Here is a 232,131-nt window from a genome sequence, read left to right as displayed (position 1 = left end):
ACACGATCCAACCTCTGGCATCAGCTCACAAGGCACATCCAGTAAATCCCTGCAGTGCCCTGTGTCAGGCTGGAAAATGGAGACAAGAACACTTCCTCCTATTGTAGGGGCTGGGGAAGCCCTTCTCCTGTTTGTGAGGGATGTGGAGATAAAGCACTACTGAGAGGAAAGAATTAGTAGCTAGCAGCCAGGCTGTTTGGTACACTTGCACCCAGTCCTAAACCAAAACTCTTTGGACATTCAGATTCTACAAACTTTCCACTGCCCAGGCTCAACTGGAAAATTACTTGATAAGAATTCATAGTAATAATAATTAATTAACTATTGTTGTTGCTTCTGCTTCAGGATGAGGGAAAAAAAAACCCAACCAAACAAAACCAACTCCCAGCTTGTGCAAGAAGGGAAACTATGTCCCTGCTCCACTCAGTGCAAGCTGCATGGAGATGTCAGATCAGAGCTGTTGCTCCCAAAATTTGGGGAGCAGCAGGTCCCTGCCAGCCCTCAGTCCCTCCCAGATCCAATCCTCTCTTGCAAACACAATCCCAGCCCCTGCTTCACTGGATTTTAGGGCTGAGTCACACACCACTTGCCACAGCTTACAGCAAGAGTGGATTTTAGGACATTCTCTGCCAAGTATTTCAGAGCCAGGGCAGTTGGATCACTCACTCTGCCTCCAGGTTTTGGGTGTTTCTTGGGATCCTTCCCTGATGGATCAGGCACTGTGAACTCTGTGCTGGCTGGAGGAAGGCTGACTCAGGCTCTTTGTGTCCCTTCTGCTGGTGGTACCTGTTCTCCAGCTACAACAACACCCCATCCTCCTCCTCCTTCCCACAGCCCCCCATGGCCAGCTACCAGCTAAGCTCTGGGTTATCCCAGGAGCACAGCTCTGCTCCAGCCTCTCTGAAGCACATCCAACATCTAACACAGCAAAGGCAAGCTCCTAATTACTGCCAGTTCCTGGCAGAGGAAGCACAAATCCCTCTAGAAGCTGGGATCTCCAGCTCTCCACCAGCCATTCTGGGTCTCATTTCCTGCAGCCCCTGCACACAGCTGGGCTACAGCAACTCCTGCAGAGCCTACAGGCTCCTGAAGATCAGCAGGGAGAGTGCAACTATGCCACAAGCCTTGGAGACACAAGAGCTTGCAGGAATGGTTCTCCTCAATCCTACTTTCAATGCCATCAGCTTGGTTATGGTATCTGAGCATCTTCCACTAGGGCAGCAAATGACAACCCAAACCTCTGGTTTTCAAGCTTGCTGATCTCTCCAAACTCAGCAGAAAAGGACAACATGAGGAGGGAGAGAGGGGGGGTGTACAATCAAGAGACTTTCTAAGAAATATGTGACCACAGCATGCTTTATGTGAGCATTTCTGGGGAGAGGCAGCTCAAGTCCTTCACAGCAAGGTGCTGCACAGCCCTTTAGAGTGAAAATACTCAGAAAAGGAGAGGCAACATAGAACTACTAATGTTAAAATATGCCCTGAAAGTCATAGGCAACAGGGATGTGGAATCACAGAATGGTAAGGTGGGAAGGGACCTCTGGGAGTCATCCAGTCCAACCCTCCTGCTCAAGCAGGGCACCCACAGCAGCTTGCCCAGGAGCACAATGGCCAGGGGGGGTTGGAAGCTCTCCAGAGAAAGAAACTCCACAACCTCTCTGGGCAGCCTGCTCCAGGGCTCCAGCACCCTCACACCAAACAAGTTTCTCCTCCTGTTCAGATGGAACCTCCTGGGTTCCAGTTTGTGTCCCTTGCCCCTTGTCCTGTCGCTGGACACCTCTGACCTCATCCTCTTGCCCCTCACCCTTCATCTCTTGCTGAGCATTGCTCAGCTCCCCTCTGGAGCTGCTCTTCTCCAGGCTTCCAGCCCCAGGGCTCTCAGCCTTTGCTCCTCACAGAGCTGCTCCAGGCCCCTCAGCAGCTTTGTAGCCTCTGTCACACTCCATCCAGCAGTTCCCTGTCTGGGGGAGCCCAGAACTGGGCCAAATACTCCAGATGTGGCCTCACTAGGAGCAGAGTAGAGGAGGAGAAGCTCCTCTGACCTGCTGGTCACACTCTTCCAGAGCTCACCGTTTCCAAAGGACCACAAAACACTCAGCAAGTTTTGCTCCAGACCATCCCACGTGGAGAGGGAGCTGCAGCTGCAGCTCTGGGTCACAGATTTTCCTTCTCCAGGCGCTGCTGGCTGCAGCATTCCCAGGAGTGCAGAGTTCAGCAGGCATTAGGCTGCTGTGGGCTGACAGGCTGCAGACACACCAGAGCTCCTCTGCTAAGGACTATTATTTCTTGAGCTGTTTGTCCTTAAAGGCAGCTTTTATCTCCCTGTCACCTTGCTGCCAGAACCTCTCAGTCAGCTCTTTTACCACACCACCACCTGAGCTGCTTGGAACCAAAAGGGGAAAAAAAAACCAGCAACTACCAAAAAAAAAACCAAAAAACCAAAAACTACCAGGAAAAAAAAAACTTTTTCTATCTTGCTTGGTGCTCAGTGCAGGAGCTTGAGCTTCCAACAAGTCCTCTGCATAACAGCTGGGGAGGCTGAGGGGAGACCTCATTGCTCTCTCCATGAAAGGAGGTTGGAGTCAGGTGGGGGTTGGTCTCTTCTCCCTAGTACCAGGTGCCACATCCTGGCAAGAGGTGAAGCCACAGTGAAGTTCTGCCACACACCTAACATCAACACCACAAATAAACACCCAAGGTCACTTCAAATAAGAAATGCACTTAAACAGGAACCAAGCCCCTTGAGGAGGGATATGGAAGAGGATGTCCCAACAATGGTCCTGTATCTCCTCTGGCTGCAGGAGGAGGCAGGGAAAGAATCCATCAAACCCCGGAAAGCCACTGTGAGAGCCACAGGAAAGCTGACTTGATTGGAAGTGAGGAGTGAAACCTTGGAGCCAAGCTCTGGCACAGCAGAGAGCTGATGTGATTGAAAGTGAGCAGAGGAGAGAGGAGCCAGAGGGCCTGCAGCAGCCGCAGGGATGAGGCAGAGGAGATGCAGGAGGAGTGTGGTGGGAGACATCCAGCAGCAGGACCACAGCAGCCTGTCCAGTGCTTGGTGACACCACACAGCCCCTGCCAAGCCATTTGGGCCAAATTCACCTTGGGCTGGGCTGGGCTGCAGTGAGCAGCCATGAAAATATTCTGCTTTCACTGCCTGAGTCTGCACTGACTGCTGCTGGCCACAGGAGAGCCAGGAAGAGAGGCTGGCAAGAGCAAGTCTCACCAGCCAGCCCTGAGCTGGGTACTGCAGAGATGGAGCAGTCAGTGAGCTGGCTGAAAACTCCATCAGGAATTGGAGGAGTCTCTCAGCATTCCCAGGTATTGTTAGACCCCCAGACAAAGGATGTTTAAAAAAGATAAAGCCCTAAATCATTTTCCCTTTAGCAGTGACCACTTCAAAAGGTTTCCGCTCCGCATTGTTTCAGGGGGGGAAGTTATTCCAGTGCCTCTCTCAAAGGCTCTTTTTGTTGTGGGGTTTTCTGGCATGGAGGAGCAAAGTTCTTCCCAACAATACTGTACAGTGGTGGCCAAGGGCCAGATTTCTCTCTTGGTTACAGTGGCACAAATATCAACAAGCTTGGTGGCAGCCGCTGAGTCACACCATGGTGCTGAGTCCAGCCATGGTGCTGCTGCCCCTCCTGCCTTTCATCCTTCAGGTCCATGACTGATGCTGCTTTTCACAGAATCAAAGAATTGCTTTGGTTAGACAAGATCTTTAAGATCATCCAGTCCAAGCATTCTCTAACTCTGCCAAGGCTGGTGCTAAGCCATGGCCCTCAGCACCAGACCTCTGCAGCTTTTGATCACCTCCAGGGATGGGGATTCAACCAGCTCCCTGGGCAGCCTGCTCCAGTGTTTGAATCAGAATGGGTTGGGTTGGAAGGGACCTTAAAGATCATCCAGCTCCAATCCCCCTGCCATGGGCAGGGACACCTCCCACCAGCCCAGCTTGCTCAAGGCCTCATCCAACCTGACTTTGAACAGCTCCAGGGAGGGGACAGCCACAACCTCCCTGGGCAACCTGTTCCAGTGTCTCCTCACCCCCACTATAAAGAATTTCTTTCTCATCTCCAGTCTAAACCATGTGGAATAAAGCCTAGCAGCACAGAAAACTGGCATCACCCACTCAGGGAAGAATTTTCTTCTAATGCCCAACCTACACCTCCCCTGGTGCCAACTTGAGGCCATTTCCTCTCCTCCTAAGAGTTGTTACTAGGGAGAAGAGACCAACCCCCACTTGGCTCCAACCTCCTTTCAGGCAGCTGTAGAGAGCCAGGTGGTCTCCAAATCTGGGCTCCAGGCATCATGTTGAGTGCTGAAAAATTTCAGTTTCCACCAAAACAAAACAAAGGTCACCCCAGGAGCCCTGAATTTCATGCCATTTCCTCATGGTTTTCTGTCTCAAGCCCATCTCTGGTGCCTAAAAATGTACAAACCGAGACCGAAAATGCTTCTGTGGTTAAAGTGTTTGCACAAAGCGTCTCCCACGTGGATGTCCTGGGGTCTGAGCACACAGGAACTCAGGCTACAGATGTTTTGGGGCATTGACAAGATTCTTTTCCTCCTCTCAGCCATCTCCTCTCCTCCTAATTGCAGAGACTTAATTAGCTGAGAGCTCTCAGCCACATTTCTGTGAAGCAGGGCAGCAGGGCCTGGAGTCATTTAGGGGGAGAGAGGACACAGGCAGACAGACACCATGACAGCATCAGCCTTATTTTGGTAGGAAATTAGATCTGAACCATTTTCTGCAGCCCCCTCCCTTAATTGTAAAGAAACCAGCTAGAAAACATGACCTGAGCCTCCCCAGGAGGGGCAGGGGCCAGATGGGCAGTGATAGGAGCTGCTCGCTGAGGGTCTCATCCAGCTTCCCCCAGACATCCTGCAGCCACGAGGCAGCATCTTAGAGATTCAGAGAATGGTTTGGATTGGAAGGGACCTTAAAGATCATCCAGTTCCAACTCCCCTGCCATGGGCAGGGACACCTCCCACTAGCCCAGGCTGCTCAAGACGCTACCCAACCTTCCTCTGAACACCTCCAGAGAGAGGGCATCCCCTGCTGAGCTTCCCCCATCTTTCACTTTCCAGGACACCAAAAGCACAGGTTGATAAATCCATTCCTGAGCAGGCAGCACCAAGGTGGGCCAGGATTGCTGAATCTCAGCCCTGAACACTTGAGAGGCACTGATGGTTCATCCCTCACTGCTGCTTGCACCCTGCTGACAAGCAGCCCTGTCAGTGTTTCCATGACACATGGGTGTGCAACAGGGCTGCACGCAGGTGCAACGTCACCCTGGGCATGCTCTGAGTCACCTTTCTGCAAAGCCCAACCCTCAAGGAGCTTCCCCTTTCCCCTTCTCAGCTCTGAGCCCCAGCAGAACTTCACCTTTTGCAGAGCTCTCTCTCTATTCCCAGCTTGCTTGCAGCAGGAGGGCTGCAGGGCACTGGTGGGGCTGCACCTCAAACAGTGGGGGCAGTTTTGGGGGCAGTTTTGGGCTCCTTGCTCCAAGAAGGACATGGAGGGGGTGGAGCAGGTCCAGAGAAGGGCAACAAAGCTGGGGAAGAGTCTGGAGAACAGGGCTGAGGAGGAGCAGCTGAGGGAGCTGGGGGTGGTTAGTCTGGAGAAGAGGAGGCTGAGGGGAGACCTCATTGCTCTCCACAGCTCCCTGAGAGGAGGCTGGAGTGAGGCAGGGGTTGGTCTTTCCTCTCGAGTATCAGGTGATAGGAGGAGAGGAAATGGCCTCAAGCTATGCCAGGGGAGGTTTAGGTTGCAGATTAGGAAAAACTTTTTTCCTGCAGGAGTGGTCAGGCACTGGAACAGGCTGCCCAGGGAGGTGGTGGAGTCCTCATCCCTGGAGGTGTTCAGGAATGTGTGGATCTGGCACGCCAGGACATGGTTTAGTGGCCATGGTGGTGCTGGGTTGCTGGTTGGACTCTGATCTCAGAGAGCTTCTTCAACCTTAACAATTCTATGATTTAGCAACCACAGCAGGGGTTTGGGACTAGATGATCTTTAATGTCCCTTCCAACTCAACCCAGTCTCTAATTCTACACTTGGAGACAGGGCCCTGCCTTGTGCTCACCCCAAATTAACTGGGGATGGATGAGCTCCCTCTCCCAGGGACAAGGGCTGTGGGTGCAGCTCATCAAGCCCTCTGCAGTGGGAAAAGGTGGAGCTGCATCCCCACAGCCTCTCCACCTGCTCCCCTGCATTTCCCTCATTCCTCCACCAAACAGAAAGTGAAATCTGGGATTTTCAGCTGCTTTTGATTCCCTCTTATTCTGCACACAGCAGGGTGGGAAGGGATTAGTCTCCATTTCCTGGCTCCAGCCACCTCAAAGGGCTGCCCAGGCAAGAGGGCCCCCCCCCTGATCAGGGGCTCCCTGACCCACAACCACGATGCTGCCAGATCCTTCATTGCTGCAACAGCTGCTTCCAGCCTGCCTCCCCCAGCCTGAGCACACCTCCCCAGAGCCCCCAGACATGCCTCCTCCCAGCTGCTCTGGTCGGTCAGCCCAGGGTCTGGCACCACAAACCACTTTTCCTCTCTTTCCTCACTGGGTTGCAGTTCCTAACTAGCACTTGGTCTCCAGGATGGGAAGCAGAAGTGCTGGGGAGGGAACTGTGATGAAAGAGAAAAAAACCCAGACTCTCAGGGGAGGCTGAAGGGAGAAGAAAAGGATGAGCAGAAAGAGGTTCTTTTAAGATGGGTTTTTTTTGGGTGCTCTTTCCTGGCAAGCAGAAGAGCAAGTCCCCTTGTCTTGGGTCAGCAGATCTGTTTCTGTGTCACCACCAAGATTGTCACCCAGCACATCCCAACCAGCTTCTCAGTGTCTTCTGGAGCTCACAGCAGCACCAAGCCCCAACCCACAAAGGCAGCTGTCAGCAGGACAGGACTGGGGGTTCCCCAGCAAGGACCTCCAGCCACTGAGAGTTGCCACATCCCCAGCACACCCAAGGACAACCCCAAGAGGGGCTCAGAGAAGCCAGAAGAGGAGCAAGGATGCAGCACAGAGTCGAAGCCTGCACATCAGATCACACAAGAGAAGCAACAAAGCAGCCCTGGGGCACAAACAGCCCTTGGGGTTCACCAAGCCAAGACTCCACTTTCAGACAGAGAAGTTTCTTACCACAGAGGCACAGAGGAAGATGAGCACCTGAGATGCTGCTCATGACCAGCATCTGTGTGGAGGTAACACCTGGAAGCTGTGGATGACAACAGCAGGGTGCAGAGTGCTGCTGCCCCAGCAATGTGCTTCCCCTCTCCAGACACCAAGCACATGACTCCAGCAGCCAGGAGTTCAGAACACCAAAGATCACAAGTTCTGCCCAGCCTGAAGGCCCAGCAGCCAGCCTGACTGCTCTGTGCATCACAGCAGCGTGTGATGGAGCAAACGGCTCCAGGAGCAGCCAGGAGGCTCTGCTGAGAGTCATCTCCTCAGGCTGAGATGGAGCCAAGCCTTAGAGAATCACAGAAGTGCCTGGTTGGAAAAGACCTGAAGGTGATCCAGTCCAACCATCAACCCAGCACCACCATGGCCACTAAACTATGCCCCAAAGTGCCATGGCCACACAGTTATTGAACACCTCCAGGGATGGGGGACTCCACCACCTCCCTGGGCAGCCTGTTCCAGTCCCTGACCACTCTTGCAGCAAAGAAATTCTTCCTAATCTCCAACCTCAACCTGCCCTGGTGCAACTTGAGGCTATTTCCTCTCCAGTTACTTGAAAGAAGATTCCAACCCCCACCTCACTCCAACCTCCTTGCAGTCAGTTGTCCATAGCAGTATGAGTCACACACACCATCCAAAAGAAACCCCCAAAACATTAAACAACCCCCCCAAAAGCATTAAATTCGAGTGTCCAACCTAAACCTCTTGGCCCTGGAGCAATTTCAGACCATTTCCTCTCCTTCCATCACCTGACAGTAGGGGCACACTGGGAGATACCCAACACCTGCCAACTCATGCTGAGGCAGGGCAGGAGAGCCAAGGCCAAAGACCCCAGGTAGGTATCACAAGCCACCTCTGAGTGCCTGTCATGTGCCAAACCAGTCAGCAAACTGGACTGGCCTTGTGTGAGCTGTCCTGTGCCAGCTGCTTCTGCAGGCACCGCTCTGAGTCCCCATGCAAAGCGAGAGGTGACAGCAGATGGCACTGACAGGTCCCCACTGAGCCAAACCATCAGGAGGCAGCTGCTCCACTGCCAATCTGCTCTTCATCGAGGTGCCCAGGGTGCAGGGATGGAGCCAAGTACCACCAGCAGCAACTGGGCACCAGGATCTGACCCTGCTGCAGCTGCTGTGGCAGTGCTCAGAGCCGTGGAGCTGGAGGGTCCCCATGGATGGAAGAGGAGAGCAGGGAGTGAGGAAGCTGGAAGCTCAGGGATCCCATTCCACTTGGGAAAGGCAAAGTGCAAGAGGCAGAGCCTGTGCCTGGGACAGAGCTGTCTCCAGAGTGCAAGCTGCAAGAGGAAGTTCTCACCTTGCCCTCAGCTGATGCTAAGCAATGGGAAGGAAGAGCAAAACAACAGAGAAACGCTCTGGGATGTCACCTTGGGCATCAGTTCCTGTCCTTAGCTAGAGACAGGTGGCAATGGCACCAAAAATCACAGAATGCCAGGTTGGAATTCTAGCCCAACCCCTCTGCCAGAGCAGGATCTCCTAGAGCAGGTAGCACAGGATGGTGTCCTGTGGTGGGCTCTGAGTGACTCCAGAGATGGAGACTCCACCACCTCTCCTTAGTACCAGTGAGCCAAACACAGCAGCACCCAGTGACCCTTCCCCCCATCCCTTCAGCCCAATGTGAACACTCAGCTATCACACCAACCATTCCCTCTTTGAAGCCTCACCAAGGGCTGGAAACAGGGACAGATGCCACCCCAAAAGCTCCTGGGACAGCCACTCTCACAAGGACACTGCCTGTGCCATCAGCCAGCCAAAGCTACACCCAAGAGAGCCCAGTGCCTTGCATGTTGACAGCTCCTGGGGGTTAGAAGTGGTTAGATCCCCACCAGGACAAACAAACCCTCTAAAACCAGAGGTAAGGACACAGCAGAGGCCTTGCAGATGCTCCCCCAGGACCCACCAGCACTTCTGAGGGAGCACAGGCAGAGCTTGAAGCTGCCTTATACCTGGGCACAAGGCACTGGGAGGGCTCCTCAGCCTTGCCAGGGCAATTCCCAGAAATCCCAAGCACGCTCCTGAATTTCTGCTCTTATGGATGAGAATTCAACCTGGGAGGCTTCTTTCCCTAGGTTCTAGATTTCCCCAAAGAAACCAAGCAACCATTCACCCAAGGGAAAAAGGAGAGTCTGGCCAGGAGCAGGGACAGAGGGATTTGCTGTTTCTGACTGCAGCTGTGGGCAGGAAACAAGTCCCAGGGCTCATTTTCAGCTCCTCCCTCCTGATAACATCTACCATAGGCAGGCAGAGGAAAAAGAAACAGCCCTGGACAGAAACACAGCAGAGTTTGATTCGTGGTGGGGCTGTTGGCAGCTTCACCCCAACGCTTGGTGCACAGCTTCAGCCTCTGATCCATGCAAGCACCAAGCTCCAGGCTCTTGGAGGAAGCTTTGGCACCCTCCACACAGCCCCCAAGGGATGCTGTAGGATGTGCTGAGTGTCTCAGCCTCTGCAGAGCTCAGCTGCCAGCCAGACAAGAAGGTTTCACACTCTGCCACCCACCCACTCTCCCCCCACCACCCACAGCCACCTGCTGCATCCCTGCCCCATGTGCAGTCCCCGGGAGGGAGCTGACCCTGCATGGGGGAAACTTCTACCCCCTCCTTTTGGGGGTTCAGCCTTGAGTGAGAAGATCCTCAAGTGCCACACTGAATCCCAAAGCCAGCTCTGGTGCCCTCTGATCCCTTCACCCCCTGGTGCATGGGGGTGCAGCACCAACCCGCTTCCAGGGGAATCAATTAGCTGCCAATTTGCACAGCACTCCGAGGTGAGAGTGGTGCTGCAGACAGCGATTAGTAGCTCATTACCGCTGAGCTGAACGTTCTCCTGTGTGCCAGAGGACAACACTGCACGCACCAGACCCCTGCTGCAGACACTCAGACCTCAGCTGAAGCTCAAAGGCAGCAGGGAATAAATCTGTGCCACAGCAAACCTGGGCACTAATCCTTTGTTCCCATCTCCAGCTCCTCTGATCCTGGCTTTAAGGTCAAGCCAAGCTTTTATATTTTCTCCAGTATTCCAGGACACTGGGAGAAAAAAAAAATTACATATATATATATAATTATATTATGGGAATGAATTAGCATGTGAAATGTAATTTAACTAATTAGCCCACTGGAGTGGAAAATATTTGCAAACCACTTTGAAGTCAAACCTCCTGCACTTATTAGGGTGTCACAGAAGAGAAAAGAAGGAGTTGAAGATGGAGAGATGGCCAGGACAGGCTCTGGAGGATGCAAGTGTCTAAGCAGGACACTGAGAATTTCACCAGATCATTTCTCTTCTCACTCCACAGCTGTGCCAAGCATCCAGCTTGGACACCACAGGGCTGGAAGAGCCCAAGGGGTGTGCTGCACTCCCCTCTGACTGGCACTGCAAGAAGGAGACACTTCCCAGTGACTCCAGGTCCACTCAAACCATTCTCTTCTATCACAGAATGCTAGGGGTTGGAAGGGACCTCTGGAGATCACTGAGTCCAACCCCCCTGCCAAAGCAGGGGCACCCAGGGCAGTCACACAGGAACACAGCCAGATGGGGCTTGAAAGTCTTCAGAGAAGGAGACTCCACAACCTCTCTGGGCAGCCTGCTCCAGGGCTCCAGCACCCTCACACCAAAGAAGTTTCTCCTCGTGTTGAGAATGTAGTTTTCACAGGGCTGGGTCAGCTGCCTGGCATTAGCCTGGGATGTCCTGGGATACTCAGCCAGGAGTGGGACAACTCACCCAGTTCAGCAGCACCCACCATAGGACAGCAGCTCCCTGGTCCCTCCCAGCCCTGCAGCTCCCACTCACAGGGAGCAGAGAGAGAATCACAGAGTGGGTTTGGTTGGAAAAGAACCTCAAAGACCATTGAGTCCAACCATCAACCCAACACCACCATGGCCCCAAGTGCCACGGGCACTCCATGGATGGTGACTCCACCACCTCCCTGGGCAGCCTGGGCCAAGTCCTGACAACCCTTTTGGGGAAGAAATTGTTCATGCCCAACCTAACCCTCCCCTGGCACAATTTCAGGCCATTTCCTCTCCTTCTATCACTTGAATCCAGGGAGAAGAGACCAACCCCCACCTCACTTCAACCTCCTTCCAGGGAGTTGTAGAGAGCAAGGAGATCTCCCCCTCAGCCTCCTCTTCTGCAGGCTGAACACCCCCAGCTCCCTCAGCTGCTCCTCCCCAGCCCTGTTCTCCAGACCCTTCCCCAGCTTTGTTGCCCTTCTCTGGGCACCCTCCAGCCCCTCAATGTCCTTCTTGGAGGAGAGTTAATGTGACAAAGCAGCCTGCCACAAAGCTCCACCATCTCCAGGAGCTGCCCCAGGTGCTACAAGCAGCTGTTGTATCACTTGCAACAGCCCCTTGGTGGATTTCCTCATTCCCCAGACACACAAACTGTTGCTCTTTCATTAGCAGAGCTTTGGAAATCTCTACCCAGAGCAGCAATAGAAGCACCCTGGGAAGTTTTGCAACTGCTGTGGGTGAATTATGAAAGGGATTAACAGCTCCATCAGAAAGTGGTGAGGGAGACAGAAATGAGTGTCCTCTGTTCCCCTTCCAGCTGAACACCCACTGAACACCACCTCCAATGGTCTACTGCCTGCTGGTGAAATGCTCTCCAAAGGAGCCCTGCTCCATGCTGGGGCAAAGCAGTTGTCCTCAAAAATAGGAGCATCAGATGTCAGCCCAAGAGAGCTGCTGCGCTGGGAGAACAGCCTTGAGCTCTTAACAGCAGCAGAGCTCCACAGAGGTGATTTCTGCATCATACCTTCTATGCTCAGGCCAGAGAGATGGCAGGATTTGTCCTCTGGGGATGGTACAGAGCTGACAGCAGCCCAGGTCTCAGCAGGAGCACACACAACAACGACCAGATGCTGCTGTGGCCACATCAAAGCATCTGCCAAGAGCAGTCAGGGAGGCAGCAGAGCAGAGCTCTTCCTCCACAGGTTTGAGCTTTGCCTCACCTCTCCTGAAAACACTCCTCTGACTCCCCACCCACCAAACCAAAGGGAGTCCTGAGGAGAGGAAGGTTTCTGAGCAGGGTTTGCCTGCTCATTAGCACCTTCCCTGCATGAATCAATTCCTGGTCCCTCATCCCTCAGCAGAGCTTCCTTTGGGCATGAGGTCCCCACACAACACAGCTCCTAAACTTCTCCCATCCTGCTTGTGCCACCTCCAGAAAGAAAAAGGCAATTCCTGAGCCTGAAGGCCCTGAAACAGAGGGGGAAATGCCAGCCTGGCTGCCTCCACCGTGCCCAGGCAGAGCGGCAGAAGCAATGGTGAGGAGAGGAGCAGGAACCTGCACCCCAGTGGGTGTGAGACACCAACCCCTGCCTGGCTGGGGGGAAGCTGGCAGCTGTGCCAGAGGAATTTCCCCATCACTCCACAGACAGAAATGCTGCTGGGGATTTCCCCACTGGCTGCAGCTTTGCAGCAGAGGGAGGTGCCAGCTTGACAGGGCCAGGGGAGGTGCTACGCCCCCACTTTCCAGGAATGGAAAATCAAGTGGAGATCCTCAACCCTGAAGCAGAAGTGCAGGAGCATGGAGAAGCAGAGCAGCCCCTAGCCCACCTCCTGCTCATGGGTGCTGAGAGCCAATGCCCACCCCGTGGGGGGGGTCCCATCCTGGTCTGCCCAGTGCAGGAGAGGGCAGAGGATGAAAGCACCAAGCAGAGCCCTGAGCTGGGCTGGGTGATCACAGCTGGGAAGCGCACACTGTGCACCTGCAGAGCCTCCCTTTCCGTGGCAGTGAGGATGCTGGAGGCCAGCCTGGCTTCGTGGCAGTTTGAGTTTCCACAGGCAAGGACCAACCCTTTCTGCCCTGCACAATGGAGCTAACGCCCCAGCGCTGACCCCAGGGCTGGGGACGCCCCAGTGAGCCACTTAGTGACCAGTGCCTCGCTGTGACACAGCTCCCAGCACTGGCTGTGACCCAGCAGCTGCCAAAGGGTGAGCAGGAATTGTTGAAAACCCAACCAAGCAAAACCTTCCTCCCCCCTGCCACAAGGCTCAGCCACCTCACAAAGCATTTTGCTCTTCTGCAATAAAACCGGGAAGCAGCTTAGCAAGTGGAGGTCGTTTCCAAGCCATTCAGGCCAGGGCAGCCCTCCAGCCAGGTCTCCAGCCTAGGCTTTCCCCTCTGCAAGGAGGGAAACCTCCACCTGGGTGAGGTAAAGCCTGAGGATCCCCAGGGCTGCAGCATGGGGCTGCAGGGAAGCCCAGCAGCAGGTTGCAGTGCCGAGGACACTGCGTGGGGTGAGCCCTGAGAAAGCTGCCATCAAAAAATGAAGCTCAAGGAGAATAAAGCATCCAGCCACTGGCTCAGCCATTGCAGCCCCTGCTCCAGCCACCTCCCCACGCCTGGCTGCTCTCCCTCCTTCCCACTGGTGCTTTTGAGGTGAATTTCCCACCCCCAGCACAGCCCAGCAGCTCTGCAGTGGCCACAGGTAGCCTCATTAGTGCAGCACCACCACAGATCCTGGCCAAGCCCTGAGGTGCTTCTAAATATAGGAAGCTCCCTGCAAGTCCCCAGTCCCTGCAGAGACACTTGCAGGCTGCTGAGCTGGGGCTTCCCAGCCCTGCTGAGATCCAACACAGCAATCTGCATGAAAAGTCCTCCCTCCTCCCAGGGAGGTGAGGCTGTTTCTGTGCTGTCATTTCACCTCTTTAAACATGCAGGATAATGGAAAGGAGAAGGCAACACTGACTGGGAGACATCAACTGTTTGCCACCCAGAAAACCCAGACTGAAGGCTCCTGCAGTGACACTACCAACCCTGGACATACACAGCAGGGAGATGTGCTTCCCCTGCTCCAAAAAGCAAAGCACCAGCACCTGGATCACACCCAAACCCCTGGCACAGGCAGGACACTGACTGCTCACCACCCAGCACCTCTGGAAGCACTGCCCCTCATTCTGGGTTCTCAAGTATCTCTACCACAGGATATCCTTCCTGCATGGTCAGACTGATGGTGTGTTTCTGCCAGGGGCAGAGTTAAGGTGGCAAGAGGAGCCCTCACCAGGAATCCCCAGCACACCAGGAAACCTCCTCCTCACTGCTGCAACCGATGCTAATTTTTGCATCATGGAGCAAACCCTGCACTGGGTCACAGCTGCAGCACAGCCAGAGGGCAGGATGGATGCCCAGACAGATGGCAAAGACCAGGCAGGGCAACCACCAAGGTGTCCAGAGGCAGAGTCGAGCTCTGCAGCCCATCGTTGCCTTCCAGGTTTTCACACCCAGCAGGCAGCAGAGCCAGGACACGGCCAGCAAACATCCTTCCTGCTCTGAGCCACCACGCCAGCCTTCTCCCGTCTAGGAAGGCTTCCCCTCCCTTCCCAAACTCCTCCTTTCGTTTTGGTGCCCTGGATTTGGCAAGTGCCAGACACGCTCTGCCTCAAAGCACACTGCCTGAAAGAGGAAACAGTCACTTCTGAAGGCGGTGCCAGCTCTCGGCGTCTTTTAACTTCACCAGAAGTTCACCAGCCCCAGAGAGCACCGGGGTGGGGTCCCAGCACCTCTCTGCCCCTCGCACACCCACCCCCAGCCCTGCAGCTGGTGGCTCCCTTGCCTTCTACTCACATCATCATCCTGCACGCTCAGGGGGATATCCAACATGCACATCTGCACCGGCTGCACCAGAGCCTTCTGCACGTTGAACAAAGGTTTTGCCTCCATCTTCCCAGGCATGGAGGGGCTGCTCATTCTTCTTTCTCTCCTCCACCACTCCCTTTTCCAGGAGCAGATCCAGCCCAAGGCAGCAAAACAAACAAAATAAACCAGCTTGGAGATCACTCCTCGCTCAATAAATTTTTTTTTGTTTTAATTTTTTCTTTTTTTTGGGGTCAGCACATCTCCCCAAGTGGTGCTGCTGCTGCTGCTTCTTCTGCTGCTCTCAGAGGTCTTATTTCCTTCCTCGTGAATCAAAGAGCTGGAGGAGCTGCACCGAGAGCTGCCGGGTGTGCGCCTGTGTGAGGCAGTGCGCCTGTGTGCCGAGCCGGCGATGCTCCCAGGGACTCCACAGCCCTCTGCCAGCCTTGCCACAGCCTCTCCTTTCCTTCCCGGGTAACCTCAGAGCTAGGTTCCCGCTGCTCTTTTCTGTTGGTTTGGTTTTTTTTTTTTTTTTCGCACTGGCAGGAGGGGGTTGGTTGTTGGTTGGTTTTTGTGTTGTTTTTTTTTTTTTTTTCAGCCTCATCTACATGCGCGGCACTCGCAAAAGCTTCGCATTGTCTCTGCCGGACACAACAGGTCCTGCCTGCTGCTGTGGGCTGCTGATTAGGATCAAACCGCAGCTACAGCGGTTCCCTCCGGCTCTTGTGCAGGCAAACAGGCAGAGCTGGAAGGATGAGAGGGGTGTGAGGCAGAGAGCTTGAGTGATCTGGGCTGGAGCCTCCCCTTTTCTTTCCTGCTCTTCTTCCATCCCTTGCTTTCCATTGTCAGGCAGCAGTGCTCTGTGGACTCGGTGATCCTGAGGGTCTTGTCCCACCTGAGTGTTGATTCTGTGATTCTGCCCTCCTCTACTCCCAAGGTGAGGCATAGATAATTCACACCCCGTGAGCACCTGGGAAGCTTGTGGCACTGAAAATGCAGCCTGGCACTGAAGGCAGTGAATGTTGGTCACCACAGCTAGTCACTAGGAGGGTGGTGAGCCAAATGGCACAGGTGGGATATCTGGAGAAGGCTCTGGGGAGACCTTAGAGCAGCCTCCCTGTACCTCAAGCTGCAGAAGGACTTTTTATAACAGCTTGTAGTGATAGGACAGGTGGGGAATGTGTTGAAACTGGAGCAGAGGAAATTTAGGTTGGACATTAGGGAAAAATTGTTTACTGTGAGGGTGGTGAGACAGTGGAACAGGCTGTCCAGACAAGTTGTGGACACCTCATCCCTGGAAGTGTTGAGGACCTGGCTGGAGCAGGCTTTGAGCAACCTGCTCTAGTGGGAGGTGTCCCTGCCCCGGCAGGGGGTTGGAACTGGCTGATCTTCAAGTTCAAGCCATTCTCTGATTGTTTGCAGGTCAATTCTGCATGGGAAGCTTTGCCAGGGGAGCCTGGCACCAGCCACCTTCTCCCTGGGAATGACACAAATGGGGCAAGCAGACCCTGCTCCAGGCAGGCTTTTTGGGGTGGCTTCCCAGCACCCCAGGCACCAGCAGGTCCTATCTTCAGGCTGCCCCTTACCAATGCAGGGCAAAAGTCTGGGATGGTTCAGCCCTGTCCCAGTTTTCCCAACACCAGGCACTGCCTGAGGCCACAAGCCTGGCTCTCAGCGTGCCTGGGACTGGGAGCAGAGCCGAGGAGCCCTGCTGTGCAGGGCTGAGCCGGGCATTCCTGAGGTGTTAGGTAAGCTGGGCTTGGCCAGCCCTGCACAGCACCCAGCCAGCACCAGCCCCGCTCCATCCTGGCCTCCCTGCTGGGCTGAGGCATTCCCACAGGAGCCAGAGAGGGCTGAGGTGCTGGGGTTAGATGGATCTCACACACACGTGGATCTTTTGTGCCACTTCCCAACGCACTGGGACCACAGCAGGGTCCAGCCCTTCATTCCCAGGGGAAACACAAGGCTGAGAAAACCAGTGCTGACATGCTGTGGGAATGGGAGCTAATGGGCAAGCCTGGAACAAGCCCAGAGAAGGATAAGCCCTCCATTAAAAAAAAAAAACAAAACAAAAAAACCACAAACTTTTCATTAGAAATTAGCTTTTTCCAACTAGTGTCTGGCTGAGACAAGCATCAGCACAGGATGCAGAGGGCAAAACTGCAGCAGCCCCAGGAATGGCTTCAGGAGGGAGAAGAGAAGGGAGATGACAGCTACAGCACATGGACAAAGTAATATTGAATCACAGAATTGTTTTAGTTGGAAGAGACCTCCAAGATCCAGTCCAGCCATCAACCAACACCACTGTGACCATTAAACCGCATCCCATAGTGCCATGGCCACACATTTCCTGAACACCTCCAGGGATGGGGACTCCACCACCTCTCTGGGCAACCTGTTCCAGTCTCTGACTACTCTTGAAGTGAAGAAATTGTTCCTACTCTCCAGGGACATCTCCCTGGCAGAGCATTTGGGCACCTGTCTGGTCACTGGTGTCCTGGTGACTCAACCCAAGGCGTGCTCCCATGGAGGACAGTCCCAACTTTCACACTGCTGCAACCACATCAAAATCTGCCCCCAGCACAGGCAGTACTCACAGCTCTGGCTCCAGGAAAGGTGACTCAAAGCCATGCTCCAGCCCCAGCTCAGGCTGCTCACCTCCCTGCAGCAACAGGCTGGCAGAGCACAGCTTTCCAATAACCACCTTCAGCCACCAGCTGGGGCTTGGCCAGCTGGGATTGCACCTTCCACCCCAGCCTGAAGTGACTGCACCAGCAGCCTGAGAAGGACACAGATTTAATACTCAAGTGCCAGAGTTTCCATGGAAAACATCCCCAGGAAGACACTTAACACCTTGTTCAGTAGCTGATCTTTCTCATGGGAACATGAGGCTCTGCAAAGGTGGTGTGGGAGTCCCATCACCTGCTGGTGCCTGGGTCTGCTCCCCTGGACCTCAGGGCAACAGCAAGGGACAGGTGGCAGAGGTTGCTGCCACAGAGCACACACTTCTGGCAGGGGCTCAGCTTGTTCTGCTGGTCCCCAGAGCCCCCAGCTTCCCACCAGGCAGTGTGAAGGTGCCAAACAGATAATCCTCTGGAAGAGTCCAAACCACTCCAGCAGACTGGGATGGAGAGCAAAACTACAAGTACAGAGTTCCAGGAGAGATGCCAGGCAGAGCAGCAGAGGAGGAGAAGATGAAGAGCTGCTCCCACCTCAAACCAGCAGCAGTGGGACACAGCAGATGGGGGCTGATGGGACATGAGAGCTGCTGTGCAGGGAGGACTTTGGCCAGAGGTAACCAGCCAGATGCTGTCACCATTCAAAGAGCCCCAGAACCAGTGTGGAACATTCCCCTCCTCAGCAGGGCCAGCTCCTGCATGTCCACCCTCCAGAGTCCCCAGACACCTGCCCCAGGGCACTGGGGACCGTAAGGGTCCTTCAGCAGAAACTTGGTGAAGTGGTTTTGAGCCACCAGGAGGTTGTTTTGTCAGCAAAGGTGCAAGGCAAAGACACCCCCAGCATCCAGCCAGCCCAGACAGGATGATCCCACGCAGATCTCTGAGTGACAGCCTCATCCTACTCCTCCTGCAGGCTGGCTGCCACGAGTGGAATCCCTGCTACCATCCCAGATCCTCCAGCAACAGCAGCCTTAACCCCAGCACTGCATGGCTAACAGAAGGTCCATCCCCACCAGCACAGGACTGACTCACTGCTGGAGCCCACCAGAAGCCTGTGCCAGCCCAAGGAGTGGGGGAAGCCCTGCAAGGGGTGGAGGAGGAGAAATCTCCCCCTGGTATCACCTTGCCCCACTTCTGGCAGCGAGGGAAGCCCCAGCACAGCCACTGATTCTTCTTCATTCCATTTTGCACTGGAGCTTTATTGTTTCCTACAGATCCAGCTGAGCAGATAAAGGCCATCATGGGACCTCACTGCTTGGCAACCAATACTGGGAAAACTCTGTTTTCCAGTAAGAGCCTTGGCAGGAGCAGAGCAACTGCAGGACAAATAAATTTGTGATCCCTCTGCTGGATGCAGCCTGCTCCCAAGTGCTCTGCTGCTGCCCCAGGCTGACTCCTGCCCTGGGGAGTGCATCCAGTCCTTCATGGAGGAGGTCTGAGCAGCCTCAGCTACCCTGCAAGCTCCTTGCTTTGGGCATGTGATGGATCAAGCCTGGATCTCTCCACAGGTGGGTGCAGGTTTCAGTGACAAACTCACAGAACCATAGAATGGTGAAAGGTGGAAGGAGCCTCTGGAGATCATCCACAGTCCAACCCCCCTGCCAGAGCAGGATCACCCAGGGCAGGGCACACAGGAACACATCCAGATGGGGCTTGAAAGTCTCCAGAGAAAGAGACTCCACAACCTCTGGGCAGCCTGCTCCAGGGCTCCAGCACTCTCACCCCAAAGAAGTTTCTCCTCGTGTTGAGATGGAATCTCCTGGGTTCCAGTTTGCATCCATTGCCCCTTGTCCTGTGACAGGACACCACTGAAAGGAGCCTGGCCCCTTCTTGACAGCCACCCCTCAGATATTTATAAACATTCATAAAGTCTCCTCTCAGTCTTCCCTTCTCCAGGCTAAACAGCCCCAGGTCTCTCAGCCTTTCCTCACAGGAGAGATGTTCCAGTCCCTCCAGCATCCTCACAGCCTCCACTGGACTCTCTCCAGTCCCTCTTGAGTTGGAGAGCCCCAAACTGGACACAACACTCCAGATGTGGTCTCAGCAGGGCAGAGTGGAGGTGGAGGAGAACCTCCCTTGACCTGCTGGCCACACTCTTCTCCATGCACTCATGCCCAGGAGGATCTTAACACATGGCATAACCATTCAGAATGCTCCGAGAGCCAGTGACCAACCTCTCCCACCATGTTGGTCAGTTCCATACACCAAGTGACTCAGGAGGACAAAGGCCACCTAAGGAAGGCTGACTCCAAGACTTGATGCAGTCCAGCATCAAAGACTTCCACACAACTAAAGCAAAGTCCCCATCAGGAACAATAGGAAGTTTGTTTGTCAAAGGAAACTGCAGCTCCAAAGCCCACAGCATCCTGCTCATGCCTGGGAATGCTGCTCTCCAAGAGGAAGGACACAGAACTCACTGCTTTATTTTCACTGTGCCAGGCTGACAGAAAAGCAAAGAGGAAACAAAGCTGCATGAGGAGTGAAAGGCAAATGGAAAAATCCCAGCAGCTCTTCCCCTTTGATGCTTGTCAGTAATAGAAAGAGGAAATCTGCTTCTGAAAGCACAGAAATCCCAACCTGCCAGCAGCCCTCTGAAGAAAGCTGGCATTTGGAGAAGCCTATGGGAAGATGTAGAGAGGCAGGGCTAGGGCACAGATGTGGAGATGGATGCCCCATGGGACTTCCAGGAGACCAGGAGCAGGTAGAACATTGAATTTTCCATGCTTAAGGTTGGACTCAGTGAGTCATAGAATGGTTTGGGTTAGAAGGGACCTCAAAGCTCATCCAGTTCCATCCCCTGCCATGGGCAGGGACACCTCCCACCAGCCCAGGTTGCTCAAAGGCTCCTCCAGCCTGGCTCTGAACACCTCCAGGGAGAGAGCATCCACAGCCTCTTCCAGTGTGAAGTGTAAATCCCTCACTGTAAAGAATTCCTCCCTAACCTCCAGTCTAAGTCTGCCCTCCTCAAACTTCAATCCTTTCCCTCTCACCCTGTCCCAAGAAGCTCTTCTAAGGACTCCCTTAAAGGTCTTTTCCAACCAAGCTGATTCCATGATTCTCAGTGAAAATTAAAGGTACCCTGGCACCTTCTTCCATACATCCCACTTGAAATCCACCTCTCTTGTCCCAGATCCCACTGGCTGCACCTGCACCCTTGTTTTTAGGGTTCTATTTGAAGCAGCCTCCCTTGGCTCCCTCAGAGCTGCTCTTGGTAAGGACACAACCCATGCTGCATCTCACACCCGTGGAAAGCCCATCTGGCACCCAGCACCCTGAGCTGAATCAACTCCCCTGCTCCCCAGAATAGATACATATGCAAAATTAATTTGCAATCAAGCCCCTGCGAAGCCTGAGATGCCTTTTAATAGGTGCAGAGCAGCAATTACCAACACAGAGTGAAAGCCGACAAGCATTCAAGGCGGGGGGGGGGGGGTGAGGGGAAGCCAATTAGTGTTCTTGGGATTCCTCCACACATTCACCACTTGAGGGGTTTTCAGATTTCACACTCCCCTGGGAGCTGAGAGAGCACCCTGGGAGCCAGCATGGCCCAGTGGGGAGGGGATGAGGATGCTTCACAGAATCACTATGGTTGGGAAAGATCAAGATCCCCACTCCCAACCATTACCTGACTCTACCAGGGCCACTACACCACCAGGCCCTTCAGCACCACATCTGGATGGCTTCTAAATACCTCCAGGGATGAGGGTATTCAATCACTTCCCTGGGCAGCCTGCTCCAGTCTGTGAGAACCCTTTGAGGAGCTTCCCTATGGTATCTAACTCTACCAGGACCATTCCTACCCCATACCTTGAGCACCACATCTGGATGGCTTCTAAATACCTCCAGGGATGAGGATATTCCACCACTTCCCTGGGCAGCCTGCTCCAGTCTGTGAGAACCCTTTTGGCAGAGAAGCTTCCCTGTGGCCTCCCCCTCTGTGGTCCCCACGGTGTGGCTGTGCTGGAGCAGTCTCCATGGAGACAGTCACTGCAGCAACAGGGGCCAGAGGTGCAGCTCATGGGGATGCAAATGAGACTGAGGACCTCCTCTCCCCTGCAGGGCAGGGATCATCAGGTAGCCACACTCCTCCTTTCTGCTTCCAAGACCACCTCCCTGCATCAGCAGGATAAAAGAGCTCTGCTGCCTGTGATCCAGCTGCCTCATCCTGCTCTGGCAGTGCTTTATCCTGGTGACATCAGTCCCATGGGAGCTGGAGACATGGAGCTGTCACGGCAGGCACAGTGCTGGGAGCCAGCCCAGCCCCAGGCTGTCATGGCAACAGTTGATTGAGTTTCCACAACCACCTTCCCCCTGCAGACAGGGACAGGCTGGGGGCACCAGCACAGCAGCCCCCAGGTGCCCATGGCTGGGGAGCCCAGGGTGGGCAGGGCACCCACTGCTCTGATCACCATGCCACCAGCCACTGCACCAGCTGCTTCTCCAGGGACACCCCCCCAAGACAGACCTCATGGAGCAGCTTCCCAATTCCCTCCTGCCCCAAGAATCACCACACTGCTGGAGGGCAAGGAGGGCAGACCCCTGCAGTCCACAGCTGCCCCCAGCATCCCTTCCTAGTTCAGCCCAACACTCATCTCAGTTTCCCACCAGACTGAGCCCATGGACACAGTCCAGAGAGCTGAGAGCTCCCTCCCTGACCTCCCCCAAGGGCTGTGCCCAGACCTCAGCTCTCCCAGGCCTGGCCCCTGCACAGCATAGACGTGCAGCCCATCATGGAGGGGGCTGCAGCCCCCAAACTCTAGCCCCTGCCAGTTCTGCAGCCCCTCAGGGGCTGGGAGCCTGCTGGATTTTGGGGATGGTGAGTTGTGAGCTCCCTCTGCGTTGCACAGATGAAGGAGCCATCCTCCCAACCCTCTGCAGAGGCCTTCTCACAGCAGAGAGGAGGGGGAAGCCCTCTCAGGCACTTGCAGAGCAATTCCTGCTCTCATCTTTTTGGCCAAGCCACCATTGCTGGGTGGAGAAAGGGAAAATGCTTGGCCAAACAGCAGAGCTGGGAGCTGGGCAACATCATCCAGCACTTTGGGACACACCAGCACCCTGCCTGCCCATGTGGTGCCAGGCACTGCACCCACCTGCACCTTTGCAGCTGGAGGAACAAACACCAGCTGGCACTGGGGGACCAAGAGCATCCTCTGCCTTTGCAGGAGGTCACACAGCACAGGGGGTGGACCAAGAGCATCCTCTGCCTTTGCAGGAGGTCACACAGCACAGGGGGTGGACCAAGAGCATCCTCTGCCTTTGCAGGAGGCCACAGCAGCAGGGGAGGTGGCACAGCACTGTCCCAGTGTCTGGCCACACAGCCAGATGGATGCCAATGGGAGGAAGCTGAGCCCTGGGGGCCACCATTGATTTCTGTTGCCTGATGAGAGGAGAGCTTCATAATCCTATTAACTGAACACCCTCACAGGCAGCACTGGGAGCACTGCAAAGGGGACTTGTACAAGCAGCCAGAGCCACCCAGTGCAGTGCCCAGCTCCAAGAGGTGCTGGGTGACTTCACAGGATGGAAGGCACTGGAAGAGACCTCTGGAGATCAAGTCCAACCACCCAGCTAAAGCAGGGCCACCCTCAGCAGGCTGCACAGGACAGCACCCAGGTAGGTTCTGAATGACTCCAGAGATGGAGACTCCATCACCTCTCTGGGCAGCCTGTTCCAGTGTTCCACCACCCTCAGAGTAAAGAAGATTCTCCCCATGAGCTTCTCCCATTCAAGCCTGTGCCTGTTGTCTCTTGTCCTGTCACTTGGCACCAAAAAGACTTCCAGCACCTGAAGGGGGCTACAGGAAAGCTGGGGAGGGACTTTTGTCTAAGGGTGTGTGGTGACAGGATGAGGGGCAAGGGTTTGAAAGTGAAGAAGGGCAGATTTAGATTGGACATTAGGGAGAAGTTCTTTACTATGACAATGGTGGAACACTAGAACAGGTTGTCCAGAGAGGTTGTGGATGCCTCATCCCTGGAGGTGTTGAAGACCAGGCTGGATGAGGCTTTGAGCAGCCTGGTCTGCTGAGAGGGGGATTGCAACTGGATGATCTTGAAGGTCCCTTCCAACCCAACCCATTCCATGATTCTGTTATCTGCTTAACCTGAGGAGGAGGAGGGTCTGCAGCAGTGGGGAGATGAGCGTCTTGCCACCAGCAGAAATGCCTTCCCCAGCCTGTGGAAGCATTTATCAGTCATCTCCCCTTCCCTTTCCTTTAATTAGCTCTTCACACAGCATTGCAAATTGCCAGCCCTACTATTTTCCAGGGGGGGTTATGAATGCAGAGGCACAGGATGGGCTCTTTGTCAGGGGACACTGCAGGTTTCCCCCATCCACTGCCATGCAGGAGGCTGAACACAGCTCCCCAAACCCAAACCCTTCCTCCTTTTACTGCTCACCTCACAGAGGGGAAATTAAGCTGCCCACCATGAGCACTGGGGAAGGAAGGTACTGGGGGATTCCCTTGTACTGGGCTAAGGCTGTGGGGCCAAAAGGTCTGACTTGCAAACCCCCACTTGCCCCAGCCTTGTTATTCTGGTGCCACTGAGGACAGCAGGGCCACCAGAAGTGCCTGCCTGTCACCATGGAGATGCTGAACAGCAGGGTTTGAAGCCTGCTGAGACTTTCAACCTCTGCCAAGCAAAGCAGGGCCCTCAAACAGCCAGGAACGAGTGTTTGCATGAGGAGAGGAGAATTGTGCTCCTTAGGCACGAGGCAGCCCATGTGGGACTCCTCCCAGGGAAAAAACCAGGCACCCAGAGAAAGGACATCCCCCTGCTCCCCCAGCCTCCTGGTGTGCAACCCCCAGACCTGCCCCACAGGCACCCCACAGCTCAGGCTGCAGTGGTTTCCTGGGGGTGCACAGCCAAAGCTCCTGCACCCCTCCACCACCACTGCCATGGGAAGTCTTCTCCATCTCCTCCCACCAAGCAGGACCAGCTCTGGGGCTGCCCCTTGGAGAGAGGCTAGAAAGCAGCCCAGGGCTGGCTGTGTTCCGGTGCCATGAAACCCAGAGGAGATCACACAGCAGGACAGACATCCTGACCAGGCTGTTTCCTCCTGCCCTGGACCTTGCTGTGCCACCTTGGCCACTCCTGGCTGTTTCTCACACCGCTGCCACCTCCTCCCCAGGGAAGTGCAGAGCCAGGACTGCAGGGGACAGGGCAGGGAGCAGCACGGGCAGGAAATCCACTGTGAGGTGGAGCCAAGGAGAGCAGGGCAGGGTGGGTGGCAGCCAAGGGTTTCAAAGGGGCCTGCAGCTGCCCTGTGAGGTGACCCTGACCCCTACCCCATGTCACTGCCAGCACGGAGCCAGGAGAGTTCCTTCGGTGCTGGATGTGGCCTCTGCAGGGTTTGCTTCCTGCCTCTGGGTCAGGCAGGGTGCTCAGAGCAGGGCAGTGGGAAACAGAGTGGGAAGTGTATGGAGGAGGGAAGATAAAGAGGAGCAGCGGATGTCCTGAGGGTGCAAGCCAAGACACAGCCCCCAGGGCCATCTCAGCCAGCACAGGCCCCTGGGAGAGGCTGCAGGACAGCTCAGGTAGCCACACCATGAGCTCTGGGCAGAGCATCGCTCCTAGGCTGTGCTGCCAACCTGCACATCTCTGGCAGCACCAGGAGGGACCCCTCCTACCAGCACTGGGCAGCCCACACCACACCTCACTCATCACTCCCTGCTCCTCTCATTCTTTTCAAAACCCTACAGGAAGGTGTGGAGCCTTATCTGGGATCTCTTGACATCCCAGAGCTCTGACACCACATCTAAAGCCTCTCTGATTTTTTCCAGACCCTTCACAGAAGCAGAACAGACCAAGGGAAGGTTTCTCCACCTTCTGAGCTGCAGCAGGCAAGAGACCCAGCTGGGCATCACTGCAGCCCTTCATCCCCACCCAAACCCCTTGATTTGCCTCTTGCCTTCCTTCTCCCCATCTTTGAAATGTGTCCAGGCAGGGTGGTGAAGGACATTAGAGCAGCTCTGCAGTATCTGAAGAGGACTACAAGAGAGCTGGGGAGGGACTTCTGACAAGGGCTGGGAGTGATAGGGTGAGAGGGAATGGCTCTGGGAAGAGGGGAGATCGAGACTGGAGATTAGGAAGAAATTCTTTGCAGTGAGGAGGGGCAGATACTGGAACAGGTTGCCCAGAGACGCTGTGGATGTCCCCTCCCTGGAGGTGTTCAAGGCCAGGATGGACCAAAGCCTTGAGCAACCTGGGCTGGTGGGAGGTGTCCCTGCCCAAGGCAGGGGGCTGGAGCTAGGTGCTCTTTAAGGTCCCTTCCAACCCAAACCATTCTGTGATTGTGTTGCTGCTCCAGGGAGCATTCCACACGCACCAGCCCCAAGCCGGGCAAGGCAGGAGCCCAGGGGTCAGGCTGGAGCACAGCTCAGCAGCCCCAGCAGCGCCAGGGGGCTGTGAATCTTGGCAGGGGATGAATTCCCACTGCACTCCCAGGCCCTCAAGGGAGCAGGAACTCTGGCCTGGAAGCCTGACACCCCCAGCACACCACCACCAAGCTGCCTTTGACGTCAGCTCATGTCTACAGAAGTTGTCTTTGACCCAAGGCCAAAACTTACAATGGAAAGGGGAATAAAAAAACCAAAACAACAATGTAGAAAACAAACATTCACAGGGACACCCTGCAGGGAGCCTGCTCCAAGGAACCCTGGGCTGGCTTGGGAGCCAAAAGGTCCCCAAGAAATCAAGTGGCTCAGAATGCAAATCCCCAAGGAACACAGATGGGTGAGCCCTCACCATGGGTCATGCAGGCTGGACTTGGGCAATCCCAGCAGGGAAACCTCCTCACATCTGCAGGCTCCATGCTGCCAGAGGATCCTGCAGTGACTGAGGGCTGACTCCAGGCAGAGCAAACTGGGATCTTGGGGGGCAAACTGGGCTATTTATTTGGGAGCCAGCTCAGCACCCAAACAGCTGCCTGCCAGCAGCTGCCACAGCCACTCCTGGCTGCCCAGCACTGCTCCAGCCGCTGGAGAAGCAGCTGAGCACATCCAGCTGGGGATGCATTTAAACATCACTACACCAACACTAGCAGCATGGATGTGGCAGCCTGGAAGCAGCAACCTCTCCAGCCACCACTGATGGCAAGGTCACAGCTTTGCCTGTTGTTTACAGGGTGCTAGGGAAAGCTGGGGGATGGGTCGACTGGTGCCAGTGGGAACAAGCACAAAAGGGAGCTGTGGATCAGGGCTTTCATTTCACAGGAGGGATGCAGTGATTGACCTGGCTCTTGCTGAAGGGTCTCACAGCAGGCCCACAGTGGCTTTGGGATTGCACCTCAGGTCTCCAGGGTTGGAGTTGGCTCTCACTACTCATCACCAAGCAGCCAAACAGCTCCTCCTTGGTGAGCAGGATGCAAGCACCAAGCTCTGCTGAGCAGCTCTGCCACCCGCAGCAGAGCCCAGCTTGGCTTGTGCCAATGATCTTGGAGGGCTCTTCCAATCTGGTTGATTCTGTGATGCCTGCCGTGCCTCACCACTGACCCTGCTCAGCTCTGATGAAAGCAGACACCAGCAGCTCATAGGGAAAACAACAGTGCCATCTGCTGCACAGCCCCACTTGGCCCCGAGTGGCTGGACAGCCCCTGGCCTGCCCACAGCTCACACTGGTCACAGCAGCATGTGAAATGCATCCCCAGCCAGCACCAAGCCAGGCACGGAGGCAGCAGCAGCATCTCTGCAGAGGAAAGGCAGCCCTACAGTGGTCCTGGTGGCCACCTGCAGCTGAGTGACTGGGGACAGGCTCTGGTTTGTACAGACAAGCAAAGAACAGCAAGATGGGGAGGTGGAGCAGGACAAGAGAGTGTCCCAGAGCCATTTAGTGACCAGAGTGTGTGAAGGAGATGGAGGAAGACACCAAAAAAGGAAAATCAGGTAGCAACCCCCCTCCTCCATCAGCACCCTGCAGGTGAAGAACATCTACAGGCAAGGGGAGGGGGCAAAGAAAAATAGCCCCCAACACTCCCAGACTTTGGCATCACAGAATCACAGGGTTGGAAGGGACCCTCAAAGGTCATCTTGTCCAAGCATCTCGAGTGTCTCCTCTGCAGAGAAATCCCAGAGCCTGGCACTAGAGACCATGCCTGTCCTTTCTCACCACCCTATTACTCCAGATAGTGGGAACACCTGGGAGCCCAGGGTCAGCCCCAGAAAGCTCAGAGCAGTTTCTCTGCCCCTCCCCAGCCCAGCAGCTGTGGGCAGTTGCCAGTTAAGCCACCCCTACTCCCCAGGTGACTGTGGTTTGGTGGCAGGTGAAGCAGTTTCTCTGTAAGCACTGGTTGGGGAGTGTGCTGGCATCCTCCCTGAGCCATGTGTTGCTATAGCAATGGGAAAGGTATCAGAAGCACAGCCAGCATTGATTGATGGATAGCACAGACTGCTTGAAAGATCATCACACAAAATGAGGAGGACCCCTGCTCCTCAAGTGCCAGCAGCTGGGCACCACGTAAGGAATGGCACAGCCAAAACACTGTAAGGAACTGAAAAGCACAACCCCAAAGACGTCCTGAAAAACCTCTCCTCTCTTCACATACACACAAAAAAGTCCTCTCCAAGCAAACTGACCCCACAGATGAACTGCACTGAGCTACAGGATGTCAAATCAATCATTACAGCATCCCAGAGATTTATTCTGGAGCCTGCAGCAGTCGCTGCATCCTCTGCTCACGTCTCACCAGCCCTGTCTGCAGCACTCACAGGCAGGAGTGGGAGCTCCAGATGGAGCAGCTGAACCACACTGAGGAGGGACTCTGCATCTCTCCACCTCCTTCCTCCTCGGCCCTGCTGCCAGCTGGGCTCTCACTTGCTGTCACTTGTTGCCAGCTCGCCCTCCTACCTACATCACCACCCACCAGGAGTTAACTCCTGGCCTCTGGAGTCACTTCAGACACAGCTCTCCCTTCTCTGCCTCTCGGCAGATGACACAGAACCAACCCTGCTCCAGCCTGCGCTCAGGCACTCTGCCTGCTGCCCTCAGCCAGCCCCAAGACTGCTTGTCCATCTGCTCCTTTCCTCAGCCCAAACGGCCAGCAAGGGAGAGAAGGGATGAGTCTGCAGCGCTGGGAGCTTGGGTCCAGGATGGAAGCCACCTGCTGCCCCCGGCTCACCTGCAGGTGTCAGTTTTAAGGGCTGGAATCCAGCCTTGCAGGTGAACCTTTGCTTTCACATGTCAGGACGCCCTGCATGACACACCTGCAACCCGGTCAGAGATGAAAAAGGAGGAGAAGAGATCTCCCCATGTTTGCTCAGCATATTTACTTTGCAGCACTCTTGTTTTCCCAGTTGTTTGTGTGGGTCTTTCCCTTAGCAACCAAGGAGAGAAACATTTATGAGGCATGAAAAATGTTGCTGTACAGCCCTAAGAGCTGGCAGGGTGCGGCCGCAGCTGGAAATTCCTCTGAACCAGGAGCCACAAGGGACAGGATTGGGATGAACTGCACCCCTTAAACACAGCAGAGTCCTCTTCAGGCAGGACACACAGGAGGAATGGAGGCTTCTAAACTGTGCTCTCCACCACAGCATCCACCACGCAGGCCCCTATGCTTGGAGCAAAACCCTTCACGTGCCTCAGCTTCCCCAAGTATACAGTGGAGGGAAGGGTAACAAGTGATGGGAAGGTTAAAGCCAGGACCTTAATGCAAAGCTCTCCACAGGAATGCAACATGCATGCCCCAGCATCGGAGGCTCAGCTCTAGACATCATTTCTAGACAGTTCTGCACCTATCTGGGTCTCCCAGCAACATTATTCTCTCCAGTCCACCACCAGTTAACTCCAGTCCACCATCACAGTGACAGTATTCTGGTTCTTGACCCCTTGCCAGGGTCAGGATCCAGTATTTCAGTTGCCAATTCCCTTTTCCCAAAGGATGTGCCACAACCCAGCACTGAGGCATGCTGGCACTAGCTGCTGCCTCACACACTTACCCCCAACAAAGCTAATTTAGTTTTTTGTTTACAGGGCTGGAACAAAGCAAAGGAGGCCCAGACCAAAAGGACCCACGGGGTGCAGGGGGTGGCTCTGGTATGCACATTTTCCAGTCCAAAAATGGATCTCAGCTCACTTTTCCATCACAGCATCAGCCCTTCCTTTGATTTGTTCTGGGGCTCCCAGGAGCCATCACTGCCCACTTACCTTCCTACCACCCCCACAAGGGCAGCAGCACAGATCCCCTCCTCTTCCATTCCCTTCTCTTTCCTTCCCAGGGTTGGGATCAGGAGGAGAACACAAGAAGGGAAATAGAAAGGACAAAGTCCGAGGAGAATCAGGACCAAAAAGAGCCACTTCCTCATGAGACATCATCCCCCTCCCCCAAAAAAATTCCAAGCCTTTGCTTCATTCTCCCTTGCCCCCAAAACACCAGTGGGTTTGTGAACGTGGAGGCTTCGCCCACCTGTCTTCAGTTGAGCTTCATTTCGACTCATTAACACCCCAAGCAGAGATAAGGAACCTCCAGGTGCCACTTGGCCTGAGCACTGCAGCCCTGGCTGGCACCACACGCAGCAGCTCACAGCCTGCCAGCAGCTCAGGAACGGCTGCAGCATCGCACCAGCAGCCAGACCCCATCCCAAACTGTCCTGTTTTCCTTCCCAGCCCTTCATCCCCACTTCTACTGGTCGCACTTATCCATAACACGGCCAGAAAACGATACAAACCGACCCCAACCGCGGTAAAAGCTGCCGGTTCTGCTCTGCCCAAGCTCCCGCAGCAGCGCAGGGTCAGGGTCGCTGACACCCACGGTGCCCTCCGCCACTCGCAGGCAACAAGCGACAGACACCTGCAGCCATAGACCCCCGGGACACCCCCGGCTGAGAACCCCCTCTCCCTGGCACCGCACACGCATTAGTCACCCGTGGCGGACACACGCGTGGGCCACCCTGAGCCCGTCCCGGTCCCCCCACCCCGCCGCGGGTTGCTGGAGGGGACCGAGGGGCAGCTGCGCACCGGAGCCGGGGGAGCTTTGGAGAGCTCCAGGAAAGTGCCAGGGGCGACCCAGAGCCGACCGGGGGAACCGCGGAACTCACCTGAGTGTCGATCATCATCGTGCCCCGCTCATAGCCGCCGCCGGCCGCGCACGGAGAGCCGCTGGCCCCCAGCTGCGGGGTCCGCGGAGGCCGCGCTCAACACCGCTCCGCGCTGCCCGGCGGCCGGGGCCGCACCGCGCCGGCCATCGGGCCCCGGGGAGCCGCCAGCGCCGAGCGCGGCCGGGAGAGCCGAGCGCGGGGCGGCACCGTGCGGGGCGGGGGCAGCGAACGACGCTACCGGGAGGGCGGGGGCTCGGCTCGGCTCCGCCCGGCCTGGCCGCCCCCCAGTCCCGGGACGGCGCCAGCAGGTGTGGGCGCGGGTGCGGGACTGAGGGGACCCACACAGGGACCCGCACCCTGGGCGCGCAGACGGGCGCCTCTGGGTTTGCAGACCAGTACCCACACGCAGACACGGGCAGCTGCACCCCTGGGGGCACACACGGGCACCCGCATCCCGGGGTACACAGAGGAGCACCTCTGGGTGCACACATGGGCACCCCCGGGTGCACAGACAGCTATCCGAAGCCCTGGGTGCACAAACGGGCACCCCTGGGTGCACACACGGGTACCCGAAGCCCTGGGTGCACACAGGGGCACCCCTGGGTGCACAGACAAACACCTCCTTGTGCACACAAGGGCACCTGAGCCCTTAGGTTCATAGATGAGCACCCACACCCACGAGTACACGTGAGTCCCCACACCTCTGGGTGCCCCCCAGGCGCCTCTCCAGGTGCAGCTGGAGCCTTGGATACCCCTAGGTCTGTTTGGGTGAGAGGACTTGGGTGCTGCAGGTGCCCCATGGGGAAGGCAGGAGCCACGGCAAAGCAGCTCGGAGGCCTGGGCAGGGACCATGTGGAGCTTTGGAGGGGTTTGGCTCAGTGCTGCTGCACAAGCTATAAATAGGAGCAGAGCTTCAGGGCAGAGCCACGGGTCAGTTGCTGGGTGAGATCTCCCTGCCTGTGCTGCTGCCAGGCTCTCCCCAGACAGACACCTCAAATGAGGCGAGCCTGGCACCCTGCAGCCAGCCCACAGCCATCCACCCCTCCACTGGCTGCCTCATCACAGCTCAGCCCAACACTCAAAACAGGGCCACAGAGGGACCCCAGGGAAAAGCTGCTGGAGGTGTGGGTGCCGTTGGTGTGCTGGAGCATGGAGCTGCTGAGCCAGCGGCGCTGAGCCAGCAGGGTTGCCCTGGAAACAGAGAGGCTCCAGTACCCACAGTTTGTATTTATGAGGCTGATGACATCTGCCATTGCAGAGTGATGTCAGGAGAGGCAGGAGCTGAGAGGAGGCTCCATGGCTGAGTGCACCTGGCTGGTGTGATGCTCCCACATCAGGGCTGCAGAGCCAGCCACTGTCCCCCTGGGGACCTCAAGGGACACCCATGTCAAGCACTAGAGTTGCTATTTTCTCACTTGAATTCCCCCCTACTCTGCTTCCCCTTCCCCCTTCCCTCCCTGCCCAGCAAGTCCCCATGGGATCCCCAAGGATGAAACATGCCGAGAGCAGCAGCTGCTCTCCAGGTGAGTGACAGTGACACACAACCAAACAATTTAGGAAACAAAACCCATGGAAGAAGTGAATTTAGGAAACAGGACAGGGAAAGGGAAAATCAACCAAACAAACTTTGGCAGGGTCACAGTGGGAATTGGTGACCAGGATCAGCTCATCACATCCAACCACCCTGCTCCTTGGTGGCCCCAGGCCAGCAGAACCAACAGCTCTGGATGGGGAGAGCAGCCAGGAAAGGAAAAGGTGCTGCCAGGCATCTGGCTCTGGCACTAGATGCTGCTACAGAGCAACATCCCTCTAATTATAGTAACAGTGTCAGTGCTGAACAGAGGGAAAAATACAGACTTCAAAGGTCTAGAACTGTGTAATCTGCTGCTGGCAAAACTCACTAAAAAAAAAAAAAAGAAAGAAAGAAAGAAAAGAAAAACAACCCACACACCCAGAATGAAGCACTTAAAAAAAAGTAATTTGTACTCATCTGGTGATTTAAATCAGCTGATTTAAAGGTTCAGCAGAAGGGCAGGGAGGGTAAGGTGGCATAGGAGCAGCAGAGCTCCTGGTTCAAGCTGCCTTTCTCCTCACAGGGCTTCAACTCTACACAAAGCAGTGACATTTGGTGGATCTGTGTTGGATCTAAATATAGCCCACGGAGAGCCAAGTCAGTGCAGCATCACTCAGCTCCAGGAGGGAGCCGGGTGGGTAGGCAGACATTTAAAAGCCACTTCTTCCATGGGTTTTGTTCTCTAAATTGTTTGGTTGTGTGTATCAGAATTGCAGGGTTAGGGATTTAACATGAGTAAATCACAACACACTGCTGTAAATCCGTTTTCCTCTTGTCCCTGTCACTGTCACTCACCTGGAGAGCAGCTGCTGCTCTCTGTGTGTTTCATCCCTGGGAATCCCACAGGGACTTGCTGGGGCAGGGAGGTGAAGGAAGGTGAAGGTGAAGGAAGGTGAGGATGGAGCAGAGCAGGGGGAGTTCGAGTGAGAAAACAGCAACTCTGGTGCTCAGAACTGCCCTTTGAGCGCAGAGCAAATCCCCACGGAGAAAGGAGCTCACTCATGAGTGACCAAGCCTGTCCCTGTGAGGACACAGAACAAGAGGCAGTCCCTTGCTAGAAAAGCCACAGGCTGAGGTGAGATGATCTGGTAGCTCTTTTCCGACCTTAATGATTCCATGACAAAGGGTAGCGAACTAAACTCAGCCGTTCTGGCAGTGAGCTCGCAGCCCTCCAGCTCCGTTCCTCTGTCCTGCTGCATTGAAGCAGCCAGACGCACAGGGCTGGCTGTTCCCCGGGCTGGTTTTGTGCGGGGGATGTGTAACTGCGGTTCTTATCCCCGGTCTGCTCAAAGCCCATCTCCTTTCCATGCCCCCCAGGCACAGCTCTCACGCAGAGAAGGTTTGACTAGGACAGTCCTTGCCGAGCTCTCGTCGCGGATCAAAGTGTCTCAAAGTGACATTTCTGGGCAGCAATGGCAGGAACACGACCTGTGGGAGGGTTAAGGGAAATCCAAATAGGAGTGGAAAACGGGATTAGTGGAAATGATTCGTGTCCTGTCCGTGGGGAGAATGAGAGGATCATTGCCTGGCCCCACCCAGGATCGTGTTCAGTGCTGCAAGTTGATGTTTCTTGCCCCCTGGAGGAGTTTTCCCTTGCACCATGCGAGGCACCAGCTGGGACCAGGAAAGAAAAAGCCTGATGGGTACTTAAATGAGATGGACAATGAATTACGAGTCTGTTCCAGCTGAGCAGAAAGGGATGGATGGAGCTTGGGGCCCTTGGGAAGGCAACAAGCTACTGAGCTTGGGGCAGGAATACCTTGAAAGGTCCTCAGGCAGTGTGAAGCAGCTGATGATTTATTTACATCTGGTGATTCACTTCTCATGCTCTGCTGTGTGTGTGTGTTTCCAAGTCCATTTTCCCTGTGCACAAGGAGATGGAAGACAGGTTGTCCCCTGTGGTGAGCAGAGGAAGATCTCCCATGGAAAAGCACCAGGCTGCTGCCTCACTGCCACGTGTCTCAGTTTCCCCATGGCACAATGGGAGTTGGTGGGGAATTCAGATGGGGAAGTAGGTCCTTGGGAAGCTGCCACACAAGCCTGAGGATGCACAGTCCAAATGAGAGCAGGAGAGCTTGCTGCTGGGGATTAATCATCAGGAGATGACAACAGAAGTCCAACCTTTCATTAATTAGAGGAGGGCAGGAGCTGATTCAGGGAGCATCTCCCACACTGCTCCAGGGAGTGTGTTTCTGCAGTCCCATCCTTCTGCTCCCTGCAGGCACAGGGAGCCTGGAAGTGCTGCTTCAAAGCAGAGCCCTGTGGAGCAGAACTGTGTCACATAACATGTGACATGAGACCTTCCCCTGGAGAGAAGCCACAGCACTGCCAGCAAGATAAACACATTTGGCACTGCACCAATCGGGCTGTCAGTCACAGCAGCCAGGATTTGACCCAAAGGTGGCTTAGAAAGGAGAGCTGGAGACCAAACCTTCCAGAACAGGTACCCCAGAAACAAAGACCACCCTCTGTCATGCACCATTTGTGCTGGAGAAGCTCCTCCATGGTGGATTTAGTGCAGGCTATGAATATCTGGCCAGGAATTCGAGTCATTTAGTATGGCAGAGTGAAGCCCAATGACTGCAGATCCAGGCTGCAACCACAGACCAATTTAGAGCATAATTAAGGCATAAGGGCAATTAGCCACTGGCACAGCTGATTTATGGAGCTGTGGCTGCTACATCACTTGATGTTTTTATTGGGTCTGAATGCTTCTCTAAGAGATCTACAGAGCCCAGGCTGGTACTGACATCAGGAGAGAAAATTCTCTGTGCAGATCAAACCAGACAGTTCCTTCTGGCTTGTGGAAGAATCCATACACACAGATACAGCAACTGGCAGAATGAGGCCCCAATTTCACTCCTGGCATGCAGACTGTTTACAAATAAATGCACAACCCCCCTGGGCAGCCTGTTCCAGAGTCTCACCACCCTGGTACTGAAGAACTTCCTCAGCTCCAGTCTAACCCTGCTCTGCCTCAGCTTCAAACCTTGGCCTACCTGCAGACACCCTCAAGCCAAGTCCCTCTGCAGCCTTCCTGCAGGATCCCTTCAGCTATTGGCAGGCAGCTGTAAGGTGCCCCTGGAGTCTTGTCCTCTCCAGGCTGCACACCCCCAGCTCCCTCAGCCTGTCCTCACAGCAGAGCTGCTCTAAGCCTTGAATCATCTTTGTGGCCTCCTCTGCCCTCACTCCAACACCTCTGTGTCCTTCTTCTCCTGGGGACACCAGAACTGGAGGCAATATTGAAGGTGGGGTCTCAGCAAAGCAGAATCAAGGGGCAGAACCATAGAATCGTAATTCTGGTTGGAAAAGGCCTTTAAGGTCATCAAGTCCAACCCCCACCTAACTAGAAGGATGTCTTCCTCCAGCACCACAGCAGTGAGGACAGGCTGGAGAAGATATATCCAGCTCCTTTGCTGGATAAAGCACAAATCAACAGTCCCAGCTGCCAGGAGGGGGTTTGGGCTTGGAGGTTTTGTGCCTGCTCTGTGCTGTGGGTACTGTGAAGGCTGGCAGATGAAGTGCCTGCAGTGACACCAGCGAGTGCCATTTCCAGCCTGCTCCCACAGCACACAAACAGCTCCTTAAATCATCTGCAATCAGTGGTGGGGCCCTAAAGCTTTGCATACTTGATGCACTGCCATGCTGCAATTTTCTCATCTGAAGAGAAGCAAGAACAGTCAGCCACCTCTTCCCCCTTTTCTCTCTCTCTGCCAAATGAGCCTTGTTTCTTTCTTTCCTTTCCCCTTTTTTTTTTTTTTTCCCAGCTGTTCCCTTAGAAACAGTCAGCTTAGCCCTTTCACCCCTGCTCCAGCACTGCCATTCCCTGCTGCTCCCTCCGGTCTCCCTCCCTGCTGGCGTTAAACGAGCATGACACAGGCTCGCACAGCCCTTTGCTGGCTGGCTCGGGAGGTGACTGAGGAGATGTTGACGGCAGACGTGCCGTGGCGAGGGATGTGGCACCTGAACCTCCGTGCTGTGACCTCAGATGACAATTATGGAGCTGTCAGGAGCAAGCTGTGGCTGTTCCCCAGGGTTTGGACATCCATCCTCCCCTCGCCCCTCCTGAGTAAGCCGTCAAGCTATAAAGGCTGCAAACCGCCTGGTTCGAGCCCAGAGAAATGCTAAGCCCAGCCTAGGCTGAGCTCAGGGCTTCACTCCAGCATTTCGTGGTGAGATGAAGTCACCCTGGTTGCTGGCAAGGCATCAGCTCTGTCAGTTCCAGCAGCTTCCAGCCAATTTATTTCAGAGAGCTTAGAAAAGCTGGAAAGGATGGAAGTGAAGGATGGGAACAAGAACGTCTCAGCAGCAGATTTTCTGTGCTGGAAAAGACAACACGACCCAGAGGGATGTGTGAACCAGGGGAAAGGTTCAGAGCACAGCTGTGACTGCAACAAACCCAGAGAGGTTCAGGCTGGGTCTGAGCTGTGCCAGTTCTGCCTCAGCTCAGGTCTGCAAACCACAGGTTAGAATGTGGAAGGTAACTGCTGGATGAATTCACACTCTTTGTCCTGTCAGAGCAGAGCCCTTGCTGGCAATGGCTGGCACCAGCCCTCTGCTGAGAAGGTCCAGGAACTCCTGCTGCACACTTATCAGGAGTAACTCCCTCCAAGTGCAAGTTTCCTCCTGATCCTGACAAAGGATGTGAGTTTAAATCAGGATGCACGAAAATCTAATGTCCTGCAAAGTTGGGTTTTAAGTGAAGCTTCACTAAAGCTCTTGGTCTCCTCCCTCTCCACAGGTGTGTCAGACACCATTCTGATCTCTCTGAGTTTCTGTACACTCAGGCAAAGGCATCTGCAGCCTTGCTGTAAGGACAGCCTTGACTTTGTAAGTGGCCCTTTGGATGCCTCTCTGTGTGCTCCAGCCTCAAGTGGGATGTTTGTGTTTACAAATCAGGAACCTAGAAACCTTTTCATGCTCACCTCTGGCTTTGGCTGCTGCTTGTGAAGTGCATGGAGGCTCCTCCAGAAAAGCTGTCCAAGTTCCTTTCTCAATGTTCATACTGGGAACAAAAAAATCCTGGTGGGGCATGTTCTGTGGGGGTTTGGTTGTGCTCATCCCTGCAGGGAGCAGATGGTCAACCTCAAATCTCTTTGTAGTTCTTCTCTAGTGTGGAAAAACGTATGAGGTGAATTTCAGGGGGCTTTGGCTTCCTGTCATCCCATAAATACTCTGGAGAAAGCACCTTGGAGGGTTTGTGGGAGAAGAAGTGCCTGTTGAGGTGACTTTCTTCCTGCCAGGCTGCCATGATCCCATTGGCTTTGTCTGCCAGGATGGTCATGTGGCAAGCCTTAGTGAGCTCACAGACTTTCTTGACCAGCCCTCCAAACACAGCTCCTCTGTAGCAGAAGTCTCCTTCTCCCTCAGGGATGTAGGCTGCTGAGGAGCTCCTTCTCTCATAAAGGAACTGGCTTTGAGGGACACTGAAGTAGCCAGGGTGCATGGCTGCTACTGCAAACCCCAGGGTCTCAGGCCCCCAGGCACTGTAGAGCACCATGTCAATGCCCAGGCAGAAGAGGTAATCCACCTCCTGATGGCTCACCTCTGCTCTGTGCTTGGCCTCCATCCTGTGCATGGAGATCTCCTGTCAGCTGCATTGTTTCTTGATGGGGATGACAACAAACCTCCATCCAGGCTGCAGCTGGACACTGGGAGTTGTCTCTGGGTTGTCAGTGAAGATGTAATAGTTCACCTGAGAGCCTTCATGAAGTGCTCCTCTGCTGACCCCAAGAAGCGTGGCACAAAGCTCCTGTACCTGTGGACACAAGAGGTGAGTGGCACAGCAGAGAGCAGGGCATCTTGCAAGGGCTTGGGGTGAGAGGCTGAGGGGGGATGGCTTTGAGCTGGAAGAGGGCAGATTTAGACTGCAAGTCAGGAAGAAATTCTTTCCAGTGAGGGTGAGGAGACACTGGAACAGATTGCCCAAGGAGGTTGTGGATGCTTCCTCCCTGCAGGTGTTCAGGGCCAGGTTGGATGAGGCCTTGAGCAACCTGGGCTGGTGGGAGGTGTCCCTGCCCATGGCTGAGGAGCTGGAACTAGATGATCTTTAAGGTGCCTTCCCATGAAACCACTCCAGGGTTCTGTGTGCAGGGGGTTATGGAGGGGACTTCAGTGAAGGGAAGAAGACAAGGGATGAAGAGCATTGATTAGCCATTGCTGCAAGGATCCACACATGTGGAAAACAGGGAACAAGTGGATTAGCCTTGCTTGGACTCACCAACCACCCGTCCAGAGCTCAGACTCCCAAGGCACTTGAGAAGTACTAACCATGCTTCAGGTGCCTTAGGTGCTGAGCCTGTTACAGGTGATGGACACACTACAAGGGCATAAAAGTCTGCTGCAGACTGGGAATGGGACAAGAACAGCCAACATGGTCTGTCCACAGAAGTACCTCAACACTGTGCCCACGGAGAGCCTCACTTACTTCCCACTGGCAAAGGCTGTCACCCCTATGGTGAGCTTCAGTGGCCTGAGGCACTGTCCAAGATCTCAGGGTGGAAGGTTCCTTCCCAGACGATGGGGGCCAGCCATGGTGTGACTGTCAGCACGTCCTGGCGCCTGAAGGGAGGGAAAGGGAATGCTAATGAGCTGTTCCTTTTGGTTTCAAGGCCAGCACATGAGAAAGAAACACTTAAAAGGCAGCCAGAAGAGTGTGTGCAGCAGCATTAACTCATTATGGATGATATCATCTTCAGATCTTTCTTTTTTTTCCCCTCTACCCTCTTATTTGAGGTTACTCAGCACAGACATTCCAGTTCCTGGGATGAAATCAAGCCCTGTTGAACAAATTGCCCCAAAATTGAGGACCTGTTCAAATCTCATTTAAGCTCTGAGGAGAGTTTAATAACCACTGAACTCCCAGAAAGAGCAGCTATGCATCTTAGCTATCAGTGTGATGGAGATTGCTACACACAGACTTGCTAAAACACAAGTCACAGTATGAAAATTACTATTCCAACATCCCCCCATGGCTGTGTTATTAAAACACAGCTTGCAGCATGACACTTCATTCCCCCTCTCCTTCCCCCCAGTATTTATGTAGAGCTCTTAACACATTCAGATGTGATTTCCAATGCTGTATGTGAGCCAGCACTCAAGTGTGTGACCAAGCTACAGAAAATCCTTCATCTGCTGTGTGGGCAGTGGAAATGTTGAAGATACCTGCAGCAGGGTCTGGTTATGCCCTGTTATAGAATTATAGAATTGTCAGGGCTGGAAGGGAGCTCAGGGATCAGCCAGTTCCAACCTCCCTGCCATGGGCAGGGACACCTCACACCAGAGCAGGTTGCTCACAGCCACATCCAGCCTGGCTGCAAAAACCTCCAGGGATGAGGCTTCCACCACCTCTCCCTGGGCAACCTGTGCCAGTGTCTCACCACCCTTGTGGGGAAGAATTGCTTCCTTACATCCAATCTGAATCTACCATTTCTAGTTTTTTGCTCCTTTCCTCCCAGTGCTATCACTTCCTGACAAAAAGTCCCTCCCCAGCTTTCTTGTAGCCCCCTTCAGATACTGGAAGGCCACAAGAAGGTCTCCCTTGGAGCCTTCTCTTCTCCAGACTGACCAACCCCAACTCTCTCAGTCTGTCTCCACAGCAGAGCAGCTCCAGCCCTCTGCTCATCCTCATGGCCCTTCTCTGGACACCTTCCAGCACCTCCAATATCCTTCCTGTAACAGGGACTGCAGAACTGGATGCAGGGCTCCAGGTTAACAGCCAGGCAATGCTGTTTCAGCTTCCTTCTTGCTTTCCAGGCTTGCTTCCCTTTTTATTTTAAACCCAGCTGTCAGCTGTGATGTGTAGTTTACCCTGGCCCCCTCACATTCACCCCAGACCATGATCTGCTGAGTTCTGCTGATGAAATTTGTCACACACAACACAGGGTCACACTCAGGGGCCTGAAGCCATCTGACACGTTCCCAAGGCACTAACAACACAAAAAAACCCCAAACCCAGGGACCTGTGGGGAACAGTTTGATGGCTGAGGCAGTGACACATTTTCAACCCAGGTCTAATACTTGCAGTCTGAGCGGCTATTAGCATAACAATTTCGCTGCCGCCCCTCGTAAAGCACAGCAGTGAAGAGTGAATCACACAGGAGCGGTGGGGGTGGGAAGGGAACTGAAAATCATCGAGTCCAACCCCCCTGCCAAGGCAGGGTCACCTCGATAAGGTCACACAGGAGCACATCCAGGTGGCTTTGGAACGTCTCCTGAGATGGGGACTCCACCAGCTCTCCAGGCAGCACCTCCTCATGTTGAGATGCAACTTCCTAAGTTCAAGTTCGTGCCTGTTCCCCCTTGTCCTGTCCCTGGGCACCACTGAACAAAGCCTGGCCCCATCCTCCTGCCACCCACCCCTGAAGTATTGATCAGCATCGATCAGATCCCCCCTCAGGCTGCTCTTTTCCAGACTAAAAAGCCCAAAGGCTCTCAGCCTTTCCTCTTCAGAGGTCTTCCAGTCCTCTCTGTTAAAAATGCACTGAGCTGTTCTCTTTCTGGGTGAATTATCCATTTTTTTTTTCCCCTTGGAGGAAGAGAGGGAGAGAGAGAGAATTCAGTCTGGTTCTGTGTTTCTAAGCAGGGCTTTTTTTCTTCATTTCATTTCATTTCCAAGGGCTGCTCTGGGTTTCCCAATGACTCATTTCCGTGGTATGCATCCTCTCAAGAGCCTGCTTGTGAGCTCCCTTCAGAAGGCACTAAAAGCTCCAAGGCTCTCTCCTCGTTTAGTCCAGTGAGCACTGGATGATTTCACAGAATGATTGATCCCAGTACAGGAGAGAGAGAAATACTCAGGCCCAGCAGGTCCTGCTGAAATAGGAGATGGGGGGGAAAAACAAAAGCTGTGTACTGAGAGGGTGTGTTTAGTAACAGGGAAAAGAATGGTGGCTGGTGAAGGTGAACTGCTAGAGATAAGAGTCAAGTCGCTGGAGCTGGACCAAAGCAGACTGATAACAAACAGGAGCTGACAAGGAGCATTTGCCTAAGTCACTTCTTAGCTGCTGCCTGAAACCTTCCACGCCTGTTTGAACTCCCTGGTTTGATTGCTCTCCTAGAGGTTGGGCCATGTGAGTGCTGCAATTTGTTCCACTGCAAGATCCAGCAGGTTGGCTGAAAAATCATTGCTGAAGGTCATGGCAAGGCACCTGAAATGGAGTCAAAGCTTTCCCACAGCTCCACACAGTTGCCACACAGTCCAGCAGGTCTGGGCAGGTTCTCCTCCACCTCTGCCCTGCTGAGAATACTCAGCTGGAATACTGTGTTCAGTTTTGGGCTCCCCAATTCCAGAGGGACAGGGACCTGCTGGAGAGAGTCCAACAGAGAGCTATGAGGATCATGAAAGGACTTGAACATCTCTGCTGTGAGGAAAGGCTGAGACTCCTGGGGCTGTTTAGCCTAGAGAAGAGAAGGCTGAGAGGAGATTGTATCAATGCCTATAAATATCTGAGGGGTGGGTGCCAAGATGAAGGGGCCAGGGTCTTTCCATGGTGCCCACTGATAGGACAAGGAACACTGGGTACAAGCTGGAACCCAGGAGATTCCACCTCAATATAAGGAGAAACTTCACTGTGAGGGTGCTGAAGCCCTGGAGCAGGCTGCCCAGAGAGGTTGTGGAGTCTCCTTCTCTGGAGACTTTCAAAACCCACCTGGATGTCTTCCTGTGTGACCTGCTCTGGCAGGAGGCTTGGACTGGGTGGTCTCCAGAGATCCCTTCCAACTCTCTACCATTCTGTGATTCTATGACAATTCCAGAAGGTATTTCTCACCATCTTCCAGCTATTCTCTCTCTCCCATCCCAAAGAGCTCCTGGCAGCAGGCTGTGTGTGCACTGATGTGTTAATCAGGAATTTAAACTGGTGTGGTAAGGAGTATAGAGTGATCCAACTCAATCTCACAGCAGCACAGCCAGCTGCAGACATACCCATATGGTTACTCTCTTGGCACTGCCCAGTCTGTACCAGGAAACCCAGTGCCACAGAGCACTCAAACCAAAGTCAGCAGGAACAAATGACAAAGTCCAAACAAAGGAACTTACTTTGGAGCCAGCACTCTTGGCTGCTGATAGAATAGTCTGAAAAAAAAAAACAGAAAAAAAAAAGGAGAAGAAATGTCCACTGAATAATACATGAATATGCCTGGAAGAGAGGAACAGCAGTTTAAAAAGGTCAGGAAATAAAACCCCAGTACTTACTGGGGGAAAAGCTGGATCAGCTTCTCCTCTGTGCATTGGAGCTTCATGGAGCTGCATGGTAGGGTGGGAAAAGAAAGGGATTGCCAGGATTTTCCCCCAAATAAAACCACATTCAGCTTCAGGACCTGCTGGTGCACTGACAGCTGTCCAAGGGTTCACTCCAGGTGCTGTGCTCCCTGCTCTGCCTGCTCCAGAGTTAGACTGGATCAGCTTCTCCTCTGTGCATTGGAGCTTCATGGAGCTGCATGGCAGGGTGGGAAAAGAAAAGGATTGTCAGGATTTTCACCCAAATAAAACCACATTCAGCTTCAGGACCTTCTGGTGCACTCACAGCTGTCCCAGAGCTCAGTCCAGGTGCTGTGCTCCCTGCTCTGCCTGCTCCAGAGTTGGACACTGCCTGTACCCACAGCATGCACACAGGCTCAGAAGGCAGTGCCCAGGTTGGATAAATATGCAAAACACAGAGATGTGACATAATGACACTTCCTGGAACTTGAAATGCTCTCTGTGTGTCTGTGCACAGGGTTTTGATCACAATCGGTAGAGATCATTGTATCCAATAACTTCACCACTGGTGAAATGCAGCTACCCAATCTGTGGACTACAGCAAACTGCAACATCAGACATACAGGATAATTAATAATAATTGATGATTTCATAGAATGCTTTGGGTGGAAGGGACCTTAAAGACCATCCAGTTCCAATTTCCCTGCCATGGGGGCACCTCCTACTAGCCCAGGTCACCCAAGGCTCCATCCAGCCTGGCTTTGAACGCTTCCAGGCTTGGAGCATTCTCTGTTCCAGCCCCTCACCATCCCCACTGAACAGCTAGCAGATATGCCTGATCTCAGATTCCTTCCAAACAGTGTTGAGTTTGCTCAGGAGACTCCCTAGGCACACTCAGTAAGGACATTCAAGGCTGCAAAGATTCTCAGTGTTTGAAAGCAACAACCTTTGACAGCTCCAGAGCCATCCCCAGTCACGTTGGAGGGAGTCTGGAGTGTTTGAGGAGACAGATAATCATCTCTTTTAAGGCCTGAACTGAAATGGAGCTGGAAAATTCTGTACTGGAAGGTTTGTTTGTGAGCCAGATACGGTGTTAGCAGCCTAATTTAGACACAATTGCTCTTTTTCTCCCCCCTCCCTCCCCTTCAGAGCCTTCTCCCTCTGCCAGCGTTATCTATTAGACAAATTACTGCTCCTTCTTACAGCCCTAACAGGGACTCGCCACAAAATGCATTGCCTCTGTTTTGCTGCTGCTATGCTTTTTACCCCAGACAGGTTGTTTTGAACACCACCAAGCTTGCCAGCAGATTGCTGACCAGATAGATGCAGCAACAACAAACAGGCAGATGAGAGATCCCAATACTTGCCTGCAAACCATGTCTTCTAGAGTAGGAGAAGGAAGGGCAGCTTCTTATTCCAGCAGCTTGCAATCTGAAACAAACAAACAAAAAAAAAAAAAAAAAGCAAGGGAAAGCTGCTATAAATATCTCACCATGAGAGAAATGTGGTAGTTCATCACAGGAACATGAGGCTTGGCAAGCAGCTGCATTTTGGTTCAGTCTTTCTGAATACAGAGAGATGGAAGGAAGGACCTAGGCTGTAAGGACATGTAGTCACTGAGGCAGTGCCTGTAAGCCATCTGAAAGAGTCTCAGTTGCAGCAAGATCTAAGCACAGCTCTAAGTGCCTGGGGAGTCTTTCTGATTTGATTCTGATTTGAATCTGGGCAGATTCCAGGTGCTCCATCTCAAGCACACACCCTTTACAGCTGAGTGAACTCACCCAAACCAATCCCAACAGGAGGTGTGCAGAGCTAAGGCAGTTATCACTTCAGGTGATAAACTCCATCCCTCACAGAAAGGAACTGCCAGGGACAGCTCTCTCCAAAGGTGCACAGAATCAGGGAATGTTAGGGGTTGGAAGGGACCTCTAGAGATCAAGTCCAACCCCCTCTGCCAGAGTAGGATCACCCAGGGCAGGTCACACAGGAACACATCCAGGTGAGTTTTGAAGCTCTCCAGAGAAGGAGACTCCACAACTTCTCTGGGCAGCCTGCTCCAGGGCTCCAGCACCCTCACAGCAGAGATGCTCAAGTCTCTTCTTCACCCTTCCAGCCTCTGTTGGACTCTCTCCAGTAGATCCCTGTCTCTCTTGAGACATGTAGGAGAAAGGTAAACTGAAGTCTGGTAGAGAAATATTAGATGACAATAATAACGCATATTAATGATAATTTCTCTGTACTTCAGAGAAATTACTCTCTTTTCAACAGCCAGAAAAATCAACTTCCCCTTGCTGAGCTGTCCCACCTTCAAAGCTCAAATTAATCCCTTGTCTATCCACAGGGAAAGAAAAATTTCCATGTGAACCATGGGACCTGTGCCAAACACACAAAGCCTTTGCATGCAGCCTCCAAAGGAGCTTGTTAAGAAGCACATTAATTGTTACAGGCTATGTTGCTAATTACCTTCAGTGAGCACAGAATTAGGATGCTGCAGCTAAATCTGGTATCTGGACACTCAGTTCTGCCTCCACCACATCCTCTGCATCCACATAAAGTGCTCCCTGGCACAATAACCTTTCCAGGCACAGCTTCTAGCCTGGAGTCAGGGGAAAGCACTTTGCAGCAGATGATTGGAGCCTGAGGGAAGAGGGAAAAAAAATAACTAGAAGGGTTGTTTGTCAAACCTCTATTTATAGAGCCACTAGCCCTGATGGGAGGAACCTGGACAGGGTGCCTCTTTCAGCCAATACAGAGATCTTTTCTGTCCCAGCCCTTGGCAAGGCATCCAACAGATGGATCCAATGGATCTAAAGAAGTCAGTGGGCATATTAAATTGTTTGGTTATAAAAAGACAGGAGGCGAAAAAGTTCTTTAATAGGCTTTGTTATGCCCTCCAGAAATTCTCTCCAGTGCTTCTTCCTCACTCTCTGGTCAGAGGAAGTTCCATCTGAACAGCAGAAACTTCTTTGGTGTGAGGCTGCTGGAGCCCTGGAGCAGGCTGCCCAGAGAGGTTGTGGAGTCTCCTTCTCTGGAGACATTCAAAACCCCCCTGGCCTTTGTGACCCTGGGCAAGCTGCTGTGGGTGCCCTCCTTTAGCAGTGGGGTTGGACTGGATGCTCTCCAGAGGGTCCCTTCTCCAAGAGTAGTTGAGAGGTTGGAGTAGATGATCACTGAGGTCCCTTCCAGTCTAAGCCATTCTATGATTCCAACCCTCACCATGCTGGAATTCTGTAAATATCCTCTCACAATGTTCCTCTCAAGCATGAATGACAACAGAAGTCAGGACCACTTGGCAGATCATCTCATTTCCTGCACCTGACCATCCTCAGACACTTATCTCCATGGCACACAGACTGATAGCACAGAGCTTTGGAGATGGGGCTGGACAGAGGATGATGACTAGGTTGAAGAAAGGAGAATAAAAAGTTACTACATCAAACTGAGCAGTAAAATGACCACAGAAGCAAATCAGATGTGGGCTTCCTGGTTACTGCAGTGCAGCTGCAGCTGTTCTAACACCTAATCCCTCAGGAAAAGTAATCCACATGTTTTGAAATATTGCATCATTAGGAAGCTGAAGCTTCCCTCTCTGCTTCATTTTTTCATCTCCAAGAACACTGGGGCCAGATGAGTTTAGTTCCTTGCATCTAAAACCCTCTCTTTGACATTTGCCACATCTGAACTCAAAGGTGTCACAGCTCCCAAAGAATGCAAACCAAAAAATGTGTAGATGTGCTTGCAGTTAGTGCCAGGATGACCTCAGAAGCACAAAGAGCAGCTAAAGCATTTTTAACAGTTACTCAAGATCCTCAGATTTGTCCAGAGAGTTGTTTCAAAGCCATATGGTTGGAAGCAGCAAGATTGCTCCTGAATGGACTTGCTTGACCCCCCAGAACAAAGCAGGACTTGATCTTCAAGCCCTGCCTTGGAAAGCATTCCAAAAGGCAGATAAAAACCTCACTTGCAGAGCCTTCTGTGGGAAATACTCTTTGCAGATCAACTGTTTCTGATTTCTAAACTTGTCTTTCAGATTCCTAAACCTGAAGTAAAGAGCTGTGAGTACAGAGTCATCCAGATGGTGAAGGAAGAGAGGATGTCCATGGGAAGAGCTTCATCTGTGCTGAAGAAAAAGTTCCCTTGCTGGACTCCATGATGAACCAGGCTGCCTCTGACTGCTACAGCCTCAGACTGCTCTGTGACACAGACTTGCTTCAGTCTTGCCTGAGGCTTGGACATGAACTTCAGCACAAATGCACTGCTTGGCCTTTTGGCTTTCCAGATTCTCAGCTTGCAGCTGGCACCACCATGAGTTAACTGCACTCTGGCCAAGATCCAACTAGGAAGCACTGCACAGTCTCCATTTCATTCACTCCACACTAGTCAGATTTTCTTTTTTTTTTTTTTTTAATTTCAAGAGGCAGAACAGAGTTCCCTTCCCCATTCCATTTGTTCAGTGCAACAGGAATGAAAAACAGAAGGGGAAATTCTGTTGGGCTGAGTGGGGAACATCACTAACACAGGTTCAAATTCATCAGTTTACACCAGCTAGGAGCTGAAGGACATCAGCAGGATTTGACTGGTCTCATGTATAGAGCTGCTTGATCTTCTGGATGGATCTTTCCCACCAGTCTTCCCAACACTGAGCCATCAGCAGCTGAGCTCTGCTTTCCTCCTTCATCTGGGCAAGTTGCTGCTCCAGTTCTCCTTTGTATTTCTGTATAAGCAACAAGAAGAACAAAGGACAAGCCTGTAGTGAGAAAATGTCATCTTACTTGGCCTAAACCCAGCTTCTGATCCACTTTGGCAGAAGATTGCACACAGGCCCCGCTTATTTTCTGCCTTTGACAAGAGAATTGTAGAATGGGTTGGGTTGGAAGGGGCCTTAAAGCTCAGCCAGTTCCAACCCCCTGCCATGGGCAGGGACACCTCCCACCAGCCCAGGTTGCTCAAGGTCTCATCCAGCCTGGCCTTGAACACCTCCAGGGAGGAGACATCCACAACCTCCCTGGGCAACCTGTTCCAGTGTCTCCCCAGCCTCCCCTTAAAGAATTTCTTCCTAATCTGCAGTCTCAACCTCTCCTCTCTTAACACCGTTCCCCTGTGTGAACAATGAATCATTCACTGCCCTCCTCCTGTGTTCCTTTTGAAGCTTCTGAAGCTAAATTCTCAGCAACAGTTAAGTTTTGCTAACACCACAACCTCTTCATCTGACTTCCTTTAGTTTCTAAGACTCAAGAGCTGTCTTGCTGTAGAGCAGAGGGAGGAAAGCTCACATCTCAACCACAAAATGGACTCTTGCTGGAGCTCCCTGAGTCATGAGTCTGAACTGAAGTCTGCTGCAAAGCTGCTTCACCCAAACTGAAATTTGCAGACATTGTTGACAGTGTATTTTACATTTCCCTATCAATAAAACATATGTTTTATAATTAATTCAGCTCACTAGGAGTACAATTGCTTCCAGGACAGGTGCTTAAACACTGACCTTTTATTTCCAGATGACTGAACATAAGAATATTCTCCTAACAGCTCAACACTGCTCTTGAGTGCAACTCAAGAGTCTCAGAGTTGTCTGGAATGTGTTCATTCTTCTAGGAGGAAGGAAGGGAACAAGGGGTGATCCCTTTTATGGTGGAAAAAATGATCTGTGATGGTTCAGGATTCAAGATAGGATCTAAGTGTCCCACAGCCCTTCACTTATGGAAAAATCAGCCTTTGTGGTCTAAGGTTGGAGCTGGAGGCTTTAGAAAGGTAAGCAAAAGCAAGCTGTACTGCAATGCCTTGCAGCAGCAATGAGTTTTGCTTTGTGATGTTCCTGAACTGCCTGAAGTGTCCTGTTTCTGACACCATCTCTGCTTCTCTCCTGAAACAATTCCCTGGTGTGATGCAGCTGAATGAGAGGACCCCCTGAGAAACCTCCTCTGGCTGCTTTTGACACCACCACCAAGGAACAGACAGGAGGGAGGATTTCTACACTCTGTGTATTAGAAACTCACACATAGCTGGCATTTTCCTCCTTAAAAAAACCCCAAACCCACAAGAGCAGCAGCCCCACTCACAGTCCTTGCCCACACACCCACCTCATAGGCAGCATCTCTTGCTTCTACTGCTGCTGCATGGCCCAGTGTAGTCTTAGCTGTGGTAACTGCTGGAGTTTCTCTGCAGAGAACTTGGTCTGAATGGTCTGTAAGAGTAGTCATGGGGATTCCTGGCCAAGTCCTTTAAAAAAACCAAACCAAACAAGCCACATGAGAGAGAAAAGAGCAGATGATACTAATTCATGTTGCTTGTACTTAAAATGCAAAAGATTAAATAGATTTTTCTTCTTGATCTCCTCAAAACTGACCTTGTTTAGCACTGCCACCTTTCCTTTTCAAAGTTCAGACCCTTGCATGGTAAGTAGAAATCACAGACTGCACAGAACTCACTGGGTTGGAAGGGACCTCTCACAGAATGGCTTGGGTTGGAAGGGACCTTAAAGATCATCTACTTCCAACCCCCCTGCCCTGGGCAGGTAGCTCAATTCCCATCTTCTGAGTGAAAATACAGAGTGCATTCCTAGATCTGAAAGTGCTGAGTTGATAACTGGTGGCTGGCAAAGTGGCATAGCAAGAATATTGACATTGGATGGCTTTACAATGCAATATTTAATTCACTTTTATTTATTTGGATACATTTGGGTTCCATACTGGAACAGGCTGCCCTGTTGTGGATGGAGGAGGTTGTGAGGAGGTAGTGGATGAAGTTGTGAGGAGGTTGTGGATGCTCCCTCCCTGGAGGTGTTCAAGGCCAGGCTGGATGAGGCTTTGAGCAACCTGGGCTAGTGGAAGGTGTGCCTGCCCATGGCAGAGGTTGGAACTGGATGAGCTTCAGGTCCCTTCCAACCCACCCCACTCCATGATTCCATGGTTGCTGTTCTCTCTTCAAGACCAGGACCCACACAAACTTCCCCATAGCTCAATATCATCACCAAATGAAGAGCAGAGCACTCAGCACTTTGCAGGAGGCAGAAATAATCTGAGGACAGAGCCTGCTGGCAGTTTAGAGAAGGGAAGTGACACAGGGCAGGGTTCAGTGTCTCCAAAGCTTACCTGCTCCCACGTTCAGTGAACTGTTTCACTTCAGAGAGCTCCAGAGGCAGCCCAGCCAGCTGGCGGCGGAGCAGAGTGGATGTCTTCTCTCTTGGCACTTCACCTTCTGGGAGGTAACACAGGACAGAGTCAGCAGCCCCAAAACAACAGCAGCAATATTTTGAAGTAACTACATGCAGCTAAATGCTCTTCACTTCCAGCTACCAGCTTTGCAGCCTCCATCATGCAGAACTTTCCAAGTACTGCAGCACACAAACAACTCCTCCTGCTAGGGGGAGCCTGCTGCAGGCTCTGAGGAGGAAGCAGAAGCCTGAACAAGGAATCATTTCTTTACTTACTTGCTGCTTGCACATCATCAATAGTGACAGTTTCATCTAATTCCAGAAGCAGCTTTTCAGTGAAGGCAGCCAGTGAAGAAAAAAACTCCTGTGCACACTCAGCAGCAGAGTCCTGTTGGGATATTGGAGACAAGTGAGAGGAATTTCTGTGATCATTTGATCTCCTCTCCTTCAGGATCCAACTCTGACATTTTGCCACAGCTGCAAACAACAGGCACAAGGCTCTAAGTTGCCCAGAAAGGGTTTTAAAGTGCCTCTCTGCAGCACTCTCAACACCACCTGATTGCCTGCACCACAACAACAGAACTCTGCACCACAGAGTTCTGAGCAGAGTTGCCCAGCAGTTTTTTGCTTTAAGCATCTAATCCTGATAAAAGCCTGAAATGCATCCTCCTGCCCAAAGAAGGGGCCTCAAGTTGCTTCAGGGAAGCTTTAGGTTGGACATTAGAAAAAAAAAATACAACCCAAACCCACAACATTCTTTCTCCAAAGGGTTGTCAAGCCCTGGATTAGGCTGCTCAGGGCAGTGGTGGAGTCTCCATCCCTGGAGGAGTTTCAAAGCCATTTAGATGTGGTGCTGAGGGATGTGTTTAAGTGGTGACCTGGCAGTGCTGAGTTAATGGTGGAAACTGATGAGCTTAGAGGTGCTTTCCAGTCCAAATGATTCTGTGAATGTAAAGACAAAGCCATTTTGGAAGACAGGTAAATATTTTACTGCCCCAGGCTGTGTTTCTGTCTGTGTGTGCAGAGCTGAGAGGAAGAGATAGCACTTCAGAATCAAAACCCAGAGTGTTGAGTAAGTGGTCTGAGAGCAGTAACCACAGAGCTTTAATGCTGGGGAACTGAACCTTGGAAACCATAGAGGATGAAGCAGGAAAAGCATTTTGATTCCTGAATCTCTCCCATCAAATTCTGCTAGTTCCAGTTCTTAACCTTACATAGAACTGTATCAGATATTGGCACTGATGAGAGGCACACAGAATAAACCTTTCCAGGCTATCTGCAAGTTAAACAACTAACCAGAGGATGTCACTATTCCTCCAAATGTAGAGTTACACCCACCGATTCTGTCACCTGCATCCTCTCTGTGTTCTGTGAATGACACAGATACATCCAGCAGAGAAGTGAGCCAGTGCCAATGGCATGAGGTTCAACAAGTCACAGAGCAAGGTCCTGCATCTGGTTTGGGCCAATCCCGGGCAAAAAAACAGGCTGGGTGCAGAGTGGGCTGAGTGAAGCTCTGAAAAAAGAGACTTGGGGGTGTTGGTTGCTGAGAAGCTCCCCAGGAGCCAGCAGGCAACTGTGTGCTGGGCTGCAGCCAGAGGAGCGTGGGCAGCAGGGCAAGAGAGGGGATTCTGCTCCTTGACTCTGCTCTGCTGAGACCACACCTCCAATCCTGCCTCCAGTCCTGGTGTCCCCAGCAGAAGGAGGACACAGAGCTGCTGAAATGAGGCCAGAGGAGGCCACAAAGATGATCCAAGGGTTGGAGCAGCTCTGCTGTGAGCACAGGCTGAGGGAGCCTGGAGAGGAGAAGGCTCCAGGGGGACCTCAGAGCTGCCTTCAAGTACCTGAAGGGATCCTGCAGGAAGGTTGCAGAGGAACTTTTCCTGAGGGTGTCTAGAGACAGGACAAGGGGGGATGGTTTGAAGCTGAGGCAGAGCAGGGTTAGACTGGAGCTGAGGAAGAAGCTCTTCAGTATGAGGGTGACTGTGGAACAGGCTGTCCAGGGAGGTCATGGATACCTCCTCCCTGGAGATGTTCAAGGCCAGGTTGGAGGAGGCCTTGAGCTGCTGAGTCTGGTTGAGAAGTGTCCCTTCCCATGGGAGCAAGGAGATTGGAGATGATGATCTCTGAGGTCCCTTCCAGCCTCAGCCAGTCAAGGATTCTGTGACTATCACTTGGTGCCATGACCAAGCTCTGCAGGGGCAGATAAGCATGTGTTGATATATTGATCCAATGCTGATGACAATTAGCTTCAAAGTTAAAAGCTACCTGAACAGGAAACCAAAACTATTTCCCAGTTGACTTTTAATGGGGAAGAAAAATGTATCCAGCATGCACTGTCCTTTGCAAAGGCAACATCACACCAAGCAATGGCTTCACCATCACCTGCAGCTTCTGTGTGTGGAGACAAATCCCATCAGCCTGGTCCCTCTGCCTTCTCATTTCCTCTTGGCACAAAGCATCCAGCTGAGGTAAGTTGTCTGGGTGTCCCAGGGAGGGATGCAACTGATTCTTGTGCACAGCCTTTAAGGAAATACATAAGAAATGCCTTCAGTGATGAATGTGCAACTGAGACACAGGAAGAGAAACCTCCACACATTTTGTATTAAAGAAAGACAAAGACAATTCAGAGTATTCCTTGGCTGCCTAGGGATTCATAGATTCATAGAATGGTTTGGGGTGGAAGAGACCTTCAAGATCATCCAGTTCCAACTCCCTGCCAAGGGCAGGGACACCTCCCACTGGAACAGGTTGCTCAAAGCCTCATTCAGCCTGGCCTTGAACACCTCCAGGGAGGGAGCATCCACAACCTCCCCACAGAAACCTGTTCCAGTGTCTCCCCACCCTCACTGTCAAGAATTTCCTCCTCATCTCCAGTCTAAATCTCCCCCCCCCAAGCTTCAGTCCATTGTCCCTCATCCTATCACTACAATCCCTTGTAAAAAGTCCCTTCCCAGCTTTCTTGTAGGCCCCCTTCAGATACTGGAAGGTCTCTCCAGAGATCTTAGAGGTTTTTTTTTTTCCAGCCTAAAATCCAGAAACTAAATTGTGGCTGGCTCAGTAGTGAGTAATTAAGCCAACAGTGAGATCAATAAAACTCTGCAATTCTGATGCTTTCAGCACTGCTCCCACTGGAAGGATCCCAGTATGTCCATGACCATACCTTTGCCTTCTCCCACTCTTCCAGCTGTTTGTTGAAAAGCTGCTGGACCTGAGCAGTGGAACAGCTGAGCTTCTGCTGATGCTCTTTGAAAAGACTCTCAACTGCCAGCCTGGAGACATGAGAGAGCTCCTGCTCAAACAGCTTCAACTGATCCTGGAATTCTTATTGGAACAGACACAGGGTGGTTATGTGACACAAATGCTCATTGCAAGGGAAAAATCCACTCAGATGGCTGTGCACTGCAAGGGTCAAACAACCTGAAGTTTTCTTTTACAGGGGCTCTGTCCCTGCCATTCTTTTTGTTAGGTCCAGTGCTAAAGGATGTGACCTTGTAGAGGACTTTCAACTCACTTAAGTGCCCTTCTTCCATGTTTTTTGTAGCTCATAATATATATATATTTAAAAAAAGAGAATATTTGCCCTATTTCCAGTAAACCCAACCTAAACTCCAACCAGTGAGGTTTTTACACTGCTTGGGAAGGATTCAGATGGCCACAGAATTCTTGGTCACTGCAGTCACCAGTTTCCATCACTGGAAAATGACATCCACAAGAAATCAAAAGCCTTCAATGAGTGAATTCACCTCTCAGGCAGGACCTGTGGTACTCCTCTGTTTGATTTTGGTACGACAGCAGATTCTGTTCAAACACTTCTGCACAGTCTTCAAACGTCTCTGGCAGATCTTCAAGCATTGAGATTTGAGGCTTCTGCTCTTGGTAGAACTCCTTCAGGAGGTCAAAACAAAACAAAATAAAACAAACCCCCCACAATCAAACAGGAAAGTTGTGGATAACACATTCAGACAAGTCCCACCTGGGTGCATAACAGCAGCAGGGATACATAAAGGTTATCAACCACCCTCTTCTTTGAGATCAGTTTTCTTCCCCTGAAGTTGATATTTGTAAAGAACCCTGTTGTTAAAATGCAGTGTCCAGTGCTAGTTACAAACCAGATGCACTGCTGAGGAAAGGAAACATATTGGATGCCCAGCCAAAGATTTATCTGTCTGACAGGAGCAGACCTGTGAAAAGAAAAAGGACTGAAGAATGCTGAGGTTGTTTAGCCTGGAGAAAAGAAAGCTCTGGAGAGACCTTAGAACAGCCTTCCAGTACCTGAAGAGGTCTGAAGTACCTGGAGAAAGCTGGGAAGGGATTTTTCACAAGGACATGTAGTGATAAGATGAGAGTGGCTGGATTGAAGCTTAAGGAGGGGAGATTCAGGCTGGAGAGTAAGAAGAAATTCTTTCCAGTGAGGGTAGGGGGAGACACTGGAACAGGTTGCCCAGGGAGGTTGTGGATGATTCCTCTCTGGAGGTGTTCAAGGCCAGGTTGGATGAGATCTTGAGCAACCTGGGCTGGTGGTTGTGTCCCTGCCCATGGCAGAGGGGTTGGAACTGGCTGAGCTTTAAGGTCCTTTCCAACCCAACCCATTCCATGAATTTAGGAACCTTTGACTGCTGTGTTTTCTTACCTCAGCCAGGCAGAACAGGCTCTTATTACCCTTCCAGAGGATGTTCTTAATAATCCCCTTGAAAGTACTGAAAACAAATAAAACACACACACAATAAAAAAAACAATCAGAAGCAGCACAGCCTTGAAGCTGTTGCAAATTCTGACTTGAGAGCACCTTCACATCACCCCAATTACTTCTGCACAGGTAGACAACTTACTCAGATTCTGGAGGCTTCTCTCCAAACAGCTGGAATCTGGTGTCACTGGGAAGTGGTTTGGAGTCTTTCTGTTTCCTAGAGAGGCAAAATGTGGCTTTGAAACTATCCACCAGGATTTTCCTTCTCTGGCTGACTGAGCTGAAACTAAATGGTATATCACATTCTAAACTCTCTTCTGTTATGACTCTAGAATTAGCATTCTATGAAATTCTCTGGATTGTCTCCTCAATGGCTCTTCAAAACCTTTCTGTAGTTTCCACTATTTCAGTGACTCCTTTCATCTATGGACCAAGCTGAAGACAGGCTAGATACACCCCAGACCTGAAAACTAAGTCATCACAGAATTACAGAATCCTAGAATGGCTCAGGTTGAAAGGGACCTCAGAGATCATCTACTGCAACCTCCCCACCATGGGCAGGGACACTTCTCAGCTAGGCTCAGCTGCTCAAGGCCTCATCCAGCCTGGCCTTGAACACCCCCAGGCAGGAGGCAGCCACAAGTTCCCTGGGCAGCCTGTGCCAGACTCTCACCACCCTCACACTGAAGAAGTTCTTCCTCAGCTCCAGTCTAATCCTGCTCTGCCTCAGCTTCAAACCATTCCCCCTTGGCCTGTCTCAGACATCCTCAGAAAAGTTCCTCTGCAGCCTTCCCGGAGGATCCCTTCAGCTATTGTCCCTTCAGCCACAGTGATTTAAGGTTATTTAAATGTTTCTCCACCCCTGGAGGTGTTTCAATGAGGCAGAGCTGTGGTGCTGAGGGCCGTGGTTTAGCATCAGCCTTGGGAGAGTTAGAGAATGGTTGAACTTCATGACCTTAAAGGTCTTTTCCAACTGAAATGATTCTATGATTCTAAGAGTGGGGTTAATCTATAGTTACACAAAACAATAGGAGATGAAGGATGCAAAGAATGTTTTCCCAGCCCAAATCTGCAAAGATAAAACACAGAGCTGATCATGAGGACAGAAACAGGGAAAGGATCCCAAAGGATCAGCAGAGCTGGGAAGAAGGCTCATATAAATAGCAGGAAGAATTTGTCAGAGGACAGGCAGTGGCCAAAGTTTAGGTAAATTCCTGCAGAGGAATATTTTAAGTGGAATTCTTCCATCCAGGGGGGTCTTACCTTCCTTTGGACATCTTAGATGACTTCCTGCTGCTTGGAACTGCACAATCAGAAGTAGCAGAGCTCTGAGGATCTTCATGCACATGTGAGTGAAAAAGCTTCCTTGAGGAGAGAGCTGCTTCATGTGTAGAGGAAGGAGAGATGAAGAACATTGGATAAATGCCACCTGAAGTCTTTTTTGTTATGTGCTTAGATAGTTTGTGTTCTCATTTCCATGCTGGTGCCTTCCAGCACTGAGGGGACAACTGCAGGAACAATCCCTTCTGGCAGAGAAAAGTAACCCAGCAGTGGCTACAGCAATAAAGGTTGTGCCTGGGAATGTCATAGGAGACATGTGGGAGATGGGAGGAGATGAAGGCAGGGAATAAGAATGGGCCACAGTCATTGTCCTGGCTGTGATGAGCACTTAGGAACGTGGAAGAGAGAGAGGATTGCTTTGGAAGTGGGTGGAGGAGGCAGGCTCTGGAGCAGAGAGATGAGGAAAAGGGAGCAGTAGGTTTGGAGCAGCTGGGGTTACTTCTTTGAGTGAATGGCAACACACTGAGAAGGATTTCTGATCCCCTGCATATTTTCCTGGCTTCTAATTCTTCTCTTTACCCCTTTTCCCCTTTCCCATCACAGATACAGATACTTCTTACAGAATGATCATCTCATTCTGCAGCTTTCAGTGACTGAGCCAAAAGGCTTCTTACTATTGCAAAGTCAAGATATCCAGGAAAAAATAAACTTGGAAGTACAACTCAGAGCAAAAAAACCTGGGCTGGAGCATGCTAGAGCTCCTCAGGGGTGTGCTTGGAACCACAGGTTAAAGTGATGTAGAACACTGAATAGCTTAGGTTGGAAGGGACCTCAGAGCTCATCTGCTCCAACCTCCCCACCATGGGCAGGGACACCTCTCAGCCAGACTCAGCTGCTCCAGGGCTCATCCAGCCTGGCACTGAACACCCCCAAGGAGGAGGCAGCCACAGCCTCCCTGGGCAGCCTGTTCCAGAGGCTCACCACTCTCATACTGAAGAACTTCCTCAGCTCCAGTCTAACCCTGCTCTGTTTCAAACCATTCCCCCTTGTCCTGCCTCCAGACACCCTCAGGAGAAGTCCCTCTGCAGCCTTCCTGCAGGGTCCCTTCAGCACACACCTGAACGTGAACGAAGACTTCTCCTCTGACTCAGGCCTGAATGCTTTTTGGAGAGCTGAATTCTGAAACAAACCAAGACAAGACAGAGCTAAGAAGCTATTGAATACCTTTCCCCTTGGCATTATTTACCTGGAGAATGATCTAAGTCCTCTACCCCTACCAGGTGCTAAGTGCAGTTAAACTTCTGAGGCAATATTTAAGAGCCAGGATGACTTTTACAGCTGGCAGTGTAAATATAAAGGATTTGCATGGAAGTGCATGATTGTTTAACTGGAATTTCAGGATTTCTGCCATCAAAACTGTGCATTAGAATATATTTTTTTTTTTGGGGGGGGAGGGGGGAATCAGACACTTCAGACTTTGGGTGTTGATTTGAATACATAGCATGAAATCACCTTTTAACTAAAAGAATACTGCAGAAGATAAAAAATTAATATCTGGAATTTATCCTAATGCTAATAATTAGATGTTATATGCATAGAATGGGTTGGGTTGGAAGGGACCTTCAAAATCATCCAGTTCCAACCCCCTGCCATGGGCAAGGACACCTCCCCCCAGCCCAGGTTGCTCAAGGTCTCATCCAGCCTGGCCTTGAACAGCTCCAGGGAGGGGACATCCACAGCCTCCCTGGGCAACCTGTTCCAGTGTCTCCCCACCCTCACTGGAAAGAATTTCTTCCTAATATTACTCCCAGTGTGGTATTTTTTTGGCCAGAAGTTGTGTTTTTAAAAAGAAAGTCTCAATAAGAGTGATTTTTAAACCCAGGCTGACTTTTAAACCCAGGCTGACTTTTTAAACTCAGGATGCTTCTTAAACCCAGGATGATTTTTAAATGCAGGCTGATTTTTTTAAACCCAGTCTGCTTTTTAAAACCCAGGCTGCTTCTTAAACTCACACTGCTTTTTAAAACCAGGCTGCTTTTTAAACCCAGCCTGACTTTTTAAACCCAGGCTGCTTCTTAAACCCAGGCTGCTTCTTAAATCCAGCTTACTTTTAAACCCAGGCTGCTTGATAGCAGCATTACCTCTGAACAATGCATGCAATTGTTGTCTATATGCAAAGCTAAGCTACCAAGTATGACTTCAGGACCATCCTGATCAGCTTCTGGAATACAAAAAGCAACAACTAGTGCAGTGAAGCCCCCTGCTGTGTTCTCAAGAGCCTCATGAAGAGTTCTGTGTAGCAAAGGGAAAAAAAGAAAACAACAGGAAAATGCCTCCAGGCAAACCAATACTTACTCCAGTAAATTCTGGATAACACCTATGGCTAAATCGTCAAGGGCAGACTTGCCCCTCCTGCTCGGAATTAACAAAGGATATTTGTCAGGATCCAGCCCCATCAGCATCGTTTTGTTCTCATCCCTCAGGTGCTCTGCTGGAGCAATTGAACCTTTTCTAGCCTCTGTTGCAGGAAGGGCAAAGTCTTCCTGAAATAGGAAGGGAAAGGAAACCCTGTTGGCTGTAGCAGGCAGTTAGTGATAGCACTGAATGGAGCTACTGATCGCTGGAACACATCCTCCAAACTCTCTCTCGTGCTTCACAGGCTGAAAGGAAGTTGTTTGTAATCCTAATAGCAATGTTGCTACAGCTGCTCAGCTCTGAGACACCTAGGAGCAGAGTCTCAGCGTTATTATGAGCAGGATGTAAGCGTTAAGCCTTCAACCAATGACCCACTGGAGATTATAAAATAAATAAATAAGTAAAAGTAATCGATTTTAATAAATAAATAAATAAACAAATAGATAAATAAATAAATAAACCAACCAACCAACCAACCCCAGACTTTTCAGACAAGGAAAGAGAAAAAAACTAAACTACTTGATAAAAGAACTCTCTTCAGAACATATTTGATTTGTGTGTGTATATATATATATATATATAAAATATTCAAAGAGACTCATGAAATATCACAAAGTCACAGGCTGGTAGGCATTGGAAGGGACCCCTGGGCATCACCCAGTCCAAAGCAGGGGCATTCACAGCAGCTTGGGTTTGGGATCTCTCCAGACAAGGAGACTCCACAACTTCTCTGGGCAGCCTGCTCCAGGCCTCCAGCACCCTCACACCAAAGCAGTTTCGAATGGAGGCTCCTGGGTTCCAGTTTGTGCCCACTGCCCCTTGTCCTGTCCCTGGGCACCACTGAGCAGAGTCTGGCCCCAGCCTCTTGCTCCTCACCCTTTAGCTCTCGTTGGGGATTGAGCAGATCCCCTCTCAGCCTTCTCCAGGCTAACAGACAGCTCTGAATAGTTTTACACCTTGAAAACAAAACTCTTGCAAAGAGCTGAGCAACTCATTGTGGTGCTCAACATGCACTCAGCTCAGTGGTGATTCACTCAGCCTCCTAACTGAGCTGTTAAAAGGTCTTGGGCAGTTTGGCACACTGCAGCATCTGCCTGCATTTGAAACTTGATAGCAGAGGTAATGGAAAAAACTTTAAAACATACAGACATCAAAATTCACTCAATATTAGATGGAATCAGAGAGCTTTGATGCTTTCTTACACTAATATGCAGGGTGGTTGTTTTTCCTAGCAAGCAGTCAAGGTACTGGCTCCTCTTTTGCAGTTCTTTCAAGACTTCTTTGATAAATTCATACAATTCTTCAGAGGTCAAAGCCTGGAAGATAAAGCAGTTGGGGTTCCCTTTATTTGCTTCACAGAATGGGAGGGGTTGGAAGGGACCTCTGGAGATCCAGTCCAAACCCCCTGCCAGAGCAGGGCACACAGGAACACATCCAGGAGGGTTTTGAATGTCTCCAGAGGAGACTCCACAACCTCTCTGGGCAGCCTGCTCCAGGGCTGTCACCCTCACAGGGAAAAGTTTTCCCTCCTGTTCCTGTGGCACCTCCTCTGCTCCAGCTTGCCCCCAGTGCCCCTTGGCCTGTCCTGGGACATCCCTGAGCAGGGCCTGGCTCTGTCCTTCCCACATTGCCCTGCACATCTTTATCAAGAGCAATGAGGGCAGCCCTCAGGCTCCTCTGCTCCAAGCTCCCTCAGGCTGTCCTCACAGGGAGATGTTCCACTGCCTGCAGCAGCTTTGTGGCTCTCTGCTGGACTCCCCCAAGCAGTCCCCTGAGGATCTTCTTGAACTGAGAGGCCCAGAGCTGGACACAATATTCCACATGTGGTCTCATCAGGGCAGAAAGAAGGAGCAGAAGAACCTCTCTGGACCTCTGCTCTGGTGAGACCCCACGTGGAGTGCTGCATCCAATTCTGGAGCCTCTATTACAAGAACTGGACACAACATTCCAGATGCAGCCTCATCAGGGCAGAGAGAAGGAGCAGAAAAGCCTCTCTGGACCTACTCACTACACCTCTTCTAATCTACCCCAGGATGTCCTTGAGCCCCCTTGGCCACAAGGGCACATTGCTGGCTTGTTTCACACCTTTCAAGCACTCTACAGCATCATTTGACTCTGTTCTATCACCATTTTATTTACACATCCATGGAACCAATGAGATTGTAGAGAGGCTGAGGGCTCTGTCTGGCAAACAGGAGAACAGCAAAAAGTTCTGTGATAAAATCCTCTTTCCTTCCAGCCCCTGAGGTCTACAAATAGGAGTCTGCCTCAAAGTGATTCCTTTACCCCTTACACAAAGGTGCACAGCAAGTCAAATGGATGCCAAGTCAAATGAAAGAGTGCTTTGTGCTGATTAGAACTCACTTCTTGACCTGCAGCAGGATGAGCACAAGCATCTATCTTCTGGTGGAGCTTCTCCAGGTAAGAATTCAATGTCAGTGCCTGCAGATTGGAATTTGCCACCTGAAGAAGCAGACACTGAAGTGAGTCAAGTGAACCAACTGATGTTGAGAGGATCTACTCTGAAACCACTAAACTCACTGGTGAAAAAATAAAACAAACAATACTCAGTGGCTGCTTCTCAGAGAAGAAGCTGAGAATAATTCAGAATAATTCACAAAAGCAACCCTTTGTGTCCTTCACTGCACCACACAACCACACTGGTTGGTCTCTTCAGCTGCACATACTCAGCATGCTGCAAGGCCATGGGGATCCAGCACAGCTGCAGCAGTGCTTAAAACATAGATTTAGGTTGATGATAGAACCACAGAACTGTTGAGGTTGGAAGAGAGCTTTGAGATCATCAAATCCAACCCAGAGCTCACAATCCCTCCACTGCTGCTAAGCCACTAAACCACATCCCTCAGCACCACTTCCATCCCTCTTTAAAACACCTCCAGGTCTGGTGACTCCAGCACCTCCCTGGGCATCCTGTTCCAGTGCCTGAGAATGACAAAAAAAAAAAAAAAAAGAGGTTTTGAATTAATAGAATAAGTCACTTAATGTTTGTCCACTCTGAAGTCAGCCAAAATCCCTTCAAATAATAAAGAATAAGGAATAAAAGAGAACTGTCCAAGTATTAAAGAATAAGGGATAAAAGAGAACTGTCCAAGTATTAAAGAATAAGGGATAAAAGAGAACTATTCAAATATTGAAGAATAAGGAATAAAAAAGAAGTATCCAAGTATTAAAGAATAAGGAATAGAAGAGAACTCTTCAAATATTGAAGAATAAGGAATAAAAGAGAACTATTCAAGTATTAAAGAATAAGGAATAAAAGAGAACTACTCAAATATTAAAGAATAAGGAATAAAAAAACTATTTAAGTAACAAAGAAATAAAAAGAGAACTATTTAAATAATAAAGAACAAGGAATAAAAGGGAAATGTTTAAATAATAAAGAATAAAAGGAGAAATATCTAAATAATAAAGAATAAGGAATAAAAGAAATATTTAAATAATAAAGAAGAAGGAGTAAAAGAGAAAATGAGACTCTGGAACAGGTTGCTAAGGGAGGTTGTGGATGCTCCCTCCTTGGGGGTGCTCAGGGCCAGGCTGGATGAGGCCTTGAGCAGCTGAGTCTAGTTGAGAGGTGTCCCTGCCCATGGCAGGAAGGTTGGAGCAGATGAGCTCTGAGGTCCCTTCCAACCCAAACCACTCTATGATTCGGTCTGAATTCATTTAAACCAAGTTCTGGTGCCTCTCTTTGTACCTCTGACTTGATTTGCACTCGCAGATTCCTCAGGTACCTTTGGATCTTCTCCATAAATTCTCGGTGCATGAAGATGTAATGAAACTTTCTGGCAGACTGGTTGATGATTTCAGTAGCCTGCAAGAGTGCCAGAAACATGAGATAGAAGCAACTGCTTTTCACTTGTTAGAAAACTTAAATAACAGAACTCCCCTTTTCTGTTGATTTTTTTTCCTCCACCATGTCACACAGAGCAGTCCCAGGCTGGGAGCAGCTTCATAAATCACATCAAATGTCAGCCTCAACGAGGCTCTGAGCAACCTGATCTAGTGAAGGATGTCTCTGCTCACTGCAGGGGGGTTGGACTAGATGACCTTTGGAGGTCCCTTCTGGACTAGATGACCTTTGGAGGTCCCTTCTGGACTAGATGACCTTTGGAGGTCCCTTCTGGACTAGATGACCTTTGGAAGTCCCTTCTGGACTAGATGACCTTTGGAGGTCCCTTCCAACCCAACCCATTCCATGAGTCTATAAACATGACAGCTGAAGGAATGAAACTCTGCACACCTCCTCCAAGCATCTCGATTCCATTTGCTCCATTTCTGCCTTGATTAAGCTTTCAAAAGTGTCAATGTGCTTACTTTGCTCATGGAGACACTTGCTGAAATCCTTTACCTCCTCAGGAGAAAAGGTACCTCCCTCTGAAAATAACCTGCAAGCAACCAGCAAGGGAAAAGCAATTGGCTGGGAGTCTTCTTCTCAAAGAGTGTTTTAGCTAAGCAGCACTGAATTTCCCACACTGAAACAGAAGCTGTGGAGGCTCCAAGCCTGGAAGTGTGCAAAGCCAGGGCAGATTTAGACTGGAGATTAGGAAAAACTTCTTTAGAGTGAGGATGGGGAGACACTAGAAGAAGCTGTGGCTGTCCCCTCCTTGGAGGTGTTCAGGGCTAGGTTGGATGAGGCCTTGAGCAACCTTGGCTAGCTGGAGGTGCCCCTGCCCATGGTAGGGGCTTGAAACTAGGTGACCTTTAGGGCCTCTTCCAACCCAAAGCATTTTTATTGTATGGTAAACCACAGACATCAACACAAATGGGATGAAAACACTGCAGCAGCTGTGGCTTAACAAAAGAAATTTGTTTGTTTTTTCACATAGCAAACCTGAGGAACACCAAAACAAACTTCAGTGTTACTCTGCTGCCTGTGCAACAAATGCTGATGGTCCAGGAAGAGGTAAGGTAAGGAGAACAATCCAGGGACACCTCCTGACCTGCAAGCTCTGAGAAATTCCACATTTGAATCCCTTATGTTTCCTAAAGCTTCCTCCAGATAGCTCCGGTAGCTCCTGATGGATACATGGATGACTTTCAGGTGGATCTGCAGCTCCGAGTGCACGCTGGCTTTGAAGGAAACCAACCTAAAGGCAAATGATAAAACACAGGGGAAACAGATGAAGGTGAGCACAGAGCCAGAGCCTGCTGGCTGTAAACACCTGAATGAAATCCGAGAACTCCTGAGTGGTTTGGTATGCTAAAAGCATCCTGAAAGCAACTCACTGAGCTGTGATTGTTCTGTTGGTCCCTGGGAAGGTATCTGTCAGGCATTTATAGAATGGTTTGGATTGGAAGGGACCTTAAAGATCATCCAGTTCCAAGCCCCCTGCCATGGGCAGGGACACCTCCCACTAGAGCAGGTTGTTGTAGGATGTGGTTGAAGCCCTGTCCCTGGAGACATTCAAGGTCAGACTTGATGTGCCCCTGGGTAGTCTGATCTAGGTGGAGGTGTCCTTGCTGACTGAAGGGGTTTGGACAAGATGACCTTTGAGGTTCCCTTCCAGCCCAATGCAACCTGTGAGTCTGTGAAATTCACAGGCAGCAACACTTCTGGCTCACTTAGAATCAGAGAATTGTCAGGGTTGGAAGGGACCTCAAGGCTCAGCCAGTCCCAACCCCCCTGCCATGGGCAGGGACACCTCACACCACAGCAGGTTGCTCACAGCCACCTCCAGCCTGGCTGCAAAAAACCTCCAGGGATGAGGCTTCCACCACCTCCCTGGGCAACCTGTGCCAGTGTCTCACCACCCTCATGGGGAAGAATTTCTTCCTAACATCCAATCTGAATCTACCTATTTCTAGCTTTGCTCCATTCCCCCCAGTCCTAAAAAGTCCCTCCCCAGCTCTCTTGTACTTACTTCTCATTCATGGGAGCACTGCGGAACACAGACTCTATGTCCTGCATCCGTGCCTCCAAGAGTTTGCTGAAGTTCTTCTGCTGCTCACAGAACAGGAGAAACTCTTCTGTCTCCTTTTTGAGAGCTTCCAGCACCTTTGCACAGTGGCCCTCCAGATGCTCCTTGTGAAGCAACAGCTCATCTGGGTAAGAGAAGAAATTGTGCACTGTGGTGCTCATGGCACACCATGGATCCCTCTTTAACTGGGGGCTGGCACAGCCACCAGGCCACCCAGTGTCAGAGCAGGGGGCAAATGGAGCCAGCCACACCTCAGAGTGCACAAAACAGCCAAACAAAATGCATCCCGTTCTGTTTCCTTGACTTCTCTCCAGTGTTTGACTTTTATTCCCTGGCAGCTCCCAATCCGTTCAAATCACAAAGATCTTTTCTCTGCTCCAAGTCAGCAGAGAATCACAGAATGGTTTGGGCTGGAAGGGAACTTAAGGATCATGGAGGCCAGCCATGATCTAATTCTACCAAGCCTCTTGCTAAACCATGTCCCACAGCACCACGTCTCTGCAGCTTTTAAACACCTCCAGGGATGGGGATTCAATCACCTCCCTGGGCAGCCTGCTCCAGTGTTTGAATTGTAGAATGGTTTGGGTTGGAAGGGACCTTAAAGATCATTCAGCTCCAAGCCCCCTGCCACAGGCAGGGACACCTTCCACTAGTCCTTTGGGTGAAGAATTTTCTTCTAATATTCAACCTAAAAACCTCTCCTGGTGTGACCTGAGGCCATTTCCTCTCACCCTGTTGCTTGTTCCCTGGGAAAAGAGACCAACCCCAACCTCCTTTCAGAGCCAGAAGCTCTGCCCTCAGGCTCCTCTTCTCCAGACTAAACAACCTCACTTCGCTCAGCTGCTCCTCCCCAGCCCTGTTCTCCAGACCCTTCCCCAGCTTCATTGCCCTCCTCTGGATCTGCTCCAGCCCCTCAGAATCACAGCATCACACCTCTGCTGCTGAGCTGTTGGACACCGAGGCAGTTTTCGGTCTGCTCATGGTTGTCTGTAGCTCAGAGTAAAGAGCAAGGCAGTACCAGTTCTGAAACTGTAGACCTCTGTCTCTATCTTCTCCTTCATCTCCTGATGTGCACGAAGACGTGGCTGGAGGTCTGAATTCACCTCCTCTTTCTTGGCAGCTACAAAGACCTGGCAGTTGGACAGGGACTCTGCAAACCATCGCTCCAAGTGTTCAAAACAGGAGAGGCGAATCCTGGGAGTGACAAAGAAGGAACAGGCAGAGGAATAAATAAGAATTGATTGCATTTATTCCTTCTAAGGATTTAACTGCAAGCTCAGATGGTTTCATTGCCATTTGCACAATCCTGGTAAGAGGTTTTGAGCTGGTTGCATGCTGCAAGCATTTCACTCCCATGGCAAATCACTTGGGTTTTGGTTGGGGCAAATTACTTGGGTTTTTGTGATGTTTTCACAGTAAATGTTCTGTAAGAGGTAAATGCTTGCATGGTGCTTTGAGAACCAGGGATGAAAAGCAATTTATTCACAGATTCAGGTTGGAAGGGACCCTCAAAAGCCACAGAAGCACAGAATGGTTTGGGCTGGAAGGGAGCTCCAAAGGTCATCCAGTCCAACCTCTCTGCAATCAGCAGGGACATCCTCCACTAGAGCCTACAGCCTTGTCAAACCTCACCTTGAATGTCTCCAGGGGTAAGGGTCTCAACTACTTCCCTGGCCAACCTGTTCCAGTGTTCCACTACCCTTGGCCAACTCCCCTGCAGTCAGCAGGGAGACCTCCAATTAGATCAGGCTGCCCAGGGCCACATCAAGTCTGATCTTGAATTTTTCCAGGGCCACATCAAGTCTGTTCTCAAACTTCTCCAGAGAGAGAGCCTCAACCACATCCCTGGGCAACAATAATTTCCATTGTTACTCCTTATTTTTATCATTTTAAACCAGGAATAATACCCAAATAATGTCATAATTTTGGCATCTTCAGTCTAATCTCTCTTCCAGGCAGCTGAAATTTCTCTGTTGCCTAAAGGCAACGAAAGAAAGAACCACCCAAAATGTTTTCTGCTAACCTTTTCTTCAGCTCTGCAAACACAGCTTCTTTGATCAGGACATGTTTCAGGTGCTCAGGAAGTGATTCTTCCCCATATGTGGTAAAATAAGTCTCTGGGGTGTCAGTCTTTCCTGCCTCTTCAGCTCGAAGAACTGTGTAAGAGTTGCCACTGGAAGTGGCAAAGGTCTCAATTTCAGAGCTTTCTGCCTTGCTGCTGCTGACCACAGCCTAGGAATCAATTGAAGATCATCACCTTTAAAGGTACAAGCACAGAATCAGCAGCACACAAAACAAGGGAAGAATCCTAAGGAGATGAAGAATAAAGCTCTCAGTCTGGACAACATTCACACACACAACATCCTTGCAAGTCTCAATAAGTAGTTATTAAGGTTTTAAAAGGCTGCTGTCATGGTAATAAATTCATTTTGCTAACATTCAGCTACAAATATAGCTCAAAACCTCTAGCAGAGGGTAAGAATGTGGTGGTGAAAGATAGAGAGATGTTAAACAAGAAATTCCATGCAAAAGGTTTTTACAAGGGCTGAAGAAGTGCAAAAGGAGTGGTTGGGAACTGTTGTTAGACACTCAGTTTGTCCAGAAAAAGCTCTGAGAGTCCAGAAAGAACAGAAAATGATCAAGCCAGTGTGTGTACAAACTGAATCTGATCTCCTCCAAGGGATTCAGACTTAACAAAAAGAAGACTTCTAACTGTGCAAGGCTTCTTCCACCTTCCAATCCACTCTTTGCTCACTTCCCCGTGCAATGCTTACCCCCTGTCCTGCAGGCTCAGTTGCTTCACTCTCCCCAGCTTCATTCTGTGTTCCTTCAGTTTTCTGTGTAAAGGTCTCCTCATTCCCAGCTGTGTTTGTCTCTTCATTTTCTCCTTGCCAACCATCCATCTTTTCCTCTCCACCTTCTTGTGTGATGCTCTCAGCTTGCTGCTCCTCCAGATGTTCAGCTTCTGAAGCCTTAAGTAGTTCTTGCCAGTTAAAGCAGAGTTTTACTGGTCAGAATCCAAAGAAATCCAGATGGAGAAACCAGCAAACAAGGTTTGTGCCATGGAGGTATTACCTGGAAACGTGGAGCCTGTCTCTCCTTGCAAGTCCTAAAGCAAAACCAACAACAAAATCCAAACAATTTAGAAAAAAAATATGAAGAAATGAGAAATCAAATAAAATCCAAACAATTTAGAAAAAAAAACAAAGAAATGAGAAATCAAATCCATCTTCTTTCTGCAAATGTGAGCATTTCCTTGAGATGTGACAGTCTTGAGTGGATCATTTATTTTCTAAAGGAGCTATAGCACTCAAATTGATTAATGTCACAGAATGGTAGGGGTTGGAAGGGACCTCTGGAGATCCAGTCCAACCCCCCTGCCAGAGCAGGATCACCCAGGGCAGGGCACACAGGAACACACCCAGGTGGGTTTTGAATGTTTCCAGAGGAGACTCCACAACCTCTCTGGGCAGCCTGCTTCAGGGCTCTGCCACCCTCACAGGGAAAAAGTTTTTCCTTCTGTTCCTGTGGCACCTCCTCTGCTCCAGCTTGCCCCCAGTGCCCCTTGTCCTGTCCTTGGACATCCCTGAACAGAGCCTGGCTCTGTCCTTCCCACATTGCCCTGCACATCTTTATCACCAGCCAATGAGGGCAGCCCTCAGGCTCCTCTGCTCCAAGCTCCCTCAGCTGTCCTCACAGGGAGATGTTCCACTGCCTGCAGCAGCTTTGTGGCTCTCTGCTGGACTCTCTCAAGCAGTTCCCTGAAGTCCTTCTTGAACTGAGGGGCCCAGAACTGGACACAATATTCCACATGTGGCTTCACTAGGGCAGAGTAGAGGAAGAGAACCTCTCTGGACCTACTCACCACATCTTCTAATGCACCCCAGGATGCCCTTCTTAGCCACAAGGGCACATTGCTGGGTCATGGGCATCCTGTTATCCACCAGGATTCCCAAGGCCTTTTCCCTAGGTGATTAAATTTGCTGAATTTCAGTTTGTACCAAATACAGAGCTGAAGGAGTGGGACAGAGAAAGGTTTTGTGCTTCCCCTTCTGTTTCTACCAAGAGCACTTCAGTCCTATGGCCAAAACAATGCTTTGGTTTACACAACTAACTCCAACTATCACCTAGAAAGCTTGGACCAGATGGGGTCCCTCCCAGCCTGGCATTCTGTGATTCTAGGATAATCTAAGTGCCAGTCAGATTCTAAAGCAGAGAAGTTGGTGTTCTTCCATACCTGTTTGAAGATTTCCTTGACATGAAAATATTGGCTGAGGGATGTGCTGTAAGAAACCAGTTCCTGCAAAACAGCTTCTGGGTAAGTCATGAATTCATCCATGAGAATTTGCTTGAATGTCTCATACCTGCAAAAACCAAGGTTAGGAGGCTCAGGTATGTACAGAAATGAAGTGAAGTGATGAAAGGAGAAAGGAGAAAGGAGAAAGGAGAAAGGAAAAAGGAAAAAGGAGAAAGGAAAAAGGAGGAAAAAGGAAAAAGGAAAAAGGAAAAAGGAAAAAAAAGGAAAAAGGAAAAAGGAAAAAGGAAGAAGGAAAAAGGAAAAAGGAAAAAGGAAAAAGGAAAAAGGAAAAAAGGAAAAAGGAAAAAGGAAAAAGGAAAAAAGGAAAAAGAAAAGGAAAAAGGAAAAAGGAAAAAGGAAAAAGGAAAAAGGAAAAAAGGAAAAAGGAAAAAGGAAAAAGGAAAAAGCAGAGTCCAAAGTCTTGAAATCCAAACCTAACTTCTTGAGCAGTGCTTTAGGCTAAACATTGTGCTGGTTTTGGTTAGTCTGAGCACAAAGAAGCTCCTCCTGGCTTGCTTAGGTGACACCATGGCCTCATTAAATGCCCCAAAGTGAATAAATAGTCACAATAAAGGATTTCAGCTCTTTCATTTGGGATTGGACACATTCAGGACCTGTGTTTGCATAAGGAATATTTACAGTGAGAGGCCAAACAACTTCCTCCCACATTATTTGTTTACCACACTCAGCTGCAGTTGAAGATTTCTGGACCATTTCCATTTTCCAAAGGCCTGCAGCCATTCTCCAACGAGGTAGCAAGCAGGGGGGCTGCCACCCCTCCAAACCACAGCATGGACAAGACCTGAGCAGTACAACCAACACCCAAACCCTGCTCTCCTCCTTTGGTTTGCACTCCAGAGCTCATACCTAGCTCGAAGGTCATCTAGAGAGGAAAGGGCCTGCTCCAGATATTGATTCAGCTTCTCTTCAGAGCTTGCTGTCCTCATCTGATCCACAATGACATCCAGATTGATTTCCTTCATCTAAGGCCACAGAACAAAGAAGCCAGGAGTAATGAGGTGGTGCTTACTAGAATGCTCTCTGCATGAAGCAATCCTTTCTCTACAGCCTCATTTTCATGCCTCTACCTGTAGCAACCTATCCTGTCTCAACCTGCATGCTCCCAATTTCTTCTGAAGTTCGTTTTCCTGCTGGCACAGGTGGAGCTGATGGACATGCCAGAGATCCTGGACCTCTTCAGAGCAGTTGTACAACTCTTTGCAATTCTGCTTGTTCTCTTCAGCCAGCTCCTGGAAGTCTCTCTAGAAGAAATACGTTGAAAGGAAATTGTTATCACAGTCTCACAGTGTATCAGAGGCTGGAAAGGACCTCCAGAGATCATCAGGTCCAACCCCCCTGCCAGAGCAGCATCACTGAGGGCAGTCTGCACAGGAATGCATCCAGGTGGGGGTTGAAAGTCTCCAGAGAAGGAGACTCCACATCCCCCTGGGCAGCCCTGTTCTAGAGCTCTGTCACCCTCACTGGAAAGAAGTTTCTCCTCATGTTGAGCTGAAACCTTCTCTGTTGAAGTTTGAACTCATTGTTCCTTGTCTGATCACTGTGAGGGTGGTGAGACTCTGGAACAGGCTGCCCAGGGAGGCTGTGGCTGCCTTCTCCCTGGGGGTGTTCAAGGACAGGTTGGATGAGTCCTTGAGCAGCTGATTCTAGCTGAGAGGTGTCCCTGCCCATGGCAGGGAGCTTGGAGAACATGAGCTCTGAGGTCCCTTCCAACCCAAGCCATTCTATGATGATTCCATGATAAAAACCAGGACTGAAAGAAATTTGGGAGATGATTCACACCTATTTCTCTGCCTCCAGGCAGGCTGAGCTATACCTAATTAACCCCTGGTCATCTATTATAAATATAAACTGAGGAACTCTTCTGGAATCACACCCACCTTGATTTTTGGGGCAGGTGTCACACTATGGACCTTTCTCTAATGTGCCATCAAGAGCCTAGGTGGCACATGGCCTTTCAGGCAGCAGCAGAGGAAGGACAGCCAGCTCCCAGGGAGTGATACAAATAAATGTAAGCAACCTACATCCAGACGCTGCAGTTCCTCTCCAAACTGCCTCTGCAGTTTCTCAGTCAGCTGAAGTAACTCAGAATTCACAAATTCTTCAGCCTCTTGGCTTGTGCAAACGTTCTCCTTCAGCAGGTTGTCCTGAATGAAAGGAAACTGAGTTACTGACATGCAGCTGAGGGAACAAAGAGAGTGTGGGGGTTAGAGCCTGGCAGCATTTAGTGCTGCTTCTTTTCCTGTGGATGGATGAAGAGTGAACCTCTCAGACCTCACAGACTGTTGGCAAACAGGAAAATTCTGTTGGGACACAAAGGGAGAGGCTGAGGCAGAAAGGAGGAGATTCAGCACAAAGGCTGAGGGTTCAGACCCTGAGCCCCCTGCCTAAATGTGGGGCTGTCCTCCTTCCATCACTGCCATTTGTTGCTGCTTTTGCACATCTCAAACACAAATACCACAGGCTGCTGTGGCAGAAAGCAGAAAGCAAATCTGCTAGCAGAAGGAGACAGGTGAAGAAGTAATCTCTCTTGTCTCAGTGCTTGGTGGCTCCTCAAACCCTCACAGCTTTACCACCACATTGTGTGCACTGCCAACAGCCCCTCCAGCCCTCAAAGCTCTGACACTGACCTTGCACAGCTCCACTTCTGCCAGGCACTTCTGCTGGACCATCTGATAGTGGATGTGTATTTTCTTCAGACACTGCATGTTGTGGGCATCTGAAGGACAGGGAAGTGCAGCTCATTGGGGAGGTTTCTGTATTTCCCTCCAAGGGTCCTATAAGGAAGCTGGGGAGGGGCTTCTGACAAGGGCTTGTTCTGATAGCATGAGGGGGAATGGATTGAAGCTGGAAGAGGGGAGGTTTAGACTGGAGATTAGGAGGAAGAAGGAAAAAAGAAAAAAGAGGGAAAAAAAGGAAAAAATAAAAAAGAAGAAAGAAGAAAGAAAGAAGAAGAAAGAAAGAAGAAGAAAGAAAGAAGAAGAAAGAAAGAAGAAGAAAGAAAGAAGAAGAAAGAAAGAAGAAGAAAGAAAGAAGAAGAAAGAAAGAAGAAGAAAGAAAGAAGAAGAAAGAAAGAAGAAGAAAGAAGAAGAAAGAAAGAAGAAGAAAGAAGAAGAAAGAAAGAAGAAAGAAAGAAGAAGAAAGAAAGAAGAAAGAAAGAAGAAGAAAGAAAAAGAAAGAAAAAGAAAGAAAAAGAAAGAAAAGAAAGAAGAAAGAAAGAAAAAGAAAGAAAAAGAAAGAAAAAGAAAGAAAAGAAAGAAAAGAAAGAAAAAGAAAGAAAAAGAAAGAAAAAGAAAGAAAAAGAAAGAAAAAGAAAGAAAAAGAAAGAAAAAGAAAGAAAAAGAAAGAAAAAGAAAGAAAAAGAAAGAAAGAAGAAGAAAGAAAAAGAAGAAGAAGAAAGAAGAAGAAAGAAAAAGAAAGAAAGAAAAAGAAAGAAAGAAAAAGAAAGAAAAAGAAAGAAAGAAAAAGAAAGAAAGAAAAAGAAAGAAAGAAAAAGAAAGAAAGAAGAAGAAACAAAAAGAAAGAAAGAAGAAGAAAGAAAAAGAAAGAAAGAAGAAGAAAGAAAAAGAAAGAAAGAATAAGAAAGAAAAAGAAAGAAAGAAGAAGAAAGAAAAAGAAATAAGAATAAAGAAAAAGAAAGAAGAAAAGAAAGAAAAAGAAAGAAAGAAGAAAGAAAAAGAAAGAAAGAAGAAGAAAAGAAAAAGAAAGAAGAAGAAAGAAAAAGAAAGAAGAAAGAAAGAAGAAGAAAGAAGAAGAAAGAAGAAGAAAGAAAAGAAAGAAGAAGAAAAAGAAGAAAGAAGAAGAAAGAAGAAGAAAGAAGAAAGAAAGAAGAAGAAAGAAGAAGAAAGAAGAAGAAAGAAGAAGAAAGAAGAAGAAAGAAGAAGAAAGAAGAAGAAAGAAGAAGAAGAAGAAAGAAGAAGAAGAAGAAAGAAGAAGAAGAAGAAAGAAGAAAAGAAGAAAGAAGAAAGAAGAAAGAAGAAAGAAGAAGAAAGAAAGAAGAAAGAAAGAAGAAGAAAGAAAGAAGAAGAAGAATAAAGAAGAAGAAGAAGAAAGAAGAAAGAAGAAAGAAGAAAGAAAGAAGAAGAAAGAAAGAAGAAAGAAGAAGAAAGAAAAAGAAAGAAAGAAGAAGAAAGAAAAAGAAAGAAAGAAGAAGAAAGAGGAAAAAGAAAGAAAGAAGAAGAAAGAGAAAGAAGAAGAAAGAAAAAGAAAGAAAGAAGAAGAAAGAAAAAGAAAGAAGAAGAAAGAAAAAGAAAGAAAGAAGAAGAAAGAAGAAGAAAGAAAAAGAAAGAAAGAAGAAGAAAGAGAAAGAAAGAAGAAGAAAGAAAAAGAAAGAAAGAAGAAGAAAGAAAAAGAAAGAAAGAAGAAGAAAGAAAAAGAAAGAAGAAAAAAAGAATTGCTTCAATCCTGCTTTTATGACCTCCCAACTCACCAATTCTTTCATTTAAATTCACCAGAGATCTGTACCACTCATCTAACTCAGCTTTGGTGTGTGTTGGAGGCAACAAATCGCTGCTGAAACAGAAACCAAGAGTCAACAGACCATTAGCTATGATCAAGGATCAAAGGGTGAATCACAGCAACCCACAACTCTCCTTCTGTTTCATTCACAGCCCTTTCAGCAAGGAAAACAAACCACAGGGGCTGGGTTTACCCCAGGCCACTGTTTACCAACAAGGAGCCGAGTGTAATTCTCTTGTTGCTACACACTCTGTAAATACTGCAATGCACTGCACCCAAATCCTCTTGAGGCACAGCTGTGCTGGATTTCTATCAAGGCTTCTTTCTTAATTTGTTACGCAAATTAAACTTCTCCTCCAACCTCCCCTCCCCCCCAAAATAACACCTGGACAAGATCACCTCCCCAGCCCTCTCAGCCTCTTTCACTCTGTTTCAAGTGGTAGGAAGATTTACTTTTGTGTTCCTGCATTTCTGGCTCCTGATATCTCCTCCCTGTTTAGTTTCACTGCTGCAGAGGAACCCAAGAACACTTTTTTTACATTAAAAATAGCTTTACAAAAGAAGTTTAGACTCTGTCTTGCTGCTGCAGTGTACAAGCACATATCAAAAGCAAGTAAGCAAAGGGCATTTGGTAGTCAAGTCCCAGAATCACAGAATCCCAGCATGCTGGGGGTTGGAAAGGACCTCTGGGGGTCACCCAGTCCAACCCCCTGCTCAAGCAGGACACCCACAGCAACTTGCCCAGGAGCACAATGCCCAGGGGGGTTGGAAGCTCTCCACACAAGGAGACTCCACAACCTCTCTGGGCAGCCTGCTCCAGGGCTCCATCACCCTCACACCAAAGAATTTTCTCCTCCTGTTCAGGTGGAACCTCCTGGGTTTCAGTTTGTGCCCCTTGTCCTGTCACTGGGTACCACACAGAAGAGCCTGGCCCCAGCCTCTTGCCCCCCAGCCTTTATCTCTTGCTGAGCATTGCTCAGCTCCCCTCTGGGGCTGCTCTTCTGCAGGCTCTCAGCCCCAGGCCTCTCAGCCTTTGCTCCTCACAGAGATGCTCCAGGCCCCTCAGCAGCTTTGTAGCCTCCTCTGGACTCTCTCCAACAGTCTGTCTGAACTGGAGAGTCCAGAATTGGATCCTGATTAACTCCAGAAATAAATCTATTTTGCTTTGTTCCTGTTCTCTCTTTTGCCATACCAAAGGCTTTGCAGAAGTTCCAGTCTCCTTTCATGAAGTAAAATCTGATCCATTAGCATATTTTCAATTTCTCTTTTCACACTTGGGGGATTCTGAATGTCTTCATTTGCCATAAATTTTCTGTGGGATGGAAGAACATGTGGATGCAAATATCTAGTTGGGAAAATGCCATGTTTGAAATACAAAGGGAATCTTAGAAATCACAGAATGGCTTAGGCTGGAAGGGACCTCAGAGATCATCATCTCCAACAGGGCAGGGACACCTCTCAACCAGACTCAGCTGCTCAAGGACTCATCCAACCTGGCCTTGAACACCCCCAGGGAGGAGGCAGCCACAGCCTCCCTGGGCAGCCTGTGCCAGACTCTCACCGCCCTCATCCTGAAGAACTTCTTCCTCAGCTCCACTCTAACCCTGCTCTGCCTCAGCTTCAAACCATTCCCCCTTGGTCTGTCTCTAGACACCCTCAGGAAAAGTTCCTCTGCAGCCTTCCTGTAGGATCCCTTCAGGTCCTGGCAGGCAGCTCTGAGGTCCCCCTGGAGCCTCCTCCTCTCCAGGCTGAACACCCCCAGCTCCCTCAGCCTGTGCTCACAGCAGAGCTGCTCCAACCCTTGGGTCATCTTTGTGCCCTCCTCTGGCCTCACTCCACAGCTCTGTGTCCTTCTTCTGCTGGGGACACCAAAGCTGGAGGCAGGATTGGAGGTGAGGTCTCAGCAGAGCAGAGTCAAGGGGCAGAATCCCCTCTCTTGCCCTGCTGCCCACACCCCCATGGATACAAAATGGTTAATGCGTACCACGTAAAAGAATTCTGCTAAATGCTTTTAGTTTTTTAGCTTCATAATGGAAAAATGCTAGAAGGTTGCTGTTCACAGAAAGCAGAACTGGACAGCTGTCACTCTGTGTTATTCACCCTCCAAACCAGAACTGTGCCACTTCTCACCTGAAACTGTGAGCTATGGAGTTCTTTTGGATCAGCTTCCAGGCCTTGACTCTATCCTGCCACTTCAGCTGATGGGATAATTTCCACTTCAGCTCTGATTTCAGTAGGGTAAAGACCAGCTGAGCAATTGCCCTCTGGTTAGCCAGCAGTGCTCTGTTAATCAACTGCATATTAAAAAGTAATAGAATCATGAGGAAAAAACAGCATAGGACAGACAGACAGACACACGAATAGTTTGTTCTATTTAAAACAAGGGGGAAATAATACAAAAATTAAAAGAATAGGTTGAAAAATAGGAAAATTTCCTGCATTGCAGTGAGTGATGGGCAGCAAGGATCACAGAATCCCAGAATGGTTTGGGTTAGAAGGGACCTTAGGGATCATCTACTCCAACCCCCCTGCCATGGGCAGGGACACCTCCCACCAGCCCAGGTTGCTCAAGGTCTCATCCAACCTGGCCTTGAACACCTCCAGGGAGGGGACAGCCACAACCTCCCTGGGCAACCTGTTCCAGTGAATGGATTTCAGTTGGGAAAAAAGGAGATTTGGGAATGTTCAGATTGCAATCTTCTCACAGGAAAAGGAATCCAAGCCTCACCATGGCCTCCTGATTGATCAACCTGTGAACATCAGCTGACAAGAAGTAGGAAATCTCCTCCAGTTTCACAGTGTAGCTCCTCAGCACCTCAGTGATCTGTGCAAGGAAAGAATAAAGAGCACTAAAGAAATGAACCTCTCATAACTCTGTCCTGCTTTGAGCTAGAGCAGAAGGAATTCTGTCAGAGATTTGACTTCTCAGCTCAGTCTCTGCTCAGGGAGGTCCCTTTCTGAAGTGCAGGGCAGGTTTGCACAGCCAGTGGTTGCTCCAAAAGTGATGACTCTGATGGAGAGACTTCCTGCCAAAGGCTGGGCTGCAGAAAGTTCTGGTTTAGGACTTGCTCCTGGGGAGATCAAGGTCACTGCTACATCTTGTGCCCCACATTGGGGTGCAGTAAGCCAGAGGTGGCACCTGCAGGGAGGAGCAGACAAGAGAGGTGACCCTAAACTGAGCAGCAAGGGATTCCATCCTGTGGATGGCATATTCAGTATAAAGCTGAGGGGTCAGCAGGGTCAGGCCTCTTCTTAATGACCAGTGTCCAAGAAGGACTTTGTCCATTCTGCCTTTGATCACAATTTGTGTGTTCCTGAGTCCAGTTCCTAAACCCAGCTCCTGTCTGCACTTGAATCCAGTCTGGGACTTCTGCCACAGCATCAGTGGTGATAGTGACCAAGTGTTTGGCTCCCTATTGGCTTTGAATCTGTTTGTATCCATTTCATTTTGTTGTTCTTATTTTCGTTCCAGCTGGGTTAGTTTCTTTCCCAACCCACCAATCTCTCTCCCCTTTGGAGAGGGATTCACAGAGAGCCTCTGGTACTTTGGAAAGGGAGAGGGATTCAAAGAGAGCCTCTGGCACTCATCTAGTTGTTGGCCCAACCCTGACCCTTCCCAACTCCAATGTCAGTTTTCCAAGTCAAGCAATGATATGAACAAGATAATTTTTCTCCATTGAAATAAATTCAGTTGGCTGCTCAAGAACTGAACCTTCAAATACTCACCTGAAGTATCTTATAATACTGATTTTAGGTTTTTTAAACTATTGATAAAAAAGTTACTTAAACCACTCCATTTTGTTACTCCTCAGCTGCTTCTCTTTAATATCTGTGATCACTGAGTGGCTGTTCTCAGCTGCAGTATGTCCCAACAAAATCAAATCAGATCTGATGACCTAAACAATCCTGCAGAAAGCTAAAAGCAGCTCGTTGAGTCCTTGCATCTTTGGTACAGCTAATTGTGGAAGGAAATAAAAAGACAACTTGGAATTGGAAAAGGAGGATCCTCGCCTGATTGTGTGGCTGTAAAAGGAGAGAAGGAGCTGCTGGTGAGCAGGCAGCGATCACCTCCACAACAGAAGCCCCAGCAGACCTCTCTGCCTCCTGTGGAGACAAACCATTCTCTGCCCTGCAGCCAGCATTCCAAGCAAATCACGATCTCATGCTTAATTAACACCTCATCAGGTGACAACTCACTTTATCAGCTCGACTCCATTCAACCTTTTTGAGGGACTCATCCATTTCCCTAATCCACTTCTTTCTGCTCAGGGATTCCTGATGGATGCTATTCCATAGCTCTTCCAGCTCCTGCAAGAAGGGTTTGCTTTAAATCTTGATGAAAAGTCAACGTCAAAACAAAACAAAAAAAGAGCTGAAAAAGGAAGGAAAAAGCAGCACATTTTAATGTTAAAACTACAACAAGGCACAAGAAGCTACGTGAGGCAGACAAGGTACAAGGGTCTGAAGATGAGGCAATACCATGAGCTGCCTTACTTTAAAGGAGAAGCTTCCCAGAGCAGTGTCAGCCTCAATCCTTCGGAGCAGAAGTTCCACTTTCCTATCAGATTCCATCAGCTTGGCCAGGAGGGATTTCTGCTGCTCCAAAACACAGGCTTCCATCTCCTGGAAAGGTAAGGAGGTCGGCCTGAGCTTTCAAACACCAGGTTCTGACTTCAGTCTCATTCTGTAAACCATCTGGAAGGCAACCCCCAGCCCTACCCTGGCAATGCAGCCAAGCTCTTGGTACATCGAGGCCAGGGCATGGTCGTGGCGGTGCCGACGGTGCTCTGCCAGGGCTCCCAGGACACCACTCCTTGGCTCCTCAGGAACTGCCAAAGAAAGGAGGAGGATGGAGCTTGGAGCTCTTGCTGCACAATACATCAGGCACACAAGAATCCTTAACACTGGGACAGCCAAGTGTCCCTGGGGCCAAGAGGGCACATGGCATCCTGGGGTGCATCATGAAGAGTGTGGCCAGCAGGGCTGCAGAGGTTCTTCTCCCACTCTGCTCTGCACTGGTGAGGCCACAGCTGGAATACTGCATCCAGTTTTGGGCTCCCCAGTTCAAGAGAGACAGAGACCTGTTGGAGAGAGTCCAGCAGAGAGCTATGAGCATGACTGGGGGACTTGAACATCTCTCCTGTGAAGAAAGACTGGGAGAGACCTGGGGCTGCTTAGTCTGGAGAAGAGAAGGCTGAGAGGGGATCTGATCCATGTCTGTTAATATCTGAGGGCTGGGTGTCAGGATGAAGGTGCCAGGCTCTGTTTGGTGGTGCCCAGTGATAAGACAAGGGACAACAGCTAGAAGCTGGAACCCAAGAGGTTCCACCTCAACATGAGGAGAAACTTCTTCACTGTGAGGGTGCTGGAGCCCTGGAGCAGGCTTCCCAGAGAGGTTGTGGAGTCTCCTTCTCTGGAGACTTCCAAAACCCACCTGGATGCATTCCTGTGTGACCTGCCCTGGGTGATCCTGCTCTGGCAGAGGAGTTGGTCCCTTCCAAACTCTACCATCCTGTGAAATCCACACTCTGACCTCTGTAGCCTGACTCTTCCAGTACACAAAGGCTTCCCATGGGAAGGGAAAGCTGTGCATGGGTAGGGTAATGAGTAAAAGCATATTGTCCATTTTCCTGTGATTTTATTAATTAGTGGTTTTCAGAAGGATAAAGTCACAGAAGCTGTGAACTAAGTTCAGGAATGAGGGAAAAAAATTGCAGCTTCTAAGAATAAGATCTGATGATATCACAGCTGGAGCTGACCATCTAAACACAAACACTGAGGGACAATTTTAGAACCAATTTATTTCTTCACCTTCCAAGTTACCTGCAAATCATCAGAAATGCATCAGGTCATTCCTGAGCTTCATTTTCTACCTTGCTCAGCTAAAACCATTATCTGTATGGTGATTCCAAGTTATGAAAATCAAAATATCTGACATTAAGGGACCCAAATTTTACCAACAACATCAGGCAGGCCTCTGACTTCCTCAGCTGCAGTTACATCTGGACTTCCCCAAACCTTCTGAACTGCTGTGACTTCTCTGAAACAGAAAGAGAATAAATCTCTGATTTGTGCTGAGTACAGAAGAGGAGAGACTTGCAAGGGGTAGAAGATTCAATTTAATAGGCAAAATAAAACATTGAAGTGAGCAGAAGCATGACTGTGACATCAAAGAATATGATTCAAAGAACCAACATTGCTTCTTCTGAGCTGACCTGAGTAATGATCTGCCCTGGAGTGGTCACAGCCTCAAGTCTTTTATGCTGCCATGAAAGCAATAGGTCATAGGGTGGCTCAGGTTGGAAGGGACCTCAGAGGTCCAACTCCAACCTCCCCATCAAGGGCAGGGACACCTCTCAATCAGATTCAGCTGCTCAAGGCTTTATCCAACCTGCCTTGAAGACCCCCAGAAAGGAAGCAGCTACAACCTCCCTGGGCAGCCTGTTCCAGAGTCTCACCACCCTCCTACTGAAGAACTTCTCCCTCAGCTCCAGTCTAACCCTGCTCTCCTTCAGCTTCAAACCATTCCCCCTTGGCCTGTCTCTAGACACCCTCAGGAAAAGTTCCTCTGCAGCCTTCCTGCAGGATCCTTTCTGCTATTAGCAGGCAGCTCTAGGGTCTCCCTGGAATCTTCTCTTCTCCAGGCTGAACACCCCCAGCTCCCTTAGGCTGTCCTCACAGCAGAGCTGCTCCAGCCCTTGGATTATCCTTGTGGCTCTCCTCTGTCCTCACTCCAGCAGCTCTGTGTCCTTCTGCTGCTAGCATTCAGGAGTGTCTTGCCCCTAGTGCAAATCTTACATCTTCATACCTCCAGCCATGAACATCTCATGGGGGTTTATACTTCTGTTCTCTACCTGCACAACAGTGACTTTTCTGTGGGCTTGTAGCAGGGTGTCCCATCATGACAATTCTGCTGGTAACCTGGTAGTAGCCTGGCAGCAGTGGAAGTTGCTGAATTTTTATCCAAAGTGAGTTTTTCGTTCCTTATGGAATACTTAGCTTTGTTCCTTACTTCCTCCAAAGAGTTTGCCAACTGAGCCTGCAAAGAATCATGGTCACAGTGGTTACAATTCCTCCCAAAATCCTTGATACAACCAGTGGGGGGGAAAAGGGCAGAAGAGAAAAGCAAACTAATGAACACTGCTTGGCACATGCACAATCCTTGCCATCCAAGGCTGATTTCAAAAGGACTCAAAACCAACTACCCCTTACCTCAGAGAGGAGAACTGAAGCACAGAGTGCCTTGTTTATGGTTAGGGAATCATAGGATGGGTTGGGTTGGAAGGGACCTTAAAGATCATCCAGTTCCAACCCCCTGCCATGGGGGGAATCTACGAACACGAATATTTTCTACTAAAGCACACGATACCAGAGAGCTTGAAACTGACCTCTGCTTTGAAGCCAGCACTTCAGCAACTGAGCAACACATTTGGCTCTTACCCTGTCTTTGGTGGTGTTTTCATTACCTCAGCCTCGAAGATCTGTTTGTAAACTTGCCCAACAGGAACAACACGCACAGCTCCCACCGGCTTCATCCTGCCCAGCACAGCCAATTTCCAGGTCTGATTCCAGGAGAATTGTGATTTAAAAGCTACAGGCTGAGGGGAGATAAAACATTAGAGTTTAAGAAGGTCTTTCTGAAGGAGAAGGCTTCAGAACCTAGGCAGGTTGGAGAAATAGGATGTGAAGAATCTCTTGATCCAAATCCTACACAAGGGGAGGAGTGAAAAATGTAACAGTACAGGCTGAGTCCTAGCCATCTGGAAAGAACTTTGCCCTCAAGTACTTGGGTGGGCAGCAAGCTGAGCTTGAGCCCACGGGGTGTCCTTGAGGCAAGGTAGTCAATAGCTGAGCTGCCTGCTCCGGTGAAACACTTCATAGATTGCATCAGGTTGGAAGTGACCCTCGAAGGTCATCTTGTCCAACCCTCCTGCTGTCAGCAGGGACACCTCCAGGCTGCTCATGGCCACACCGAGTCTGATTTTTGAATATCACCAGGGATGGGTCCTTGGTGACATCCCTGGGCAACGTGTTCCACTCTCTTTGCAGCGTCAGGTCCAGTTCTGGGCTCCCCGATGCAAGAAAGACACAGACACGCTCGAGTGAGTTACTGAGTGCAGCCAACAGCCACCAAGACAACGACGGGACCGGGGCATCTGTGCAGCCTGGAGCGGAGGGGGTTCAGAGGGGGGAGTGGTGTCTCAGCGGTGCGTATAAATACCTGATCCCCTGCAGGCCGAGCATTGCGAGGGCTGAAACCGCTCTCTGTGACGATTTAAGCCGTCCCCCGTGGTGATCCAGCAGCACCAGCGGGCGCTGGCCGAACCCTTTCTCCCCTCAGGGCCGGCGCTGCCCGCAGGCTGCTGCTGGCCTCTGCCGCGTCCCACGTCGCCATAGCAACGAAAAAAGGGGCGGGACACCGGGGGGGTGCCGTTACCCTGGAGGAGACGTGGCCACACCAAGCCCCGCCCATCGAGCAATGACCACGCCCACACCCGTGAGGACCGCGCTGAGGGCTTTGGGACACAGGCGGCGTTTAAGCGCTGGCAGCTACCGGGATGGCTGCACCGCGTGGCCAGCAGGGCAAGGGAGGGTCTCCTACCCCTCGCCTCTGCACTACTGCAGCCGCAGATGCAGTGCTTGGTCTGGTTCTGGGCTCTCCAGTTCAAGAGAGACAGGGCAGTGCTGGAGAGCCCAGGGGAGGCTGCAAAGATGCTGAGGGGCTTAGAGCATCCCTGGGAGGAGCAAAGGCTGAAAGCCCTGGGGCTGTTGAACCTGGAGAAGAGCAGTCCCAGGGGGGATCTGATCAATGCTCAGCAAGAGCTAAAGGGTAGGGGGCAAGAGAATGGGGCCATATTTTCTTCACTGGTGTCCAGTGACAGGCCAAGGGGCAATGGGCACACACTGGAACCCAGGAGATTCCATCCGAACATGAGGAGAAACTTCGGTGTGAGGGTGCCAGACCCTTGGAGTCTCCTTCTCTGCAGAGATCCCAAACCCCCCTGGCCATTGTGATCCTGGGCAAGCCACTGTGGGTGCCCTGCTTTAGCAGGGGGGTTGGACTAGATGATATCCACAGGTCCCTTCCAACCGCCACCATGCTGGGATTCTGCAACACACACCCTTCAGGAAAAGAATAATCATTATTAGTAGAACCAATTAATCAGAAGGTATTTCTCTGGGATAGGAAATTTAATTAACAAACATACAAAAAGCTTTTTTTCATCATTAAGTTGGAATCCACAGCACTGGCTGCCCTACAGGCTGGTGCCTCTGGGCACAACCACTCTGTCCCAGTCCAGCACTGACTCCCCTACGCAGAGCTCCCAGACCCGGGCTCAGGACCGCTGTCCCCCAGGCACTCAGTTCAAACCAGCTTTTTTCAAGTCCTCTGGCAGAATCCTGCCCTTCTTCCGGGCCCTGGCTTTCTTCTTCTCAATCCGATCCTTCTTCTTCTTCTGGATGTTCTTGCGCCGCTTCTCCTGCCGCTGCTGCATCTTTTCCACCACTCTCTCTGTCCTCTTCTCCCACTGCCGCTGGCGCTGCGCCTTCCGCTTCTCCTTGCGCTTCAGGGCTTCCTTCAGACGCTCCTCGTTGTCACGGATCTTCACACCTTCTGCCTTGTAGAGGACATTTGTCCATTTCAGCTTCTTCTCCAGCTCCTCAGCTTTCTTCTGGTCCTTATCCTTGAGCTCATCCAGTTTATTTTTCCTAGTCTCCAGCCTGCTCAGCAGCTGCTTGTAGTTTTTGCCAGTCAGAGGAGTGATGTTGCCTTTCACTGCTTTCCTCTTCTCCTTCTTCTTCTGCACCTTGTTCAACTCATTCTCTGCATGGACTTCAACCTTGTTGAAGACAACCTCAGCTGTGCTCTCCTCCTTTTTGACTTCTGGCTCTGCTGGTACCTCCTCAGATTCTTTCTTCTCTGCTTTTGCCTTCATCTTCAACTCCTTCCTTCGGCGCTTCTTCCTCTCCCTCTCGTATTTCCTTCGCTTCCTCTTCTCCAGGATTGCAGGAGGTAGCTCTTTGGCATCATCCTAAAAAGGAGGGACACAAATTAGGAACCTTAAAGGGTTAATTCTTAGGAGGTCTTAGAGCACAAGTTCTATGAGGAGCAGCTGAGGGAACTGGGACTGTTTAGCCTGGAGAAAAGGAGGCTGAGGGGAGACCTTCTGGCTATCTACAATTGCCTGGAAGGAGGCTGGAGCCAGGTGGGGGTTGGTTTCTTTTCCCAAGGAACAAGTGATAGAACAAGAGGAAATGGCCTCCAAGTAGTGCCACAGGAGGTTTAGGTTGGGCATTAAGAAAAATTTCCTCCCAAAAGGGCTGTCAAGCCCTAGAACGAGCTGCCCAAGACAGTCCCCATCCCTAGAGGGGTTTCCAAAGCCATGGGGATGATGTGCTAAGGGACATGGTTTAGTGGTGACATAGCAGTGCTTGGTTAACAGTCGGACTTGATGATCTTCAAGGTCTTTTCCAGCCTAAACAATACTGTGATAAAGCAGAATTAAAAGTGGGATGTTCCCACATCCCTGGGTGGCTGGAGAGAGTTTATAGCGACAACCACACAGATGGACACACATTAAGGGTTTTCATACCTGTCCAGAAGCCTTTTTAATCTTCTCATGTAGCCTCTGACGCAGGAGATTCATTGCAGAAAAAGAGGTGGAGCCCAGTTGGCTTTTGCTCCCTGCAAGTGAGAGGGAGAAAATAGAGTCACAAGACAGCATTAGACAAAGAGAAGAACTTTCCATAGGCACAGGAAAAGTTCCAAGAATAGAATGGAAACATCTAAAAACCCCCCAGAGTCTCCATTTCATTGATTTCCTTAGAACTGCCTATTTTCTCTTTGTGTTATTGTTCAACATCACCATCCAGACTGGCCTGGCATGCCCTGGGGGTGCCCAACAAGCCATAAGCATAGAGCTGGTAGAAAAAAAGGGACACCAGGGACATCTCTTATTTGTGATCAGGCTTTTCAGATTGGGAAGCTGGACATGCACCTTGCATGGTAATTCCCAGAAGCAAGTCAACACACGTTAGAAGTCTGCAACCCAGTGGAATTGCTATTTCCAGAGCCACCCAGTGGTGATGTCACAAATGCATCTACACATCCAAAAGCTTTCAGGGCACATGGATCGAGCAAAGGTGTTTTCAATTGACTGAGCTCTTTCCAAACTTAAACACCTGTGAAGCAACTGAAAGCAGCCAGCTCAGTTCAGGTGACTGTAAGCAGACTATGGGACTCTCACCTATCTCCAAACTCTCATCTCTGCTCTGTTTAGCATTCTGTTTAGGAGATGATTTGCTGGCTTGAGGAGCTGTTTTCTGTTCTGGAGTAGGTTTACTGGTGTTGGAGACCACCTGTTTGACTGAAGATGCATTTGCCTTCTCAGGTTGCTTCCGGGATTTCTTTCTCTTCTTTTTTTGGGGCTGGCCACCAGCATCCTTGGGCTGGCCTGGTTTAGACACTAGAAAACAGTAAGAAAAATTGCACAAAATGGGACAACACCACAATCCTATTTCATAACATTCCCACCACCACAATCCCTCTTCATAACATTCAGTTATCATTGAGGACGAAACTCTCAGCATTATAACGGCACATCTCAATCTTCAAATCTTCTATAGCTTATTAAACAGACAAAACATGCCCGCACTGTGCTCCCCCATCCATTCACCAGAGGTACAAAGGGAATGAAGGCCACTGCCTCCCCGGGTACCAGCACAACGTGCAGACTGCGCTCAGGAATCCTAAATTTCAGCTGAGGCTTTTTCCTTATAACCAGCACCACGTAACTGCCCCGAGCCACGCACTACTGAGGCCAAGCCTGCCACAAAGCCCACACTCCCACAGACCGGCCAGGAGGGGACCAGCCGCCCTATTACCGAATTTCCTCTTCCGCGACTCCGGGGGCTGCTGCGTGCAGACCTTCCTCGCCAAGCCCTGCAGGTAGGAGTCCTGCGCGGCCAGGCTGGCCATCTCCGCCCCGAGCCGGCTCCCTCAGGGCGGACAAGCCGCAACGCCCCCGCCAGGTCCTAAGCGCTTCGTACGCTACTCGGGGCGCCAGGAGCGCTGCCTGCTCCCCGTGCGGCACTCCGGAAGTGACGATAAGCGGCGAGCAGGAAGTGACGTCAGCAGGCCGGGCAGAGAGTGGCACAGTGCGGCGAGCAGGAGCTAGCTGCAATGGAAGCCTGAGTGCTGCGACTACAGCTGAGCCACCTCAGCAGAGTGCCAGAGGTATAGCCACGGGCTCGACGCCGGAGCCCCCGCAAGCCTCGGGATGCTCCGAGCCTTCTCCGGAGCGAGCCGCCACCGCTGCCCCCCGGAAACACCCACGAATAGTACTCTGGTTCGCTGCTGCTGGGTTCGGCTCCTGTCTAGAAGTACCAAGCCGTTTTTAGGGAGGAGGAAACAGCTCTGTGGCTGTTCCCCGAGCAGTGCAGGAGGCTCTGGCGGGTATGATGATACTGATGGGTTCTGGGGCACAGGCAGGACCACGGGCCGGACCACGGGCCCTGCACAGCCATGGCTGCAAGGAGCAGGGTTGTCCCCAAACCGCTGTCCTAGTGCATTCTCATGCTCAATGTTGCTGTATTTTCACAGAGCTAGGGCTGAAAACACACACTTGAAAAATTATACAAAAGGGTTAGTTTTATTAAACCACCTAATTACAAAAAAAAAAAAAAAGTCAATGGAATGGAAGAAGAACTAAACCAAAACAGAGCAAAATTCACATCATAAGAGATGAAAAGTTACAGCAGAGCACTGGGGAAGATTAGTTCAGCTGCTGGGCAGCAGCCATGGCTCTGTGGTGTCAACACTGAGATGTTCTGACCATGCTCCAGTCCAACTCCAGCCCCAGCTTGGCTGGAGACATGGCAGAAGCACCACACAGGGAAAAAGCAGAAATTGCACCAAACTACTGAGCAGCCACCAAGCACCCAACATGCTGCTTCAGAAGGGGCTCTCAAAAGGAGCTGAGTATCACTCTCTGCTCCATACAGCCCAGTCAGCTCCAGCTTGACCAAACAACCAGCCAAAGTCAACACTGTGGTGGTGGTAGCTCAGGTGTGTTAATGGTTGGTGTGTGAACATTGGAGAAACAATCAGCTAAAAGCATCTTCCTGCTTCCATCTACAGCCTCAGCAAGTGGCACTGTCAATACCCTACTCTGACTCCTCAGCTGGCCCTTTCCTTTTCTCAAGGGGTAACAGCTCTTAGGGAAGGGTCTACCATCCTGCAACAAGTTCCAAGTTTGTAGAGCACTCTGACAGTACTCTGTACAAAAATACCACAAGGTTCTCACTTTAAAGCAGAACGGAGGTTGTCAGATGCCACCCTGAGAGAGCTTTAAAGCAGCCAGAATGCCAGTGAGTGTGGGAAGTGGGGAAAACACCCCCAAAAGCCTCACTATCCCCAAGATTTGGCTCAGGTTTATCCCAAACAAATTCAACACCGAACATTCCTGCATGGACTTGCAGAAATTCACATGGAAACAGAGTGGATTTCTACTGAACTCTACACATAACCATCAGGTTAAAGCAAACCTAACTCTACTTTGTTAGAACAATCAGCTTGCTATTTATACTTATCACTATCTCTTGAGGGAGAGGATTGCTTCTGGCAGTGTCCCAGGGGTGGAGGAAGCCCTGTGGCCATCCCGTGAGCAGAACCCTGCCAGCACAGCTCCAGTGCCTTCTCCCGACAGCAGGACACGCTCGCTCCTCATACAGCAGGTGGAAGACTTCCAGCAGGGCCAGGAGGAAGGCGCTGGGCAGGAGAGGATCCTCTTCAGGGGTGCTCTGGGGCGCCTGCCCCGTGCCCGTTGACGTGGGGGTGCGATGGGGTCGAGCTCTGGGAGGGAGCAATGCTGGGCTCTGCTGTGGCAGCTGCTAGAGGCATGGAGAGGCTCTCGGGGGACAGCGTGGCAAAGTCTTGTCTCCAGTAGGCTTCACACAGTGGAAGATCATTGCTGTCACACAGACTGTAGCTTTCCAGAACAAACAACCCCAGTAAGGAGAGACAGCAGGTGCCACAGGAAGAGGAGAGGGAAGGAAAGGGGTTGGGGGGGTGGGAAGCAAGACAGAAGCAAAGCATTAAGAAAATGGCAAAAAAACATTCATGGATGTAAGGTCTGAGATGACAAATTCCCCACAAGTCCTGTGACCTCTACAAGGGTTTGAACCCCATGGACCTGGTGAGGACACCAGGGGAGTTTCAGAGACAGAACTGTTGCTACAACTGAGGCTCAACTCTAACCCAGATGCTTTAGGTCCCTGGAAAGATCTGGGATAGTGCTGGCACCCCAAAGACAGGAGTTCTGCTCCTGATCAGAGTGAGCCAAGGACCTCAGCCAGAATTACTTAGATCACAACCTACATAAGGGAAAAAACCCCAGAAGTTCTACTCTAGATTTTGAAGCTAGCACAATGGTTTTAGGGCCTGCCCCTGCTGTGATAAAGAACAAACCCATCTGCACCCTTGCCCTTTCCATAAAGTGCTCCACAGAAAGTCTGGATCTTCTCCTGAAGCTTCCCAGCCTGATGATAAAGGTACTGATGGCTCCCACCACTGTCAGCAGAACCTGACCTAGCAATTCTCAAAGCAGCTTGGTAGATTTGACTGCTGTAGAGATGGATGAACCATCAGTGTGGGAAAGGGATGTTCCTAAACTGGCTCATCCTTGCCTGTGCTCTGGGGAAAACACCATAGGGAAGGACCAAAACTAAACAGGAAAAAAAAAAAAGATGGAAGAAACTGGAACAAAACCAAAACAAATTCCAAAGAGAGGAAGGAGCTGCACACACAAGAGACACCCAAGACAAAGTGAGTGCTATAGCAGAAAGCAGCTTGTGTTCAGAGTAAAACAAACCCAGTGGGTCCAGTGGTTTTGTTGTTGCAGCTTTATTTACATTTTTAGGGTAAGGACTTGAATAGATGCTCAGGGAAATATTTCAGAGTGTAGAAATACGAGACACTTCAAATTACACAAACATGGAACACGTTGAGATCTAACCCCACACTCAAGACAGCTCCTGTGATCTCACAGGAGGGAGCAAAGGAACACAAATGCCAGTTGGGGGTTTAGGATGAGAGAAGGCAAGCTGGGCTAAGGGTTACTGCCATGGGGAGCAAGCACACAAAGCACCAGTTGCAAGGAATTGCTTCTGAGCTCTTCTCTGGCAGCTGGTTTTGCAGGGGCATTGAGAAGACAACAGATACAGGAGTTATTTCTGAGGCTGGGAAGATCATCCCTTCCCTACAGTCCTCAACACAGTGGAGCTGAGTTCCATTAGCAAAGACCCTCAGGACACAACCTGAACTACAACTCCTTTTCTGGCAGTTTTAGCGTCAGGCCATGGGCTCCAAAGAAAACCTGGCCACAGTACCCACATCTTTGCAGGGGAGTTATTTCCCTGTGTCAGAAGCATAACCACTTCTGCTGCTGCCCCAGTTAGAACAGTTCCAGAAGTTTAAACTTTGCTACTCAGGTAACACTGCTCACATTCAGCATGAACAACTGCCCAGCTCACACCACCACTGCCCACCCTGCTGCTCCATCCTTTGAGAGTTTCTCAGTGTGAGGAAGAGGCTTCACTACTCCCTCTCAGGGCACACAGGTAGGTCTGCACACAAAGGAGCAGCGCTAGAAAACTCCCTGAGCACAGAGACCAAAAGCAAAGACTCCTTCAGAACAATCTCCTCAGCTTTGGTTTCAAGAACCTGATTTCAGGTCTCACCAAACTCCCAGGTACACACAAGAAGCCTCCCAATGAAGCCTTGACCCTACAAGTGAGGGATATCCCATCAGCTACTCAGGGCATGTGTGACAGTGACACAGGGACAAATCCTGGGCAGGAGACTCTCCCCTCCACAGGCTTTTCCAGCCCTTGGGAGCAATGCAGAGGGACCAGCCAGGCTCTGCAGCACCTGGAGCTGTGCTGCTGCAGGGAGCTCAGTTTTCACAGCCTTTTCTGGAGGGACAACCTAAAATAAACCAAGCAGGGACCTTCAGGGAAACTGGAGTGTGGGAGAGCAGTGTGGCATGGTGTGGAACCCACGTCCTAGCCTCAGAGGGCTGCACACCTCTTTTTATTTATATAGATTTATTTAATAATCTCATGGGATCAAGCCCCAGTTGGTGCAGAGAGGCAGCCCCACTTGGGCTCCCAGGACTGCCCAGAATTATTATTATTTTTTTAAACCAGCTACTGCATTTAGAGCCACTTAAACACAATTAGCACTCTGTGACATAACAAATTCTTTTTTTTTTTCCCCACAACCAAACTTCATTAAAAAATACCTCAGTACTCTGAATTATAAAAGAGCTATGAATAAATCACTGCTTCTGTATTTACACAAACACAATTTTCTTTGGTGCAGAAAAAGAGGAAAGAGCACAGGGAGGGAGCAAAAGTGCTAAAGGCAAAGGACCCAGTGCTACATGGTAACAGGTTTCAGTGGAGGGATCAGAGCTCTGTAGAGCTGTGAAGTGTCCTCACCTTGTGACCACCCTCAGAAGAAAGAACACCAAAGCAAATCCATTTGGTACATGGCAACATTTGTGCTTATGTGTTCTTAGATGGCAGTCCTGTGACAAAGCTGCTTTAGAATTGTTTAGGTTGGAAAAGATCTTTCAGATCAAGTCCAACCATCAACACAGCACTGCTAGGTCTCCACTAAACCATGTCTCTCAGCATCACATCTACCACGGCTTTTCAATCCCTCTAGCACTGGGGACTCCACCACTGCCCTGGGCAGCCTGTTCCAGGGCTTCGTAACTTTTTCAGGGAAGAAATTTTTCCTATGTCCAAACTAAACCTCCTCTGGTGCAACTTGAGGCAGTTTCCTCTTGTCCTATGACTTGTTCCTCGGGAGAAGAGCCTGACCCCCACCTGGCTGCAACCTTCTTTCAGGAGGCATCCCACCCAACCTACTCGACATGGCATCTGGTGCCAGGCAGGTGAACAGACCACACCAGCATGGTCAGAACACCCCCCCAGTCCAGAAGTTAAAGCTACTGCCACCACTGTGTGTCAATCTGGTGACAGCATGAGAAGCACACCTGGCACATATGAGGCACTACCATCCCACGCAGCATCACTCTGCATCTGCTCACTGCTCTGCTATGTGCAGTCTGTGGAGCCATCACAGCCCTGACCTGCCAGGGCCTGGAATGGTGCTGGGCTTTGTGATTGTCACTCTTCATTTCTAAGCTGTTTCTAGGATCCCTTCCCACCCTCCAAAAACTAAGTAAAGTCTGAAAAACATCTCCAAACTTCTACCTCTAATGTTCTAACGTTATAGCAGTTCCTCAACTAAGTTATATCAATATCTTTTTACTCTTAAAATACAGATTATTACTCATACACGATGGCCTGACTTCCAAAGATCCTGAGCAATCAGGGGTTTAGCTGACAGCCAGGATCAGAGGGAGGCAGCATTTTTAGAAGAGAAAGGCAAAAGTAGAAACCCTGGTCATTAAAACTTTAAGATTTTGAAAAGTTAAGAAAGGTTTTGGTTAGAAGTCACAGCGTTATGGCACTGACTTCATTTAGCTTGGGCAATGCAGCCAAAATCATCAGGTTCTCTTCTGTTTTCTCCTGCTTTCATTGTCTGCATCATCAAGAAGTGCAGGAGTGCAGAGCAGGAAATAAAAAAAAAAAAGTGTCTGAATTCTCTACAGCCTCTTTCCTTAGTGTCTTTTTAAAAGATTAAAAACCCCACAAACAGGTCTGTATGAAGTAATTAGTCCATAGAAAATCCTATCACAATAAACCTGAGCAAGGCTTTTCTGCTTATTTCAAAATTGACCCCAGGCACAGAACTCCTGGCAGCTGAGGGCAGGGGGTGACAAGGGAAAAGGCACAACTGTGGAACCAGGTCACTTGTGAAAGAACTCACCATGAAGACACGGTGATCTCAGCTAACAGGAGGATCCAGCCAAGCTCAATCTCTCCAGGGAGAGAAAGAGAGAGGCTCCTCCAGAGGGATACTCAGCCTGAAGCTTACACCCTAAGAAAATTCATCTCTTTTTTACAATGAAGCCAAAACAAATTATCTGTCAAATCCAGCAAAAGCAGGAACCTAGAACTGGATGCTATGAACACCTCCTTCACCATGACCATGACATTTATACCCTGTAGTGTATCTACAAGAGAAAAAAAAAAAAGGCAGTTGCTTTAGCTGCAGAAAAAGAGTTTGACCTAATTAAAAACAGGAATGAAACTTTGTTTGAAGCATTCTCAGGACCTCTATTCTAAAGACTACTTTTTTGTCTGGACTAACTACCCCAAAAGGGCTGGAGTCCTAAGGCAGAAGTCCACTGCCCTATTTGTACCTGGAAGAGTAATATTCTTCTTCTAGCTCGTAGAGGTCAATGGAGATCTCATCCCGCAGGGCAATCAACTTCTTGTCACATTCCTCCTGCAAGCTTCTCAGCTGCTGGTTGCGTTGGTTGATAGCTTCATTCACAGAGGGGAAATCATTCAGGATCAAGAACTGCTTCAGGTCAGACACAAGTTTCATCAGGGACTCACCAGCTCGAACCTTGTAACAGGGAGGAAAAAAAATCCCAAAGCATGTGGTACATGAGAACAATGCTTGCTCCAGTTCCAAACCAACATCTCCCAAAGCTGCTCTTTCAGTCCAAGCTTTGAATGAAGTAAAATCTCCCCCATTAGATGAGGATTCTGACAAAGCCTGCTGCTGACAAGCCAGTTTACCCATGCTTTCCCAGCCACCCCAAAAATCAGCATCGGTCCTTGTGAGGATTATAAAGGCTGCCCTAGGTGCAATAATGAACCCAACAGCTCCTGAAGGATGTGCTGCCCACTGATCTGAACAGCAAAGTGCTACTCACGATGTTTGCAGCTCTGACATGCATCTCATAGTTATCTTGTTCACCCTGGGTTGCTCGAGAGACTTGAGTTTCATCCTCAATCTAAAGAGGAAAAGTAAAAAAATCCACCTTTACATACTAGAATCCTGACATATGATTACTACATCGCATTTCAGTTCATTCCACACGTGGCATCACTGAGTGGTCTCTGAACTCTATGGCACCTGAATATCATCCTTGCTCCCCTCCTGTCTTGCTTCTGGGGTTCCCTCCCATTCGGCAACATGGCTCGGGGCGGAGGCAGGGAGGCCTGCAGCAGCCGGAGAGACCTAACTGCAGCCCATCCTGGGGAAGGACCCCTCTTCTGTCAGGGCTGCTCTCGGGGGAACCAGGAGAAGGGTTCCCACGCTGTACCCCTTAGGGCCTCGCCGTCCCCTCAGGGGTCCTGCCCTCTTCTCAGCACCCATAATCTCTTCTCAGGCCTCCCAGTCTCTCCGCAAAGTTACTCCCCGGGGAAAGCTCTATCCCCTCCCCTCACGGTCTCTGCTCTCCCCCAGGACCCTGCCCTCTTCTCAAGGACCCCCGGAGTAAAGCCGTTCCTCTCCCCTCAGGAGCCCAGACGCTCCCAAGGATACAGCCCGCTCCCCTCAGAGCTCAGCCATGATCCAGCCCCACCTTGGCTGTTTTAATGATCTCGGTGAAGTTGTCCATGATGGACTTGACGTCATCCTTAAGGCGCTTGTTGTAGGACTGCAGCAAGGTCTCTTTGCTCTGCGGCAGAACCCTCTGCTGCGCCATGGCGACCACCGCCTTCCCGCCTCTGCCGCTCCTCACCTCGGCCCCGCCCCCGTCCCGCCCCGCCCCGCCCCGCCCCGCCCCGCCGCTATCTTCTCGCGAGAGGTAGTGTCCCGTAGATATTTCCCAGCATGCAGCGCTCCGCCTTTCTCTTCCTGAATCCAAGATGGTGAGTAACGCCGGCGGCGGAGGGAACGGGGGTTATGCTCATCCATCGCCATCCGCCCTCATCGCTGGGCCGCGGTTGTGCCGGTCGGGCCCCGCGGGTGCTCAGTAGTTTGGGGACGTGGCGGGGCTGTGTTTCGTGCCCGCTTCGCGGTGATCGCCGAAGGGAGGCTGGGGCTGGGCCTGGGCCTGCCCACCCGCAGCAAGGCGGCCACGCAGTGCGGCGCTGTCCGGCGTGGGGTGCTGGGAGCGGGGCAGCCCGGCCGCGCCGCAGCGTGGTTCCCGGTGTAGGGCTGTGCCCAGGCCGGGCTCGGTGGCCGGTAACCTGCGGTGGGGGTGGCTCGGTGCTGGAGAACGCGGGGACGGAGAGTCCCAGTCGCTCCTTGGGTAGTTGCCGCCTGGCGGGGGAGAGCAGCACGCTGTTTTAGCCGGTGTCCCGCTCGGGAAGGTTCATAAACACTTAGAGGATTTTGTCATCACTACAAGAGCAGAGCCGGGCTGGAGAAATGTTTCCCAGACGCACTTGAAAATGCTTTTAAGTACACAGGTATTTGAAGCAGAAGATTAAGTGTCTGCTTGTCTTTCTTACAGCCGAAAGGCAAGAAGGCAAAGGGCAAGAAGGTGGCACCGGCCCCTGCTGTAGTCAAGAAGCAGGAGGCCAAGAAGGTTGTCAATCCGCTCTTCGAGAAGAGGCCCAAGAACTTTGGCATCGGTGAGTAAGAGGATATTTGGGCTACTGGCTTCAGGGGTTTTGTTTTCAGGACAGACATTTAATCTTAACCAGAAACAATTAAGATGGAGAGAGCAATGAAGGCATTTGCCTTGTTGCCTGCATTTGTGAGCTGCCCTTCACTAAGTGTCTGAAGGTGGCTGTGGACAATGGGTTGAATTTTTCCACCTGAGAAAGATTCCTTCTGTGATTCTGTTGGGATGAATCTTCCCTTTCTGACCGTGGTTGGGATACAGATCCATCCCCTTCTGTGGCTCCCTTTTCCATGTGATGTGCAGATGATGTGAAAGAATATTTGCTATCTGAGCAGTGATGCTGACACATCACCACCAAGATCGCTGATGCACCTCCATGCCTCTTTCCCAAAGCTGTTTTCTCTGGGGGTTTGGGAGAGTTTTGGGTTAACAGGCCGTGTTTTTAGGACAGGATATCCAGCCCAAGCGAGACCTCACCCGCTTTGTGAAATGGCCTCGCTACATCAGGCTGCAGCGCCAGAGGTCCATTCTCTACAAACGCCTCAAGGTTCCTCCTGCCATTAACCAGTTCACTCAAGCTTTGGATCGCCAGACAGGTAAGGATGAGCCCACAAAGCTCCCCTGGGATGCATGTTCCATGGGATACTCCTCAGAGAAGAGGGAAGTAACCAAAACAAGACTCATGAAGGCAAGCTTCTTTGGAAGTAACTGGGGTGATGGCAGCAGCAAGCTGCTGGCTGAATTTGGTGGCTTAAGTCTTGATAGCTGCCGTGTATCCTGAAAAGGGAATAGAATATGCCAGAGCTCCCACTTAACTACCCAAACCCAGGGTTTTCTTAGCTGTGTGCATCCCTCAGAGTCCATTTCTCAGCTTGGTGGAGAACCACACAGGGTTCTTCTAACTGTGTAAACTGTGAGGGTGCTGGAGGCTTGGAGCAAGCTGCTTAGAGAGGTTGTAAAGCCGCCTTCTCTGAAGAGATTCCAAACCCACTTGGGCACTGTGATCCTGGGCAGGTGACTGTGGGTGGCCCTGCTTTAGCAGAGAGGTTAGACAGGATCATCTCCAGAGGTCCCTTCCAACCCCCCACCACGTTGGGATTCTGGGAGTGTGTGGCTTTTAGGGGGAGAGCAGCATCCTACAGGCTGACATCAAAACAGGGTAAGAAGGGATTTCAGGTCAGGGTCTCCTGTGAAGGAGCAAATAGCCTTTTCCAGGTGTATACAAGAGACTTCCCACCTGTGTAGAGCCACTCCCTTGGAAGATGTTGCCAAACCTGTTGCTTGCTTTAGAGGAGAAAGCACAGCACCTTTAACTGTAATGGCTGAGGGGGTCCCTGGGCATGTTCTCACCCAGTAAAGGAGCTCTCTCTGTCCATGGAGGTCCTTGCACAAGTAAATGAGGGCTCCAGAGGCCTCTGCTCTTGCATTGTGCAGATGATGTTGACTTTTTGCTGTCTGAATACACTTGATGACAACAACCACCAAGATCGCTGATGCACTGCAGGCTCAAAGCAATGCCTAGGCTTTTTTCAGGTCATGCAGGTAACTAATGAGCAGATGTTCTTTTGCAGCTACACAGCTTCTGAAGCTGGCACACAAATACAGGCCAGAAAATAAACAAGAGAAGAAGCAGAGGCTGCTGGCTCGTGCTGAACAGAAAGCTGCAGGGAAGGGAGATGCTCCGACCAAGCGTCCACCAGTGCTCCGAGCAGGTAACTGTGTCCATGGCCTTTGGCTGCTGGTGTGCATGGGAGAAAGAGAACTGATGGAGTGGACAAGCTATTGCAATGATGTATGAATTTCTTCACCTGAGCTCAAAGTGAAGAGCAAAACAGACGAGCTTTTTAACCCTGAGCTTTAGCAGATTGTCCATAGAGGATTTTTTCTTCCTGCTGAGTGGATGTGAAAGGTTTTCACAGCTTTCATAACAGGTCTGTGGCTGTGGAGTCTGAGCTGGTTGTGTGAGCTCTGCAAATGGACTGAGTGGAATCAGAGCTTACCTACACTTTGTTTTCCAGGTATTAACAGTGTCACAACTCTGGTAGAGAACAAGAAAGCTCAGCTTGTGGTTATTGCCCATGATGTGGACCCCATTGAGGTAAGAATGCTAAGTGGTGTCCGTTACGGGCTGCCTGGGTAACTTCAGCTGAGGTCAGAACTGGTTTTGGGCTGAAAATGCATTGTAGGACAAAGTGATTGCATGAAAAGAGAGTGCTTGAGAGGCACTGACCAGAACTGGAACACTTCTGCATGTTCACAGTTGCCCTGGCATTACACTGAGGCTTGGCCCTTGCAATGATGGATGAATTTCTTCACCTGACTCAACAGTGAAGAGCAAAACGAGCTTTTTAACACTGAGCAATTGCCACAGCCCAGGCTGAGTTGAGCAAAATTTTTCCCCTCAGTTACTCAGCATGAAGAACACAACACTGTTCTTACCCAGCACACTGCCTCTCTTTCCAGCTGGTGGTGTTTCTGCCTGCTCTGTGCCGCAAGATGGGGGTGCCCTACTGCATCATCAAGGGCAAAGCCAGGCTGGGCCGACTGGTCCACAGGAAGACCTGCACCTCTGTGGCCTTCACTCAGGTTAACCCGTAAGTACTTGGGGTGGGGGAGGAGAAAGCAAACTGCTCATAAGCACAGAAGGGGGTGCCAAGAAGAAGGCTCTTTACAGTGGTGTCCTGTGATAGCACAAGGAGCAATGGATACAAACTAGAACCCAGGAGGTTTCATGTGAACAGGAGGAGAAACTTCTTTGGAGCCCTGGGGCAGGCTGCTGAGAGAGGTTGTGGAGTCTCCTTCTCTGGAATCTTCCAAGCCCCATCTGCATGTGTTTGTGTAACCTGCCCTAGGTGATCCTGCTTTGGCAAGGGGGTGTTGGACTCCAGCGGTCCCTTCCAACACCTACCATTTCATGATGGTTAGGCTTAACCTTGAAAATCTCATTGCCACTGTGACCTCTCAGATCCTGAGGCCAAAAAGATTTATGGACAAAGTTAAATTAAGGGTCTGAAGGAAATAAATCTATCCCCAACAGGGAGGATAAGGGAGCCCTTGCAAAGCTGGTGGAGGCTGTGAAGACCAACTACAATGACAGATACGATGAGGTAAGATTCTCTGCCTCTGACCTTGTCTTCCAGAGCTTCTTGGTGAGATGTGAATTATCTCAGACAGAGTGGCAGCAGCTTCAAGCCTGCTGGGGCTGCTGTATCTTGATTTGCTTACAAAGTATGCAGAGTGTTAACCTGAGGTTGGGTCAAATGTGGACTCTCTCATTGAGTTACAAGTAAATGGCACTACCACAGGAGTAGGATTGTAGAGGGCAACAGCTTCTGCTAGGCTCAACTCCATCTCTCACAACCAGAAGTTATGGGATGGCTGAATCCAGCACCATGTGAAGATTTTAAACTTCTCTGTGCTGTCCTGAAACGCAGCTCACTGCTTGACATGTGGGAGACTTCTAGCTGAGGGAGCTCTTCCCCTTGTCCAGAAAGGAGCAAGTTGCCTAAGTGCCATGGTCAGGGGCTGGCTGAAGGCCCTCACAGCTGTCCTTGCTTCTTTGCAGATCCGTCGTCACTGGGGCGGGAACGTTCTGGGGCCCAAATCCGTGGCTCGCATTGCCAAGCTGGAGAAAGCCAAGGCTAAAGAACTGGCTACTAAGTTGGGCTGAAGATGTGTACTGGAGTGCCACCATCTTTCTGTACATAAAGAGAATTAACCCCCCAGAGTGTTTGTTTCAGTGGTCTGTTCATGGGAGTGCTCCATACTAGCGTTGCTGCTTTACCTGGAAACCCTGCCCTTAACTGCTGGTTGGTCCTACCTGGTGATTCCTTTCTGAACAGCCAGCCCATCCACTGCTGTTGCGTGATCACAGAGCTGCCTGGCCAAGGCTAAGCCTGGCTTTTGGCCTAGCTTGGCTATGCAAATCTCTCTCAGTTGGGAGTGGCTCTAGATCATTTCCACTAGTGGTCAGAGGTGGTTAGTGTGGGTTTTCCAGGGAGTTTCTACCCTTCACCAGCTTAACAAGGCAGGGTCTTGCTATGAGGAAGTCTGTAATGCCTCTTCTAGGGCAAGACTGGTCAGAGAAGGCAAGGCTGAAGTTGTAGGGGAAGAACCTAGACCTTTCCTCTTCCTTGCGACTGTCCTCAGGCATTGTAGGAGGCTTCCAAGCTGGACAATAGCTACTTGGCTCTGCCAGCCCCCACTGAGCAGTTGCACAGCCCTAGGCTCCCCTCCTCAGCTAGACCTGAGTCCCCACAGGCTTCCTGAATTTGGATCTGTTCTTGAAGATACAAGATGCACAATGCAAGTCACAAGGCAGCACCTCTACACGCTCTTTATTCTGCTGCAATTGCTGGGAAACGTTCCTGACTTCAGGAATGACTGCTTGGTGCAGAGAAACTTTGCTTCACAAAATCCCTGCCTCTCTTCAGCAAAATAGAGCAGTGAAGAAGTAAAAACCACCATAAAAAAATGCATCCTTGAGCTTTCCAGTGCAGCTGCCTCATGCTGTAGTCTCTCAGCAGCCACTCAGTTCTGAACTTCAGCACTTCAAGGCTGCAGCCAGAACCTCATTGGAAGGAGCTGAGCCTGCACCAATGTGAAGTCTCTTTGCACCTTGATGGCTGCACATCTTGCCCCAAAACTGGGTGCTTCAGCTGCTCAGGGTTGGTCAGGCTGCTGTCTTCTACAAAGCCTGCAAGATGTCTGCAGTGCAGAAGTGCTCAGCCCTTCCCTCACCGAGGGATCTTCTGTATAAATTTTCTGTACCACAAGAATGAAGTTGCAGCACATAAACCATACCTATGAAAGAGAAAGAGGCCACACATGACACCACTTGGGACAGACTGGGCTTCCCCACCTCAGCTGGGGTGCAACAAACCACAGTTCTTAAACCATTCTGCACATGTTAGAGTGGAACAAGGCTTTTGTAGTGTAAGAGCTCAGCCAGTCACAAGGACACCAGGCAAAGCTTTACACTCAAACATGGAGGAACCCTATCCAGCACTGGCTGGGCACTTACCAGGTGATGATGTACTGCATGTGCTCATTCCTCAGGCTCACTCTTGTCTGGCCCCCAATAGGCCCCCCTGGGACTGTGCTTCCTACAACACAGAATTAAATGGAGTCTGTACAGTGCAGAAGCTGCCCTGGGAGTGAGAGGTGGGCACCAGTGTGGGTATCCTGCTCCTCCTCAGGCAGTGGTGTGCCCAAGTTGCCAGAGCTGGGGAGCTGGTGGCCCTACAGCAAGGGGCTGGTTGTGCTCAAGGCATCCAACACCACCTGCACCTCCAGTGCTCCCAGTGCTGGCTGCCCATCACCTTCACACAGCAGACCTAGCAGAGTACTCAAAAGAAAGATGAGATTCCTTGTTGGACTTGACCTTAAAGGCCTTTTCCAACTTAAATGATTCTAGGACTCTACTGTTCCAAGTGCCCAGGGGAAGTAAATAACTGAAGGGAAAGAAGGGGGAGACCAGTGTGAAGAGGACATGGGGCTGGGCTGCTCTGTGACTTACTGAAATCTGCATCAATGAAGATAGGCTCAGCTCCTGTCACCTTGGCCATGGCCTCCAGGTCACGGTAGTGCCAGCGGTTCCTCTCCAGGTTATTTTCAGGCACAAAAGGTTTCCTTTTCTCTGATAACCTCACCACCCCAGTGAGCTCAATTTCATCTTCAATCTGAAGAGAAGGGCAGAGGAGTTAAAAAGGATTCAAGGTTTGTAAAATTTTCCTGAAAGTGGTCAGGGATTAGAACAGGCTGCCCAGGGAGGTGATGGAGTCCCCATCCCTGGAGGTGTTCAAGAAATCTGTGGCCATGGTGGTGTTGGGTTGATGGTTGGACTCAATCATCTTAGAGGGCTTTTCCTAACACAAAACGATTCTATCATTCCTGCATCCCAACAGAACAACTTGTAAAGTAACTGCAGATAACTGAGTTGGCACTTTGGGACATAGTTTAATGGCCATGGTGGTCTTAGGTCTAGTTGGACTCAAGGATCTCAGAGGGCTTTTCCAACCTGAACAATTCTATGATTCTGGTCCTGGTAGAAGAATAGGGAATTTGTGGGGTCTGGTTATACATCAAGTGGTCATGCCCTGCTGTGGGCAGTGCTGTTACACAGCAGGGGAAGCAGGAGATCAAGAGCAGCTCCTCGTTTGTGCAAAACATTATTTACTTAACAAAACACAAAGAAAATGTTTGCAAACACCTTGAAGTGACCTCTGCCTTTTGGGTTTGACATGGTGCCTCTGGGCAATGCCAGGGCAGAAAGTGATGCACAGCATTCCCTGTACCCCACTCCTCACCTGTCCCTTCAGCCTGGTCTCTGGCTTCAGTTTCTTTTTGGGCACAAACCCTCGGTTGACTAAAATGGTGACCCTAGAGTTAGAGAGAGAAGTGTGGCTCATGAGTGGAAGGAAATGCCAATGAAAGAAACAACCTCTGTCTGGTGCTGCTTTTCTATCTGAGGGTACCTTACAGTAGAATTTAAATGCAACTTCAAATCAACCCTTAGTGACCTAACAGACTGAAAGGTACCTGAGAGGGAGCAATGGTCAGAGGGCTGCAGCACCTCTCCTACAAAGACAGGCTGAAAGAGTTGGGATTATTCAGCCTAGAGAAGAGAAGGCTCCAGGGAGACCTTAGAGCTGCATTTCAGTATCTGAAAGGGACCTACAGGAAGGCTGGGGAGAGGCTGTATAGAAGTGCTTGTAGCTGTAGGGTGAGGGGAAATGGTTTGAAACTAGTGCAAGGTGGATTTAGACAGGACTTTAGGAGAAGCTCTTCACAATGAGGATGGTGAAATACTGGAACAAGTTGCCCAAAGATGAGGTTGAGGCCCCATCCCTGGAGACATTCAAGGTCAAACTTGATGGGGCTTTGAGCAACCTGATCTAGCAGGAGAAACCCCTGCAGCTTTGACCCTTCCAGGGTCCCTTCCAACCCAATGCTTTCTGTGATTCTGTGACTTCTCCAAACCCAACCACCACTGCTCAGCTGAACACCAGGAGAGAGTTCCTCACACAACCCCCAGCCCTGAGTGACTGACCCCAGCTCTGTGCAGTAGAAGGGAGTGATGACATTGGCTCCATTCTCTGGGTGGGACATGAGCCTCCCTGCTTCTCTGGCCTCTTGCTCGGGCTCCACGAGTGACCGTGGCAAGATGTAGAGCTCCTTGGAGTGGTCAAAGTGCCCTCGGACCTTCACAGGCCTGTACTCCAGCTCCTTCAGCTCCATGGGGCTGTGTGGGACAAGATGAAAGCAAAATCAGGGCTGCAATAGGCAGATCCAATGAAGGATTTTATCGTGGGATTCTCCTGTTCCCCAGTGGCTCACTCCAGGGCCAGCTGGCAAACAGAAGACAAACAAACTTCTCATGGCATAAGCAGCTAGATTACTATGTTGTTACTTGTCACAGTCAATTTGGATGATCAGGAGTATCCAGAGTTCTTTTCCCTGGTACCTGTGACCCACTTCAGTGCAGGTGATCTGAAGGATACTCTGCAGGTGCCTCCAGCCAACAGGAAGCGTTTCCTTCCCATCCCAGACCTTGAAATCAAACAACTGAACCATTCTGACAGTTGTGCCATGTGGCCAAGGGACCTTAAAAATCCAACTTGGGACAGGGCCTGCTATTGATGCCGGAATAATTCCTCTAGGACATCACAGACACCAACCACCAAGTCCTCCTTCTTCAGGAGGATTACATATGAACTACAGACTGACCAGAGTCAGCCTTTCTACATGCATTTAGAATATCCCACAAGGGAATGTTCATTCATTCCTTCACTGCAAATAAGAAATTTAACAGAATTTACCCAATTTGCCTGCACATCCCAATTCCTATCACATTCCTTCGTTTTCATCCAGTTTCATTTAGCAAAAGCTCATCAGTGCAGGGATCAGATATCTGTACCTCCCCAGCATGCTGCCAGTGCTCTGTAGACAATAAACTCTCTCATTGTCCTTACTCTAATGTCAGAGGGATGGGCTCTGATGAAATTCTTGATGTCAGTTGTGCAATCAAATCTAATTTCCACTTCCGTCGCTGAACCTGAAAGGACACAAACACAAAAGTGATTCTTTGTGGTAGAACAAAGCAACAGCATAACCCCAGCAAGGCTTAAAATCTTTGTCCTAAGCCCATCCTCAGACCTGGCCTAAAACAGGGTAATGATTTGGCATCTGGAAGTGAAGGCTACTGACTTTGAGGCAATATTGATACTGAAATAAAAAGGTAAGAAATCAGAATCCTTTAAAGACTTACAAATGGACACTTGGCATACAGAAGCATAAAGTAACAGCAGAACTTTACCTCAAGTGTGATTTGAACTCAAACAGTCAGAGATGGGAAAGCCTGACAGCCCTCTTGAAAACATGAGATATTGGTACCTGCCATGTGCCCAGGCAGAATGCAGTCAGAGGGACCAGGAAAAGGCCCCATTTCAGCAAGGTGTCCTCTCCAGATGCATCAGCAGCTGTTGTAGAACTTCTTGGTCTGCAGAACCTCAAACAAACATCTAGAGAAACACAGAGTACAGAATAAGATTTCTACAGGAGAGGAGAAGCCAAATTCCTACAGGAAATGGCACCTCTTGGGATAAGGTTGAAAGAGGGCAGAAACCCAAGCAAATCTTTCCTTACCTTTAGCCTGCTGGACCAGACCAGAACTTCCTTTATTTAGGGGATATCCAAAAAATGTTCTTCTGATCAAGCACTGTGATACCTACATGAAACAACAAAGAACCTTTATAGTGTCTCTGCTTTGCAAAGTTTAAAGATGGCAGCAGTTGCCTCGATGGTTGCATGAAATTTTGTTTCCCCATTGATTTAAGTCTCACCTGAGCAACTGCCTGTGAAACACAATGGGTTAGGTTATGAATTAAAAAAAAACAAACAACAAAACAACTCAGATCAAATTCCAGTTGCTGACTACAGCACAACAAATGATCTTTCCCATCCACACACCATCTTAATTTCTTCTTGAAGTAAAATGCCAGCCCAGCACCTGCCCTTCCTGCTCCCTCCCCTTCAGCCACACCGGAGCAGCCCAAGCACAGACTTATGGCCTCTTTGCCACCGATTTCTTTCACATTTTGCATCGCTTTGCCCCGTGCAGTGAAACCGGTCCCTACGCTGCGACGCGGGGGTGTCACCGACACACCGCAGCCAAAACCCGGGGCACGGTTACGGAAGGGCGGCGGATGGGAAAACCTGGCCGGGCACAGCCGAGCACCGAGGTGAACGGGCCTCGGAGAGCAGCGGGGCCTTACACCCTCAGCGCGGGGCTGGACACTCTCCCGCTTCCCTCAGACCTCACCCGGCCCTTCTTCCCCTTCCCTCCGCCCGGGCCTGGCCCAGCTCCGCTCCCTTTAGCCCAGCTCCGCTCCCTTTAGCCCAGCTCCGACCTCTCTTCTGCTCCCCTCAGCCCGGGCCTGGCCCAGCTCCGCTCCCTTTAGCCCAGCTCCAACCTCTCTTCTGCTCCCCTCAGCCTGGGCCTGGCCCGACCCCGCTTGCCTCAGCTTGGGTCCGACCACTCTCCGCTTCCCTCTGCCTTTTCCCGCTCCCCTCAGCCCTGTCCCGGTCCAGCCCCACTCCCCTCAGCCCTCACCCGGCCTCGCCGCTCCTGCAACAGCCTCGACCCCGCTCGCAGCAACAGCCTCCCCACCGCCATAGCAACGCCGCCACCTTTCCCGGCTCCGCCAGGCCGCCTCCGGCCCAGGCAGCACCGGCGCGGTGGGGCCCCGCTCTATCCCATCCTCTCTATGGTACCGGCGGCTTCCCGGCGTGGCCGGCACCGGAAGTGGCGGTAGCTCCTCTCTGAACTGTGCGTCTCTATGGCGGGGCTGGGGCCTGCTGGCGGCGTGGCCATGGCAGAGGTACCCGAGGAGGAGCGGCGGTTCCTGCGGCAGCACCCGCTCCTCAGCATCGTGGAGCCGGGCAAGGTGGGGTCAGGGCCGGGCCGTGAGGGGGCGAAGGGGCCTGTAGGCGGGGACCATGAGGGGAACTGGGGTCACCTCCCTGAATGGTTCGTGAGGGGATGCAGAGGCCGCCTCCCCTCAGGGGGAACGAAGCCGGTTTGTAGCAGGCTGGGGAAAGCACCCCGGCAGACGGGCTCTGGCCGGAGGTTTTTCTCCCGCTGTAGAGGCCGGAGGATGTTGGTGGGAGATTGAAACCTCTCCTGCCCTCCCCAGCCCTGGGCTAATCCCCTGAGTTGCCGTTGTTTTTCTTCAGGTGAGATGCAGGCTGACAGGCCACGAGATGCCATGTCGGCTGTCGGAGCTGCAGGCTTACACCAATGGCAAGAAGTATCAGCGGCTGATAAAGACAGCCAGAGAGTTTGACTATGGCAAGTTTGAGCCCCATATAGTGCCCAGCACAAAGAATCTGTACGTATTTTTCTTCCCGTGTGCTGCACTGCACCTTTTGTTTGCTCTCAGACACCAAGTGGTTGAGCTTTACTAAGCTGCTGAGTCTTTGTGGGTTTTGGGAGACTGGGAAAGTCTTTTACAAAGTGTCAGCTTTGAGCAGAGTGCTTGTTAAGTGTGAGGTTATTAAGTAGTAGCAGACTTAGGCTGTGTTGTTTGCTCTTTCCTTCTGTGTCTGTCAGACACCAGCTGTTCTGCAAGCTCACTCTCAGGCACATCAACAAGTTCCCAGAGCATGTACTGCGCCATGTCCAAGGGAAGCGCTACCAGAAGGCCCTAAAAGCATGTGAGTAGCTTTCCTGAAGGTAGAACTTGATCATCTTCTGCCCTCAGCTGCTGAGGGTCCAGTAGCTCCCTGTGAAGGGAGAGGGTCAGTTACCTGTAGACTGACAGTAGTGTGCTGCTCTTGCTATGTGCGTTCCTCAGCTGGGAAAGAAGATCCCAGAGCCTAGGGATATAGAGTCACAGAATGGTAGGGGTTGGAAGGGACCTCTGAGGATCATTGAGTCCAACCCACTGCTAAAGCAAGGTCACCTAGAGCAGATCACCCAGGAACACATCCACATGGGGCTTGAAAGTCTTCAGAGGAGACTCCACAGCCTCTCTGGGTAGCCTGCTCCAGGGCTCCAGCACCCTCACAGTAAAGAAGTTTCTCTTCATGTTCAGGTGGAACCTCCTGGGTTCCACTTTGTGTCCATTGCCCCTTGTCCTATCACAGGACACCACTGAAAAGAGCCTGGCCCCTTTTTCTTGACATCCACCCCTCAGATATTTATAAACATTAATAAGATCTCCTCTCAGCCTTCTCTTCTGCAGGCTGAACAGCTTCAGGTCTCTCAGCCTTTCCTCATCACACAGATGTTCCAGTCCCTTCATCATCCTCATAGCCTCCATTGGACACTCTCCAGTATATCTCTGTCCCTCTTGAACTGAGGAGCCCAGAACTGGACACAGTACTCCAGATGTGGTCTCAGCAGGGGAGAGTAGAAGGGAAGGAGAACCTCCCTTGACCTGCTGGCCACACTCTTCCTCATGCACCCCTCTAGTAATACCTTGGAGCATTCTCACTTGAGACGAGGTTCTCAGACTTCTCCACTGTGGGTGGTTCACACATCCAGCAGTCACCAACATCTTTCTCATCCTTCCTGGTCCATAGCAGGGCTGTAGGTTACATCAATGTTTCTTAGAGTTGGAGCTTGACATATTTGGCAGTTGTGTTTGACATAAGCTTGAGGTGGAAGTGAAAAGGACTCAGGGCACAGAGTGGCCTTGCTAAGAGCTGCCTGACCCCTCGCTGTTAGATGAGCAGTGCCAGAAGGATGGGCTGGAGTTTGTCCCTGCCTGCTTGCGACAGAAGAAGCAGCGGAGGCAGCACCCCGAGGAGCAGATGAATGGAAGCAGGGAGCCTTCTGGAAAACAGGAATTCTGGGAGCCAAAGTCCAGTGATGAGGATGGAGAGGAGACAGATGACAGCATGAGTGACCTGTACCCACGTGAGTAAGGACAGTGGTGCCACCTGTGTCCTGGAGGGAGTTTGTTGGCCGATTTTGTCCTGGCTTCTTTATGATCCCAGCTGTGGCAGCTGAATTCATCCAGCTGGGGGTTCTTGGGTTGCAGGAAAGCTTACAGCACCATTAAACAGCAGAGTTGGACCTTGTAAGGTATGAGGGGAGTGAGACAAGATCCACTGGGATTTGTTGCTTTAGGTATCTCTACTTTGGTTGTTTCTCAGCAAGTCCCTGAGTTAGACAGAAGCTGGTCAGGCTGTTGTGGAGGTGCTGCCTTGTTGTAGGAGGTCAGAGTGGCACAGGATCATACAATGGGTTGGAAGGGACCTTTAAAGCTCATCTAGTCCAACTCTCTGCAGCCAGCAGAGACATCTGCAACTAAAGCAGGTTGCTCAGAGCCCCAAACAACCTGACCTGGAATGCTTCCAGGGAGGGGACATCTCCCTGCTCTCTGGCCAAGCTGGGCCAGGGTCTCAGCAGAGGTATGACACCACAGAACAGTTTGTGCTGAGCAGAGACCGGGGCAGGGCTAGAGACAGCACAAGCACCCTGAAGATTATTTCACAGGTATTTCAGCAGTGACACTTTTTATGACCAGGGACTAGAACCTTAAGACACCCTCACAGTAAAATTGGGGGCAGGCAGAGCCTGTGCACACAGGGAGCTGAATCTGAGCTAAATCTTTCTATTGTAGCTGCACTTTTCCCAGAAAAAAGCCCAGCAGCTCCAGAGGCCACAAAGAGCAGTGATGACTTCCCAATGGACAGTGAGGATGATGGAGCTGAGCAGAATGGTGACATGAATGGAGGGGACAGCAGAAGGACAGCTGCCAGCAGAGCAGTTGGCAGCAAAAGGGGAAAGGTGGGAGTCATGCTGCCACGTGCAGTGTGGAACTGGGATCTCATCCTGGAGGTGTTTGAGCTATTCCTGTCTGGGAAGCAGCAGAAGGTGCAAAGCTGTTCAAACAGACTTTCCCTGTGTGCCAGTCATTTGCATCCTGGGGTGTGAATTCCTAGCAGGAAATGTTTATCCTGCCCGTGGGAACTGGGGATGTTCCTGCCTCTACAGATCCCATCTCTGGTGGGATCCTGCTGCACACTGTCTTCACAGGCAGATTGAAGTGTGTGCTAGGGGTTCACAGAATCACAGAATCATTTTACTTTGGAAAGACCTTTAAGATCATTGAATCCAACCATGAAGAGGTTGGAAGTTTCAATAACCTTCCTCCCCAGACACCTTTTGAAGCCATAGGGTCCTTCTAGACGCCTTTCCTGCCTCCTTTGAGAAGGTGGTCAGGCCCTGCTGTACAGGACAAACCCTATTCCTGTTTGGGAAGCTTGCAGATGGCACATAGGTAACAATGGCTAAGCCTTCAAGTCCCTGCTGGATCCTTTAAAACCACACCAAATTGGAAAGGGAAGTTGTTAACTTCCACAGGGAGACCATCACTGTTTGTATCTAATGAAACCATCTGTCTGTCAGGACAACCAGGGCTGGCTCTGCCACCAGGGCTTTGGCTGGATTTGGGGTTTGGAAATAAGCCAATTTTCTTTCTCTACAGAAGCAGTCAGGCCCTTTAAAGAAGAAATTCAAGAGCCACCATCAAAAACCCAAGAACTTCAAGAAAACAATCAATGGCAAATAAACTTTATGAGAAATGAGTGGCTTGAAGGCTGTTGTGTAACAATTTCAGAGGGCTGCCTGAGGTGTTTGCCCCATTCCACCTGGGAAAATAAACAGCAGGGTGAAATAATCATAGAATTGTTTTGGTTGGAAAAGGTTTCTAGGATCATTTGGTTCAGACATTGACCCAACAGCATCATGGCCACTAAACCATGTCTCAAAGTGCCATGGCCACAGGTTTCTTGATCACCTGCAGGGATGGGGACTCCACCACCTCCCTGGGCAGGCTGTTCCAATCCCTGAACACTCCTGCAGCAAGGAATTTTTTCCTCAACAGCCTCAAGCCACCCCTCACCTCCAAGGGACCACCCTCTGCACAGAAAGGTGGTCTTCAGGAGATGGCAAAGCAAGCAGAAGGCCACTGGAGTGTCACCAGCCACACATGCCAGGTGGATACAAAGATGCCATTGTTTTATTTTGATTGTTTCCGAAAATCAAAACATTTTCAAACACAACTAAGGTACAAAATACAGCATAAAATGAGAATTTATACTTTTTTTTTTCCTTCTTTTTTTTTTTTTCCTTTTCCGTTTTTTTTTTTTTCTTCCACATAGAAAGCAAAAAAATATATTTAGAATGAATTCCAGAACACTTTTCAGAGCCAATTGATAGCTGACATCCTGGCTTGGGGGAGCTTTCTCAACCACAAGGGAAGAGGTCACTCTGTGGTGGGGAGATGCACAAATACAGCAGTGTACGTAGGAAACCAGAATCTTCCACCTCAGGACTCACAGGAGTAAGTCTGCCTGTTGTGCTGCCTAGAATATGTAATGCCCTCCACCTAACTGTGCCCCCCTCAGCACCCAAATATTGCTGATGCAAGGGACAGGATCAGTTCCTTTTCTGAGCTCTTTTGTTGGAAAGGAGACTTGATTTTCACAGAGGAAACTGAAAAACTTTCAGGCTAGTCCAGCATCCAGCTCCTTAGGACACAAAGAAGTCAAAGGAAAAAAAAAATCAACTTAAGGGCTTGTTTCCATCATTCCATTTATAAATAATGAACACCACCAGCAGCTGGGATCTGAGAATGGCTTTGCCTTGGTGTAGCCTGGAAGCTGCAGTGAAACTGAGCAGAAGCACCTTGTGCTGCATATCCCTTACTGAAGGGATCAGTTTTGCTACAGAAACAGGCAGAGTGAACACCAGGTGAAACTTTCTCCTTCAAAGCCCACTTAACCCAAAACTTTCTATGTGACCTGACCTGCAATGCTGGCTTCCACCTACCCCCAACACACCAAGTGGTTTCCTTCAGCAGCAGCACACCTTGCTACAACATAGGCCATCTGCCCCTTCCCAGCATGCAATCACTGGTTTAACTGGTTTCATGGTCAAGAGTGCTCTTCTATTTCTCAGCAGCTCTTGCAGCATGTTTTCTCTCCTAAAAATCAACCATGTCAGCTGAACTGGCCAGACTGGTGTCCAGGAAACCCTGGTCAGCAGCTCCTGCTGTTCAGCTGAGTTACTCCCTGGACAAAGAGTTGAGCAGCTTTCTCAAGGGAGAAGACAACAGTGCAAGGAATCAAGGGAACATTAGCAGGTTGGCAGGGCTTATGCTTTCTAGAGTTCTTTCATTACCTAGTGGAAGAGGCTTCACCTGGGTGACTAGCAGAGGACAAAATGCCTCCTCTGAGCAGCACTAAGCATGGTCATGGCACAGAGGTCATGGCACTGAGAGATGAAAAAGGAGCCTTCAGCTCTCCTCACCACTCTGCTGAGGAAGGAGCTCCTTAGAATAGGCAAGTTGCATCCCTGGCTGCTCACTCACTGCACAGGCTTTGCTCTTCATTCCTCAGCCACCATCATTTGCTTGCAGAGATGAGAAGGGGCAGCACAGGGCTGACCTCCACCTTTCCTCCCTGCACACCTCCAGCTGGTCTGAGAAGGCAGAGGGAAGGGGCTGTGCTCAGGAGCTCAGCACCCAGTTCTCCCACTGGTCAGCCAGCTGAGAGGCTGACAGAAGTGAATCTAAGAAGCAAAGACTACAGATTAGAAGACTGACTAGCATGGACTGAGTTGGGGGGAGAAAAAGTGGGAGTTTCTGTAATTCTGAAGACACTTTTACCAATAACCTGCATTTCAGACAGGAATTGGGGGGACAGAGCTGGTTAACAACAGAAAGGAGCTTTTATTATGGAACCTGCAGCACAACTTGGCTCCCCTCTTGGGAATTCAGGAGGGGCTACATTGGGGAAAGAATGCTGAATAAAGAGTTCTTTTGGCACAGAATTCTGACAGAACTGAACATTCTGTCTCCTTAGGACTATCTCCTCTCATTTGTTTCTTGAAACATCATTAGCCATACAGGATTCCTGATTAGAAATCCCAAACTCTCCTTTGTTCCCCTCTTCAAGAGCAGAACTGGGACATGCCAAAAACCCTCTCTCCCTTTTCTTACCTAGAGGGAAGTACAACTACTGTCAGGGTTTTCTTTTTGCCTTCTACTGGGGGCAGGAAAGGCATCCCCTTCTTAAAGAAAATAGAATTACAGGTCTCTGAGCAGCAAAATAAGTGATTAATTTTTTGTGATGCTGCTTTCCACCTGGCTAAGTAATGCTGTAACCAGCCATGGAGCTCCTTATGCAGTTTGGATGAGGGTGACAAAAGGGGTTGTATTTTTTTTTTAAGTTATATCTAGAACCCAACAGCACACTGAATGATGCAGCTGTATCTGCTCACAGTATTTCCAATTTAAAACACTGCTGACCTTAAAAGACAGCAACTGTTCTACTGCAGCTCACTGAGGCAATCAGCAAAATGCAGGTTCCTTGGGTTAGTTCCAAAATCTAGGAAGTTAGAATAAGCCTAGGCAACGTTCCTTGAAGAAAGAGGATTTTTAACTATCATGTTACTGGTGCCACTGGAAATCAAATTCAAAACATCTGTGCCTTTGATAGGAAGGGGACATGTACGTGTAAAATGCTGGCAGTTTTTGTTGAATCCATAGAGAATCAGTTCTGGACTTAATAGGTTATGTCCCAAGAAGTGTTGCTATTCCTGTTACCACTCTTTTTTCTTCTCATCCATGGAGACTCCACCAGGACCCAGTGCAACCACAAGGAGAAGCCCTCCAATGACAGACATGGTCTGGAAGAAATCGTATCTGAGGAAGTCGTGCATGGGCTTGTAGGCTGGGACGGTCCAGAAAGCATTGAAGTAGATGTTGATGCCAAAGAGCCAGATGACAAGAGTCAAGGCAGCCAGCTTAGTCTTGAAACCAATTGCCACCAAGATAATCAGGGCTGTGCCCACAATGTTCTGCAGAATCTGCAAGAGAAAAAAAAACAGTAACCCACAAGCTTACCTCTGCTGCTTAAATAGGTAGAGAAAGAGGACAGAGTGTGGGGCACTTCAGCAAGCAGGTTATCATGGCATAGATGATCCACGAATCACAGAATGCCAGCTTGGAAGGGACCCCAAGGATCATCTGCTCCAACCTTTCTAGGGGACAGCAGAGTTGAAATAAGCTGGCCCAGCACCCTGGCAAGCTGAGTCTTAAAACTCCCATGTAGGACACTCCACTGTTTCCCCTGGGAGATGATTCCAATGCCCAACTGTTCTCATGGGGAACAATTTCCCTGTGGAGTCCAATGGGAATCTCCCCAGCAGTAACTTGTCCCCTTCACCCCTTGTCTGCTCCATGTGACTCCTTGCAAAAAGGGAGTCTCCATCCTCTTGGTAGCCACCCTTTACATGCTGGGACATGGAACTTTATCTCAATATTAATTCTACTAAAAACAAACAAAAAAAAAAAGATTTAAACAAGCACTGAGCAGGTCCTGCAGGTGGTCTGGGAGTCAGTTCAATATCCTAGCTCCTTAACTCATCCTTCCATTCACAGATACTTACAGAAAAGAAGTTCATATCAAAATGGAGTAGTGTCATGAACATGAGGACCAGCAGGACACGGCCCCCCAGCTGCATGTACTGCTTTGGAGAGCTTTCCCTCATGGTGGGGACACCAGCAAACATGCTCTTCCCCTCTGAGCGTGACTCAGCCAGAAGCAGCAGCAAGCCTCCCCCTAGGGCAAGGTTCCTACAGAAAGAAAGAAATGAGGGGAAAAAAAAAAAGGCAGTTTACTACAGTTTGCACTGATCTAGAAAGTCTTCTCTGACAATTTCAACTCAAGGAGAACTGCAGAATGAGTTGGAAGGGACTTTAAAGATCATCCAGTCCCAACCCCACTTGCATGGGTAGGGACACCTCCCACTAGCCCAGGTTGCTCAAGGCCTCACCCAACCTGGCTATGAACAGGCTTGGAGGCTCCACAACCTCTCTGGGCAACCTGTTGCAGTGCCTCAACATCCTCATGGGGAAGAATTTCTTCCTAATGTCACATCCAAATCCAGCTTCTTCCAGTTTGAAGCCATTGCCCCTTGCCCTGTAACTCCATGCCTTACTGCACAGTCCCTCTCCAGCTCTCCTGTAGCCCCTTTCCAACACTGGACACCAGTGAGGAGTGCCCTGCTTTGCCCCTTGTGATTTGTGTCTGCATCAAAGTTCCCAACTGAAACAGCAGCACTGTCCAACAGTTCTGCACAACAGGCCTGTGCAGACACCTAGAGCCTGCCAGGGAAATCCAGCACCCAGAGCTCAGCCAGAGGTGCTCAGCATCTGTTACAGCTCAGATTTGGTCCTGCTGAAGTTATTCTGTACCTCAGGTTTTGCCACATATGCCAAAAGTAGTTCAGAGGTTGCACTGGGAAAACAGAACAGCAATGCTGCTGCAAAAAGTTACACATTTACAGGCTTGTAGTAAGCCCAGAGCTCCTGTGCTGCCCCCCTGCCCTCCTCTCAGAGCTAGCAGCCAGCCATCACTCAGGAGGTGACAAGAAAGCTCATGTTTAAGGGCCCTGTCTTCTACTTAGAGAAGGGGTTTAAGAGATTTAAAAGCCCAGAAGCCCCTCCACTATCCACATGCTGTAGTTTCCTTGGAAAATGGCTTCAGCCATGCATGAGCACAGCTGCTGCTTTGGCCATTTCAGCAGTAACAGCACCTCACTGATTCAGTCTGGACAGTTTGTGAGCTCTCAGCGAGCAAGCAAAGCACTTAGATCCCAGTGGGTGAGGATTAGCCTTTCCCTTCTCCACTCCTGAGCCTGCTGCCTGTCCTTTGACACAGACTCTGCTGGTTTTAAGGGCTGTAATTTCTTGGGTTTAGCGTGAATGCATCACTTGTAAAATCTTTCTAGGTGCAAAGATGATTTCCTCTGTCAGCAAGCAGCAGTGCCAAGCTTTCACTCCATTTTGCTAATGACATACCTCATCAGGAACTTCAGGTCCCATAGAATGCTGTATGCAATAGTCTAGGGAAAGAAAAAAACAGGTTAAAACACCACAGACAGGACACCAGAGTTCTGAATTTATGCTACACTCTCACTGAGCTTCTCCTATGGATAGCACAGGCCTGGCAGTGTGTTACACTGAAGGGTACAAGGTAGCTTACATCAGTGTGGCCCAGGCAGTCAGTGTAAAACAGGGAACAGGAGCCAGGATTTGATTTGTGATTCAGCCACCACAAAACTTCACTGGTTTGGAACAGGAAGGATGCCACTAGCTTGGATCCTTTACAAAAGTGTGAGCTGAAGGCCAAAAAATCATTGAATCTTGCAATGGTTTGGGTGGGAAGGAACCTTTAAAGGTCATGTAGTCTAACCCCACTGCAGTCAGCAGGTTACTCAGAGCCCCAGACAATGTGACATGGAATGATTCCAGGGATGGGATATCTCCCACCTCTCTGGGTAACCTGGGCCTGGCTCTCACCACCCTCAGAGTAAAAAAAATCTCCTCCTTATCTCTAATCTCCCCTCTTCCAGCTTCAAACCATCACTCCCTGCCCTATCAGCTTGCAACTACAAGTTCCCTGTTTGGCACATTACTGACATCCAGGTAAATTTGAGTTACTTCTGCTAAACTGGTCAAGGTCAAGTCTTGAATCAAGGTCTCCAGCTGACTAATTGCAATTACAGCCAAGGATCCGTTGGGCACATCAGAACAGAAGCAGCAAAATAGTTCAGTGCCATCAAGGACTGGCACTAGGCCAGGGTGGAAGAAAAACTGCAGGGCTGTGAGTTTGTGTTTCAATGTTGGTAGTGCTGGGGCTAAGAGTGGAGATTTGCAAGGCATGGCTTAGAAGGGCTGAAGATTTAAGCCTCCTACCTGTAATGCTATAATTCCAAACAGTCCAAAGCAGGCATATTGCACAAAGTTCCTACTCAGCACCAGGATACAGCCACCTGAGTTGGGGAAATTGAACATGGTTACACTCGGGCTTGCACAGGAAAAGATGCTGCAGGAATGCAGACTCTGAACTGAGCAGACTCCCACTTCTCCCAGCTGTGCCACAGAGAACATCCGGCAGGACATTTTAATGGCACATTGGCACAGTCCACTTGGAGAACCAAGAAGCTTTAGTGTATTTTAAGGTCTTTTATCATTCCAGAACCATCATTTCACAAATGGGAAGCACATGCTGAATGCAGTCCAGAACACATAGCACTGGGCAGCAGCTGTGTGAAAACATTAAAAGAAGTTAAAAAGAAACTCAACTTATTATGGATTTGCCTTTTTTGTTTTTCGTTTTTATTTTTTTAAGTGAAATAGCTGTTAGGGCAAACAGACTGCACTCCTTTTCCTTGAAAGCCTTTGTTTCAAGGCTTCTGTCACAAAACACTGACAGCCTTTGACATGAGGAGTGGTAACTACACTAAGTTGACTCTACACAAAAATAGGGGAGTAAAAACACCCAGGCACAAGACAAGAAATTGGCAGAGCAACCAAGAGCAGATCGCTGATGTAATGCAAACAGAAAATAATTTTACTGCTCTCCATTTCCAATATCCTGAGTCCACCTAATACACCTACAAATCTCTGCTTAGAGCCATAGAGTGGCTTGGGTTGGAAGGGAGCTCCAAAGGTCATCCAGTCCAACTCCTCTGCAGTCAGCAGGGACATTCTCCACTAGATCAGGTTGCTCAGAGCATTGTTGAGCCTGACCTTGAGTATCTCCAGGGATGAGGCCTCAACTACCTCCCTGGGCAAACCTGCAGCAGTGTCTCACCACCCTCCTTGGAAAGAATTTATTCCTAATCTCCACTCTCCCAGCTCAAAGCCACTGCCCCTCATGCCATCACCACAAGCCCTTGTCAAAAGTCCCTCCCAGCTTTCCTGTAGCCTCTTCTCAGTGCTGAGAAGTGTAAGTGGCTATGAAGCAATCAGCGAGGAGTCCGTGCTCACACCAGCCAGGGTGGCAGATACACTGCAGCACTCCAATGGCCACCTTACCAGCCTTAGAGCCACTTACTGAGCTGTCCAAAGAGGTTGATGAAGACAAAGATGGAGGCCAGGAAGTAGCCACAATTCCAGGTGCCATCGATGTAGTCCCGCTGCTCGCTCCACTGGAACCACATGCGGATGCCATCCTCCAGGAAGGTGCTGATCAGGCACAGCCGAGCCACGTGGGGCAGGTACTGCTTGGTCACCCGCAGGAACTGCAGGGAAGGGAGGCAAGGTGACACCCAGTGCAGAACAGCTCCAGGCACTCCAGGCCCTGAGGCCAGCAGTCCTCATGCACACAGCATCGTCACTGCCCAGAAACACAGATTTGGCACTTGGATTTAAGGCAGTTTGTGGAATCACAGAGATGTTTGGGTGGGAAAAGCCCTGTCAGATCATCCAGTCCAAGTATTCTCTAACTCTACCAAGGCTGCTGCTAAACCATGTCTCTCAGCACCACATCTCTGCCTCTTTTAAAACACCACTATGGATGGAGAGTCAGCCACCTCCCTGGGAGCCTGTTCCTGTGTTTGAGAAGCCTTTCTTAGAACCACAGAACTGCTGAGTTTGGAAGAAACCTTTGAGATCATTAAGTCCAAGCAATGTTCTCCACTCCTTTGAGAACACTTTGGAGTAATGGAGGAAACCTGCTGTCACACTTCACCCAAAGAACATTTTGGACAAGGACTTGTTAAAAAGCAGGATCCTTTTCTTTGCCCCTTTCTATGTCACAAGAGCTGTGTTTTGATGGAGCTCTTACTAGTGAAGGCTGACCTTGGGTTCAGTTTGTCTATCTCAGGGTTTCATGTTACAGCTCAGCTATCAGATAGCCAGGAGCTGAAAGGGCAAACCTACTCCCACCCACAGGCCCAGGCACTCACTAACAAAACCGGAGTAAGGCTGACAGGAGAGCGATTCTGGACAAATTAAAGAGCTTTCTGCCCAGCTAGGTCCCACTACCAATCTGAAAAGCAGCAGTACAAAGCCTGTGCACTTGTTGAATCAGTGCAGTTAATGTCCTGTATTTGGTTCCACAGACCCCCTCATCCTCAAGCTCACTGCTTGCTTTGCTCTGCAATTACCCTAATTCTGAAGGAATAAAATCAGAACTTCCAAGGACTGAGAGATGGTGCCCAGGAAAAACTTACTGAGCTTTACTGTGGGGAAGGTTATTACTTCATGGAGCCTTCCATCAGGATTTGCAGTCACTCAGAAAGCCAGGACCCATTTCATGCCTGGGTTCAGCTCAGCCAGATCACTACAAGGTCATGTTTGGGGTCAGGGTATGTTGCTGCTTGAGTGAGTGCAATCTAGTAAGAAATAAATGCAAACTTAATCCAAAAGAGACTAGAGTATTATCCAGGGTTTTCTGGTGGCAGGAGCTGTTTGGGCAGGCTGACACTTGTCCATGTTACAGGCCTAGAAGAGAGCTGGAGAGGGATTTTGTTACAAAGGCAGGTAGTGATAGGATGAGGGGTAATGGCTTCAGGCTGCAAAAAGATGGATTTAGGTAAGACATTACGAAGCAATTCTTCCCCACAAGGGTGGTGAGGCACTGGAAGTTCTGCAAGTGTTGAAACTTCCAGAGAAGTTCTGCAAGTGTTGAGAGCCAGGCTTAACAGGGCCTTGAGCAACCTGATGTAACAGGACATGTCCCTGCCCATGACAGGGTGTCAGAAGCAAATGATCTTTAAGTCCCTTCCAACCCAAGCCAGTCTCGGATTCATGTGGAACTGCCTTACTCCAGTGATCCCTGCAGCAGGACTTAAGAGGAGGAGCCATTTATCAGGCCCCATCATCCCACACAAAGTTCAGTGTGATGCAAGGAGCTGGGGTTGTTCAGCCTGCAGAAGAGAAGACTCTGGGGAGACCTTAGAGCACCTTTCCAGTATCTGAAGGGGACCTACAAGAAGGCTGCAGAAGGACTGTTTCCAAAGGCCTGCAGTGATAGGATGAGAGGTGACGGTTTGAAATTTGAGGAGAAGCAGACTGGGTCTTAGGAACAAGTTCTGCTCCATGATAGTGGTGGAACACTGCAACAGGTTTGCCCAGGGAGGTAGTTGAGGCCCCACTCCTGGGGATATTCAAGGTCAGGCTCAACAAGGCTCTGAGCAACCTTATGTAGTGGAGGATGGCCCTGCTGAGTGCAGAGGGGTTGGACTGGATGACCTTTGGAGGTCCCTTCCAACCCAGACCATTCTATGATTTTATGGACTGTGTCATAAAAAATAGGCAGAAGAGGCACACAGACCTTCACCATTTAGATTGACTTCAGGTTAAACAACATAGCTTATTTGCTTCTCTCTGGGCAGAATCCTGTTCTGGCAGCAGTGTATGATTTCAGTGCATATAGGAGCAGAGAGAAAAGAGACTACAGCCAGCTCTGAAAATTTATTATCACAGAATCATAGAATTGTGCTGGTTGGAGAAGACATCTAAGATCATTGAGTCCAACCACCAACCTAAGACCACCATGCCCTGAAGTGCCACATCCACAAATCCTTGCCCCAGTAATTAACAAATACTAATGGCTGTTCCAAACCCTATGCAAATGCAAAGCCTTCCTGACTGTGTAACTGAAGATTAGCACAGGCAAAGGAAATCCAACAAGCCTGCTCAATAGTTAATTAACAGTTAATATGGGAACAAACTCCCCAAGCTGTACTCTGTGCATCCAGAGTCTAAGGGTCAGGACTCCAGGTAATCGAGTCAGTTTGAATGGCAGCTGTACTCTGACTCAGGGCTGCACTTCAGGCTGTTTTACACCGTGTCAACAGTTGGATGAATGAGTCAGAAGACAATTGGTGATCTTTGTCACTCAATGAGACACATCGTGCTTTACAGCTTTCTTCCCTCCTGGATTTCACCCTCTGTCTAGCTAACCCACTGAGGATTGCCAAGGATAAAGGTGTTGTGGAAACAGGACAAAAGCTGAAGTGGTTTATAAAGTGCCTTGAGACACACAGCAGACAGGGCTTGGGTTGGAAGAAAGGGAAAGAGGACATCTGTAGAAATAAGAAAACAAAAACACTGCTGTGGAAAGGCTGGAAAAAAGCCACAAATGTTAGAGAGGGAATCATCTGCCTCTTGGCCTCACCTCTGCTGCTTCTGATGTGGGTCACACGAGATGATCTCTACCCTGCACCAGCAAACAACCCAGGTGAAAGAGCCAGGAAGGCACTGAACATTTACCTGCTTCTGTGGCACAGAGGGAACTGAACACTACCCATTAACCATGGGTGTGCACATCCAATCAGCTTGAGACAAGTCAGAGGGACTGGAGCCTGAGGCAGTGGCAGTGCTAAGCAACCTTCTGAGACACATCATCTCTGGTCACCCAGAACTCCTGTGGCTACATTTGCTGAGCTACACACAAGCTCACACACATCCTTGTTCACAGCAAGGATGAAGTAAATAAGCTTCAGAAATAGATTATATGAGCCAAAAGCAAACTAGCCATGGGGATCCAGTGAAAAAGGACAAGAACTGAAGCTTGAGGAGGGAAGATGGAGACTGGATATTAGGAAGAAATTCTTTTCAGTGAAGATGGGGAGACACTAGAATAGGTTGCCCAGGGAAGTTGTGGCTGCCCTTTCCCTGGAGGTGTTCAAGGCCAGGTTGGATGAGGCCTTGAGCAACCTGGGCTGGTAGGAGGTGTCCCTGCCCATGGCAGGGGGGTTGGAACTGGATGATCTTTAGGGTCCCTCCCTACTCAAACCATTCTATGAATAATGCACGGGAAGTACAAGAGCAGCATAACACGTATCAGGTGATTTGACAATTAGAGGATTCAGGTATAAATCACAAGGAAATGAACTAAGGACAGAGTAACTTGTAAGAAAGAGGAGACACCTAAAGTGGGACTGAATTACTAGCACCACACATCCTGGTTTTGTCCCTACACATCACTAAGAACATGTGGTTCAAATGCTGCACCCTGAGACCACTTCCTACTTCCTTTGATTCACACAGATAAAAGCAGCAGTAGCTGCAGTTAATAAACCCAACATGGGACTTGAAAGAGGCACTCAACTAAGTACAATTTCTGTCGAGATGGAGGGGGCAGTGTTAAACTCATGGCATCAAGGAACTGGATGACTTATTCTTCTATGGGCTTTGCATCAATTCTTCTCAGCACATCCTGCTTCCTTGCAAGAGGCAAAACATCTTGAGATGAGACAACAAATCACTCAAGTAAAACTATTTTAAAGAACAGCTGGTTCTGTATTGGCAGCCAAGCCCTTAATAGGCAGCAGAAAGGCTTCGTATTGCCACTTCCCCCTCTAACAGGATTAGAAAAGCAAAGATAGATTTAAATGCTCCTCTTAGTTTAACAAGCATCTTGCACAAGAGGATCCAGGGATCCCAAAAAAAAAAAAAAAAAAACCAAATGTCTGCTCAAGCCTCAGTTTTGAAAAGGAGGATTGAAATATTCAAGCCCATAAAGAGGTCTGTCCAAGGAGAGGTAATAAAGCGATTCTGATTTGGCCCTTACCGTGCTTCCTAAACTATACTCCCCCTTCCAACAGCCTCAAATCTGTTACAGATCCCATCCATTCTGTTAAGTGTCCACAGCATGGCATATTTACAGGGCTTTTAAGACCCGTACACAGCCAGGAGTTGGCAATTTTAGCTGTCTCCTAGGTGTACTCTACCCAAACAAACAGAGAAGCCTCTCCTGTGCTTGCCCATGTGTGAGTTCTTGGATCAGGGAAGCTGTGATCACAGAGATCTGCTAATCCATGCAGAAGGCCCTCTCGTGGGCTGCATAGTGTCATCAACCTGGAGTTTCTGGTAAAGGTGTATCCCAAATATCCAGGGGATTGCTTTGTTCTGGGAGGGCAGAGACCTCCAGCAGCCCAGGACAACAGTGATCTCTCTTGGAACAGGATGCTCAATCATCTGCCAGATGGAAAAATCCTTCTTCCTTTCACCACCTGTATATATCCACTTAAGGAGATCCCACTTAATAATCACAGGGACAATAACATCCATTTGTGTTAATCAATGTCTACAAGTTATTTGTGAAAATTAGAAACAGGGTCTTTCCCACCTCCTTCTAAGGCAGGAAGAGATCTCTGACCCACTAGAACGTTTCCAGTGATCTTAATCGGGTTATTAATTGCAGGACAACTTTGTGGGAAAATGCTTCCCCCCAGGTGTGCTTTTTATACTAGTTTCCTCTTCCAAATATCTGTTTGTTAATCAAACCTCTAAAATGTGATTTATTAATTGTGTACTGCATTTTATTAGCTCTCCTCATGAAACAATTCTCTCTCAGCCTAACTAGAACAGGTAAATTTGTCAGTGCACTGATCCTTTCTTGGTTTCATGTCATGAGTACATCACCAAGAGTTTCCAAATTAAGTTTTTAATCTAAACCACAGAAAAGGAGTTCAGATTAACAACTGGATGCTTTCTTCTCCCTCCTGTTTGCTGCAAAATAGGATACAGATATGTTAGAGTTAGATGAACAATGTGCATCAGCATTTATGTTGGAAAATTAAATAAAACCCCCAGGCTCTGGTTCTCCCTTAAAGTCCTTTCTCTGAAGCACTGTGACTCAAGAATTTCTTGTCATACTTGTCCATAGTTTTGTTTCAGAATGACAGGGACACCAGGCACCCATGTTCTTAGAGATACCCTAGAAAAGTTGCTTGACATCTGCTCCCTCTTCTGTGGGTTAGGGAGGAGAAACAATGAGTTCTCTAACACCAAACAATCAGCACAGGCCCCAGATACAGCTATCTTCAGTGCAAGTATGTGGTGACTGCAGGAAAGCTCTTAGCACCTAATAAATTTACCAAAAATCACTTTAAAAGAGATTACCTTATGAGTAAGTCAATTAATTAACAACATTAGGCTGGTGTTATGAGGCTTAAAACCAACCCAACATGTAAAGCTTGTAGCTGGGCATCACTCTGAACCAAGACCCCTGCTCACTCTGAACCCAGATCCCAATTTCTTGCACTGCTCACCACCCAGATTTTAAGAACTCGCAACAGCTTTTCCCACCCTCTCCAATAGCTACCAAGTCACCTTCTCCCCAGCCCTCCCTCCACCCAAAAAAAAAAAAAAAAAAAAAAAAATCAACAGGACCATCCCCAACACCCACCGAGGAGCTGTCTCCTCTGATGCAGTTCTTGCAAACTGCCAACAGCACAGAGCAGAACCACTCACCAGCCATGCTCTGCAGGCTGCAAACCTAAGCTACAGCCAAACTAAATGAACAGCTTCTTCCCATCACAAGTGACCCCACCACCAGCACTGGTGCTCACTTGACCCAAACAATGAGATAACTGCAGCCAACAGAAAAACCAACTCACTTTTTTCCACCCTGACTGTTCAGCTCTGTGACAAGAGTGCCGGTAAGAGAGAGAAGTGGAACATCACCTTGGAAGAAGTAGGCCAACCTCTTTCAGTGGCAGCCAGCTGTCAGGCAAGCTCAGCTGCCCTGTGAGATCATGCAGCAGTTCACCTCTGGATCAAGAGCCACTTGTTATTGCTTCAGGGGAGAGACTTCTGAAGAGCAGCTTGGCCATCCAAGGCATAATTTGCCATTTCAAATGGAAATGGTAGTATTTGAGAACCATTAAGCTTTAATGTTTGAATTTAAGGAACAGAAGATTCTTGCTTTTGTAAGAGACATTCTGTACTGACTGATCAGCCATGGAATTTTGCTGTAACATTCTCCTCACAAGATTTTTACCTCTTTAGGTCTTGGGCACTAATACAGGATGTGGAGAAAGTTGTCACTGAGACATGCACACACCTCCAGAACAACCACTGTCCAGCTCCATCACCCCTGCCTCCATCAAGGGCAGTTTCAACATCATTCCAAACGTTCCAAGTGTTGTTGGTTGTTTGGTTTTTTTCTAACCCACGATGAACTAACAGTTTCTGTAATGCCAAGTGTTAACTTCGCAATATATACCAAAGGTTATTGTTCAGCAAATCTCTTCACTCCTACACTGCTGACTGTTTTAGCTGCACACACAGTACTGAAAGTAACCAGTGGGGCTAGGAGGCAGCTTCTTGGAGACAGAGCTATCAAAGGAATTAGTTACTTGGAAAGCCGTAAAAATAGTTTTGTAATCTGATGGGCAAGTGCACACAAAGACCCCAAATTCTGTGGCTAAAGAGAAGACTCATCTTTAAACAGAACGTGGCCAAGCCTAAATAAAGTTGTGCCATTTAAAGCTCACTTAGGGGGGAAGCAAAAGTGCATTTCAGCTGGACAAGAGAGCTTTCAGTAGTATGAAAAAAAGGGATCTTCAAAACATCTAGAAATAGTCACACAGGAACAAATAGAAAGGTGTTATAAAAAGGTCAGGAGAAGTGTTGTAAATTTCAGCAAGTCATTTGAACACTACAGTGAGCTGACTTTCTCCTCTAAAAGGAGTAAGAGGACAAAGTGAAGAAAGGATGATAAAGATGATCCAGACACTCCATAAATTGAATATTCCACACACCGTAAGAAGCTCTGTCTCCCAGGAGCCCTCCATCTGGGGGTGGGGAAAAAGTGCAAAACAGGTTTTCCCAGTGAAACTCAGTTCCTCTGCTTTTACATAGAGGCAGCACAGCCCCCTCAGAGCTGTGACATCATGCAACACACAACTCCATACTCAGAGTTGTAGAATGAGGCTGAATCAGGTTTTCCAGAAAGCTTGCTAAATATGATTAGACTCTACCTCTTATTATCAATTAGATGAATCACCATGACAGTGAAGAGCTTTCCAACACCATCACCAGCTGATCAACTTACTTTCCAAAAAACCTCTCCCCCCGTATTAATAAGAGACCACAAACTTCGTTTTTTAACAGTGAAATCTGTAAGGGCCTCCACTGAAATAAAAGCAAAAAGGGTTACCAAACAATATCAGTTTGGTTGCTTTCATTTTGCCCCAGTTCTAAGGCACAGCACTATGCTGCTGGCAAACGTCTTCCAATCTGGGTTTTCAGATAGCAATCAAGACGTTGATTTCTGCTTTCCTGTCACCATCACTTACCCTGATTTCCCACGCCCCTTTATACCTTGTTTGCCACCTTATATTGCTTACAAAGAGGCCAGGGATTCTCAACCTCCTGCTCTTACTGATTCCTCGGGAGAAGCCCAGCTCCCAAAGAGAGCGCTGCTTCGTCCTAGGGGCAGCCACAGAGATCTCATAATAGCAGGGGGCTACCACTCCCGTGGGGCCCCGGCCACTGGGCCTGCACCGGCGGGAAACCAGACCCCAGCCTCGCACCGCAAAAGCCCAGCGCCTCACCAGAGGGACAGACAGGCGGACCCTACACCGTACCGCCGCCATCCCGGCCTACCTCAGCACAGCCCCCAGGGCGGCGGCGGCCTGCACCCCCCACCCCCCCTCAGCGGAGCGAGCCGCCCCTCAGAGCCGGCCCCATTGCCCGAGGGAGCGGCCCAGCACACAAAGGCCGACTGGAGAAAACAAGTAGGCACCCACCTGGTCCGCGAAGTCCTCAGCGGTGCCCATGATGTCGTTCTGACCCATGGCGGCTGAAGAACGGAGAAGGAAAAAGGGAGGGGAAAGGAAAGGACGCTGCCGGCTGCTAAGCGCCTGTGGCCCAGCCTCACTCTGAGGGACGGCGGCGGGAAGGGCGGGCACGAGAGCAAACTGAGAGAGCGCCGGGCCGGGCCGCGCCGCCGCTGGGCTCTGCTGCCACGTAGGCCAGGCCTTAAAGGCGCCGCGCGGGCGGCAGCGCCGGCGCACACGGGGCGGGGCCGCCCCGCCCAACGGCGGCCATCGCCCCGCCCACACACGGACAAACCCCGCCCACATGACGCGCAGTCCCGCCCGCTGCGCTCACGGCCACGCCCATCAGCCGCCACCTCCCCGCCCTCCTATAGGGGCCGCTCCCGCCTGCTCGCCTGCCTGAAGGAAAGGGTGTTGGGGGGCTGTGTGCGGCACTTCTTCCCTCCGCTTCTCCTGTCCAGCGAGTGTTACAAGGGTGGCTTTCGAGCTGAAAGCGTAGCCTGAGGGAAAGGGAAGCTTTCTCAGTTCTGTGGATGTTGGGCAGCACCTGAAGGGTGGCTCTGGGCCTAAGGGTCCTTTTGCACCTGCTCCTTTGCCTGCCTCACCAAGCTCTGTCCCGCCATGGAGAAATATGAGGTGCTGCCTGAGGGGTTAGGCCTTACCTGGTGGGGAGGGGATGGCTGTAGTCTTGTGGGAGGTCCAAGGCAATAGGGAGGTAGTGGAGGTGGCCTATGGTAGAGGTAGATGGAGGGAAGAGATGTAGGTACTATGGGGTGGGAGTGCAAATGGCTCTGGAGGGGAATACGTGGTCCTAGGCAGGGGTTTGTGGTCTGGCAAGAGAGTGGAGGTACCTTCTGATAGTGGAGGGAGAGTGTAAGAGGCCCTTGGAGGGTGTATGGCCCTGGAAGGGATGCAGGTGGTCCTAGGGAGGGTGTGTGTGGCCTTGAGAAGGGTGTAAGTAACCCTGAGGAAGTGGCTTGTGTGGTCACAGGGTGGAAAGCATTGTGGTGTGTGGATGGCTCTATGGATACAGGGATGTTCTGTTCAGCAGGAAGGAGTGGGAGGGAATATCCTGGAGAAGACCGCCTGTGTTCCTCTCAGGAGTTGGGGTGCCTTTGGCCCTGCCATGGGGAACTGGAGGGGTGTGCTGTGTGGAGGCTGGCTGTGGGAAAGTGTGTTGAAGAAACTTTCTGACTTGGTGGTCCTACCACTTGGAGCTAAGCTAAGTGTGTTACCCTCTCTCCTCTGCCCCACAGGTGCTGGAGCAGCTTCAGCCTGGGGCACTGGGCACTATGCTGGTAGCTGCATTGAAAACAGAAGAGGATGTGGAGAAGAAATATGTAATAAAGCAGGTGAGGAGGTGGTTGCTAGGAAAACAGCAGCCCATTGGTGTGTTTGTCATCTCCATGGACCCTTCTGAGAGTAGCAAACGTTGTAGGCAGCTTAGCCACAGGGTAAGAGGAGGTTTTCACCTTACTGTGCTGCTGGCTTGGGAATTGGAAAATCGAGATCAATTTACTGGAATATTGAGGTTAAAAACGTGGAAAGGGGAGCAGCCTATTTAGGACTACCCAGTGTGTTTTCACCTTAGCTTTCTGCTGCTTTGATGGTGCAGGGGAAGGACTGGCTGGCTGTTGCAGGCTCATTTAGTGCTCTGTTTCTGGCCCTCTCCCCACAAGATGACTCCTCCAAACATCAGAGATGGAACTATCATTGAAAATTTATGCCAATTCATCCACAAATTTGCAGTTCAAATCAGCTTGGCAAGATTGCTCTGGCTTAAAGTTTTCTTGTCTCTATATTGCAACCTCATCCTTGTCTTTTGTTTGGTGCAGGTTGAATGCATTGAAGAAAAGCAAGCAAATGAGGCCTTGAAGGAGGTATGAGTGCAGCTGTTCTTTCCTGCTTCACTTACAAAGACCAAAGTCTTCAAAGCCTTTTATCTACAAGGATTAATTAAGTAAATAGTCCAGGCCTAAATTAGGTAGGGCCTAATTAGGGGTGTTCTCCTTGCCCTCTGAGCTCAGGTCAGCATTTTGTATTAATTGTTTGGGGTTTTTATATTTGAATATGTAAATTCAAATGAGTTGCTGGTTGTCAGGGGGGAGTCCTTCTTTTGAGCTGAAGACACAGAGCAGAGCTCATCTTTTTGGCCTTTCAGCTAAAGGAGCAGCTGTTTATAGTTTATTATTAACTCCATTTCTAGTTAGCACTTCATTATGTATTTATTTCTCAGACCTTTTTGGATGGGAGTGATTTGCCTGGCTTTCTGTATTTGGGGGCAAGCTTGTAGTGCCTCAAGGGAGAAGCAACATCAAAAATACAGTTAAAATGCAAACATTTCTTTCAACAAAATATGTGGGGCAGCACGAAAGGGGTTAGGCTCACAGCATCTTGCCATCTGCAGCTGAGGGAGGATACATCTCTGCACAGAGGCTTCATCCTGCTCAGGAGAGGTGACCTCTTTATGCACTGAGTCTGGCTTTACTACTAAAATGTGATCCAATTTTGCTGCTGATGGCTATCTCTAGTGAAATAAATGTAGTTGTACTAGCTGGGAGTGTGGCTCTTCTTAGTTCTTCCATTCTGCCTGCACAGTTAGAAGCACAACTGCAGGAGAATAAGCTGAATTTTGAATTCTTTTTTTCACCTTTCACATCAGCAGCAGATTTGCTGAAGTACTGGAGGGCCCTACATGGAAACCAGCTTCAGGGAGATAAGCATCTCACTGGCAGATAAGCATCTCCTGGGCTTCTCTGAGGTTCAAACTGGCATAAGGGTTACTGGAAATCATGGCCATGCTAGATAAATCATCTCGACTTTGATGTTCTAAAGTGTGGTTACAGGTTGGGATCTTAGGAACTGAAGAAGGTGTGGGGGGGTTGTTTCCATATCACCTTCCTAAAGATCAGTTTATATCCATGAATCTCACAAAGCTGCTGTGAGTAAGGTCCTGAGGAGTAGGATCTTGGTGAAATACATCCCTTAATCTGACATTTGTGCATGCAAATGAACAACAGAGCTTGCACAGGGAAGGGGTTTGGTCAGATACGTGACATGAACAAGTCAGGAGCTGGCTTAGGACGTTGTTCAAGGCACTGTTAATTCATAGATTCATAGAATGGATTGGGTTGGAAGGGACCTTAAAGATCATCCAGTTCCAATCCCCCTGACATGAACAGGGACACCTCCCACCACCTCAGGCTGCTCAAGGCCTCATCCAGCCTGGCCTTGAACACCTCCATGGAGGGGACATCCACAACCTCCCTGGGCAACCTGTTCCACTGTCTCGCCATCCTCACTGTCAAGAAGTTCTTTCTAATCTCCAGTCTAAATCTGTTCTCCTCAAGCTTCAATCCATTCCCTCTTGTCCCATCACAACATGACTTTCTAGCCATAGAAATCTCTCTCTGCTTTTTGTTCTATGCAGGCAATAGATCTGCTACAACTTCAGCATTCAAACATCTGTGCTTACAAGGAATTGTTTGTGACCTGGGATAATGAGGTGAGAATGAAACAGGATTGGTTAAACTGGGACACATGGTGGATGTTGGTCTGTCAGCCTTTTTTCAGGTTTAAATTTGGGTTCATTGCTGAGATGCTAAAAGGAAAAAAAAAAAAAAGAAAGGCTATTTGAGTGGAAACAAACCTGCTTTTGAACTCCTGAATAAGACATGCTGAAAAGCTGTGAGGATATGTGGATTGAAGTCCATTTCAGTGGTGTCCAGTGACAGCACAAGGGAAAATGGGCACCATCTGGAACCTAGGAGGTTCCATCTGAACAGGAGGAGAAACTTCTTTGCTGTGAGGGTGCTGGAGGCCTGGAGCAGGCTGCCCAAAGAGGTTGTGGAGTCTCCTTCCCTGGAAAGCTTCCTGCCCCACCTGGCCATTGTGATCCCGGGCAAGCTGCTGTGGGTGCCCTGCTTTAGCAGGGGGGTTGGACTGGATGATCTCTAGAGGTCCCTTCCAGCCCCCACTATGCTGGGATTCTGGGATTTACCTGCAGATCTTACTCAGTGCTCTGGCAAAGTTTGTGTTGATTTATGGATGTGCATTTGACTTATCTGAAGCCATGTGGGACAAGTTAGCATGCTTGATAATTGTATTTTTTAAAAGTACAACAGACATGCTCTAGACTCAATAAAAGCCACTAAATATTGTCATCTCTGGGAGAGCTTAATCAGCTGAGAACACCTTGTTTTATTCCAGATATCATCTGTCTTCCTTTGTCTGGTAATGCAGCACTCAGGCCAAGGAGATCTTTCAGCTGTAATCAAGGAAAAAAGGCAGAAGTCAGAAAAAATAACAGACATGGTAAAAAGGAGAGAAGAGGCACCTGGCAGAAGTGGCAGAGTCTCTCTGCTTCTATCTTCTTTCCTCTGTATTCTTTTTTTCCCTCCAAGACTTCCCCAAAGTCTGCTCAGTTTTTTGCTAAAGGGTGGGTTTGGAAGCTTTATTCCAAAAGATATTTGGAAGGGATTCTATTTATGTCACCCTTTCCTGTGTGTTCCCCTCAACAGGTGGTTCTGAAGTTCCTGGGACAGATGGTGGATGCTCTGTTTTATATACACAAACAGAATATTTTCCACAGGTGAGCAGAAACCTTCCTCTCTGGCTGGTGGCACTTTGCTTGTGACAGTTGGTTCTGCACAGCTGTTCAGAGGCAGTGAATTTTACTGTTCCAAAAGGGAGAACTGGAGGTAGAAGTTCTGGACTGCATTTATAGATTAGTTTTCTGTGATTTCAGAAGTCATCAAATTCTTGAGTTTGGCCTAGAATTATCCATTTCAAGGAGATCTTCTCTCTGGTTCTTTGAATATGCTGAAATATTGATGTCCAGGTTGCCCAGGGAGGCTGTGGCTGCCCCCTCCCTGGAGGTGTTCAAGGCCAGGCTGGATGAGACCTTGAGCAGCCTGGGCTGGTGGGAGGTGTCCCTGCCCGTGGCACAAGGGTTGGAACTGGATGAGCTTTAAGGTGCCTTCCAACCCAAACCATTCTATGATTCTCTAACCCCCCCAAACCTTCTGATGTGTAAAGATGCTGGAACCTGTGGGTTTCTGATCTCCCAGGCTGACAGAGAATATTTGTGTTGCAGAAATCTCAAGCCATCAAACATCCTTGTGACTGGTGAAGCATCCTTCATGCTTAGTGACTTCAGTACAGAAACACTTATGAGAGATGAGATGAAATGGAAGAGAAGAGTGGAAGAAAGTAGATATTTGGGTTATTTAAAAAAAAAACAAACAACTCTATTTGTGAAAGATTCAGTTATGGTGGATATTGGTTCCTGGGGGGCATGCCCTAGGTGATCTTGTCTTGGTAGGGGGGTTGGACTTGATGATCTTCAGAGGTCCCTTCCAAGCCCTCACATTCTATGATTCTGTGATATTTAGAAATATCAAAGAGGAAAAAATTATCTTCCCTCTCCTTCTCTATGTTATGCTATTTGCCTTCTGAGGTGTGAATGGGATGTTCATGGGCAGTTGCCTGCAGCTTTAATTGGGTTCACAACTGGAAGCTATAAATATCTTGAGAGTCTGGGAACTCTGACACAGACACAGTTGGAGCCCTTTTCAGCCTGAGGCATGTGCAGTAACATCTCAGGGAACTGTTCATTAGTCAAAGTGTGTTTCTTAGTCTTCTGTGGCCTATCACCAGTGAAAAGCAACTAATCTCTGCAGAGTATCTCCACGTTATTTGTAGATGTGAACCAATTCCCTGCAGTTTGTGCACGTGCAAGGGAAAACTCTGTCCAGCACAGTGTCAGCCACGTCACTCTCTGATTCTTCAACAGATAAAAAGGCCTGGATGGCACCAGAAACATTTGTGTTTTCTTTTACTGAGAAGTCTGACATCTGGTCCCTGGGTTGTGTTCTGCTTGACATGATGACCTGCTTTCTTCTGAATGTATGTAATAATGTTGCATTATAGGATGAAAATGCCATCCTTAGGTGGATTAGAAGGGGTATGGTGAGTTTAGTCCAGAGAGGTTCTCCTGCCCCTCCATTCTGCCCTGGTAAGGCCACATCTGGAATGTTTTGTCCAGTTCAGGGCCCCTCAGGTCAAGAAGGACTTCAGGGAACTGCTTGAGAGAGTCCAGCAGAGAGCCACAAAGCTGCTGCAGGCAGTGGAACATCTCCCTGTGAGGCCAGGCTGAGGGAGCTTGGAGCAGAGGAGCCTGAGGGCTGCCCTCATTGGCTGGTGATAAAGATGTGCAGGGATGGAGCCAGGCTCTGTTCAGGGATGTCCAAGGACAGGACAAGGGGCACTGGGGCAAGCTGGAGGACAGGAGGTGCCACAGGAACAGAAGGGAAAACCTTGTCAATGTGAGGGTGCTGGAGCCCTGGAGCAGGCTGCCCAGAGAGATTGTGGAGTCTCCTTCTCTGGAGACTTTCTAAACCTGCCTGGATGTGTTCCTGTGTGCCCTGCTCTGGCAGGGGAGTTGGACTCAATCTTTTGAGGTCCTTTCCAACCCCTAACATTCTGTAATTGTGAAAATATCTCATCCCCCCCAGGCTCTCTGTGTGTGAGAACTTCTCTGATCCTGCACTCTTTACAGGCAGAAGAGATAACCTCCCTGCTGCAGGATATCAGAGAGGATCCTGGCCACCTTGAGGGAGTTCTGACACTGCTGCAGGATGGAGACAGCAGCTCTTTGCCTTTACTGCCAGTTTTATGCACGATGCTGCAGGTTGAGCCCAGCATGAGACCCACAGCAGAGTGAGTTCTGGATGCTTTCTCTTTGTTTCTTGCCCTACACCCACAAAAATGGGAATGTTAGCTGCTGTTTGAAAGAGTTTTGGGACTAGATGATCTTTAAGGTCCCTTCCAACTCCAGCCATTCTGGGGGGGAGTGTGTGAGTGATCTTACTGCTCACAAAGCCTCACAAACTGCTTTATTGAAGGCAGATAATGCTGCTCATTCAGCAGTGGGCTCTCAGATGTGGAGGTGCTCTTTTTGGCATCATTCCATTCCAAAATGCCACCCCACACCATTTCACAACTTGAAGCCTCAGCATGGCTTGCTCAGTGTAAGCTCTTTCCTTAGTCATTTTGAAGTAAATTGTTCCAAGTTCTGTCAAAAATAATCCAGTCCTCAAAGAAATATCATTAGCTTTTGACATCAAAATGGAAAAAAAAAAGAGCTTGAAGAATCATTTGGCTTTGTAATTTACCAGCTCTAACTTGCTGCTGCTTTTGTCTTCTTGTTTTAGGGAGCTGACTGATGCCCCATTTATTAGGAAATGTTTGGCTGTTGCTGAGGCCTCTGCAGTAAAACTGAAAAAGACTTTGCCTCCCACAATAATAGATGTGCTCCTTGAGGGAGGAATTGGAAGTGTTGTAGGTAATGAGGAAAATAAACTTTGTGGTGATTTTCCTAGGAAATAAATCCCTGGTACAAGCTAGAGCACAGGGGGTTCCCACTCAATATGAGGAGAAACTGTGAGGGTGCTGGAGCTCTGGAGCAGGCTGTCCAGAGAGATTGTAGAGTCTCCTTGTCTGGAGACTCACAACCTGCCTTGAATGTGTTCCTGTGTGCCCTGCCCTGGGTGATCCTGCTCTAGCAGGGGGTTTGGACTGGATGATCTCTGGAGGTCCCTTCTAATTCCTACCATTCTGTGATGCCACCAAAGGATCTGCTCCATTATTTTCTTTCTAAGGTATTACCTTAATCTGAAAAGGCTCTTGGAATATTGCATTTAAAGCTCCTAACCCTGCTCTGATTTAATATTCCAATAGGACCCCAAATTACATCATGCCCAAGGCACAGATTGTGGAGGTGAACCACAACACTTCTTCATATCTAAATGGTTGCTATTAAGGGCTTAAACCTGATTTAACTAACTCCTTTTCTTGAATTATCCCTTCAACAACCACAAATGACACTAGGTACATTTAGATAAATTCCCATCTTGCCCATCTTGAAGTGCTTGAAAAGTTTGTAGCCAATGGTTAGAAGAATTTTCTTGCTTTCTGCAGAATTCATGCAGACTTTCCAGGATGTAGAAGCAGCACAGGCTAAAGCCATCCAGCACCTTGCCAGCCTTGTGAGAGATGAAAGTGGTAAGGCAGTGGTTTATTCATTTATTTATTCTGCTCTTTCCTTGCTTTTTTTTTTTTTTTTTTTTGAGGTAATGGGAAGAGGAAACAATTTCTCATGGCAATAAATGAGAAGAAATTGCTCTCTTCCTAGTTCTACTTTCTGGAATGTACTGGACTAGGTCACTTGTGACTCTCCTGTGCTTGTTGTGTGAATACTTTTGAACAGCAGAGGTGAGGAAAAAGGGCTCTGGAGGAAACCCCCCCCAGTTTAGTAGTATTTTAATTGACAGTTAAGATGAATCAGCAAACTGAGCTCTGAGGCAAGTACCTCAAGGCAGCTTGGGGGTGATTCTTAGGAGTGCAAGAATGGGAGCAGAAGGAAACTCTGTGTCTAATAAAGCTGTGTGTGAAGACTTCGTTTTCTCCCAGCAGCTGAACATTTTTCACTGGTGATTCTGATCAAAGACCATTTTAGCTGCCACTTCTTTATGATGTTAAACCACAGAGGTGTTCATACCTGTAATCAATAAGGGGAAAATGGTTTGCTGCTTTCATCTGAGTTCACCTCTGTCTTCAGCTCTGCTCCTGAAGCAATCTTGACTCAGTAACACAGCAGGCTTGGGTTATAAATAACAAACTGAAAGGACCTGTGTGATCCTCAGTCAAGCCTATTGACAGCAGCACAAGGCCTTGCACACTTCTGACTGATTGTTTGGCATCTCTGCACCACAGCTTACCATGACTGATGCTCACATCTCTGAAGATGCTCAGAATGGATCCCTAAAACCCATCCTGTTTTCCCTGACAGTTGTGGATTCACTCAGTAGCTATCTGAGCTATCCCAAAAGCTCAAAGTCTTCCTAAATCTAGGAGACCTGGTGAAATACTCTCTTCCAGAGGTCCTGAAAAGCATGGCTTTGGGCTCATGCACAATGTTCTGCCCCACAACTTGCTGTAGGACCAGTGAACAATGCAGTGTGGCTTCAGGAGGACCATGCTGGCTACTCTTAGCTTGCACAGCCTTGCAGCTGGCTTTAGTGAGAGATTTCCCACAGAGACTACAAAATCCTCTCTGCATTGTTCCATCTCTACTTGCACTTTGTTCTCTCTGTTCTCCAAGAATATTGTTCTGCCCTATCACATCATCCACAGGGACTCAGCTGAAACTGCAACACTTGGAGCAGGGATCCCCACTGACCATCTCAAATGATTTCTTTTCCCTGCAGCCTTGTCCTATCTGCTGACACTGACAGAACTGATCACTTGTGCTATGAGGACTCATCTAGATTCTCTGCAGTTACAAGTAGATGGCTGCAGTTTGCTGCTTGAAATTCTTAGTCAAGGTACAGTTCTGGGCCTTCCAACTTCTGCTGGGGTAAGGCAGCAGGAATTCTGTGAAGTCAGATGTGGCAGCTAAGGTTTGAAATGGCTTCAGGAATGATTGCAGGGGATTGAAGTATTAGAGGAGGAATGTAAGCAGCTTTAATGAGTCTGGATTTCTCATGGACTTTCCTCAGGGCTAGCAGATATGACACCTGATAATGCTGCAAGCTTGGAAATGGGAGGAATTATTTTTCAGAAAAAGAAAACTTAAGCTTTTCTCTGTTATCTGAAGAAATGACCCTAATGAATGTCAGCGGGAGGTTCAGACTTCATTCAAAGCCACTGAATCTTTTTTTTTTTTTTTGGTCTTTCTCTTTTCTGTTGAAATGTCTACTTCTGACAGCTCTGGAGCAGGATGTGGTGGTACCCCTGGATGAGAATGTGATCAGCTCTCTGGTAGAGACAATGAGAAAACACTCTGAAAATGAAGAGTTAATTTCATTGGCCTGCAGGTTGCTGATGATGATTGCAACCAGTGGTGAGTTACCTTCTTCATTTTGGTGGGGGGGGGGAATGTTCTTATGTTTCTACTTCTATAATCTACTACTCGAGGTCAGGCTTGACAAGGCTCTGAGCAACTCGATCTAGTGGAGGATGTCCCTGCTCAATGGAGGGGGCTTGGAATAGATGACTTATGGAGGTCCCTTCCAACCCAAACCATTCTGTGATTCCATACAATACAAAACTTGTGACTTCACTGAGAAATGTGGATGTTTGTAGGGCTTAGTTTAATAGTGGCAATATAGGTAACATGTTGGGAAGATACTGAATGTTGGTAAGATAATGCTCCTGAAAGCAGAATCACAGAATGGCTTAAGTTGGAAGGAACTTCAGAGATCATCTACTCCAACCCACCTGCTGTGGGCAGGGACACCTCTCAACTAAACTCAGCTGCTCAACCTGGCCTTCAACACCCCCAGGGAGGAGGCAGCCACAACCTCCCTGGGCAGCCTATTCCAGAGTCTCACCACCCTGGTACTGAAGAACTTCTTCCTCAGCTCCAGTCTAACCCTGCTCTGCTTCAGCTTCAAACCATTCCCCCTTGTCCTGTCTCTAGACACCCTCAGGAAAAGTTCCTCTTCAGCCTTTCCTGAAGGACCCCTTCAGCTATTGGAAGGAAGCTGTGAGGTCCCCCTGGAGCCTTCTCTCCAGGCTGAACACCCCCAGCTCCCTCAGGCTGCCCTCACAGCAGAGCTGCTCCAACCCTTGGATCATCTTTGTGGTCTCCTCTGGACTCACTCCAGCAGCTCTGTGTCCTCCTTCTGCTGGGAACACCAGAACTGGAGGCAGTACTGGAGGTGAGGTCTGAGCAGAGCAGAGTCCAGGAGCAGAATCCCCTCTCCTGCCCTGCTGCCCACGCTCCTCTGGCTGCAGCCCAGCCTGCAGCTGCCTGCTGGGCTGCATGAGGGCACTGCTGGCTCCTGGGGAGCTTCTCAGCAACCAACACCCCCAAGTCTCTTTCTTCAGAGCTACTCTCAACCGTTTTACCCAATTTCTCTACTTTATTTTTCCTCCTGAGATTGGAATTGCTGACTATTGAGGGTGTTTTAAAAACCCAGCCTTTGAAACCAGGTTGAAAAGGGTTCCAGGTAGATGAGGAGCAAGGGACTAAAAGTATAAAGCATCATGTAGAAAGAAATTTGCCTTCTGAGCCCAAACTTTTACAGGGTTTCCTAACTCTGCAGCTGAATTGCTTGAACTGCTAACTTGCAAGCATTTGAAAAATTGACATTTCTACCCTCTCAGTTCCTTTTCTGCCCTATAAATTTCAGGGCTGTAGGGAAAAAGGATGGGCCAGCATCCCTCTGAAAGGGTTACAAGTGCTGAACGCTGTGCTTGCTGAATCTTAGGAAAAAATTGGGTCTGATTTACTCTCTTTTGTCCAGCTGATGGTGTTCTGTTACTGCTTTATCACCACTTCAATGGTTACTGCTGCTGTCTGTTGTGAGGACAGTGAGTGGGACCAAAAGAGCAGATTCTATAGTTTTTTTTTGTTTTTTTTTTTTTTTTTTTTTTTTTGTTCTTTATTTTTCAGATATTGCTGCGGAGAATCTCTGGAAAGTTGGAGTCGTTCCAGACCTTCTGTCAACTGTAAGGAAATTTCTTCCCAACCAAAAGATTTGCCTCTCTTGCTGTGGAGTTCTCTGGAGCCTGGCTGTGAGTGGTGAGCAGAACACAGCAAGTATTGTGCCTAGGCTCATGTGACTGGGTGGCAGCAGGTATTGTGCCTAATTGAGTTCAAACATTCCTGTTGCTGAGGCTGGATTGTTTCTCTTTCTCCCATTGTGGAGAGATCTCTCCACAGCACCACCAGAATAACTTGAAGTCATCCAGATTTAAACCAGAGGAAATGAGAAATCAGTGCAGGCTTTTTAGCAACCTTTTTCACTTTGGCACTTGATCACAAAACTGTGACTGTCTAGGCCAAGATCTGGTCTAGGAAGAGTGTCAGAATGCAAAGGGTGCTGCCTGGGTTGGCAGCCATGTGCCTTTGCTCTGCCCTTAGCAGAGGCAGTGCAGTGCTAACAGCCTGTTAGGTATCAGAATAGCATTTGGGATTAACAGCAGCTTACTGCTTTGTGTCTCACTTCTCTTGGCAGAGCTGGGCTAAATCTTGAGTTGAACACCTCCTAGAGACTTCCATTTCAAAAGGAATGTGATTGCCAAGGTAGTGAGTGTGCTTCTGCCATTGCCTTGGGAACAAACCAGCAGCACCCCACAGTGCTGGAGAGCAGAGCCAGGGGTGATTGCTTGAGCTGACCCCTTCTGATGAGACCATGTTGGGAGTTTTTTAGGGGATTTGTTTCTGTGGCATGTTCAGTGGGTTGAGAGTAGCTCTGAAGAAAGAGACTTGGGGGTGTTGGTTGCTGAGAAGCTCCCCAGGAGCCAGCAGTGCCCTCATGTAGCCCAGCAGGCAGCTGTGGGTTGGGCTGCAGCCAGAGGAGTGTGGGCAGCAGGGCAGGAGAGGGGATTCTGCTCCTTGACTCTGCTGAGACCTCACCTTCAATATTTCCTCCAGTGCTGGTGTCCCCAGCAGGAGGAGGACACAGAGCTGTTGGAGGGAGTCCAGAGGAGGCCACAAAGATGATCCAAGGGCTGGAGCAGCTCTGCTGTGAAGATAGGCTGAGGGAGCTGGGGGTGTTCAGCCTCGAGAGAACACTCTGGGGGGAACCTCACAGCTTCCTTCCAATAGCTGAAGGGGTCCTGCAGGAAGGCTGCAGAGGGACTTTTCCTGAAGGTGTCTAGAGACAGGACAAGGGGGAACAGTTTGAAGCTGAGGGAGAGCAGGGGGAAGTTCTTTAGTACAAGGGTGGTGACTCTGGAACAGGCTGCCCAGGGAGTGTTGAAGGCCAGGTTGGATGAAGCCTTGAGCAGCTGAGTCTGGTTGAGAGGTGCCCATGCCCATGGCAGGGAGGTTGCAGTAGGTGATCTCTTGAGATCCCTTCCAACCTGAGCCATTCTGTGATGATTCCTGTACCATTGTGGGTAGTTGGAGTCAACAAGAAAGCACAGGAGGTGCCCAGTTGAACTTGGTGGGTTTTATTCCCTCTGGACAACAAACTACCAGTTTGATTTCTGTGACCAGCTAAATATCCATCCTCAGACCTAAATCTATCAAAAAGAGGTTATTTTGGGAGGCTTCTTGCTGTGATCCCTTTGTGTAATTGAAGTGGCAAAGAAAATCAACTCCTGGAGTAATTCAGCTCTCCGTAATGAATTTCACTATTAGGCCTGTAAGGTTTGATTTGGTTTTGTATGTTTTACATTCTTTCCCTCTGCTGTTGTTCCTATTAATGCACCAACTGCACTGCTCCAATGCTATCACCCAGATGAGGTGTCACTGATACAATTTGACATTCAGTGTGCTTAGGATATTATTGTTTGATTAAATAACTCCTTCCTCTTTGTTGTGCTCAGAGAATACAGACCAAAGACTACTGAAGAGAGCTGTCCCTGTGACCTCTGCAGTCCTGCAGGAGCACCTCCAGAGTGGGACAGTTGCTGAGTCTGCTTGCTCTGCCCTGTGGGCATTGTCACTCCAAGGTGTGTTTTGCCAGTCCTCTCCTCCTTTGTCTGCCAGACATGTCTGGCTGGCTGTCAGTGGTGATCTTCCACATGCAGGCTGCTTGGCCTTAGCAGGCTCTGCAGATGGCAGCAGAGTTAGGAACTTGCATCCTCTCTTGCCAGTGTTCCTGCACTTGCTCCTCAACTCCCTGATGAAGCTATTTTTGAAGAGCTCTAGCAATTAGCTAACCAGACACTGCAGATGTAGCTGCTCATCATTACAGAACCCAAGAACCCTGTGCAGAGTTGGGACTTGATCTTTGGCTGATCTAAGAATCTCATTTGTGTTACTCCTTTGAGCACAGCACGCACTGGGAGGTTTGGTTTTATGCCATTTGCTTTGGAAACTGGGCACAATATTCCAGAATAAAAAGCTAAAATGCAAAGCTGTTTGACTTTCATGAATTCAAACTCATCCTTGCAGTACTGCTTTGTGTCTTTACTTCTTCCTCCTGTGAGGATATTGCCTTGTGTTCACCTACTGCCCTATGCTTTTGCCATCCTTCCATTAGCAAGAGCTGAGTAAACCACCCTGAGCAATCTCATTTTTAGCCTCCACCAGCAGAATACTTCAGTATTCAGGACTCTCCATTCCTTTTGGCTTGGAGAATGAAAGGGAATCTTGGCATAGAAGATCTGTCAGTAATGTAGAGCCCTGGATCAGCTCATAAGACCTCACTGGGTCCTTTTTTTACTGTAACAGGATTTCCCCTGTTTCTTTTGTTCACTTTCATGGCATAGTTAAGGTGATTTGAGAAACAGGAAGCTGGTTGAATGTTTTAAAGGCTCTGAAGTTATGGGGCTTTGTTTTTTTCCAGGTTGCTTAAGTGAAGATGAGTTTGAGCCCATGACTGTGCTTCTGCTGGATGCACTCAGGGAGCACCCAGGAAGAGCAGTGCTGGTGAAGAATGTCTGCCTGGCCTTAGCAAGCCTTCTAAGGCTGTCTGGTACCATTCAGCAGTTCTTAATTGCAAAGCAGCTCAGAAGTGGGGGGATTCTGGATGGTTCAGAAGTTCACAGTGAGACTGGATTGACATCTCCTCTCCTGAGTTAAATCTTCTCTTGTAGGACTGGAAGAGGAAATAGTGACGCTGGAGGTGTGAATTTTGGTTTTCCTTCCTATGGCACCAGTGTGTCTGAGAAGCACCAGATCAGTACAGTCTGATCTATGAGTAACTCCAGTGGCTGCTGGTTTTGTGATGTTTATAAACTGTGCAAAAAGGTAGAGCTCAAAGTGAAAACAACAGACATTTCAGTGTCACTCTGGCTCTGCATGGCAGTGTCAGCTGTGTTATGAATGTCTACTTGTCCAAATAAGATTCAGGAGGTCAAGAGAGGGGATTCTGCCCCTTGCATCTGCTCTGCTGAGACCCCACCTCCAATACTGTGGCCAGGTCTGGTGTCCCCAGCAGAAGGAGGACACAGAGCTGTTGGAGTGAAGCTAGGAGGAGGCCACAAAGATGATCCAAGGGCTGGAGCAGCTCTGCTATGAGGACAGGATGAAGGAGCTGGGGGTGTTCAGCCTGGAGAAGCAGAAGACTCCAGGGGGACCTCTTCCTGAGGGTGTCTAGAGACAGGCCAAGGGGGAATGGTTTGAAGCTGAGGCAGAGCAGGGTTAGACTGGAGCTGAGGAAGAAGTTCTTCAGTACAAGGGTGGTGAGAGTCTGCAATAGGCTGCCCAGGGAGGTTGTGGAAGCTTCCTCCCTGGGAGTGTTGAAAGCCAGGTTGGATGAGGCCTTGAGCAGCTGAGTCTAGTTGAGAGGTGTCCCTGCCCATGGTAGGGAGGTTGGAGATTATGATCTCTGAGTTCCCTTCCAACCTGAGCCATTCTAGGGATTCAGAACAGCTTTTAGAAACATTGCAAATAATGGGACTGACTTCCTGGAAGAATATCAGACACATGCTATGTGGAGCAGGGCATTGGGAAGGAGCTGATGCAATCTGCAGCTGCCCAGCAGTGTTTGTCTCCCTTTCAGAGACACCAGCTTGGAGACTGATAACTGATTCAGAAGGCAGTGGAATAAACCTCCTTAAAGACACCTACCACCTTCACTTCCATCATCCACAAGTGGTGGAAAGTATCTGCCTGCTGATGAATGAGATGGTTCAGTATGGTGAGATGGTTATTTGCTGAATCTCTTCTCCTCTCACCCCCAAAAGATAGTGAAGAAACACCCCCTGCCCCCCCAAAGAATCAAAACCTAAATGCAGATGCTGCAGAGACATGAAAGGATTCCCAAACACTGGAACAGGCTGCCCAGGGAGATGGTTCAATCCCTATCCCTGGAGGTGTTAAAAAGAGGCAGAGATGTGTTTCTGAGGGCCATGGTTTGGCACCAGACTTGGTAGTTAGAGAATGGTTGGACTCCATGATCTTCAAAGTTGTATTTTTTTTTCCAACCAAAACAATTCTGTGTCTCTGTGTTAGTAGCTCTCAGAAAAGACTGTACCTGAGAAAGGAGAATGTGAGATGAAAGCAGTGTGACCAGCAGGACCAGAGAGGTGATCCTGCCCCTCTCTAGGTTGCTCATATGAGACCCCACCTGGAGCATTGCATTTGGTTCCTGTGTCCCCAGTGTAAGAGCTGCTGGAGCAGGTCCAGAAGAGGCCACAAAGATGATCCCAGGGATGGAGAACCTCCCCTATGGGGACAGGCTGAGAGAGTTTGGGTTGTTCAGCCTGGAGAACAGAAGGCTCCAGGGAGACCTTAGAGTAGTCTTCCAGTATCTGAAGGGGCTACAGGAGAGCTGGGCAGGGACTTTTGACAAGGTCTGGGAGTGACAGGATGAGGGCCAATGGCTTTGAGCTGGAAGAGGGGAGATAGAGACTGGAGATGAGAAAGAAATTCATTCCAGTGAGGTTGGTGAGACACTGGAACAGATTGCCCTGGGAGGTTGTGGATGGCCCTTTCCTGGAGGTGTTTGAGGCCAGGTTGGATGAGGCCTTGACCAACCTGGGCTAGTGGGAGATTTGAACTGGATGATCTTCAAGGCCCTTTCCAACCCAAACCATTCTGTGAATCTATGAACTGGAACTGAGAGCTTATCCCACTCATTCTTGGATAATTATAAATTGCACTGATGTCAACATTCTAATTCACCTTCTCTTGCCTTCTCTGTGTGTAAATCTCTTCTCTTTCTGTGCTCCTTGAGCTCATGCTGAAGCTGTTGGCTACTGTAACCATAAACGCCCCTGGTTGTTTACACCACAGATGATGTTCTGCTGGAGATGCTATCCCTGAACATGGAGGAACTGCTGTCTGACATACAAAGCCACTTTGCTTCCAGCAGGGTATGTAGAAGTCACTGTGGGAAGAGGCTAAATGCTTAATATATTTCTGGTGATGGATTTTATCACCCCCTCACTGCATAGGGGTTGGGATACAGAAGCTTTAAAGGTCACTTCCAACCCAAACCATTGTGATTAAGAGTTGCTTTGGATTTCACAGAACCAGCCCTCACCTGTGTTGACAAGGCTCATTTTAAAGGCTGAGGGAGCTGGGGTTGTTCAGCCTAGGGAAGAGAAGGCTCCAGAGGACCTTAGAGCTGCCTTGCAATAGCTGAAGGAATCTTCCAAGAAGGCTGCAGAGGGACTTTTCATAAGGGTGTCTAGAGACAGGCCAAGGGAGAATGGTTTGAAGTTGAGGGACAGCAGGGTTAGACTGGAGCTTAGGAAGAAGTTCTTCAGTATGAAGGTGGTGAGATTCTGGTATAGGCTGCCCAGGGAGGCTGTGGATGCCTCCTCCCTTGAGGTGTTGAAGACCAGGTTGGATGAGGCCCTAAGCCTAGCTGAGAGGTTGGAGTAGATGATCTCTGAAGTCCCTTCCAGCCTGAGCCATTCTATGATGATGATTACCAGGAAAGGCTTTTTCTTTGACACCATTTTTATTAATAAAGGGATATAAAAATAAGTGGAGCAAACAAAGTAATGTTGGGTTGGACAACTCTCATGTTTCTCTCCAGGAGATAAGGACCCTTGTGGATGCAACGCTTCTGAAACTGCAGAAGTAAAGTGGAAACCTTTTAATACAAGCACAAGACTTGTCTACTTCTGGTTCAGACAGAGAAGTTTAGAACTTCCAGAAATGCTGTCAGAAGATTTTTCTCATCAGATTAACAGTAGGCCATTAGTAATGGATAAACTGTTCTAGATTGTGTTGATTTGGGTACCACAACAGAGGCTAACAGCAATAATGAAGAATTTGCCTTACTTTGAGACTTTAAAGATTTGAGTCTGGGCAGTTTTCCTCCTTCATCTACTGTACTTTAACAACCCTTTTTCAGTCTATTTCCTTTGTAGAAACTCAACTCAAGCACTTACAAGTGTTGTTTAAACACAGTAACAGGCATTAGGTTGTAGGTACCATCCAGAGAGGGGACACTGGCAGCCTTCTCCTCTGGCACCATTCACCTAGCAGGTTAGAAGCATTATCTTGTGACTGATTTCATCAAGCAGCTGCTGTCAGTTCTGAGTTGTCTCTAAATGTGCCTTAGGATGTGACAGGAAACCAGCAAATGCTGCAGATGAAAAGCATTCAGGTTTTAGGTTTTTTGTTCTTAGGTTTGTTCTTGAGAGCAGCTTCCCATTTCTTTTTCTCTAAGGTGTAGAGTCTCATAGCTGCTTGTGCATCCTGAACCTAAGAGAGAACAAAACAGGAGGCTTAATGAAATGTAGCTGTGATATGCTTTAAGAACCATTAGTGTCAATAAACATCACAATCTTCCATCCTTTCAAGTAATGTTGCCTAATTTCTTTCTAGACTTAGGCTCTATGACTAGTGGAAAGGGATTCATCTGGGTTCAGAACACACAGCCCACCACCAGGCTATGCACTTCTCTTTCTCATTGTGACTTGAGAAACAAGAAGGAAAAAAAACACTTTGGATTGATTCAACATCTTGGAAGCTACCCTTAGAATTTGCCTTGTTCAGTTCATTCCTCTGTTAAATCCTTCGCTCCGCTGAAAGGAAGGAACTCAAATATTTTATACAAGGCTGCAGAATGCTGCTTTTAAGGTGAGTCAATATTTGAGAATTACTTTTTCTTTTTCCCATGAGGATCTCAAAATAACAAGAATTAGTATTTAAACAGAAGACAGCTGACTTAGTGGCTATAAGAAAATAATTCAAGTGCTAGGAGACCTGTAACAGTAAGAAAATTAAATGGCAATCCTGCTGTGTGCTGGTGTCCGAGCAGAGCTTGCTGACATGGGCTAATCCCAGGCACAAAGTCAGGCTGGGTGCAGAGTGGGTTGAGAGCAGCTCTGACGAAAGTCTTGGGGATGCTGCTGCTCCCCAGGAGCCAGCAGTGCCCTCATACAACCCAGAAGGCAGCTGTGTGCTAGAGAAGTGTGGGCAGCAGGGCAAGAGAGGGGATTCTGCCCCTTGACTCTGCTCTGCTGAGACCTCACCTCCAATATTTCCTCCAGTTCTGGTGTCCCCAGCAGAAGGAGGACACAGAGCTGCTGGAGTGAGGCCAGAGGAGGCCAAAAAGATGATCCAAGGGCTGGAGCAGCTCTGCTGTGAGGACAGGCTGAGGGAGCTGGGGGTGTGCAGCCTGGAGGAGTGAAGATTCTGGGGGAGACCTTAGAGCTTCCTTCCAATAGCTGAAGGGGTCCTACAGGAAGGTTGTGGAGGGACTTTTCCTGAGGGTGTCTAGAGACAGGACAAGGGGCAATGGTTAGAAACTGAGGGAAAGCAGGGAGAAGCCCTTCAGTACAAGCGTGGTGAGACTCTGGAACAGGCTGTCTGGGGAGGCTGTGGCTGCCTCTTCCCTGTGTGTTCAAGGCCAGGCTGGATGAGGCCTTGAGCAGCTGAGTCTAGTTGAGAGGTGTCCCTGCCCATGACAAAGAGGTTAGAGTAGATGATCTGAGGTCCCTTCCAGCCTAAGCCATTCTGTGACTTGGAGAGGCTAGAATGAAGCCACAGCATTCTGGATTGAAGCCAGATCCCAGAGGTGCCATGCAGTAGCCTGGTACCAACCCCCCAGGGTGTGCTGTGATGAGCTACTCACCGAGCAGTGCTCCGATGTCTGCACTCGAACGTTCAGCAGCTTCTCACAGAGCAGTTTCAGTGATGGCCTGGAGCTCTACAAACAGAACAGACAGAATCATGCTGTGCCCACTGCTGGAGGGACTCTAGAAGGATGTGGAGTGATAGGACAGGGGGCAATGGTATGAAAGTGCAACAGAGGAAATGTGGGTTGGACAGCAGGAGGAAGTTCTGCACAAGGAGGGTGGTGAAATCCTGGAACAGGCTGCCCAGGGATGTAGTTGAAGCTCTCTTCCTGGAGACATTCAAGGCCAGATTTGATGTGGCCCTGGGCAGCCTGATCTAGTTGGAGGTGTCCCTGCTGACTGCATGGGCGTTGGGCAAGATGACCTTTGAGGATCTTTTCCAACCCAATGCAGGGATCCCTGTTCCAGGTGGGAAAGAAGGAAAAGGGTCAGGCAGAGGCCAGTGCAGGAGGTGCTAGCAGCTGGGAGTCAGTTCACAGAGGGACACTTTCCCCTCAGTTTCTTACCTTGACTCTTTGTTTGAAAGGTTTGTATCTCTGTGTGTCACGTATCATCTTCTGGGGGTGATCAAGAAACAGCACCTAGAAGAAATGACACTTCCAGTCCAAATCATGATGCTGCTTGCAAATGTATACAGCTAAATGCAGAGCTCTTGCTGTGTACTTCCACCCACCATAAAATACAGATCAAACCCACAAACAGACAAGACCAAGATCATCCAGACACCAGCTGGAATCAAGAACCACAGTACTCCTTAGCAGGAGAAACAGAACTGAAGCTGGAAGCAGTGGTGGCACAGCCTGTCTCTGGTGTAAGGAAGCCCAGGCTGCTGAGCTCTGGGGGCTGAGCAAAGCACGCAAACAGTTCCCTTCCTGGGTCTTCAAGTGAGCAGATCAATGCTATGAGCAAGAGTTTGGAAGGTGAAGAACTTCAGCTGGCAAGTAACTGGGGCTGTCCTTGGTGCAGCAGGACAGGACAAGACACTGAGAGGTAGCAGTGAGAAATTTTCTAGTTTAGGTTGGTTCAGCTGACCCAGGAAGTTGTATCAGCAATTCAATCAACCTTAAAGTTTTGGAGCTTTGTCTTCAAAAGAAGAAATCTGCAGCCAAGTACCTTTAGGTCATTGCGTAAGGCATGTCCAACTAAAATCCTTCCATCCAAGAGGTTGGCAACCTCCTTCTGAACCATTTTAAAGTCTTCACCTAAAAAGACCACAGAAGGAAAACACTTTCCATTAGAAGCACAAAATAACTCAGTACCCTGCAGTTAAAGGGACACCTCTCAATTAGACTCAGCTGCTCAAGGCCTCATTCAACCTAGCCATGAATACCTCCAGAGAAGAAGCATCCACAAGCTGCCTGGGCAGCTTATTCCAGAGTCTCACCACCCTCAGACTGAAGAACTTCTTCCTCAGCTCCAGTCTAACCCTGCTCTCCCTCAGCTTCAAACCATTCCCCCTTGTCCTGTCTCCAGACACCTTCAGGAAAAGTCCCTCTGCAGCCTTCCTGCAGGGATCCCTTCAGCTATTGGAAGGCAGCTCTAAGGTCCCCCCAGAGTGTTCTCTTCTCCAGTCTGAACACCCCCAGCTCCCTCAGCCTGTCCTCATAACAGAGCTGCTCCAGCCCTTGGATCACATTTGTCGCTTCCTCTGGCCTCACTCCAACAGCTCTGTGTCCTTCTTATGCTGGGGACACCAGACCTGGACACAGTATTGGAGGTGGGGTCTCAGCAGAGCAGAGGGGCAGAATTCATGAGTTAATATCTTCTCGTGCATCAGGGACCCCTCTGCAAAAGGTTTTTCTTCCCACCATTTTCCTTAGCCTCCAGGCTAGATTTTCTTTTCCCTTTCTCAAAACAGGTCTAAAATTTCTCTGAGCTCAGTCAAGGAGGTTTCTGTTGCAGCCTGTTAAGGAGGGGGAAAAAAGTCTTAAAGAACACTTTTGGGGGACTGGGAGGGAACCTTCCTACCTGATTTTATGTTCTGAGGGCGTATGCCACTGACAGCTGTTCTGTAATCAGTCACCTCCTCTGTGGGCTTCACATACTTGTCATAAATGCACTTCCCAAACTGGTTGACGATGGACACACGAGCCACGATGCTGTCCTCACCCTTGGGGCCCACTCCCACCATCTCACAGTCCATGGCTACAGCTCGTGTCAGCCTACAAGACAAAGGACACCTCTGTTACAGGGGCTGCAGAGTGGACTGCACAAAGCTCACATGGACCTGAATAGATAGAAACTGCAGTGTGCCTGCCAGCAGGCTCAGGGAGATGCCAGCTTGTGCTGTGCACCTGCAAATGACAGCTCTTAGAAGATAACCTCAGTGGCCTTGCTGCCATCCTTCCTGCTGGAATGCCACTCACCCTTCAAAAGCATTTTCTTTAACCAGCACTTGTTCCACAGACTGTTTGGTTTGGCCTGTTTCAAGTCCCAGGTTTCTTCTAGCAATTTTTGCTGCTTCAGGTCCTATTGCTGCTTCAATATCTTTTGGATCAACGTCATCAAACCAGATTTCAGCCCTGTTAAAGCAGAGATTTAGTTACACTGAAGAATCTTCAAACAGTCTTGGACCTTTACAGGGTAAGAGAAGCACATTCAGTATTTAAAGCAAGAGATCAGCTCTGTGAACATCAGTGCAGTGCTGTCACCTATGCAGGTTTGTTGTTTGTGAGGAGCAGGGTCAGCAAGACTCTTATTTCTCCTCAGATTTAGTCTGGGGGAGTGCAGCTGAATGCATTGCACACCTCCCAGAAAAAAGGTTCACATACATGGCTGATGCCTGAAGTACTCACTCTTTGGGTGGCTGCTCCCCAGGTTCTTCAGCTTTCCTCCTCTTATGTTTTATATCCTCTTTCTCCTTTACAGTGTTGTCATTTTGCCTTTTTTCTTTCTCTTTTGCAGTGTTGCCATTTTGCTTTTTCCCCTTCTCCTTCACAATATGGCCATTTTTATTTTTCTCTTTGCAGCTTTTTCCCTCACTCTTGGTACCATTTAAATTCTTCTCCACTGCAACCTTCTTGGATTCTGGTTTAGCCAAAGGAGGGTTTTCCTTAGCAGAAGCACTGTCCATTTTATGTGAGGATTTGGCCTTCATGTTCCCATTGATAGCTGGGACTTCTTGGCTATTTCCTGCTTTGAGTGGATGCTTCTTTTTGGTGTGTGTTTGACAGGTAGAGAGAGACTCGTTGGAGCTATTTGTCTTTTGTTTCAGTAGCTAAAATCACGGGGAAAAGGATTATTTTGGTGTGTTTCAACTCTGCCACCTCGCAGGGTCTGTCAGTGCTCAGGGACCCTGCACTCTCTAGCTATCTCTATGGGAATTAGCTGCAACGAGTCATCCCCGATCCCCCACTTCATTTATTGGTACAAATATGATGATTCTTTCTTTTTCAATTACCAGTCCAACGTGGGGTCGCAGTCGGAGAACCACAGCATGACCCCCCCACCTCCAGGCGCGCTTCCCCATCCCAGCCCCCAGGGGCTGCCTTCATCTCGCCACAGCCGACCCTCCCCCGGTTCCCCTCACCTCCTGCAGCGCCTTCCAGTTGGAGGAGAACTCCCCGGGGCTGCGGGGGGGAGCTGCCGCCATGCTGGGGCCCTTCTGCGCCGCCTCCCCGCCGCCATGCCCGGCCTTCCCCTTCTTCCTCTTCCTCCTCTTGCCCTTCTTGCGGGCCTGGGACTCCCCGGGGCTCTGCTTTGCCATGCGGGGCTTGCGCGGGCAGCCAGTCCGAGCAGGGCCGGGGCTGGGCTGGCCGGGCTGGCCACGCCGGCCACGCCGGGAGGGGGCCGAGCAGCAGCGCACCGGTCCGGCGGGAAACAGGGCCCCGCGCTGCGGTTCCGGCTGCCGGCCCTGCCCCCTGCAGGCCAGGCGGGCAGGGAGGCTTGGCCCGGCTGCTGCCGTGGGGTCACCGCGCTGCCATGGCGGAGGCGTGAGGCTTAGCAGGGCTCCGGTTTGGCAGCACAGAGCCCCTTTTCTGCCCACAGATCACCTCCTGCCCGTGGGGCTGCCCGCGCTGGCTCCAAGCTGGCTCTCGCCGCGCTCTGTTGGCTTGCAGTAAAGTCACAAACATTGCGCAAAGCCTCCCTGCCTGCAGCTGTTCCCCCCGGCCGCCCCTCGCAGCCGAGGCTCAGCTCCCCTGTTTGTTTAAGCCCTGCGCTCTTCCCTTCCGCTCCACGTGATGCTTCGGGCCAAACATCTCCTGAAATCATTAAATCACCCCCGGGCCGGCGCTGAGGCGGCAGAGTCGGCTGCAACCCCTCCAGCATGATCGTCAGCTTGACGGTCCGGCTGTTCGTGATGCTCCCCTTGGGCTTCGGTTGGCCGTCGGCTTTCCAAGAGGTGAGTTTGACCTCCAGAAAACGGCAAGTTTTCCAGGAAGACTTTAAAAATTATTTCTAGGAAAACAAAACTAAACCAAACCAAAAACCATCAACAACTAGAGACAACACAACGTGTCCTAAGCCAGAACTCATCCAACCTCACTAATCAAGCAGATAAAGCTGTTTCCTCCGGGTGGCTGTTGCTGCAGCCCCTGCTTTGTGCACCATAAAGCCAGCAGAACTTGGCAGTGGTACTTGGGGAGTTGCTGGTTGGCCTTCCTTCCAGGTCAGGTTAAGTGATGGGTCTTGTATCCAGTTGTCCTTCTTACAAAAATGCAAAGCTCTTCCTCTTCTTCCTCTTGCAGAGATTTCTGGGAGCTTTGGATGCAGAAGATGTTTTCTCTTACTTTGGAACCAACTCGGTGTCTGATGGTATGCAGGGCTCCTTCCTCCTTGGGTTTAGGATGTGCCTGTCAGTTTGTTTCTAATCCTGGATGTTTGATAACTCTAAGAATGCTGATTAATGAACTCTGCCCTGATGGATATTTAGCATTTCTGAGTCACAGTGCTCACAACTGGGGCTGGTTAGTCTTGAGAAGGCTCAGGGGGACCTTATTAAGTTAAATAAATATCTGAGGGGTTGGTGTCAAGAAGGGACCAGGCTCTTTTTGGTGATGCCCAGGGGCAGGACAAGGAACAGGGGGTACAAGCTAGAATCCAGGAGGTTCCACCTCAACATGAGGAGAAACTTCTTTGGTGTGAGGGTGGTGGAGCCCTGGAGCAGGCTGCCCACAGAGGTTGCGGAGTCTCCTTCTCTGGAGACTTTCAAGCCCCATCTGGATGTGTTCCTGTGTGGGCTGCCGTGGGTGATCCTGCTCTGGCAGGAGGGTTGGACTCCATCTCTAGACGTCCCTTCCAACCCCTACCATTCTATGATCCACATTTCAGTGTGAAAGCAGTGCAAGATTTGGGTCAGTATTTGAAAGCTGCTGAAAGAGAGATGATAAATCTTTGTGCATATTTCTCCCATGGTCCTCATTCCCTGTAGTGATATTTTCCTATGAGATTAACAGGTCCAGCTCTTCTGAGTATGAAGCTTTAGACTAAGAAGTGATTTAAATGCACCTGATAATTTTTTTTTTAAAGTCAACACGTGGAGAGACTTCTGTTCTGGGTCTGGGTTGATGGTAGCCCAGAATCAAGACATGTATTGAGTTCTCAAATCCTTAAAGCAAGGATGTTGTCTACTTGTGAGTTCACCTCATGCTCATCCCAGCATCTCTGTCTAGATTATGATAATTCTCACTTGGTAAGACTTAACATCTAAGGGAGTAAAACTGTCTCAGCCTTTGTTAAATGAAATTCTATCCTTATTCAGAGAGCAGAAATGCTCTGAAATCAGGAGGCAGTTTCAGAGCTGTTGTCTGTTCTCAACCAGATTATCCTCACTTTGGAATACATAAAAGCACAGAAGTTCTTTGGCTGTTGACACAACGACCCCAGAAGGCCACAGCTGTCATTTGAAGGAGCAATTTTCCCTGGGAAGATAGATCATTGCATTTATTGTGTGTGCCATCATTTCTCATAACTCTTCTCCTAGTTCTGGTCTTGTTTCCTTTCTTTCAGTACCTGAGTTTGCTGTTGCTGAGCCAACTTGCCCTTGCACAGAAGAACAGGTTGAGCTGGCATCCTGTCGTGTTCAGCACTGCTCCATTGAGGCCTGGGGAGTGCTCTATGCCTTTGAATTTCTCGAGGACCATGCCCTCCTTTCCTCTTCCTTTGTGAGCCACCAAGTGGTGAACTCTTCCTTTGACTTGCTGAAGCGATTCTCAGGCAACTGCTTTGCAGGTGGCAATCCCCTGCAGCCTCCTGGGGCTACATCTAGAGTCACTTACTGTGAAGGGCAGCTGGTAAGTGTGCCCTCAACCTCTTCTTACAAGTGGCTGCAGTCTTTGTAGGCTTGCAGCTCAGTTCCCCAAGCACATGTGAACCATCTATGGGATTGTCAGCAGCATGCCCTATTAGGGGTGTCACTGCCCATGGCAGGGCGGCTTGGAGCTGGATGATCTTTAAGATCCCTTCCAATCCAAACCAGTCTGTGGTTCTATGATTGATGTGGAGCTTCCTGACTCCAGTGATCCCTGCACTAGGGCTCAAGAGGACCTCCAAGGTCAAAATGTCCACATGGGCTGGGGAAGAGCAGCTGTCCCTGGACAGAGAATCTATGATTTAATCAATCTGAGCGTTACAAAGAAGGAACAGGAAGGCTGTGGCCCATCTTTCTTGTGGCACATGGCTCTCCATTGATAGCAAAGCATTGAGAATAACCCAGAGATGGAATTTCATCTCCTATAGCAAGGAGTCATCGTTGCAGATGAGGAAAAGATTCATATCAGGCCTGTCAGAAGCAAAGATGTGGCCCTGCTGAAGGATCTTGGCTTCTCCAGACCCCACATTCTCTTCAGAAGTGCCACAAGAGGGGATAATGGAGGAAGAGGTAAAGTACTGGAGGGGCTTGTTCTGCTTGGAAGAGCTGTCAGCTGGTGGTGGGATTGCTTGGATGAGCTCAGAGGAAACCCCTGTTTCTACTTGGTAGACACTGCTCACCTCACTGAGGTGTAGCCTCCTGTTTTCTCGTGAGTATTTGTGATTGCCACAGCACAGAGGTGTCCTTAAGGATACTGGCAGGTGAAAGAAACAAAGAGAAGTGAGAAACCTGAGCAAGCAGCTGGAGGAGTGCTCTTGCAGCTGGATTTATCTACTCTTTCAGGAAAAGGGAGTGGATCTGTAGGACCTTTTCTGTTGTCCTGGGTTTTAAAGTACCTGTGTCCCTTTGTGCTGTCCAGCAGGGCGGTGTCCTCGCCTGCAGAAGAGGGCTGAGGGAGCTGTCAAACATCTGGAGCTGATGGTTGTAGCAGGTCCAGATGTTTACTTGTACCACAGAGAGGACACTGAAAGATACATCCTCACCAACCTGAACATTGTGAGTAGCTTTCTGTGTGGATTGCTGCCCCAAGGGTGAGAGCTCACAGTGCCACAGGGAGGTGGGCCTCTTGTCAGTGCACTTTCAGAGGTGGTTGTGGTACAGAGCACTGCAGGGTCTTCCTCTCTGCTTCCCTTGGCACTGCATGGCAAGCTGTCCCTGGGACAAGGAGCTGCAGGAGGAAAAAGGGATGGTGGAAGCTCTGGGGTTGTAGCCTATGTGGAAAATGCAGCTCTTCCTTTCATTACTAATATTGCTGCATCTCAAACCCAGCAGCCAGAGCTTTATCACCAGAGCCCTGATGCCTTCAGTGAGGTGGAACAAGATCCACTGAATTAATCTTACATTTTCCATTTCACGTTTCATTTCTGTTACAGAATTTCTCTAAACACCTCCTTTTGCTTTTCTTAATCTTATCTCTTTTGGGCATTTTCTGTGTATGCATACTGCAGAAAAGTCTTTAACATTCACTCTCCTACGCCATGAAACTGTTTTCCATGCAGATTCTTCTCTCTGCTTCAGAGTACCTGACAAATCTGGCAACAGTTCTCATCTGCTGGCTGCTGTACATTTGTAATGCTCACTTTAATGTATTGCCCAGGGATTTTATTCTTGCTTTTATATTATGATGTTGTATTATTCTGCTGCACTAACAATGCTAACTTTATGGTCACCAGTCTGTTACCTTTGTAGTGAATGCAGCCCTCTTATTTGGGACCCATAATGGGAGTCAGCAAGGTGTCTTCTTTATCTTCTTCTCTTACCAGGGGGCAGAGCTGCTGAGAGATGCCTCCTTGGGTGCCCATTTCAGGGTTCATCTTATGCAGATGCTGATTTTGAGAGAACCAGAGGTAAGCAGGGAGGGCTGCGTTCCAGTGGTGGCCAAGGGGTTGCTGAAAGCTGTGTGAAACATCCAAACTTGTGCCTTCACTCCAGGCAGAGCTAAACATCACAACAAACATCACCTCCTCACTGATCAGTGTTTGTGAGTGGAGCAAGAAGGTCAACCCCCAGAATGACTCTGACCCTCAGCATGCTGACATTGTCCTCTACATCACCAGGTACTGCAGCTGCCCTGCCCTGGGAGAGGACTGGAATCAGGGCTCTTAGCACAGTGCACAGTGGCAGTGGTTTGCACTGGGTCTTCCCTGGGCATCACAGAGATGGGTTTGGGCTTGATTTTCCTTCCCTTAGTGTAACAGTGAGTCAGAGATGCTCTTTCTTCAGCTTCTGAAGGAGCTGGGATATTCTGTTTAGGAAGAAATTCTTTACAGTGAGGGTGGGGAGACATTGGAACAAGGTTGCCCAGGGAGGTTGTGGATGTCTCCTCCCTGGAGGTGTTGAAGGCCAGGTTTTGAGCAACCTGGGCTAGTGGGAGGTGTCCCTGCCCATGGCAGGGGGCTGGGAATTAGCTGATCTTTAAGGTCTCTTCCAACCCAAAGCATTCTATGATTCCCTGAGCACTGCCCAGCCAGGCTTGAGCAGCACAGCCAAACCCACTGCAGCTTTTTGTGGGCATTGAAGTTGAACAGTAACTGGAAGTGAAACCTCACTGCTGTTTCCTATGGAAGATTTCTAGGGCTCCTCTGACTCAGACATTTTGTTTGACTTTCAGGCTCCTTACTCCAAATTGCCTTGGCTGAATTTGTCAAAGGCAAACTTGTGGAGTTTTGGTGCTCTTCTAAAAGGTGATGCTACTGCTCTGGCTTCTGCAAACAGAATTGGTTCATTTTCTTCTTTTCTGCTTGTCTGGAGGTCATGAGGATTTTTTTTTTTTTTTCTGTAGAATCACCACTGATTTTGAACAGTGGACACTCATGGGACCCTACTGCTACAATCTTGCCCCAGGAAGCTCCATGTATCAGAAGAAATGTTAGGTAGCTGGCAAAGTTAGATCAGGAAGGTGCAGATAAATTCAGTTGAATGTCTGGGCCTGACTCTACAGCTGCAGTGGTTCTCTGCTCTTTCCTCTGTCTCCCTGACTTCAGGTTTGACTTGGAGTTACCTGATGGGAACAAGGAGCTACGTGGAGTGACTCAGTTAGGTGGAGTCTGCTCCTCCTTCTGGAGCTGTGTTATTACCCAGGACACTGGCTTTGACCTTGGAGTCACCATAGCCCATGAGATTGGGCACAGGTCAGTAGCAAAGCCCCAGGACAGCCCAGTCTGTTGTATTCAGGTAAAAACACTCCCCAGTTTCAGGGATTCTGAAGGAGAAAAAGGATCTTTTAGCATAACAAAGAGTCTCCCACAGATCACTCAAATCTTTGGCATTTCTTGCCTTCCTGCCTGCTCTGTGACAGTTAGAAGCTGCAAAGAGGAGAGGAAACCTTTGTGACAGCAGCCAGAAGAAAGGCTGCAGAGGGAGCTCAGTCCTCGCTTAGAGGAGAGAGGCTCAGAGGGAACCCAGCCTCTGGGTTTCTTCTCCTCAGGGCAATGTGCTTCTTGTGTTACAGTCTTGGAATCCCCCACGATGGTGAGGGGAATGTGTGCAGCAGCAGTGGATACATCATGGGTTCAGCAGGGAACCACAACAGCATCGACCTCACCTGGTCGCAGTGCAGCCGGGAAGAGTTCCTGGCCTTTGTCAGGTAAGGGAATGGTGGAGTTCTGTGTGCTCCTGTGGGAGCAGTTCCCTGTGTTTGGGGCCTAAGAGAGAGCAGGGGAAGAGAAGGATTAAAATAAAGTCAAATTAATGGGAAATGAGGAACTGTGACAGCTTGAGGTTTGTTTCTTTCTTAGCACTTGTGTCTGTTAGTGAGGTTCAAGGAGCTGGAAATGACTTTGGTTAGTGGCTAAGATGCCTGGGCTGCGGTGGACTTCTCAGACACTAGCTCAGCCTGGAAATTTTATTTCAAATGTCAGAGCATCTAGACTGCAATTGGCACTGTGGCTGTGAGCTGGCTGGGTGAGGAACAGGAACAGCTTTCTGTTACAACCTCAGCAGCAAGCAACTGCGAGCACCTCCAGGCAGCTGCTGCAGCTAAATCCATCCCAGCCCACAGCAAGCATGTGTTGTCTGGGGAAAACAACAGCCAACTCCCAGAATGAAACTCAGCAGAAGTTTGCAAACATGTCATTGTCCTTACAGCTGGGAAAGTGATGTTCCTTCTGTTTCTATCAGCACAGGCCAAACAGACTGCTTGAATGACCTACCGGACACAGAGGGCAGCATCCCCGGGTGGAAGCCTGGCTTGTACTATGGAGCAGATGAGCAATGTAAAATAGCCTTTGGGAGCCTTGCCACAGCATGCACCTTTGCTGACAGCAATGTTGTAGGTAGAAAGTTTGTCTGTCTTGCTACAGGGGCAGCAGAGAAATGTTCTGGAGCCAAGGTTCAGGGAAAGGCAGCTGAGGACATTTCTCGTAAAGGGATGTTGAGTGCTTTCCTGCCACAGATTTCTTGGCAAAGGACAAACATTCAGAGGGGGTTTTAAATGCTTCCATTGTCTCCATCAGCTCCTCTGGCCACAGAAGTTTCCTTTAAGGTTTGCACAGTACCCAGAGCCCTCTGTGGTTCTGTTTATCTCCCAGGCTATCACTGGCTCTGTTACCTTGCTCTGTGTCTCTCGAGCCCTTTTTACAAGGGCTTCTTGTGACAGGCTGAGGGGCAGTGGCTTGAAGCAGGAGGAAGGGAGATTTAGATGAGTGAGGGTGGGAAGACACTGGAACAGGCTGCCCAGGGAGGTTGTGGCTGTCCCCCCCCTGGAGGTGTTCAAGGCCAGGCTGGATGAGGCCTTGAGCAACCTGGGCTGGTGGGAGGAGTCCCTGCCCATGGCAGGAGAGTTGGAACTGGATGAACTTTAAGGTCCCTTCCAACCCAACCCATTCTATGAATCTATGATTGTGTGTCCAAACAGGGGTCTGTCATGGGTACAGCTTCTCAGGGTCCTGTTTTAGGGAGCTCTTGTTCATTGGATTCCTTCAGCTTCCTCACTCTTGCTCAAGTAGCTATGTGTGAGAAGTGCAGCATGGCTAATAGCTGCTATCTGGACATGTTTTGTTACTGAGGAAGCACTAAGGTGGGGAAAACTTTAATTGCTTCAGCTTCTAGCATGGCAGCAGTGGTCTTTGGACATGGCCACAGCTTTTGCCTGGTAGCAGAAGAAATGAAGGGGCTTGATTGCATTGTGGGGTGGCTGTGGGGAAACTAAACATCAGGGGCATGCACCGTTTAAACAGAGCAGCTTTTGGGACTGCTGTGCTGCTGAGCCTCAGGGACTCCCTGATTTTCTTGTCACACCAGGACACCTGCAGAGTGCTCTCATGCCATGTGCAGCCAGGAGACAAATCCAGCTGTACTAGGCTCCTTGTTCCCCTCCTGGATGGGACTGAGTGTGGAGTCAACAAGGTAAGGGAGCTGCTGGTCTGGTAATCAGAAGTGGGTTTGGGTGCTGTGGGGTTCATTACACAGCAAGACATTACCAGTGCCTGGAAGGTCCATGGCACTCACTGCTTCTTGGCCAAGAAGCTAAGGCCAGACACTCCAGTCACAAGCTGGGACCAGCTGATCTTGCTCTTTCCACCTTGTCTGTACCTCTGGAGTTGCTTTGCAGTAGTGTAGCTTGATCTGGAGGTGTTCAAGAAATGTGTGGCCATGGCTCTTTGGGACATGGTTTAGTGGCTGTGGTCGATGGTTGGACTTGAGGATCCTAAAGGTCTCTTCCAACCAAAAGAATTCTATGATTCTATGATATCTGAGCTCTCCTCAGGCTTTGCTTTCCACTTGCAATGACCTCTCATCTCTGTTTTAACCTCAACCTCACATTAGACCATAATGAGGAATGAGACTCTTCCAGAATGAGGCAGAAGCTGCCTCATTCCTCTTGGGATTCTCAGCAGAAAGATGCTGGGGACTTGTGGCACCTTACATCCCAGCCCTGCTGGATTCACTGTGGTGCTGCTGCCCATTTGGTGTCTTCTTGATCTTAGTGGTGCTCCAAGGGACAGTGCAGCTCTCTGGAAGAACTGAACCCCATGGCTGTTGTCCATGGGCAGTGGTCTGCCTGGAGCCCCTTCTCCTCCTGCTCCCGCAGCTGTGGAGGTGGAGTTGTCACCAGGCAGCGGTTCTGTAACAACCCCAGGTAGGAGGTGGAGGGTTGGGCAGATTGCAGTGGCCCTTTGCTGCTTCAGGGCCACAGGGGATCAGTTTGGGGACTCTTGGCTTGGGACAAACCTGCCTCTGAAGAGTTCTGTCATTTCCAGGCCTGCTTTTGGGGGGCAGGAATGCCGTGGTGCCAGCATCCAGGCAGAGATGTGCAACCCTCAGGTAATGGAGCTCCTCCCAGCTGAGATGTTTCTTGATGCTCTTTAACCCGTTGGGAGCTGTATGGTTTGGGACTGTTCTTTTCACAGCTGGCTGCTCAGGGGAGGAGATCTAGAGATGTGGCATGCAGCTTCCATCTGTCTGACAGCAGGAGAGGTGTTTGCTCCCCTGTGGCTGGAGACAGCAGTGTTGTTCAGTAGCATTGTTCCTGTCTAATGAAGCATTTTCTCTGTGCCTTCATAGCAGGGCAGATGCTGAGAAAACAGTGACTCACTTAATGATAGCTTCCTTCAGAGGGACATTCTGAAACTGGTCATGTTTTCCTTATCCATTTTAATAACAAAGATAGCAGCTTCCAAACACAATCCTCTGCATGTCCCACAGCCTCCTTTTCAAGTGGTTTGTCTGATTTGTGGTTGGGCTTTGGTGTTTTGTTTACCAGCCACTGCTTTTGGCTGGTGAGTAAAATGCTGCTTGAGGTTCTGTGCTCAGTAACCTCCTTTCATGACCCCTACAATTCTCTCTGGGATGTTGTAGGCCTGTTCAAGGAGCCAGCAGGACTTTATGGCTGAACAGTGTGCAGCAACAAACTTCAAGCCACTGTATGTCTCTGGAGAAGCACCAGCCTTTTACACTTGGACCTCTGCTGTTGGCTTTGCCAAAGGTAAGGAGAGGCTGAGGAAGTGTGGGGTTGGACAAGGTGACCTTTGAAGATGTCTCCCAGCCCAATGCAATCTGTGAAGAGATAGGAGCCCTGGATCCTTTGTGAAGGGAGTGCTCATGGAGCTGTATTTTGAAGTCAAAAGGCTGTTTCACTGATTTAGTTTTCTTGCCAAACCTGGGTACTCTGTCAGATCCTTTTGACTTCTTCTCATTACTTAATTCATAGATTCATAGAGTGGTTTGGGTTGGAAGGGAGCTGCAAGATCATCCAGTTCCAACCCCACTGCCATGGGCAGAGGACCAGGTTGCTCAAGGCCTCATCCAGCCTGGCCTTGAACACCTCCAGGGAGGGGACATCCACAGCCTCCCTGGGCAACCTGTTCCAGTGTCTCCCCACCCCCCCTGTCTCACCACTCCTCTCTCCTCCTGTCTGCCTCTTCCAGGGGACATGCAGTGCAAGCACATGTGCAGGGCCCTTGGAAAGGAGTTCATGGTAAGCCGTGGAGCCAGTTTCATAGATGGAACCAGATGTGAGCAGGATGAAGCTGAGCACCATGAGCCTTTCCATCTGTGTGTAATGGGAAGCTGCAGAGTAAGTAACTGAAGAATGCAGGTGAGCCTCTGACTTGTTTGCAAAGGCCTGCAGAGACAGGATGAGGGGCAATGGTTTGAAATTAGAGAAGAGCAGATTCAAATTGGATGTTAGGAACCATGAAGGTGGTGGAACACTGCAACAGGTTGCCCAGGGAGGTAGTTGAGGCCCCATCCCTGGAGATATTGAAGGTCAAGGCTCTGAGCAACCTGATCTGGTGGAGGATGTCCCTGCTGACTGCAGGGGGGTTGGACTGGATGACCTTTGAAGGTCCCTTCCAATCCAAACCATTCTATGATTCTATGTCATCTCCACCAAAGGAAGCAGGGGCAAAAAACATTGTCCCAGGACAAAAAACAGAGTGAGCTCTGCTCAAAAGAAGAGAGTTTTGTTCCTAGCCTATTGGATGGAGTCCAACAAATCTGCTCTTCTCTCTGAGCATGCTGTGCCCTCCTGATAAGACATTCTGATCATGCAGGAAGCAAGGCTGCTACAGCTGCCTGAAAGGAGGTTGGAGCCAGGGTGGGGTTGGTCTCTTCTCCCAAGTAGCAAGTGACAGGACAAGAGGAAACAGCCTCAGGTTGCACCAGGGGAGATTTAGGCTGGACATGAGGAACAATTTCTTCCCCAAAAGGGCTGTGAAACCCCAGACCAGGCTGTCCAGGGCAGTGGTGGAGTCCCCATCCCTGGAGGGGTTTCAGAGCTGTGTAGATCTGGTGCTGAGGGCCATGGCTTAGCAGCAGACTTGGTAGTGTTGGGTTAGTGATTGGACTTAATCTTAAAGGTCTTTTCCAGCCTAAACAATTCAATTATCCTGTAACTCTCTGATGCTCTGGAAGGCAGCTCCCTGTGCTCTCCATCTGAGTGCTGCTCACTGCATGTTTTCTGTTGTCTCTTAACATTCCCAGAGCACACTTCCAGCCTGGGATGTTTTCCTCATTATCCCCCTGTTCCCGATGGTTTTAAGGCATTTCCAGCTAACAGACAGCAGAGGGGGTGGGCAGGATCTCCTCTGCTGCTCTTCTGTTGGCAGCAGTGCTAACTGTCTGTGTTAGGGCAGCAGCCAAAGCCTGGGCCCAGTGCCTCCAGCAGCAGTCCAGCACCTGCACGTGTTCTGCTGCTAAGCCTGCTGAGATCCTCCTGCAGCTCTCTGGAAGTCTTGTTCATGGGAAAGAGGACTGAAGCCCTGTTCTGAGCTCTGTGGGATTGAAGGATGTGAGATAGGCTTGGATTTGGGGTTTGGGGAGCTAAGGATTCCTTTAGAACCTGCCATCCATATTTACTGTTCTCCTGGGACTTCTTTCCTTTGCTCCCTCTCCTTGCTTTGCTCCCTCTCCTTGCTTTGCTCCCTCTCCTTGCTTTGCTCCCTCTCCTTGCTTTGCTCCCCTTCCCAGAGCAGCCAGGCCATGACAGTGTCTCCCCTTTGCTCAGGCATTTGGATGTGATGGTCAGATGGACTCCAAGAAGAGACTGGACTCTTGCCAGGTCTGTGGGGGTGATAACAGCACCTGCACCAAAGTGAGTGGATCTTACACAGAAGGAAAAGCTAAAGGTGTGTAGCCCTCCCCATCAGAGCACTGTTTGTGTGCTGCATATTCAGTGTCCATCATCATCTTGTTTCAGCTCCTGCTTGATTTCTTTCCTCTGCTGGAGGATTTGCTGATGGAGCTTGGGTAGACAGCAGAGAAGGCAGCTGAGATCTGGGGCAGGGTGGAAGCTGCAGTGTGGGCAGAGTGACTCTTCTCTGGACAGGGCCCAGAAGTGTAGCAAATGACTGAGAACTGGGGGCTGTGTCAGATGCTTCCAGAGGTGTTCAGCATCCACCTGGGGACCAATCTGGTTCTTGCAATATCACATTTAGGTATTAGCAGAGAACAGAAAGAAGAACAGAAGAAAGAGGAGAACAGGACACAGAGTTCAGCTGAGTTTTGTGTGCTGTGTTCAGCTGGATCATCAAAATGATTTCTGGGATCATGAAGACTTTTGAATGGGTTTTACCCAAACTTTTGATTTTAAGACTTAAGTTTTCTTCTGCCTTTCCATCCTTCCAGAGTATGTTACATTTCTGTCCCTGCCTTATAACACCACCTTGGTCCATGTTACCAATTGGAGACCTCTCTTCACACATCTGGGTGAGTTGAATGGAAATGAGAGAAAGGCTAAAAGAAGCTTGGAAAAAAAAAAAAAAAACAAACAACAAACCCACAAGAAAATGGAATTTGGGAGGAAAGGTTTTGATGATGGAGTTTGTTTGTGGGATGCTGTCCAGGAGGAAAGGTCTTGATGATGGAGTGAGTTTGTGGGATACTCTCCAGGAAGAAAGGTCTTGATGGGAGTTGTTCATGGGATGCTGTCCAGGAGGAAAGGTCTTGATGATGGAGTTTGTTCGTGGGATGCTGTCCAGCCATGTTCCTTGGGATGTCTCTGACTTACATCAAACTGATCTCTGTCAAATGGACAGTCTGTAGCTGCCAGCACCAGGGGATCCATCATAGCTCTTAACCTCACTTCTACTTTTGCTCCTCTAGCTGTGAAGGTTAAGGGAGAGTACATAGTTGCTGGAAAAGGAAAAACCTCCCTGAATGTCACCTATCCATCAGTTCTGGAGGACAGCCAGATCAAATACAGAGTGTTTCTCACCAAGGACAACCTGCCAAGCCTGGAGGAAGTCCATGTAGATGGGCCAACACGAGAAGAAATTGAAATACAGGTAAATGAAAATAGCAGAGTTGGAAAGGGGCCACTCAGAACTGGCCAGGCTCAGTTTGTGAAGCTCTGCAGCAGTGCAGGGTCATAGAATCACAGAATAATTTGGGTTGGAAGGGATCTGAAAGATCAGCCAGTTGTAGCCCCCTGCCATGGGCAGGGACACCTCCCACCAGCCCAGGCTGCTCAAGGCCTCATCCAACCTGGCCTTGAACACCTCCAGGGAGGCCTTGTGTCTGAGGCCAGTGGAGATGGTGTTCACTAAGAGTGATGGTGGTGAGGGAAAGGTTGAAGGCTGGCAGCCTACAGGCTTTCTGCAGCTCTGGGGGATGGTTGTGTGGAGAGGAGCACACAGGGTTAAGCCTTTTGCTTGGCTTTGTGCTGTGTCAGAACTTCCAGGGTGAGCACTCTGTGTACTCACAGACTGCATCTGGCAAGAACTAAGAGCCATAGCAGTGAGGCTCAAGGCTGGATCCAAACTGGGACTATCTGCTCTTATCTCTGTCTGAAGAGCTGAGTCTGAGCTGATTTGGGCACTGACCACAACTTTTTCCCTCACCAGGTCTATCGAAGGTATGCAAAAGAATTTGGCAATGCCACCAACCCAGAGATCACCTTCAGCTATTTCATCCCCAAGGAGAATCTGACATATTCATGGATTCCTCAGCTGGGACCATGCTCAGTGACCTGTGGGGAAGGTGAGGCAGCAGGGCTCATCTTTACTTTTTCTGGAGGTCTGGGCCTGGCTGGTAGTCATAGAATGGTTTGGGTTGGAAGGGACCTTAAAGCTCATCCAGTTCCAACCTCCTGCCATGGGCAGAGACACCTCCCACCAGCCCAGACTGCTCAAAGCCTCATCCAACCTGGCCTTGAACACCTCCAGGGAGGGGACATCCACAACCTCCCTGGGCAACCTGTGCCAGTGTCTCCCCACCCTCACTCTCAAGAATTTCTTCTTAATCTCCAGCCTCAATCTCCCCTCTTCCAGCTTCAATCCATTCTCTCTCACCCAGATCTTTACTCCTTGGGCTCTCTTGGGCTGACTGAAAGAAATGTGACAGCAGCAACAGCTGCTTGGTTTAGAGCTTAATAAAGAACTGAGCTGAGCTTTTAAAAGCAGATTGTTGAAAGTGAGCTGCAGCCACCACTGTCAAGCTGAAGCAAAGCAAAGAGTGGTGAAGCTTTGAAATTCAATCAGCAAATCAGCAGATGAGGCTGAGTCATCCAAATGATAGTTTGATCATGAAGAGGATTTTTTTAAATGGGTTTTCCCAAAGTTATTGAAGACTTTTGATTTAGAGTTGGCTAAACATCAAAAGTCTGAGACCAAAGTGCTATCCAGTGTCTAACTAAAGCCTCAGGGCTAATTATGAAGCTTCCTTCTTAGAATTCTATTCCTGTGCCATGGTTAATCCTTTCTGTCTCCCTGGAGAAATCAGAGTGCAGGTTGGAACAGATCACTCTGGAGCATGGTCTGACATCTTGTTTAGCAGATACTGCAGGTGACACTGGCAGGCCTCTCCAAGCTTTTATGCCAAGGATTGAGCAATGAATACTTACTGAAGGCAATCTATAGGACTAGTTATGTCTGGAGAGCTTTTTCTCCTGCAGGTAAACTGATTGAAACCTCAAAGTAAAGAACTCAAACTGCTCCAGGGCCTCCTAGTTAATGAAGTCAACCAAAAATAAAAATGAAATCTGGGACTTAAAATGACAGAAAGTTGAGAGCCTGAGCTGAAATTGCATCCTGAGAGCTGCAAGTGACTGTCAGGCCTCCTTCCCAACAGACATCATTTGAAAAGAGGGAGGGCAGTGAAAATATAACATTGCTGATAGATTCTTTTTGCTTCTCAGGGTTATTCTCTGAGACTGAGGAGTTTCTGTCTTTCCTGGTAGCTCATTAGTTGCACAAGAGGCTCCTTCCAGCTGTTTGTAGCTTTGAGTTTGGGTTTCCACCTGCTTAGGCTCAGTGTTGTTAAGAATCTTTAGAGCTGTAGTTCAGGAATATTTCCTTACTTGCATGCCACAGGCACTGCAGAGCTGCAGTTTCTCTCCCAGTAGCCCTTAGTCTGGTTTGGGATGTTGATGGTGGCTTTGAGGGCATTGGCATGGTGCTGCCTGGGAACAAAGGTGCCTGGTGCTATGATAGGAGCTCTTCAGAGTGTCATTGGGAAGTGGCTGAGTTCTTTTCAGCAGCCTGTCCCCCATTAGTCAGACTCAAGATCATTAGAAGTGTGTTGGACTCAATTGTGATTGACATCCCTGTTCCTGCAGAGGGCCAGCTGGGAGCAGTCTGTCCACCTCAGCTGTGCATGGTCCATCAGGTGGCTCATCCTGGGATGTTCATCTTGGAAAGTCACTTTAAAACACTTCAGGAAAAGTTATAACAGAAGGATGGGGGTTGTGTGTTTATAGGAAGTCTGCATTCCCACGTGCTCCATTTTCCTGCACAGATCATGGAACCACAGAATTGGTTTGCTTGGAAGGGACCTTTCAGATCACTGAGTCCAACCATTAACCCAGCACTGCCAGCTCACCACTGGACCATGGCCCTCAGCACCACAGCTACACAGCTTTGAAACCCCTCCAGGGATGGGGACTCCACCACTGCCCTGGGCAGCCTGAGCCAGGGCTTCATAACCCTTTTGGGGAATAAATTGTTCCTCATGTCCAACCTAAACCTCCCCTGGTGCAACTGGAGGCCATTTCCTCTCAGCCTATCACTTGTTCCTTGAGAGAAAAGACCAACCCCCATTGCCTTCAACCTCCTTTCAGGGAGTTGTAGAGACCCAGAAGGTCTCCCCTCAGCCTTCTCCTCTCCAGGCTAAAGAAAATGACTTTGAGTAAAGTGAAATGACTGCAGCTTGGTGGCATAACAGAGCTGAACTGCTCACTTTGTAACCTCCTCTCCTTTGCCTGTTGTATCCCAGGGACACGAGCAGTGCATCACGTCTGCTTTGACCAGACAAAGAATGAAACAGCAGAGGACCAGTGGTGTCTGGAGCTCCCCCAGCCCCTTGCAGAGCACAAGCCCTGTGCCATGGAGCCATGCCTGTACAGGTTGGTGTTCCTGGAAGCCCAGCTTGGCTTTTCTCTGCCAGCTAATCCAGTCTCTGCAGTCTCTGCAAGGTGATTAAAAACAACAAAAAGCAGGGGAGGTGTGAAGGAGCTTCTTCCTGATTCTAATGGTGCAGCAGATGCCAAGCCAGATGTTCCTGGTCCTGTGAGGTGATTGAGATGTCAGCTGAATGAACAGCTGCTGGTCTTTCCAGTGGTTTACAGCAGTAATTTGAGGGCTTGGCCAGAAGATGTCTACTCACATCCTTTGCAGGGTTGTGCCAGCAAAGATTTGATCTCACTCTGGAGGAAGCCCTGTGTTAATTAGACTGGAAAGAGGACTGAGAGCCAAGCCTGCCCAGACATTGATCTCACAGGCACCTCAGTGCTTAATGAAAAGTGATTACACTAGGAACTAGAGCTCTTTAGCTTGGGTGCTGTTAGTCTTCCAGAGCTGTCAGTGCAAAGACTTAAACTTCCAGCAGCTGTCCTCTCAGTCACACCCAGGCTGAGCTCTTGAGATGGAGAAGCTGACTGCTCTCTCTGACTCATTTCTGTCATCAGTGCTGTGAGTAATAAACCTTCATGATCCAGGCAAGAAGCTGTGATCCAATTGCTTCCCCTTTAGGTGGAAGATATCTCAGGTAGCTGAATGCTCTGCCCTCTGTGGAACTGGAGTTGCCCAGCAGAACCTGACCTGCATTCAGTTCTTTGATGGACTGGAGACTGTTGTGGATGACAGCTTGTGTCCAGCAGAGGAAAAACCTCTCTCCACTGTGCCCTGTGTGGTCAATGTCTGCCCTTTAGGCTGGGACAAAGTGAGTTTATGCCTTGCCTTCTTATTTCAGGAGTCTCACTGGGAACTTTGCACTGGTGAGCCACAGGAGGTTACCAGTTAGGAACCACCATCACCACCTTGCCACTGGAGCCTGGGAGGGTGCTTTACACCAAGGGTGTCTGCCCAGTTAAAAGCTTCATCCTGTCCCTTTAGACAGCTCTGTCCCTCCTAATTTATGCTGCTGGATTCATCAGTTCACAGTGGTGGTTTGTTTAGGGTAGCTGCTGCAGCTGTTCCTTCTTCATTTCTCCCTGCAGAGCCCAACAAAACCAGAGCCAGAAATCAACCCCTGGTCCTTAGGAGATACCTCACTGGCAAATAGTGGTTCTGGCACGGTGGGGAGGATTGCTAGCAGGGGAGGGGGCTTCTCAGCACAGGGTCACTGGGCCAAATCCATCCTGGGGAGCCACATTTACAGGTGGGGAATGCTTTAGGCATTTCCAGTCCCAGGTACCTCTGCAAAAAGTGCTTAACTGGGCCTCTTTCTTCAGTGACCTGCAAACATCTTGTAGGCTGGAGGTGTCCCCCAGCTGCATTAGACCAGAACCAGTGTGGAAAGCAGGTGTCAGTGTCAGCCTGGGTCTTTCTGCTCTGTTCTGAGGAGGAAGATGGACACTTGCTTCAGCCTTCTGAGTCACCTGGGCATGTCCAGCTGGAAAATCAGACCCTCTTTGTCTGGAGCCCTCTGGCTGGAGAATGTTCTGTGTCCTGTGGGAGAGGTGAGATCCTGCACTCCCTGCTGCAGGGAGATGTGTCTTGGCTGGCAGGCATGAGTTCAGTGCCCAGGAACCTCAGGGACATGATTTGCTCTCCTCTACTGCTCCGAGTGCCTGTGTACCTTTGGTCACACATGGGCTTGAGTCTGGAAGAGGCAAGGAGACCTGGTTCAGACTGGGAATAGTTCAGAGGGCTGAGACCTGGTTCAGACTGGGAATAGCTTGGAAGGCTGAGACCTGGTTCAGACTGGGAATAGCTTGGAAGGCTGAGACCTGGTTCAGACAGGGAATAGTTTAGATGGCTGAGACCTGGTTCAGACTGGGAATAGTTTAGATGGCTGAGACCTGGTTCAGACTGGGAATAGCTTGGGGGGCTGTCTGGGTGCTGCTTCAGAGTTGGGGAGGGATGAATGCAATAAATGTGCCTGGGGCTGGCTTGTTTAGTACACACAGATGCAACTGACACTGCTTGGCTTGTTTTCAGCCCTTCCAAGCATGCCATGCAGTAAGATCATTTCCCTTTCTAGGTCAAACTCAGCTCCAGTATGTGTGTGTGGCTTTTGACACCAAAGAAGAAACCCAAGAAGAAAACTGTCACCCAGTGCCAAAGCCAGAGGGCAGGGTAGAAGTCTGTGATCTCAGTCCCTGCCCACCAAGGTAAAGCAGTGACCAGGAGAAAACCACCAGTGAGAGCTCCTTCCTTTCCCTCTGTCTCCAGGGATATGGTAAAGCTACTCTGAGCAGTGTTTTGAGTCTGTGGGCTTCTTGCCAAGTGAGAATGCCCTCTGTGGGGTCCAGCTCCAGCCCTGCTCCAGACTTCATAGAATCACAGAATGGTCTGGGTTGGAAGGAACCTCCAAAGTTCATCCAGTCCAGCCCCTTTGCAGTCATCAGGGACATCCTCTGCTAGATCAGATTGCCCAGAGCCCTGTCAAGCCTGACCTTGAATATATCTCCAGGGATGGAGCCTCAACCACACCCCTGTGCAACCTGTTGCAGTGTTCCACCACCCTCATGGTAAAGCCTTGTTTCAAAGGCTGCCTTCTGAGTACCATAGGCAACAAAGTGTGAGGCAGAAGGGTGAAGAAAGCTGCTGAGCAGCAGAAGGGGGAAGGAGAGAGGGACCTGCAGTCTGTTTTCTACAGTGAGAGACTGCAGAGAGTGAGGATTCATCACTGACTGAATTCTTCTTCTCCATGTCCTCTGTCAGGTGGAAGGTGACCCCGGCTGGCCCCTGTTCCTCCAGCTGTGGGCTTGGCTTGGCTGTCCAGCTGGTCACCTGTGTGCAGACCCTCCAAGGCAAGGAGGTTCTGCTGGAGGAACATTTGTGTCCTGTGGCAGAGAAGCCTCTTAGCAGTGTCCCCTGTGTCATCCGCACGTGCTCCTACGAGTGGAGCTTCAGTGAGTGGACAGAGGTACTTGCTCCTGCCCAGATGCAGCACTTGGTGGTCTGTGGGATGGTTTTGTAGACATCTACTGCCCTGGAGCACCTCTGCCTTGGGGGTTGGCTTCCCACACTGTTCCTGGGGAAGTTTTTCCGTCCTCTCCACTGCCCTGTGTCTCGGAGCTGGAGATCTGCTTCCCACCTTCTTCAGCTAAGGTTTTGGCTGGGCTTACAAAAGATCTTGGAATGCAGAGCTGTTGGGATTTTTGAGGGAGGGGCTCTGCAATTCCAAGAGATAGCTTGGAAGATCCCCTGGGAGGTGTGGGCCATCGTACAGCTGATGAATGTAGAGCACTGCGAGGGCAAGTGGCAGAGCAGCAGCAGCAGCCCTCCAGGTGATGCCTGTGCCAATAGATGTGTTTCTTCCTCAGTACCCATCTATTGACACAGGCATAGGTGGAACACTTTGATAAAGGCCTGTGGGTTTCTTCCTCTGCAGTGTTCAACCTCCTGTGGGAATGGCATTCAAACCCGGCAGGACTTCTGCCTCAACCCTCTGACCCGCAAGCAGGTGAACCCCACCTTCTGCAGGCACTTCCCCAAGCCCATCGTGCTCCGTGGCTGCTCTGCAGGGCCCTGTCCTGAGCAGCTGCTGGGGCCCAGGTCCCGTGGAGCAGGCCTGCAGAGTGTGACACCATCTGTGACAACCTCAGCTGTGACTGCCCCAGAGGCGAGAGACAGGGACCAGGAGCTTCCTCCCTCAGCTGTGCCTCAGGAGCAGACGAAGCCCAGTGCAGGTGAGGAGGACACTACCCCAAGGTGCAGCTGGGTTGTGATGGTCCTACTGCCATACAAGGGACAAGGAGCATGGGAAGGGAGTGCTGCTTGTTGGGAGGGTCAGTGTGCTGTTCCTTCCAGCATGCCAGGATCCAGGAGCAGTGATTTTCCCCTCCCAAGGCTTCCCAAAGCTCTCCTGACTTGGGACTCCTTGGGGCAGCTGCTGACTCTTCCTGTGCTCTACCCAGCTGGCACTTGTCCCTTGTGCCACCAAGGCAATGGGAGCTGTTTTGCAGCAGCTGTAGCTCCTTCTGGATGTGTTTCTCACCTGTCTCTGCTCTGCAGGTGTCTGTGGAAAGCTCTTCCTTAATGCCACTGGGGTCATCAACATGACAGGCGTGGGGAGCAGCGACTGCACCGTGGCCATCGGCCGTCCCCTTGGGGAGGAGATCACTGTCAGTGTCCTGGAGAGTTCCCTCAACTGCAGTGCAGGTACTGCCCAGGGGGAGCTGGGGACCACAGCCTGCCCCTTGGGGAAATCTGCACCTCATTTGCCCACCTGCTTTTGGTGGTGCCCTGAATGGTTCTGGCTGCCTTGGAGTTTGTGTCATCTCTGAAACCACGTTCTGTCCCTCCTGGCTGTCCCCAGAGGGGTCTGAATGAAGATGTGAGGCCTTTGCTCTCCCTACAGAATGGTTTCTTACCTGTTCTGTTGATAGACAGGAGATGAAAAGAGATGATGGGGTTAGAGAAGCTGCTTGCTCTGGCCTGTTGTGAACTCGCTGTAATGCATCCTCTTGCTGGATCAAAGAGAAGGGCAACCAAGCTGGGGAAGGGTCTAGAGAATAGAGCTGGGGAGGAGCAGCTGAGGGAACTGAGGTTGTTTAACCTGGAGAAGAGGAGGCTGAAGGGAGACCTCACTGCTCTCTACAGCTCCCTGAAAGGAGGTCGCAGTGAAGTGGGGTTGGTCTCTTCTCCCTGTCAGGTGATAGGACAAGAGGAAATGGCCTGAAATTGTGGCAGGGGAGGGCTAGGTTGGAGATGAGGAAAATTCCTTTCCTGCAAGAGTGGTCACGGATTGGAACAGGCTGCCCAGGGAGGTGGTGGAGTCCCCACCATGGAAGTGCTCCAGAAAGGTGTGGCCATGGCACTTGGGGCCATGGTTTAGTGGCCATGGAGGGGTTGGTTGCTGGTTGGATTTGATTATTAGAGATTTCTTCCAACCAAAACAATTCTGTGATGATACTAAAATGCAAGAATTCCTTGATTCCAGACCCCTGGAAGATATGTTGTAGCCTTTTACTCACAGTAAACCCACTCCTGATCCCTGTGCTCATCCTTTCCAGGCGAGGTGGTGCTGTTTTCTGGACGGATGATGTGGAGGACAGGCTGCAGGAAGCTGCCTCTGTCCCTGATAAACTCCAGGACAAACACCCTGGTGGTGAAGCAGCGAGTTCTGCTGCCAGGCCATGGGGTTGTTCTTCAGTACAACAGCAGAACTGCAACCAAAAAATATCACCAAGGTAACCTCACTGCAAGCTTTGCTCTCCATTTAGGTGAAGCCCTTCCTCCCCCCAGCCCCCACTCGGCCTGCAGAGTGCCACAGGTCACAGATCCTTATGGAAATCTGGGGAAACCTTGCTTCATTTTTAGCACCTGATGAGCCTTTTCTTGAGGATTGTTGGAATTAATGAGTGGAGAAGAGAAAGATCCAGGGAGACCTTCCTGAGGCCTTTCAGTGCTTAAAGGGGTAGATCAGAAAGCTGGGGACGGACTTTTCAGCAGGATCTGTTGGGATAGGACAAGACACTAAAAGAGGGAGATTCAGACTGGAGAGAAGGAAGAAATGGTGATGAAACCCTGACCCATGTTGCCCAGATTGATGGTACATTCCCTATCCCTGGAACCCTTCCTGGTCAGGTTGTTTGGAGCTCTGAGCTCCAGTTTCAGATAGCTGACTGCAGGGGGGAGTGGGGCTGGACTAGATGTGCTTTAAAGATCTCATCCAACCTGAAGCATTTGATCATTCTCTGACTTGTGCACTACCCCTCTGTTCTCAAGGCCTCTGCAGGTGTTTTGCTGATGCTTGGAGATTCCCAGATGAAAATCCTTAGAGAAACTTCTCTGCCTGTGTTTAATTTAATTTTTTTTTTTTTCTTAGAGATGCTGGACACCTCTCTAAATCATTTTCTTTTCTGTTCCCTTTTCTCCCCCCTCTCAGACTGTGACAAGCAGCTGTTTGGTCCCCAAGGTGAAATAGTGAACCCTGTGCAGTTGCCTGATCAAAGGCAAGGAGGAGTCTGCAGGACCTTCATCAATGTGGCTCCTCAGCATCGCATTGCTCTCCGTGCCCTCTACACTGACCTGGGCAATGAGAGCAACCAGACCCATTTTAATTACATCCTGGTGAGTCAGACACCTCAGGGGGGTGATTTGGATGAGAATGGACTCATCTCCTCATCAGGGGTTTCCATCCAGATGCAAAGTTCAATCTCAGATCCTAGAGGGTTGGACTCTGTTCTGTGACTCATAGAATGGTAGGGGTGGGGAGGGACCTCCAGAGATCATCCAGTCCAACCCCCCTGCCAGAGCAGGGTCACCCAGGGCAGGGCACACAGGAACCACATCCAAATGGGGCTTGAAAGCCTTCAGACGAGGAGACTCCACAACCTCTCTGGGCAGCCTGCTCCAGGGCTCCAGCACCCTGACAGTAAAGAAGTTTCTCCTTGTGTTGAGGTGGAACCTCCTGGGTTCCACTTTGTGTCCATTGCCCCTTGTCCTATCACAGGACACCACTGAAAAGAGCCTGGCCCCTTCTTGACACCCACCCTTCAGATGTTTATGAACATCAACAAGAACTCCTCTCAACCTTCCCTTCTGCAGGCTGAACAGCCCAAGGTCTCTCAGCCTTAATGTAGATGTGGTTGAGCACTCCTGATGTCTCCCAACACTTGTGCAGGGCACCTTCTCCCCCTGAGTGGCCAATCTGCCACTCCCCAGTATCTTGTGGGTTCTTCCCTTGCAGGCTGCTGTGCTAGAGTGGTTTGGTCTTGCTTGCTGCAGGTCCGTGACGTCAGCACCATGAGGACCGTGGTGTTCCGTGGCAGACAGCAGTTCCTCTGGCAGTCAACAGGAAGCCAGGCTGAGATTGAATTCCATGACAATGTGAAGGATCACCAGAGCAGTTTCTGGGCTGAATATCAGGCTGTTGAGCCCAAGTGAAAGGTGACCAGGGTCAGTGCACTGAGAGAGAGGCCATGGCTCAGTTACTCACTGCTGTGTCTTCACTGCTCGAGCTCACATGAGTCAGTCCATCTCTTGCAGCCCTCACAGAGTCACAGAACTGTTTCATCTGAGCTCATCCAGTCCAACCACTGACCCAACACCACTCTGGCCACTAAACCCTGTCCCCAAGTGCCATGGCCACAGGTTTCTTGAACACCTTCAGGGATGGGGACTCCACCACCTTCCTGGACAGCCTATTCCAATCCCTGACCACTCTTGCAGCAAAGAACTTTTTCCTAACTTCCAACCTAACCTTCCCCTGGCACAATTTGAGGCTATTTCCTCTCCTTCTATCACCTGATACTAGGGAGAAGAGACCAACCCCCATTTATTATAGACTGGTTTGGGCTGAAGGGACCTTTCAAAGTCATCTGGTCCAACCCCCCTGCAGTCAGCAGGGACATCTGCAACTCATCCACTGAGCAGGACCAATAATGTCTGCTGACTCCTCTGGGATCTCACTTCATATTTATGAAGGTTGTGCAAAAGACATCTAAGTCCCAAATATTTAGCAAGCAGTCCTCCTATGGATTCTCTGTCTGTGCTGCTGGCTGTGAGTGCAGTTTGTGTGTCTGCAGTTAGTCACTTGAACACTGAGGTCTCAGTGCCCTGCTCCTGTAACAGACTCTCACCTTTTGGCATTGTCATTTAATTTCTCAGTGGCTCAGTGTCCCATTTCAGCCCCCTCCATACCACAACTTTATGGTTTAACCCTTAAGTTCATTCTCTTGCAGTGTCAATGCTCCTTAAAACAGAGGCCCCCTGAAATTCTGGGTTGGTAGAAAGAAGGCAAAGCTTTGTCTGAGGATGAACTGCTAGCCGAAGATGACCTGAGAGATGGGACAGCAGCACAGGTTCTTTGCCCAAGGAGGGTGGTGCAACACTAGGAGAGGTCCACCCAGAAAGCTGATGGAATCACCAGCCTTGGATGTTCTCAGATCTGGGCAAGCCCTGGTGGCAGTTGGCTTTGTGTGGGAGGACTAAATGACACTCAGGGGTCCCTCCCTAGCCACTCCTGGGGTTTTGTGTGTCTGACAGTGGTACCAGTGCTGCTTTCTATGGACAAATAAAACTATTCTCTTAATGATGGGCTTGGTGCCAAGATGTATTTGCTGATAAGAACCTGATAAGAGCAGTAGCTGTGGTGTCAATCTGCTCCTGTCTTCAGCTCACAGGAACTGTGCAGTGATGAGAGATTGTTGAGACTGCATGATCCAAGCTGTGGCAGGAAGAGGTTTTCAGAGCAGTGACAAATACTCATTTGGCTTGGAAGGGACCTTAAAGATCATCCACTTCCAACCCCCTGCCATGGGCAGGAACACCTCCTGCTAGATCAGGTCCCTCAAGGCTTCATCCAGCCTGGTCTTGGACACCCCTAGGGAGGAGGCGAACACCCCTAGGGAGGAGACCCTTGCTCTTCACTCTGGATGCAATCAGTGGTCCTGCCTGGGCAGTTTTCTTCCTGTTTCTGTTTTCTTTCAGCTGAATTCTCTGACACCTTTCAACACCCACAACCCCTTCTGTTCTTCTGTCTCCTTAAGAGTTGTTTTTGTTGCTTGGTTCAGCCTAGAGTGATGTTTTGGTTTTGGTTGTTTTGTTTTTGGGTTTTTTTTTTTTTTTTTTGGTTTTGTTTTTTGCTTGCCAGCCTCCAGATTTACATTCTGTTCCTGGAAGAGCAAGGAAGTAGCCTCTTGAAGCAAGACCCTCGAGGAGCTGCTGGATGTCTCAGCTGTCCCTCTGCAGTGCGTGGGTGATGCAGACACTTGGCCTTCATTTCCTGCCTGACTGACAGGAGAGGTTCATGCAAAGCCATCCTTGTTCCTAAGCCTTTCTAGCAGATGGGATCTGTCTTTCTGCTCTGCTCTGGATCCCAAGCCTCACTGTTATTTATTGTTCCAGATCAACCAGTCTGCAGAGCTAGGCTCTGCTCACTGACTGCTCCATCTCTAAGGTGGGGAAAAAAAAAATGCAGCTGTTTTCTTCAGAATTGCAGGGAATTAAGGTTTTGATTTGCCCCCCCACCCCCTGGACTTTTTGTCTGCATTCCAACACTTTGCCAATGGGACTTGCAGAGTCCCACTTCTACTCTCATTTTTTTTTTTAAGGGAGAAAACCTGGTTCCCTTCAGCTATTTCCACTTTTTAGGGAGAAAAACCTGATTCCCATTCAGCTACTCCCATTTATTAGGGAGATAAACCTGATTCCCATTCAGCTACTCCCATTTGTTAGGGAGATAAACCTGATTCACATTCAGCTATTTCCAATTTTAAGAGTTGAAAACATTATTCAGCTACTTCCAATTATTAGGGAGAAAATTTAGGGAGAAAACCTGATTCCCATTCAAGTACTCCCATTTTTTAGGGAGAAAAACCTGATTCCCATTCAAGTACTCCCATTTTTTAGGGAGAAAAACCTGATTCCCATTCAAGTACTCCCATTTTTTAGGGAGAAAACCTGATTCCATTCAGCCACTCCCATTTTTTTTAGGGAGAAAACTCTGATTCCATTCAGCCACTCCCATTTTTTTTTAGGGAGAAAACCCTGATTCCATTCAGCCACTCCCATTTTTTTTTTAGGGAGAAAACCCTGATTCCATTCAGCCACTCCCATTTTTTTTAGGGAGAAAACCCTGATTCCATTCAGCCACTCCCATTTTTTTTTTAGGGAGAAAACCCTGATTCCATTCAGCCACTCCCATTTTTTTTAGGGAGAAAACCCTGATTCCATTCAGCCACTCCCATTTTTTTTTTAGGGAGAAAACCTGATTCCACTCCTTTGGAGGGGAGTGTGTCCCTCTGCTTTGAAGGGCAGCATTCTGCACTGCTGTTCAATTCACATGAATCCCCAAACTCAGGTCTGCCTTTCTGCTCAGCACGCTCTGCCAGCCTGGATAACAACCGGGGGAAGTGGGACTGGAGCTCGGGTGTGTGTCCCCACTCCCACCCTAACCCAGACCCCTTGGCATGGGGTCCATGCCTGTGTGGCTGCTTATGAATATGTACAGGATGGACTCTGCCCACCAGGCTTTTAATGAGAGTGACATCAAAGCCCTGCCTGCTGGAGGAGGGGACCCACAATGCAATACGCAGGCAGGCTTGGAGCTCCCCAGCCGCTGGCATCGCTGCTGCGGGCACAAACCTTCCATTGTCAGCCCTGGAGGGGTTGCTGGGGGGCCCAGGCCTTCTATGGGGGTGCAGGGGGAGACTCATCAGCCACCAGGCTGGGTTTAGGGAGAGTCTGCAGGGCTGGCTGCACGGAGAGCGTGACCTGGAGGTGGTGTGGGGGGGACACATTCTGCGCTGCTGGGGCTCGGGAGGGGAGCGTGGTGCTGGCCTCCTGACCCCTCCCTGGGAGCTGGGCTGCCATGAGCTCGCAGGATGAGCAGTTGCCAGCAGCAGCCCCTGAGCCAGCAGCTTTCTCCAGTGATGATGGCATGACCTGGTGGTACAGGTGCCTCTGCAGGATTGCCGGGGTCACCGGGGGCCTCTGTAAGTATCACCCTCCCTGCCAGCCCAGCCTGCTCCCCGGGCTCACTCCTGCATGCCAGAGCACGGCCAGGACCTGCTCTTGGGGGTGTAGGGGTGGGGGATGGCCATGGAAATCATGTGGGGTTATGGGGCTGTGTCTGCTCTAGACATTGGGTCTGGGTGGAAGGAAGAGTCCTGGGCATGCCCAAAGACGGCTGGTGGTAGCTGGCAGCCCCTGGGTGTGCTTTGGGCGCTGCTCAGCTTTGGCAGCTGGGAGAAGGGACAGCGTGTGGGGGGCGGACCTGCAGGTCCTTGAGTTTCTTCTTGGCTCCTGGAAGGGGTGGGAGCAGCAGCTGGGCCCCTGCTCCTTCCAGGAGGGGTGTGTGCAGGTCAGCCTGAGAATGATTTAACACAGGGCGCTCAGCAGGGTCAGGCTCAGGGCTTGAAGAGGAGCCGTGGGGGTTTGGTTCATCCTGTTTGGCTCTCAGGTGTTTGTGTGCTCCTGCAACTTGTGCTCTTTCCCCACCCTGAATGCTGGAGGATGTTTCCTGTTACTCCTGTGGATTGCAAAGAGCCTGCCTGTGATTTTGGGGAGCTTTGTGGGGTTTTTTTTGAAGGACTAATGGACTTGGTTTGTGTTGTGTGTTTTGAAGAGGTTTAGTCTTGCAGACAGAGCAGAAGAAGCCAACGTGCAGCAAAGTGAGCTGGCTGAGCTCTCCCTTACCTGCTGCTGAAGGAACAAAAAAACTTTTCCCAGGGAAAAAAAAAAAAAAAAGTCTTTGCAACTTTGCCAGAGATCAGCCTGTCCTGTAGTGCTGTTTTGCTACATTCTGTGGAGAGATTAATAGCTCTTAAAAGCAGGAGGGACTGTTACGACTGCTTAGGCTGAACTCCTACAGAGCACAGAATGGAGAATTTCTTCAGCTTCAGGTCCACGACTTCTAGTAAAACCAGAGTGTTTCTCAGCCAGTGCAGTCAGCCCTGATTTATTCCTTTGGCTGCAGCATTTCAGCTGATCCCCCTCTGTCCCTGCCCCCTTCCCATGTCTCCTTCTTGCCTCCAAACTTGACTGCAGAAGCCCATGGAGTTTCCAGAGCCAGCCTTGGAGACCGTGGTGTGGTCAGGCAGACTCCTTGCAGCCCTGTGTTTGGCTGGGCTGGTGACACATGTGCTGCTCTCACTCTGTTATGGCTTAGGTGCTGAAAATCCGGAGGTGTGAAAAGCCTGGGCAGGACTTGCTCTGCTGGGGCAAAACGTCCTGGCCTCACCATGCTCTGCCTGGGGCCTCTGTGCTTCTGGTCCCGGCAGGCGGCCAGGAGACCAGCTGGGACCTGTCTCCAGTGCAGGTCCCAGCTCAGGCTTTAGTGCAGCAGCATCTTTCCCACGGGCTGGGGCTGCAGTTGAAGCCTCCACACTTCTTCTGTGCCTTTGGTCCATGCAGAGCTGAGGGGAGACAGGGATGGAGGGTGAAGAGCTGGGGAGGGTTGGGTCACACTGGTGGCATCGCTCACCCCGTGCCAGGGCAGCTCCTGAGTGGCTTACAAGGGCAAGTCCTGAAGATGTATTTTTTGCTCTGTCTTCCTGTTTCAAAGCAGATGAATTATGCTTGGATTATTTCCCCAATCTTTTGTTCACAGCTCTGATTGCTCAGGACTTGTTTTTAAAGCACAGCTGAGAGTTTTATGTCTTTGGGTGAGTCTGGGAGAAGAAGCTGCTGGAGGAGCCAGGACCTCAACAGGATTTGAGGATTCCTGTTTCCAAGGGTGTGGAACAATAGGCCAAAGGGGCAATGGTTTAAAGCTGGAGCAGGGCAGATTTAGGTTGGACAGTAGGAGGAGGCTCTTTGCTATGAGGGGAGTGAAATACTGGAACAGGTGGCCCAGAGAAGTGGTGGAGGCCCCATCCCTGGAGATATTCAAGGTGAAACTTGATGTGGCCCCTGAGCAGAGCAACCTGCTGAGGTTGGAGGTGTCCCTGCTGACTGCAGGGAGATTGGACAAGATGAGCTTGGAGGGTCCCTTTCAACCCAATGCATTCTGTGATTCCATGAGTCCACTTCCTCTGTAGCCCTGGCAGTCCCCTTCAGGAGGTTCTTCAGGCAGCATGGGACACAGACTCCTCTTAGGAGCAGGGAGATGGGGGGCTGTGGAAAGAGCCAACCCTCCAGTGGCCCTCTTCAGAATGCTCCTTGCTCAGCACCCCCTTGTTGAACAGCTTGGAAAAGGGGTGGCTGGTAACAGGGCAAGGCTGGAGGCTGCTGCTGCCTTCAGAGCTTGCTCTGAAAGAGCAGAAATCATTTATAAGGGTTTGGAGCAGCTGGATTGGGGTCCTGCTACAGGGCTGAATTATTTCCTACAGAGGGTAAAAAATTCCCAGGCAGAAAGAATGAGAAACTTTTTTAGAGGAGGTGAGGCTGACAGACAGCATCTACCTCATGCAGGCACCTGCAGCTCACAGCATGCTGAAGCCAGAAAGGTCCAGGGGTGGGAGCAGAAACAAGACAACATTCAGGATCTGTTTCTGGCTTGGTGACCTTGGCCAAGTCCCTTCTCTCCCTCCCATTCCTGTTTGTAAGAGGACAAGGAGAGTCTGTGGCTTTTGTAAAATGCTCCAGGAGCAAAAATAGGTTTGTGTGGAGGACACTGACCAGCTGCTTGAAATGAATAGAGCCTTTGTAGGGTGTAGTGTTCTCCCCCCTCCACTGTTTGAGCTCCCAGTTATTTGTGCTTTCCTCAGGGATTCAGGATGGAACAGCAGGGAAACAAATGGCAGAGCTGATGTCTGCCATGGATGCGTGCCACTGAGCATTGTCATGGAGTCACAGAATGGTTTGGGCTGGAAGGGACCTTCAAGATCATCCAGTTCCAGCCCCCTGCCATGGACAGGGACATCTCCCACCAGCCCAGGTTGCTCAAGGTCTCATCCTGCCTAGCCTTGAACACCTCCAGGGAGGGGGCATCCACAACCTTCCCTGCGCAACCTCTTCCACTGTTTCCCCACCCTCACTGTCAAGAATTCTTTCCCAATCTCCAGTCCCTCCTCCAGCTTAAAGCCATTATCTGCATTTTAAACCAGGCCTCTGGCTTGCCAGAAGGAAGTCCCTGGGCTGGCAGCTCCATCCCTTGTTGGCTGCTGAGGCAGGAGCTGATCCCATCCCAGTGGGAGAAGGATGAAGCTGGCTGCTGGGGGATGTGCTGCTCTGCAGGGGAGACTGAAGGTCACCCAATCGTTATCTCTGTGGCTGCTGGCAGCCACCACTGAGCTCAGTGTCCCTGCCAGCAGCAACCTTTGAGCCCTGCCCTGCTTGGTTGCTGCTCCTGCTGACTGGGGGACTTGCTCAGCTCAAGCTTGCTGGGTCATTTGTCCACTGGCAGCTGGGGTGGGTGCTTGGCTGAGCTTCCTACAGGAGACTGCAGGGTTGGTTTTGGGGTGTTTGAGGAGAAAACCAAAGCAGAGCCTTGACAAAACAACCTCTCTTTGGCTAGATTAAAAAAAAAAAGGAGGAGGCAAAAAACCTGCTGAGAGAGTAACACCTGGCCTCCATCCAGAGCTCTCTGGTGGAGACCAACTTAGGAGCTGTGGATGGACCTCTTGCTGTGCTGTGCAGCAAGGCAGGGCCCTGCCCCAGCCCTGGCCACCCTCTGAGGATAGTTTTGGGGATGCTGTTCTAATGATAAAGTGCCAGAAATGTCCTTTGCTGAGGGAAAGCATCACAAGCCTTTGGTGCTTCCCTTCAGCTCCTCTGCCATCAGCACCCAAGACTCTGTTGGTCACAGAGGAGAATCAGAACCTGCTGTGCTGTGTCCTGCTCTCCCTGCTGCCCACTGCTCCCAGCAATCCTGCTGACTGCTGCTTTTCCAGCTCATCCCCCCTTAGAAGCTCCATGTCCCCTGCAGTGTGGGGACACTGACACTGGTCCCTGTGCAATGGAAGGATGAGAATTGTGCCCTAGGAGCCACATGTCCTCTGGCATTTCTCCTCTGTTGGCTGACCTTGTTCTTGCAGGCTTCTCCAAAAGGTGTTGGGTGCTGTGGAGTAGTCCTAGAAAGCCTTTAAAAACAACCTTGATTAGATGTTTCCTGAGAGCCAGGAGGCCTCTTGCTTGGGGGATGACCTTAGATGGGTCCTGCTGTAGGCTTGCAGCTCTGCTTTCCAGCCCAATAAACAAGGACAGCTGTTTTTTAAGGGCACTTGGAGGATTCAGCAGTGACTGCTGAAAAGAAACCTTGCAAACATGTGCCAGGTCTGAAGGTCAGGACTAGGAGACCTTCTTCTCACTCTCTGGGACACCTTCTCACTCTCTAAAGCTGCCTGAAAGGAGGTTGGAATGAGGTGGATGCTGTTCTCTACTCCCAAATGACAGGAATTGGCCTCCAGTTCCCCAGGGGAGATTTAGGTTGGACATGAGGAACAATTTCCTTCCCCAAAGTGTTGTCAAGCCCTGGCCCAGGCTGCCCAGGGCAGTGGTGGGGTCCCCATCCCTGGAGCTGTGTAGCTGTGGTGCTGAGCTGGCAGTGCTGGGCAGGACTTGATGATCTGAAAGCTCTTTTCCAACCAAAATGAACCTCTGATTCTGTGACTGCTCACAGCAGCTCTGCTCGGAGATCCCTTTAGCAAAACACCAGCAGGCACCTGGAACACCCAGCCCCAGCTGCTCCCATTCTCAGGGGTGGGCTCTGCTGCTCCTCCTTGTGCTGCTGATCACCCCCAGAGAGCTGTGAAGGGCTGAGCAGTTTCAGCTGGGGTTTTGCAGGCGGCTGTTTACCATGGGCTCAGGTTCCAGGTGAGCAGCAGCAGCCCTTTGGTGTGGGTGGCTTGGGGCCGTATCAAGTGCCAGCAGCTCTCTGCAAGTTTAATGAGGCAGAGGGGAGGGCCAGAAGACCTCTCCAGAGCCATCAAACCTTCCCACCCACCCTCCTGTGCTTCTGCAGTGCCTAGAGGTGTTGGCCAAGGCAAGGGCTCCTCTGGGCAACCCCTGCTCTACAAACAGCCCAAAGGAGAGGAGAGAGCAGAAGGATGCTGGTGGCTGCAAGGTGCTGGTGCAGGGCAGAGCTGGGAGGGGAAGCCCTGGGCTGCTCTGCATGGTCACTGAAAGCCTCTTTGCTTTCTAGCCTGTGCCTGTGCTGGCCTCTGGAACTGTGTCACCATCAACCCCCTGAACATCGCAGCTGGCGTCTGGATGATGTGAGCAGAGTCTCTGTTCTCTTCCCTGCTGGGAGGGTGCAGCTGGCAAATGTCACCAGGCAAGGGGCACAGCTGCCCTGCCTGGGCAGTGGGTGAGAGGGAAATGTCCATCAGGGTCTGTGAGTTGCCAGATCTTGTGCCATCAGGTGGGTTGAGGTGCTGGGTTCGTTCTGTTCCTGTTCTTCTCTTGCACATCTTTAGGTAAAGCCTGGGATGCCCTCACCCAAACTGAGTCTGGGGGACCAGAGTTGGGGACACTGGAATGGGTTGCCCAGATGCCCCCTCCCTGGAGGTGTTGAAGGCCAGGCTGGATGAGGCCTTGAGCAACCTGGGCTGGTGGGAGGTGTCCCTGCCCATGGCTGGAGGCTGGAACTGGATGATCTCGAAGGTCCCTTCCAACCCAACCCATTCCATGAATCCATGAATTGCCCAGCAGTGGGGAGGGAGTGCAGGTCTCCAGGGGTTGGTGGGGACATGGCTGACCCTCTCTGTGGGCCATGTGGGACTGACTCTGCTTTGCTGTCTCTCTCTGGAGGCTCAATGCCTTTGTGCTGTTCCTGTGTGAGGCTCCTTTCTGCTGCCAGTTCATCGAGTTCGCCAACGCCGTCGCGGCCAGGGCGGACAGGATGCGGCCCTGGCACAAAGCTGCTTTCTACTGCGGGTGAGGAACCTCCTGCTGGGCTGTGCTGCTGAGGCTGGGACTGAGGCAGTGATGTCTGCTGACAGCCCTGAGCCAGCCTTGTCCTGGGCTGCATCAAGAGAAGTGTAGCCAGCAGCTCGAGGGAGGGGATTCTGCCCCTCTGCTCTGCTCTGCTCTGCTGAGACCCCACCTGGAGCACTGTATCCAGTTCTACGGCCATGGAACTGCTGGAGAGGGTCCAGAGGAGGCCACAAAGATGATCAGAGGGCTGGAGAACCTCCCCTATAAGGACAGGTTGAGAGAGTTGGGGCTGTTCAGCCTGGAGAAGAGAAGGCTCTGGGGAGACCTTAGAGCAGCCTTCAGGATTTGAAGTGGGCTGCAGGAGAGCTGGGGAGGGACTTTCTGTAAGGGTCTGTGGTGATAGGACAAGGGACAATGGACTGGAACTAGAGCAGGGGAGACTGAGACTGGAGGTGAGGAAGAAATTCTTTCCAGTGAGGGTGGGGAGACACTGGAACAGGTTGCCTAGGGAGGCTGTGGATGTCCCCTCCCTGGAGGTGCTCTAGCCCAGGCAGGATGAGACCTTGAGCAACCTGGGCTGGTGGGAGGTGTCCCTGCCCATGGCAGGAGGTTGGCACTGGCTGAGCTTTAAGGTCCCTTCCAAGCCAACCCCTTCAGTGATGCTGTGAAGCTCTCCTGGGGGGCACGCTGGGATGCATGTGGGCACCCTGTGGCAGATCCCTGCATCCATGGGGAGCAGAGCCTGGCTCTGAGGGCTGCCTCTCTCTTGCAGGATGGCTGTGGTGCCAGTCATGCTCAGCCTGACGCTGACCACGCTCTTTGGGAACGCCATTGCCTTCGGCACCGGAGTGCTCTACGGCCTCTCCGCGCTCGGCAAGAAGTGAGAGAGCTCTGCTGCTGGGGGAGGGGAGGGCAGGGGAGGGGAGGGCAAGGTGGACCTCCAGCCTCACCTCCATCTGCCTCCCTGAGGCTGTGCTCTTGCACTGACCACGCTTCCAGGTGTAAATGCTGCTGCAGCACATCTCCCTGCCGTCATCAGTCAGGGAGGTGAGACACTGGCACAGGCTGCCCAGGGAGGCTGTGGCTGCCCCCTCCCTGGAGGTGTTGAAGGCCAGGCTGGATGAGACCTTGAGCAACCTGGGCTGGTGGGAGGTGTCCCTGCCCATGGCAGGGGGTTGGAACTGGGTGATCTTCAAGGTGATCTTCCAACCCAACCCATTCTGTAGATTTCATTCTATGAATCACAAATCCCCCTGGGGTTTGCTGAAGCTCAGAGCTGTTCCTTGGGAGCTCAGCCTAGGTTGCCCTGTGGGTCCCAGCTCTCTTTCTGCAGCTGCTGGACTTATGGACCCAGCTCTGGGCACAGGGAGCAGCTTGGGTGGGGTTGGAGACATTCAGCAAGTCTCATACCTCTCCTGGCATGCCTCAGTGTGAGAGACACCCACACTCCAGCTTGGGAGACCTCTGTGCAAGGTGCAGCAGGCACCATGGTGGGCACCAGGAGCTGGCATGCCCACACTGTCCTTTCTCTCCACAGGGGAGATGCCATTACCTATGCCCGGATCCAGCAGCAGCAGAAGCAGCTGGATGAAGAGAAGCTGACAGGGACCCTGGAGGGGCAGGCTCTGTGAAGCACCTGAGCTGGACACTGAGATGGTGAAGATGTGGAGACCCTCTCTGCCCTCCCCTCTTCCCACTCCCCTCTCTGCTACCCCATGATTTCCCTGGTGCAGCAACTGGAAACCTCAGGGGCTGGGGCAGGCTCTGCCCTCTTCTCACACCAGCAGCCAGACCTCAGTGTTGGTCTCTCTCCTCCTCAACCCTCACCCAGATATCTCACAGTCCTCCTAGCTTTTAATTTATTGAGGGGTTTTTCATGTAGTTTGGGTGGTTTTTTTTCTGTAGTGGTGCTGGCTCTCTGCTGGCTGCTTTCCAAGCCTGATCAGGTAACCTTTCCTTGGACAAGGCAGCCAAGGGAGCTGCTCCTGGGTGGGTTGAGCATGGGCAGAGCTGAGGTTCCAGCTCCTTGTCTCTGTGCTGGTCTCATGGGGCTCAGGGAGCTGCTGGCTTCACACCCTGGGGGTCACCTGCCACATTTCTTGTGTGGCCCTTCCCAGGGCTGATGACCAATGCAGGATCTAGCAGCAGATGGTGATGCTTAAGCCTGGCTTTGTTCCACTGAGAATGTTCCAATGTGGGTCCAGTTAGGCCAGGCACTGCTGCATGAGAAAGGGCCTCAGCAAAACCCCCAGGTAGAGACAAGCACCATCTGCAGAGGAGCTGCCAGAGGTGCTGGGGCACATCCTGGAACCCACAGAGCACAGTGCCCTCCTCCTCTGGATGCAGCCTCAGGCAGCTCCTGCAATCTACTTGAATTACAGTTAATGACTTTGTCTTACCAAGGGGAATTTGCTTCTGCTTCCCTCTTTTACTGGGGCAGGAGGGAAGTAAGATTTGCTGTAGCTCAGCTGCAGGAGGCTGCTGCTGCTGGAGCCAAGGGAGATGTTTTGCTGCTGTGCAAGAACATCCTCCTCTTGTGAGCTTGGGACTCTGTTCTCTTACCTCTCACTCCCTGCATCTGCTCCTGCTTCCACCACCCCTCCCTCCACACCAGGAGCCTGCTCCTTGCTTCTGTCTGGTCCATTATTTGGGCTTGTGTTGTTGTGGACCAGTTTTGGACTGGTTTTGTGTGGGGAGGTGAAATATCCTTCCACTGCAAACCCAGAGGGGGCTGGACCATTGCTGTGTGGGCAGCTGGGATGTATTTGCATCCTTATTCCAGGCTCCATCAGTGGCTTTTGCATCCTATTTTCTGTTTTCTTTGTATCAAGGACAAAGAAAGGACAAAGAGGACAAAAGTTACTGATTCCAGATCTCCCTCTTCTCATTGTGACTCCTTCTGGGGGGGTGGTGGGGGTTAATTTATTGGGTTTTTCTATAACAGCTTTCAATTTTGCTTGGGAAAGAGGGCAATAATTTATTTCTAGTTGTTTAAGTCTTTGGATGGGACTCATTTTCTCTGCATGTAGGAGAAAGGAGTTCTCTGAATCCTGTCCTTCAAAGGGCTGCTTCATTTTACTGAGGGGGGAAGGTCTCTACACCCAGGGTCAGCCCTGGCTGCTGTACCTGGGATACTGTAAAATCCTTTTTCAGCCTTCAGAGTGTTTCTCATGCTTTTGAAAAGTGTGGTGTCCTTTGACCCTTTTGTCTTCTTCTGGGTCACTGGCTTGACAAAGTTTGGTTTCCTCCCCTCTTCTGGGAAGGAAACTGGGCTGTGACTGGGGCTCTGTGCTCAGCAGCCAAGGCAGGCAGCAGCTGTGGGGAGCAGTGGCACTGAGGACTGCAGCCTGTCCCTACCCTCCTGCCCTGGGAGCTGAGCTCCTGCTGCCACCAACACTTTGTGGTCCCATCTGAGTCCCTGGGGCACCAGAGGGGTCATGCTGTGGGCTGGGAAACGCTGCTGGAGGCTGGGTGCTGTGTGGCCACCAACTGCTCTGTGGCTGCTGAGCAGAGGTGGGTTGGAGACCATCTATAGAAGATGCTCTCCCTGCTGCTGAGGTGTCAGCTGAGTGCCACCAGCACGTTCCTGGCAGAGCCTGGGATGGAGCTGGGGCTGGAAGGGGGTGGCTGGGCACAGATGCAGCATGTCCCTGGAGCTCAGGGAGCTAAGCTGCCAGCTAACATTGGCTGCTGCTTGCTCCTTGGAGTTTAGGGAGGTGTGAGGATTTACACCAGTCAGGAAGGTGGCTGGGGTTCAGTTACACACAGCTGGATGCTGGCCAGCCACTCTGTGCTAAGCCCTCTTCCCCCAGGACTCTGACACCAGCTTGTCTGGGACACAGAGCAGCACCAGCAGCCCAGATGCAGCTTGTTTCAATCAAGGTCTTGCAGAGCCTCCAGCTCTGGGCTGCTCCCTCTTGCTGCAGACAGTCCATGGGGCACTGACCTTCCTTGTGTGTGTGTGCAGGGACCACAAGCTCCTGGCTGGGGGTTGGGAGGCTGCAGGAGGAGCAGGCTGCAGCTCACAGGATGCTGCAGATGGCCTTGGTTGGAGCTGGTGGTGGCCCTGTGCAGTACCTTTTGTTTGCTGGGTGGTTCAAGAGCAGAGTCCAGGACATCTGCTTTGACGTCAGGGGGGTTGGGGTTAGGTAGTGGTTAGTAGAGGAATGTTGCAGACTGATGCATGTCTTTGGTAGTGACTGCTTTGCTCTGGGAGTAGCTCCATAGTAGTTTTAGTAGCAGGAGGCAAAAGGCAAAGCAGAGGTGAGAGAGTAACTCCTGTGGCTGCTCTGTGCCCACACTGATCAATCACAGAGCTGGTGAGAGCCTTGCTGGCTGCATCTGCTTGTCCCAGTCATAGGATGCTTTAGGTTGGAAGGGACCTTTAGAGGTCACCTAGCCCACCCCCCCTAATGCCACAGACCAGCAGCAGTCCCTGGGGCAGGTAACTGCTCCAGGTCACCTGAAGGGCTTTTTGGCATGGACAGCTTCACTCTGCTCCCTTGGCAGCAAGGGCAGAACTCCCTTGGGCACCAGCAGTTCTGTTTCACTGTGTTCTGTGACAGTTGGGTCTGACCCCATGGCCAAAGCAAGCAAACAACCTGCAGCAGCTCTGCCAGGCAGCAGAGAGCCTGCAGCAGCTCTGCCAGGCAGCAGAGAGCCTGCAGCAGCTCTGCCAGGCAGCAGCCAACCTACAGCAGCTCTGCCAGGCAGCAGAGAGCCTGCAGCAGCTCTGCCAGGCAGCAGCCAACCTGCAGCAGCTCTGCCAGGCAGCAGCCAACCTGCAGCAGCTCTGCCAGGCAGCAGAGAGCCTGCAGCAGCTCTGCCAGGCAGCAGCCAACCTGCAGCAGCTCTGCCAGGCAGCAGCCAGCCTGCAGCAGCTCTGCCAGGCAGCAGCCAGCCTGCAGCAGCTCTGCCAGGCTGCAGCCAACCTGCAGCAGCTCTGCCAGGCAGCAGAGAGCCTGCAGCAGCTCTGCCAGGCAGCAGCCAGCCTGCAGCAGCTCTGCCAGGCAGCAGCCAGCCTGCAGCAGCTCTGCCAGGCAGCAGAGAGCCTGCAGCAGCTCTGCCAGGCAGCAGCCAACCTGCAGCAGCTCTGCCAGGCAGCAGAGAGCCTGCAGCAGCTCTGCCAGGCATCAGCCAGCCTGCAGCAGCTCTGCCAGGCATCAGCCAGCCTGCAGCAGCTCTGCCAGGCATCAGCCAGCCTGCAGCAGCTCTGCCAGGCATCAGCCAGCCTGCAGCAGCCCTGCCAGGCATCAGCCAGCCTGCAGCAGCTCTGCCAGGCAGCAGCCAACCTGCAGCAGCTCTGCCAGGCAGCAGCCAACCTGCAGCAGCCCTGCCAGGCAGCAGCCAACCTGCAGCAGCTCTGCCAGGCAGCAGCCAACCTGCAGCAGCTCTGCCAGGCAGCAGCCAGCCTGCAGCAGCTCTGCCAGGCTGCAGCCAACCTGCAGCAGCTCTGCCAGGCTGCAGCCAACCTGCAGCAGCTCTGCCAGGCAGCAGCCAACCTGCAGCAGCTCTGCCAGGCATCAGCCAGCCTGCAGCAGCCCTGCCAGGCATCAGCCAGCCTGCAGCAGCTCTGCCAGGCTGCAAAGCTCAGCTCTGAGCCCAACACTTGTGTTGGAAATGGGCCTCAGGGACTCTTCTGTAAGAGCTGAGCTGGAGCCTTTGGCCATGATCATAGAACTGCTGAGTCTGCAAGAGACCTCTGAGACCATCAAGTCCAGCTGCTCACCTTGGGCTTGCAGTCCCCACCTCCCCAGGTCTGTTCAATGTCTCTGTGCCTTCTGCAACAGGAGGTGTCTCAGATCCATGCTCCAGGTCCATGCTCAGACCTGTGCTCCTGCAGATGGATGTCTGGAGTGTCCCAAGTGTCTCTTGGGAATTTGTGATGCAGCTGAAACCAAGCCAGATGCTGTCATCCTTGCAGGTGTGGCTTGGTGCCAGCACCCATGGCTTCTGGGAGATGTTGTGACACTTAGGGATGGCCTCCCCTCTCTGGGGGCCAGAGACTGTTGGGATTTTTCTTTGTGGAGATAGAATGGACCTCTAAGGTAGTAGCATCACAGTAGTTCATGTGCCCACTCACACTGCATGATGGTTGTTAGTTGTGTTTAGAGGCACCACCAGGGTGCCTGGAGCTGTGTGAGGACAGATGAAGTTCAAAGCCTTGCTCTGGAGGTTTTATTAGGCTCAACCCAAGCCCTGCTGATGGCACCCAAGCTGGATGGCTAAGCCACAGGGCCTCTGTGGAAGAGCTTCTGCTTGCCAGGTCTTGAAGAAGCCTCCTGGGAGGTGATGGGACAGAAGTTTTGTCACTCAGGGGAGGGTGAGGCATCGAGTGCAGGGGGTAGGTGCTGGCAGCACATGCACTTAGTGGATGGTTCCACCACTCCCTGCCTGGGCTCTGCCCTTCTTCCCCACATGCAGCTGCACTGTGGGCAGCTCTTGCATCTCCCATTCAACCATGAAGCTGGCAGCACTTGTGCACATCAGCTCTGCTGTGCCCTGGGGCTGCCCAATGGCTGTGAAGAGCAGAGCAGAAGTTTCCCTTGCTGCTGCATGCCCAGAACTCCTTGCCCTGGGCTGGAGCTGATTTTGTACCCCCAATGGATCCTCTGTGTGTGTGTGCAGTGAATAAAAAGCCCATGCTACCTCTGGAAAGAGCCACTGTCATCTCTCAGGGCAGGAGCAAAACCCTTCAGCCTTCCTCTGCTGGAGGATGGAGATCACTCAGGAAATGCTCCTCCAAGGAGCTCCTTGCAGGACCTGAGGAGCCCAACCTCATCTCATTTTGGGCTATTTCCTCCTTAGGCTGAGCCCTGGGAAGCTCAATTCATCTTTGTCATTTTTTTTCCCCCCTCAGGAAAAAACATTTCCCTGTCTTCGGGGAAGGCTTTCAGTGAACTGAGGAAATCAAGACCTGGTCCCTAGCCATGTGAGAAAGAGAATGCTCTAGCACAGGGCTGCCAGAGATCCTGATCTTCAGAAGGTCAGTGGAAAACAGAGGCTCTTGAGACCTCTCATAATCAGGCCATGCTTAGAAGCAGCCTGGTTCCAGCCAGGGGCTGAACAGCTTCCTGGCAATGGCTCTCAGCTGCAAAGATCAAGTCTGATGGGGATTTTTCTCTGTGGTTTTGGCCCATGTCTCTTCCTCTGTCCCAGGCTGCTTTCAATGGAGCCTCTGAGTGAAGCTCATCTTCTCTTAGGTGACTTCTCTCATCTGCTGCTGCAGGGGATCTGAAGAGTAGCATCTGGGGCAGCTATGCCATGCTACAGCCCAGGACACAAACATCTCCACCAGCCCTTGGAGTGCCAACTGCATCTCAAGGGGCTGGGCAAATGCTTGGGGAAATCATCTCCCAGCTCAGCCTTTGTTCTTCTGCCCTTTTGGGGAGGAGTCAGGTTGGATGTGATGCTGTGCAAGGCCTTTGGTTCCACCTCCTGCAGCTGTGTTTTACCTTGGGATAGGCTCTAAAAAAATGTGAGGGGTCCTTAATCACAGAATCAATAAGGTTGGAAAAGACCTCAAGGATCATCAAAGTCCAACCTGTCACCCAAGACCTCTTGCAGGGCAATCAGAAAAGGAGGGAAGAGCAATTTGCCATAGAATGCTGTGGGGTGGAAGGGACCTTGGAGATCATCTAGTTCCAACAGGGACACCTCCCTCTAGACCAGGTTGCTCAAGGCCTCATCCAGCTTGGCCTTTGACCACTTCCAGGGAGGGGCTTGGCTGCTAACTATGCACTTGAAACCTCACAGGGATGGAGCTGGGAGGCTCCACACACACCAGTGATGGAGATGCTGCCACCTTCCCCTTTGGGGATGAGTGAAACCCTGTGGTGGGAAGGACCCCCCTGAGTAGAAGGTGCTGTGAGTACCCCCCCATGCCCCTCCTGCAGGGGATCACTTGCACTGCAGCTGAATGTTCCTCTTGGTTGTCTTCTCCTGGAGTTTCTCTGTCAGCTGCATTTGGTCTTGTTCCTTAGGCTGCTTGTGTAATGTGTGGGTGGAGAGCAATAAAACCTGGCAGTTTTTTATACCCTCTATCTGGCTCTGCCTCTTTCACAGTCCTTAAGTACATCAGAGCCATCTGGGAAGCTTCAGGCTGTTGTGGTCCTCTTGTCACAGTCCTGCTCTGCTTCTCACATCCCCCCCTTCACTGCAAATCAAGACAACAGCTTGAGCCTGCAGGCACAACTGCTTTATTCTTGCAGCTAGGTGATGGCCTTTGGCCAACAAGCCCTCAGCCTCTTGGGCTGCTTGGGTAGCTGCTGAGCAAAGGATGCTCCTGGTCTGTCTCTGGTCTGCAGCCACACTTTTTCATTTTCCAGGACATCTTTATCTCCAGCCTGGCACTGGCTGCCTGCTCCCATAGCTCATGTGGACACATTCCCCAGAGGTAGTGTTGAGTGAGGGGAGGAGAAGGTAAAGCTCCAGATGGCAACATCCAAAGTGAGAAGATCGTTGCCACCTCTCCCCCTGCCTTTGTAGAGAGCTCCAGTGCCCACCTCCAGCTGCAGAGCTCTTCCCTTTGTTGCCTTGGAGCCTGTGGACTGCTCAGAGGGAGGCTTTCTACCTCATGAACGACCTCCGGCCGGTCCTGAAGAAGGACTCAATCTGTTCCAGGGACCTGCCTTTGGTTTCGGGGACACAGCAGCCTGTGAAGAAGATGTTCCCAGCACAGATGACAGCAAAGAAGAGGAAGGGCACTTCCAGGCCAAAGTTGTCCTGCAGAGTGGGACAGAAAGCAGCCATGAGCTGGGGCAGAGGAGGGGTAAGGAGCAGCTGCTGGACGCTCTGCTGGGGCAGTACCCACCACGACTCGGAGGAAGAACTGGGTCAGGGTGAAGGCTGTCAGCCAGCTCACCACCACACAGAGGCCTGAGGCCACCCCACGAGCTTTCAGAGGGAGGATCTCAGACATTAGCAGCCAGGTGATGGGGCCCCAGCCCATGGCATAACCTGCAAGAGAAGGAAGGCTATGGTGAGGCTTTGGAGCCCCTGTGCAGACCTGTCCTGCTCCCCCCTCGGTCATTATTCCTCCCCTGTTCATGCTCTCAGTCTTCAGAGTGCCAAGTCCTCAGCCAGTCCTCAAAGTCACTTCAGGTGCCACCTTTCTTGCTCTTCCAGGGACATCTGCCTGCCCTCCACCTCCAAGCCCAAATTCCTTGCTCCATACCACCCTCCTTCAAATGAGAAACGTCCCCCCCAGCCCTGTGCTGTGGGTCCTGAGCTCCCTCTCTGCACCTACCCATTATGAAGAACATGGTGGCCAGGAGGGGGATGAGGGTGATGTAGTTTGTTGGCTCAGCAGGAAGGCTGGCAGAGCTCCCCTGGGTCTGGTTGGCCACGGTGCCATTCTGGGCAGCTGGCACAAAGTGGACATACAGCCCCATGGTCAGGTTGGAGACCAGCATGACAGCAGCTGTGGAGAGATGCAGCATCACAGAGGGGCTGGGGGGTGACCCCGGGGCAGGGACTGAGCTCCCAGAACATCTCTGCTCAGGAGCTGAGCCACCACCAAAGGAGAGAGCCCTCCCCTCCTCCCTGCCTGTCTGGCTGAACTCTCCACTCCTGCATGTTTGCAGGAAACCCTCAGGCAAGATCTTCCCTCCCAGGGCAGTGTGGAGGGCCAGACCTGACACAAAGAGGAGGATTTTCCTCCCAGCTTTGTCCATCGAGGCAGCAGCGATGGCCACCGAGAAGAGCCTCACCAAGCCAACCAGGGCTGCATCATACTCTGGTTTCTGCAGGGACAAAAGCAGTGGAGAAGCTGAGATGGGAGAGCCAGGGAAAGGGCAGGTTCCTGCATGAGTTGCTTTGATGCTGGCTGCTGCCTTTGCCAAGTTACCCTCCTACAGGCAGAGACCAGAGGAGGGCAGGGAGACAGTGGGGCCAGTCCTGCTCCCCATCCTCACTCAGCCTTTTGCTGCCAAGTGCTTTAAAGGAGACTTCTGAAGCTGGGGTCTTGGAGCTGCAGAGGGCTTGAAGCCTTGAGCAGCCATCATGAAGACAGAACAGCCCAAGCAGAGCCCAGACCCCAGGGCTCACCAGGATGACAGAGGTCTTCTTGAATATTGGCTGCAGGTACATCAGGATGCAGGTGACACCTGAGAGCTGCTGCAGGAACCTCATCCCCACTGCTATCAGGATGGGCTTGTAGGTGAAGGGGTCCTTGATCTCAGCACAGGTAACCCTCTGGCTCTAGAAGGACAAAGCCAGACAGGCAAGGTTGTTACCACCTCGGGGTGGGGACACACACACACAGAATCATGGAATTGCTCTGCTTGGAAGAGACCTTTAAGATCATTGAGTCAAACCTTCAACCTGGGCATGAAACCATGTCCCCAAGTGCCATGGTCCACAGCACCCAGAAGGTGGCTCAGGGGCTGCCTGCTGGAGGCTGGGCTGTGCAGGCTCCCCATGCTGGAGCTGAGCCTCCTCACCTGCTTCCTCACACTGTCCTTGATCTGCTCATACTCCCGGGCATAGTCTGTGTCCTTGCCCCTCAGCCAGCTCAGTGACCTCAGGGCCTCATCCTCCTTGCCCTGGGAGAGCAGGAACCGAGGTGAGTTGGGCATGAAGCAGAGCAGGATGATCATGATGAGCACAGGCACCTCCCCTGCCACCGCCAGCCAGCGCCAGTCCAGCACCAGTCCTGCAGAGCAGCACAGTCAGGAAAAGAAAGCACTCAGGGAAGGGAGTCCTGGCCTTGTCTTCACCTGGGCCCCCTAAAAATTTAGTTGAATAAATAGAATGGGGGGAAAAGATAAAACTAAAGAGACTTTGCATGTTTTTCTCTCAGCAGAGAAGCATTTTCAGCTGAAGAGTTTGGGGAGATTTCAGCCTGCTGAGGCCACAGTAAGGGCCCAGTCCTGGGGTCCCCAGCTCAGGAGAGACAGGGAGAGAGTCCAGAGGAGGCTACAAAGATGCTGAGGGGGCCTGGAGCATCTCTGGGGAGGAAAGGCTGAGATGAAACCTCAGCAGGACCCAGGTCTGCAGGCATGCTGATGGCCATGGGTCCAGGGGCGTTATGGATTCATCCCTCTGGGCACACACATACAGGGGTGGGTTATGCATGAGGGAGCCTCCTCAGCCCCCCTGTGCCCACCCATGGTGGTGGTGAGCTGGCTGCAAGGGGCAGGGATCCATCAGCTTGGTGAGGAAGGGGAAAGGTCTCAGTGAGCTACTTGCCCAGAGCATACAGGATGAGGGAACCCAGCACTGCCATGAGCTGGGGACAAGCACCCAGCATGCCTCTGACCCCAGGGTGGGAGATCTCCGAGATGTAGACCTGGAGCAGGACAACACACACTGAGCAGAGCTGCAGCCCACAGCCATCCCCACCAGAACCTGGCCTCTGTCACCTTGCAGTGCGGCCAGGGGAAACCCAAACTGCCTTTTGTGGTGGCAACCTGGCTGGTCCTGGCAGGGGGGAGAGGACAGCCCTGCAGGCACCACTGCTTCTCTGCCTCACCCTGGTGTAGGAGAAGCTCTCCAGCAGCACCAAGGCTCCCATCACTGTGAAACCATGCCCCAGGGTTACTCAATTCTTGCCTTCCCCTCTGCATGCAACATGAGGTTGGCGTTTGGTAAACACAGGAGGAAATAGCAGCTGGTGGGAACAGGGCAGGCAGGGAGGAGCTGCCTTCCCTTTTCTTCACACCTCCCTTCTCCAGCCACCCAGCTGCAGCCCTGGAGCTCTGCCTGATGCCTCCAAAAAGCAAGGAGATCATAGAATGCATTGGGTTGGAAGGGACCCTTCAAAGGTCGGCTTAGAATCCTGGAATGGGTTGGATTGGAAGAAACCTTCAAGATCACCCAGTGCCAACCCTCTGCCATGGGCAGGGACACCTCCCACCAGCCCAGGTTGCTCAAGGTCTCATCCTGCCTGGCCTTGAGCACCTCCAGGGAGGGGTCATCCACATCCTCCCTGGGCAACCTGTTCCAGTGTCTCCCCACCCTCACTGGAAAGGATTTCTTCCTAGTGTTCGTTTTCAGTCCCCCCCTGCTCTGCTTTCAGTCCACTCCCCGTTGTCCTGTCACCGCAGGACCTTACAAACATCCCTCCCCAGCTCTCTAAAGGCACTGAAAGGCTGCTCTAAGCTTTCCCTGGAGCCTTCTTTTCCCCAGCCTGCCCTGCAGCCCTGCCCCACCTTGCAAACCCCCAGCAGGCTCCCCCCCTGCGCCCATTACCGGGATGGAGGCGGAGGTGACGCCGCCGGCGTAGCCGGTCAGGATGCGGCCCAGCAGCAGCATGGTGAAGCCCTGGGCACCAGCCAGCAGTGCCAGCCCCAGGGCTGAGGGCACAGCTGAGAACATGATGCTCAGCTTGCGACCCAGGAGGTCGTTGAGCAGCATGGTGCTGAGCCCCCCTGCTGCCGCTCCCAGCGTGAACACCGACTGTGGGGACACAAGCAGAGGGCTCTTGGTGGGGCCAGGCTCCCCCTGCACACCCCCCAGCTCCCTGCCCCCTTCCTGGCAGGGACAACCTCAGCTCCTTACCCCGAACCAGGATGCTGTGTGCTGGTCCAGCCTCAGGGCAGGGTCGGGGTGAGCCTCCAGGGCAGGGATGACAGGAGAGGGATAAACCAGGGCGAAGCCAAAGCTGAAGTTCCCCAGGACAGCAGCGAAGACAGCCAGGTAGAGTCGCTTGTTGTGGAGGCTCCTGAGGGAGGGGTGGAGAAAGAAGGACGTCCTGGGTTCACTTATCACATCCAGCAGAAGCTTTAATTCTGCCTTGTGGCTTCCTTCAGCCTTTGCCGAGGTTCTCAGGACACCCTCGGGGGGACTTGCCCAGGGAAGTGCCCTGCACAGCCCCGTGCTGGGGAGGCTTTTCCCAGTGGAGCAGCAGCTGCTCCTCGGTGTGGTGTTGGGGGGTAAAAGACCTCCCCCTTGGGCACCACCAAGGTTTTCCTCCCTGCTGGGTGGTTTTCAGTGGGTCCAGCTGAGAAAAGCAGAAGCTGCAGCTGGGTGGCACCATGGACCCAGCCAGCAGCCACTTGCCCTGGTGGAGCAGGGAGTGGGTTCCTCTCATGCAGTCAGAGAATTGGGTTGGTTGGAAAACGCCTTTCAGACCACCCAGCCTGACCCTTAACCCAGCACTGCCAGGTCACCACTAAACCATGGCCCTCAGCACCACAGCTACAGAGCTTTGAAGCCCCTTCAGGGATTTGGACTCCACCATTGCCCTGGGCAGCCTGGGCCAGGCCTTGAAACCCTTTTAGGCAACAATTTTTTTCCTAACATCCAACCTAAAGCCCTCTTGATGCAACTTGAGACCATTTCCTTTTGTCCTACCACTGGGACCAGCCCCCCCCTCACTCCATCCTGCCTTCAGGGAGTCATAGAGAGCAAGGAGGTCATGCCCACCAGCAGGACCTCATGCCCCATGTGAGAGCTGAATGCCCCAAAGCAGTCCCACCTGCAGCTCTCCCAGGTGGTCTCACCCACCCTGGGCAGGATGAAAACCCATCTGAGGGCAGCTCAGCAATGACAGCAGCATGAAGAACTCTTCATAGCACTGGGGGCCATGGTTTGATGGCCATGGTGGTGGTGCCTTGATGATCTTAGAGGCCTTTTCCAACCAAAACAGCTCCATGATTCCACCAACACCTCCCAGCCCAGTGCTCTCCCAGTGCTCTCGGGGCAGGCAGAGCCAACCCCACAGCCCCAGCCCTCACCTCAGGTACTCCTTGTCGAGCCTTTTGCTGGTGCTGCTTGGGAAGGTCTGGTAGGAGGAGCTGCCCGTCCTGACCAGGGGCTCCCTGGCGCTGGGCTCCATGGCGGTGCCAGGGCTGCTGCCCCTCACGCTCTGGGTGCTGCTGCCAGCTGCTCAGGGCTGCTCTGGGGCCAGGGAGGAAGAGGCAGCAGAAAGTGAAAGGGGAGAGGCTGCTGGCGTTGCCTAATCACAGAAATCTGTGTCTCATGGGCTCGCACCCAGCCAGCCTCCGGGCAGGAAGCTGGGAGGGGGCAGAGAACCAGCAGGCAAAGAGTCCCTGGGGAATGATGGTGCCCTGCACCTCCACCCAGCCCTGTCCCACACCCCCCAGTCACACCAGTCTCAGGGTGCCAGCTTGGAAGGGACCCCAAGGGTCATCTGCTCCAAGCTTTCTAAGTGATGGTGGAGTTGAGCTGAGCTGGCCCGGCACCCTGCAAGCTGAGCCTTCAAGCTGTCCAGTGTAGGGCACTCCACTACTTCCCTTGGGAGATGATTCCAGTGTCCAACTCTTCTCATGGGGAACAATTTTCCCCTGGAGTCCAATGGGAATCTCCCCAGCTGTAACTTGTCCCCATCACCTCTTGCCTTCTGCATGGGACTCCTGGTAAAAAAGGAGTCTCCAACCTCCTGGTGGCCACCCTTTATGTGCTACCAAAACCATCCCTGCAGTGGCACTTCCAGGGAAAAGCCTTGCAGAACCCTTCCCACCAGCAGGAATGTCCTTTTGCTAAGGCTCCATCTCTCCTGGTGAGCAACTCCAAGGCTGCTGCTTCTCACGAGGGTGAATTACATCCACGAGACAGCCTCCACAGCCACCCTGGGGAAAGGCTTTCAACACAGACCAGAGCTGAAGAGGAGGATTAAGAAGAGGTAGATGAACATGGAGGGGGCACAGGGAGCAGCTGAGGGGGATGAAGAGCACTGATGAGGAAGGCAAAGGGGAGGGCAGGTTCTCTGCCCCATTGGCTGCAGCTGCCTGTGGTGCCTTTGCCTCCTCAGCCTGATGCCCCCAGCCCTGCAGAGCTCAGCAGCCTTGTGCTGGGGCATCTGCAGGACTTGGGGGGCTGCAAGGTTGAAGGGCAAGTGGGGGGCCACATCTACTGCCTTGGAGCTTGGGTTTGATCAGCAAAAGCTGATTTTCCCTGCAGTGCTCCTCCTCTTGTTTCCATCACTCATCGTGGTCCCTGGTGCTCTGGGGACCACCAGGGTGGTTTCTGCACCCCCAAGCCTGCGTGGGAGCTTTGGTGACACACTGGTGGCAGCCAGGACTTGCCACACTCTTTGTTCTGTGCACTCTGCTTCCTCTTCCACATTTAGCATCTGATGGGTGCTGGGGATTCACAGCTGACTCAGGGCTGTGATGCCCCAAAGTCATGGAGCAAGGTGGCAGGACAGCTCATCCAGCAGCTCCTCATTGCCATGGTGGCCCGAGCAGGGATGTCACAACACCCTCCAGCCAACCTGGAGTTGGTTCCTGCATCCTGGATACTTCCTCCATCAGCAGGCACCACTGGTGCCCTCCCTCCCATGCACTGGCAGCTGTGCCAGCAGTGCCTCTTTGGTGCCCTGGTGGCCATGCTCTGGGCTCTGGACATGGTTTAGTGGTGACCTAGCAGCTGGGGTTAGGGGTTGGACTTGATGGTCTGAAAGGTCTCTTCCAGCCAACCCAATTCTCTGATTCCTGTCCCATTCCACTACTCTGTGGGCAGTATTAGGGCTCTGGAGCCTTGAGGGTGAAGCAGGGAGGAGCAAACACCCATTTTAATTAGGCAGCAAACCAACCCCAGGCCAATTAAAGGGCAATCTGCCTTTGCTGAGAGCTGTTGGCTGCCTTGGCTGGGGGGATGCATTGCTCAGGCTCACCAGGACCTTCCTCTCACCTCCAACAGCTGTGCAATAGATCATGAGCATGGGCAAAACCCCATAAGTGAGCAGCATCAAAGCCACTTGGAAAGCCAAGGACCCTGCTTCATAAATTACCTTCTGCTCCTCTTGGAAGGGAGAAATCAGTCCCTCCTCAGGGCCATCCATCTCCATCACTCAGCTGGCCACATCCTTTCATAAATCTTCCTCTAACTGGGGAGTGCTGGGGCAGGCTGCAGCCACACTGGGCTCAGGGACAGCCCTGGGGCTGCTTCACCCTGGGCTGGGGCAGAGTTACTGACCACAACTCCTGGGGCTGGGGCAGAGCTGCTGCATTGCAGGATGGGGCTGCAGCAGAGCTGCTGCATTGCAGGATGGGGCTGCAGCAGAGCTGCTGCATTGCAGGATGGGGCTGGGGCAGAGCTGCTGCATTGCAGGATGGGGCTGCAGCAGAGCTGCTGCATTGCAGGATGGGGCTGGGGCAGAGCTGCTGCATTGCAGGATGGGGCTGCAGCAGAGCTGCTGCATTGCAGGATGGGGCTGCAGCAGAGGTGCTGCATTGCAGGATGGGGCTGCAGCAGAGGTGCTGCATTGCAGGATGGAGCTGCAGCAGAGGTGCTGCATTGCAGGATGGGGCTGCAGCAGAGCTGCTGCTTTGCAGGATGGGGCTGGGGCAGAGCTGCTGCATTGCAGGATGGAGCTGCAGCAGAGGTGCTGCATTGCAGGATGGGGCTGCAGCAGGGCTGCTGCATTGCAGGATCAGGCTGCAGCAGAGGTGCTGCATTGCAGGATGGGGCTGCAGCAGAGCTGCTGCTTTGCAGCATAGTGCTGCTCTGGGGGGGATTTGGGGGAGTGTGTGGTGTGTGGTCCCCATTGGGGTGGTACAGAGGTGTGATGGTCACCCATGGTAGGTGATCCAAGTTCCTGAGGAGATTCCCATTGGACTCCAGAGGAAATTTGTTCCTCTTGAGAACAGTTGGGCATTGGAATCATCTCCCAGGGGAAAGAGTGGAGTGCCCTACATGGGGGAGTTTTAAGACTCAGCTTGCCAGGGTGCTGGGCCAGCTCCTTTCCACTCTGCTATCCCCTAGAGAGGTTGGAGCAGGTGATCCTTTGGGTCCCTTCCAAGCTGGCATTCTGTGATTCCATGAACCATCTCCTTGCAGAACGTGGAGGAAAGGCACATGGCACATTTCCAGGGCCAGGCAGGAGGAGGTTGGTGACTGCAGGGTGCTGGGGGCATTGTGAGTGAAGGTGGGGGCTGGCACCAGGCTGGATGCACCTCTCTGACATGGCACTTGGGGACACTTAAGCTGAGGAGGCAGCTCCAGCTGCTCCCCCTGCAGCTTTCCAAGACCTCAGAGCTTTGTAAAACGATGCCTTGCACCCCCAGCTCTGCAGGGACATCTGTGCCTGGAGCCCAGGTTGGCATTTCCAACCAGGCAGACAGAAATCAGCTCTTCTCTGCTGCATCCTTCACCCCACTCCCCCTTGATAGTAAAAAAATCACCACCTCTTCAGGCTGCCATCTGCTGATTGGGTTGGACTCAGGACTTGCTGAAATGTCTCTCGATGGATGGAGGAGAGCTGAGTAGAAGAACAGAGCCTGGCAGGCTGCATGAAGATGGAAAAGAGATTTTTTTTTTTTTTTCTGGGGGGGGAGAAGGGGGCTGCCTTCTGGGGTTTTGAAGGCCTGATGATGGATGTGCCTGTGAGGGATGGTAATGGCTTTGGAAGTATCAAAACACAGAGTGAAAGAATAACTCTGCCTAATAGACTGAGAAATGGATGTGGAGCAGGGTCTGAGGTGGTGGTGCTGAGTGATGGAGAGCTGCTGGGCTGGGGACCAGAGGCTTCTGCTGCTGTAATGCTCTGGGAGGGAAAAAAAACACAATAGTGGTGTGGGTGGTTGTGCAAACCTCACTCTCAGTGTGTTGGGAAAGGCTGTTTGGTGCCTCCAAGGGAGGCTAGAGGTCAGCCCTTGTGTTTGCAGTCACCTGCTGGAGGCACCTGAGGGGCCAGCAGGTCAGGGGAGCTGATTCTGCCTCTCTGTGAGACATCACTGCAGTGCTGTGTCCAGCTCTGGAGCCCCCAACACGAGAAGGAGCTGTGGGAGAGGGGCCAGAGGAGGCCACAAAGGTGATCAGAGGGCTGGGGAACCTCCCCTGTGGGGACAGGCTGGGCTGGGGAAGAGAAAGCTGCAGGGTGCTGAGCTGGGGAGGGGCTCAGGCAGCTGCTGGGGATGGGTGAGAGCTTGGTGAGCACAGGGCTGCAGTGCAGTGCTGCAGGGTGCTGAGCTGGGGAGAGGCTCAGGCAGCTGCTGGGGATGGGTGAGAGCTTGGTGAGCACAGGGCTGCAGTGCAGTGCTGCAGGGTGCTGAGCTGGGGAGAGGCTCAGGCAGCTGCTGGGGATGGGTGAGAGCTTGGTGAGCACAGGGCTGCAGTGCAGTGCTGCAGGGTGCTGAGCTGGGGAGGGGCTCAGGCAGCTGCTGGGGATGGGTGAGAGCTTGGTGAGCACAGGGCTGCAGTGCAGTGCTGCAGGGTGCTGAGCTGGGGAGGGGCTCAGGCAGCTGCTGGGGATGGGTGAGAGCTTGGTGAGCACAGGGCTGCAGTGCAGTGCTGCAGGGTGCTGAGCTGGGGAGGGGCTCAGGCAGCTGCTGGGGATGGGTGAGAGCTTGGTGAGCACAGGGCTGCAGTGCAGTGCTGCAGGGTGCTGAGCTGGGGAGAGGCTCAGGCAGCTGCTGGAGGTGGGTGAGGGCTTGGTGAGCACAGGACTGCAGTGCAGTGGCTGCAGTGCAGTGGCTGCAGTGCAGTGCTGCAGCAGCTGCAGGAGCTGAGCCCTGCCAGGCTACAGGGCAGGATTTAGGGGCTGGAGGTTATCCCTCCTGAGATCTGATGACCTGCAGCCTAGGGAGGATGGTTCTGCCACCCCCCAACTCAATTCCCATCCAGGGCCTACAAATGGAATTTAAAGAGCAGTGGGATCCATGGAAGTGGGATCCAAGGAGTTTCCTTCCTTGTGTCCTATCTTTCCAGAGCCATGCTAAGGCTCCCAGGAGGTTTTTGACACCCTGTGGGGGTTGAGAGGTGGAGAGATCATTACTAAGATTATCCTTGAGAGCTGTTTGGATTAACCTGAGCTTTTTTGGGGGTGTCCAGAGCAACCTGATGAACTCCTGAGGTGGGCTCTGAAGTGGTGCCTGCTGCTGTGCCACCACTTGGGGTTTTTTGGATGCCCCATCCCTGGCCCAAGCTTGGGGAGCTTGCAGGGAAGCTGCTTTCCCTTTGATGGCCAGGAGTGGATTTCTTTATCCTCAGGGAGGGGACACACAAATCTCCCCCTGAATTCCTGAGAGCTGCTGCCTGCTCCTGCCTTGGCTCTCTGTGCTTTGCTCCTGGTTAATATGATATTAGGATTTATTTTTCTTTCTTTCTCTCTTGAAAAGGGCAAACCAAAGCAGATCATTTCCTTGATTTAATGTGAGCCAGTGGTGGCTCACAGGCTGGTAACTTCATCACCCACTTCTTCCAGGAAAGACCTTGCTAAAAGAAACCCCAAACCAGTGGAGCAGAGCTGGAACGGTGCTGCTGCTCCAGGACCTGCAACCAGCAAACCCTCAGCTCCAGCCCTGGTGTTTTATCCTCCTTTTCCAGCTGGAAAACAAAGCAAAACAGAAAAATGGGAATGGCTCTGTCATGCACATGCCCCCCTGAAATATCCAGCCACTTGTTGTGCATCTGCTGATGGATACCAACTGGAAAGGAGATCAGGGCTCTGACTCCCACACTGGGCTGTCTGCCCCTCTAATGAGGAGCAGATGGGAGAGCTTGAGTGCAGCACTCTGCCTCCAGCACCCCCAAAATGGCCAAATCAGGAGGGCTGGGGTGGCTGGTGGGGACTGGGGTGGGGGGCAGGGGGGTTAAACTGCACCAGTAGCCAGGCATGGCCATGGGCAGGGCTTGGGTGGGTGCTCTGTGGGGTCCACAGTGGGATACTGGTACCCTCAGGGAGATACTGGGGGTCTGCAGTGGGGTGTTGAGGGGTCCACAAAGGGATACTGACATCTCCAATGAGATATTGGGGGTCTGCAGTGGGATGCTGGGGTCTGCAGTGGGGTGTTGAGAGGTCCACAAGGGGATACTGACATCTCCAGTGAGATACTGGGGGTCTGGAGTGGGGTGTTGAGGGGTCCACAATGGGATACTGGCATCTCCAGTGGGGTACTGGGAAGCCTAAAATGGGCTGCTGGGGTCTGCAGTGAGATGTTGGGGTCTAAAATAGGATGCTGAGGTCTGCAGTGATGTGCTGGGGGGGTCTAAAGTGGGGTGCTGGGGTTTGCAGTGGGGTGCTGGGGGGTCTGACGTGGGGTGCTGGGGTCTCAAATGGGAGAGTGGGGACTAAAGATTCTGGGGATTCTGCAGTGGGGTGCTGGGGCCTGCAGTGGGGTGCTGGGGCCTGCAGTGGGGTGCTGGGGTCTGCAGTGAGCTGCCGTTCCCTTGGTTTAACCTCTGAGTGGTTCTTGCAGCCTTGGGCATGGCTTGGCTCCGGGACACATCCCCATGGGTTGTCCCTGCTGACTGCAGAGGGCTTGGACTAGATGAGCTTTAAAGGTTCCTTCCAACCATGCCATAGTGCTGTGACCCCAATCCTGGAGCTAGGAGCAAAGGGAGAGGGGAAAACAGCTTCTTCCCTTTGGCAAAGTGTTTGCTGCTGGTGGGGGGGTGGGGAGAGGTAGTGATAGGAGTGGGGGGGAGGGAGCAAAACTAGAAATGGGGAGATTGAGATTGGATGGTAGGAAGAAATTCTTCCCCATGAGGGTGGTGAGACACTGGCAGAGGTTGCCCAGGGAGGTGGTGGAAGCCTCATCCCTGGAGGTTTTTTAAGGCCAGGCTGGATGTGGCTGTGAGCAACCTGCTGTGGTGTGAGGTGTCCCTGCCCATGGCAGGGGGGTTGGAACTGGCTGAGCCTTGAGGTCCCTTCCAACCCTGACAGTTCTCTGATTGTGTGACTGCTCATAAATGCTTTGCCTCACTGGGGGTTTGGGAATGCCCTCACTGAGGAGGATGAGGCTCTCCTAGATCCTATGGGACTTCAGTGCTGTGTAGCATCTGCTGGGAACCTGCCATTGCCTGCACCCTGGGGGACAGCAGATGGGGACAAGGCTGTGCCCTGGGCTGGGGCTGTGACACCAAGGTGGGCAGGTTGGTACCCAGCAGTCTCCTCTTGAGCAGGGGAAGAGCAGGACTGCTGTGGTGGCCTGAAAAAAGGCAAAGCTGAGCTGGAATTCCCATACAGGGGGAACAGGAGGCAGCTGCATGCTGGAGGCAGGAGAAGGAGGAGATTTTTGTAAGCCCATGATGGTTTTTTTTTTTTTTTGCAGGCACCTTTTAACACCTTCAGCCTGCTGACAGCAAATCTCATGGATGAAATCTGGAGTGAAAGCAGAGACCTGAACAAGCACATTTCTGCTCCACTGGTGATCTGTTAAAGGGATAATCTGGTTCCAGCCACCTGTTAGTCCTGGAGTGAACCTCAAGTATTCCTGGGCAGGCATTAATGGCTTTTATTGGCCTAGCAGGACTCTGCTCTGTGATCCTGGGGTGTCCCCCAAGGCTTCCCCACTCAAGGGCATTGAAAACAGCTCTAAATGTTTTAGATTGTTCTTAAGCAAAAGGAGCTTTGAGGGGTTTGAAGGTCAAGGTGGATCTGATGGACCAGGGTTTTATTCAGGAGTCTTTGAACCAAGCTTCATGTGCATGAAAAAAAAAAATAATCCTTACTCATCTTCATGGCCTTGAGCTTCAGAAATTCATAGAAGAGGTTGGGTTGGAAGAGATCTTAAAGCTCATCCAGTTCCAACCCCCCTGCCGTGGGCAGGGACACCTCCCACCAGCCCAGGCTGCTCAAGGCCTCATCCAGCCTGGTCCTGAACACCTCAGGGATGTAGCATCCACAGCCTCCCTGGGCAACCTGTTCCAGTGTCTTCCCACCCTCACTGTGGAGAATTTCCTCCTCATCTCCACTCTGAATCTGCTCTCCTCAAGCTTCAATCCCTTCCCTCTCGTCCTCTCATCTGAGTTTCTGTGAGTTCTGTGAAAATCTGTAGTTGGGTAGAGAAGAAGCAACCTGAGTTGTGTCCCTGCCAAGGAGGGAGACTTAAAGCCCATGCTGAGAACCATCCTGCCCCTGCCTTGCCTCCTTTCCTTTCCCATCAGCTTTACTGCAGCTTCTCTGGGATCCTCTCATTGCCCTTCAGGCTGTGTCCTCCCCCCACCAGCCCCTGAACTCTCCCTCACCTGCTGCAGCAGGGAGGGATGGCTCTGAGCCCTCACTCCCAGAATTAATTTCCCCTGGGAAAGCCTCCTAAGCTGGTCTACATCCCACTGCCCCCAGGTACCCACGTGGGGATCCAGCCCTTGTGGGAGCATTCACAGAGTCACAAATGGCATTGGGTTGGAAGGGACCCTCAAAGGTCATCTTGTCCAACCCCCCTGCAGGCAGCAGGGACTGGATCAGGCTGCCCAGGGCCACCCCAAGTCTGACCTTGGATGTCTCCAGGGATGGAGCCTCAAGCACATCCCTGTGCAGCCTGTTCCAGTATTTCACCACCCTCACTGTGCAGAGCTTCCTCCTGATGTCCAACCTAACCCTGCCCTGCTCCAGTGTCAAACCCTTGCCCCTTGTCCTATCCCCACAGCCCCTTCTGAACAGTCCCTCCCCACCCTTCCTGTAGGTCCCCTTCAGATATTGAAATGCAGCTCTAAGCTCTCCCTGGAGTCTTCTCCAGCCTGAAGAGCCCCAGCCCTCCCAGCCTGTCCCCAGAGCAGAGGTGCTGCATCCCTCTGATCATCTTTGTGGCTTCCCCTGGTTCCACAGCTCTCTTGTCTTGAGGGTCCCACAGCTGGACACAGCACTCCAAGCAAGGTCTCACCAGAGGTTTAGATGGGAGAGCAATGGGAAATGTCATCCCTGCCGGGTCCTTGATCCCTCCAGGAGGCTCCTTGCCTCTTGAGGGGTGTCCTGCAGCCCTGGGGCCGTGGCTGGCTCTGGAGGAGGTGCTGTGAGAGCCCTCAGAAGGGAGCACGCCAGGCAGGAAGGGGTTTGTTGGGCAAACACCCTGTGGTTTCTCTGACAAATTTGAAGCAGGGCTGCTCAATTCACTCCAGCTCTGCTACTGTGGAGCTAGCAGACTGTAAAGCATTTATTGGAGTTGCTTGAGGCAAACTTAAGCATCTGTGGAATAACAAGTCCAGGAAGTAATTGCATCCACAAGGAAAATATTTTTATGTTTAATTCAGTGACCCATTTTATAAACATTGTGGTTCCACCTTGGACTTTTTTTTTTTTTTAATTGTTGTTGGTTTGGTTTTTTCTTCCTCCTGATCCTTCCCTATCCAAGTGTCTGAGGTTTATGAAATGTGGGGAGTTGTGTTTGGTGGCTCCATGTCTGGTAAGGACAGGAGGGGGAGAGGAAAGCCCCAAGCGCTGCAGTGGGCTCCGGAGCTGGAGGTGGCACCACGCTGGGGGGAGTGCAGGCATGGGGAGCTCTGCAGAAGCAGGGCAAGAGCTCTGGAGAAAGAGGGGGAACAGCTCTGGAGAAGCAGGGAAGCAGCATGGATTGCTCCTGCCGAGCTTGGCAAGCACCAAGGAATTGTTTTGGGGCAAGGACTTTGCTGTCTTCAGCTTTGCAAGAAGATGAGTCACAGCCACAGCCTGGGTGGCACTGTGCTGGGCACAGGCTTGTGGAGCCCCCCAGGGCTCTTGGTCCACTTTGGGGCATAGTTTTTGCTTCACTTCAAGGCAGTATAAATGCACCCCCACAGCTCACCTCTCTCACCTCATGAGCTCTGCTCTCCTGGCACAGTGTGGGGCAGAGCTGGAAGAAGTCTCTGTGCTCTCCAAATGACCTTGTGGAGAAGGCTGGTCAAGGCTGAGTGTGGCAGCCTGAGCATGGCTGGCTGGGGGCTGGCATCAGACATGGCTGTTGGAATGGGAGGAGACTTGGAACCCATAGATATGTTCTAACAGGCTGGAGCATCTCTGAGGAGGAAAGGCTGAGAGCCCTGGGGCTGCTGAGCCTGCAGAGGAGTGCTCAGTGCTCAGCAAGAGCTAACAGGTGAGGGGCAAGAGGCTGGGGACAGACTCCTCTCAGTGGTGCCCAAGGGGCAATGGGCACAAACTGGAAGCCAGAAGGTTCCATCTGAAGAGGAGGAGAAACTTGTTTGGTATGAGGGTGCTGGAGGCCTGGAGCAGGCTGCCCAGAGAGGTTGTGGAGTCTCCTTCTCTGCAGAGCTTCTAAATCTACCTGGGCAGTGTGGGCAAGCTGCTGTGGGTGCCCTGCTGTGGCAGGGGGGTTGGGCTGGGTGATCTCTGGAGGTCCCTTCCCACCCCCACCATGCTGGGATCCTGAGAGAGCTAAAGCTGTAAACCACTCTTACAACTGCACTTAATTTGGGGGAGGGTTAAGGTTGTGGGCATGCTGGCAGCTTAGCTGTGGTGGAGCTGCCCCTCCTGGGGCACTGGTGGCACAGCAGCTCCCTGCTGCTTCTTTTCCTGCCACAGGTTTGTTGACATCTTTATCCTGCTGGGCAGGACAGAAACCTGAGCCAGTCTGAGTGGTGGGAGGTGTGTGGGTGCTGTGCCATGGGACTGGTGGGCATCATAGAACCAGAGATGGCATCAGGGGGGAAGGGACCCTCAGAGGGCATCCTAGAACCAGAGATGGCATCAGGGGGGAAGGGACCCTCAGAGGGCATCATAGAACCAGAGATTGCATCAGGTGGGAAGGGACCCTCAGAGGGCCCTAGAACCAGAGATGGCATCAGGTGGGAAGGGACCCTCAGAGGGCATCCTAGAACCAGAGATGGCATCAGGTGGGAAGGGACCCTCAGAGGGCATCCTAGAACCAGAGATGGCATCAGGTGGGAAGGGACCCTCAGAGGGCATCATAGAACCAGAGATTGCATCAGGTGGGAAGGGACCCTCAGAGGGCATCCTAGAACCAGAGATGGCATCAGGGGGGAAGGGACCCTCAGAGGGCACCTTGTCCAAGCCCCCAGCAGGGCCAGCTGGGCACCCTGATGTAGTTGAGAGTGCTCCTGCTTCCTGCTCACTGCAGAGGGGGTTGGACTGGATGACCTTCAGAGGTCCCTTCCAACCCAGACCATTCTCTGCTTCTCTAATGCTCCCCAGCTCGATCAGCCTGCCTGGGGCCACACCAAGTCTGATCTTGAATGTCTCCAGGGCCTGGGCCTCCATCACCTCTCTGATCTCATCTCCAGCTCCCTAGGGAAGCACCCAACCTCTCCCAGTGCCTGTGCACCACCTCCCCCACCAGCCAGCCTCCCCCAGCTCCCACCCTGCTCCCTCACACACAAGGCATGGCTCCAAGCCAGGCAGAGCTGAAAACCAGAGAGCCAACCTCAAGCTGGAGGTGCCAGGCAGAGCTTTTCCTGTTGATTCTATCCCCCCCTCCCCTTTAAACCTCCCCTACCCACAGAGCAGCCATGCCAGGGGCAGCCAAAGCCCTGGGGTCAGTTCCCACTCCAGGAGGGATGGAGAAGGGAAAAAAAAAAAAACCAAAAGCAAACACAACAAAAGCAGGGCCTGGGGAGTAAATGCTCTCTGGATGAAAAGGAACACCATGTCTCCTCCTCTGGGGTTAGGATTTCTGCCTTTTCACAGCTAACCTTGACTCAGCCAATATCCACAACATGCAGCCCTGGCCAAAACATGCTGGGCCTTCAAGTACCACACCAGCTGCTTTTCTTGCTAAAATATGACATGAAATTACTATTTTTTTGTTGTTGGTGGTGGTGTGTTGGATGGCTGGATGCTTCCTTCATGGAAGTGCAATCAGGAGCTCCTTTTCCTTTCTTTCCACCCCCTTCTTCCCATCTTTCCTCCTTTTCTTCTGCAAGGAGAGAAAGATAAACCCCCAAACCTTTGCAGACCTCCAGTGTGTGGGCAACCAGCTGCAACCTGAGAGGTGGTGGAGGTGGTGGGGGGGATGTTGTTTGTTGAAATCCCTCCCTTGTTGGTGCTGGATCCATCTCCCATCCCAGGGGAATGGCTGCCAGCAGCAGCTAGAGCCCTGACTTGGTTTGCTGATGGTTTGTGGGATGTCAGAAATGTTCTGCCCTTAAAATGAGGGCACCAAAAAGGAGGGCTGGGGGTTGTCCTGCTGGGTTTTGTGCTTCAGAGCTCCTCATCCGTGTGAGAAAGAAAAAAAAAAAAAAAAGGCAGATTAGGGCTTTTCCAGAGCTTCACCTGCATGCTGGTGGTAAGGGGAAGGAGCTTGGTGCTGACATCTGAGCTGGTGCTGATCCCTGTCCCCCAAACCAATCTGTATGTGGAGCACTGCGGGTGTTTAGTCTGGAGAAGAGGAGGCTGAGGGGAGACCTCCTTGGTCTCTCCAGGAGAGGAGGATGGGGTGAGGTGGGGGTTGAGCTCTTTTCCCTAGCATCAGGTGATAGAAGGAGAGGCAATGGCCTCAAGTTGCACCAGGGGAGGGTTAGGTTGGACATGAGGAACAATTTCTTAGTGGAAAGAGTGGTCAGGGATTGGCACAGGCTGCCCAGGGAGGTGGTGGAGTCCCCAGCCCTGGAGGTGTTCAGGAAACCTGTGGCCATGGCACTTGGGGACAGGGTTTGGTGGCCATGGTGGGGTTGGGTAGATGTTTGGACTGGGTGATCTCAGAGAGCTTTTCCAACAGAAACAATCCTAAGTCCCTGCTCTCCATACCTCATCCTCTCCTTTGCCCACCTTGAGTTTTACTGAGAGGCAGAAGGATTTGTAGAAGAGGAGAAGGGAACCAAACCAGGAGGAGGGTTTCATTGCTCAGAGCCTTCAGGCTGGTTGGTTTTGGCAGGGGCCTGGCATCCTGCTGGTGCTGTGAGGCAGCAGCACTGTGAGATGCTGTCTGGGTGGTGGTGGCACCACAGCCATGCAGCCCTGGCTCCAGGTTACTCTTTGCTCAGCTCCTTCATTGTCAGTTCTGCTGCAGCACCTTGTCCATACCCAGCACCATGCCCACCAAGCCCCCTGCTCTTGGTGTGGGTCTGTATTCATGGAGAGCCAGGAGTCCCTCTGGTGATGGAGATGCTGCTGGGGGGGTGTGGGGAGCAGGGCTGAGCCCCCAGTGATGATACTCACAGAATAGCTTGGGTTGGAAGGGACCTTAAAGACCATTTAGTTCTAATCCCCCTGCCATGGGCAGGGACACTTCCCACCAGCCCAAGTGGCTCAAGGCTTCATCCAGCCTGGCCTTAAACCCTTCCAGGGATGAGGTGGACACAGCTTCTCTGAGCAGCCTGTTCCAGTCTCTCACCACCCTCACAGTAAAGAACTTCTTCCTAAAGTCCAGTTTAAATCTCTTCTGCTCCAGTTTCAAACCATTGCCCCTTGGCCTCTCACTACAAGCCCTTTTCAAAAGTCCCTCCCCAGCTCTCCTGTAGCCTACTCCAAATCCTGGAAGGCTGCTCTAAGGTCTCCCCAGAGCCTTCTCTTCCTTCTCCAGGCTGAGCAGCCCCAACTCTCTCAGGCTGTCCTTGTAGGAGAGGTTCTCCAGCCCTCTGATCATCTTTGTGGACTTCTTTGGACCCTCTCCAACAGCTCCATGTGTGGTGGGCACCAGAACTGGATGCAGTAACCCAGGTGGGGTCTCACAAGAGGAGAGCAAAAGAGCAGAACCACCTCCCTTAACCTGCTGGTCAGGCTTCTCTTGATGCAGCCCAGGCCAGGGTTGGCTTCTTGGGCACATTGCTGCCTCATGTCAAGCACCAGCACCCCCAGGTCCTCCTCTGCAGGGCTGTTCTCCATCACAATTCCAGTTGGGAAAGCCCTCTCAGATCCAGCCCAACCAGCAACCCAGCAACCACCACGGCCACGGAACCCTGTCCCAGGGTGCCATATCCACAGGTTTCCTGAACACCTGCAGGGATGGGGCCTGCCCCAGCTCCCTGGGCAGCCTGTTCCACGTGGGGCTGTGTGTGCCTAAGGTTTGTGTTCCCCTCCCCTGAGCATGTGGTTGGAATTAGTGGCTGCAGGGGGAGCGGGCAGCTGGGTTTCTCCCGAGCCTTTCAGTGCTTAATCTCTGAAGAATGCAGAATGTCTGTCTGGACACCCCAGCCAAGATCAACTCCACAGCACAGGGAGGCCAATATAAACGTTCATGTTTTGTGTCACCAAGATTTCATTAGATGTTTTTTATGTAATTGCATAAGGGCCAACTACCGTGAGGGAAATGCCCCGGCGGGCAGAGCCCCAGCCCTCCTCAGGCTTCTCCTTCCAGGGCAGCTTGGCCTCCTCTTGGTCTCCTCCAGGATGTGGGGATCCAGCTTCAGACTGTGGGGATCCAGCTCCAGACTGTGGGGATCCAGCTTCAGACTGCAGGATCCAATTCCAGTCTGTGGGGATGCAGCTCCAGACTGTGGGCATCCAGCTTCAGAGTTCAGGATCCAGTTCCAGTCCATGGGGATGCAGCTTCAGACTGTGGGGATCCAGCTCCACACTGGGGATGCAGCACCAGTCCATGGGGATCCAGTTTCAGACATGGGGATCCAGCTTCAGACTGCAGGATCCAGTTCTAGTCTGTGGGGATGCAGCACCAGTCCATGGGGATCCAGCTCCAGACTGTGGGGATCCAGCTCCATACTATGGGGATGCAGTTCCAGTCCATGGGGATCCAGCTTCAGAGTGGGATCCAGCTCCATACTGTGGGGATGCAGTTCCAGTCCATGGGAATCCAGCTTCAGACTGCAGGACCCAGCTCCAGACCATGGGGACCCAGCTCCAGTCTGTGGGGATCCAGCTTCATACCTTGGGGCTCCAGCTCCAGCCCTCTTCCCAGGCAGTTGTGACCTTCTGGGAGAAATCAAAGGCTGTTTGCCTATCTTCTCCCCACCACCCATCCCTCACCCTGATGCTGGGGTGAGCTCAGGTCTCAGCCAAACAGCAGGTTGCCCTGCGCCCTGGGGTGTAGAGGGGCTGGCTGGCTCCATGCTCTGGTGGGTTCCAATCCCTCCTCAAAACCCTGGGGGAGATGGTGGGGTTGAGAGAGAAGAAGAATAATTCCTTCTTGTTGCTCAGCTGCCTCATGTCCAAGTGCTCTGCATTGGCACAGGCTGCCCAGGGAGGTGGTGGAGTCTCCACCCCTGGAGGTGTTCAAGGAATGTGTGGCCAGGGCACCTGGGGACAGGGTTGAGTGGCCATGCTGGTGTTGGGTTGCTGGTTGGACTGGATGACCTTGGAGGCCTTTTCCAACAGAAACAATTCCATGATTCTATGCTTTTTATCTCAATGTTATCACCACCTTCCTGGTGCCTCACTTCATACCCTGGCAGAGGTGGGGAGGGTGAGCTGCAGGGCTCAGCTGGCACCTGCAGGGCTCCCCATGCCCATGCTCTGACCTGCTCACTCTTGGTGTAGCCCTTAAAGGCCTGGCATCTTTCCCTGGTGATACAGATTAATGCCAATTTAATTAGGCCTTAATTAGTGTCTGCTTGGTTGAAACCCTGACACACTTCCCAATGCCAGGCAGCTCCATGGGCTGCTGAGCACCAGGAGAGGTTGGTGCTGCTCCTCCCCAGGATGCCAGGGCTTGATGGGGCAGCAGCCCAGCACCATCCTGGTTCTCAGTGGTGGCTCAGCAGCATGAATGTCTGCTTGGGACAAGAGATGGGATGGCAGCCAGGCACAAAGGCCCTGGGCTTTGCTCCCAAGAGGGGTTCCCCATGGATGCACAGCAGGGATGGGGAATAGAATCACAGAATGGTTTCAGCTGGGAAATTCCTCCAAGATCATCCAGTCCAACCAGCAACCCAACCCCACCATGGCCATTAAACCATGCCCCACAGTGCCATGGCCACAGGTTTCTTGACCACCTCCAGGGATGAGGACTCCACCACCCCCCTAGGCAGCCTGTTCCAATCCCTGACCACTCCTGCAGCAAAGAAATTTTTCCCAATCTCCAACCTGACCCTCCCCTGCCACGATTTCAGGCCATTTCCTCTTGTTCTATCACCTGATCCTAGGGAGAAGAGACCAGCCCCCACCTGGCTCCAACCTTCTTTCAGGGAGGGAGCAATGAGCTCTCCCCTCAGCCTCCTCCTCTCCAGACTAACCACCCCCAGCTCCCTCAGCTGCTCCTCCCCAGCCCTGTTCTCCAGACCCTTCCCCAGCTTGGTTGCCCTTCTCTGGACCTGCTCCAGCCCCTCAGTGCCCTTCTTGGAACCCAAAACCTGAACCTAGGATTGGTGGTGTGGCCTCCCCAGTGCCCAGTACGGAGGTGCAATCGCTGCCCTGTCCCTGCTGGCCGCACCGCCGCCGGAGGCAGCTCGGGAGGCTGCGGCTGCTGCATCCCTGCGGCAGCTTCTGCGAGACAGCCTGGAACGGTCGCCCTCGCCGCAGACACATCTGCTGGGAGGGAGGGCCTGGAATTTGGGATATTGTTTTTCTGGCGGGGAGCGGTGGGTGCCAAAAGCCTGATAAATTAATCACCTCTGACATGGGTCAGTCCAGCTTCTGGCGTGCACAGCCTGGGCCCCCCCCGAGCCGGCGAGCGGAGACGCTGCCGCTGCTGCTGCTGCTGCTGCTGCTGTTCCTGCTGCTGTTCCTGCTGCTGCTCCTGCTGCTGCTCCTGCTGCTGCAACGGGAACGTTCCAAACACAGCCAGCCTGCCCGAGGGGAGGGGGATGGGATGGGATGGGAAGGGGCAGCCACTGCTCGTGAGGGGTTTGACCACTGTGCTCCCCTGGGATGGCTGCCTGCGGGAGAAGTGATGGCAAAACTGGCTGCAGGATCTTCTCCCCCTCTGCTGGGCTCTAGTGGGGCCACGGATGCGGTGCTGGGCCCAGGTTTGGGCTGCCTGGGTCAAGGGAACTGCTGGACAGAGTCCCCTCCGGTCAAAGCCCTGGGGCTGAGAGCCTGCAGAAGAGCAGCCCCAGAAGGGATCTGAGCAATGCTCAGCAAGAGCTAAAGGGTGAGGGGCTAGAGGCTGGGGGCAGACTCTTCTCAGTGGTGCCCAGGGACAGGACAAGGGGCAAGGGGCACAAACTGGAACCCAGGAGGTTGTATTTGAATAGGACAAGAAAGTTGTTTGGTGTGAGGTTGCTGGAGGCCTGGAGCAGGCTGCCCAGAGAGGTTGTGGAGTCTCCTTCTGTGGAGAGCTTCCAAACCCCCCTGGCCATTGTGCTCCTGGGCAAGCTGCTGTGGGTGCCCTGCTTGAGCAGGGGGTTGGACTGGGTGACCCCCAGAGGTCCCTTCCAACCCCCAGCATGCTGGGAGTCTGTGACTCTTGGCAACTACCTGTGCCTGGTGATGCCACAACTCAGCTGTGCTCATTGCCTGTTCTGGAGCAGGTCCTGGCTGCTTCATGCTGTGGCCCTGGGGAGCTCAGGAGGTGTTTAGGATTTGTGCAGTTCCTGTCACAGCAAGCACTGGCATAAGGGTGCCCATCCCTGGGGAGTGATGATCCCTGACCCTGGAGGACTCTGCTCTGCTGATGGCAGCCTCCAGACAGGAGACAGTGAAGGGCTTTGCAAACCTGATCCTGGGAGCTCTGCACTGCTGAGAAACCAAGGGGGAGGCTCCTGGTCTGAGTGACTCCATTTACCATCTGCCTCCTCCCCATTTCATTTACTTCTCTCTCTTGTTTGCTGCTTCCTTTCCCAGCAACCACCAGCATCTCTGCCCCTGCCAGCAGCAGCATTTGCTTTGCCTTCTCCAGTCTTTCTTGGGACCATTTCACAGAATCACACAGGATCAACCAGGTTGGAAGAGACCTCCAAGATCATCAAGGAAAAGAGAAAGAGGGAAGTGGAGTGGGGAGAAAAACTTGGAGGAAAGGATCCCAGTGGGGTCTTTGGGAGGGGTTCAGGGTGCTTGCCCTTCTCATTCACCAAGACCTCTACGGGCAGGAGCATGATGCTCTGGGTGGCATAAGCTGCTCAGGGCAGGATGTGTTGAGGGTGCTGCAGTTGGCATTTGGGGTCAGAGCAGACCTCATCAGGACGAGCAGACTACATCAGGATGATGCAGCAGCTTCCTTCCATCCCTCCTGGCTTCTCAATTCTCCTTTTCTCTCCCCTCACAGCTTCTCTCTCTCTCTCTCTCCTTTTTTTTTTTTCCCTGTTTTTTTTTTTTTTCTTTCCCCTTTGTGTCCAGACATAATTAATGTAAACCAAATGCTTTGTGCACAGCTGCTGGCATCCTGACACCGTTTTGTGTGTGGTCTTTTCCTTTAGCCTGGACAGAGGAGGGAGCAAAACTCTTGAGCACTATCCCAGACCTGCTTGGGTAGAGAGCAGCATCTATTGCACAAGAGGCACCTTGAGGTTCTGCACTCCCCTCGTGGGATGAGGTTATACAATGGCTGCTTGAAACAAAACCACACAGCTGCCCCCAGAAAAAAAAAAAAACCAAACACCACCAACAACCAACCAACAACAACTTCAGCTCCCAACTCCAGCCAAAATGTTCTTGCTGCTTGGAGGAGGCTTGCTTAACTGAAACCCCAAATGTCTGTCTCATTTTCACGGCTGCCTCTGCCTGTCTTGCTCCTCCTGGGGCTGGATGTTAATGTAGCAAAGCTGCTGTGGGTAGGATGTCCTCCTGCTGTGTCTGGCACCTTTGGAGCTGGGAAGCAGCAAGATCTTGTGATTTAATTTTTGTTTCCCAGCCAAAATGGCAATTTTGGATGGCTGCTATCGCTCCACATTGCCACGGGGGCAGGAGGTGTGAGGGAAAGAAGGTGTCTGGCCCTATCTGCTGCACAACCAAAAGCCCAAACAGGTTTTGAGGAAGCAAAAAAGGAGAAGCTTTTGCATGGGAGCAAGGAGCCTCTTGCATCCTGAGCAGCTCCTGATCACCCACAACCGTTGGACCTCCCATGGTACCAGTGCCAGGGCTGAGAGGCACCTCAGAATCAGAGAATTGTTTGGGTTGGAAGAGACCTCTGGGATCATCCAGTCCAACCATCAACCCAACCCCACCGTGGGCATCAAACCCTGGCCCCAAGTGCCATGGCCACAGGTTTCTTGAACAGCTCCAGGGATGGAGACTCCACCACCTCCCTGGGCAGCCTGTTCCAGTCCCTGACCACTCTTGCAGTAAAGATTTTTTCCCTAATCTCCATCCTGAACCTCCCCTGGCACAATTTCAGGCCATTTCCTCTCCTTCTATAGCCTTCTGCAGCCCCACTTTGGCCACCCCTTCCCAGTCCCTCTCAGATGCTGTCTCCTCCACTGCTCCAATCACTACTCCCTTAGCCCTCCAGGGTGGCATCTGGGATCATCAGCAATTCCCAGCAACTTCCATGCCCCACATCCTGCTTTGCTCACTCTGTGCAAGGGAGAGGTGCATGGTTCCAAGGGATGCAATGAGGGCAGCTGAGCACCACCAGCTCATTCCACTGGGGCAGCAGCCATGATCCTGCTGTGGTGCAATGAGGGCAGCTGAGCACCACCAGCTCAGCCCCAGCCCCATGTCTGAGCATTCTCCACCAGAGGAAGCTAAATGGGAAGCAGCTGATGGCCCTGCCATGGGCAGGCTTTGGATTCCAGGATGATTAGGATGCTGCAGATGCCTGGCTGAGAAGCAGGGCTGGGTGCTGTCCCTGGGAGCCACCCCTCTCACGTTTTTGCTCAGAAATCTTCATGGCTGGGAGCTGGGGGTGATACCTCTTGGGTGCAACCTCCCCATGGGAGGGTGAAGCTTGAGGAGGACAGCTTGAGACTGGAGATGAGGAAGAAATTCTTGACAATGAAGGTGAGGAGACACTGGAACAGGTTGCTCTGGGAGGTCTTGGATGGCCTCTCCATGGAGGTGTTCAAGGCCAGGCTGGATGAGTCCTCGGTCTAGTGGAAGGTGTCCCTGCCCATGGCAGTGGGGGGGCTGGAACTGGGCACTCTTTAAGGTCCCCTCCAACCCAAACCCTTCTATGGAGACAGAGCAAGTGGGGCACAGCTTCAGCTGGCTCCTTCTGGGGCAGCTTTGAGCCCAGAACTGAGCAGAAACCCTTCCTGCAGTGGAGCAGCCACAGCTTGGGGGCAACATTCCCACAATTCACTGAATATTTCACTGGGGCAATGTTTACAAAACCTTTGCCCAACCTTTTTTTGGTTTAAAAAAAAAAAAAATAAGGAAAGCAACCTTTCAGGGCAATATTTACAGTTTGCTGCTGGAGTAATTGACCAAAGAAATATTTGCAGTTTACTGAGGACAATATTTACAAAGTATTTACACAGTGTTTGGGTTAAAAAAAAAAAACAACATCAAAACAACAACAAATAAGTCTGATTTTCACTGGAAAACTTCCAACCAGCCCAGGGTGGGGTGGTTGGAGAGGCTCAGGTCTCCTCCAGGGAAGATGATTTCTGCTCTCAGTGATGCACCGAGGAAAGGGGAAGGGTCCTGACTTGCTCCCTCCTGCCCCTCCATCCTCCCACCCAGCCCCACTTTGGGATGCTGCAGGCCTGTGGGGCTGGGGAGCAGCAGCAGCAGCAGCAGCAAATGAATTGTCTGCAGCCAGTGCCCCACAGCTCCTGGGTGCTGACAACTGCAAACGAGCGAGAGGCTGAAAAATAGTGAGTGAGATTTTTTTAGCAGCTCACCTTGGCCAAGGAGGAGAAAATTCTTCCCTGCACGAGTGAGATGCTTGAGGAACTGCCTCAACATTAATCCAAAACATGAGCCCAGCTCCAAATGAGTGGGACTTGGCAAGACAGCTGGACACATTATCTTGAAATACAGGCAGGCATCCCGGAGGGGTTCTGGTGGTTTTCCTGGTCACTTCTCATTCCTCCATCTCCCCCTCTGCTCCCCCTGCTTCCTTGCATAATTCTCTCTATTCTCTCTATTTTAAATGCCTCTTTCCACATCTTGGGCTGCTGTTTGTTTGCTGCTATGAAGTCCCCCCTTCTCCCCCCCAAAAAAAAAACCCAGGCAAGGGTTGCAACACTGCAAGAGCTTTCGTGTCAGGATGCTTAGCTGGCAGCAGGAGGAGGTTGCCTGTGTGCCTGGTGGCCTCTGCCCCGAGGAGATTGTGGCTCTCAAAGGGTTTTCAAAGGTGCTTTTGGGTTGGGGCTCTGATGGACCCCAGTCTGTGCAAAACTGAGGTGAGACCTTGTGTGCTTCTGAATCGTCTGAGTGGGTCCTCGCCAGCCTGGGCTGCCTCCAAACTCCTGTGCCAGGAGACATGGTGCCCAACATGCCAGCAGGCCTGTGGGGAGGGCTCTGTGGTCTTTTCCTGAGCTATTCAGCTCCTCTTATCCTCTTCCCACCTTAAACATTAGGCAGGAGACGTTCAGAAAACAAAGGGGACTCAGTTTAGGCTGGGGAGGAGGAGGAAGCCCCTTGCCACCGAAGCAGGGAGGCACAGGACCTTTGAAGCAGGCTGTTGGACATGTCTGGGCATACAAAGACACATCTGTCTTTAATCCTTGCCTCTGTAACTGAGACCAGGAGCAGGCAGAGCCACAGCAAAGCCTCCTTGCATGCAGCAGGTACGTGTGTGTGTGCCTTTGGAGGGCCTTGGCAGTGCGGCCCTGCTAGACCGGTTAGAGCCACATGTTCCTCTGAATGCAGCTTCCTATTGACTTGTTAAACATTTGCTATTTATCAGATTTTGCTTTTAAACTGTCTGTAACAGTCTGGGAGAACTTGTGTCAAAATCCCTTCCAGATGTGAAGGTGCTACCTGATACTCTGCTTATAACCTGGACCCTCGCTCCTGCTCCATTCAGATCAGCTCCACTACTGGGAAAGCAAAAATGCAAAGAAAGCCCTCAAAAAGAGAGGAGAGGAGAGTCTCAAAGTGCCCCAGACCTTCCCTTTTACAGGCAAAACTGCTCCTGCCTTTATAAGGAGATCTTGAGGTCTATCCATCCAAAGGGTGGAGGTCAAGGAGCCTGGGGAAGAGCAGCCCCAGAGGGGATCTGCTCAGTGCTGATTCCTAAAGGGGCAAGGGGCTGGGGCTGGGCACTTCTCAGTGCTGCCCAGGGACAGACAAGGGGCAGTGGACACAATCTGGAACCCAGGAGGTTCCATCTGAACAGGAGGAGAAAAGTTCTTTGGTTTGAGGGTGCTGGAGCCCTGGAGCAGGCTGCCCAGAGAGTCTCCTTGTGCAGAGAGCTTCCAACCCCCCCTGGGCATTGTGTTCCTGGGCAAGCTTCTGTGAGTGAACCTTCTCTGGCAGGGGGGTTGGCCTGGATGATCTCCAGAGGTCCCTTCCAGCCCCCACCAGGCTGGGATTCTGTGAGCAGTGAACCTTTGCTTTGCTGGATGACCACAAGTTAGCAGTGGAGAGCAGCCTCCATCCCTCCCTGGCCAGGTGGGTGTTTTTAAAAACATTATTGACTTCTTTTTTTTTTTCCCCCCATTGATATTTCTCTGGGTCTAGGGCTTCTCAGACACATCAGCTCATTTTATGAGCATCAGCTGAAGTTTACAGTTGGAAACCTGAGCTCTTCCCCTGCATGGGGAGCACCTGCATTGGGTAATGATGGTTCCTCAGGTGCTCTGCCACAGAATCACAGAACTGTTCTGGTTGGAGAAGCCCTCTAAGATCATTGGGTCCAACTGTTGACCTAGCAGCACCATGGCCACTAACCCATGTCCCCAAGTGCCATGGCCATGCATTTCTTGACCACCTGCAGGGATGGGGACTCCACCAGCTCCCTGGGCAGCCTGTTCCAATCCCAATTCTTGCAGTGAAGACATTTTTCCTGATCTCCAACCTAACCCTCCCCCTGGCACAACTTGAGGCCATTTCCTCTTGTCCTATCACCTGGTAGTAGGGAGAAGAGGTACTAGGAGCAAGGATGCACAGCAGGATGTGCCCTGGCTGGTGCTGAGTAGGATGACTCTGGCTGTCAGTTCTGTGACCACCCATGACAACATCACCAGTGGCACCTGGGTGCAGATCCAGGGCAGCTTTTGGGGCACACTGATGCTGAAATACCTGAAACTCACCTGTTGGTGATGTGGCCAGCAGCAGGCTGAGGCATCCACTCCCTTGCCCCCAGCCCTCTTTCTGGAAGCACTGTGGTTCCTTGCCCAGCTCCCCATGCACTGCTGAGAGCAAAGTCACTCTGGGACAGGGTTTAATGGCTCTGGTGGTGTTGGGTGGATGGCTGGAGTGGACTGGCCTGGATGAGCTTAGAGCTGTTATCCAACTGCAACTATTCCATGGTTCTAAGTCCCTGCTCTGCCCACCTCATCCTCTCCCTTTTCATCTTTTTAAGAGGAGGAGGGAGACGGGAGCCCCAACCTCCCCTGGTGCAATTTCAAGCCATGTCCTCTCCTTCTATCACCTGACACTAGGGAGAGGAGACCAACCCCCACCTGTCCCCAGCCTCCTTCCAGGGAGAGCAATGAGGCTGTCGCGAGGTTGGGATCTACCAAGGACCAACTCCACAGACACTGTCCTGAGAAGCTTGGGGGCCACCAGCTCTTCCCAGCTCCAAACGACTCCAGTGGTATCTGTCAGATCCTGCAGGGCCTGAGCCAGCTCCTGGCGTAGCAGGGGGAGGTTTTTCCACTGCCTTGAAGAGGCTCTGGCCCGGGGCCATGCTCTGTGTAATGCGGCTCCGGCAGCGTGCGTGATGCACTGCATGATGACAGAATTTCTGGGAGATTGGCCTAAACCAAAATCCTTGGCCTGCTGCTCCCTGGGACTGCTCCACTGGAGGAGCAGAGAGGCTGGAGACACCAAACCTGGAGCTGGAGCAGGCTTTTTGGTTTTGTTTTTTTTTTTTTTTTTTGCAGCTGGGAAACAGCCCTGAGTGAGCCTTGGCTGTGTTGCGTCTGCCCTTTCCCCGTGGCCGGGGCTTGGGGCTTGGGTTGAGGCCACCAGCCCTGTCCATCTCAGGTGCTGCTGTGGGGAGAGGACACCTGGGAGTGTGCCTGACCCCCTCAGAGCTGAGCCAAGCAGCTCAGCCTGTCTGCAGAGCCACAGCCAAGCTTCTGCATGCCCCCAAAACCACCCAGGTCCTGCTGAGTGGCACAGGGGTTGGGGCTGTCCCGTCCGTGCCAGCTGTCTGGTTGGAAATCTTGGAAGAAACTTCTTGACTGAGAAGGTTCTCAAAGCCTGGGACAGGCTGCCCAGGGAGGTGGTGGCATCCCCATGTTTAAAAGCTGCAGAGATGTGGTGCTGAGGGCCATGGTTTAGCAGGAGACTTGGTGGAGTCAGAGAATGGTTGGACTTGGATGACCTTGAAGGTCTTTTCCAACCTCAATGAAAGAGGAGGGGAAGAGAAACCTGCAGGCCCATTGCATGGTGAGCCCTGAGGCACCAATGGTTTCGTTTTGTCTCTTCTGGGTCCTGGGCTGGGTTGCTTTGCACCCACACAGCAGGTACCACCTCACTCACCATGGTTGCATCAGTTTTAGCCCCATGCTGCTGGTGCAGCTGGTGCAGAGCAGCAACCAGCCATGGCAGAGCTCACCCTGCCCTTTCTGGCTGCCCCCTGACCCCTCTGGGGGTGTGCACCAGCAACAGTTGTGCATTGGGGCTGGGATAGCTGGAGTGAACCTGGCAGACACCAGGTGGTCTCAGCTAGGTGCTTCACTTGCTCCATCTCCTCTTTTTTTCCCCCCAGGCTGATGGTTGGGAATGGTTTCTCATGGTACCTTGCTGCAGAGCTCTGGAGCTCTGGGTCTGTGTGGGACATTGGTGGTGACCTCTCCTTTGCCCCTGCAGGCCTGGTTTAGCCCTATCACAGGGCACAGACACCTCCAGCACAGCAGAGCTGGAGGACACCAGGGCCAAACCTCTCCCTGTGCCAGAAATCACCACTCTTGAATTTGCACAGAAATGAGGTTTCTTCGGTCCTTCCAAGGACTTCTCCAATAGCCCTGGTGGAGACATTTCCTTGGGTTGTCCATCACTGCCCCCAGCAAGCTGCAAGTGAAGCAGGGCAGCATTGCTGTGGTCCAAAGGACATAGAGAGGATTAGAAGGAAAGCTTTGGCCTGGCTGCAGCAGCCTGGCAGGGCTGGTTCACAACAGGAACGTGCATGGAGGAAGGGTGGGGAGAAGGTGAGGGGGGAAGAGCAGTGTCTGGAAAAAAAAAACCCTGAAGCAGTCTGTCAGAATCCCATGGTGATAAGACCCTTTCTGGAGTGCCCCATTCAGCTGGCAGCAGAAACCAGGCTTTTATGTTTGGGTCTGGCTAGTTTTTTGCTTTCTGCAGCCAGAGGGATCTGGATAAAGTTTGCCTGGAAGATTAGCTGGCACTGAGCCCGACTAGACATCTCTGGAAGCTTCCCCTTGAACAGGAGTGGGTCCTAACTCCCCTCTCATCCTGGCCCTGCTGTAGGTGAGCATGGAGGAATGTGTGTCTCCTGGAAGGGGTGGTTCAACCCTCCCACCCCAAAGCTCCACTGCTGCCTGCATCCCCAGGCTGCAGCCTGGGACCAACCTTCTTCCCTCAAGCACCCCAGGTCCTGGTTTCTCCCTTAGTGGGGAGTGTGCAGAGGTGAGCAGGGTCCTGGGGGTTCCCTGCCACCACAGTCTCTGAAGGTGCTGCCCCACCAGCCCCAAGGGTGGGATGAGAACAAGAAGTCTCAGCACCAACACTCAGCTGTTGTGCCTCTGCATCAACCCTCACCTGGGCACACAGCCCCTTCCTGAGCTCTGTCCCAACACTGAGCAGGGAAATGGGGTGTGTGGGAGCCCCCCAAGCAGGGGTGAGCTTCCCCAGTGTGCAGATGTGCCCCAGCTGCCACACAGAGGATTCCACACTGGCCAGGCAGACCAGCCACATCTGAGCCACTGGCTCCAGGGCAGAGCTGGGAGAGGATGGAAGAAAAGCCAACATGATGCCATCCCCATGGGGCCAGTGGGCACCTCCTACTGGTCCAGTCACAAAGCCAGTGGGGTTATCAGAGAGTCAAAGAAGTGGTTTGGTTGGAAAAGACTTCTAAGATCATTGAGTCCAGCCCTCAACCATGGGTACTCAACCCTGTCCCCAGGTGCCATGGCCACAGGTTTCTTGAACACCTCCAGGGCTGGGGACTCCACCACCTCCCTGGGCAGCCTGTTCCAATGCCTGGCAAATCTGTGCCTGGAGAAGCCCCGAAGGAGCAGGAGGGAGGCTGTAGGCTCCAGCTCACCCTTGCTGCTGAGATGCTGATGCCTCCAGAGCGGAGAGCCCAATCCCTCCTCTCTCTCATTGCCTTTTTTTTCTTTTCCTTCTTTTTTTTTTTTTTTTTCCCTTCTTTCCCCTCCTCCCTTACTGATCTTAAAAAAAAAAAAAAAAAAAAAGCTCAGTTTGGGCTTCAGGCAACCCCAAATGCCTTTTGCAGCATCAAGCCTGGATGCCATAAGTACTATCCCAGGGCTGCAGAATAAGACAGAATATGGAGTAGACGGGGAGCTATAAAGACGCTTTAAAAGGGGCAATAAAAGTTTTGGGTTTCATCTCATCTTACCCAAGAAGAGAATAACAGAGAGGCAGGAAATTTCAGTAGCAGACATGACAAAGGTCACAGCACTCAGACTGCACCTTAGACAAAAACACCTCCTCTTATGAAAACAGCAAGAATTTTTGGCAGGGGCTCAAGAGCTCTTACAGGCAAAGCTCTCGGCAGCACTGAAAGGTTACAAGAGACTGTTTTGTCTACCCTGCTGTAAATGTTTAGAATATTCCCCTCCATTTCTATCACAGGGGATATCCTGCCCTAGGCAGAACGAATTTGGCCATGCACCTCACTCCCTCCCTGGGTTTTTTTTGGGGTGCCTGATTCCCCAAGTGATCACAGAAAGGTGCCGGGTTGGGAGGGACCCCGAAGGGATCATCGACCTCTAAATCCTCTGTTCCAGCCCTTAGTGATGCCACAATGGGGAACCCCAACTGTGTTTGACCCCCCCCCCCAGATGGGTGCTGCTTCTGCAGGAGGGTGCAGAAGCATGGATGCATGTGTTTTGACCCCCCCCCAGATGAGTGCTGCTTCTGCAGGAGGGTGCAAAGGGATGGATGTTGGCACAGTGGGAGTAAAATCCTGGGGGCATCAGTAGGGGTGAGGGAAAAGGAAACTTCTCCTGGGGGTTTGTTGTGTGCAATGGAATTGGGGGTGGGGGGAGGATTTCTTTGGTGTGACACCTGGATCCATGGCAGGTGGGAGCAGGAGCTTTCATTTGCTCAGCTGGACCCTGGCTAAGGTGCTTTCTGTGTCTGATGGAGTTTGTCAGCCGCCTTCCTCTCCTGCTCAGCTAAGGTGTTCCAGTTACCCAGTGCCTTACCCACACAAGGCTCTCCTCAAGCCCATGCTGCCTGGGGACCACCAGTGCTTGCTGCAGGGTGAGACAAGTCCCTGCAACCCAGGAGAGACTCAACAGACCCCAAAATTGAGCTGGGAGGGGTGGTCAGGATGCCTCTGAGCAGCAACAAAGGGTGTGCAGAGGGATGGAGGTTGCTGGTCAGGCTGCTGGGGAGGGTCAGCCTTGGGTATTTGCCTGTGGGGGCCCTGCACACCCAGAGATGTGCTTGGGGGGGGCTCAGCATGGCCCTGGCCACGGGACACCCGTGTGGGTGATCCCTGGGGAAGTGGCTGCACTTCCCTCAGAGCCAGCTCTTGCACACAGTGACAGTCATAGAATGGTAGGGGTTGGAAGGGACCTCTGGAGATCATCCAGCCCAACAACCCTGCCAAGGCAGGGACACCTAAAGAAGGTGCTTCTTGCACCCAGCTCTGACTGAGGAGCACTTGGGAGTGTTTCTGGGGGGATGCCCTGAGCAGTCCTCCTGTGGCAAAGTTCTCCAGCTGCATGCAAACAACGGATCAAGGGCTGCACACAAACCCCTCAGAGCATCTTGCAGAACACCCTGGGGGCTGGATGCTGAAGAGGACCCTGACGTGCTGTGTTGGTTTAGGTGCTGGTGAAACCTTGGAGAGGTCCTTGCCAGCAGTGGCTGCTGTGTGCAGCTGCTTGGGCCGTGCCACCACTCACCAGTGCCTCTTGGGTGCTCAGGGCTTCATCATTCATTGATGTTTTTCTTGGAAGCTCATTTGGGTTTGGTTGTTGCCCCACTGCAGGAAGTTGCTCTGATGAATGACCAGGGTGGATTTGTCTTCCAGAGGAACCCAGGCTTAAATGTGGGCTTTCTGTGGCCATCACTGTATATCAATGCTGCTCCAATTGTCCATGACATACAGTCTTGGCATTGCTCCCAGTCAGGCTAAATAAATCATCCACTTCTGCTATAGTAAATACTCTGTTAGAGGAGATGTTGGAGGCTTACAGCCCTCCACCCCCTCTCCAGGAGCTTCTTTGCTCTGCCTCTCTGGTTTTCCATGCCCTTTCCATATTAATGAAGTTCTCAGTCAGGGCACCTGCTGCCCAGCCCTGGCTGCAAGGACAAAGTGCCCAATGGCGCAGCTCCTTCCAGGCTGGGCTGGGGGGGCTGTGAGCAGGGGGAGGGGAGTGGTCAGGCATTGGAAGAGGTTACCTAGGGGGGTGGTGGAGTCCCCATCCCTGGAGGAGTCCAAGAAACCTGTGGCCATGGCACTTTGGGACATGGTTGAGTGGCCATGGTGGTGTTGGGTTGATGGTTGGGCTCAGTGATCCTAGAAGCCTTTTCCAACCAAAACAATTCCATTACCCTATGGCCAGAGCTCTGCTTTGGGGCTGGCATCTGCCCTCAGCTGAGCAGGGCCTGAGGTGGGAAGTTTCTTGCACTGCTTAGGAAATGCTCCTGTTGCAAAGTCTTTGTTAGCAAGGATTATTTACACCAAGAGAATGCATAAATAAAACAGTGAATGTCTCACAAAAACACAGCTTCTGCTGGCTGGCTGTTCCAGAGGGAGCCCTGTGTGAACCTGCATGCAGGGGACAGCCAGTGCTCTCCTGGGGAGCTTAAGAAGAGGGCAGCCAGGTGGTCAAGGGAGGTTCTCATTCTCCTCTGCTCTACCCCAGTGAGGCCAAATCTGGAATACTGGGTCCAGTTCTGGGCTCCCCAGTTCAAGAGGGACAGGAAACTGCTGGAGAGAGTCCAGAAGAGGCTACAAAGATGCTGAAGGGCCTGAAACGTCTCTATGAGGAGCAAAGGCTGAGAGCCCTGGAGAAGAGCAGCCCCAGAGGGGATCTGAGCAATGTTCAGCAAGAGTTTGAGGGTGGGAGGCAAGAAGCTGGGGCCAGGCTCTTGTCAGTGGTGCCCAGGGACAGGCCAAGGGGCAAGGGGCACAAACTGGAAGCCAGGAAGTTCCATCTGAACAGGAAGAAATCTTGGGTCGTCCTGGGCTGGTGCAGCTGACAGCCTGGGTGGTGACACGCCCTGAGAACACAGGGGTCTCCAGAGGGCTGCAGCCCGGGCAAGTGCTTCTCTAGGGAGAAGAATGGGTATGGAGCAAACTGGAAGTGTAAGCTTGGCTTGGGCTGGTGGTGGGCAGGTGAGCACTTCCCAGGGAAGAAAACCTGGGTGTGTGCACAGAGCTGGTGGGAGAAGATGCTGATTTCCCAGTGGAAAACACAATTTGCTGTTGGCTTCATCACCCTGGGGGCAGCAAACGGAGTGCCCTCAGACACAGCAGCAGAGTGTGGAGCAGTCCAGCCTGGCAGGGGTCCCACCACTCCCAGCCTTCTTGTTCTCCTTGGGCAGCAGCAGCACCAAGGCCATGGCCAAGGCACAGTGGTAGAAGCTGTGCACGTAGGTGTAGTCCCAGTCCTGCAAGAGGGGAGAGCACGCAGTGAGAGCTGCTGTGGGTGCAAAGCTGCAGATCCAGAGATGCACAGGATGCTTGGGGCTGGAGGGGACCTTCAGGCTCACCCAGTTCCAACCTCCCTGCCATGGGCAGGGACACCTCTCAGTTAGACTCAGCTGCTCAAGGCCTCATCCAGCCTGGCCTTGAACACCTCCAGGCAGGGGGCATCCACAAGCTCCCTGGGTAACATGCTCCAGTGTCTCCCCACCCTTATTGTAAGAATTTATTCCTAATATCCAGCCTAAATCTAATATCCAGACTAATTCTGATATCTAGTCTAAATCTAACATCTAGTCCAAATCTAACATCTAGTCCAATTCTAATATCCAGTCTAACTGGATACTAAATAGTTCTAATACCCAGTCTAACTCTAATATTCGATTTTATTCTAATACCCAGTCTAATTCAAATTGCCAGTCTACTTCTAATACCCAGTCTAAATCTAGTATCTAGTCTAATTCTAATATCCAATCTAATTTTAATATCTAATCCAATTCTAATATCTAGTCTAAATCTAACATCTAGTCTAAATCTAAACATCCTGTCTAATTCTAATACCTGGTCTAATTCTAATACCTAGTCTAAATGTAATACCCAGTCTAATTCTAATATCCAGTCTAATTCTAATACCCAGTCTAAATCTAATACCCAATCTAAATCCAATATCCAGTCTAATTCTGATATCCAGTCTAATTCTGACATCCAGTCTAATTCTGACATCCAGTCTAAATCTAATACCCAATCTAAATCTAATATCCAGTCTAATTCTGACATCCAGTCTAATTCTGACTTCCAGTCTGCTTCTAATATCCAGTCTAATTCTAATACCCAGTCTAAATCTAATATCCACTCTAAATCTAACATCCAGTCTAATTCAAATATCCAGTCTAATTCTGACTTCCAGTCTGCTTCTAATACCCAGTCTAATTCTAACACCCAGTCTAACATCCAGTCTAAATCTAATATCCAGTCTAATTCTAATACCCAGTCTAACATCCAGTCTAAATCTAATACCCAGCCTAATTCCAACATCCAACCTCATTCTAATAGCTGATCTAAACCAACCCTCCTCTGCAAGCAGCCATAAAAAAAAAAAAAGGAAGGAATTAAAGAAAGAGAGGGGGGAAAAAATTCCTGAGATTTCTGCCTCTGTCAGAGTGAGAAAAAAAAAAAAAAAAAAAAGGATTTCCAGCCTTAAAAAAAAAAAAAAAAGGCAACCCAACCCACCGAAGCCAAGTGGATTTAACAGGTTCCAATTTGCACGTTTCCCGGTTTCTGAATGAAGTGTTTCATTACCCCGCGAAGGACGCGGCGGCGGCGGCGGGGCCGGGGCGCTGGGAAGGGGGAGGCGGGGAAAGGAAGGGGGAGGGAAGGAGGTGGTGGCTGCTAAGTGACATTTTTATGTTCTGCTAGAATTTGCAATTACCAAATGCTTTGAAAAAGAATCCTCGGGGACGGCGGGGAGGTTGTAGCCAGCAGCTCCCAATGCACAGAGCAGCAGTAAGGGCAGGGTTGAGAGCAGGCAGGACCGTGGCAGATGTGGCTGAGGGGGGCACGGGGGGGGAGGGGGGCATCGTTGTCCCCGTGTGGGACAGATGGATTGGATTGGAGCAGGGTGGGTGGACTGGTCAGTGCTGAGAGCAAAAGGTTATGAGCACGAGGTTGAGTGCTCCTGGGGGAGTCAGCTGAGAGGCTTCGGTGTGAGCCAGCTCTGGATCCGGCCGTGCTTGGGTTGTATCCAGTCCCTGCCGTGGTTCCATGGAGTGTCCTTAAGTCACCCGTGTCCCACTTCCAAATCACAACTCCCCCCCCCCAGATATGACAGAACCCTTTGGAGGACCACATGTGGCTGTGAGGGTGATGGAGCACTGGAGGAGGCTGCTCAGAGAGGTTGTGGAGTCTCCTTCTCTGCAGGCTTTCAAGCCTCATCTGGGTGTGTTCCTGTGTGACCTGCTCCAGGTGATCCTGCTCTGGCAGGGGGCTGGACTTGATGATGTCAGAGGTCCCTTCCCACCCTTGCCATGGCTGAAGGAGGGGTGGTCTGTGTCCTTGCAACTCATTTACCAGGGGCAAAAGTGAGTGACCACCACCTTGTGTGTCAGTCATTGCCCACACCACAGATAAGGGCCCAGGGGATGGAGACAAGCAGGGAGGGACCCCAGTCCCTGCCACCAGACCCTGCCACCCCGACCCTGGGGAGCTGCACCTGAGCTGGGTGTTGTCAAAGGCTGGATGCAGCCCAGTGGTGTCAAGGGAGGTCTCCTAGCTCAGTAGCATCCTTTACACCTTGTAAAGCTGGGGTGATGGAGAGTGCAAACAGGTACCTCAAAGAAGAACCTCAACATCAGTGCTAAGGCCCCAAAACAGAAGCCAGGACCAATTTGTTGGGTGTAGACACTCTTGTCTGGGTAGAGCCCTTTCTTCTCTTTCATCTTTTGTAGCTGGAAGGAAAGAGAGAGCACACTGAGTGTAGCCACCTGCCTTTAGCAGCAGCCAAAAGACCCCCAGGAATACTGGAATAAAGCCACACAAAGCCCCCAGCCCAGCTCCCCTAGGCTGTGGGGTCCATCTGCATGTGGGAAACATCTCCACCTGCATGCTGCAAAGGGTCCTCCTTCAGCCCTGATCAAAATGAGGAGCAGCTGAGGGAACTGGGCTTGTTCAGCCTGGAGAAAAGGAGGCTGAGGGGAGACCTCATTGCTCTCTGCAGCTCCCTGAAAGGATGTTGAAGCTGGGTGGATGTTGGTGTCTTCTCCCAGGTAAGAAGTGACAGGATGAGAGGAAATAGCCTTCAGGGGAGGATTAGCTTGAACATTAGAAGAGATTTCTCCACTGAAAGGGTTCTCAGCCATGGGAACAGTCTGCCCAGGGAGGTGGTTGAAGCCCCATCCCTGGAGGTGTTTAGAAGATGCAGAGCTGTGGTGCTGAGGGCCATGGTTTAGCAGCAGGTTTGGTAGTTGGAGAATGGTTGGGCTGGATGACTTTAGAGAGATCTTTTCCAACCTGAGCAGTTCTGTGACTGTGAAGCGCAGGGCCAGGAGGGGTGGTGCACTGCTCAGAGCACTCAGACCTGGTGCTCCTCACTAAGGCTGCTTGCTGCCTGCCTGCTCACTGCTCAGATTGAAGGGGAAGTTCTGCTCCTGATGGGCTGTGCTGTGAGAGCTGGACCTCAAGGAGGAAAACCAGTGGCACAGGTGGGAGACCCCCAAATCCTTCCCCATGCAGGGCTCAGCCTTTTCCGTGCCGTGGGCACCAGCAGGGGGCCCTTCCCTTCCCTACGTACCCATTTGACAGTGATCACCAGCACGGCCGTCCCGATGGGTCCCGAGTAGACGCCGTAGCCCCAGCGGTCGTGGTAGATCCTCAGGGCGATGGTGAGGACACCAAACATGATGAAGGTTGATCTCTTGGGTTCGTCAAACTCTGCCAGGGCTGCGTGGCACCAAGCACAGGGGACATCAGTTCATACAGCCCTGTCCTTAGCTGCTCCCCTAAAGACTTACTGGCCCTGGGGACTCTCAGCATTGCATCCAGCTCTGGTTTGCCCTTCCTCTGCCTCACACCTGGTGACACTGAGGCACGGGGTGGGGGGCAGCAAAGCAAACTATCCTGAGACATATGAGTGGTGGGTCTACAGGTTGATTTTAGAGGTCTTGTGCTGTGACAGGACAAGAAGTGAAAGGTTTAAACTGAAATGGGGAGATTTAGGTTGGAGAGAAGGAAGAACTTTTTTACCCTGATGGTGGTGAGACCCTGGCCCAGGCTGCTCAGAGAGGTGGGAGATGCCCCATCCCTGGAACTATTCCAGGTCAGGTTGTTTGGGGCTCTGAGCAACCTGCTGTAGTTGCAGATGACCCTGCTGGCTGCAAGGGGTTGGCAGCTTTAAGGGTCCCTTCCAACCCAAACCGTTCTACAAATCTGTGGTGGTTCAGTGCTGCACATGGAAGCTAAAGGAGATTTCCCACCTGGATTTATCTTTCCTGCCTTGACTTAGAAGTCAGAGGTGATTGGAGGAATCCTTGCACCTGGGGAGCCTGCAAGCAACTTTTGGGTGCATCTTTCATCTCCTTCCCTCCCAAACTTGCTGGCTCACCCCACCTCCATCACCTTGCTTGGGCAGGATGTGTAGTGATAGGATGAGGGCCAGTGATTTGAAGCTGGAGCAGGGTAGATTTAGGTTGCACATTAGGAGGAAGCTCTTCACTGTGAGGGTGGTGGAACACTGGAACAGTTTGCCCAGAGATCTAGGTGGAGGCCCCATCCCTGCAGACATTCAAGGCTAAACTTGTTGTTGGGGTTGTTCACTCTGGAGAAAAGAAGGCTCCAAGGAGACCTTCATGAGGCCTTCCAGTATCTGAAGGGGGCTGCTAGAAAGCTGGGAAGGGACTTTTTAGGGTGTCAGGTAGTGATAGGCCTGGGGGGGGTGGAGAAAAGTAGAAATGGATAGATTCAGATTGGATGGTAGGAAGAAATTCTTCCCCATGAGGGTGGGGAGAGACTGGCAGAGGTTGCCCAGGGAGGTGGTGGAAGCCTCATCCCTGGAGGTTTTTGCAGCCAGGCTGGATGTGGCTGTGAGCAACCTGCTGTAGTGTGAGGTGTCCCTGCCCATGGCAGGAGGGTTGGAACTGGCTGAGCCTTGAGGTCCCTTCCAACCCTGGCAATTCTCTGATTGGGCCCCACACAGCCTGAACTAGGGCAGGTGGGAGCAGATGACCTCCGAAGGTCCCTTCCCACCTGATGCCTTCTGCGCTCAGCGACACGACAGGGACCAGCCTGCTCCACACCTGCCTGAGGTCTGCAGGCTGGAAGTCAGCAGTGTGAGTGAATTAGGAGAAGCTTTTGTTTAGCACAGGGCTGGGTAATAACTGATAAAAGTTATGGATCCCGGGAGGCTCCCTGCTTTTCCAGCTCGCACAGCTGTGTTATGGCTGTCCTGGAGCTGCATTCCGGGAAGCCTGCCCGAGGGGCTGCGTCCACACCATGTGCTCTGGGGCTTTACAAGCCACAGCAAGAGGCTTCCCTGGCCTTCAGTCACCACACCTTCCATGTCCTTGGATCGTGGTTTTATGGGGAGTTTGGCTAAGGGATCATGTCCGCAGTTTAATCTCTGTTGTCTCCCTCTGGGTCGATATTTTGAGCGTTGCAGGGCCAGGATTTGGGTTTTTTGTTGGTCGTGGTTTATTTCCCCCCCCCCCCCTTTTCTTGCAAGCTTTTTGAGTGCAGTAATGAAGCAAGCAAGCTGAATTTTTGCTGCAAGGAGCCAAAGTGTCTGGGTCAGCTCTGACCTACCCTGACACTGCTGTCATTTGTTGAAAATGCCCTTCAGAGATGATTTGCTTCATTGCCTTTTCTAGCTGAGCAGAGAGGGCACTGAAGTGCCAGCAGCAGTCTAGGAGCCCACCCTGGGGGCAAAGAGCTACTTCTAAGGTTAATGTCTTCCTCACTCAAGGTTGCCTTGAGCAACCTTGTCTGGTGGAAAGTGTCCTTGCCCATGGCAGGGGGCTTGGATCTAGATGATCTTTCAGGTCCTCTCCAACCCAAACCATTCAGTGGTTCTATGATGCTTTCTCCTGTTGCATATCCTGGAAAAGGGATGAGGGATGGATCTGTGCCTATGGTTTGTGCTGGGCCCAGGGGCTGCAGGACCTCTCCTGTCCCAGGTGGGGGTTCTGCATCATCCCTAGAGCCCCAAGGCATCGAGGAGAAAGTCCTGAGGGTGATTTGGAGCTGTAGGAACTCTCCCATTCCAGATAGAGGTCCTGGATCATCCATAGAGCCCTGAGGGGCAGAGAAGAAAGCCCTGAGAGTGATGTGGGGCTGTGCAGCAGCTTGGTGATGCCAGCTCAGCAACAGGAGGACTGGGGACCCTGCCTGGTTGGAGCAGGGCCTGGGTGGGCAGCTGTTGGAGATGATTTGAATCCATTGAGCGAAGCCTTTGCTGTTGGAAAGGGATTGTCCCCTCGTCCCTCTCCCCTTAACCCTACTCTCTTCTCCTATCAGCAACACCAACATCCTTCCAAAAAGAGGGGAAAACAACAGATTGAAAGTTTTCACCCTGTTTAATTATGTCTTTTTTTTTTTCTTCTTCATTCCTATTGTACCTTGTTTCAGTGGCAAATGAGGAACAAAATGAGAGGGGGAATAAAAATAGAATGAAGGGAATGTGGGAAAAGAAAAAGTGAGTGAGATGGCAAGGGTCAAGATATTTAATGAAAAGGAAATGAAATAAATTTCTGCTTTTTTTTTTTTTCTTTTTCTTTTTTCTAGGCACATCAAATGTTTCCCATCAGCCCAGACTGGTTTTTTGATAAACTAGGAAGATAGATTTGTTTTGACTAAGCCTCTCTGATTTGGAGGCTGCCAAGAGAAGTGTCAGATTCTACATCTTTTAATGCCCCCAGGTCAGGACAGGACACTCTGATGAGCTCAGCATGGGGAAAAAATGAAGGGAAATGGGAGACTGCCTGACATAGAAGGTTTCAAACTAAGTCATCTTGGACCAAGTGATCCTTGGAGTCACTTCCAACCTGGCATTCTGTGGTCCTGTCCTGCCTTGGACTGAAGCACCAGGCTGCATGTGCTGCTTGCCAGTCTGAAATGAATCCTTCTGCTCTTGGGAGGAGATGTGTAAGAGCTGGTGAAGGGAGAGGAACAGTGGTGCCCAGGGACAGGACAAAGAGCAAGGGACACAAACTGGAATCCAGGAGATTGTATTTGAGTAGGAGGAGAAACTTGTTTGGTGTGAGGGTGCTGGAGGCCTGCAGCAGGCTGCCCAGAGAGGTTGTGGAGTCTCCTTGTATGGAGAGCTTCCAACCCCCCCTGGGCATTGTGCTCCTGGGCAAGCTGCTGTGGGTGCCCTGTTGAGCAGGGGGATTGGACTGGATGCTCTCCAGAGACTTCTTCCAACCTCCACTGCTCTGGAGTTCTGAGCTTCCACTAAAGACAGTCTCAGACTCAAATCTTTCAGATGGGAGCTCAAAGACAACCTCATTTCTGGGGCCTGTAGCAAGTAACCATCCCACCTGTGGTGCCAACAGTTCCTTCCTGACCTGCAAACCCTGGTGCTCAGCAGGAACCACAAGAGAGCACTGCTTACCCATCAGGGACACCCAGATGGACAGAGCTGTCCCATAGATGCTGAAGTACTCCAGGATATCGTAGCGCATGAAGCACAGCACGGATAAGCCAGGACCATCACACACATGGTAAAACTAGTTAACAAAAACCAAACAAAAAACCCATCAGAAAACAAATCCCTTACCCACAGACCAGTAAGGAACTTCTCAGATGGTTGGAAACAGCCTTTGTGTGGCTGTGGAGAGGTTCTCCAGCCAGGACAGAGCTGTACTGAATATATCTGGGAGCTGATGTTCACCATTCCCAACTGCAAATCCCCTGAGCATCAGCATAGCACAAATTCTTGGTGGACAAGCTTTGGTTTGCCTCCTGGGCCACACCAGGGTTTGCAATCTGATGACCAAGCTGCTTCGAGCTGAGCCATGGGCTCTGCAGGGTTGTCCTCTCCAGCAGAAGAGCTCAGGGCTCATGGTTCTAATTGGGAAAGATTCTTGTCAAGGAATTCAGGATGAGTGTCCTGATGGAATGTGTTTGGATGCCAAGTCACTGTCCAGGCTAAACAGGGCTTGCATAGGCCAAGGGCTGAATACAGAGGAATTCACTCCTTAGTGCATGCCTTTGAAAGCTGCTGGTTCCTTCCCATTAGCTTATTGATTAGGTTATTGGCAAATAAAACCCAACCCTACTGTCACACAAACCAAGCCAAGAGGAACCTTCCAGTGTTGATCAGCAGCTGAAGGAGCTGGGGTGGTTTAGCCTTCAGAAGAGGAGGCTGAGGGGAGACTTCATCACCCTCTACAACTGCCTCAAAGGAGGTTGGAGTGGGGTGGGGGTTAGTCTCTTCTCACATGAAACAAGGGATGGGAAACAGCTTCAGGTTGGATAGAAAGAAAAATTCCTTCACAAAAAGGGCACTGGAACAGGCTGCCCAGGGAGGTGGTGGAGTCCCCATCCCTGGAGGTGTTTAAAAGATGCCTGGATGTGGTGCTTAAAGGTGGCTTAGCAGCAGTGGTTGGTGAGCTCTGGGTGAGTGGTTGGACTTGATAATCTCCAAGGTCTCTTCCAGCCTTGACAGTTCTGTGACTCCATTAATCTATGATTCCTTGTTTCTGTGACTCTATAATTCCATGATTCCATGGTTCCTGATTCTATGGTTCTATGATGCCATGATTTTAGGATTCTCTGGTTCCCTGATCCCCTGAATCTGTGGTCTTATGATTCTATAATTCCATGATTCTATGTTTCTGTGATTCCATAATTCCATGTTGCCATGATTCTGTTTCTATGATGCCATGATTCCATGGTTCCCTGATTCCCTGTCTCTGTGGTCTTATGATTCCACAATCCCACACTTCTATGAGTCTATGTTGCCATGATTCTCTGATTCCATGATTCTGATTCTATGGTTCCCTGATTCCATGATTCTGTTTCTATGATGCCATGATTCTATGGTTCCCCGATTCCATGATTCTGTTTCTATGATGCCATGATTCTGTGGTTCCCTGATTCTCTGATTCCATGACTCTGTTTCTATGATGCCATGATTCCATGGTTCCCTGATTCCCTCACTCTGTGGTTTTATGATTCCCCAATCCCACGCTTCTATGAGTCTATGTTGCCGTAATTCTCTGATTCCGTGATTTAATTTCTATGATGCCATGATTTAATGGTTCTGTGATGCTGTGAATGCTCCCAGTGCTTGCCTGGTGCTCCCACCCTCAGCCCTGCATGTTTTCTCCTGGATCACCCCTGTGCTTCACCCTGAAGGAGTCCCTGGCAGGAGCCCTTGGGCCAACCCCAGCCGTGCCGGCGTGGCAGGGCCGCTGCTGTCATTCATAGTGGGAAGTGCTGTGAGTCCTTTGGCTCGCTGCAGCTTCTAGAGAAGGTTACAGCAGGGCTGTGATTCTTTCCTCTGTTTGAGATTGGCTTTGGGGTGTCTGGAGACTGGGGGTGGGGAGGGGAAAGAAAGGATGGAAGACAAAGAGCCTGTTGCTGGCCGACTTCGCAGCACTCGTCTGTGCCGGACAAATGCTTTCCCTGCTCTGCTGAGCTCTCCAAGGGAGGAGGAGGAGGAGTGGGATGCTGCAAGAAAGGCAACAGCAGCAGCTGCTGCCCCTCCAACCCCCCTGACCACGCTGGCAGCTGCCTTCCCTTCCCCATGCACAGACGTTTTGCCTCTTGCATCTCCTGGGCAAGGACCTGTTCCACCTCCCAGCCCAGCACCTGCCAGTTTTCCAGCTGACTTCTCAGGGAGGTGGAGCAGACACAAAACTGGTGTGAAATGGAGTTGTGGATGTCTGGCTTCCCTGGGGAGCTGGGAGAAGGGAGGCTTACTTGGGATTTATTATTATTAACTAGTCCTGTAGATTTTATGGAACTGGCAGAATTACACCATCACACCTGGGTGAGGCCACCCCATAGGGCATCCTGACCTGAAGAGCTCAGCACCACACATAGAATCAGAGAACTCTTTAGGTTGCTGAAGACCTCCAAGACCATCATCAAGTCCAACTGCTAAGCCAGCACTGCCAGGTCAGCACTAAGCCACTGCCCTCAGCACCACATCTCCATGGCTTTGAAACCCCTCCAGGGATGGGGACTCCACCACAGCCCTGGGCAGCCTGGGGCAGGGCTTGACAACCTTTTGGGGGAAGAAATTGTTCCTCATGCCCAACCTAAACCTCCTCTGGTGCTGAGGAAACAGCCTCGCTCTGGGGACACTTTGTCAGCTGGTGGGAAATAACTGGAGACAGATATTCTGGGGGGCATGCTTGCTGCTGTTGGGTGAGGTCCAGCTGCCTTTCCTGGTGGAGATCTGATGCAGAGAGCATTCAGGGGGGGAGAAGCATGCAGGGGGTAGGGGGCAGAGGGACATCTTACCGCTATGAAGAACATGGTGAAGAAGTAGACCATGGCTTCCATGTGGAAACGCCGCTTGGCCGCGATGCTGATGACAGGGAGGAAGACCAAGGTGCTGAGGGTGGGCAGAAGGAGCTTGGCCACCAGTGAACCCATGCCTGGTGGCTTCCAGGGATGGGGTCTCTCTGAGCTGGACAAAGACAGTGGAGAGGAGAAGCTGTGTTGGGTGTGCTTTAAAATTTAAATGCCCTGCATGGCCGAGAGGGCTGCAGGCAGGGAGCAGCTGCTGCTGCCACCACCACCACAGCCCCCTCCCCAACCACAGCCACCCCCTTTGCTCCTGCCTCTCCCCAGCCCTGGAATTCCTGAGGCAGCTGGTGGCTCCTGGCAGCAGATGCTCTGTGCCTTCACATGGTTTCCAAAGGAAGGAAGGGGAATATTGTCCTTGCAGGCTTGGTGCTGGGGGTCAGAGCTGGTGGGTGAGGATGGTTGCTTTGATTGCTCCCCTACAGGGACACTTCACCTCTGCCCCCTGCTCTCCCCATGCTGAGCCTGGGGCAAGATGGCAAGGAAACATCACCTGCTGCTCCATACTGGCACAAAGCAGGGATGAATTGGAACAGGGCAGGAACCAAGGGGGGTTTAAACCATCAGAAGATAATCTGCTGCCTTTGCTGTACCTGGGAAAGACAAAGCAAGCTCCAAATCTGCCTTTTATTTCCCCAGAAAAGCAGAGCTGCCGTGGCTGGTCCTGCTCCAGCAAGAGCACGGTCGTAGAGGAGCTCACACCATGCAGCATCTCACACCAAGCAGGAGGGCACAGGGACATGAGGAGCAGGTGTGAGATGGAGTGGAGGTAGGTGAAGCTTTCTCAGCCATCTCCTCAGCTCCCTCCAGGAGCTCTGTCTGGAACCGAGGAGCTGAGTGTCTCTGGGCTGGAGGAATTTGAGCAGCTCCCCATGAGGTGCAGAAAAGCTGGAGGAAAAGAAACCCAAAGCCAAGCAGCCTTTGGGCTGCTAATCCACTCAGTGGCTCCTCTCTTTTTATGATGCTGGTTTATGATATCACTGCTGCTCTCCTCCTGGGTTAATTTCTTTTCCTTGGAGCCTCGCAGGGATTCTCAGCATCTTT

General features: G+C 51.2%; 14 protein-coding genes and 4 non-coding genes across 18 annotated transcripts; 9 read left to right on the top strand and 9 right to left on the bottom strand.

Moving 5' to 3' along the window:
- Window positions 1-37,127: 37,127 nt before the first annotated feature.
- GBGT1 (globoside alpha-1,3-N-acetylgalactosaminyltransferase 1 (FORS blood group)) lies at window positions 37,128-43,617 on the bottom strand. The gene is given in 7 exon segments (XM_054393254.1): window positions 37,128-37,741; window positions 37,744-37,799; window positions 38,469-38,517; window positions 38,520-38,602; window positions 42,078-42,113; window positions 42,234-42,284; window positions 43,556-43,617. Coding segments are annotated over 7 exon segments (951 nt in total).
- A 3,063-nt stretch (window positions 43,618-46,680) lies between these two features.
- Window positions 46,681-80,019, bottom strand: CCDC180 (coiled-coil domain containing 180). The gene is made up of 35 exons (XM_054393253.1): window positions 79,951-80,019; window positions 79,339-79,523; window positions 78,442-78,524; window positions 77,204-77,313; window positions 76,979-77,107; window positions 76,682-76,792; window positions 75,213-75,308; window positions 74,615-74,778; window positions 73,677-73,796; window positions 72,456-72,535; window positions 70,657-70,745; window positions 70,051-70,173; window positions 69,097-69,270; window positions 68,876-68,991; window positions 67,949-68,075; window positions 66,787-66,820; window positions 66,486-66,694; window positions 65,735-65,943; window positions 64,730-64,905; window positions 63,655-63,835; window positions 62,734-62,880; window positions 62,034-62,178; window positions 61,488-61,604; window positions 60,140-60,238; window positions 58,937-59,091; window positions 57,716-57,871; window positions 54,222-54,296; window positions 54,023-54,089; window positions 53,136-53,277; window positions 52,553-52,713; window positions 51,775-51,912; window positions 49,666-49,777; window positions 49,328-49,433; window positions 48,317-48,455; window positions 46,681-46,953 (listed from the first exon to the last, which is right to left on the bottom strand). The coding sequence occupies exons 1-35, from the start codon at window positions 80,017-80,019 to the stop codon at window positions 46,822-46,824; spliced, it is 4,476 nt and encodes a 1,491-aa protein (XP_054249228.1). The 3' UTR covers window positions 46,681-46,821.
- A 1,686-nt stretch (window positions 80,020-81,705) lies between these two features.
- On the bottom strand, window positions 81,706-84,464 carry SURF6 (surfeit 6). Its single transcript, XM_054393481.1, has 4 exons — window positions 84,371-84,464; window positions 83,734-83,952; window positions 83,080-83,171; window positions 81,706-82,518 (listed from the first exon to the last, which is right to left on the bottom strand). The coding sequence occupies exons 1-4, from the start codon at window positions 84,462-84,464 to the stop codon at window positions 81,847-81,849; spliced, it is 1,077 nt and encodes a 358-aa protein (XP_054249456.1). The 3' UTR covers window positions 81,706-81,846.
- A 6,317-nt stretch (window positions 84,465-90,781) lies between these two features.
- On the bottom strand, window positions 90,782-92,124 carry MED22 (mediator complex subunit 22). The gene is made up of 3 exons (XM_054393315.1): window positions 92,002-92,124; window positions 91,348-91,428; window positions 90,782-91,034 (listed from the first exon to the last, which is right to left on the bottom strand). Exons 1-3 carry the CDS (start codon window positions 92,122-92,124, stop codon window positions 90,816-90,818), a joined length of 423 nt encoding a protein of 140 aa, XP_054249290.1. The 3' UTR covers window positions 90,782-90,815.
- A 135-nt stretch (window positions 92,125-92,259) lies between these two features.
- Window positions 92,260-96,711, top strand: RPL7A (ribosomal protein L7a). The gene is made up of 8 exons (XM_054393345.1): window positions 92,260-92,290; window positions 92,878-92,998; window positions 93,438-93,587; window positions 94,563-94,703; window positions 95,010-95,089; window positions 95,455-95,585; window positions 96,029-96,098; window positions 96,557-96,711. The coding sequence occupies exons 1-8, from the start codon at window positions 92,288-92,290 to the stop codon at window positions 96,659-96,661; spliced, it is 801 nt and encodes a 266-aa protein (XP_054249320.1). The 5' UTR covers window positions 92,260-92,287; the 3' UTR covers window positions 96,662-96,711.
- On the top strand, window positions 93,290-93,362 carry LOC128976410 (small nucleolar RNA SNORD24). Its single transcript, XR_008489377.1, has one exon. It is a non-coding gene; the product is annotated as a small nucleolar RNA SNORD24 (small nucleolar RNA).
- Window positions 94,421-94,489, top strand: LOC128976411 (small nucleolar RNA SNORD24). The gene has a single exon (XR_008489378.1). It is a non-coding gene; the product is annotated as a small nucleolar RNA SNORD24 (small nucleolar RNA).
- Window positions 94,774-94,850, top strand: LOC128976409 (small nucleolar RNA SNORD36). The gene has a single exon (XR_008489376.1). It is a non-coding gene; the product is annotated as a small nucleolar RNA SNORD36 (small nucleolar RNA).
- On the top strand, window positions 95,282-95,354 carry LOC128976403 (small nucleolar RNA SNORD36). Its single transcript, XR_008489370.1, has one exon. It is a non-coding gene; the product is annotated as a small nucleolar RNA SNORD36 (small nucleolar RNA).
- Window positions 96,712-97,321: 610 nt separating the features above from the next.
- On the bottom strand, window positions 97,322-102,667 carry LOC128976285 (surfeit locus protein 1). Its single transcript, XM_054393469.1, has 9 exons — window positions 102,605-102,667; window positions 101,638-101,719; window positions 101,386-101,513; window positions 100,965-101,047; window positions 100,043-100,234; window positions 99,300-99,372; window positions 98,510-98,672; window positions 98,015-98,096; window positions 97,322-97,794 (listed from the first exon to the last, which is right to left on the bottom strand). The coding sequence occupies exons 1-9, from the start codon at window positions 102,665-102,667 to the stop codon at window positions 97,728-97,730; spliced, it is 933 nt and encodes a 310-aa protein (XP_054249444.1). The 3' UTR covers window positions 97,322-97,727.
- Window positions 102,668-102,830: 163 nt separating this feature from the next.
- On the top strand, window positions 102,831-106,574 carry SURF2 (surfeit 2). The gene is made up of 6 exons (XM_054393478.1): window positions 102,831-102,938; window positions 103,228-103,382; window positions 103,604-103,707; window positions 104,723-104,914; window positions 105,624-105,790; window positions 106,491-106,574. The coding sequence occupies exons 1-6, from the start codon at window positions 102,831-102,833 to the stop codon at window positions 106,572-106,574; spliced, it is 810 nt and encodes a 269-aa protein (XP_054249453.1).
- Window positions 106,575-108,568: 1,994 nt separating this feature from the next.
- Window positions 108,569-122,395, bottom strand: SURF4 (surfeit 4). The gene is made up of 6 exons (XM_054393360.1): window positions 122,348-122,395; window positions 113,914-114,100; window positions 112,770-112,846; window positions 111,873-111,916; window positions 110,459-110,645; window positions 108,569-109,876 (listed from the first exon to the last, which is right to left on the bottom strand). The coding sequence occupies exons 1-6, from the start codon at window positions 122,393-122,395 to the stop codon at window positions 109,610-109,612; spliced, it is 810 nt and encodes a 269-aa protein (XP_054249335.1). The 3' UTR covers window positions 108,569-109,609.
- A 603-nt stretch (window positions 122,396-122,998) lies between these two features.
- On the top strand, window positions 122,999-139,881 carry STKLD1 (serine/threonine kinase like domain containing 1). The gene is made up of 19 exons (XM_054393387.1): window positions 122,999-123,013; window positions 123,634-123,729; window positions 124,213-124,257; window positions 125,808-125,882; window positions 126,587-126,691; window positions 126,898-126,968; window positions 127,473-127,588; window positions 128,172-128,284; window positions 128,937-129,097; window positions 129,592-129,722; window positions 130,358-130,441; window positions 131,647-131,763; window positions 132,147-132,281; window positions 133,839-133,967; window positions 135,722-135,847; window positions 136,687-136,815; window positions 137,845-137,982; window positions 139,080-139,159; window positions 139,831-139,881. Exons 1-19 carry the CDS (start codon window positions 122,999-123,001, stop codon window positions 139,876-139,878), a joined length of 1,914 nt encoding a protein of 637 aa, XP_054249362.1. The 3' UTR covers window positions 139,879-139,881.
- A 511-nt stretch (window positions 139,882-140,392) lies between these two features.
- REXO4 (REX4 homolog, 3'-5' exonuclease) lies at window positions 140,393-145,589 on the bottom strand. Its single transcript, XM_054393389.1, has 8 exons — window positions 145,413-145,589; window positions 144,679-145,100; window positions 144,250-144,405; window positions 143,852-144,045; window positions 142,997-143,085; window positions 142,390-142,464; window positions 141,880-141,954; window positions 140,393-140,504 (listed from the first exon to the last, which is right to left on the bottom strand). The coding sequence occupies exons 1-8, from the start codon at window positions 145,587-145,589 to the stop codon at window positions 140,403-140,405; spliced, it is 1,290 nt and encodes a 429-aa protein (XP_054249364.1). The 3' UTR covers window positions 140,393-140,402.
- Window positions 145,590-146,150: 561 nt separating this feature from the next.
- On the top strand, window positions 146,151-168,409 carry ADAMTS13 (ADAM metallopeptidase with thrombospondin type 1 motif 13). The gene is made up of 29 exons (XM_054393504.1): window positions 146,151-146,225; window positions 146,572-146,638; window positions 147,833-148,116; window positions 148,562-148,703; window positions 149,053-149,189; window positions 149,957-150,040; window positions 150,126-150,250; window positions 151,178-151,324; window positions 151,645-151,779; window positions 152,313-152,463; window positions 153,435-153,539; window positions 154,121-154,272; window positions 154,394-154,457; window positions 154,992-155,118; window positions 155,561-155,709; window positions 157,141-157,261; window positions 157,761-157,841; window positions 158,238-158,419; window positions 158,978-159,113; window positions 161,346-161,475; window positions 162,101-162,290; window positions 162,912-163,029; window positions 163,554-163,683; window positions 164,237-164,441; window positions 164,910-165,207; window positions 165,533-165,679; window positions 166,534-166,710; window positions 167,409-167,593; window positions 168,251-168,409. The coding sequence occupies exons 1-29, from the start codon at window positions 146,151-146,153 to the stop codon at window positions 168,407-168,409; spliced, it is 4,203 nt and encodes a 1,400-aa protein (XP_054249479.1).
- A 3,427-nt stretch (window positions 168,410-171,836) lies between these two features.
- CACFD1 (calcium channel flower domain containing 1) lies at window positions 171,837-179,415 on the top strand. Its single transcript, XM_054393532.1, has 5 exons — window positions 171,837-171,960; window positions 177,051-177,123; window positions 177,659-177,784; window positions 178,557-178,664; window positions 179,322-179,415. Exons 1-5 carry the CDS (start codon window positions 171,837-171,839, stop codon window positions 179,413-179,415), a joined length of 525 nt encoding a protein of 174 aa, XP_054249507.1.
- Window positions 179,416-186,352: 6,937 nt separating this feature from the next.
- On the bottom strand, window positions 186,353-191,564 carry SLC2A6 (solute carrier family 2 member 6). Its single transcript, XM_054393489.1, has 10 exons — window positions 191,464-191,564; window positions 190,286-190,448; window positions 189,977-190,183; window positions 188,975-189,074; window positions 188,227-188,438; window positions 187,832-187,984; window positions 187,419-187,527; window positions 187,032-187,205; window positions 186,597-186,742; window positions 186,353-186,508 (listed from the first exon to the last, which is right to left on the bottom strand). The coding sequence occupies exons 1-10, from the start codon at window positions 191,562-191,564 to the stop codon at window positions 186,353-186,355; spliced, it is 1,521 nt and encodes a 506-aa protein (XP_054249464.1).
- A 29,316-nt stretch (window positions 191,565-220,880) lies between these two features.
- MYMK (myomaker, myoblast fusion factor) lies at window positions 220,881-231,156 on the bottom strand. Its single transcript, XM_054393645.1, has 5 exons — window positions 231,022-231,156; window positions 228,161-228,275; window positions 224,348-224,496; window positions 223,389-223,505; window positions 220,881-221,027 (listed from the first exon to the last, which is right to left on the bottom strand). Exons 1-5 carry the CDS (start codon window positions 231,154-231,156, stop codon window positions 220,881-220,883), a joined length of 663 nt encoding a protein of 220 aa, XP_054249620.1.
- Between the last annotated feature and the right edge of the window lie 975 nt (window positions 231,157-232,131).

The sequence above is a fragment of the Indicator indicator genome, chromosome 28 (assembly GCF_027791375.1).
Source record: "Indicator indicator isolate 239-I01 chromosome 28, UM_Iind_1.1, whole genome shotgun sequence".
NCBI classification, from domain to species: Eukaryota; Metazoa; Chordata; class Aves; order Piciformes; family Indicatoridae; genus Indicator; species Indicator indicator.
This window is presented reverse-complemented; position numbering and strand designations above follow the sequence as displayed.

Coding starts and splice junctions, on each gene's coding strand:
- CCDC180 (XM_054393253.1), bottom strand. CDS start 80,019: ATGAAGCCGGTGGGAGCTGTGCGTGTTGTTCCTGTTGGGCAAGTTTAC. Junction 68,076..68,875: donor CTAGATGACCTTCGAGCTAG/GTATGAGCTCTG, acceptor TGGTTTTTGCAG/GTATGAGACATTCAAGCAAA. Junction 66,821..67,948: donor TCAAGGAAATCTTCAAACAG/GTATGGAAGAAC, acceptor GTTTTGCTTTAG/GACTTGCAAGGAGAGACAGG.
- SURF6 (XM_054393481.1), bottom strand. CDS start 84,464: ATGGCCAGCCTGGCCGCGCAGGACTCCTACCTGCAGGGCTTGGCGAGG. Junction 83,172..83,733: donor AGATGAGAGTTTGGAGATAG/GTGAGAGTCCCA, acceptor TCTCACTTGCAG/GGAGCAAAAGCCAACTGGGC. Junction 82,519..83,079: donor TTAAAAAGGCTTCTGGACAG/GTATGAAAACCC, acceptor CCTCCTTTTTAG/GATGATGCCAAAGAGCTACC.
- MED22 (XM_054393315.1), bottom strand. CDS start 92,124: ATGGCGCAGCAGAGGGTTCTGCCGCAGAGCAAAGAGACCTTGCTGCAG. Junction 91,429..92,001: donor AGATCATTAAAACAGCCAAG/GTGGGGCTGGAT, acceptor TTTCCTCTTTAG/ATTGAGGATGAAACTCAAGT. Junction 91,035..91,347: donor ATGTCAGAGCTGCAAACATC/GTGAGTAGCACT, acceptor CCCTGTTACAAG/GTTCGAGCTGGTGAGTCCCT.
- RPL7A (XM_054393345.1), top strand. Junction 95,586..96,028: donor GCCTTCACTCAGGTTAACCC/GTAAGTACTTGG, acceptor TATCCCCAACAG/GGAGGATAAGGGAGCCCTTG. Junction 96,099..96,556: donor ACAATGACAGATACGATGAG/GTAAGATTCTCT, acceptor GCTTCTTTGCAG/ATCCGTCGTCACTGGGGCGG.
- LOC128976285 (XM_054393469.1), bottom strand. CDS start 102,667: ATGGCGGTGGGGAGGCTGTTGCTGCGAGCGGGGTCGAGGCTGTTGCAG. Junction 101,048..101,385: donor TCTGCCTGGGCACATGGCAG/GTACCAATATCT, acceptor GTGTCCTTTCAG/GTTCAGCGACGGAAGTGGAA. Junction 98,673..99,299: donor AGACCAGGCTGAAGGGACAG/GTGAGGAGTGGG, acceptor CCTTCTCTTCAG/ATTGAAGATGAAATTGAGCT.
- SURF2 (XM_054393478.1), top strand. CDS start 102,831: ATGGCGGGGCTGGGGCCTGCTGGCGGCGTGGCCATGGCAGAGGTACCC. Junction 103,383..103,603: donor GTGCCCAGCACAAAGAATCT/GTACGTATTTTT, acceptor TGTGTCTGTCAG/ACACCAGCTGTTCTGCAAGC. Junction 103,708..104,722: donor CCAGAAGGCCCTAAAAGCAT/GTGAGTAGCTTT, acceptor CCTCGCTGTTAG/ATGAGCAGTGCCAGAAGGAT.
- SURF4 (XM_054393360.1), bottom strand. CDS start 122,395: ATGGGTCAGAACGACATCATGGGCACCGCTGAGGACTTCGCGGACCAG. Junction 112,847..113,913: donor CAACCTCTTTGGACAGCTCA/GTAAGTGGCTCT, acceptor TCCCCAACTCAG/GTGGCTGTATCCTGGTGCTG. Junction 110,646..111,872: donor GACCTGAAGTTCCTGATGAG/GTATGTCATTAG, acceptor TTCTTTCTGTAG/GAACCTTGCCCTAGGGGGAG.
- STKLD1 (XM_054393387.1), top strand. Junction 125,883..126,586: donor TTGTGACCTGGGATAATGAG/GTGAGAATGAAA, acceptor GTTTTATTCCAG/ATATCATCTGTCTTCCTTTG. Junction 129,723..130,357: donor AGGAATTGGAAGTGTTGTAG/GTAATGAGGAAA, acceptor TGCTTTCTGCAG/AATTCATGCAGACTTTCCAG.
- REXO4 (XM_054393389.1), bottom strand. CDS start 145,589: ATGGCAAAGCAGAGCCCCGGGGAGTCCCAGGCCCGCAAGAAGGGCAAG. Junction 144,406..144,678: donor GGGGAGCAGCCACCCAAAGA/GTGAGTACTTCA, acceptor CTGCTTTAACAG/GGCTGAAATCTGGTTTGATG. Junction 144,046..144,249: donor AAAGAAAATGCTTTTGAAGG/GTGAGTGGCATT, acceptor TTTGTCTTGTAG/GCTGACACGAGCTGTAGCCA.
- ADAMTS13 (XM_054393504.1), top strand. CDS start 146,151: ATGATCGTCAGCTTGACGGTCCGGCTGTTCGTGATGCTCCCCTTGGGC. Junction 158,420..158,977: donor GAGAAGAAATTGAAATACAG/GTAAATGAAAAT, acceptor TTCCCTCACCAG/GTCTATCGAAGGTATGCAAA. Junction 161,476..162,100: donor ATGGAGCCATGCCTGTACAG/GTTGGTGTTCCT, acceptor CTTCCCCTTTAG/GTGGAAGATATCTCAGGTAG.
- CACFD1 (XM_054393532.1), top strand. CDS start 171,837: ATGAGCTCGCAGGATGAGCAGTTGCCAGCAGCAGCCCCTGAGCCAGCA. Junction 171,961..177,050: donor CGGGGTCACCGGGGGCCTCT/GTAAGTATCACC, acceptor TTTGCTTTCTAG/CCTGTGCCTGTGCTGGCCTC. Junction 177,785..178,556: donor AAAGCTGCTTTCTACTGCGG/GTGAGGAACCTC, acceptor TCTCTCTTGCAG/GATGGCTGTGGTGCCAGTCA.
- SLC2A6 (XM_054393489.1), bottom strand. CDS start 191,564: ATGGAGCCCAGCGCCAGGGAGCCCCTGGTCAGGACGGGCAGCTCCTCC. Junction 189,075..189,976: donor TCACCTCCGCCTCCATCCCG/GTAATGGGCGCA, acceptor GTCCTGCTCCAG/GTCTACATCTCGGAGATCTC. Junction 188,439..188,974: donor CCTCATCCTGTATGCTCTGG/GCAAGTAGCTCA, acceptor GCTGCTCTGCAG/GACTGGTGCTGGACTGGCGC.
- MYMK (XM_054393645.1), bottom strand. CDS start 231,156: ATGGGTTCACTGGTGGCCAAGCTCCTTCTGCCCACCCTCAGCACCTTG. Junction 228,276..231,021: donor TCACCATGTTCTTCATAGCG/GTAAGATGTCCC, acceptor TTTGTTAACTAG/TTTTACCATGTGTGTGATGG. Junction 224,497..228,160: donor CATCTGGGTGTCCCTGATGG/GTAAGCAGTGCT, acceptor GGTGCCACGCAG/CCCTGGCAGAGTTTGACGAA.